This window comes from Felis catus, chromosome C1, assembly GCF_018350175.1.
Source record: "Felis catus isolate Fca126 chromosome C1, F.catus_Fca126_mat1.0, whole genome shotgun sequence".
In the NCBI taxonomy this organism is placed as follows: Eukaryota; Metazoa; Chordata; class Mammalia; order Carnivora; family Felidae; genus Felis; species Felis catus.
Window position 1 is genome coordinate 135,578,989 of NC_058375.1, and position 288,358 is coordinate 135,867,346.

The window sequence follows — 288,358 nt, forward strand, 5'->3', positions numbered from 1 at the left end:
GCTGCACATTTTTGACCAGCACAAAAATATAAAAATATTTGTAAAATTGTCTGTGATCCAATAATGGCACGGTATGCTGAATTTCTAAAGCCTGAGGGACTGCTGATTTGTCAGTTTTCTCTGTGTAACAAGAACAAAGTTTAAAAAATAACATTTCATATTTCCTAAAGATTTTGATATGTATTATTCAAGTTTAACAGTGGCCGATACAGCAGGTGTTATTATTCCTTTTACACAGATGAGGAAAGAAGATAGATAAATTAAGAATGGAGGTAGAGATTCATTTTCTCTCTCTCCCAGTTCCTGCTGCCTTTAATAAGCAACCAACAACCATACTCATATATCAAAACCATCACTTCTGTCCTCTCTTGGAAGAATTCAGAATGAGGAAGCTGCCCTGTTTCTTCATACTACTGGCACCTAATAGGAAGGAAGAAGGATTTATTTGTCTGATTGCCAATATGACAAGTCTGATAACCATTGGTCCACATATCTGTGGTGGGGTTAATGTTCTAAGCATTATTTCCTAGGTGCTACTGAAATTTTTAAATGTGTGTGGATCACCTAGGCATCTTATGAAAATAATGATTTCAATTCAGTAGGTCTAGTGTGGGGGTTAACTTTGCATTTCTAAGAAACTTCCAGGGGTGATGCTGCTGGTCCAAGGATCAAACTCCGAATAGTGACATCCAAAAATGTCTTGTCTCCCTTGACTAGAGCCGCCCCTGTGGATATACCGTGTTCTCACCTTTTCCTCCATGTGGGAAGGGTCTACGATTTTCCAGGTTTTCTGCCTGTCATCAGTGAGTGAATTTAATTCAGGGGTCAATTGATAGAGAAGATGTAGAGTCACCATTTTGCCTTGGATAGAAGCAGGATTCTCCATTTTTTAAATTGGTTCACAGCTGGGAGGGAAGGGGATCATGATCAGGCCAGCAGGACATTTTCCAAGAATCTGTTTTCGTGCCTTTGGGAGTTTGCATTCCAGAGAGATACAAATAGTAAACAAATAAAATGTATGATATATTGGGCTCCTGGGTGGCTCAGTTGGTTAAGCATCTGACTCTTGATTTTGGCTCAGGTCCTGATCTCACGGTTCGTGAGTTCGAGCCCCTTGTTGGGCTCTTCATTGAAAGCGCAAAGCCTGCTTGGGATTCTCTCTCCGCCCCTCCCCCACTCATGTTCTTTCTTTCTCTCTCTCTTTAAACAAACAAACAAACAAACAAACAAACAAACTTAAAAAAATATATGGTACGTCATTGGGTGGTTTCAGTTTTTTGATAGGTGGTCAGAAAAACTCTGAACAAGGGACAGCAAAAGATTAAGACGATGAGGTCAAAAGGGACTCATTTAGGGCCTGATGAATGGCAGGTGCTGAGAAATAATCTTTCCCCTTCCCTCTACACACCTGAAGGGGTGGCCTGTATTTGTCCCTTGTATTCAGGGCTGGGAAGAGTGTTTCCCTGTTGGTGGGTGCCCGTGTGTGTTGTGTCTCCTAAGTGATATTTTGGCAGGCTAGTGGCATTTGGGAAATAGTCAGCTGGGACTTTACCAGGTCCGCTGGCCTCTTCGCTCCTGTATGTCACGGGCACTTTCCATAGGAGTCTGTCACCAGTGACTGATGATTATCCTCCAAGGGAAATTCACTCTTCACTAAATAATTAAAGGGAAAAATCCAGGAAGGTTTACCATTACACAGGTTAGGAAAAAACTTCCAGTTCCTTTATTGATCTACCTCTTCTGGGCTCCTTAGACTCTCCAAGTAGACAGAATGAGTTCTAAAGATTCATGGATGAGTAATTTGATGACGTGAATAGCACAGTGCCTGGCGTGTGGAATAATTATTTTTTGAATAAATAAGAGTGGATGATTGCCTGTTAAATAGGCATTATCTATTGAGTGAGTCACGTAAGCTTCCTCTCTTATTCTGGACTAGCCTAGCTAAAGACACTGTTTTGGGAAACATGGTAGTGGTGATGGTGGGAAGTATGTTTCTAGTTTTGTTTTTTTTTTAATTTTTTTTCAACGTTTATTTTTATTTTTGGGACAGAGAGAGACAGAACATGAACGGGGGAGGGGCAGAGAGAGAGGGAGACACAGAATCGGAAACAGGCTCCAGGCTCTGAGCCATCAGCCCAGAGCCCGACGCGGGGCTCGAACTCACGGACTGCGAGATCGTGACCTGGCTGAAGTCGGACGCTTAACCAACTGCGCCACCCAGGCGCCCCAGTATGTTTCTAGTTTAAATGAGTGACATGAGGTTGTTGTTTTGATCATCACTTACCAGCTTTGGTTTATTAGTATGTATAACTTGGTCTTAAGTGAAGACTCTATTCCAGTTTTTTATAATTGCAGAGTAAATTAGACTTGCCCCACTCACATGTGAGTTTCACAGAGGTCATCAACTAGTCACCAAAGAACTTATTTGAAAACCACTGTAATAGCTATTTGTTTTAGGATTGACTCTTAGCTATTTGAATATGTCTTTCACTTTGTTTTCATTATAAATGTATTACACATATTTCTAGGTCAACATTAAAATAATCTACAACTAACTGAGCTAATTGGGCACTCTGACATACAATGTCCTAAAATGGACGTGCTCTGAATTTGTTGTTCCAACTGAAATTCTGTTGACTCCCTCTTTGGTTTCTTCATCTGTAAACTGGGCACTGTGTTTTATTCCTACAGAGGAGGCTGTGACCATCAATTAGGTATTTGTTGTAAAGAGCTTTGATAGCTTGCAAGAATGACCTTTTATAAAAACAGGATACATTGTATTTTTCCTTACAGTATTTTCTTGATTTTAATTATAACTCATCTTTTTCCCAACCATAGAAAAAGAACGGAAAAGGGAAAATGTGAGTACAGAAAGTGGCACTGATTTCCATCACATAAAGAGATTCTACAAAGCTCTTGAGGCAAGTCCACACCACAGCATAGGCTGATCCTGGGTGGGTCTGGTGTTAAATTTAAATGCTGCCTTGAAGTCAGATAGCAGGGACTCCTTTAGAGTACTGACTTAGGGCTGAAAAACAAAATCCACAGTTGGTGTGTATTATTATGCATTTGTAAACTTAAGAATTCATAGTTTGTCATGATTAGAAGAGCCTTTTTAGATCTTCTACTTTAATTTCATCCTTTTACAGGTGAGGGAATGGAGATTCAAAAAGTTTTTATAACTTGCCCCAAACTATAGAGAGAGAATTGGTCTCCTGATCTCAGATCTATGGGCTTCCATTTGCATATGACCAAGTCTTAGGATACTATATGCATCATTTTCAAAAGATGTAAAAATATTGTGATGAATCCTAGTACACCGAACTGAGACTTAGGGATCTATTTCACTGGGGCATGTAACCATGACTTGTTTGATCTAAGCTTCTTTAAGTTAATTTCTGTCTATGTTATCAGTGGTTAGGGCACATATCTCCCTTGGTGTTCTTGGGTTTCAGAAGTGGACTCTGATTACCTTAAATGGAAATAAAGAAAAATAAATACATACATCAATAAAGTAAGGATGTTATTAGAAAGACATGATATAGCCTACAGAAGAAGTAATCAGGGCTCAGAATGCCCTAGACCAGCATAGCTACAGAAATTCAAGAAAGAGAACCTAATGGAGAGTCTGCTCCTAGCCCCGTGGTAGACAATGCAGCTCCAAGCTTTGCTCGTACATCTTACCATCCCAGGAAACCTACATGTTTCAGGGTCAGAGGATCTGATTTATCTATCTTGGATAACATGCCCACACGTTGGCTGGGCATGTGGTGGGTGGGTTGGGAGTACATAGAACATTTTGATAAATAGATTGCTAAGCCTAGATGTATAAGGAAGGAGTAGTTCCCAAAGGAGGAAAAATTGAGCAGCTGTTACCAAAAAGGGAGGCATAGGTTCAGGGCAACAGAAACATATATATGTCCTGGAATCCATTTCATACCTTAGATAGGAAAGAATGCCACGTGTACACATTCTTACTTTATAAAATAATTTTTTTATATTTATTTATTTAAACTTTATTTTGAGAGAGAGTGAGGGAGTGAGAGAGTGAGGGAGTGTGCAAGTGAGGGAGGAGCAGAGAAGGAGAGACAGAATCCTAAGCAGGCTCCATGTTGATAGTGTGGACAAGCTTCCCCTGATGTGGGATTCAAACTTATTGTGGTGAGATCATGACCTGAGCTGAAATCCAGGGTCAGAAGCTTAACCGACTGAGCCACCGAGGTGCCCCTGTAAAATAAATTGGAAAAAAAAAAGTCAGATGCTGACATTCAGTCTTAGTTGATACTTGTCACTTTATTCATTTATCTAATTCTGATTACATGTAGATTTTCATATTCCATTCAAACCAACTACAGCAAATATCATAACAATTACAAGGATTTTGTTCAGCTTGGTTATAAACATTCATTCACTTGGTCACTTCATTATTCAACACAGATTTATAATAGAATTTGAAAATACAGGATTCAATTTCTGACACTAAGTTGGCAGGAGGGAGAAGCAGAGTTTTTTTTTTTTTTTATTAAAATATTTTACACAACAGACTAAACTAGTGGCTTTTAAAGCAGCAACTTAAAGGTGCCTAGAAATTCCCAGTGGTCTTTGTAGACAGTGGGTAGATAGCCAACTGGTTGGGGTCCAATTCCTCTCTTCCTCTACCTCTCCTTACCTGCTATTGTCTTTTTTTCACCCAGTCCTCTCCATTTACTTCAACTGGAAGAGTTTCAATCTTGTTTGTTTGGTATCTGAGAAAGATTTCCTTTTATGAAAAAAGAGAAAGTTTTAAACTTAGTAAACAACATGTTACTGTGTTACCATGTTAACTGTTGGTATACTTATTAGATTTATTAAATAAGTATCTTTCTAGTCCTAACCCCAGATAGTAGGGAATATGTCTCTGTATGCATGGGAAGCTCATCTTCTTAATTAAAAAAAAAACACATTTTGAACCTATCTGCAATTAAATAAATAGAGAATGTTCACTGTAGATGAGGCTAGAGATTATTCCCTCTGAGGGAATATTAAGACAGATAAAAGACAGCTCTTTAGCTTAACTTAGTTGGAAAGACAGACCAAACCTATAAAATAATAAAAACTCAACAGAATAACTGGTTTTAGCAGCCAGCACCAAATAATCATACACTGGATCACCTCGTCTCCATCTGGAGGGAGTTATAGGAGAGTTCCTGTATCACCAGCCCAGGCAGAAGGGGCCTTTTGATGATGGAATGTTCTGTTTGGGTTTAAAGTTCTATGAGTCTAGGGGCACCTGGGTGGCTCAGTTGGTTAAACGTCCAACTCTTGATTTCAGCTCAGGTCATGATTTCATGGTTTGGGAGATTGAGCCCCAAAGCCAGCCTTCAGTCAGTCTCTGCTCTGGGTATGGAGCCCGCTTAAAGATTCTCTCTCTATCCCCCTCTGCCCTTCTGCACTTGCTCTCTCTCTCTCTCTCAAAAAAAAGTTCATGAGTCTCAAAATGTTTAAAAGTATATCAGAAAGTCCTTTTCTGTTATAGATTATTCCTGCATCTCCAAATTGTCCAAGTTCTTAAGTGGCTTTTGGATTTGTGGGTAAATACAAAAACAATATTTAAAATAATCTCATATTCCCTCTCTGCCTTTAATCTGACATTTCCAGGTCTGAAATGAAAGGCAAAGTTACATAATTGTATTCCTGTATATGGAGGGTGAAATGTTTTTATTTGGGCTGTCAAGAGGAAACAATGTTAAATTGTTAAAATAGAAATCAAAACTGCACAGAGAATTGGAGATTTTGTAGCTACAGATATTGCTTTGAGTTTGATCGCTGTCGTCTGCTGGGTGAAGTCTGACTTTATGGTTGTCCGTTATGTGTGCGTTTGAAAGCTTGGTTCTGTCCTCCCTTCATTTGAAACATTCCTAAAGGCATTTTCCAGTGAAATCCCACCCAGTGAATTGACTCACATCAGAAGAATTCCAGAAACAAGAACAATTGTGCCCTTTCTGTCATTGATGTAATGGTGTTTTTCAGCATACTTTACTAGTCATGAGCGATATTTTGGCAGGCAGCTGAAATAACCCTAGATATCTAATTGCATTACTGACTTCCACCTTCCAAAGGGTACCTCAGGGGAAGAGACATTATTTTAGGAACATTCTTTATTTTTTAACTGGAGGATATTATCTGTTAACAAAATGGCAGATTAAAAAACAGACTTTTTAGGTTTTTTGCTTTGTTTTGTTTTTGATCCTGTTTTTGAGTTTTTTAATGTTTAGTTACTTTTGAGGGGGGTGAAAGGGGTAGAGACACAGAATCTGAAGCAGGCGCCAGGCTCTAAGTTGTCAGCACAGAGCCCGATGTGAGGCTTGAACTCACGGAGTGCAAGATCATGACCGAGCCAAAGTGGATGCTTAACTGACTGAGCTACCCAGGCGCCCCTGTTTTTTGTTTTTTATTTGTTTATTTTTTTTTAGTGTGTCTGAGGAATACAATATATGTTCAAAACACCCAAGTTCCTTAAAATAGATTGGCATAGAGCATTTTGAGAATTCCTGGGCTTATCCTTTTATGACAGTTTAAAATTGTGGGAGTATTGAAATGTTTATCAACTAAAGTGGCAGCATTGTCTTAAAGATACAAGTTTACAATTCTACACCTTACTTTTATGTGAAAATTTTTCTAGAAATTATGCCTTCCTAAAAATTGAAAGAAACTCTTAATTTTGCTTAGTTTTGTTTCATTCCATATTAAATACACTTTGTAAAAGTTTCTTCAACGTTTGTTTATTTATTTATTTATTTATTTATTTATTTATTTATTTATTTTGGGACAGAGAGAGACAGAGCATGAACGGGGGAGGGGCAGAGAGAGAGGGAGACACAGAATCGGAAACAGGCTCCAGGCTCTGAGCCATCAGCCCAGAGCCCGACGCGGGGCTCGAACTCACGGACCGCGAGATCGTGACCTGGCTGAAGTCGGACGCTTAACCGACTGCGCCACCCAGGCGCCCCACTTTGTAAAAGTTTCTATTTTGCATATTTTGTAGATCTCTTGAGGAACATTAAAAAGTTTTTTTTTTTAATGTTTATCTTTTGAGAGAGAGAGAGAGAGCACAAGTGAGGAAGGGTCAGAGAGAGGGGGAGATACAGAATCTGAAACCGGCTCCAGGCTCTGAACTGTCAGCACAGAGCCTGATGTGGGGCTCGAATTCACAAACGGCGAGATCATGACCTGAGCCAAAAGTCTGACACTCAACCCACTGAGCCACCCAGTTGCCCCTTGAGGAACATTTTTTGATCTAGGATTTTCTTTTAGACCAGATAATTTGAAACTGAATGTCTTATGTTATAAAGACTCTGTATGTTCTGTATAGTTTGCTTAGTTTCACTTCTCAGGTAAAAATGGTCTTTCTTTTGATTTGGCAATTTGATAAGCTTCATACTTGTTTGAAACTGAGGTGGGTTTGTAAAGCAGATTGTTTTACTTAAAGTAACCTGTGTACCCTCTTGTACCTGGTATCTGGAAGAATTGCCAAGAGAGTCCCCAACATTTCATTCAGGGGAAGAGTGTATCAAACTGTTAGTTTTATTTTTTAATTTATTTTTTAATTTATTTTTTAGGGAGAGAGAGTGTGAGCCAGGGAGAGGGGCACAGGGAGAAAAAGGGAGAAAGAGAGAGAGAGAGAGAGGGAGAGAGAGAGAGAATCCCAAGTAGACTCTACACTCAGCGTGGAGCCTGACACGAGGCTTACTCTCACAACTCTGGGCTCATGACCTGAGCCAAAATCAAGAGTCCGATGCTTAAAATCAAGAGTTCGATGCTTAAAATCAAGAGTTCGATGCTTAACCGACTGAGCTACTGAGGTGCCCTAAACTGTTAGTGGTTTGTTTTTTGTTTTCTTTTTTTTTTTTTTTGAAGTCAAATTTAGTTTTTTCATAGTTCTAATGTTTTCTTCATTTATCAAGAAATCAACTCTAGTGGTGCCTGGCTGGCTCAGTCATAAGACATGTGACTCTTGATCTCGAGGTTGTGAGTTCAAGCCCCATGTTGGTGTAGAGGTTACTTAAAAAAGAAAAGAAAGAAAGAAATCAATTCTAGTCTCCCGGCCTCATGTTTTGTGCTAGTTTTAGGTTACGATTTAGTTTAAATTTTAGTTTAAAATTCTTTTCTGAAAGAATTTTTTCTTTTCTTATAATTATGGTGTAATTACAATTGATTAAAAATAGTAAAGATCACTATTTTTTTTTTTTTGGTCAGTGTTTAAGACAAAGTATTTTACGTATTTTCTCAACAATAAGAAACTGAAATATTTACCCTAGAGAGAGGCAGTGAAGATCTGAACAAGAGTTAAAAGATAATAATCATCTGAATGGTAATTACCATCAGGAATGCTAAACTACCTGAAAATAATCTTTGGCTTCCACCAAAAGTAAAGTGACCCACAAGCTCACCCACGGTGGGTCATTATCAACTGTTTTTAATGGAGCACAGTGCTTAAAAGCAGATGCTATGGAGGTAGAAAATTCTGGATCAAATTTCACACTGCCCAGACTGATCATTTGATACTGAAATAGCTATTCATCTCTTAAAAACCTCAGTTTCCTCATCTGTGACATATTACAATGATACTTACAGTACGGCAGATCAAAATGGTACGCGTAGCACCTAATTCAAATCAGAGCTTGTGAAGACTGTATGTATGCTACTTTCACAGTCAGAAGTTGCTATAGTCTGGATGTTTGTGCCCTCCACAATTTATATACTGAAATCCTAACTCCCAGTGTGAGGGTATTAGGAGGTAGGATTTGGGGAGGTCATTACGTCATGAGAGCAGAGCCCTCAGAGATGGGATTAGTGCCCTCATAAAAGAGACCCCGCAGAGCTCCCTCACCCCTTGTACCCTGTGAGGAAGTCTACAACCTAGAGGTGGTCCCTCACCTGAACTTCTCCAGAACTGGGACAAATGTCTACTATTTATATGCCACCCAGTCTGTGGCATTTTGTTACAGCAGCCCAAATGGATGAAGACCGAAATAATCACCATTACCATATTGGCAAATTTCATTCTATTTTTTTCTATGGATACGTTTTTTATCATTGGAAAAGTAGTCCTTATAATGCGTATCTAGCTTTTAGATTTCAGTGTTCTCTTGTGAGAAATTTTGTTAGATGAGCTTTAAAAATCACAATTTAAGAGACTAATATTCTATTATACAGAATAAGAATGTGACTTATTTAAATATTCCCCTATTATCAAATATTTAGGTTGTTTGCACTTTTTATTCATTATAAATAACATTTCCAAGAATATCCTTCTACCTGTATATTTAAAAGTGTAATGAGTACACTAAAATATATAAATATTTTAAAAGAATTTGAGGTATTCTAAATGCTTTTCTGAAAACTTGTAGCAATTTACTGGCCCATCAGTATTGCCTTATAGATTTGTGAAGCCCAAATCAAGACTTTCTTTTTCATTTTGATCTATAATAAATGGGCAAATTCTCACTAATTTCCCCCATGGTTAACACACAGACAAAAATCTGTCCTAGCTCATTATGACGTTTGGCTGCATATCTTGAATTACATTAAAGTTTCAATAGTTATAATTCATTTCTGAAGGAATTTTAAGTGGCAACAGAAAAAGAAAGGGATTAAGAGAGTTGTGTTATTGGCTATAAGAACTATATGGACTTAACTAACAATGGCTAATCATTACAAGGAACACAAGAGGCAGGCAAAAAGTTCTTGTGTCTTCTGCCCTCATTTCAAAGGGGAAAGATAATGAGGAGAAGAGACTGGAGCATAATTTGCCCAACTGCTTGGTCCTTCATGTGGGGCATGTCTCCTTTGCATCATTATCCAAAACTAGCTTTTCAGCCAAAATATGTTTACTGGATGTCAGGTTTAGTGGAAATGTGGCCAGTGGAATTTATGTGAGAGGAGAACATCACACATGTGGCCCGGGTCTAGGATTCAGTCATTCATTCTTTAAATATTTATTGAGGACCAACTGGGTGCTGGGCCCCATTCTAAGCATATCAGTGAGCTAAAGAGATAAAAACTCTTGCCCTTTTGGAACTTGTCCTTCTGTAGGAGAAGACAATAATAACATAAGAAATCCATTTTATAGTACATTTGGAAGTAATCAGTGCAACGGAGTGAAATAAGGCAGAGAATGGGAGAGCTTGGGTGGGAGTGGATGTTAACATTTTTAAATGGGTAGTTAGGAAAGGTTTCCCTGATCAGATGACTCTTGAGCCAAACTTGAAGGAGGTGAAGAAATGAGCCATGCAGATGCCTGGGGCAAGCACCAATAGGGGTCTAGGCATGTCTGGTCCATTGGAAAATTGGCTCTATGAAAGTATTTGTGAAGAGGGTCCAAGATATGTGAGACAGAACAGATCCTGACAGAGAACAGAAAGCTGTATGCATGAGAAGCTTGACCCAAGAACCACTGAAGATGAGAAGAAGAAAGATCCTACATGGCAGTTCATGCTTAAACTTGGTTCTGAATATGTCTAGAAAGAATTTTGCTGCCCAAGTACCACTGAGTTAACACGGAGTGTATCACAATAGGGGACGACCCATTTCCCTTCCCCCACAGACCTCGCAGCAGAAAGGACTATGCCCCTTAGGGTGCAGGGTGAGAAGCAGCAGTCACCACTATGGTATGATATCCCCCTCAGGGAACTTGGCCCCTAGCAGTGGGCTCTTGAATTGCGGATGCTGGTGGGGCTTGTTCTATCTTGTGGGATAAAGAACAACACCAGTGAAAGGTACTTTCTGCATCAAGAAAGCTAGAGGAGCTAAATGGTCAGGATGGCAAGAATTGTAAGTTAGAGACAGAATATGGCAAAGTGTGGTAGGCATACAAGTAATGGAGTACAAAAGAAAGAGATCCCTTGGGAACTTCTAGGTGTGTGTGTGTGTGTGTGTGTGTGTGTGTGTGTTTGTGCACGCGCGCGCCCGTGCATGTGCATGTGCGTGTGTGTGTGTACGTGCACACAACACTTTATAGGAGATCTAGGTCTGTGAGAGTAACTTATGTATGAAATTTATTTTTTCCAAGTTTTTATTTAAATTCTAACTAGTTAACATACAGTGTAATATTAGTTTCAGGTGTAGAATTCAGTGATTCATCATTTACACACAACACCCAGTGCTCATCACAAAAAGTGCCCTCCTTAATGCCCATCATCTATTTAGCCCATCCCCCCACCCACCTCCCTTCCGGCAACTATCAGCTTATTCTCTATAATTAAGAGTCTGTTTATTGATTTGCTTCTCCTTTTTTCCCCTATATTCATTTGTTCTGTTTCTTAAATTCCACATAGTAGTGAAATCATATGGTATTTGTCTTTCTCAGACTGACTTCATTTAGCATAATACTCTCTAGCTCCAACCACGTTGCAAATGGCAAGATTTTATTCATTTTGCTGGCTGAGTAATATTCCATTACCATATATTCCATATCTATCTCACATCGTCTTTATCCATTCATCAGTTCATGGACATTTGGGCTCTTTCCATAATTTAGCTATTGTTGACTGAAATTTATTTTAACATAACTTGTCCACACAGGCAAACCTATAAATTACTGAATATTAGTATTGAACCAAAGTTTTGCCATAAATAGTTTCTCATTAATTTTTTTTCCTTCTTTAGGTCAATTATACCAAAGATCAACAGTCAAAGCCAGTACTAATCTCTAGCAAGGAAGTGTGACTAGCACCACAAATCTGTAATTTAGCAAACTCACCTAGAAAAAACTGAATGTAAATGACCACAACTCTTCTGTTATTTTTACCTGGTCATTTCAAGGCCAAACCAGCAAGAGAGATTTAGATAAGATACAAAGGATTTTATTATTCACACCTTAGGGAGCAGTATAAACATCAGCGTATTTGGTGCCCTAAACCCTCCATTCTTACTGTGCGACCCTAAGGGATCCAGGTGATGCCCGCATGTATAGCTAAGTTGTATTATAGGATAGAAATACCGCACTTAGAAAATCTGAAAGTTGTATACTGAGAAACCAACTTGCTGGCCCATTACTTGGGACGAGGATATCGTCTCTATCTTCCATGAGTGTTCACTACACAAATATCCTGGTGCAGATAATCAGGAACAAAAGAAGTCAGTGCTTCTGCTTGCAAGATAGGCAGAAAATGAGAGACCCACAGAGAATTGTTGCCCAACAACATTAGCACCGGTTTCATGGAAATAAGCCAAAAACTGGAAAACAAACCTAACACCTTCTCTTTTTTGAGTCTACATCATTCCTGAAAGAAACCCTGTCACTACTAATACATTCTCAAATTGCCATGACCTTCAGATTGCTAGCCATATCTTCTGGGGCAGTGTGGCCTTCTCTTTTGTGCTATTGAGGGACAGCCCCTGTGGGCATGTAACCAGTGCTCTTCAGGCATGTTAGGTGAGTATCTTGTAGATACTGGTCTCTCTCTCATTATTTCCTTGATACACGCTGTTTCATGTTCTGCAGAACCTATGGCATTTGGTCCTCAATAGGCAGATCTAGCTATCTGGTTACCTAGCGTCGTGGGATGGAGTCTGAGATGGAGAAGAGATTGTTGGAAGGGAAGCATGACACAATGGCCAAATCATAAACCATAACTCCATTAAGTCCTATTTTCGTATTGAATAGGCAATGAAATTGTATTACCTGTCTCTTACAGTGGGAAGAAAAATCAATATGGGCTGTTTCTTCATGTGATGAATGTTCTTCTCCATCGTCCCTGCTGTCGCCCCCCGCAACATTTAACATTAGCATGATAAGAAACATTGCAAAGTGTGGGATGGGCCTGTGTCTTCAGAAGGTGATTTCTCATATCAGTCAGTGAGTATAGTTTTTAAAACAGCATTTGTCATTATGGCTAAAAATGTCTGTAATCAGGAGGGAGTAAAGCAACATTAAATTATTGAACAAAGATTTCTTCTACCTCCCTGTAGGATATCTAGAAATAGCAGTCAAGTGTGTATAATATAATAGAAAAAGTGCTAGAACTGGAATTCACTTCAGCTCCGCATGGATTAGTTATGCGGTCTTGATGAAATTTAACATCTCTGACTTTCAGATGTTGATATTTTGAATGGGGAGGATAATCTTTATTCCGTTCTCCTCATAGGTTCATAATAATTATTAAAATTAACAATGTACTATAAGCATATGAAGATGCTTCAGTAATCAAGTCTGATGTAATTGTGAAATGGTATTCCAATTATGGCAATATTTAAAGCAAAGTAGAATCTGTTCATAATATAGACATTGAAGAATGAGATCCGTATTCCTGCGAGTTTCATTTTTTTGCAACATAGGGAAAATAGTATGATAGATAACAAGACCAAATCCATGTAAGAATGAATGACATTCTAGAATATGTTAGGGTAATCTAAGTAACACCTTTCCAACATTGTTCTCATTTTTCACTATCATTTTTCTTAGTTGTTCAATCGCCATATATAACCAAGTGGTGACCAAACTGCTTATTCAAATTTCCTGGAGTCCTCTACCTTCTTCATCTCAAACTTCTGTGATAACATCACCCTTAATTTATGATTCTAGTCATAATGCTGGTGTCTTCTCTTTTTGACAACTGAGAAATTTAATAGGAATCAACAAATAAACTGTGGGTGGGTAGTAGAGAAAAGGGCTTTGTCTCTACATGTGACTAGAGCAATTCAAGCAAATCATGACCTACAAAGCAACCTACAATATCTGCTTTTGTTTTAATAAAACATGGATCCACAGTGATTCCATGGAAATAAGCCACCAACAGTGGGAATCAATGCGCACAAGTACTAGCTTTTTTTTTTTTTAAACTAATTCACTCACCACTAACTTATGTAAGTTCTCATCTTGAAACTGATGATGGCTGACACAGAATTATTTCTAGGATCAAAACTGAAAGCAGGTAGATGCTGTGGTTGTGATACTAAGAATATCAAGTCTGCCTGAACTGAATACATGTTGAGGTTGCTGAGATTTGGTTCATTGAACAACTGGGTGACAGACATATAGTTCAGATATGACTGCGCACTTGGAATTTCTTTCAGCAACTTAATAGATGCTGTGTGTGTGTGCGTGTGTGCGTGTGTGCGTGTGTGTGTTTGCAGGACTACTACCCAGCAGTTTAAAACCCAGTTAGTTTAAGAGTCAGGTGTTAGTTCTTTTCTTGGATATTGGGAACCAGCGGTCTCGCTGGAGTGGTATCAGCTGCATTGGAGGGAAAAACAGAGTGACAAGAAAGGTAAAAGGAAGCTGAGTGAAGAAGCTTGGTTGAGTCCCATTTCTTGGATAAACTTAGGTCAGTCAAGACCTAAACTCATTCCAGAGTATCTGCTTGCTAATACTCAACTTGGGCAGGTCTGAGTCACCCTTTTGGATATTATATAATGCCTAGACTAAGTATTCTTTTTTTTAAATAGATTTTTAAAGTTTTAATACAGTGAAATCAGTGCCAGGGTCATTTTAGCTCCTTTATTGCCAACCTGGGGGGCAGAGGCTGCTTCAGTTTCACTGCCCTTTCTTTGGCTGTGATGACCAAGATATCAAAGTATCTGTTGCATCGAACTTTAGACTTCACATTATCCTTATTTTTCTTGACCTTGACAGTGTTGGCACCGCTTCTTCTGGCTTTGAGCAGAAGGTCCTTGATTTCGTCAGTTTTGTGAGGCATGGCTATGGGGAGCACAGGAGAGCATGTGCCTGGCGCAGCGAGCTGCAAGGCTGGGGTAGACAAAGTATTCTTGAGATCACCAACTTTCCTGAGCAATGGAAGATCATGGTGGAATATGTGAATGGTTTAAGTTGGTAGCTCTCAAATTTTAGCATGTGACAGAATCATCTAGTGAACCTTTAAAACAGATTGCTTGGCCCTATTCCCAGAGTTTCTGTTCAGCAGGTCAGGGGCGGAGCCTGAGAATTTACATTTTTAACAGGTTCCCAGGTAATATAGATACCACCGGCTAGAGGACCACACTTTGTGAACCATCAGAATGGCCCTGTTTCCATGCATGTATGTTATAATAATCCTATCAAACTACGTATTCAAATCACTATGAGTAAGCTCCATTCCAACCTCCAACCCCTGCCACCCTCAAATAATAAATGGGTGTGGAGTTAAGTATAGCTTTTGAAAGTGACCAGTGGAGAGTCATGGAAATGAAGTCCATGCTCAGAGGGAATGCTGTTTTTAGTTGAGAACCTAGCTGGCTTATTTTGGAATGAGCTGAATTCTAGTGTTCGTGGTAGAGACTATGAAAACCAAGGTCCTTTGATGACAAAAATGATGACAGCCTAACCCCCCACCCAGATGATTATCTTCACTTTTAAGTATACCATGTGGAATTGAGTGGACTCAGAGAAGAAATTAAGAAGGATCCTGCAGGACAAAGTGGAAAGCCCAGACACCAGGCAGGCACGTATCCCCTCTCACTCTGCAATAGACTCCAGAACTTTTCATTCAATCATTTATTTACTCATGCAATCATACATCAAGTGGTGGTTGAGTGCCTACTACATTCCAGGAATGGATCTAGATGCAGGGATCACAACTGGTAACAAGGTAGACATAGTTTCTGCTTTTGTGGGGCTTACCTCTTAGTGTGGGTGGGGAGGAGATGGAGAGAGGAAGAGAGAGCGAGAGAATGAGCATGGATTGAGATTGAGGGAGGGAAGAGGGGACAGAGACAGAACATGAGCAAATAAATAATCCAGAAAAATATCACATAGCATAAATAAAGTACAGAGAAATAAAACAGTGATTTGATATCAAGAGACAGGTTACAGAGTGGCTATTTTGGATTGGATGTTTGGGTAGGTCACTCTGGATGACATTTAAGCTGTGATCTGAATGACAAGAAGGAGCCAACCCTGTGAAAGGTCAAGGGCAAAGAGTCTTTCAAGCAGTGCAGTGCTAGTGCAGTTAGTGTAAAGGTGGGAGTGAGCTTGGTAAATTTAAGGAGTGAAAGATCACTGCGGCTGGATCTTCCTGGGACATAGCGTGAGTGATGCCAAATGAAAGTGAAGGACAGGGAGGGGCTACTCTAAAGTCATTGATGGGATTTGATTATAGGTGTGATAGAAAAAAAAAACTTTGGCTAGTTGTGATCTGATGTGATTGGTATTTTAAGGCTGCAGTGGACACAACATCCTACAGAGCAGGGGACCAAGTGGAAACAGGGGAATGGTTGGGAATCTATGTCCATAGTCCAGGAGACAGATGATGGTGGTACTGACTAGGTGCTGTGAGTTGGAAAATAATCAGATTCTGAAGAAATTTGGTTGATGAAGCATTACTGATAGAACATGTGTGGGGAATGTTCACTAGGGAAACAGAGGCACTAAGAGTTACCTCAAAGGTCCTTGCTATTCAATAATGTGATTTGAAGACCAGCGGCATCACATCATTTGTAACTTATTATAAATGCAGAATCATATGTTATAACAGAGACCTACAGAATTAGAAGACCTCCAGGTGATTCATATACATATTAAAGTTTGAGAATTGTTTCAATGTCCAGGGAGGATAGTGCTACTTACCAAGATGGATGTTTCTAAGGCAGGAGTCAATTGGAAAGGGGAAGAAGGAACCACACTTTCTCTTTTATGTGTGTGAGTTTTGAAAGATTTATTTGGCATATAAGTGAAGACCTCAAGAAACAGTTGATTATATAAGCTTGGATTTCTGGGAAATGATCAGGGCTAGAAATAAAGATGTGGGATTTGTTAGCATTTGGGTGGTGCTCACTATCCAATAAGCGAATGGGTGAGCTCACCGATGAGAGCGTGTAGATGGAGAAGAGGGCCAGGAAGGAGCTGACCACTACAAAGTTTAGAACCCTACATTTTTTTTTTTAAGAGGAAGAGACAGAAAAGGAGACTGAACAGAGTAAAGCCATGAGAGTATGGTGTCATGGAAGCCAAGAGAAAAAAGCGTTTCAAGGAAAGGCAGTCAACTGTGCCAAATAATGCTGAGAGGTTGAGGGAGAGAACACAGAGAACATGGAGGTCAGTGGGGACTTTGGCCAAAGCAGGATCAGCATGGTAGGAATGGATGCCTTTGGGATACACAGAGGAGAGAAGTTGAGGTAGGTGAGTAGAGACAGTGCTTATGAATGGTGTTTTCAAGCTTCTGGGAGATAATACAGTTGTGTTTATTTCACTTGTGCTCAGAAACCAATAATCACTCTTTGTTTCTCTTTCTACCATAACGGAACTCCTAACTCTGTCCTTCTAGATGTGTGGAGTACAAGTACACAACATCTTAGCTACCGCCTTCAGGAAACTCCTGATCTAGTGAGAGAGATGCACACGAATAGTACAACGCTCTGAGAACTCTGTATTAGAATTGCTGGGATTTATGGGGCTGGGAAGAGAGTTCATATTTTTGCTTGTATCATGCTAGACACATTGCATGTGTTATTTGATTTAATCCTCACTACATTCCTTTGAGGTTTTCCCACTTTTATCCATGGGGAAGTGGGAGCTTGAAGAGGTTCAAGACTTGGCTTTTGTGTCAGAACTAGTTAATGGCGAAGCTAAAATTTGAATGGTGATCAAATTTGAAAATTTGGTCAGTTCTGCTGATCCCAGTGTTATATTCTTTGCAACATCATGTTGTTTTGCATGGTGGGGGAGGGAACAAATAAAAATTATGCTTAGCGAACTGTGAGTCATCCTTCACACATTGCAGTACAAGGACTCCTTACTACAGCAGAGTTGCACGTTGTACAGTGTTTAGGGATAAATTTTCAAATGGTGAAAATTTCCCCCAAATCCCATTATATCACTCACATGTCCCTGGGGAATGTTCACACTATGAGAGCCACTTGGGTATTGAGATCAGAGGAAGACATGTCAGAATTGTGTCTCCCTTTTCACTCAGAGAAACACAATTATTGAAGGAACTCATCTATAATACTATTATTATTGGCTATGTACCTATGGTTTTATTACTGTAAGTTAAATATATATATGTCAGTTATACCTCAATAAAAAAAAAATTGAAAATACATGGGGCACCTGGGTGGCTCAGTTGGTTAAGTGTCTAACTCTCGGTTTTGGCTCAGGTCACAATCTCACGGTCCTGAAATGGAGTACCTCGTTGGGCTACACTCGGGGGTGGAGCCTGCTTGAGATTCTCTGTTTCTCTCTCTCTGCCCCTCCCCACTTCATAAAAAGTTTTTTAAAAAATAAAAAAAATTAGATAACATGCAATCTAATAAGAGTTCATTAACATTAACTGAAAACTCACTATATATAGTCAGTGTACTAGGAATATTACATGCACAGTCTTTTTTAAAAAATGTTTACTTATTTATTTTGAGGGAGGGGAGGGCAAAGAGAGAGGGGGAGAGAGAATCCGAAGCAGGCTCTGTACTGTCAGAGCAGAGTCCCACGTAGGGCTTGAACTCATGAACCATGAGATCATGACCTGAGTCAAAATCAAGAGTCGGATGCTTAACTAAGTGAGCCACTCAGGCACTCTTATGTGCACAATCTCATTCAAATTTTAATTGACATACTAACCTGTGAGGTAGGTATTTTTATTCTACCTGAAGGAAAGACTAACTTTCCTAAGGCCATAGAGCTAGTTGCTTTCCCAGCCCCAAAGAACTCCTATGTAAGTATGCCTTCCACTTTGCACACGGTCTTCCTGGCTGGCCATCTTCTGTGGGGGCCAAGCAGATCCTCACTGTTATTTAACTCACAGGTTAGGGCTTCCTAACCATGCGGCTTGCCCAGTTCTTGCTAGCAGTAGATTTTCCCTTTATCTGCATCTCGAACATTCACCCCTTCCTTTACTAAGGCTAAGACTCGCTTTGCTTCTTCAGTCCCCACTGGAGCTTATTACTATCCATGGATCAGTTAGGGAGTTTGCATGACTGAGTCTGTGAGTAGGAAACAAACTTCTTCTGACGTCAGAAAGTATTAAAGACCGCATGATCTGATTTAACATAAATATAACAAACACATTCCTGCCTAAATAAAAATTAGTTATTTGCCTTCAAAGTTTTCAGAGCAATAGTTTTATAAGTTTAATTTTTTTAATGTTTATTTATTTTAGAGAGAGAGAGAGCAAGTGCAAATGGGGGAGGGCCAGAGAGAGAGGGAGACATAGAATCTGAGGCAGGCTCCAGGCTCTGAGCTGTCACTACAGAGCCTGACATGGGAGTCAAACATATGAACCGTAAGATCATGACCTGAACTGAAGTTGGACACTTAACCGACTGAGCCACCCAGGCATCCCAATTGTTTTAAATATTTAGTTGTTTGCAAGTACCCTCTGAAAGGCTCAATCAAAATACTGCTTAGCTCAATTCAGATATAATTTGATATTTGTATTAACATAAGCCCCAAGATTCTGTATAACTTCTGTTTTTCCAATCCTCTCTAGTGGCTCTCTTTGGACAGTGCCTTATTTCTGCAGCTAGCTAGTGGGCATTTATACTGGTGCTTACTTGGATAATGCAAACCTGAATTTCAGGGTTTTACCTAAGGTTTTTTTCCCCAACCCTCTTTGACTCTAGCTTTGGTTTTGAATGCCAATGTTCTGTTTTTGGAAATGCCCTGGGCATTGTGAGGGACCATTGTCTCCCAAGTTTCTTTCTTGGTGGAAAAGAGTATATGATGTGATTTAATTCACTTATTTCAAGATCAAAGTATAAAACAAAAGGGAATCAACAACGAGGAGAGGAGGGAAGTTGGAGATCAGTGGACTGGAGTGACTTCTGAAACTTCATTTGTTCACTCTCTTGTATTTGGAGCTAGAAAAAGGTAGCGATGACAGTTATGTATGGGAGTGCATCTAGTGAGATTTGGCTTGGAAATTAATTCTGACAAATTGTTTTGGACCAGATAGGCTAAGTAATATTGTAGCAACAAACAACACTAAAATCCCAACGGTGGTTAACCAAAATAGTATTATTTTCAGTCATGCAAACCTTCTGCTGCCCCCGGGCATCTCTCCGGGGGGTCCTCTGTGTGGAAACCAAGCATTCTGGGCTGTTTCTATCCCATGACACTTTTCTCTCAACGTGGGGCTTTAGGGTTTGTCTAAGCAGGGAAAGAGAACATTAGGGATTATGCATTGGCTCTTAAGTGTTTCCTCCTCAGAGTGACCTCCGCATCCCAATCCACTGTTCAGAATTAGTCACAGCCCTGCTCAACTGCAAAAGGGGCTAAGAAACATACTTTTCTATAGGTCTAGGAGTGGTTGGGAAACGAAGGTGGACACTAGAAACGTCTATTACGGACATCTGAGGGAAATATTCCTCCAAGCCTCATATTCTTTGACCTTCAGATGCTTAAGGTACATGACGTATGGCTTTAGGTGGGAGAGTGTGTGGGCAGAGTGATGAGAAATTTGTCCTATTTTGAAGATACCCACCGATGTCTTTATCCCTAAGCCTGGATGATGAACTTGCAAAAATTTTCTTGTATGCCATCTTGGCACAGAGACCATCAAAGAAAAACAGACTAATCTCCTTATAGCCGTGAGTAAATAAATACACTTTTACGAGATATTTTATAAGGTAGTCAAGGACTTTGAATTGAGAGCCTAGATCAAGAGCGTCCTAGGTACAGAACAGGCAAGTGTGGATTTAAGTATGTATTTTCAATTCTCTTTCTGTTTCTTCCAAGGTTTGTTATAGGAGTTACACATTAAAATAGAGTCTACGCAGCAATGATGAATCAGAGAGGGAATGTAGAAAGCTCAGGCACATGCACAAAGGATAAACCATGAAGCTGTGAACCTTCTCTGAAGGGCAGGAGTGGGATCTTTCATTTAACACATCTCAGTTTGTTATCCTGGGAGCAAGTTTGATACTAGCTTCTCATTATGGGAATAGTGATCGGGCCCCACTGCCTTACAAGCATCATATGTATGGGTATACAATCTCACCTCTAAAATTTCAAGGCAATAGAAAGTAATCTAATTATGTGGATAATTAAAAAGAACCAAGTGCAAGTTTAAAACTTGTACTTTTATGACTGCAAAGGAGGCTATCAAAATGACAGGGTGTCTGGATGTGATCGTTGCACGCACTCAGATTAAATGAGTGCATTAGTTGATTGTTTCTGGTATGAAGATAAGCAGAGAAAAGTATAATAATGTTGGCATTTAAGTGGACCTAATTAGGCTTCAAGTTTAACACTCCATTAAGATGAATGGGGAAGGGTCACCCCTGTTCAAGCTGTGGCATTGTCTTAGTGTGTCTGGATTTTGCCTCTGAAGACAACAGCCTGTCAGCATACGTTCTCACAGTTACCCCTGGGAAGCAGACTGGAAATTTCATTCTTTTAAAATTAAATCTCAGATTCTGAAGGCCACAGTGAAATCCGCAAGGAAACCTTAAATCTTCAAGTTCTGCAACTATAGTAGTCAAAAACAACAGCAGTAATGATGATACTTTTCCTTGTCTATAGGAACTTTCCTGTGCAGACTTTAGTGTTTCCTGAATATGATCTGGTAAGACTAACCACCTCCAGTTTACCACTAAAGGACCCTACCCATAGAAGGAACGAGTGACTTGGGTAAAGTTACACAGCATATCATGGGGAAAGCCAGAAATAACGTGGAGGGACCACTCAGGGTTTGTGGCAGTAGTTTGTTATCCATCAGGGAAAGGAAATAAGGAATACTGATCTCATCTACTAAACTGAGTGCGCAGGCATTTGAAAGAAACCCCAGGAATCAAAGCAGAGAACAGCACATGTTTATGGGGGAGATGCCCAGGTAAGTCCTATCATCCCGCCAAACGGAAATTTGGCTCACTGGTGTGTGAGTAGGGGAAACATTTAATTATGACAATGGCCAAGGTGCATGGATGTGATCTGAAAGTCATGAGACCCTGGAGCCACATTCACAATCATCAGCCAAACAGCCACAAGGTTACCCTGTGCCTTTCAGTGACTGGATTTGGAAACTAGATGTCTAGCTATTGCATAAGGAGAGGTCACATATGTTTTGCGTTGAGTGGTTGGGTAAAGGTTGTCATGGTTTTCTGATTCTTTGGAAGTAGTGTGGCTACATCTCTACTGCAATCTCAGGACTGGCAATTTATAATTCTGGTTGTGCTATAGACTTGGTGCATGTCATTGAACAGTTTTTTCTTGCTAAAATTCAGTTGTTTCTTTTTACAATTAGTGAGATGATATATAGCCTGCTTATTCAAATTCTATGCCTTGTGGCTGTGTTATTCACTTAGATTGTAGAAAGGAAGTTTGGGTGTACGACTGGTGACTACATCCAACCTTTTCTAAATGTGAAATCATTATAAATTTTGGAATTGCTTAAATGGTTCTAATTATAATAAAATGATGGCAGTATGTTTTTACTAAAAATAAACTGTAGAATCATCGACCTTCGGCTTTAGATGGAAGGAAATATGGTTCCTTAAGGCAAATTCTTACCAACGCTGAGGTTCATTACTTCAGATCCCTGACTGATGATATGCTTTAGCTTGAACACCTCTAATAATGGGGAGTTGAGAATGGGGCAATCATTCCATATGTTGATCATCTTGAATTATTAGTTCTTCTCACTCTGGCTTGTGATATTCTATAGCTATTGATACTAATCTGGACTCTGAGAATACAATGTCTCTTCCTTCCTTTGGATACCTAAAGCAAGTGATCATGTTAGCCCCTTGGTCTTCTCTTTTTCATTCATTATAGGCACACAGAAGTTTCCAGAAACTTTGTTTCAAATGTTTCCCTCAAACTTTAATATTACATGAGCCTAGCTTATAAATGTTCTATCATATGTCATTAATATTTGCTTATTTGCACTCATTAAGAACAGATAAGCTAGTATTTGGAATGTATTTTCTTTATATATATTTCAGTTTCTTTTATATATATTTCAGTTTTAAGTTACTTTTGCTTTAGAGAAAATCAAATTCACTTGGGTTTATCCTAGTTAATTAAAACATTTATTTGTAATAATTATTTGTAATAAATTTGCTTCAAAATGAATCACTAAGTATCATTTCCAATAACGCACCGACAAGATAAAAACCACGTAAATGGCACAAGGAAATAAAAAGTAGAAAAATAAGCTAGAACTGGGTAAAGTTCACCATATAAAATACAATCATGAGGTTATTATATCCTTATTTGTGGTGGGTCCAAATTTGATTCTGAAGTTGCTAGCAGCCAATTCAAAGAGAGAAATAAGAACAGTTAGGAGACTAATAGCATCTAAAGTGTTTCGAAGACAATTGAAAGAAGCTCGATGATTCCTCACGCGGAGTCCTGAGAACATATTCCCCTGAGGGTGCAGACAGATGGCTCTCTAGGATGAAGTAGGAATGTCTTCAACAACATTTTTGTTGTGAATTCCACAACAGATTTCATAGAACTTTTCCACGATACACTGATAAAATTCCCATGTGCAAGTGCCTGGTACTTAGTAAGTGATTGTGATGGGTTAAACTGTGTCCCCCAGCTAAACAACGTAAAAGTCCTAATCCCCTGTACCTCTGAGGGTTACTTTATTTGGAAATAGGGTCTTTGCAGATGTAATCAGGATAAAATGAGATCATACGGAATTAAGATGGGCCCTAATCCAATGTGACTGGTGTCTATAAAAGAGAGAAGAGAGACAGGGACATAGAGGGAAGACAGCCAGGTGAAGACAGAAACAGAGATGGAAGTTGTGTGGCCAAATGCCAAGGAACACCTGGGGCTATCGGGAGCTGGAAGAGACCAAGAGGCATCCTCCTTTAGAGGTTTCTGAGGGAGTGTGGCCCCGCCAACACATCGATTTTGGATGTCTAGCCTCCAGAACTATGAGAGAATACATTTCCGTTGTTTTAAGCCACCCGATTTGTGATACTTTGTTACCTAGGCAGCCTTAGGAAACTGATAGAGTGCTCAGTACATATTTATTAAGGTTTGGGTGAATTTTACGGACCACTTGACTAACAGGAAAGGGCCGCTCAGAAATTTAGAGACTGTTATAATCAACTAAGAAAAAAATCGACATAATCTCACTGGCTATTTTTACATCCATTTTTATTTTTACTAAAGTCAGTATTTCGGCATGGAAGATTTGTTTATTGTGGAGTTATAATTAATCACCCACAATCAGGAGGTTTAATGTGTAGATTTGGCCACTACCTGGTACCATTTTATCTCCCATGACACACAGCTCTTCTTAGAGCTTTGTGCGGCATCCAGCCTATAGTAGGTATTCAAGACATGTTTATTGGAATTACATGGTGAACGCTATTATTACATGATTAATAATGAGGGTAGAGGAAGCTCCTGTCCCCAAGTGCCATTGTTAGAAAGGAGGCATATTACGCCTGTGTATTTTAATTAGCAGTGTCACAGGAGTCCTTTTTTTTTAATATATGAAATTTATCGTCAAATTGGTTTCCATACAACACCCAGTGCTCATCCCAAAAGGTGCCCTCCTCAATACCCATCACCCACCCTCTCCTCCCTCCCACCCCCCATCAACCCTCAGTTTGTTCTCAGTTTTTAAGTCTCTTATGCTTTGGCTCTCTCCCACTCTAACCTCTTTTTTTTTTTTTCCTTCCCCTCCCCCATGGGTTCCTGTTAAGTTTCTCAGGATCCACATAAGAGTGAAACCATATGGTATCTGTCTTTCTCTGTATGGCTTATTTCACTTAGCATCACACTCTCCAGTTCCATCCACGTTGCTACAAAAGGCCATATTTCATTTTTTCTCATTGCCACGTAGTATTCCATTGTGTATATAAACCACAATTTCTTTATCCATTCATCAGTTGATGGACATTTCGGCTCTTTCCATAATTTGGCTATTGTTGAGAGTGCTGCTATGAACATTGGGGTACAAGTGCCCCTATGCATCAGTACTTCACAGGAGTCCTTTTATCTACCCTTGTGAATTTTACTATGTATGGGTGTTTCTGCTGCTTTTTCCTTAGTCCTTTTCTCAAAACACATGACCATGACTTCAATCCTTATCATCTCCTACTATCTTTAAGAAGTCAGATGAATCAATGACTCCTGAAACACTGAGAAGAAGAGAAAATGAAAAATGAGCCAACAGGCAAAACAATGTCCTGATTCTGGTTGGAACACAGTCTACCAAAGTTGTTGGAAGGCCAGTTTCAGTCTCTTGAGTACTGGCTTCCTTCCTACTCTATCCTCAAGGCAGTCAAATGTTATGATAAGATAATGACAGCCACTAATGGGTCATATGCCCACTACAAATTATGAAAGCTCACCAAACTCTATGATGAGCCAATGTGGAGAAAAATTGTTCACGTTCTTTTCAGTAACCTCATATTTTATTTGAAATGATAAAACTTCCAAGAATCATTGAACTCTCATGAATCATGATACTGTCGACTTAAAAAAGCAGAGATGAAGCCTCTCAAGTTTTCAATACAAGAGTCATCATTCTGGACCTGAGAGGAAGACATAAAAAAAAAACAAAACAAAGAAACAAAACAAAAATAGAAAACCAAAAATGTGGTGGGCAATCTCTAGGGGACCCATGGAAAAAACGAGTGCTTGAATGCTCCCGTGTTTGCAGAAAGTTCTTTTCAGTTCATCTGTCCTAGGTTTATCCCACCGGCGGCTCCCCCCACCTCGTCAGAAATAGGATAGAGCACAATCTCCTAACTGCCCTTTCCTTGCAACATTCACAGGTTCTCTCCCCCACCACCACCAAATTTGAGCTGAGGCACTTTTCCTTTCTAAAGAGCAGCATCTGGCCTCTTCGTGCGCTCATTTGCATGCCAATACTGGATTGCTCTCCCAGCGCACAGCTATTTAATAGTGGTGCTGGTGTCCGAGCTCTGGGAACAAACCAAATGGTTTGGGTGTGCTTTTGTGTGCAGTGTGGGTCGTTGCTACAGTGTGCTTATTAAGAATAGTACACATTCATTATAACAAGATTGCTCTTTTGCTCAGGGGCCATCACGGCGCATTCTGTAAATGAATTAACAGTAGCATGCATTTGTGTATTATGGGCCCAGAAGATGCATTTGTTTATTAAATAAATCTGCAACACAGAAAGTATAGTTGAAAAAAAAACTAGAAAATAGAGTGCGCATGTACAGTAGCTATTTTTTTTTTTAAACCTCAACGTCTTGGCGAGTTTTCCTCCTTTGTTTCTTTTAAATTACCAGACATCACAGGCCACGCTATAGACTACCAGCCTGCAAAAATTGATGTTAAAAAAAAAAAAGAAACCAAATTTAAGTTACAGGAACACAAAACATTTCCAGAAGTGGTTCTGTAAATAATCACATACCTTTAAAATGATTTAATATTCTAATTCTTTTGTTTCTCTTTAAATTCTTTTGTTTTTCTTAAAATCATTTATTATTATTATTATTATTATTTTCCTTAATTTGTATTTTTGGCTGAAGTTTAGCATGCACCACATATATAATTTTCCCAGTTGAATTCTGTTCTCTGCTGAAATACAAACTCTGCTTTTGGGGGCATTCATCTACTATTGATCCATTTATTTCCAACCTTTTGGCCCAGGTATGGCTACTACAAGTATATTAATATACATGAGTCAGGCTGCTGGATTTTATTCCTGTTAACTAATGATTTTTTAAAGCCCAGTGGCAGTCCACAATTGCACTGAGAACTCAGAGTATGGTTTTAGATGTTGCTATTTGGTATTTCTTTCCATTTATATTTTGTATCTTGCTGTCTTTAATACATAATCTGATATGTTGCGCACTGCAAGTAGACAGAAAGAAAATGGAAATATTTTAAAATCCGAAATGCTGAAAGAGTCTAAAGCCACAGCAGGGAGAGTTGGAAATCTGTTAAAAAGAACTCAGGAAAAAAAGGAAAGAAGAAAGTCATATTCCCAAATTTTTGAAATACTTACGTTATTTAAAGGACAACTGTGTTTTCAAAGGGTAAACTAATTTCGTATTTGATTTCTTGAAAAAGTTTCTATAAAATCCAGGGATAGTAAGTGAAATTTGACAAAATACTTTAAAAAGCAAAGTGTGGTAGAATGAGTGGATTAGGATTTCACAGATTTTTAGTTTAGCAAAAGATCTATGACACTATTAAAAAAATACCCAGCTAATTAGTACATCTGCAATATAAAAAATGTGTTTTGTAGGAAACATGGCAGGACTTATAAAAGATCTTCCGTGTGTGGCAAAAATACGTAGCTGGTTGAAGCAGGATTCCACTTTGCTTTCACATGGAATCTTCAATGCTTAGCATTTTGTCCTTAAAGAATAATATTCAGCTGTGCTCTTTCCTGGGGAAAAACCCCCCAACAAACCAACAACCTACCATTGTAACAATTGACTTGAGAATTACGTAAGGGAGAAGAAAAATATTCACAACTCGATTTCTTTTCTTTCATTCTTTTTCTTGGGGAGGGGAGGGTAAAAAGCTCTATTTTCCAGAGCATTTTATTTAGTCCACTGCAGCTTTTAGAGAGGCCAGCCAATCAGAAAGTCTGTAAGGGCCCAGGCCCAGACTCAGTGCTGAGCTCCAAATGTGATTCCAGTCCTGACAGGGGGATTATAGGAAACAGATGACTTACGCTTCTAATTTGTGGCCTTAAATTGCAAACAGAATTTCAGGAGTCGAGCAGAGTAATAAATGGCAATAGAAAAAGCCACACACAGCCAAATCAGTATGTGGTGGTTGTAGGTTAAACTAAATGGGAAGAGACAGGTTATGATGGTTCAGTGTATTACAGAGAAGAAAGTCTTAAATTACCAGTGCTGAGAGGTATTGCTGTACAGCCGACAGCGCTGCGTTGTGCAGTCTACAGATATCCCAAGCAGAACAATAAAAAAGCAGGTTGAACGTAGAACCTGTTGCTGGAGGAATCATTTTTCCCCCCTCTTTTAGAAATGGAAGCGGTGTTTTATGTTTGTTTTGACCTCTGCTGTATACTTGGCCCCTTAACATCTGTTTTCGACCGTTGCCGTTTTTCACACCAAATTAAATGTCGAGGAGTCAGATAAAATAAGTCCAAAATATGTCCAAATTATTTTTGTTGACTTCCAACAAATGTCTTAGTAACTCTTTTCACATGGAACGATACCATTTAAATGCCAACGTAGGAAATTATTTTCCTTTCAACATTTTAGGAGCTGAAGAAAGGAATTTGGAGGTGTGCTTAAACTCGGGAAATATTGCATTGGCCTTTTTGGTAACTTGCACGACTGTTTCAGGCTTGCTTTGAGGCTAACTGCCGTAGGAAGTTATGTGCGTTTGTTGGATGGAAATTCCAGGGAAATTGTTTAACAACGGCATAGAAAAAAAGCCATTATTCAGAACTGCTTCAAACCGTAAATACCAGTTAGAATCAAGAGCGATCTACTGTTTATCATATGGAACCCAACATGTATTTGTTTTCCTTCGTAACCTCTACGTCTATGTTTCTGTGTGCATGTGTGTAAGAGAAAGAGTCAAGGCTATAATGACAACTTTTCATCGTCCTAAGAAGTTTGACGATGTTACACCACGGTTAAGTCTGTGGTGTAAGAATTTAACAAATGGCATCACATTTTCGACATCTCATCTAATAAATATTTTAATAGAGGTAAACTGTGTTGGGAAAGAATACCATCTTCTTTTAAGATCCAACGTGTCTGTATATCAGAGATTGGCAACTAATTCATGATAAAGATGGATTCAAAAATAATTACCCCATCTTATATTATTTACTGCCAGTATATCAAAAGAACACGTTCCCAAGTGAACGATGGAAATAGGGTTCATGTCAGTCCACGAGACTGTGCTCAAAGTGGAGCCATGTAATATCTACAGTTTCTCTTCCCCTGTTCTATAACAAATTATCACACTAAAGTTTGCATTTTTTAACAGTTACATTGCCTTTAAACTTGAGCTTTTTGTTTTATATGTTGAAGACAAGTTGTTATCTGATGGAGAGGTAACCTGAGGAACATGAACTATTTTCATTGTGCTCTTAAGCAAGTCTGTTGATAATTATTGAAGATGACCGGCTAAATAGATTTTGATTAATCACTTGCAAAAATGATGCTTGTTAGAACCACTTTATATTCCGTGTCATGGGGATGATATCAATGTAGGTTTTAGCTATTTCTTTGTAGATGGTGTTTTTTTTTTTAAATCACCTGGCAAAAAGAGAAAACAAACCTTAGTTGAAAGCTTTTGTCTCCAACAGAAAACTCTTTTCATGCCTGCCTTTTTTTTTTTTTAAGAAGTGCTCAATTATTATTTGTGTCATAGTGGGAACACTGGGTCTCTATAGGGCCTGAACCTTTTCAAACAGGAGATAGCTTTTGTTTTTGTACCCCATCAACACGGATTCACCTAATTAAATCCAGTATCTCTGGCTGAAGCAAAATGATTTGTAATAGTTCTTTAGAGTTTACTTAATTAGTTTCGATGTCTTCCGTGTGGTAAATGTGGTGATATTTTATAAAATGGAACTGAAAAAAGAGGAGGCAAAATGCACTCTTACAAGGGATGAGGGAAAGGGAGGTGAGAGGGAGGGCAGACCAGTACGACCAAACCATGAAAGCAAGGTGTAGCTCCAACGCGTGGGCTTGTAGACCCGAGTCATTCATTAGTTGAGATCATCAAAGCAGATCTGACCTGGAAAAAGGCTTCCTGTCAAACGTAGGCCTGGGCATCTGTCAGGGCCTCAGACTCGACACCTTGATCAGCCCAAGACACTGACACCATTTTCTTTAACAAACACCAACAGCTTTTTTCTCCTTCATTTTAACATCTCTCAGGGGTTGGATTCCCTTTCTTCTCCCGCTCTGTGGAGAGTAAAGGGAGCTTGTTAACTTGCTTAGATATTTTGACTGTGGATGCTCTTTGGCCACTTGCCTGTGGTAACAGTGTCAAAGCATAACTTGGTATAATTGCGAGATTTGCAGTCAGAAGAGTGTTCTGTCTTTATGTTCAAGCTGCTGAATAAAAAGAAGTGTCACTTTGGAAAATCGTGCAAATTATCCTCAAAGTTCAGGCAAAATACATAATACAAAATACATACCTGGTATGTCTTGTGTTCATTGCCAAGACACGGAAGAGTAAAAGAATGGGGTTTTAATTATGTGAATTAAAAGCTATAAATTCCCATGTTTGTTATGCTGAGACTGGCTGGCGCACAATAACATAAAATTAAACTTAAAATGAAAGCAGTAGAACGGGGCTCTTTACAATTTAAAAAGTAACTGAAAAGCATTAAAAATTTTAATTATCCATTGTGTCACAATTTATATACAGTATGGATTAGAAATGACAATTTTTGATGGACCTTCATTTAATAGAGACGTGCATAATTTACAGACATTAGCAATACCCATTCTGCAAGTGGAAATTAGGATTGCAGTGGAAGGTTTATCTTATTGATGGGTAATAAGAGATGGCAATCTAAAACCAGATTTATTAGGAAATGCACTTTTAAAGTGACAGAGTTGTGTTCACTCTGTATTTTCTATGTTTCCAGAGTCGTTTTAGTAGGGAAACTGCAAAATGGGGATTTGCGGGGTTTTCCCCCCTTAGTATATAACGATGTGAAATTTGTAGCGAACAGGGACTACAGATGTCCCTCTGGCCTTTTCCATGCAAGATGCGGGTGTGCACATCTTCGAGGATAATCCTTACAGAATGAGCGCCAGCTGATCAGTACGTAACACTGGTAGGCACCGGGGCTGGGGCTGCCAATGCTGGCGTTTAGTAGGAGAAAAACGATCCTTCTGGTTAAGTAGACCCTTCCTGTGTCTCACAAACTGTACAAAACCGCGTGCTGCTGGCAGGTAATGGCTAGTAATTAGCGTGGCAGGCAGGTAATGACTTGAAATCACCTGCTAATTGTTTCTGAGTGTTTGCTCACTTTCAAAACTCTGGATGAGCGGGGAAAGTCGTGGGGGGCTTTACTGATGGGAATGGAGAAAAGGGGAGGGACACAACCAGGGAATCTCTTTCTGAACAGGGTATCTCCCCTTTTGTTTCTTATTTTACCCGCAGGGCCTCTCTGAGGGACTCCGGAGAGGTACTGAGAATTGGCAGGTTACTTTACCAGCCTGCTGCTCCTACTGGGAAAGATGGTGCCTGTGGAGAAATCCTTTGCTGCTCTGGAATCCAACCAACCTTCTTAGTTTCAGCCTCTGCACTAGAAAATTGGGAGGGAGAGAGTAATGGCAGCTTGTTTGTAAAGAAAAATGAATTACTCAAAGCCAGATTTTACTTCCCTGACATAACCCACTTCTTTCGTGAGATTTCCCCAACATCATGGAGAGCCCTTGGTGCTGATGCAAGAGCGACCGGGCAAAGAGCCTATGCCAAGTTGAGACTGGATCACTTGGTCTAAGGATCCTATAAATGCTTCAGACAAGCGCTCACACACAGAAATCCATACAGGGCACAAGTGAGTAACATAACTGAACATTTTGAGAAGGGGATGGAGGGAGGGGGTCATGGTGAGCTGGAGAGAATGTGGCTTCTCTAAACTTGAATGAGGGGAGCTTGGGTGGCTCAGTCGGTTAAACATCCGACTCTTGATTTTGGCTCAGGTCATGGTCTCCCAGTTCTTAGGATTCAGTCCCACATTGGGCTCTGTGCTGACAGTGAGGAGCCTGCTTGGCATTCTCTCTCTCTCTCTCTCTCTCTCTCTCTCTCTCTCTCTGATCCCTCTCTGCTCATGCACATGCATGAGTTCTCTCTTTTTCTATAAATAAATAAATAAATAAATAAATAAATAAATAAATAAACTTTAAAAAATAAAAAAAATAAACTTGAATGAAATGCGTTCTGCTCCAGCCAATTGCTGGGATATGGATATGGGGAGGAGAGGTCTCCCAAATACTTTAAAAAAAGTTTCTGAGTATAGTTGATGTACAATATTATATTAATTTTGGTTGTACACATAGTGATTCTCTATAAGTTATGCTATGCTCACCGTTAAGTGTAGCTACTATCTGTCACCATACACTATTACAATATTATTGACTATATTCCCTAAGCTGTGCCTTTTATCTTTATGACTTACTCATCCCATAACTGCAAGCCTGTGTCTCCTACTCCCCTTCACCCATTTTGTCCATTTCCCCTCCCCTCTGGCAACCATCAATCTATTCTCTGTATTTATAGGTCTGATTCTGTTTTTTATTTGTTTGGCTATTCATACATTATGTTTTGTTTTTATATTCCACATGTGAGTGAATTCATATGGTATTTATACTTCTCAGTCTGACTTATTTCATTTAGTGTAATACTTCTGGTTTTATCTATGTTGTTGCAAATGGCAGATCTCATCCTTTTTTATGGCGGTATAATATTTCACCGTGTACATGCGTGTGTGTGTGTGTGTGTGTGTGTGTGTGTGTATGTACATACCACATCTTATTTATCCATTCGTCTATCAATGGACACTTAGGTTGCTTCTGTATCTTGGTTATTGTAAATAATGCTGCAGTGAACATAGGGCTGTATATAGCTTTTTGAATTAGTGTTTTCATTTTCTTTGGGTAAATAGTGGTAGAATTATTGGATCATATAGTATTTCTATTTTTAATTTTTTGAGGAACCTCCACCCTGTTTTCCACAGTGGTTGTACCATTTGTATTCCCACCAACGGTATACAAGTGTTCATTTTTTTCCACATCCTTGCCAACTTGCAATTTCTTGTCTTCTTGATTTTAGCCACTCAGATAGGTATGAGGTGATATCTCATGGTGGTTTTGATTTGCATTTCCTTGATGATGAGGGATAGTGAGCATGTTTTCGTGTGTGTGTTGGCCATCTGGATGTATTCTTTGGGAAAGTGTCTAGTCATGTCCTGTGCTCATTTTTTAATTGTGTTGTCTGTTTTTTGGTGCTGAGTTGTAGAAGCTCTTTATATATTTTGGTTATTAACCCCTGTTGGATATATCCTTTTCAAATATCTTCTCCCATTCAGTAGACTGCCTCTTTGTTTTGTTGACTGTTTCCTTCATTGTGCAAAACCTTTTTATTTTGGTGTAGTCCCAATAATTTGGTTTTGCTTTTGTTTGCCCTGCCTCAGGAGACGTATCTAGAAATACGTATATGATGCTAGGGCCAGTGTCAGAGAAATTACTGTCTCTGTTCTCTTCTAGGATTTTTATGGTTTCAGGTCTCACATTTAGATCTTTAATTCATTTTGAGTTTATTTTTGTGTATGGTGTTAGAAAGTGGTCCAGTTGCATTCTTTTGCATGTAGCTGTCCAGTTTTCCCAGCACCGCTCATTAAAGAGACTGTCTTTTTCCCATTGTATATTTTTGCCTCCAGATTTCCTAAATTCTTAAGAGGAGCCAGAAATCTGGAATTTTATGGGAAAATATCCTGTTTTAAAGCTTTGAAACTAATTAGAAAAAATAAATCTTTGTGTAGGGGAAGCAAAACCACTGGCTTGATTTTAGGTCACAGGCTGCTAGTTGCCGACGTCTGTTTTAAATTATATATATTTTTACTTGGTACCTTTTCTTTTAGTATCTTGTTAGATGGCAAAGAGGAAGAAAGCAAAGGTGGGCTTACATATTCAACAAGTGTTATTTGGCTGTTAGAATTTTCTCGTGTTTCTTATGCCCAAACAGTTAAAGAATGCCATCTTAGGAAATCGTCCCACATGATGCCTGCCTGGTTTTGAGCTTTTCCCTAAATGCTGAAGGCCCCCTTGGGCCAACTCTCTCGGGCTCTTTCAAACATATTTTAGTGGAGAACTTCTCTGAGCACGGACTCACTGGTTCTAATAAGTCATTGTTAAGGAGAATTGACTGACTGTCCCTCATGCCGGCAGTCCAGTAGGCTCCGAAGAACATAGCCGAGGAGCTGGAAAGGCCTAGATTTCATTCAATTTGGGCTCTGCCTACTTATTAGTATAACCTTGGGCAAGCTCCATCCAACTCAGCCTCCATTTTGTCACTGGCAAATTAAGAGTAATGTACTTACCTTGTGGAACTGTGGTCAGGGTTAGAGAAAAATGCTTAAATTATCCCTTTTATGAATCTTTCATATAGCACACATGAATAGATTGTGGTCATGAGACTTAATAGCCAGATACATACTTTACACTGGTTAAAATCCAAATCATAAATATGCTTTATATTGATTTGAAACCTTCTATGCTTTTCCAGAATACTTAAAGAAAATTAACAAACTTCCTGGTAAAGTTTATTTCCAGATTAAACAGTTTCAAATGAACACTAATGTAATTATGTGATGAGTTTGAAAAAAGTTCAAAAGCTAGAGTTAAGTAAATTCAGGTGTTTTTTTTTTTTTTAAACCAGGTGGTCATTTTTATGTATACAAGTAAGAAATCATCTAGCAGATCGAGGTTAATAGAGATTAGTCATACATAGGATTTACTAGGTTAGTATTGGAATGGCAAAAAGTGGAGCTGGTCACCGTGCTGAGGACTAGAAGAGAAAGAACTTGCATAGGTGTCTTTTAGTAAAGAGCCAGATTTTGGAGGTGGCCTCAACATAGTCTGAAAAATCATCAGGTCTACCTTGGATTTTCTTTCTACGCAGTTACTGTCATTTCAGAAGAGTGGTTTCTAACTGCATCACATTACATCAAATTGAAAAATTACCCTCTTATTTGTTCTTATTTGTTAGGTGGGTCTCTCCCCTACCCCCCCTCCCCCCACCTCCAGGGGCAGGGGATAATATAAGTACTAAAAATTTTATTCTCAAACTGAAAGAGAAAATTGAATTTATACGGAGATAAAGGTGCAGTTGGCTTAATTTGCCCCTTTTCCAAATGCTTTTTATATATAGTTGCCTAAGCAGTTTGTGACACTTATATCCTCTTTCTACCAGCCATCAGTTTTATACATAGTTTCTCTAAAAATAAAGATATTAAAATCAGTCTCTTATTCAGCCACTAGCTTCCAGTGTTCAGAGTTTGATTGTTCAGTTGTATAGTAATTAAGAAGAATGTCTAGCTCTGAAGCTTTTTGAAGTTTTTTTTTCCCTCCCTCAGGATAAAATAAAATAAAATAAAATAAAATAAAATAAAATAAAATAGGTACCTAAATTGTTTGAAGACCCAGTTTAATTTAGAAAAGGCAAAACCAAAATGTAAGTATAGAGAACTATGAATCTTATCTGAATGTAGAAGTTGAGCTACATGACCTATTTAAAGACAAGAGAAGTTGTGCTTTTTATTATATCATTGTTACTTTTCTTGAAACATCTGACTATAACAAAAGGAACTTAGTAATATATCATGATTTTTACGTAGCCCGATGGCTACAGATCCTGAGGTGTCACTCACCTCCTTCATCTATTTGCTCTTATATGTGTTCACCTCAATATTCAATAGAATATTAAGTGATAGATTTCATTCTCTATAAAGTAGTACTCTAATAGAAAACAATAGACTTTAAACAGAGAAATCCAAACATACATTATGAAGAGTTACGTATAAAAAGTGCAACACTTAGGGAGTTTATCAGTATGAAAATGAAAAGATAGCTCATTATAACTATGTACAATCATCATCACTATGTTACATTGGGAAAAAAATCCTCTTAAGGTCAGATTGGTTGTGTTGCTAAATAATCAGAATTTTCTGTTGTAATTTGCGAAACCTTAAAAATGAGAAGAATTGATATCATGCTTTCAAACAAAAACTTAAATCATTTCAAGCCAGATTTTTATGAGTCATTGCCAGAGTTTGTGCGTTTTCTCTAATTAAATTATTTTCTTTTAAAAAGCCAGCCTTGGTGGGAGTGGGGTGGAAGTCAGCAGGCGGAGGGAGAGAAGGGAGCTCAGAAGATATACACATAAATTGTCTTAATTTCTGAGAAATGGGGTCTGACAATCACTTAAGACAATATAGTTGATATGGCTGTCAGGACGGACTCTTTTCAAAAGAATGTTTTCATAGAATATTATCGTGACACTTTGCTCAGATGGATGTCTTTAGCAGTATTTGATTAATGTAACGTAATAAAAGAGATGCACACCAAAGTGTCTGTACGTGTCTTGTTAAGTATGTTTGATTCATTATATGTGGTTCTCAGTTCTTTCCTCTTTCCGCAGTTCATTTTTTATCATTTCAATAATATATCTATAAATATGAAAAAGTTGGCACTTTCAAAGTCTTTGACATATATGGCTATTAATTCATAACTCTAAAAAATTGTATCTTTCAACTTGTCATTTTAAAGCTCATAGAGTTTATTACAGTAAGTAACCTGTGTTAGAAATTAGATTTTGAACTTTAGCAAGAAGATAAATAAGCTCATGAACCTAAAAGTTAAAGATACCTAGACATAGATCTAAGATAGAATTACATGAAAAGATCAATTATTAAAGATTATAATTTCAAACTCCCTGAAGATATCATTGAGGTTTCTTTGGTTACTAGTTTCCAACTAATTTTGTTTTCCAACTCCAGATATCAAATATGGAGCAAGTTTGTAATTAACAAAGCTATCCAAATTCACTTTTACGATCATCTTAGTTGTAATGGGTTAATGGGTTTACCCATGACATAAATGTCATGGTTTACGTATTAATGACATAGATGGTTTTAAGACAAGGTATTCTGAAGGCAAAATAATGGTATATATATATATATATATATATATATATATATATATATATATACACATATATATATACACACACACACATATATATACACATATATACATATGTGTATACATGTATATACATATATGTGTATACATATATACATATATGTATATATATTTATATTTTCTTCATGTTACTATTTTAATAGGAATAAGCCATATAAGGTAGATGCTATTTTACTGACAGAGAAGCTGCGACAGAGGTGACATGGCGAAGATCACACATATGCCAAGGGGCAAAGCAGAGCTGGGCTTGGATCAGAAGTCTGGCTCCAGAGCCTTTGACCACCTCTAGGTGAAGCTACATGTGGAATATCTTCTTCTTGGTGCCTTTGGTCCTGCTTCATACCCTTTGCTACGTAAGTAACAGCTTGTCCCTCTCACTTGCCATGTTTCTTTCCATGATTCAGTGAAGAAGATAATCAGGGATCAAGATGGCAGAGGAGGAAGATCCTAAGCTGACCTCCCACGGACACACCAAAACTACAACTACCTATAGAACAGCTATCTCTGAGAATGACCTGAAGACTAGCAGAACAGGTCTTCCACAACTAAAGACATAAAGAAAGAGCCACATCATGACAGGTAGGAGGGGCAGAGATGTGGATTGGTCGGGATGCACACCCCTGGCATGGCGACCCACAAGGAGGAGGGTTATTACCAATGTGGAGGTCCGCCCTGATGAGTGAGGGGTTCACACACCACATTGGGTACCCTAGCCATGGGGCTCCCACTAGGAAGATGAGTCCCCATAATACCCGGCTTTGAAAAACAGAGGCAAAGTCCAGGAGCGCTGGAAGGCTATAGGAAACCAAAACTCTACTCTTAAAGGGTGTGAACACAAACTCCCTCACTCTGAGCATCACTGCAGAGGCAGCAGTTGGAAAAGCACTTGGGCCATATGTGAAAGAGACTCACTGACGAATTTTAGGGCAGGTACCAGAGGCGCAGGATCTGTAGGAGTTTTCTTTAGGAACAGAAGTACTGGTGGGCACCACTGGTTTTACTCTCCTACCTAGCTGGTCCAGTGTTGGTGGGTAACATTTATGACTTCCCCATCCACATTGCCATCACTGCTCTCTCCACCCCCATATTCCCCTGTGGAACTGCTGGGGCAGGCACCCCCCACCCCCAACCAGGAGCTTCAGCCCCTGCCATTTATATGTGACATCTAAAAAATAAAACAGAACAAAACAGAAACAGTCTCATGGATACAAATTGGTGTTTTCCAGAGGGGAGGTGGATGGGGAGAGGGATAAAATAGGTGAAGGAGATTAAGAGGTACAAACTTCCAGTTATAAAATAAGTCAGGGGCACCTGGGTGGCCCAGTCATTGAGTGTCCGACTTCCGCTCAGGTCATGATCTCACGGTTCGTGGGTTCGAGCCCTGCCTCGGGCTCTGTGCTGATAGCTCGGAGCCTGAAGCCTGCTTCAGATTGTGTGTTTCCCTCTCTCTGCCCTCCCTTTACTCTCTCTGTCTCTCTCTCTCAAAAATAAAAATAAGACATTAAAAAAATAAAATAAATAAGTCATGTGGATGCAAAGTCCAGCTTAAGGAATATAGTCAATAATGCAATTAATTTGTATGGTAACACATGATAATTGGACTCACCAGGGGTGGTCATTTCATATAAATGTTGAATCACTATGTTGTATACCTGAAATTAATATTATATGTCAACTGTACTTTAAAAAGAAGATAGGGGTACCTGTGTGGCTCAGTCGGTTAAGCAGCTGGCTTCTGCTCAGGTCATGGGCTCACGGTTCGTGGGTTCCAGCCTCACATCGGGCTCTGTGCTGACAGCTCGGAGCCTGGAGCCTGCTTCGGATTCTGTGTCTCCCTCTCTTTCTGATCCTCCCCTGCTTGCACTCTGTCTCTCCCTCTCTCTCAAAATAAATAAACATTAAAAAAATTTTTTTTAAAAAGAATAAAAAAGAAGATGAAATAGCATCTTGAAGCTTGAAAGAGAGTCTATTTAAATGATGCAGCTAGAACAAAAGAAAAACCTCTAGCACATGCCCAATGGTTCCTCTCAGTTTTTATCCAGAAATACTGCGTGATTATTGATTAAAGTGAATCCTTCAATAATAGAATGCCCAAGTGATGGGTTTACTCTGGTTAGTGGAATGTTGTAAAGAACTGAAAATGAACAAGAAACCCATATTGTTGTTTATTTCCTCATTTTCTGTTAAAAATACATGTGAAAATATGCATGCATCCATTTCCCTCAAAAAGTGAGGGTCTAGCAAAATGAATGAATTATTTGATCAGTGAATTCCATCGTAGCTGAGAGAGAGAGAGAGAGAGAGAGAGAGAGAGAGAGAGAGAGAAAGAAAATAATGGCCGACCATGAGGATAGCAAGTCTGAAGTGTTCCACATAATGAGGTCTGACTCACAGATGATCTGCGGGTTTCGAGTGCCAGGCTAGCACATCATGTGTGAATAAGCCTGTGGCAGGGGCTGAGGGTGAGGCCTGAGGACATGGTTTATGTTGGAGCCTCACGGTGTTCTGGGTGACTCATGTACACTAAACAGCAGAGTCATGAACCATTTATACACACCCAATATCAGGTTCACTTCGAGGCTGTTCTCCTGCAGCCATTTTACAACTCTCTCTAAAAAGCACAGAACTTATTTCGGCCTTTTCCAGGAGGATCACGAAGAGGAATTAACAGAGGGCCTTAATGTCTTGATGGTCCTTTCCTGGGGAGATTGTTCTTCCTCTGAGCCCCGAAAGACACTCCCATGGTACTTTTTCTCTATTGTGCTGTGAAAGGAGTGGGTTTGGGGTCAGCTAGAGGCCTAGCTCTCGGCAATGTCCTCACCACCTCTGAGACCTTGGGCAATTCGCTTGTTATTCTTGGGTATGGTTTTCTTGGAAAACTATAAACCTTACAGAACGGGATGGCAGAATTTTATGCATTCATGGGAAATTAACAGAGAAGAAATGTTAACATTCTTTTCAGTGGTCACTTATCCAATTGCTTCAGCTCAGGAATGACCGATGCCAGAGCACTAATTAAGGATGTTAATGTTCAATTTTGTATCTGTTTAGTGTCAAGAGAGAGGAAGAGAGGGTTTTCAATGTGCACTAGTAATTTTTTTATAGGTATGTACAAGGCTTTCTGAAACTATCAATAAAGTCAAGGGACCTATGCAAGGACTAAGAGAAAGTCAAAAGAAAAGAAGCATTCCACATTGTAGGCTGAAGGGGTAGATGGCTTCTTCTGGGTGAGAAAGCATGATCTAGCGTGCACTGCTCATGGAACGACCTGTCTGTGGCTGGGCAGCGCCTTCAGGCCTCTGAGTCCTGCCCAAGCCAGGACCTGCCTCTGCTCATTGTCAGTGCTACCACTCGATGCCGGGGAGCAGAGGGGCCCCAAGGGAGTCAACGATGTTGTTTAGGGTTGTCCATTTTGGGGACACATTGGCTAGAACGAATCATACGTTCATAGTCTTGAGGGGTCCTCCGTTTTTAGAGAATTAGAAAGAAACACCGTGTTTGTCATTTTAAAGTGCCCAGGCCTGGCACTTCTATTCAGCATGTACTTTGGGCAAGTCCCCTCACCTGTTGGGGACTAACTTACTGCCTCTGAGAACTGAGGGAGCTGGACCCAAAGGTCTCTAAGGGCTAAAGTTTTCATGCCACTGACTCTGGACTTCTCTATGTAAATACTAAGTAAACTTACAGTAACTATGGAGAAGGACTATGTCCTTGCTGATAATTGTAAATGTCCATGATGTCAAAATGCAGGATGGTAAAAAGTGAAGTTGAAAAATGAGGAAGAGGTGTGACAGGGTGCAATCTAAATAGTTTTGAAGGGTGTGCACTTTTTAGGCTGCCGAGGATCAGGGCATGTCTTCTAGCGAATTTCAGAGTTGACCAAAGTACATTTTGGTTCGGACCTACCTTATCCAGCAAGAGAGAGGATGGTAATTAAAGCAACGATAGCCCCATGGCTCACATGACCCCTTTTCCTGATTGAGGGAGGAGGCAGAGGGGAACACGGGAAAGAGAAAACACTTACATTAAGCAATTATGTCAAATTCATTACTGAAACATATATTTCAAACATACACAAAAATGTGCTAAAGAGTATAATGAATCCTCATGTTCCTGTGAACATTCAACAATCAATTCATGGACAGTCTTGTTTCATCTATATCTTCACTTAATCTTGTTTTACTAAGATTATTTTGGGGCAGATCTCTCACATAATTTTATCTGTAAATGTTTTCCAATATATCTCTAAACATTAAGAACTCTTCATTTAACAGGCAATTGCAATGTCATTAACACACCTAAAAATTTACCCCAAATTCCTTACTATTATTCAGTATCAAGTCAGAGTTCAGATTTCTCCAATTTTCTCATACACATAGATATTTAACAATTTGTTTGAATCTGGACCCTAATAAGTTCATAAATAGCTATTGGTGAGTATGTCTCTTCAGTCTCTTTTAATCTATAGGTGTCCTATCTTTCTTTCTTTCCCCCCACCCCCTAATCTCTATTTGATGAAGAAACTGGGTTGTTTGTTGATCAGAAAATCATGAATTTTCTGATTTTGATGATTAACTTTCTATGTTACCTCTTCACATGTTCTTCAGTCCCCTCCGTTTCCTATAAATTGATACTTAAACGCATGATTAGATTTCTTTTCTTTTTTTTGACAACTCTTCATAGATGTGTACTGTATTTTTATCAGGAAGCAAGTAATGTCTCATTGCCTCCTTTTTCTTGTTCTATTAGTAGCCATTATTGACTACTGTTTAATTTCTTCATTATAGGTTGTCCTATATTAATTTTATTAATATAATCAATTCCTTTTCATCCTAGTAGCTGAAGTATTTTTATTAAGAGAAACTTCCCCTACTTGAATACTTGAAGAATTATATATTCATTATAATTTGTACATAAAACTCAGGATAAATACTGGATTTAACCCTCTCTTTGCCAGTTTGAGCTTATTTTCTAGCATTCTTCAAAAGTGACCAATGAGAGCTGTGTGTGTGTTTAAACTGTTTATTTTGATCTCGTGGATTTAAAAAATATTTGGACCTCGAGCTTGTAAGTCAGACGGATGTAGGTTTGCATCCCAACTCTGCCCTGTTACACCAGGAAGAATTTTCCCTCCTTTATTCCCATGATTAAATCCTGGTGACCTTTAGCTCTCCTCCACAATAAGACTTTCTCTTAACTCTCCTGACCAGGTTAACACCTCTCACATGCACAATTTCACATTCATTTGTGTGGATGTTGGTTTAATGCCTGATTTCTTTGCTAGACTGTAAGTTCCCTATGGGCACAGACCATGTTTTGCGTTAACTAACCATCAGATCCCCATTATGAGGGTGTCTGTAAATATTTGTTCATTGAATGTTGAAAAACTTGGCTAAATTAATCTCTCTGAGCTTTAGTTTTCTCATCTGTCAAATAGGGGTGATAATACTGATGTCACAATATGAAGATTGTGAAGATGTGAAGATTAAGTGAGACAATGGGTGCAAGATACCTGGTCTATCGTAAGCATTCTCAAGTGGTAGCCGGTTTCATATCTGATGACCTTGGACACTACGCTCCTGTCATGAATTACTTGGCTGACACCTCTGATTGTACTGCTTGGGAAACAATTATCAAAAAGTAATTTCTGCTTCTGTTTATGAAATGCTAAGTCAGATGCAAATCAACAGAGTTCTAAAGTGTTCTGAAAGGGAGAAGAGAGAGAAATAGCATTCAAGTCTCCTGCCTCCAAAATTGAGAGGGGGGGGGATGAAGGAATAAGTGAGAATGATATCAAAATAGTTATAAAGAATTATATGAACCGATGAAATCTGAGGGGATGGATGGAGCAGCTTAAGTTAGGGGAAGGAGAAGCACAGTCTCTGGAAGAGGTTTTGTGAGTGGAAGAGAAATTCTGAAGTTAGGACTGGTCTCAGTGTCAAAAAAGGAAGTTGTCGCTTTAGGAGGGCTGACTAAATGTCCTCCGAGACTCCCTTGACTAAAAATATCTCTTCCATTGGCTTGGGGTCATTCAAATCAGAGTCTATCCTTATGCAAGTGTTAGGACTTTAGATATTTTCCTACTCACACCACATTGTGTCCCCACCTCCGTAATTTTGCTCAGGCTGGTCCTTCCTCTGGAGTGGTCTTCTCACTTTTCTCTACTCACCATTTTTGTATCGTGTCGGGAGTCACTTCTTCTGGGCGTCTTTTTCAGGCTCTTGCTCCAATCCACCAGGTGCGTTAAGGACTTTCATTTTAGCAAATTCAATAAGCTAACAGTGTGGAGGCCAGAGACCAATTAGAAGAACGCAGGCAATAGGGAGGTCATAGTCCAGGTAGATGATGAGACCCTGAACTTGGGCAGGGGGCTTTGGAAAGAAGAGAACAGATGAGGAAGCAGATTCAGGAGGTAGAACTCATAGTGGCTGACTACAGTGTTTTGTCTGAGGCGGCTCCTAACATTCAGCACACAAGTAACTAAAAATGTTGGCCCCTTAGCGCAGTCCAGACCTTATGATTCTTGTATTATTTATTTGGCGTTTAGACTTAAGACTAAAAGGCTCCCATTCCTTTTCACAAAGCTGAGTGACCCTGATTTTCCCCCTGTTTTCTCAGGACATCCCATACGTGTCCCTGTCACCGCATTTACATTTACCGCGGTGTTTATATCTGCTGACTTCACTAAACTGTGAGCACCCGGAAGGTGAGAACTCTCTTATTCATCTTTGTAACCTCGGCAGAGTGCTCAACACATACTTAGTGTTTAAGAAATAACAAATGGGTGATTGAGGTCTTATCTAACCATTGTACATTTACATTTAGATAAGATATTTAGTTACCTGGAAGGATAAATCAGTAACGTGTTAACACATGAACCTAAGTTAGTTTATCTGATTGACCCCTTTTCAGCAGCAGGAACAGAGTGGCGGAAAATCAGCAAGCTGATTTGGGGGGAAGGTCAACAGCACCTGCTAACTTTCAGCCCTGGCTGAGATGGAGGGAAAGAGCAAAGGTGGTTTGTGTGGACCCCCTTAGCATGATCCCTGTGTGAGAGAGTAGGAGAAAGCAAGAAGTACTTAGGGGAGAGCAATCACTATTTTAGTATTGGCGAGATTGTAGAAACTGAGCAAAGGCAAACTGGATTGAGGTTCGTGGGGGTGGGCAAGTGTTGGAGAGCCTTACAACATGGTCATGACAGGGTAGTATGTAGAAATATCCATCAACGAAATGCATAATAGTCTTTCCAGAAAAAAAGCCGCCTTATATTCGCAGTGTTTTGTATATTTGCACAGAGAACTTGCTCATTTATCTAGGTTCTTAAAACACTCAGCTATCTGCCCAAGAGATGCTTTTTGACATAAACAACTATCTACCTGGTGTCGGAATTTCTCAACAGATAAGACATGCTTGTACTCAGGAAGGAACTTCTGCAGTAAGATAGCACACCAAACTTTTATTGTTAATATGGGAAGAAAGGCGTGTGTCAGAATAACAGGAAAACCCACTCCGGTGTATCTGAACCTGGTGTGGGGGAGGGGTGGTCGTTTTTATCCGGCACACTGAAAGCAGCCTTTCTTGCAACATGGACTGTCCTTAGAATTCATTGCTTTGTGAATTTTTTTTTAGTACCAGCAGAGATTAAATGAAATCTAGGATTTTTTTCAGACCCAGTGAGAAATGAACAATAAGACATTTATCATTAATAATCAGACTGAGCTTATTGTATTTCATGGGATTTAGCATGTGTCTTTGTCCAATTAAATGTTTCCATCCATAACATGTGTTTCTTCCCTAGGTGGAGGGATGGGCAGGTGTGGATCTTTTTCTATGAGCAAATTTTCCTTCTATCATGTTTAAATACATAAAATATTGTAGCTATTTCCAATAGCTGTGTATTTGCTAAAAAAAGTTGTTTAAGTATAAAGATTTACAGGTCACATTTTGACTTCTGATATATATGGAATCTTAAGAAATTATACTAAATACACTTGTAAATTATATCGATTAGGAAGTCTGTGAGAAAGACAATTTACAGAAACGCCAACCGGATTGAGACTAGAGCAGAGTTGTTCAAATATACTGGTTCTGGCCTCCTTTGGATTTTTATTTGTTTCCTTATTACTGTCAGGTAGACTTCCCCTGAGAAATTTAGGTGGAGAATTTAAAGGAGATGTGTTTTCAGGAAGACTTAGTGGCAAGACCAGAAGGAAGTCTTAGTGAAATATAGCAAAGGTCATTATAACGTGGCCTTGTCTCATAACTCTAGAGGAAGTAGGTAAGAGGTAGTGTCAGAAAGGGAAAGATACAGAGGTGTTTCTAATGCGGGCACAGGAATATGTGGCAATGATAGAATATTACTAAAGTTTTCCTCTAGAATGAGTCATTGCCAAATATAATTTGAAGCTTTATGCAGCTTCAAGAAAATATCAATTTCTATGATTTTTATGAACTTGCACTTTAGAAAGGTTGGCAAATTGATAGACAATGAATAAATGCGTTCAGAATTCGCAGTTGAAGCTCATATTGTGGCTTGAATTTAGCTAGGTATGATACCAAAGTTAGTGGCACATGGATGTCTTTCCGATGGTCTGATTTGTTAAAAACAATGCTGACAGATCAATATAAATATAAATAAAATGCCAAAATAATTTGACAGATAACTAGGTATTCTAAGCTTAATTTGGAAGCACGGTTTACATTATAGTTCAAGACTAGACAGTAGTTTTTCAAATCAAGTATCTAACCACCCTAAAGAAATGAATTTCATTGTGAAGCTAAAATGATTACGTACTATAGCCCCTAACTTATTAGAGACAGATGTATCCTTGGTCTAACAAGCTCCATATTGTTAAATGGCAATGCTAGCATCTCCCTTCTTCAGTGTTATCCAAAATGTAATCTTAATACTATTTTATTGAATCTACGGTGATATCTTGTTATTTCCTTTTTGTTCTTGTTTTTGTTTGGGTGGTAGTCAGGGTGTGTGGTGCGGTGGGTGTTCAGAGTGTTGGGGGTCAGTTTGTATGTTTTTCCAGTGAATAACACTGAAATAGTTGGTGGACTTATAACCGGAGTTCTGTGTCCTCAACATTTCATATCCAGGAAAATTTGCTACATTAAACAAAAATCAGAACAAAGAGACTGATATCTGTTCCCACATGAACTATTTTCCTATCAATATAAAGTACAATAAAATGTGATAAGAAGCAAAATTTGGCATAGTTTTATAGGAGTTTGATACTGTAGGTCCACATACATCAGATATTCAACTAATTTAGTAGAAATAGTCTAGCACTGTCAAATGAGAGGCAGATAGGATAACTTCCTTAGAGAGCACATAGTTAAAATAATACTTGGAAATGACCAATGGTCAAATATGGGCATAACTTTTGATTTTAGAGATACCTTGTTGTATAGACCAATTTAGTAATAGTGTGTATTTTACTCCTAAGAATTTGCTGACCAAAGTACTTTGCCTTCCCCCTAGTGTTCCGATAATAAGATTTCATATTCTGTGAGCATTGCCTATTTCTCCATCCTATGAGCCCATGAGCAGTCATCAGCCCTTACATCTCTACTCTCCCAAGATACTGCTAAAAAGGAGAAGTCCAGTTCCTTCCACAGGCACTGCCACTACCACATGGCAAACTTGGCCTCTTCCATGGAGGACTGTACCATGTTCAGTGGTTATTTAGTCAAATTGAAACACCACCTGTCTGCAGCCCCATTCAACTTTCCCATGATTCTTAGGAAGGCCCTGGCCTCCATTTTGAAAACAGAAAACAAAACCACAGATCGATGAGGGTCAAAGAAGAAGTTAAGAAAGCTGTAGCAATTGTTAAGACGTGGAGACTTTTTGTTTAATTTTTGTTCATTTCCCTTGTATTGACTCTCAGGTAGATGCACTAATGACCTATAATTCTGTTAGGTGCTTTATGAAACAGAGGGAAATGGTATACACATGTGTAGAATCAGAGCCACAATATTGGTAATTAGCTCAATGGAACAAAAAATGGATGTTAGGCTATTTGCTAGAAGTTTGAGTGCAGATTTGACAAGGCAAGGAAAACAGATTGCACTCCAGAGAGAACCGGCTTAACACTTGAATTCAGAGAACTGCAGATTCCTTCCTTGTTGAGTCCTGCAAATAGAGAAGAGGGTAAGAAAGAGAAGTAATTCAAAAGGCGGGGAGGTTAGGAGAGTAAACTGAATTTTTCCATGGAAATAAGATGGGTTTTTTTAATGTTTTTTTTTTTGGCCCCTTTTAAGCCATTGCTTTCAGTTCGCTTCAATGCAGTCACTGAAATAGCTTAGAAAGAAATCTTTGATATGCCAGATCAACCAACAGTTTTAAAATATCCTTTTGTGCCTCCATTTATAATGCAAATAGTCAGTTGGCATTTTGGGTTCATCTCACCATTGTCTCTGAAGTGGGTTAACATACACAGAGTGAGGAAGAGAAGGGAGTCCCACAAGAGAGCACCTCTTTGATAGTTCAATAATAGTAAAAAATGTATTTAGGTCTTTTCTAAATACCTTTCACCTCCTAAGAATATAAAAAAAAATGAGAGGAAGAGATCTAAGAAGAATAAATTGTGGTTGCCTTCTACGTTAGCTGAATGACTAAAGATATTGTTCTATGAATTACCCAATACTTAAATATTCCGAAGTCTGGCCTTTATGAGCTCATAAAAGACTTTGCTTATGTATCTAGGAAAGCCAGTATCTTTATATACTGTTAGAACAGAACTAGCATACTGTTTCAATATAAGTTTGAAAACCAGCAGAGATTTTGTTATATAAAGCAACTGGGCAATCACCTTAAACCCACGTTTACATTTAGTTTTATCGTACATAAACATTCCTTAGCTGAAATAGTTTTAAAAACTGGTAACCTATGTTTGAGAATGATGGAAAGAGACTGAATCCTAGTTGAAATATTATTGCCACTGTAGTGTTTTATTCATGGGAATCTCCAATCTTTTTTTCAGATATACTAAAAAAGCCAAAATTCATTAATGTCAGAAACACAAACGAGGGTTGGCAGTGATCATGCATCCATGCTGGGAGGAGGGAAGGCTGGGAGCCCTGTACAGCGTATAAACCCCAGATTCTACTTTTTCATTTGAGTTCCTCCATAAATCCTCTCATGCATTCTGAAGCTCGAGAATTTCTTCTAGGCAACTGTTGTCAAAATACATTTTCCGACAAATACCCCCAAAAATGCAACCAAGAGCAACAATATTTCAGGAAGCTTCAGCTCAAGTGTGAGTAATAACCATTGGGTAAACAGAAGTTTTACCATCTTCTGTTTCATGATTGAGCTTTTCAAATGTAAACAGTTTGTAAGGAAAAAAGTGGGCCATGTCAGATTGGAGAAACAGAGGAAAGCTTGACAGGAGGTGTGCTTTGGCAGGAGAGGTAGTTAGGATACATCTGTGATTCCAAACTGGTTGAAATATCTTGTCTTTGAAGTCATCATTCCTTCTTCTCCCTTTCCCTCCTCGCCTGCCCCTCCCTCATGGGCACTGGCATGGACTTTTTTTGCCTTTGCTTCTCTCAGGGACATGAGTTCAAACCCTTCACATTCTCCCTTCTCCTCTCATTCATCTCCCCAGACCCTTCTCCCACTTGGGCTTACTGAGCAACCATTACTCTCCAGGTCCTCTCCTTGCCTCAGCCTTGGTTAAGTATCTCTTATATACATTTCTTAATGTCTATATTTTAGGAGAAAAAAGATCTCCTGGTGACTCCCTTTCTTTTTTAATCTGAGCTGAATTACATTTTACAACTCTGATTAAAGACAAATCTTTATTTTTCTACCCTGCTCCTTCTTCTGTCTCATTTAACACAGCTGGTGGAAAAGTGATCAATGCTGAAAAGCTTAGCGTACCAAGACTTCTTTGCAGAAATGATGATAAAATACCATGAGAAAGGATGCTACGTGTACTCTGCAGTGGAACCCTACCCAGGATCCTCTTTAGTGGTTGCTACGTGCTCTCCTGGCTGTTTGAGTGTGGCTGGTAAACTCAGCACTGTCTCCTTCTCTGGAGAATTGCCCTCTGATCAATGACTGCCTGGGAAGGAGGAAGCTTGCAAAGGCCAGCCTTTCAGCCTCAAGGTGGACCCAATGCTGGGTTGCGATTTGTACTCCAGAGCTTCTCCATGGTGTCAGCTGAGCTGTTCTCTGGCCGAGCTTGTCTAGTGTTCTTTCCCTCTTTCTTCTCTCTCCTTCTTCTACGAATGTTCCTCAAAAAAAAAAAAAAATCTTTCCAACAAGAATTCCTATCTCAGTCTGTGTCTAGAGCAGTCACCTAAGACATACACCTTTCAAAATAAAGAGGGAAGCCTGAGTGGCTCAGTCGGTTAAGCATCCAATTTCAGCTCAGGTCATGAACTCCTGATTCATGAGGTCGAGCCCCGTGTCGGGCTCTGCACTGACAGCTCAGATCCTGAAGCCTGCTTTGGATTCTGTGTCTCCTTCTCCCTCTGCCCATTCTCACTAGTACTCTGTCTCTGTCTCTCACTCCCCCAAAAATAAAATAAAAATTAAAAAAACATTAAAAAAATTCAATACATAAGAAATGACTAGTTTTAAGATGGATGTTGATATGTATTTGGAAAAAACAGAATGAGAACTTAAGATGTTTTCAGTTGTGGCAAAGCTTAAGAACTATAGAGATTCTATCTTTTGCCTCATAAAAAAGAGGAAATACTTTTTAAGGAGTTGCAAATATTTAAAATGTTATTAGCCCAGAAAAATCCCTTGAGTGGGGCTGCAGTAGTCTTCTAAGTACTTATTTTATGACCGACTTTATAATTTCCAAAGTAGTTTCAATTACATGAACTAAAGTCAATCTCATGGCAGGCATGACAAGCAGGGATAATTATTAGCCCCATTTTCCACATATGAAGACTGTCTCAGAGAGGTTGAATGATGCCATTATCTCCTAGGTAGTAAGTACCTGGCCTGTAGTTGGTGCTCAAAGCCAGGTGTCTGTGTGAAACGTGAGTGAGATTTGCTGATTAATTTAAGTCATGTTCTTAAGTTTATTATAGGCTGGATCTTCATAATTCTGTTATTAAATTTATTTGGGCTGCCTGGGCAATCCACCCGCTAATCTTGAGTTAATCTGGGGCAAAGTGGTCAAATTCATATAAATGTGTATATTGGTTATCCATTGATGTGTAATAAATTATCTTAAAAAATAGCAGCTTAAAATAAGAAATATTTATTATGTCATAGTTTCTGTGGATTAGGAATCTGAGGGGTGGTTGAGTGGTGCTGCTGTCTCAAAGACTTCTCAAAGCTATAATCCAGGTGTTAGGCAGAGTTTGCAGTCTCATCCAAAGGCTCAGTTGAGGGAGGATTAACTTCTAAACTTACTTAGGTAGTTGTCGGCAGGGTTTAGTTCCTGGGGAGGTGTTGGACTGAGAACCCCATTTCTTTACTGGCTGATGGCCAGAAGCCATCCTCAGTCCCATATTACATGGCCCTTTCCATAGGGCAGCTCACAATATGGCAGCTGATATCCCTCAGAGGGGGTAAATGACAGAGAGTAAGAAAGGACAGACAAGGTGGAGGCCAGAGCTTTTTTTCTAACCTAATCTTGAAGTGCTATTGAGTCACTTTTACTGTGTTCTGTCCATTAGAAGTGAGTCACTAGGTCCAGCCCCCTACCAGTGGGAGGGGATGATACAGAATGTGAATATCAGGAGGCAGGAGCCATTTGAGAAGCTGCCTACCATCACAGGTCAGTTGGCTTTCTTATGTAGGAAGCTATCCCACTGATCCAACCCCTTCTTCTCTCTATAAGGAGACAAGGGATTATTTTCAATGTGTTAATTTCATGGATTTAGGTGTATGTGCCCTAGTTGAGTTCTCTTCTCATTTCTTCTTCCTCCTACCTACTCTTCAATTTCTCTTCTCTTTTTGCTCTTCCTTTCTTGCTTCTCCTGCCCTCTTGCTTCTGTCTCTACTCACTTCTCTTTCAGACTCTTTTTCTCTCTCCCTTCTCATTCTCTCAGCAATTTCCTTCCTTTCGGGATCCAAGTCCTCTATATCTTTCCTGCTCCTATAACCCTCACTGTTTCTCTCTCTGCTCATGGGAACATGGACAACCAGCAGTTTTAGATGCTGGCTTTAACATTTCTAAACAAAGTGATTTAATTCAACTGTTGGGTCTAGTCTTCCTCCCAAGTTCCTCTAGGAACTTCCTCACCATGATGAGGTGAGACAAGATGCTTTTATAGAATGTTGAAAATTCCATTTGGGAGGAGGATGGGTTTTTCTTCCCATTGCTTCATGTATAATGTCAGGTCTCAATTGTATCTAGTGTCCAGTTTTGTTTTATGTTAAATTCTTTACTTAAAGAATTTAAACATAAGATGATCATAATAATGACGAGATGATGATGATGATGATGTCTAAAGTACACTATTACATTACTTATCCAAGATAACCTGTTTAACTCTTGATGGCAGGGACTTTTTCCAGTATCTAGCACTATCCAAGTGAATAAATGAATGCAACACTTTGGCAGAACTACAGTAGATTGGATAGGTTAGCTATTTAAGCTGTTAAAGCTGGGTGGAAAAATGGTTTTACCAAATCTTATGTGAAATTCTGGGAAAAAATGTTAATGGGATCTGTATTTCTATTTTTCAGCATGAGAAGATGCTTTCAGGAAAAAAGCGACTATTTGACCCAGCAGAGAGCATTTTCCCGATGTAGGGGTGATGTGCAGCAATTAGCTTGTTTTGGTCTGGGATGACTGACAGCGATTCCATGGATTGTTTTGTGATATTAGACAAAGGTTCTCGGGGCAAAATGTGATTAGAATATGTTCAACTTGATGACATGTATGTTAAGCCTGTTGGCACGTAGCAGCCAATTTCATTGTATGACCTACTGGCTAGAGACATCGAGAGTAAGAGTCAAATCATTTGGAGAAGAGTTGTTTAGTGAGTTAGAATGAATGGAGTCTTTAGTGAGTGTCCGCATCAAATTCTGTCCCAGTTTGTTGCTTGTCATGCCCTATTCTCCATCTGGGATGCCCAAGGCACTCTTTTTCAGGACATTTGACCTACAAGTCATATTTCAGAAACTACTGATTTGGTGCTTGCTGATGGAGTTTAGACTCTGAGGAGTCCGCCTGCTGGATTACGTACAGACTAATGACCCATCAGATGCTAAAGGCAAAAGCTTAAAGTGCACTTGTGAATTAAACCACAGTATTGTCAGAAAGGAAGAATTTATTATGTCATTAAATTTAATTCAATAAGTTTTGCTTCTTTAGATGCACTGCGCTGAGGGAAAAGTAAGAAATTAATTTTAAACAAGTGTTATTTTTCTTCTGCTTATCCAGGTAAAGGATATTCATGTGAAAGAGACAGAATATTTTATCGAGATTTTAAAAAAAGCCATTACAACAAATGATAAATTGTGAAAACTGGGCATGACTGCCTAGCCAGGCATGAACTTCTAAGATCAGAGACTATGTGCTTCAGTTAGTAAACACAGAGGAAAATCAACCTTGCCTAATTTAATGACACCCTGGGTGAAGTTTTCAGGCTTTGCATAAAAATCACAGAGGCTCATTGATACAAAGATGTCAGCAGTAATTGTGGTTGATGCTTAGAGTTTAATCTGAAAGTTAGGATGGGCAGAAAATGAAAATCAAGATGGAGAATTTTTGCTTCAAATCTAGAAATTATTATGATATGAAGAAAATTCTCATAGGTTAAATATTAGAATAAAACATAGAAGTGTGAAATATGTGGTATTGAATCTTTCTACATACATCTCATGATTGCTTTAGAGCAACAGAGAAAATGTTGATAAATAGTAACTTAAAGGTAAGTGAGGAAATTGCTGAGTGTTTGTACCTTTTGTCATTTACCAATCAAAACAATACGATGATCTTACAGGGGGTCTAGAATGAAGTCCAGTGATAAATACAAAAATTAGACTTTCCATTGTATTGATAGTGCTCATTCTAATAAGTGAGAGACTTTTAGTATTTGTATTCTAGGTAATAAATTTTCTATTAGTAACTATTATGTTAGCGGAATAAAAGCAAGAGTGCAAATCCTCAAAGAACAGATTCTGGTCATTGTTTTAATTCAATAAATTCCATAGCAGATGGCTTATGTCAAGTAAGAGAAAAAAAACAGTTGACCATTGAACAACACAGGGGAGTAGGGGTACCCATGCCCTGGGCAGTGGAAAAGCTGTGTAAAACTTTTGACTCCCCAGAAAATTAATTATTAATAGCCTAATGTTGACTGGAAGCCTTACCAATAACATAAAAAGCTAACCAACACATATCATATATGATGTATGTATTATATATTATATTCTCTATAATAAAGCAAGTTAGAGAAAGAAAATATTATTAAGAAAATCACCAGAAAAGACAACCTACTGAAAGGGAGAAGATATTTGCAAATGACATATCCTGTAAATGGTTAGTGTCCAAAATATGTAAAGAACTGATACAACTCAGTACCCCAAAAGCAAATAGTCCAATTAAAAAATGGGCAGAAGACATGAACAGGCATTTCTCCAAAGAAGACATACAGACATCCAACAGACACATGAAAAGATGCTCAGTGTTACTCATTATCAGGGAAATACAAATCAAAACTACTATGAGATGCTGCCTCCCACCTGTCAGAATGGCTAAAATCAAAAACACAAGAAACAGCAAGTGTTGGCAAGGATGTGGAGAAAAAGGAACACTTGTGCACTGTTGTTGGGAATACAAATTGGTGCAGCCATTGTGGAAAACGGTATGGAGTTTGCTCAGAAAATTAAAAATAGAACTACCCAACAATCCAGGAATTGCACTATTGGAAATTTACCCCCAAAATACAAAAAAACTAATTCAAAGGGATACATGCACCCTGATGTTTATAGCCACATTGTTTACAATAGCCCAACTATGGAAGCAGCCCAAGTGTCCATTGATAGATAAATGGATAAAGAAGAAATGGGACATATATACAATGGAATATTTTTCAACCACAAAGAAACAAGAAACCTTGCTATTTGCAACAACATGAACAGATCTAGAGGGTATTATGCTAAGTGAAATAAGTCAAAGACAAATACCATATGATTTCACTTATATGTGGAATTTAAGAAACAAAACAAGCAAAAGAAAAAAAGAGACAAACCGAGAAACAGACTCTTTTTTTAAGTTTATTTATTTATTTATTTTGAGACAAAGGGAGAGAGAGAGAATCCCAAGTAGGCTCCACACTATCAGTACAGAGCCCAATGTGGGACTTGAACTCATGAGCCGTGATATCATGACCTGAGCCAAAGTTGGAGATTTGACACACTGAGCCACCCAGATGCCCCACATATGGTGCACTTTTTTTTTTTTTTGCTTTTATTCATGCATTGTTAAAGGTGATGATTTTAATTTTTTGAAGACAATCTGATTTGGAATTTTCCTCTTCCTTCCTTCCTTCCTTCCTTCCTTCCTTCCTTCCTTCCTTCCTTCCTTCCTTCCTTCCTTCCTTCCTCTCTGTCTCTCTGTCTCTATCTCTGTGTTGTGCTGGAGTCATAAGGTTTATTTTAGTTTTATTCTGAAATTATTTTAATCATGGACCATTACCAGGAATAACAGATAAAAAAAAAATCCCACCTTCTAGTTTTTCAATATGTTTAGTAATGCAAAGAATATTTTAAAAAAGAATAGGTTGGTGGTCTCACATTTCAAGGTAAGGCACACCTTGTCAGGAAGGGAAAGCTGAGATGGGAAATTCATCTGCTCTTTGTAGAGCTTGCCATTTTTCCAAAAGTATCCTTCTCCACAATTCTGGGATGATTATCTTGCCTGGTTTCTGTGTCAATTGTGTTTTTCCCCCAAGAATGGAAGGTTTTAAGTGAGGAATGACAGACCAAGGTCACCATGGATGTCCACAGAGTTTTCCTAAAGAACCTTTGTGTGCCCATTAGTGGAGTGTCAGGAAAGAAACCAATTCCACTCATAATACCATTTTGAGCATCTCTTACATATGTGAAGCAGGTTTTTGCCTGTATCTATAAAACTGTGGTCTTTACACTTACCTTGTGAGTTTATTGTGTGGGTTAATTAAGTAAATGCATTTAAGCTCCTATAAGAGTGTTTAGAATACAGAAAGACATTCTGTACTTTATATATATTTATTTGTTAGCTCAGTGTTTCTCCAATTTTAGTGTTCATAAGAATCATCTGGGATCTCGTTAAAATGTGGATGATAGCTCAGTAGGTCTGGGTTGGGGTCTGAGATCCTGCATTTCTAACAAGCACCCAGGTGATGTCAGTGCAGCTGATCCACAGACTGCACTTGGAGTAGCCAAGATTAGGCAGTGAGTTATCTCCTTGGTTAGATACAACTGTGACTAGAGAGCAATGAAGTTTTAGTCCTGATGGAGGGTTATCCTACTGCTGATCCAGAAGCCTCTGAGAAGTGGCACAACACTATTTCACATGTATTTCTTGCCAGTAAACTCTCTGGAAATCTGAAGGATTCTATAATGTATCACAGAAGTAATTATAACATGTAATTCATAACCTAAAGTCCAATGAACTATAATCCCACCAGCCCATTTACACTTCGAAGAGCGTTACGGCATTTGGGAGAAATGAGTGCTCCAGGGGAGTAGAATTTCATTTGGTGAATTCAGAAACCATTTTTGGATTACACTACAGAGAATCTTCGAGACGAAGTCTACTTGCTGTGTTGCTGGGAAACCTCTCAAGGATTTCATTTCAGGGATTTTTTTTTAGCAAGATCCAGGTGCTTGCCATGACCGGTGACAGGTTGCTGTGGAACATTAGTTGCGTGGTCATTCATCCTGTTTGCAAGGTTTACCTACCGACCGACCTTGCCTGGGCTGTTACTTCAGGTATGTGGCTGTGAACATTGTTGTCTGTATTCGCTCTGCTGTGCTTTTCATCCCTGTGACTTATATCTTTTATACCTGGAAGTTTGTACCTCTTAATCTCCTTCACTTATTTCGCCCCTCCCCCACCTGAATTTTGTTTTCAGTCTAAAACAGTGAATGGATTCTGAGTGAGAAACAGGGGGCTAGAAATTTGAACTTCATGGGTGTTTTATCTTTGTATTCATACTCAAACTTTGTATGGAAAAGTAAAACTTGCTTTTGTCCTGGAATGAAGGAAAATGGAATGAGGGAGTAATTCTGACTTCAAGCCCGAGTTTACAAACTCCAAGTGCTACCGACAGTGGCAAAATCTGTGAGTTAATATTTATCCCGCGCCTTGGTACCTTCAGATGAAAAGAACTACACAAATATCAAGCACTGTGAACTCTGTAGAATTTTCAGTCCTTACAATTTGCTAACCGCAGGGTCCTCAGTGGTTCCTTCTGGAAGGTGTTCCTTTTGCAGGACCTCGGCAGCACTGGTTTACGCTGGTGTCTGAATTGATTAGTAAAATCACAGTTCTCACCTGTTTTCTTTCACAGACTTTCTGAGCTTTAATATGGCCAATGCCACAGGCTACCATTTTAGTCTAAACTATTTTAGCAGCAACTTGATGTCTGAATAGCAGAGTAAAAAAATATGTTTGAAATCATATTGGATGAATTCTACATAGTGTATACCACCTTATGTTGGGTACATAAAACTTGAGGTTTTTCTTTGGCGTTTGTGTCCAAGACTAGAGGTAACTGCCTCTCAGACATGAGTCTCTCAGGTGTGCAATACATCTTTTTTAAACCGTCAAGCACAGACAGGGAGAGGCTGCTTGAAGGGATCTTTTACTAGCTGGTATTATTGGAAATGAGATGCTGATTTACCTGTATATATTTTTTAACTGGAAGATAATCTGTAATGTGCAACACTGTTCTGAATGCAAAATGCTATAAAAGGAGGCCTTTCTTCAGGAACTTCTGGAACAGTTGCACTACAAAGTTACATTCGATGGTATATTTTTAGAAATTCAGCGTTTGAATGACCACAGATCTACCGTGTAGGAAGTGGTCCATCAAACTGAGCCCGTGGATTTTGATAGCACTCTCACAAAAAATATGTAGAATTATCTGGCGACCTCAGTAAGTGGAAGAAAACCAACAACATACTCTCACACGCACCCATACTCACTCACACCCACACTCAGCTACGCATACACAAAGTCACAAACGCACTGGTCCTTGCCCCAGACTTCACGTGGGAAAGTCTCACGAGAAATGACAAGGCTGTAAGACAAGTTAGAGTAGAAATATAAAGAGCTGATAAATAATTGGCAAGTGGCAAGCAGTTGTATAAAGAGGTCTGTTGTATAAAGAGGTTTAAAGACTAGACCAAAATGTAAATGCCAGATTCCCCTTGTGTCTGTTTCAGTCACTGTGCCCGTTCCCCATGCCCAACACCTGGGAGGCTGAATTATTTTCTTCCCTCAGACTAAAATAATTTCCATACACATGGTCGAAATGCAAGAAATGGATATTGGAAAGCATCAGGAAATTAGGAGACATAACTGTTACATTATGAAGTATAACAGTTTACCTAATGTGTGTGGCAAACACTTCCTTATTCTCCCCACCCTCCCACTTCCCTCCCACTGTTTCCCACCCCACCTGGTGTCATACACACAAATTCAGAGGCTTTTTGCCATCCTTGCTTTACAGGAATCCCCAGATCGTGATGCTTTCAGACGACAACTTTTGACATTTTTCGTTCTTTCTTTCTTCCGATGATTTTTTACCAACAACATTTGAATGTAGAGTTGTTGGTCTTGCAGGCTGTGATACATATTTTCGTCTCCAAATCTTTTGAACATTGTAAGGCTGGTTGTTGAAGCTGGGAGTTACCCAGGTGGTAGTTATTAACTGACGTGTCATGGTTCACGGTGAACAAGCTAGGTCAACAAACTTGTTTTTCATCATGGCTGGTTTTAATTTGAAAGGGAGCTTGTTACCTATTCGATAATGCTTCACTGAAGTTCACCTATTTCAGGTAGATTAATAGCTTGTTCAGGGATGAGAAGCCTAGGGGCCCTGTTGTAACTGTGTGCTGCAGGTTCAAGGTTCAAACTTCAGAAAGCAGAAAAGTCCTTGTTTTTCTTCTACCTATTTGCCAGTGCATGCCTTAGTGAACCTTTATACTTGGTAACACTTGAGCGGTCACAGGTTTGAGATCTTATAGTCATATTAGGAGCCGTGTTATATAATCAAGAGAGAGTTGTGCTCTGGTAGTTCTTCCCAAATTACAAGACTTTTCAATTTCGAAGATCATGGGGTTGGCGGACATTTAAAAAAATACGTGTATATAGTTGCCTGGTCATCCGTTAGGAAGAGAGATTTAAAATCTCTTTAAAATGGAATATTAAATTTTGTGCAAATCCGGATCCTGTAGGGAGGTATTAGATTGAAGTAAAAATGGAGAAAAGGCTTTTCATGTTTGAACCAATCCATGATGGTGACATATCAGTAGTCCCTTAAATGAATGTCTAAGTACATTTATAATATGTGAAAAAAATTGTAGTAAATTACTCACTCGAAAATTTGCTTCTTTTCAAAAAGGGGAGTTTCACCCTATTTGTTTTCTTTTAGCCATTCGCGTAATAGTTCCTTGCACACAAAAGATGTATCAGCTAGCTCTGTCAATCTGGAGAAGAAAAAAAAAATTTAAACTGCACTTTCTTCCTCACATGATTCTTATGAATCTCAGTGTAGCTGAGGTTCCCACTCAGATCTTGCTCCTGGAGCATTTAAATTCAACACTACTATTTGAAGATTAAACCGCAATGGAAATATTAATGATGTCTCTGCGCTGAAAGGAACTTGGCAATCTCTTCAGTTGATAGGTTTCTAAAGAAACTCTCCATTTCAAATAAAGATCTGATATCTGGATCTCCTAACCAGTCTGAAACGTAGCTCACCTACATGGATTGGCTATCTGGGAGCTTGTAAACAAATTCATAAAATTGTCATGCTGATTATAGTGTTGGCAAACACAATGGCTGATCATGTTATAAATGTTTATCAACACCCGCACTCACCCACCTGCTAAGAGGTGCTACGCTTTAATGAAATTGTTTGAATATCAAGGCTGGTTGCTAAGATACAATGTTCTTGTTACTAGGGATGTGATGCTTGCAGATTTCTGTTATCAAATAATGATTAGAGATGTGCTAACCTCAAGGTGCTCAGTGCAGTGAAAGGTTTACCGAGCTACAAATTAGTAAACTGTCTGCTTGAGCAGGCACTGGCAGAAGAAACATGTGCCTCGTCCATACACGACTGGCATTTGAAAAGAAGGGAGGACAGAGGGAGCACAGCCATGAATGACGGGTCCTTGAAAGTTTGCCACCGAGGGTTTACCTACTCTGCTGCCCAGCGTGATGTATCTTTAGCCAGCCAGGGAATTTGTTGAAATCCATTGCCAATAACTCCTTCCTTTCTTATGAAAAATCCATTCTTTACCTTTCCTTTTAATTGATTGTTATGGAATTATTATTGTTAAACACATCACATCTCTTATGAGAAATAAAAGCACACAGAAGTGTAATGCTACAAAATGGAGATGTATGTTACCATGTGCACATTCTCAAGATAATGCCAGGTTTAAGAGACTTATTGGCATAAGTGTCATATTTAGCACGATGAGTTCTGCAATAATGATGCAGATTTTTTTCTATTGAGAAGGCAATATTCCATGATATCTACTACAGTGTAAGATCTCATGTAAGTGCTGGACTGCTTCTCTTTCTTTTCGCGTTACCTTAATGTAATGGAGATGACCAAAGCCCTGCTGTCTACAGTAGTCTGTCTGGTTGTTCATCTTGTTAAAGTAGGAACGGCGTTGCTGTGCTGTACCTATTCTGGGGATGTTTTGAGCACAACATATTCACACTGAAAACATTTCTATGATTCTGTGACAGGCTTTGGAATTCCCAAGTGCTCTACTCATGGCTAGTAATATTTCAGAAATGTGTGGGCAACTGTACTTCTGGTGTCATGTACAATTTTTACTCTTGTTACTTTATAAGAAATCTCAATTATTGGGATCGCAGATCTGATGGGTATTAAATTGACTCTTGAAAGTTCCCTTAATAAAAATGGAAACTGTGGATATATTTTAATAATGAAAGTGTTACAAGAGAATGATATTCAGATGTAACATGTGGCCTTCCATTAGATCATGACTACCGTGAGAGCAGAGACTGAATCTGTTTGGGCTCACTGTTGTTTAACCATCCTCCAGAAGGCTGCCTGCACGAAAGAGGCACCTTAGGAATCAATGAATGATACCTAAATCCAGAAAACTTGGTAATATCTGTAGCAGATACACAGGCGTTTGTAAGTGGAATTTTCCTGCCTTTTGTGCGGAGTACAAAGAGATGGGAAGAAAAACGTGACAATGCCTCACCTTTGCGAAATAGATTTTGCATACCCTAATTTTACAGATGAGGAAAGCAAAGTTCAGAGGAATGCGATAATGAATTACTCAGTGCCACACAACCAATGTGAGGCACAGCTGGGGCATTGGTAAATCTAGTCCTATTTCCCAAACCCCAACCGCCTCTCTGATATTTGTGAGACCTGAGTGGGGATAGTTAAGTGGGCACAGATGGGGGGCACGTTTAAATGCAGCAAACGTTATGTGCCTATTTTGTGCCAAACATACAGGTAGGTATATGAAGGGTAAAAAGCAATAATTTATAAAGTCCTTGGTCATAAGAAGTTTCAGTGTTGAAAATGTTGAAATATGATACGGTCACTTTAAGGAACTTGAAGACTAAATGTGAGTTCCAAGGAAAATATATTTAGCCTGAGCACGGAGAGTTCTCATGTAGGTGAGGTTAGGAGATGGCATTGAAAGGATGGGTCTTTGTTTGAGAGATGTGGTTTTGTTATCAACAAGATCCGGTTTGAATTCTTGTTCTGCCACGTCCTGGCTAAATTGGGGTGAATTTCTTAGCCTATATGTGCTTTTCTTTCTTTCTTTCTTTTTTTTCTTTCTTTTCTTTCCTTTCTTTCCTTTCTTTCCTTTCTTTGTTTCCTTTTTTTAACATTTTTAACGTTTATTTATTTTGAGAGAGAGACACACAGAAAGGGAGTGGGGGAGGGCAGAGAGAGAGGGAGACAGAATCCCGGCAGGCCTCAGGATCTGAGCTGTCTGCACAGAGCCTGATAAGGGGCTTGAACTCACGGACCATGAGGACATGACCTGAGCCGAAGTCGATGCTCAACCGACTGAGCCACTCAGGCGCCCCCGTGTGCTTTTCTTGTTGCTATTATAATTTGCTCATGTGGATTAAATTGGTCGTAGTAAGGTAATATGCTTAGCACCTACTAAGCAGTCAATACATGTTATATTTAAGACCTGCTCACCGTGCCCTACAGAATTGAACGACATTACACTTGTTTTAGCCCAAAAATTGTTCCTGAAACCTAAATGTCACCTCTTTCACGAGATACGTACCTTGTTTTTATACGGCCCAAAGGCTGGTTCAGTGAAACAGAGTCATATTTATTGATGAATGCAAGAGATGTGGCAAAGATGTCTTTATGTTCTTTGCGACTTTGGTGCTTCAAATAGATTTATAACCGGCACATGGTTAATTATAGCTGGACAGACACACGTGGAAGTGTTGCTTGGGCAGGAGTGTGATGTCATGCTGGGAGTGACTAGTGGTGGGTGGGCTTATCTGGAAGAGATTTGCTTTCTTCCTACTCAAAGGGTTCTTCGGAGGCTTAAGTGAGAAGATAAATCTGCACGTCAGAAGTGGCATCCAAAGTCAAGGTAATTCAAATGATAATATTACTCTATCCTCCAAGGAGGAAGGAGTAAACAAACACCAATCCCTCACTGTTGTCAGGACTGTAATGCTTGCCAGTGACACCGTATATAAGGAATTTTGTTGGAAACGAACTGTCCTGGTACTCAGGAATGCCATCTCTCCACTTTTAGTTTTATCCTAAGTCACTGCTCTTTCCTTTATTTCTGCGTCTTCTTAACACCCGCACTTGCCTGGAGTGTTTTATCTGTAGCCTAAATTAGAATACTAAATATTTGGCCTACTGGCTCAGAAGCCAGCATGTCGCAGCCCAAATGGTCTCTACTCTCTAATTTTGAAGGCTAGAGTTTAAAATTATTCACTAGTGTGGGATGCCTGCGTGGCATCCGACCTCGGCTCAGGTCACGATCTTGGGGTTGGTGGGTTCGAGCCCCACGACGGGTTCTGTGCTGACAGCTCAGAGCCTGGAGCCCGCTTTGGATTCTGTGTGTCTCTCTCTCTCCCTCTCTGTCCCTCTCCTGCCCACACTCTGTCTCTCTCAAAAATGAACAAATGTTACAAGAAATAAAAATAAAATTCTTCGAAAAAAATTATTACAAAGAAATGTGAGGTCGGCCCCACTTAGAGCATGTATTCCATGCACCCAAATGCTCCTGGTTCAAATTTAGAGATGTCCCTAAATATAGTTGTGCTGAACTACCTACATATAATGCAGACCATGTCGAAGCACAAAGCCCTCTCAGTGTGGGGTAGTGTGGGCATTTTGTTATCTTCAGCAGCTGTTGCCTCTTTTTGAGGAGAAAAACCTACTCCCGTTTAAATTTATGTTGCATCCAGCGCGTTGTATTGCTTGCGATTATCTGTGGCTCAGCTGTGTCACGTGGGGTGACCTGCTTTAACCTGAGTTAATGCAGTCCACATGTTGTGCTGAATGACACACATTAAAACATTCCACTTCTCCACGGAACTGTGTGAGCAGGTGATTTCTCTAAATGGCAGACACTCCCATGCTTGTATTTTAAACCTCCACCACTTTAACTAAAAATATCTTCAAAAGCCCACCCCAAACACTTCCCGTGGTTATTTTTGCAAATTGTTGGGTGACTTACAAAGAGCAGGGAGGGATGCGCGAGGGGAAGCTTCGAATTATTTACATAATTTGATGGGATGGTGCCTCCTTTGAAAAGTCCACTCGGTGGAAGTCACAGATTTATTTACTTCGCATACTCAGAGTCCTAGAGAGGCGACCTAATCATGTAATTATTAACTTACTGCTGCTTGGATCCCAGCAAGTTGATAGTTATATTTCTCATCAAACTAAACTTAAAAGAAACTTATTTGGAAAGTACTAGGTCCCAGCAAACAGCCCTCATAGAAATGCACACTAGTGTTTTACCGAGATATTTACTTCTCTTCTGTGAGAACAATGAATTCGACTCGAAGTGTTTGGCTGTCAGTGATAAAATTTTATTGCGGGCCATTCAGACGGTTTCGCCCGATTCCCTGAACGACGCAGGAAGCACAATGCTAGCACACCTAGGGCAGAACTCTTCTTTTCTTGTTAAGCCAACAGACCAAACGGGTTTCTAACGCATAGTCCTGGTTTCTCCAGCATTGTGCTCTAGCCAAGTGAGGCAATCAGCCAGGCGTATGGTGAAGAACAGAGATCCTTAGAATACAGGTCCGGGAAGCCCAGCTCCATACTGTTCAAAATCCCAAATGCACACACTAGCTGGGTGACTCGGTACAGGGCACTCAACCCCTCTGAGTTTTCCTGTCTCATAAAATGGGCCGATGGTAGCATGTGCGCTGGAGGGTGCTTTTATAAAGGAAGTTAGCTAACTTGGGTGAAGTATCCTGTGAAATGTTTGATACATAGGAGGTGTTTGAAGCAGGAGAGCTGCTGTTAGGTTTGTGAAGTTTAACTAGAGGAAGATAAAACCAAAAACTCTCCACATGTAAACTGAGTAAAATAAGTCAACACGTTTAGAAGACACTCTAAGATCTCCTGTCCTTCTTTGTTTTCTGGAAATCTTCAGGGCCCCAGTGTACCATGCAAGTCAATTTTTCTGGGCATTAGTTTTCTGGGACGTTGTGTTATGGGCTTTAGAGCTTCTTTTTCTCTTTAATTAAGAAGACTGTTTATCTAAAGCATTTGAAAATATGAAAGGCCAGAAGGCTAAATGCCACAGTAAAGGCAAGAAATAAAACTTTTGCTTACCTAAGACATTAGTTTTCATGATGTAATATATACATTTTTAACCTGGTGTTACCAAGATCTCCAACAGTGACCCACTGAAGACAAAACGTCAGGTTAATTGAGCCTATCAAGAAATGTAATGATTTCTCAGTAGAGTATCTATTAATGATTGAATAATTTATCAGTTGTCAAGTGCATTTGTACGAAGATATGTCCATATTGGATAGAGCATAGGAAATAATACAGCAAAAAATAAAATTCTAGTGAATCACATTTGGCTGCTATCTGACATAAAGGAAATATTGGATGGGGAAATGGCTCTACAGTGTTGGAAAATTTACTTTTTGCCCGTAAAGCTAAGATATAACTAAATGAACAACTATGGTTATTTCTTTCAAATGGAATACCTGTTGATATGGGATGTTTTTCAGTCATTTCTCAGGACATGACTTTACCCAAATTATCAACCATGATTTTCTCTTCCCATGCAGATCAAATTAACATCTTTCCCACTCCAAGTAGTTTCCTTCTTTTCTTCTGACTTTTGGGTTTTTTTTTTCATTAAATTAGATAAAAGGATTTTTATGTGTTCCCTCCATAGTTAAACGTTCTTTGAGTTGCCTATTTGTTTACATTTATATAGCAGGCTCTAAAAGTGAAATCATTTCTTGCATATCATCTAATATGATAAAATTGAAACTGAGCAGCTGGTTGGCTGCTCATTCACAGTAGATGCTCAGGAACTTCGTATTGGATGGGTGAGTGGATGGGTAAGTGAAGCAATGAATCAAAGCAAGCAAGTATAAAGGAAACAACTGGTTTATCATGAATGCTGTGTACCAATGTAGTTGTTATTATACTTCTCACAGTTATGGTTTGTGCTGTTTTGATTTTAAGGTTCACTTGTGACACGTGACTTTACATTAAACATAGGTATTTCCTAAATACAAATCAAAGCCACAATGAGATGCCACCTTACACCTGTCAGAATGGCTCACGTTAACAACTCAGGCAACAACAGATGTTGGCGAGGATGCGGAGACAGAGGATCTCTTTTGCATTGTTGGTGGCAATGCAAGCTGGTGCAGCCACTCTGGAAAACAGTATGGAGGTTCCTCAAAAAACTTAAAATAGAACTACCCTACGACCCAGCAATTGCACTACTAGGTATTTATCCAAGGGATAAAGGTGTGCTGTTTCGAAGGGACACGTGCACCCCCACGTTTATAGCAGCACTATTAACAAGAGCCAAAGTATGGAAAGAGCCCAAATGTCCATCGATGGATAAAGAAGATGTAGTATATATATATACAATGGAGTATTACTTGGCAATCAAAAAGAACGAAATCTTGCCATTTGCAACTGCGTGAATGGAACTGGAGGCTATTATGCTAAGTGAAATTAGAGAAAGACAAAAATCATATGACTTCACTCATATGAGGACTTTAAGAGACAAAACAGATGAACATAAGGGAAGGGAAACAAAAATAATATAAAAACAGGGAGGGGGATAAAACAGAAGAGACCCATAAATATGGAGAACAAACTGAGGGTTGCTGGAGGGGTTGTGGGAGGGGGGTGGGCTAAATGGGTAAGGGGCAGTAAGGAATTTACTCCTGAAGTCATTGCTTCACTATATGCTAACTAATTTGGATGTAAATTTTAAAAAATAAAAAATAAAAAAAAACAGGTATTTCCTAGATTAATAGTAAATTTGATGAAGTCTCCATTTAAAGAATTTGAATCCATCTTCCACCCATAATACACGTGGACTGAATTAAGTAGAAGCTACAATATAAGGAAAGGCAGGATGGTTGGCGGGATGGGATTAACTTTGACTCAGGTCTTATGTGAGCATATGATTTTCCTCCTGGAACATTGCACATAGGTGGAAGTCTGAATATAAAAAATAGACACCATTGTGATTTTGGGTAACAAATCATATTTATTGAAACACATGTGTTAAATATATCTGGGTAGGTTGATGGAAATTTGCTTTGGGAAACTGGCTATAATTTGAAAAGAGCTTCTGTTAATGTCTGTGTTTTCCATACTGCATCTACTGACCCTTACCGATCATGTGGAAGATGCTGAAGGGAGAAATGTCTCTGGGTGGAGAAAAATCTGGATTACCCTGGCTGTAAAAGTGCATGGCCACAGTTACTCTTGTTTTCAGAATTACTTTTTCTTTCTAGAAACACAATTTAAAATCTACAAGAATAAGCATTCTGTTTAGCTGACATCTAGTCTTAATCCTTTCTTTTACAGATGAAGAAACTCAGATGCTTGTCCCAATGGCACTAGTTTATTGCATAGAACGTCAACTGAAGTCTCCTAACTTCCAATTCGATATAATTTTTTATTATAAAAACAATCAAATAATATCATTCCTGAAGATGGAGACATAATTATCATGGCATAGATTTAGCATGCTCAATAGCTATGAAGCATTTGTACTATACCACGACATATCAGCACTGACGAGAAAGATTGGAGAAATAAAACAACCAACCAAGCAAACCTAAAATACAAGAACTTCTAATGTGACCAGGATTGACATAATCATCTGGTTAGAAAACAGTTCAAGAAAGGACATACCCAAAACTAACTTTTGCTCACAGAAGCTAAATTGTGCAATTCACATCAAGAGAGGATTGGGCCGGTGGGGAAGTGAGACTTCATGTAGAAAAGGGCTTTAGAAGGGAGAGTAATGTTTGCATGGTTAGGGAGGAAGAAGGACATCCAGTTAGGGGGAAAAAACCTGATGTGAAAGCGTGTTTAGTACAAATGTGCCTGTTGCAATGATCCATTGTTGGCAGACATTATCCAAGGGTTTGGAAACGGGAGAATGGGTTTTGTTGTGTAGGGATAGGCAAGGTTAAGCTTTGTAGTACATTGGGAAGCACATAGACTTTGGAGTCAGGTAGACCTGAGTTTAAGGTAGCATCTGTTATTTAATAACTTGGCAACTCTGCTCAGGTTACTAAACTCTCTGAGCCTTGGATTCCTCATCTGCCTCACGGACATAATGTCCGCAGGGTCACGTCCAGTGAGACAACATATAAAGCGTTCAAAGAGCCTCCCACATCCTAGGTATACAGTAAGTATGTCCCTTTATCTTCTTTTTCCTATTGGTCCCTCTATAACACATAGCATATAATTCTAAAAACACTGAATCATCTCACAGATATATATATTAATTGTGTATGATGAGTCAGTTACTACGTTGGCACTGGGAATATTTCAGAGAGGATATAGAGAACTGTCTAAGATCAGGAGCATGTTCTACAGCAGAGCTACAAAAAGTGAATACCACCAGGCCATATAGCTGGAGGATACACACATTTCATCAAATTAATATTCTGTCCAATTGAACCAAACTAAATGTTAATATGAATTTGTGGAGAGAAATGTCTGATTGATCTTTTATTGTAGCCAAGAATTATCTGCAGAGCGTGACACAAGTACTTAGCCAAGAACTATCTGCAAAACATAAGTATTACATTACGCATCCAGAAGGTGATATTTAACAATTCCAAGTACATGGATTGTTTTTATGGAGTAGTCAGCTTTATGGGCACTTAAAGTCTATGAGGTATATCTTTGAATATTCTTTGGTTGGTACAGTTTGCCTAAGTCTGCTTTTTTTCTAATTGGAAAAGTGTGCCTAAGGAAATAGGATTTGTATAATCGGTCCTATCTACTTCGGAACTTTTATTTGAGGAATGTGTACAGAAAAACATCAATTCAGGTGGACTGGGGTCATGGGAATAGATCTGGTTGAATTTAAAGGTTCTTATAATTCCACAGATTAGCCCAGTCTCTCTCTTTTGGACGGTTAACATCAGTCAGGGTTTGATTGTTGATGCTGCCTGTTCTATGGGGACACTCACTGCAAAGCGTTCATTGTCTACATCATAACTGACGACACTTTAAGGATGTGGATGACACCTGTAGCCTGTTGATATACAAAGAACAGTTTTCCCATGGGTTTGGAAATACCAGCTTTTAGGTACTTTCAATTATTCTTATCTATGGCCGCGGACCTATGTTTTCATAAAACGGGGCCTATTATACAATCTTCCTCTTTTCTTTTTAGAGTAATGGAAGTGTTTGAACCCAGTATCATAAAATAGGTATTAATACAATCCTTCCAGAAACTGACTTCTTATATCCGAAGGCTAAACTTTAACACGGATGTAAATGCAACTTACGTTTAAAAAGATGAGAATTAAGAAGTTCAAGAACAGTAAACTAAAATAAATTAAAAGGATGATTTTGGTTTAGGAAACTTTAATACAAAAAGTTTCTCTTGTCCCTATTATTCAGTTTCCCTCCTTTCATGATACAGGTTTTTTGTGGTTTTTTTTTTGTTTGTTTTGTTTTTGTTTTTGTTTTTTGTCTGTAACAACGGAGTCATTCAAGGTGAGGTTTACCAATGTGGAGGACTTTTGGCTCCATGCTGCATATATATTCTGTATTTTCCAGAAGTTACAGTGTGATTCTGTGTTTGATAATCTGGTGCAATAGGCATTGTTGTGGTAAGAATCTTGCCCTTGATGGAAAGTAATGAGACCACATTTGTTCCTTTTTCACTTTTCATTTGGAAGATGTAAATGCAGGTGGTGTCTTGGTTCTTGGGGGCTTTCCTCTCTGGCTCTGTGTGTTGAAGAAGTCATGTTGATTTTTTTCAATTTTATTCAAGATTTTGACACTCAGGAGCACAGCGGGCACTTACATGTTGTATTCCCAGAGTGTTTTTAATTGAGGAAGGGCACAGCTGATGAGAAAAATATAAAGAAATGAATACATTAAGGAAATAGTCAACTTTTTCAGTTTTTCTTTATTGAATAGTGAGAGTATACATGGTGAGAACTCCTGGGCTTGAGCAGGGATAAGAATCTCTCTATTTTTTCATTGCATTCGTTTTCCTTGCTTATTAGTGTTTTAAAGATATTTTTCTCACAACATTTTTATTTTCCTTCAAGATTTTCTGTATGTATTTTCTCTTCACTTTCTAATGTCTTCTCTACCAGGTATCCTCTGGTTAATTTCTAGACTGTCAGATACTCACTTTAACTCAATTTACCTTTACTGCTAAATCATTATGATTAAGAGGAAAAGAAGCTGAAAGAAGGATCAGCTGGGTTGTGCTGTGTAACAAAAATCTTCAAAGTTCCATTGGGTTAAATGACAAAGGTTTATCCCTACTCACGCTCCTTGTGCGTTACACATCAGCAGAGGGTTTCTGCTGACTGATTTCTCAGAGCTCCACGCTGACGGAGCCACCACCATTTTGAACATTTCTAGGTTTAATGTAAGAGGGAAGAGATAGTTCTGAGAGGTAGTGAACTAGAAATTAAATATTCCGTCCTGTGACACGTTCGCTTATATTCACAACGCATTGGGCAGAACCAGTCACATGTTCCTGTGTAACAAGGGGAGGAGGAAGTGTAATCCAATCCGATCTTGCGCCTGCAAGGGGTTGGAGTGGAACTGCATTAAGTACCACGACGGGAAGCTTGCCAGGCTGCCTTTGATCTTAGTTGAATGTTATGGATCACAGATGGAGAGACAGACAAGTTTGGCTTTATTCACAGATGTGAAGATGACTGGCATCTGACAATGTCTGCCATGTAGCCAGTTAAACCACACCATACCTTGGACAGCGTACTTTGAACTCCAGTACTTGGTGCCATGCTAGCTCAGTTCTAGGAGTGGAGGCAGTATGGCCTAAACCTGTGGTCTATTATAAACACAGGCTTTGGGGCTAGGGCCCCAGATTGGAATCCTCAAATCTGTCATATGCTGTCAGGGTCTTCTTTGGAGCTATTGAGTTCTCTGAACATTACTTACTACATCTTCAAAGGAAGGATGATTATGACAAAATAAACAGACTTGCTGTTTACCCCTTTTCTTACCTGCCTGAAATGTCAGTGTTATGAGAGCAGAGATTTTTGTCTGTTTTTGTCCCTGAATAACTTCTAAATTCTTGGAGCACTGCCTTATACATAGAAGGCACTTAATAAATCCATGTTGAATTAGTACATGTATGTATAGGATTTTTATTAGCATCAAATGAGTTCATGTATCTGAAGTCTATTACATAGTGGGTGGTACATTTTTAGGGATCAATAAATGGTAGATGTTTTTTATAAATCTGGAGGGCAATTAAAAGATTAATTGAGGTCTGCAAATAATAGGGGAAATCTTTCCTAGGTGTATTCGTAGCAGACTGTGTCTCCGGGAAGACCCAGGGACAGAGTAGACTTTGGTGGGTTTAGAGGTCAAATTTGATTCTAAACTAAATGTATTTCTGTCTTAGAGAACACTCAAATAGGGGGCATTCTTATAACTGGCATTGTTTTATAACTGGAATTGTTTTATAACTGTCATAGGTTTGTAGCTTTTCTTGGGGTCAAGACAAATTGTCACAGCGTTGCATTGGTTGGGACTTCTCCAAAAGCTGTGGGATTGACATTTGTAGTGATTAGGCTTCATAAGTGTTCCTGTGATCCATCCATCCATCCATCCACCCATCTGTCCATCCATCCACCCATCTGTCCATCCACCCATCCATCTAGTTCAATAAATATTTTTTGAGTACCTACTTCATGCAAGGGAATGAAACTTTGCTCTAAAGTGTTCTCTTATTAGTATTTTATTTTCTGTTAGCAGAGATTTTAACTCCAGTATTGCCAGTAATGCTTATTAAAGATCTGTAGTTCAGATTATGACAAGACCTTCCTGGTAACCAAAGTGTCATATTACATGAGCACACAGTCTTGTCCACAGAATGATGATGTATTTGGAACGGTTTTCTTGGTAAATTAACATGAACCAGAAAGCCAGTAAACATTTTAGCAAAAATGGGATGATTATGATGCTAGCCCTCCAATTGGCATCACCTCTAGATAAAGGGCCTGATCTGATTAGCTCCACTATTAAACTTTTGGTGCTAAGTGTAGCTAAATGCCATTTCAAGAGTTTAAACTTGAGGAATTTTAGGAACGTGTTGTTCCTTTTATTTTGATTATCTGTGGATGGTTTGGCACAAATACCAAAAAAAAAAAAATCTCTGCTGTATTTATTTATGATATGTCTCTGTTGGGAAACAATAATCTTTCTGCTTCTTAATCTAAATTGAACTGCAGTATACCAATAAAACAAGTCACAACATACAAAGTAAATTTTCTCCGTATAAATAATTAACTCCTCAAGATTTATTGGCCTTTCTCTATTTCCCCCTTTCTCTGAGTGGTGTAATCCAAATAAAATGTTGCATTTATTCTGATCTTATAAAATATTCATAAAAGAAACCACTACCTTTGAATTTGGATTAAGAAACTATGAAGAAAATATGATTATAAATGTTGACCTTTGTCTAAGTACTACCTAAAGCTTATTAGCAGAAAACAACCATCTGCAGGGAACCTCCTTTTACTTTACCTTTATTTCGCTCCTGGGTTCTTATTGAAACTTTCATTGGCTTTAAACTACTACGTAATGATTCTGAGACAAACAAAAGTGAGCGATCAGTTTGTCTTTCTGTCATGTACACACGAGGATAAGTGCGTCAGGATTTGGCCGGAAGACTCTTGGATGATCTGGGTGGCTTTGGAAATAATGAGGACAATGAGGAAAAAGGATCTGTGTCCCAGATGAGCAGATTTTGCTGATGTAGAAGTGAGAGTTGGAACTGAAATTTTATCTTTTATGGTCATTTGTTGCTCTGTGCCTTATGGAGATAAAACGTATCTGTACCAATCCTCAGGGTAAACTTGCCTCATGCCCCTTGGTTTTTCATGTGTCCTGGGACAACACATATCTTGGTTTTGGCTCTCACCTAGTCTAGAGGATTCCAGCAAGACTGAAAGGACACTGGTGCTTAAGAATCTGAGTTTACTGTGAGACAGGTTCTATTGTGAACATTCTAAAAACCCCAAATTCATGATGGTGGATGTAATGTTCTCAGAAGAGGTAGATCTCTGATGCTCCTTTTACCCTCCAGAAAAGATTTAAAATGGATTATCAAAAAAGCAATTCCTTGATTGTTCTCTGGAGTATATCAATCCTGGGTGAACAACTAAATGTTTGTGCTTTGGTTTGTTTAATGGCAAATACCTCAGTTCAAGAATGAAACCACCTTAGCCTCTGAGGGAAATTTCACCTCTCAGAGAAATCACTAGATATTGGCTGTTTCAGGAACTCTGAAATACCAGTCCAAGGATCACCTCCATTTGGGGATAATATTTTCAGTGGATAGTGTCACACATATGTTGCAGTGTAATTAAAATGATTTTTCTTGAGAAGCCCAATATTTCATTTTGGGATCACGCCCTCCTAATTTTTTCACATGAAAATGTGCTTTCTTTTATAAAATTATGATGAGAATAAAAGGTAGCAAAATAAAATTTTTAACTCCATAGTTATCTTAATTTTCACTGCATATGGGGCAATAAAATGGGAAAGTCTGGAAACCGGTGAACCGAACAACTTCAGGTCTAGAAGGGGCCTGTCATTTCTAAGGGCAGTCAGACTTCTGTCTCCTAATTTCAGGGGTGACTGTCCTGGTGAGGTTCCATGTTATCACCTGTCCTGGTCCAGCCTGGCCAAATGCTGTTGGAAATGTTCGAGCTCATCTTTACTGTTTGTAGAAAGCTGAGTTAAATTCGACTAGAACAGCAAGCCCAAAGAGGATCTGAGTCAACAGGAACTGACATGGCCTTTACAGCTGAAGAGTCAGCGTTTGATGGCCTTGTTGTGAGATAGACACATTTTAGTGTTAGTGTCAGGATTTTGAGCAATACTTATTTTTCTGACGTGGATGAGGCCTTAAGTTTTTCAAAATAATTTCCTTTCAATATTAAATAGTGATTGAGTATTATCGGATGGTGTTTCCTTTTCCTTAAGAAGTGATTGCATTTAGTGGCTTCACTTCCTAAACCCTGGAGAAAGATGCAGAACTCTGCCGATGAGTAGACATTTTATATTTTTAATTACGTGTTTATTGAGGAAATGTTAGGGAATTTGAAAACACGTGGATAAGAAAATGAAAAAAAAAGTTTACTCACCACAAATGGCAACTGTTAACATTTTGTAACCTATTCTTTGGTCTTCTCTATGCATGTGTTTATTAACCTGGGATCATACTGTATGTAACATTTTGTAATCTGATCTATCTTTCATATTTTATAATATACAGTGAGTGAATATTTGATCATTTGTCACTCTTCAATATGATCTTTAATAGCCCCATGATACGCTATTTTATAATCCTATCTTGTTGCATATTTAGTTTTGATGAGCATACTGCATCTCATATGTATACATATATCTTAATATATATATTTCAGGATGGCTCTGAAAAAGTAGAACTACTGGGTTAAGGATACAAATATATTTCTAAGGACATAGATATTTTTATTCAAAAAAATTTTTTAATGTTTTTATTTATTTTTGAAACAGAGAGAGACAGAGCATGAGCAGGGGAGGGGCAGAGAGAGAGGGAGACACAGAATCTGAAATAGGCTCCAGGCTCTGAGCTGTCAGCACGGAGCCCAACGCGGGACTTCAACTCACAAACTGCGAGATCATGACCTAAGCCGAAGTCGGATGCTTAACCGACTGAGCCACCCAGGCGTCCCCCAATTTTTTTTAATCTTTATCTATTTTTGAGAGGGAGAGAGAGAGTATGAGCAGGGAGGGGCAGAGAGAGGGAGACACAGAATCCGAAGCAGGCTCCTTGCTCTGAGCTGACAGCACAGAGCCCCAAGTGGGACTTGAACTCACAGAGTGTGAGATCATGACCTGAGCTGAAGTCGGATGCTCAACGACTGAGCTACCCAGGGGCGCCAGGACATAGATATTTTTAAAATCTGAAGAAAGACTTGAACACTTTGAGAGGGGACAATAAAAGTCAGGTACTGTTTTGAGACCTATAAATCACAATCCAGATTAAATGTCTGGCCAGCAAACATTCATATTTTCTGCTGAAGATCCTGAGAATGTAGGGAAAGAAAGAACGCAGCTGTAACGTCAGTGTGACCAGGTAGGAATGTGGGAGAGCAGAAAATTATTGATTTGCTGGTCCCTGCAATGAGGTTGGAAAATATTCATATAGATGATCACATTTGGTGGTGATATCTATGTTTACATGATTAAGAGCTACCCCATACACATTTTTTTCAATGTTTATTTATTTTTGAGACAGAGAGAGACAGAGCATGAGCAGGGCAGGGGCGGAGAGAGAGGGAGACACAGAATCCGAAGCAGGCTCCAGGCTCTGAGCTGTCAGCATAGAGTCCAACCTGGGGCTTGAATTCAAGAGCTGTGAGATAGTGACCTGAGTCAAACTGAGACGCTTAACCGACTGAGCCACCCAGGTGAGAGCTACCCCATAACAAAGAGTCCAACAAAGTGGACACAGGACTGTTTAGTTCTTGATTGTATACATTAAACTTATATATACTGAGGAAATATATAAACTTATATATACTCAGTATATACTGAGGTATATACTTTCTACCTGTTGAGTTTTTGTGTTTCGCACAATATATTAACTACAGATTTGGTGGGGGGGGGGCGGTTGTTAATTCTGAGTTCAGTTGACAAAAGTTTTATTCAAGAGGTACCTGGAGATAAAATGCATGTCAAATATCAGGTTTCATGTAATTTATGCCTTATTGTGTTTGCAATTTAACCTGCAGTTTTTCTACCTACACCTTAACTGGTGAAACAAGGTAAGAGCGCGACATGCTGAGTGAGCATCGCTCCCCCATCCGCTGCTCGATATGCAATTTGATCACACCTCTGGCTTTGTGAGCTATAGGCATGGCTTTCATTTAAATTGCCAGACTGCCATAAATCTGATTTTGGACTGAATCTCATGTGTTCAAAGTATTAAACCACTGTTTACCAATCCCTAATGAGAAGTCATCAAATAATTCAAACAGCAGTACAAATACTTCTATTTAACTCTAGGTAGAGCCAAATTAAATAGGAGCTCATCTTCATGGAAAAAATTGTGCAAACATAGTTTGAAAACATTCGCTCCGTTCTATTCCGTAAACAAAGTCAGGCTCACGTGAGTTTATTTTAAACACCTTTATTAGGGACACGCTTGAACTTCAAAACTAAATTTATAGCCTATTTGACCCCAACCTCCTTCAAGTGGCACCTCTCCTCTTGAAGGTTTCCTGGATCACCAGGAATAAATCGCCCCTTGCTTCTTCATCCAGCCATAACGCCTTATGCATTGCACTATTGCCGCTTATCTGCTGGTTACTTGTTTCCAGGAGTTCCTTTCCAGTTAGTCTGTGGGTCTGGTGAGATCTTGTTCTCAGTCTTTAGTTACCTGTTTTCTTGGCTCCAGGTACAAATAGATATTTGAAACTTACCTATTGAATACACGCTACATACAGAGGTTGCTATAATCCAAATGCACTTGAATTCCAAAAATATTCGGTGATTACTTATTTTCCTTTAATCTCTTATCTATTTTCAAATATAGCAGGCATCGTACTCTTCTAAATTGCAATAATGTGCACTACGCATTTGCAGTTCCATGTTTTGGAGTTAGGAAGGGATATAATGAATAGTATCATTAATAAACTTTTATTAAGATCTTTCCATGACACAGTACACCTCACCTAGCTCAAGATACAAAAAAAGTAGGAGGATCTCCTTAAGATACAAAAAGTAGGTCTCCCTTAAGACCTGGAGAATCGAAAAAAATATATATAAATACAATTTTTCAATTTGTGGTAAGAGATTCTGCTGTTTTTTCCTAATAGCCACAACAGCCCCATCAGATGTCATCCAGGTTTGCCTCGGTACAAAAAGATAGAGACTGGTAATGTTTCAGAAGTGACACATGTTGCATTCCCTCACGGTTCAGTGGCCAGAAGTAGTCACATGGCTTCAGTTGGGCTGCAACGGGGAGTGGAACATCGTTCCCTGTGCCAAAGAAGGAGATATCCTGGAAATGGTGAACATTAGTGACTTTAAAGACTAAAACTGAAAAAATTTTTTTAAATAGATTTAAAGTCTTAACAATAAGAGTGGTAAAGGCTTATGTAAAAATTCAAGCAGTATAAGATAATGTAAAATCATTAACAAAATCCTTCCCCAAATATAGCCATTTTTCATACAGTTTTGTGCATCATTTTAAGAATTTTTTATTGTATTTACATGTACACACATACTTTATAAATCACAGTGTAGATGATATTAAAGTAAGGATCATAGATGTTTTTGTGGAACATTCTTTATTTAAATAGTCTATTATGAACATCTTTCCCTAGGATCATATATGGACCTACCTCATTACTTTTTATGACCTCTACCTGCAGTGTTTTCCATTTGTGAAGATGAAATTATATAGATAAAGCGTTGCTCTAATGGTGATAATAATGATGACGAGGAGGATATAGGCGGTATCCCTTTAGGATACAACTTTAGGAAGTATGAGGTAGGTACTATTATTATTACCATCTCACAGAGGGGGAAACTGAGGCATAGCGAGGTTAAGAAACTTGCACAAAAATCACACAGCAAGGAAGTGACAGAATCACGGTATGATTCACTTCTTTCTGGATCCAGAGCAGATGCTCATAACCACTGGGATATATTGCCTCTCCAGGGTGTAAGACTTTACATTTTGAAGTATATTTCAAAAGTACTTTCTAAAAACGTAACGTCGTATGAAAGTCCCAGCAATAATAAAGAGTGTCCATTTCCTCACACTTTCATCAACCCTGAGCTGGTTTCAACTCTGCCATCCTGACATGTGAAGAATTCTCATGTTCAATACTGTGTTCGTTTGTGAGGACTTCCAGAGCAGTGCATTGGAACATGAAAAGAAGCAGGAAAGATGCTAGACACTTCTGGGAAATGATACTTGTTTTCGCAAGAATCTCTTACATTCATACTGTCTGAGAGGAAGGATTTGACAAGATGATTAATTTGTCTTTTCTCTTACCTAATTGCGTAGTTGCTCCTCATTTGAAGCAGTTTCCTTCTAATGTTAGCGTCAACCCAATCCTCAAGCATCCGCAGTTACATTTTTGTGTGAGGAATTTAGAGAAAGGAATGAGAAGAAGCATTTGTCTGGTTTCTAAAGTGTGTAAATTATGATAGTGGCTATTCAGCGTTATGGGTTGCACCGTGCTATGTGCTGAAAAGTCTCGCAACAGAGTGTCTGCATGTTCTTAAGTTCTCTTTTGTGTGTGTGGTGGTGGGGGGTGGGTGGGTAATGGAGGGAGGCTCTAGAGAATAGGACTATAACAAGGGCCCATCTTAGCCAGATCTAAGAGCAGTACTGTATACAATTATTTAGTGAGCACCAACTATGTGCCGAATCGTATGCTAAGCACTAGAAATACAGTGAGAACCCGAAGACAAATGGTTTCTATCCTCATAGAGGATATCACCTGGGTCAAGGGGCAAACTAAAGTAGTACGTGATACTTTAAGAACCTGTGACTAGTCACGGATGTCTTCCATGAGGAACTGATGTTTGACTTAAGATCTGAATGATGAGGAACCATTAAACATTTTTCTTTCAGAAAGGATTACATTTGCTACCTTTATGAGATCTGGTTGAAGACAGGTCAGATAGTGCTAGGAAGCTTATTGTCATTGTCCAGCAAGAGACAGTGATGATCGAGGTTCAGGTGTTAGTGGAATAGATGGGGAGGAGACACATACAAGAAATGTTTAGTAGAGGAAATGGATAGGACTTGTTGACGGCTTTGATATCAATGGTAAGGGAGAGAATAGTATCAGAGATAATGCCAGGTTCCTGGCTTGCATACTTGGTGGTGTCTTTCTTAGCTGTAAGAGTCACTGAGGTAAGACTGAATTTGAGAGAGTGCATTATGAGTTTGGTTTTGGAAAGACTGAACTCTTAGTGCCTTTGAGATATCACGAAGACAAAAGTCTTATCTTTCTTATTCACTGTTGTATCCCCAGTGCCTAAAGTGGTATCGTGCATTTTGGTAGGTACTAAAACGGGTGGGTTTTTTTGTTGTTGTTGTTAATTTCATAAAGACATATCTTTTTCTTTATTTAAGTTACTTTACCTTTCTTAATAACATTCTAACATTTTATTCATGTAAAAATCTTAATTTTTTTAATAACGTTTCATTTTTTTTGTTACTGTGACAGGATCCATCCCCCAACCCCTTCTTCCTCCACCCTCCCCATGATATTCTCTAATGGGTTGTTTTTTTTCTTTAAAGGAATGCTATTTACTTTTTAAATTAATGCAACCAGCTACTTTACTTAATTCTTAGAGTTTTCTAATAGATTTTCAATCAATTCTCTAGGTTCTTGTAGTTATAGATTTCATTATTAGAAAGTAAAGATAATTTTGCTTTCTTATCACTTCCTTTAAAAAATACTTAAACCTATGTTATTTCATTTAATCCTTCCCATGACCTAAGTTTGAAAATTCCTATGAACTCCTTCTTCTGGGTAAGCTAATATACAACTTCATAGTAGAATAGTAGAGTAGTTATATTTCATTTTATTAATGGATTTGTCTTAAACAAGTTTCAAAGTACTGTTTCTTTCAAAATGTACAATGTGCCACCTCAGTGAGAAAAATCAAACATAAATGATGAGTCTATGAATCCTATAAATGAAGTCAATGCCTAGAGGCTCATTCATTCATTCATTCATTTATTCACACATATTCACTGAATAACTGGGGCATATCAGGAAAAATTCTATGTTCTGGGGATACAGTAGTTAAAAAATAAAGGGAAAAATATCTGCCATGATAGAACTTATATTTTGGTGGGGATAACAGATGATAACTGGAATAAATAAAGAAAATATATGTTTTGTTAGGTGGTGAAAGTTGCTAAGGATAAAAGTGGAGTGGAAGAAAAAATATAAAGTATTAGGGAGGGATGGTAAAGTTTTAGATAGGATGTATAGGGAAGGCCTCATTGAAAAGATCCCGTTTAATAAGAAGAAAATAAGGGGCAATTTATCTGGTCATCTGAGATGTCATTCCAGGCAAAGGGACACATTTTGTGCAATGATCTGTTATTGGAAGAGTGCTGTGGCTAGTGTGCCTCGAGCAGAGACATGAGGGAGAAATCAGGGAGTTCAGAGAGGTAATGGGTATGGGTGGTGGGGTAGAGGCCCTGTAGGCCACAGCAAGGACTTTGGCTTTTCTTTTGAGTAATATCAAAAGCTGTAGGTGAATTCAGATTGAAGGAATGACAGGATGTGGCTTATGCCTGAAGAGGGTCACTCTATCTGCTAGTAAGACAGGACTGTGGGTGGACAAGGAGACCTGTTAAGGCCTATTTCAGCAATCCACACAAAAGGTAATGGTAGCTTGGGCCAAGTTTATAGCAGAGGAGGTAATGAGAAGTGGTTGGATTACGGACATATTTTGAAGGTAGGATGAACAGGGATTTCCTAATTGATTAGCTATAGGGTATTGGAGACAGGGAGAAATTAATGATGCGTGAGATTTTGGCTTGCATAATTTAGAATGGTGTTGCCCTTGATTGAGGTGGATAGACAGCGGGAGAAACAGTATTTTTATCTGGGGCTTGGTTATTGGGAACTTTGTACTTCTATTTGAGAGGCAGAGTTTTAAGGATAGGCAGAGAGGTTTCACAGGGGTGTACCATCTCATTCTTTCCCCAGTTCCGACCCCTCCAGCCATGGCACTCCACTGACAAATATGTGGTTTCCCAGCAATATCAGGCTGAAGAAAAGTGGGGTGAGAGAAATGGGGCCAATTTCAAAATGGGCAAGGGAGAACAAAGGGAGCCTGGCTACCTGCACCTATGTTAAGAGATTTCACTATATTTGCTTACCATGTTGTGTTTGTTTCTGAGCTACAGAATGCATTATTATACAAAGATACACTCTTTATAAGACCTACACTTCCTTGCCATTTTATTTATTTAGCAAATACTTACCAAGCATTTCATCTATGCCAATTTCGGTGCCAGGAGTTGGGGATACGGGGAAGTATAAGATTTGGTCATTTCCCTGAAGCAGCTCACAGCCTAGAGGGCACATATACATAAATCATGAGAAGTATTATAACAGAAGGTCGATCCCAAGCTATGAGACTAGAGAACAGGGGACGATGAATTGTCAGGTAAGCTAGGCTGTGTATTTCTCTTTTGCAACTTAATTCTGGGATTCCATCTTATTAGTATTCTCATTTTCCTGTATGAATCAGGGGTTTAACTACTAAGAGATTGCAGGGTTCTATATCATAAGACTCTTCGTTGCCTGAGCTGAATTTCCTTCAGGACTTGCAAAATCTTGGGTCATGGGATTCCAACTTAAGATTTAAAAAAAAAAAAGTCCCAAGTTTCTGTTCCTTGTTTGCAATTCTCCTAAGCATAATTATCTAACTTCTTCTCCAAGTGCCGTGACAAAGCAAAGTTTTTTCAATGGGGGTACCTATGTGCAAATTGAATGTGTTGTTCATGGTCTCCGTAACCAGGTGCTTGCCAAGAAGCAAGACCGATATGCACAAGTGCACAGCTTAAAGGAGAATTCTTATTGATGGCGGAGAGTTGAAGATACCTGTGTATATTGTACTTCTGTGGTTCATCCTTTTGAAAGGAGTCTATGAGCCCAAGCATTCATTTCATGGAGTACATACTTCTTTCTCATAGAAATTTGCATTTCTGTTTTCAGTATAGACCAGTGTGATCCAATGAGGTTAGGTAGATTCGACTGTTGGTTGTTGTAGGATAGTTATAATGCTCTCACTTACCGTAGCAAGGTATTACTTGAAAGACACAATCTAGCTTTCTACCTTTAAATTTATGTAAGTATAGCAATTGCATTTACGTAAGCGTAGCGATTGCTTTACAAAGGATGGCTTGTACAATTTTCTACTGAGTCCAGTGTGGTCTCATCTTTGAGTTACTTTTTTTTCCCAGAGTCATCTATTTTTATGGTCAGAGGATAGGAAAAATAAGGAAAAAAATGGGGAAAACTAAAATGATGACCAAATGATATTTGTTCATTTATATGTACAACAGTTGCTTCTTAAGTGGCCAGTCCCTGTGGGAGTCATTTTGCATGGTTGGTTTGTGAGGGCCAAGCAGTAGGTTTGTGCCTGGGACAGGTTAAGAGGAGACTTCGCCACACTGTGTTTGTGTTTGGGGAAGTGTGACTTTGTTTCAGTGCCCCACCGCCCTTATGGAGCCCACACCCCTGCAGCTACCAAGAATTATAGAAGTAGTGGCTTAATGTTCTTCCTACCCAAAGTTCTCCTCCCACCGTCTCCCCATCTGGCAGCTCATCGATGACTTCTGCTGTACTCTCCACTCAATCTAACTAGTTTGGCTAGCGTCACCTGATTAGAGCCTATTTGTGGTTACTTCTAATGAAATCATTTTGCAGTAATAAAGTTTTCTAAAGTGTTAACTAGGGCAGGAAAGGGTTACATCAAGAAATAAGATCTTTTACCTTATTTTTAGAAGTTTTATTTATTTATTTTGAGAGAGTGAGAGAGAGCGTGCGTGGGGATGCACTTGTGCAGAAGCAGGGGAGGGGCAGAGAGAGAGAGGGAGAGAATCCCAAGCAGGCTTTGTTTGCACTGTCAGCGCAGAGCCCAACATGGGGCTCAATCTCATGAACCGTGAGATCATGACCTGAGCCAAAATGAGGATTCTGACACTTAACTATCTGAGCCATCCAGGCGCCCTCAAGAAATCAGATACTTAAAAATGGCTACAAATATTCTTTATTCTGATAACCAATGAACTTGGGATATATTATAAACTGAACCAGATCATGGTGTCTCTGGACTGTTTTTCCAAAAAATTGATTTAAGATCTTCTACTTTTTATTTCCAATTTTTAATCTCAGGTGTAGTCAAAGAATGTATTCGAGGGTGCCTTGGTGGCTCAGCTGGTTAAGCGTCTGACTTTTGACTTCAGCTCAGGTCATGATCTCACAGTTTGTGGGTTTGAGCCCTACATCGGGCTCTGTGCTGACAGTGTGGAGCCTGCCTGGGATTCTCTCTCTCTCTCTGTCTCTGTGTGTGTGTGTGTGTGTGTGTGTGTGTCTGTTCCTCCCCTACTCTCTCTCTCAAATAAATAAATAAATAAACAAACATTTAAAACAAAACAAAAAACAAAACAATGTATTCAGCCTAGTTTAATAAACAATTTTTAAGCCCTACTGCATGTTGGACACTATGCTGGATGTAAAAGACATGACTGAGACATAGTACTTGCTCTTCAGGAGTACATGCTCCAGTGGAGAACAATGGTGCCTAATAATGTCATTATCACAAAAATCACCATGTTTGGGGCATCTATTATGTGCCGGGCACTCTGCTTGAGATTTTTCATGCACTTAATCCTCACAATATTCATGCAAAGCATACGTTTATTTTCCACATTTAACAAATGAGAAAGCTGATGTTCATGAAAATCCAGTTACTTGCTCAAGGTGATAGTAAGTGATATATTTGAGTTTAATGTATGTGAATTATCACATTCCATGACGTGTGCTCTTACCATTAGGATATAGCACTTCCTAGTAAAAGGAAACCCGTACCTTTAGAGGAATGTGAAATGGGTAGATGTGCTCGTGTATCTACGTAGATGTCCTTCATTAGGCATAAAGTTTCTTATTATATTTCTGTTGTTGTTTCTTAGAAATTAAGTTGCTCTATTTTCTAGAAAAGTCAAGACGTGAGGGCAAAATTATACGGTATCATTTTAGCAAGCGTATGAAATTTACAAAGGAATGCTGACTTATCCAGGGAAGTCAGGTTGGATAGACTACGTTTAACCCTGCAGCGTTTCCCGCCATTCAAGATGTTTTCTGACATTTTGAAAATTTCTTTAGATTCATTTTTTATTTCTCACAAAGAGCTCATTTTATTATTTAGTAATCAAACTTATTTAAAGCAAAGACGATCGATTTATCATCAGACTTGGCTCTGGATAAACTTTCAATGTTTGCAAAAATCAAACCTACCCTTTTAAAGAGGACAATTTGGCACATTCGACATTCAAAGCAATATGAGGCAACATACCTGGTTCAGTTTTGGTGGCAGTTCCACCAACATTTCTAAAGCAATCGATGGAATTGATGTAATTTTCCAAGGGCACTAGTTGGAAGTAGGCAATACTCACTTATTGCTTTGAGTTCTTATATTTTTAGTGAATTATTGCTTTATAGTTACAGACCATCCAGGTATCTTTACTCCAATGAAGTAACAACTTGAAGCGTCCTGCTTCATGTGGAAGTGTTTCTTTTAACTTCCCCTCTCCTGGCCCTTGTCCATGAAGGAGAGAGCAGCCGGTTCAGGCTGCACCTAGCAAAGGATCAGAATCCAACTTAAAAAAGGAAACAAGGAGTCAGCGAGAGCCAGAGCAAGAGAGGGAGAGAGAAATCATCAAAATGAGGAAGTGATTCCTCTGGTTATCAGAAACAGGAGCAAAGTAACAATGGCTGAAAATTCACCTCCCCATGGGGGAATGAATCATCAAAATAACCGGTGGAAAACAAGGTTGTGCAACCTTGACCAGCGTGTGTCACCGGCTGGTGGAATTTTTAGAAAGGCAGCAGTTTGGGTTCATCACTGCGGTTCGTGATTGCACACACCTGTTTGGGGTATGGATTTTGCAACCCCCCAAAAAGGGGAAACTGAACTCACTGCTCCTCCCGAGCTGTGCAAAAAAGCAGAAAACCACAGCTGCTTGAGCAGTTAACAGATATCAGTAAAATACCCATGTTACATAATTAAGGATAACGTTCTTGAAGCATATGGGCCGGAGGTATTATACTCTCATTAAAACTTTAGGTAGGGAACAATTTAGCATATTCTCACACATTTCTAGGGTTGAGTTCTATAATAAATGTTTGTAATTAGACATGCTCTAAACAGTTTATTAAATAATACATGAAGAAATGGTTGATGAAATATAGACGGCTCTGCATTTTGTGTACAATGACACAGAGGCATCAAGATAAGAAATAAAAGATTTCTTCTCATTGACTTGATAACTAGTCACTCTGAGCAGCTTAAGTAAGACTGGAAGAGGTTTCATTCATCAGAGCAGCGTGTCTGTGATCTTAAAGAAATAGGGATTGATGGCTCTGGATTTTTTTTCCTTTTCTTTTTAAATACATTACATGTAGCAATCTTTGAACTCTACTCCTGAATAAAAAGAAATGCTTTTGACCAGAGCCATGCAAAAATCTCATGCACTTTATCCTGGCAAGAAAGAAGCAGCTTGATAGGGAATGATAGGGGTGGAGAGAGCCAAAAAAAAAAAAATCTGAAATTACATTTAAAAATTATACCTTGATGAATAGGTGCTGTTATTTATGAACTGGAGAGGAATAAGGCAGAGAAGTCTCTTGAAAATCGCCAAGGCAGGTGTTTGGTCCCTGGGGAAGTGGTAGGAAACATGCCCCTGAGATGATATTAGATGCAGGAAAGAAATTCTTTCAGTTCTGCAGCCCTGTTTGATATTCAAGCCAGGTGATTAATGGTCAACCATTCTTATCTGAATGGAAGAGTCTGTGATCTGTGGAAAATGAGCTTGGATGATCTCAGGAAGTTCTCAAGGGATGAATAACAACTTTTTGAAGTCAGGAAGGTCAACTGGATATTTTGTTTTCTAATGCACACAAATAAGAAATCTTGTAACAGAATAAACATGAAATTTGGAATGCCTTCTAGAACATACTTGGGGAAACTGGGCAAGGATGACATAGCTTTTACTGATTTGTCTGCTTAGTAGGTAAATGGGGCTGCCAGTCTGGCAGTTTGCACTGGCAATAAATCACCACTAGACATTTTATTTAAAAATTGGCACTGGCTCGGGGGAGGTAGGGGTTGTCAATTTGCTTTTATGTTGAGGCCAGGCACAATCATAACACACACAAGCCACCTGGAAACTTCAGGCCACATGGAGAAGCATGGCTCAGGTCTCTAATGGCTGTATTTTTGCATGCTTGGAGAGCGCAGGGCTAAATCACAGTCTCAGGATCCTGACCAGAAAGATCTTGGCAAACTGGCACAGCCTGGAGACATCCCTTTTGGAAACCAGTTTGGTCCTAGAATTATGATGTAGGAAGGATATCATAGATTTGATGTAGGACAGAAAATGTGATGACTTACCCTTTTATTGGTGATGGTGATGGGGGAGGGAATCTGCGGGGCCCATGCAGAGCACAACACTTAGTACATTTCAAAAATCACTCCATTATTAAAGAATTGGGTAGATTTCTTCCCCTCCCCCCACCCCCCGCCTTATCTGGCTTGGGAGTTCACTTTTTAAATTTGTGATAAATATTGAGAGGGGAAAAAAAAAAGATACCAACGTGATCATACAACCACCACCGTCCTCATGTGGGCGGGGGTAGATGTTCTTTGAAAATGAAGATTTTTAAAAGATAAAATGGAAAGGGGGAAAAGGCAATATGGAGCCATTATAGCTTCTCTATTGGAAATGGTGGGGATGAACCCCCTTTCTTGCATCTGGTTCCTGATGTGCTGCGTGTTCTTCAAAGCTTCACATATCCGTGCACAGTTTCTTTTGGATCTGAGTATATCAATTTGAAAATATGATAGTGTATCAGGACTATTATACTACAAATAAACTGATTTGCCAAATTGTTAGTCTTTCTTCTCCGTTTACATATTACATTTGTAAATGTTAATTATACTGCGTATTTTGTACCATGCAAACTATTAGAAAGGATCTGGTTAAGATAAAGATGTATTGACTTACTTTGGCCTCATGAATAATTCAATTTGTTCACTTTCTGGAAATATCCAGTTTGCTGTTGATGCTACAAATATTTGAATTTGCTTCAACTTGTCCATCAAAGATTTGTTTCCCCTCCCTTCTGGATTTCATATATGTAATTTTGATAACACTATTTACCAAAAAGTTAGAAAAAATATACATTTTGGTTTCTGCTTGGTGAAGTCATTCAAAGCAGTGCCTAATGTCAAGAGCACACAAGGCACCCCCTCCAATGAGGTGCTGAACCAATTGGCTGTTTTCCTGGTATTCGGGACATGGGAGTATTTAAAGAGTTTTGGCATTAATTACACATAAACACTTAGAGCATTACATACCTCGCCTGATAGGATTTTTCTTTGTTTTAAAATATAAAATATTAGATCCTTTACTACATGTTTATAAAAGTTCTGTTATAAATGTGATGGGATCTGCGTTCCTTAGGCCACGGTGTCTTACAAACTCTCTGCTAGTGAATGACAACATTCATAAAATGAAAAAGGGAAAGAAGAAAAGAAGAAAAATGAGAAACCTCCAAAGCAGTCACTTAAAAAAAATCCCACAATTCTGCCAGTATAAGATGCCTGCATTAAATGTCATGCCAGCAAATCCTCACTCAAAAAGATCAAGACGCAGCATATACAGTATTAAGGAAGAGAGCCTCTCGGGATAGCCTCTAAAATGATGTAGGTAACTGGCAGGTGTTTATATTTTTAATTTTGATTTGTGCACCGGTATTCATTTAATGGTATATTTTGGAGACAGACATGTGACAGTCTTCATCTTGCATGCATGTCTAACAATTATTTGGATTTAATATAGACATTAATTCGGAGTGAAATTTATTCATCCGAATTTACCATACTCGAGGGCCCTGAAAGATAAAATGTGAATATTTACAGCATCTTGGGTTTTGCAGCTAACCTGTTAATTTCAGGGCGATTCAGCTTCTAGTATTTACCCTTCTTTTTTCTCTTCCTGCTTGAGACTTACTATGGGCCACAAATTTGTGTGTGTGTGTGTTTGTGTGTGAAGAAAGTGTAACTTATTTTGTGGAGATCACAGTTCTAATCTTATTTTCGTTATTTTGTAAAAAAAAAAAAAAAGCCTTCTTTCATCCTAAGTGCAGAAGTGGATAACATAGTTTGTTTACATAAAGTTATTAAGATATGAAATATATCAAGGATAACAATGATTCCAGGGGAAATAATATGTATTTTAAAAGGCATCTTATTCTCCACGAAAATAAAACGCCATCACTTTTCACTGAATTCTCTGAGCATGAAAGGGCACAGGCATGCACAGGCGTCCTTGCACTCGCTCACTCGCTCACTCAAGCAAAAATAGTCTCTGAGGGAGAGAGTTGCAAAGCTGCTACCAACTTCCCCAACATACCCAAGAATGTCTTTATTTAGAAACTCCCATGTGCTATTTTTTTTTTTTTTCAGCTCTGGAATCTCAGGGATTTTCCCATCCCTCTGCATGCTTGAGACGTTTTAGAGCATGGTAACCCCCTCTTGGAGTCCTCTAACGCTTCTGTTTTATTTTTAAAATGTGGGCAGTGTTAGTCTACTGGGAAGTGCCCATCCTGTGACAAAGGAGGGCGAGGTTCCCAGCGCGTGTGGCAATACCTCTGAAGATCATTGTTGGGTCGAGAGCCCAAGGCCATGATCCACCAAGGTTTCTTTTGAAGGGCCTTTGAAAATCATGAGATTTTATGTCAAGCTCTTTCTGAGAAGGTACATCGAAGAGCCATGCGTGGCCACATTGGTAGAACATTTTGTGACTTCTCGTAGGCTCATTAAATGGTAACAGTTGATCTTTTGCCACAAGCTCAGGATATGACACATGTCTAGTCTTTTTCAAATTGTAATCGACAGAGTGGACCTGAATTTTGGTAACACATTTGCTTTCAACGCAAGTATGGCAACTTGGCCCTTTTTGGGCCAGACTGTGATAATCTCTGAAGCAATTTATTGTGGTATTGTCCCCCTGCATCGTGTGGGTGAAGCTATTAATATAAGTTCAAAAATCATATTTGCATATTGTTTTTGATAGAAACACACTACTGCCTTTACAATAAGGCACAATGTGCAATTGCAGAAAACTCCTTTTCACTTATGAACGTCTGAGTCTGAGATTCACACAAGCCGCACTTTTGTTTGCCTCCAAAATGTGGGTGCCAAATGAATCTACTGCACTAGGCTTATGAACACTACTGCAACTGTGCGGCCACTATTTCTCTACTGGGAGAATTGTTTCGGCAGATAAACCATCTGGCTTGAAACACAGCCCTCTTTGACAATATTCCCCATTATGTTAGCTCTGAAACAATGTGTACAACTATGCTCCAGTGGAGGACATGTTAACAGAAATTCAATGTCAAACAATATCTGCTCTGTAATCTTTTGCTAAATGTAAAAAAAAAGAGGTAATCAAAATGCAAGATTTTAATTCTTTAAAGAGTCATTGTGAATGTGGTATAAGATGAAGAAAACTCAGGAAAATATTTAATAAGGAACTATAATACGAGAATGTTTAACATAGTGACTGTTTCTTTAAGGATCACCCATGGAAAATGTGGCTCCTTTTGTTATAAATATCATAAAGATGGTGCCTTAATGCTTTGCGTTCGTCCATTTCCTTTTTTCTTAAGTGTGTTCTAATGTGGATTGATTATATGCGGTGGGAGAATTGTTGCAAGCCAGTATCTGTGGCTCGAGATCCTGACGTGAACTTGGGTGACTGACTCGCTGTGACTTAAGAGTCAGGGACACTATAGAGAAATTGCAGTGGGAACAGGTACCACCTATAACCAGCTAGAGGAAATGTGATAGAACTTTTAAGAATCCAAGCTACCAATGTTATTGTTATGGAAGAAAGAGGGAAACATAAATATATATAAAATATGTATATATATATTTATTATATTCATATATATATATATATATACACACACACACATACATAATCAGGTTCAAATCTATTTAGGGTAATGTTAAAAGAGAAGACTTGAGTGAATTTATAAGAAAGTTGTAAAAAGTTGAGCATATATGAGTCTCTGAGACCAGAAAAATCTATGGTGGGAGTGTTTGGCCCGTTTGTTGGGATGATTGTAGAAGCACTTAACATATTACTGAAATGCAGAGAAATTGAGCTAAATCCTAGGAATTGCTACAATGTATGTAGAGGAAGAGAGAGTCTTAGGGAAGAAAGCTAACTTGATGAATCCATGAGAAAGATTGATAACTTATGATAATAATTCCCATGAGGCTTGAAGAAAATGGTACACAGATAGGAAATGTTGATTGTTTTTTCCTCCATCACAAAATTGCCTTGTATATCTAAGACATTCAGGTTTTTTTTTTTTTTTAATTTACTAAGTAGATTTAGTCCTGGTTACTTTGTCTTTCTTTTTATGTTCTTCCGGTACCACTCTGTCTTTAGTTATGCAAACAACACGTCTCAATGAAAATCTCAATTTTTGGCTTACAAGGAACCATGGTGTTTATTTTTTCTAGTACTTTTACTGACGAGAGAACTAAACTACTTTTTCTTTCATTTTATAATTTTATTGTACTGGATAACCAAGAACTTGTATTAATCAAAGACTTCATTCCACATGCTCTGTGTCCAAGGTGATTTCTGAGTAATGGTTTCCAATAAAGAGGCCCAGTGAATCACATGAGTTGACCAAAGGACCCAGGAGGAGCCTCATGAAAGACTAATCAGTGAGCTACTGTGAATAGGAGAACAGAGGTCTGTCCTTAAATGAGAGGAAGGCTCTTTTGAGGGTTTGGCTGGTGAGCATGAGATTTCTTTCTCACATTCCTCTCAGAAAAAAACTATACTGCCTGCCACCTGGGAGCCAATGCCAGTGACCTACAAAAAAAAAGGGTCCAATGGAGACTGCTGGTCAGATCTGATTCTACTGTTGTTTCCTTGCTGAAGAGGAGAGATATACATAGATTCCTTCTGTGGGCTGGAGAGTATGCTCTACAGTCCTAAAGGCACTGGGATTTTCTCAGTCTATTCAGGGTCATTAGCTGTAGCAGGCACTCTATTAAGTTATATTGTGTCTATGTTTATGACTAGGTAGTGAACTCTGGATTATGTCTCTAGCAGGAAAAGAACAATCAGCAAATTAATGTATTAGACTTCTATGAAGTCTTCTTTGGTAAAGGTTAATTATCACGCTAATAGTATAAGGTCTGCTGCCAGGAGGAGAGTACTTAACACATGAGCTTCTGTTTGCATTTCCCAATTTTTTTTTCTCACCAGTGATGGAGACATACTGTCACGTGGTAAGGACAAACCTTTGATGGAGAGAAATTGGGGCATTGTTAAACATTAATAAGTCATTTGATTTTTTTTTGTCTCCCTAATCTTTCTCCGGCAATTTTATAGATTATCTGTGGTGTGTGTGTGTGTGTGTGTGTGTGTGTGTGTGTGTGTGTGTGTACACGTGTGTAGATTGGGTCTCTGTGTGTGCATGCATGCACATATTAAATTACCGAAGCTCTGACAAGTTTGAAAGGTTCGCCAGAAGAATTTAGATATAGATATGCCATTACTCTTTAATTTGTAAAAGATAAAATTCAAGTAATTGTCATTGGAAAGCAGAATGTGACTTGTTTGAAGGATTATCAGAATTTGCTGAGATAATCATTTGATGATACAGACATGAAATTGAGCTTCTCTGTGTTTTTGGTTTAAGTGTTTTAGGCATAGAATTTTAGAACTGAGAAGACAGTTATTTCTGATGATCAGAGCCCCAAGAACGGGATTCTGAGAAAACCTGAAAAGGTCTTGTCCCAGTAGGTAAGGGGACAGTGGTGAACGATTTACTTCTTTGCTGTCCTGCGCTGTTCTTCAGGTAGACCGTGTCCCCTGACCCTTGTAAACTGGACAAAGAAAATGAATGCAACAGGTCCAGGTAGGTTCTCTCCCCATCTTAGATGAAAACACACACACACACACACACACACACACACAATCCAGCAATCCAAGCAGATTTATAATTTGATGGTCATCACCGTTTACCCAAGTAAATGAAGCAATAGTTGAGGTTTAAGAAAACAAGAAACGAAAACCAGCCCACCAACCGCACCGAGGTAGGCGAGCAGCCCGTGCTCCGGGCAGGTAAGGCGGATTAATAACAGGCCACTGCTAAGAAGGTTTAGACTCTTACTGTCAGAGGGTAATAATTAATGATCAAATGTTAATGGAGATACTGGGCTGCTGATGTCATTAATTCAGCTCAGTGGAGCCAGTTCTGCCCGGGACCTGCCACAGCTGTCCCTGCATTTGCTTAATTATTCCAGTGCCTTCAGGCTCTTTTTCTTTCATTTTTTTCCTTACCCTTCCCTCTCCACCCCCCCCCCCCCCCCCATGAACTACAGGACATTATGTTTTCCCTGACGCAGAATTATGAAGAGCATCCCGCTCTCTGGGCCCTGCCAGGCCAAAAATACGTGAAAACCCAAAGGCAACAAAGGAGACCATAACTTTTTACTGGGATGAAAAGATGGGGAATGCTGAAGAAAGGCCATCTTTAAATAGCCTGATTGTGCTGACATAATTTTGGGGTTCTTTAAGGATTTGGATGTTGAAAGTGAACTCTGAGCTGTGCAAAATGTCAAAGTGCTCACTTCTCCCACAATCAAACAAAGAGAATATAGAAAAAGTGGTGCGAGAGTGTTGATAAAACATAATGCTGTACAATGATCCATCCAGGGGGGAACTAGAAAGTGAGCTTTGCTGGGTAAATTGGGGCAAGGAAAATCTTGGTGCGGGGAAAAATGCCACAATAATTAAAATTCAGCTGTAGGAGTGTATGAATTTGCCTGCTGTGTTTTCGGAAACTTCTTGCATTTCTTTAGCTGTGAGTCTCTTTCAGCCATTGTATTGCCTTAAATTTAGGGAAAAACTATTCTTTGCAAACCCATTTGGATCTTTCTGCCCTGGCCTGATCTGATAATCAGGACATTTCTCACTTTGCTGTTTCCTAATTGAACGGAGTGTTTATTTGGGTTTTAAAAGACCCTCGCTTTTCAAAATGTGTAATGGAGAAAAAAACTAGTTCCTTGGCTTTTGGGTATATATTTTCTAGTTGTGATGAGTGTTAGGGTGTCAAAATAGGCCAATGTGTCTTGTGCCTCAATGCTGGAATGCCGCTTGACTCCCTTCCAAACTGAAGCACTTAAAAAAATGTGAAACACTACAACAATTTCAGATCTCTCTCTGTGCGGCACATGGTGATTTAAAATAATTGAAGCTCTTCAAATTTTTATATGCGCTTGAATTTGGAAGTGATCGGCTCTGAGCATGTGCAGTACACAATGATTGAAAATTATTAGAGTCCCTCAAATTTATCGTGTTTCAGCTTGGGAGTGATAGGGGAACCAGGACTTTGGCAGTTAAAAGTGTTTTAAAATGATCATTACAGTCAGATGTTAGGTGATCAGAATTCTGGACACTTGTGTACATTTTTAAACTTATTGTTGAAATGACTTGATTTTTAGATTCAAAAGATATTGTTAGCCCACCAGAAGAAGGATTTAAATAAACCATCTAAAATGCACCATAGCACAATGTTACTTTCACGGTCATAGTCCCCATTGATGACCTGAATGTGATCATGATTGTAAAGCCAAATGCTCAAATTTGGCAAGAAAAGAAGTGTTCTTTTCTAACCCCTGCATGACAAAGAAATGTATTCAAGTAAAAACACCTGATGCGCTGTGGTGACAACATGTAGAGTCTGTAGTCTGTCCTTGTCTGCTTTTGCTTTAAACAAGGGGCTTTTTGAACTAATTATTTCTAATACATGGTCAAATTTTGTTTTTATTCAAATATTTTGAAGAAGCTGCTTTTATGAAAGATCATTTAACTAAAATATTCATGTTATGACATCTCTGAGATGAAATATACACACTCATTTTTAAGCCCTTTGTTTGCTCTGGCTATTTGGATATTGAACCAAATGCGAAGGTACAGCATTATGAAATGTACAAGGTGGAATTCTCAGATGATTTACTTGGTCACTTGATGGTCATTAAACATTCCTCAGATCTTTTACCAGAGGATATTTTCTACGCGGGAACATTTAAACTTTAGCTGAGTGCCCTGATGCCGAGATTCTAGGATGTAAGGTAGATTTATGGTTCAAAAGTTAATAATATATAAGAAGAAATCCAGTCATTAAGCAGTCAGCTAAAATTCTTAACATGTTTTATTTGTACCTTTGAAAGCCACATGGACGCTCTCTTATTTGATTTAAATGGAAGTGACAAAGGTGAAATTCCAGCATATTTCTCAGTCACTTCCCTTCCTCAGTAAATGTTTTCATTTTGATAAAAATTAGGATAAGTTGATTATGGATTTGATTTTTTTTTAACTAAAACCTGGAGTTGGAATTTGAAATAGTCTGGCACAGGAAAACTTTCTGATCTTATAAACTGGCTTTATGAAGCTCCATATTTTTATTAAGGCAAAAATTTAACAGGATTAAAATTAGAAAAATCTAATAATAGAAAATATGTTGTATTTGGGATTTCTGTAACCCTAGGGATTCAGGGCCTTGAACTATGTGAAGTCCTACATTTGGCAGAGTAGTCAACTTTTGCCCTCAAATTTATTATTAGTTTTTAAAGTTTGAAAAATTCTCTGTGTTTATATCCTTTTCGTTTCCCACTCTTACGTTGCCCTTTTGTGCTTAATTTTGACAGGCAGAAAAAAGCTAAGAAGGTTTGTTCTTAGTTTGCTAAGAAAAAAGCTAAGAAAGCCATTATTTGTGGCTCTGCTAAATTAAGAATGTGTCAGTAGACTAGTGTTATGCTATTAAAGAATTGAATTAAGCCTTATTTAGGTCACGAGTAGAATAAGCACAATTCTATCAAGATAGTCTTTGTTGAGCACATAAGAATGCCTAGAAATTGCCCAGGTTCAAAGAATGGTTGTACCAAAATAAAGTTCTTGTTTTTAGCTCTATCAGTTTGGAGTGCCTTGGGAGCTGGGAAGATTATTTGGAAAAGCTGAAGCTGCGTTGGTCCTTAAACTCTAAATTTTGCAGTAGTGTTAGCTCAGTAAACCAATTTAAAGAAACATCTGATCTGTATTGATACATCTTCTAAAATAAAGAATGCCATTATTTCATATTTTAGTATCGTCTACGGGGACAGCTGGTATTGTTTCGGAAACAATAAGGACATTAGTTACCACTTGAAAAATAGCACAAAATAGGCCACTCTTGACCTTGAGAAATTGGAAAGGAGGTTTCTCAGGTTAAAACTCACTGTCCTTTTCAACTTTGTGCATATTTAGAGAAAGAGCAGTTTAAGTAAATTCTTTTGTGCCACATACAAAATAAATCCCCAGAGAAAAAAGGGATAAATCAAAAAAAAAATCAAACGATAAAAACTTGAAGAATATAATAAATTATACAGTTTTTCTCTACAGGTATAAAAGGAAAAGAGAAATAATAAATTTGACCTCCTAAAAATGAAAATAAAAAAGATACTTCTACATATCAAAAATATGAAAATTGAAATATAAACAGATAAGGAAAATGTCTACAGATATCACAGATGAGTTCTCCATAACATGAAAATATTTTATCCAAATTTGTGGAAAAAAGAAGTAAACTGTAGTAGAGATAGAAGAAAGGGTGAAAGAAAACAGTGAAAATAAATTATAAATGATTAGCAATTTATGAAAATAAAGTTCAACAAAATAGATCATACTTAACATAATATCAAATATAACAAATCAGTTGAAATGAATATAATTATAAGATAAAATTTCCTAATCATGAACTGCAAACATTAAAAAAAGAGCCATTCATTCAACACATGCTTTGAATGTCCCTGGGTACTAGGAATAAAGTTATGAACAAGATGTCAACAGTCCATAGTCTGGAGAAACCTGCAATCTTGAGTGAATCACAGAAGGGTAACAGGCAAACATGGGGTGGTGCGATAGTCACTGTGCGGTCTAAAGAGCAGGGCCCTGGGGTACCCCCGAATCCAGACATGAGGAATGAGGGAAAGCCTTTCAAGGGAGTGAGGCTCAGGCCTGAAGGGTTAGAATCATTTTTGTCTCTCTGCTTTTTCTCACAATCCTCATTCAAATCCTTGAGTAAATCTCTCATTTCTCCTTCAGAATATACAGAGGATCCAACCAGTGCTTGGCCTCTCCCTTTGTATCACTCTGGGCCACAGTGCCATCACCCCTCCTGGAATATTGTAATTGCTTCGGAGTTACTCACCCAGCTTCGACTCTTCCATCATATGGTCTGCTTTCTCCCCAGCAGCCTAGTCCCTCTAACCTGTGCCTACTCACTACCTCAACAACCTTGCAGAGTTTTACATCTCACTCACAAGACCCAAAAAGCCTTTCATGACCTTCCAGCCCTACAGCGTCTGCCCCATGAGCCTGTTTGACCTTAACTCGTCCATTTTATCTGTCATTGCCTGAACCTCGGCCCTTCCATCCTTCTCCTGCCTAAACACACTATGTGTTCCATCACCTCATGAGCTTTGTACTTGCTATTCCTTAGATTAGAAATGCTTTTCTCTCAAACACATATAGGGCATTGTTTTGTGATTTCACTCAAGTTTCTGCCTAAAGATCATATCATCAGATGTTTTCCTTGACATTCTGTTTAAGATGACAGTCTTTTATCTGTGTCTTTACCTTCTCTTCATATTATTTATCAACTCTTAATGTTTTTATGTGTTTATTATCTGTCTCCTCCCACTTGAATGTAAGGGTATTGAAGTCAGGAACTGTATCCATCAAGGCTCAACCAAAGAAGCAGAACAAGTAGGAGATTATGTATGTATGTATGTATGTATGTATGTATGTATCTACCTACCTACCAATCCATCCATCCATCCATCCATCCATCCATCCATCCATCCATCCAGCTATCAGTCTGTCACAAGGAATGAATCAGGTGATTGTGGTAGCTGGCTAAGAAAGTTCAAAATCCATAGTGCAGGCCTCCAGGAAGGGAAGATTGTGGTCAGTATGAAACAGGCAACAGACCTAAATTGCTGTCCACAGGCATATTTTATTCTCCCCCAACCTCCTGCTATGTTCAATATAAATGTATAATTGACAAATAAAAATCGTATAGATTTAATGTGTACAGCATGATGATTTGATACACCTATATTGTGAAGTAAAGACTGTGATCAAGCTAATTAACATATCCATCACCTTAGGTTCTTTCTTTCTTTCTTTCTTTCTTTCTTTCTTTCTTTCTTTCTTTCTTTCTTTTCTTCTCTTTCTCTCTCTCTCTCTCTCTCTCTCTCTCTCTCTCTCTCTTTCTTTCTTTCTTTCTTTTCTTTCCTTCTCTCTCTCTCCCTCTTTCTTTCTTTTCTTGTGCTGAGAATACTTAAGATTTACTCTCTTAGCAAATTTCAAGTATACAGTACAGTATTATTAACTGTATTCAACACTCTGTATGTTAGGTCACTAGAAGTTACTCATATTATAACTGAAAGTTTATATTCTTTGACCAACATCTTCTCATTTCCCTCACCTCCAAACCCTGTCAATCACTATTCTACTCTCTGCTTCTGTGAGCTTGACCTTTTTAGCTTGCACATAGAAGTAAAGTCATATAGTATTTATCTTCGTGTGTTCACTTAGTTCATTCAGCATGATGTCCTCCAGGTTCATCCATATTTTCATAAATGGCAGGGCAAAAGACCTGAATAGATATTTTTTCAAAGACACAAATGACCAAAAGGTATATGAAAAGCTGCTCAAGAGCACTAAGCATGAAAAAAATGCTAATGAAAATCACAATGGGATATTACTTCACACCTATTAGGATAGCTATTATCAAACAGACAATAGGTAGCAAATATTGTGGGACGTGAAGAAAAGAGAGCCCTAGTTCACTGTTGGTGGGAATGGAATTCGGTACAACCACTATAGAAAATAGTGTGGAGATTTCTCAGAAAACGAAAAATAGAACTACCATATGATCCAGCAATCCAGTTTCTGGGTATATATAAATAAAATCACTATCTCAAAGAATTATCTGCACTTCCATGCTCATTATTGTGTTATTCACAATAGCCAAGATATAAAAACAAACTGTCAAAGTAAGTGATGACGAAGAAAATGTATAAATATATAATGACTACAAAAAGAAAGAAATCCTGCCATTGACAACAATAGAATTTTCACCTTCTTGTTTTTTGTGTGTTCTTTTTAAAATTACTATTGAAGTATAATTGACAGACAATATTATGTTAGTTTCAGGTGTACAACATATTGATTCAAAAATTCTACACACTATTCAATACTCACTCTAATAAGTGTATTCACCACTTGTCACCATACAACATTATTACGATATTATTGACTATACTCCCTATACCATACTTTTCATCTCTACTACTTAATAACTGTAGTACCTCTTAATACCTTATATTAATACCTTAATACCTCTTAGTGTCCTTTATCTGTTTCATTCATCCCTACCTTTTCACCTCCCATCTGACAATCACGTTTGTTCTTTGTATTTAAGACTGACTGTATTTTTTTTTTAGATTCCACACATAAGTACAATTATACAGTATTTATCTTTCTCTATCTGACTTACTTCACTTAGCAAAATACCCTCTTGGTCCACCCACATCATCACAAGTAGCAAGATCTCATTCTTTTTTTTTATGGCTGAGTAATATTCCTGTGTGTGTGTGTGTGTATGTGTGTGTGTGTATGTGTTACACACACTGCATCTTTATCCTTTCACTTATCAATAGACACTTGAATTACTTCCATATCTTGGCTATTATTGATAATGCTGCCATGAACACAGGGCTGCCTATATCTTTTTGAATTAGTGCTTTTGTTTTCTTTGGGTGAATACCCAATAGTGGAATTACTGTATCATACGGTAGTTCTATTTTTTAATTTTTTGAGGAGCCTCCATAACTTTCTCACAGTGGTGATGCCAATTTACATTTTACATTTTATAGGGCATGAGGGTTCCTTTTTCTCCACATCCTTTGCCAATAATTGTTATTTTTGTCTTTTTGGTACTAGGTATTATGACTGATGTGAGATGACAGCTCACTGTGGTTTTGATTTGCATTTCCCTGGTGATTAGCAATGTTGAGCATCTTTTCAGGTATTTGTTTATCTGTGTATCTTCTTTGGAGAAACATCTATAGATATCCTTTGCCCAGTTTTTATTTGATTATTTGTGTTTTTGGTATTGAGTTGTATGTATAAGTTCTTTGTATATTTTGGATATTAACCCTTTATCATATATAACCTTTACAAATATCTTCTCCCATTTAGTAGATTGTCTTTTTGATTTGGTGATGGTTTCCTTTTCTATGCAAAACTTTTTATTTTGGTGTAGTCCCAAAATACTTTGCTTTTGTTTCCCTTGCCTGAGGAGACATATCCATCAATATTTGCTAAGGCTGATGTCCAAGAGATTGTTGCCTGTGTTTTCTTTTAGGAATTTTATGGTTGCAGATCTCACATTTAGGTTTTAAATACATTTTGAGTTTGTTTTTGTGTATGGTTTATGAAAGTGGTCCAGTTTCATTCGTTTGCATATAGCTCCAGTTTTCCCAGTCATTTATTGAAAAGACTGTCTTTTCCCTATTGTGTATTCTTGCCTCCTTTGTCATAAATTAATTGAGCACTTAACTATAGATTTAATTCTGGGTACACACTGTTTTGGTTACTATAGATTTGTACTGTATCTTGAAATCTGGGATTGTGATACCTCTAGCTTTATTCTTTTTTGTCAAGACTGTTTTGGCTATTCGAGGTCTTTTGTGGTTTCATACAAACTTTAGAATTATTCTAGTTCTGTGAAAGGTGCTATTGGAATTTTGCTAGTGTTCATGTTGAATATGTAGATTGCTTTGGGTGGTATGAGCATTTTAACAATGTTAATGCTTACAATCCATGAGCATGTTATATCTTTCCATTTGTTTTTGTCATTGTCAATTTCTTTAATCAGTGTCTTGCAGTTTTCAGAGTAGGTCTTTTACCTCCTTGGTTAAGTGTATTCTTAGGTATTTATTCTTCTTGGTGCAACTGTAAATGGGATCTTTTTAATTCCTTTTTCTGCTACTCAGTTGCAGAAATTTTTTTCTTTTTCAGGGAAGCCTTTGCCTTGTTTTTTAAAGCTTTCTAATCAGTTCACCTAGATTATCGAAAATACTTTCCCTTATTTAAGTTAACTGGTTATGGATTTTACTTATATCTGCAAACATCCTTTATGTCAACAATTAAGTTAGGGTTTGGTTAAGTAACCGAGGACTATATCCTCACCAAACTGACACATCAGAAAATCTATCACATTAGAAAGGTCTTATCTGGGAATAAATGGGGCCTCCAGACACAAAGGGAGTTTATATTCATTCAGAAGCATTTCTGCATTAACCTCTGCTAGTTTCTCATGAGCAAATTTGGAGGAAGGTATTAAGTCTAGAGAGAGTCTTCCTCAATGGGTCTTCCTCAATTGACTCTTCACACTCAAAGGTGTGAAGGTGGTGATTAACTGCTGTGGGGGGTGAGCAGGCACAAATCTGCTTCTTGGCACCTTTTATCTCATAAAGGAAAAACCTGGCCAGGAAGGGGCAGCAGATCCTCTCTTCTAGGTTCAGGTATTTCTTCTGGGGAAGAAGTGGAAACAAAACCTGTCTGTTTCTGGAGGAGGAATAGGAAATAATATCTTAGGAACCAAGCAAAAATCCATTTTTGTGGGAAAAAATATAGAAGCAAAAACTCCTCCCCTTAGGGGAGCAGCAGAAATCCATCTTGGGCTCAAAATCCTATATTTAAAACAAATAGAGATGTGCTACTTCTGGGGGAGAGGAGGAAACTCCAAGGACTAGTGCAAATACAAGGTAGAATTTTGCTGCCATGAGTCAGAGGGCCAGGAATGCTGAGAAGGCCCATATATAGAGACCCTGCCTAAGACTGAAGCTGCACCAGGACAAGAGAGAACTTCCTAGCTTCCTGTGAACCCAGTGCTGAATAGCAAAGGAGGGTCAGGGCATGGAGGTAGACCCTGGTGTGGTATAGGCCCATGCACTATGCTGAAAGCTGATGAGAGAGCAGGGACAGAGAAGAACCACTTAGCACTCTAGCTGTCACTCACAACCCAAAGTGACATCAGTTAACTGCTAGAGGGATGTGAAAATTGAGGATTAATGAAGTTACAGTTAGCTAGCAACAACAAAACCCAACTCAGCTCAATTCCTGACTAGATTGGCTCAACACCCCCAAATAATCACTTCATAGTGGAAGACAGATGTCCATGAAGTCATGAAGGATATTAGAAAATACTTTAAACTGAATGAAAATGAAAACAGAATATATCAAGATTTATGGGACAGATCCAAAGCAGTGATTAGAGGGAAATTTATAGCATTAAATGGTTAGATTAGAAACCAAGAACAATTTAAAAACCATAATGGAAGCTTCACCTAAAGAAAGGAGTAAGAGAAGAGCAAATCAGGCACAAATTAAAAAATAGGAAAAAAATTGTGAAGATATGAACAGGTAAACAAAAGAGAAAGCCAAAATCCTAAAAGCTGATTTTCTAAAAAGGTCAAATAATGTTATAAACCTCTAGACAAACTGATCAAGAATAGAGAAAGCACAATTTACCAATATTAGGAATGAAAGGACGTCACTACAGAAAATTCAGATTTTTGGAGGACAGTAAGGGAATGTAATGAACAACTTTATACCAATAAATTTGGTAAATGAAATGGACAATTGCTTTCAAAAACCTAAGCTGTCAAAGTTTACTCAGAAACAAATAGATAACCCTGATAAGTCTGTACTTATTGAATTAAGTTTGCTGTTAAAAACTGTCCAAAAAGAGGCACCTGGTTGACTCAGTTGGTAGAGCATGTGACTCTTGATCTCAGGGTTGTGAGTTCAAGCCCCATGTTGGGTATGGAGCCTACTTAAACAAATACCCCCCCCCCCAATACACATACAATGCATACAATGGTCCAAAAACACAAGTTCCATTTATTGATGGTTTAATTGGTGAAATCTACTACACATTTTAGGAGGAAATAATACTAACTCCATCCCCAATTTTTCAGAAAATGAAGAGGAGGAAAACTTCCCAACTCATTCTATGAGGCCAGCATTATCCTGATACTAGTAGTTGGAAACGTCTTAAGAAGAAACCAAAACTATAGAATATATCCTTTATAAACAAAGGCACTGAAGTTTTTCACAACTTGGAAATTAAATTCATCCATATATAAAAGAGATAATACATTGTAACCTGGTGGGAAGCAAGTTTATTTCAACATTTGAAAATCAATGTAATTTATTATATCAAAAGATTGAAAAACAGAAACTCTATGGTCACCTCAATAGATACAGAAAAAGTATTTGACTAAATTCAACATTCACTCCTAATAAAACTCTCAGGAATTTAGGAATACAAGAAAGCATCCCCAGTCTCTTATAGGGCCTCTAAAAGAATCTACAGTTAATATAATACTTAATCGTGAAAAGTTGAATTATTTACCCCTACCTTCTGGAACAAGTTAAGGATATCCTTTCTCACCACTCCTACACAAAATGATACTGGAGTTCCTAGCCAGTGCAATAATGCAATAAGAAATAAAAGGCATAATAGATTAAGGAAGAAGAAATAAAACTATTTCTATTTGAAGACATATTGTCTACCTAGGAAGTCCCAAATAACCTGCAAAAAGACTACAAGAACTAGTATGTGAGTTTAGCAAGGTCTCAGGATATAAAAATCTGCTTGATTTCTATACGCTAGCAAGGAAAAGTTAAAAATCGAGATTGAAATAAGGCAGTAACACTTAGAATAACACTGACAAGCATGAAATATTTATGGAAAAACTAAAAAGACTTTTGCATTATTTGCACACTGCAGCACAGTTTAGAAACATCAAAGAAGACTAAAATAAATGGAGAGCTCTACCATGTTCATAAATGGAAGACTTAATATTTAGATGTCATTTCTCCTCAGCTTGATCTAGTGACTCAATGTAACCACGAGAAAAGCCCTAGCAGGATTTTGTGTGGAGATCAACAAGTGATTCTAAAATGCACATGGAAAAGCAAGGGGCCTATGATAGTAAAAGTAATTTTGAATAAGACAAGTAGATTGCTCGCACTTCGTGATTTAAAATCTAACCACAATGCTACAGAAATTAACAAGCATGGTTTTGGTGAAAGATCAGACATATGGATCACTGGAAAAGGATGAGACCCTAGAAATATACCCATACAACTATCTATAGACAATTGTTTATAGACAGAGATGCCAAGGTAATTCAATGGAGGAAGAGTAGTCTTTTCAATATATGGTATTGGAATACCCCATAAAGTGCTAGAAGTTAATGTTGACTTATTCCTCAACCCATTTATAAAACTCAATTAGAAACGTATCTTAAACTTAAAGGCACACACTAAACGTGTAAAAAAAAAAAAAAACATAGAAAAACAATCATTGTGACCGTTGGGTGAAGCAAACATTTCTTAGATAAGACACAAAAAGCAGAAACCATAAAAGAAAAAAAAATAATCATTTAGATTTAATCTGAAGAGATTTCTTTTGTTCAAAAAATGATGTTAAAACATGAAAACACAAGTTACCTACTGAGAAAAAAAGATATTTGTGAAACGTGTTTGGTAATACACTAGTATTCAGAACTATTGTATAAAGAACTCTTACAACTCAGTAACAAGAAAATCAACCAAATAAAAACAAAACAGGCAGATGATTTGAACAATTCACCAAAGAAGAGGTACAAATGGCAAGTAAACATGAAGAAATGATCAACACCATTAGTCAATAGGGAAATGCAAAATAAAATCAAAGTGAGATATCCTACATACCTATTAGAAAAGCTAAAAGTTAAAGAAAAGAGACACTACCAATTATAGCTCATAAAAGTCTGCACCTCGAAACCTGATGTTAAAAGTGTAATTAAAAATGACGTGAAACTAAGCAGCAGTTGAAGGCATTATCCTAATACAGTATCATCTCCTCTTTTCCTCTGTTCTTAAAATCCAGATAGAAATGAACCACCAGCTTTGTAAGAGGCAACTTTAATATCTCTTTGTAATAGAGGTGTTGAATAAAGCTCAGCCAAGATGCTTTCTAAGGGAATGATTTTGAAGTTGGTGTCTAGACTTCAAATTATGTATTTATTTATTTTTTTCAGTTTAATTTTTTGAAATTATTTTTTTATTAATATGAAATTTGTTGTCAAATTGGTTTCCATACAACACCCAGTGCTCATCCCAACAGGTGCCCTCCTCAGTACCCCTCACCCACCATCCCCTCCCTCCCACCCCCCCTCAACCCTTAGTTCTCAGTTTTTAAGAGTCTCTTAAGTTTTGGCTCTCTCCCTCTCTAACTTTTTTTTTCTTCTTCCCCTCCCCCATGGTCTTCTGTTAAGTTTCTCAGGATCCACGTAAGAGTGAAAACATATGGTATCTGTCTTTCTCTGTATGACTTATTTCACTTAGCATAACACTCTCCATTTCCACCCACATTGCTACGAAAGGCCATATTTCATTCTTTCTCATTGCCAACTAGTATTCCATTGTATATATAAACCAAAATTTCTTTATTCATTCATTCATCAGTTGATGGGCATTTAGGCTTTTTCCATAATTTGGCTATTGTTGAGAGTGCTGCTATAAACATTGGGGTACAAGTGCCCCTATGCATCAGCACTCCTGTATCCCTTGGGTAAATGCCTAGTAGCGTAATTGCTGGGTCATAGGGTAGATCTATTTTTAATTTTTTGAGGAACTTCCACACTGTTTTCCAGAGCGGCTGCACCAGTTTGCATTCCCACCAACCATGCAAGAGGGTTCCCATTTCTCCACATCCTCACCAGCATCTATAGTCTCCTGATTTGTTCATTTTAGCCACTCTGACTGGCATGAGGCAGTATCTGAGTGTAGTTTTGATTTGTATTTCCCTGATGAGGAGTGACGTTGAGCATCTTTTCATGTGCCTGTTGGCCATCTGGATGTCTTCTTTAGAGAAGTGTCTATTCATGTTTTCTGCTCATTTCTTCACTGGATTATTTGTTTTTCGGGTGTGGAATTTGGTGAGTTCTTTATAGATTTTGGATACTAGCCCTTTGTCTGATATGTCATTTGCAAATATCTTTTCCCATTCCGTTGGTTGCCTTTTAGTTTTGTTGATTGTTTCCTTTGCATAGACTGCAAATTATTTAAGATGAGAAATTTACCTTTACTGGGAAGGGTGGATAAAGGCAGAGTTTTATAGCAAATGAACCACTTTAATAATTCTAAAATCCAGTCCTGGGTGCTGGGGTACATAGGGAAATCATATTTTTCATTTAAGTTTTTGAAGGGCAGCGGCATTGGTTTCTGGAATATTAACAGACGGAAAGGTGTGGCTATGTGCATTCTGGGTAAAAGTTAATGTCTGCATTATGGGCTGTTGAAGGATTGTCACACCCACAAAAGGGGAGACAAGGTCTCTCCAACCAGAAAGATGAGATCAACCTTGGCTTTTCTAGTATCTTAGGATCTTTATAATATCCATAGCCTATTTATATGAAAATAAAGAGTGAACGACAGAAAAAAGCAGTGATATCTATTATTTTTATCTGTAAGAAATGCTTAAAACACAGCAAGAATACCTGGAGTTCTTGAAGCAAAAACCAATCAATATTAGAAATTTTATTTTCTTACTTTGTCAGGGTCCACATGTCCCTGAAATCGCATCTGTTTGGTTCATCCTGCCAAGTTCTCACTTACTTAGCAGCCATTGGTTTGAAAAAGAGTAACAGCAAGAAACAGAATATAAAATGACTCACATTTTTGCAAGTGATGATTAAAAGTATTCATCAAGGGGCACCTGGGTAGCTCAGTCAGTTAAGGGTCTGAGTCTTGCTTTCTGCTCAGGTCACGATCTCATAGTTGTGAGATTTATCCCTATATCTGGCTCCTTGCTGATAGTGGAGCCTGCTTAAGATTTTCTCGCCCTCTCCTTCTTTTCTTTCCACTGGAGAATATCTGTTAGGGTCAGTGAGAGGATCATTAAGGACATTTTTGGTCATGGTGGAAATTACAAATATCCCACATTTTTAAATTCTATGGTTTCTTAATAATAACAGCTACTATTCATTCATTCACTCATTCATTCATTCATTCATTCATTCATTCATTCATTTCCAGGTACTTTATATTCATTTCCTCTCCTACTTTTTATAACTCTGCATGGTAGCTATTTTTATGTCTATTTTACAGATCAGGAAACTAAAGTATTGAAGGGATTATGTGACCTGACTATGGTCACAGAGTTAATAAGTAATGAAGTGAAGATTTATTTTTATTTATTTATTTATTTATTTTTTCAACGTTTATTTATTTTTAGGACAGAGAGAGACAGAGCATGAACGGGGGGGGGACAGAGAGAGAGGGAGACACAGAATGGGAAACAGGCTCCAGGCTCTGAGCCATCAGCCCAGAGCCTGACGCGGGGCTCGAACTCACGGACCGCGAGATCGTGACCTGGCTGAAGTCGGACGCTTAACTGACTGCGCCACCCAGGCGCCCCTGAAGTGAAGATTTAAATTCAGTCCACAGTCCATGCTTTTCCCATTTTACTAGGTGAAGATCTCTCTTTATTAGTTGACTATATTGGCTTTTGACACTTTGGTGGAGTTTCTTGCTCTGTTGGCTTTGGTAGCTGCCAGCACACATCCTACTTTCCAATCACGATATGCTTGTGATTCTGCAATAATATCCGAGTTCATTTTCCTTCCTCAAGTGTCTCTTCAATCCATTTGACATCCTTGTACCTCTATACTAATAAATCTAAGATCTGCATTCCATCATGACACTTCTAAACACAAAACTTGTGATCTCGTTCCTATTGTCCTGGCTTTTTTGCTTAGCTTAAAAGACCTTATGTAGTCTTCCTACATTTTATTCACTGTTGCATTTCAGTTTCCTCAAAAGTACTCCTCACCCTGGTTTAGTTACTCTCTCTATCCTCAGCACACTCACTTTTGTGCCTTGATTCTCACTTTTTTTTGGGGGGGGGCGTATCTTTCTTTTTCATCTTTCTGCCTCCCGAAACCTATCCATGTCTCAGGGCCTATTTGAAGTCTCATTTCTTCCAGAACATTTGCCTTCTCCCACTTATGGTCTTTTGTTTCATAAACTCTGAATACATTTGACATTTGTTTGGGGGAATGGAAGATTCAAAAGGAAAATTTGATATACAAATAGACCTTAAGCTATGGATTATATCCTAGGTCATGGGTACCGGGAAGCTGTTCTATTTTCTTAGGTTAATTTTTTAAGTTTATTTATTTTCAGAGAGACAGAGACAGCACGAGGGGGGTAGAGAGAGAGGGAGACAGAGAATCCCAAGCAGGCTCTGCGCTGTCAGCATGGAGCCCAATGCAGGGCTCAATCCCATGAAACTGTGAGATCATGACCTGAGCCAAAATCAAGAGTAGGACACTTAACAGATTGAGCTACCCAGGCACCCCTCTTAGGATTTTTTTTTCTTGTTTTTGTTTTGTTTTGTTTTTTTAAATTAGGTTTTGTTTGATAAACTCCTTGGGCCCTACACTTAAGAAAACAATGCCCACAGTAGCTAGCATTTTTTGAATATGATCGACACAGAGGTAGGCAAGAGTCTGCGACCTTTTGTTTTTGTATCATTGCTTTTAAATTGCCTCAAACCCACTGATTATAGGTTATTCTAGCAGGATAGGTACCTTTAAAATCATTTAGACCTTTAGAGAAAGAATGTGATTTTGGTTATAAATCCAAAGTTCAAGTCCTTTCTCTCATGCTGATTATTTCTAAGAGCAATTCAATGCATGAGAAAAATTGTATCATTATATGACCATGTTTTTGCTATGATCCTCCTCCTGCCATCCCTTGTTTTCCCAGGATTTCCTGTACTTAAGGATACTATGGATGTGGTCCATGGCTGGCTCCAGGGTTCTTTCTTGAAAGAGGGTAATGCTGACACTAGATCTGAGGAATGTGTACCCACCAGGCTCTAGTAATAAAAAGTTTATTAATCCAAAAGGAAGATGTGCCAACACGCCTACATTTTAAGCTCATTAAACATCTCCAGTTATTTTACAAACGGCTTGTTTTCAATAAAATTCCAAATGCTTTCTATCCCAAGTATTTCCCGCCCTTAATTATTTTTAAATGATGTCAGGGAAATTTCATCCATATGTACTTACTTTCAATATATTTATTGAGTTAACTATTGTTTGTAAAGATTGTCGTAATATTGTCCTCCTTTCAAAAGCAGCGCTCCAGATATGCTTTTAAAATGGGTTTCCCCTGTTACTTTGGTTGTTAATCTTATTCAAGCAGTCTTGCTTGTAACCAACAGTTTGGGTTATGGTCAAAATTAGGACTTCTGAATCAGCTTTGTATCTCTTCTTCATTCATTTTCGTCCCTTCCACATGGAGATGCATGAAGTATACAAGCACAAACATTTTCAGATTAGGAATAGCTTTGAGTAATCCACTCCCGACTATTTTGCCCACCACTCAAAAGTGAAAAAGTCGTTTGTAACTGGAGTAAGCATTGATCCTAATATACTTCTTACTGTTGAGTACTTCTTTCTCTCTGCATTTCATTGTCTTGGAAATCCCTCTGTCCAGTTATGCAAATATACTGCATAGAGACACCAGAATCTCATGAATGAATGCTAAATAATTTAAAGTTGTCACTCCGGACTTAGGACTTGAAAATATGTTTGTATTTAAACTGTTATATCTATTATGTAGTTATTGTATGAAATGCAAAAAGGAGAGGTTCTTACTATGAAATACATTGATTTGAAAATTATAATTTATTTTACCATATGAAAGGAGAAAAAGTTACATGGTTTTTGTACATGTTCCATAAGGTTTACTCATTCACTTAAAGTATTCTAGGTGAATAAAATCATCTTATCTTTTTTATCTTCTAAATAAGTGATTAAACTGTATTTCTCTTTTGACGTGCATGTTAACCTAGCATAAATAAGGGCTGAAATTATAAGCCTAGTGGTTTTTGCATTTCAAGGTGGTAAAACTTGTCATCCTTGGTTAGAACCTGTTCTTTTAAGCTCTAAACTATCTAGAAGACAATTTAGAATAGACTAACGGCTTCTAGGGGAATCTGTTGTTTAAAACTTTTTCAGGGAAGAAAGAGACCCAAACCATTTTGCCATAGATTCAAGTGTTGCCTGATGACTTGATATTAAGAGAAATTAGACAGTGTCTATTAATGCTAAATATGATGGTGGGTCACTGAAGGTATATCTGGTTTTTAAACTGCAGTTTGATTTCTGTCTGCTCTGAGGAAGAGTTGTGCATAAAGATTTTTCTTGGGCCTTGGACTGCTAATTTTCAACATCTGTTCTAACTATATATATATATATATATATATATATATATATATATATATATATATATGTATATATATATATATATATATATATATATTTATAGCCCTGGCGGAATCCTTCTAATCTACTAGGTAAACAGTATTACTTAAAATACCCAATCTGCAGTTTAGAAGCAGATTCTAATAGCACCAAATAAAATCAGTAGCGTCCGTTGGATCAATAATATGTTTCAAAGTACCTTGATGAGTATTTGCATAATCTGCATTTCAAAAAGTCCACAGTTAAGTATTAACACATCTTTAGAACCTTTAGAGTCTATTCTGCCATCCCTTTTACACTTCTATGAGGAATTTCTTCCATTAAAAAAAAAAACTGTTATAAAAGGAAATTAACAACTTTTAAATAATACTCTTAGAGAAAAATCTCCAAAGCCAGGAAACTCAAAGTGAAGGCTAACACTTAATTCGTCACTTTTTCTGCTTATTTCTATGTGTTGGAGGGATCTCAGATCAGTATGGTATGAGCCATATGTGCTGCAAAAAACCAGCTACAGTGGAACAAGTTACGCATGGGGTGTCAGTTTGGCATCCTCCTCCCCAAACTCCCCCTCCTCTCATATTTGGTGTAAATACAGAAGAAAAGCACTTTTGAGGTGTATACCTATTGTACTTTTTTGGTGCATTATAATCCCTGTCCCCTTGGTCATAGTATCACATGACTTAAAATCCCTATCTAGAAGATGAAATAAAGCTCAATCATCTGGGGAGTTAGCATGTGACTGCATTACCTGGTTAAACATGTTCAGCTGAATTATTAATTTTCTGTGTTGTTAAGTACTGGCTTCATGGCTGGAAGTGAAAATGCATGCAATGTAAAAATATGCTGGAAAACAGTTGTAAAACCATCATTAGGTCTCAGTATTGCATGACTTCTTGTGAGACAGAGTGACACGTTTCTTAAAACAGGATCAGCTGTCATTTTCACAGGTTTATCCAAATAGTTGATATTGTAAATGAAATATTCTAAAAATTTAGATGACAGAAGATTCATATGAAATAATTTATAATCAGCCAAGGCTGGGAAGATTGGGGAAAATTGCACCTATCTTGGAAAAATTGCGCAACATCATCCTGGATTGTTGGTCCAAGTTGGAGAGAACTTTTCTGGCACTTATAGAGTTCAGCAACTATTAGAGTTTACTTTGTATTTGGAAGTCACGGCTTTGGTTTATCAGTACTTTTTCTGCTTGACCATAGGGTAGCTATGTCATTGAAAGTGATCAGAGGCCTATGAAGGTGGGTGTACAAGAAAGGAATAATTATTGTTATTGATTTTTATTTTTTTGGTACATTTTATATTACCAGAGTGTGTTTTGAAGTTACATTTTTACAGTTTCTTTTGGAATCACAAATATGAAAACATTTATCAGAGACATGTACAACAGAGTCAAGTGAATAATTAATCCACTCTTAATTTCTAGATAGACCTATAATCAACATTTTTATAGTCCTACCTTCTATACCAGGAATAGTTTCTATTTTAGTGTTATAGAAAGTTAAACCTTTATATATATAGCAATAATTTGGCTAGGTTTTTAGAGAGTACATTGTAGTAAGAAAAAACTCAACTCAACTCACTACTTAACTTTCTGGACCATTACATTCTAAATAAGTGCTTTTGCAGTACTGAAAAACAGAGTTCCACTTACTAATGATGAACAACAATGCACTTAAATTATTGGAAATGTTTGTGAATAAGCTTATTCTTAAAGGTCAGCAGTTTCCCCGTAGGGCACTAAATATAAAATGTTTGGTATTATTGGATTGATAAAGAAGTTAGGAATACTCTTCTATCTGAAAGATAAAAATACTAAAAACATACTTGAGAGGCACATCAAATTTTAATAATAGTAGTTCAACAAAACATCTTTATCTCTCTGAATTTCAGTGTCCTTATAAAAAGGGGACAGGAATATTTACTTCTAGGGTTATGATGAGGATTACACTGGTATTTTGTCCATGTGCCAAATAAAGCTCATTGAGTACTAACATTGCCATGATCATCAGTATTATTGTCACCATCTTCATTTTAATCACTACTAACAATATGTCAGATTCTATGGTCACTTTAGCTAGTTGTTGTTGGGCTGGTCGAGTTTTTCAGTGAGTACCTATCCTTGTTTAATAAGAGTTCCCAGAATACATCACTCATTCATTCAGCATTCATTCTTTCATTCTACAAATACTAATTCACTCATTCATTCTACAAATATTGACCTGCAGTATGTTGGAGCAGTGAATACGAGACCCTTCACCTACCTCATGGAGCTTATTGCTTGTATATACATCTCATGATCACACAGATAACTTTCATATTATAACTGATAAATACCACAATGTAGAGGTATAGGGATATTGTTACAAAAACATACGATGGGCAATTCCTAGGACAGGGAAGTCATAGAAGGCTTTTCCAAGGAAGTGACATTAAACCTGAGATCTGTAGGAAAAATTGACTGAGGCAAGAGGAAAAGAGTGTTCAGCGGAGGGGACATCATCTGAGGCAAGATGGAATGTAGTATGTATGGGAACTGAAAAAAAGCTAAGTGTGCCGGAAGAAGACAGTATGAGAGGAGGAGTATAGAATATATGCTAGTGAGATGGGTAGACAGGGAACCCATTAAGAGTCTTGAACTTTATCTAAGAGCAGTTGGAAACTACTGAGGTGTTTTATGCACTAAGTGATATAATCAAATTTATTTGTTTACTTCAGTTACTCTGGCTTTAGTTTGAATAGGCAAGAGTAGAAGGGGAAAGCTATTATGAGACCATTTTAATGGTTCAGATAGCATATAATGATAGTGTGAATGAGGGTAGGGTCACCGGAGATGGACAGAAATGGATGAACTCATAAAACATCACGGGGAAATTTTATAGTAGTTTCAGATGGATTGGTTATATGAGGAAGAACTGGTGGAGCATTGTTAAAGGTGGTCCCAGGTCTTTGGCTTGCACAACTGGACCGTTGTTGGTACCATCAAGAAACGTTGGAAGAAAACCAAATTTAGAATAAAGAACTACTATGAGATCAGTTCCAGAGAACTTAAAGATGTGGTTCTGTAAGAGAACTGAATAAACACATCAAGGCAGTTGGTTACCTGAAGTAGGAGGTCTAGGCTGAAGAGTTAAGTTTGCGAATTTTCTCCATGAGTTTAAAAAGATTATGTAGGAAGAGTGTGTATTGAAAAGAGAGGGTGACTTAACACCAACACCATTATCCAGGGAGAAGAGAATGGTCCACAGAGATTGACCAGAGTAGAAGGGAAAGTAGGAGGCCACTTATGGAGGACAAGGAAAGTGGATGTTTCAAGAAGGGACTAGTAAAGAGTGGGCTGTGATTTTTCAGAGGTTAAGTAAGAAAAGGACTAAAAATATGTCAATTAGATTTATTGATTTTTATTTATTTAGGTTAAGTAGATCTTTATTATTGTAACTTGAGTGGAACCAGTGTGTGTGTTCGTGTGTTTATGTTCGGGGGGTGGGGGGGAAGCTTCAAATGACAAGAGAGGGCTGGGTTGATGGACGAGGGAGAGATGAGAAAAAAAAACTATTTTATACAATTGTTCAGAGAAATTTGGGGCTTCTTTCAAAGTGTTTGTCATTTTGTTTCTTTACTATTAAGATTTTTTAAATATCTCAGAGGTGGGATTCAATTGGTCCAATAGTTTCTTCTTGTCTTAGGAGATTCTTGAAGACCACTGTGATAACTTTTCAGGGCTTTAGATTTTTTTTTTTTAATTAGAATCATCTCTGATAATACCTATGTCTCTAGGATTGCCACTGAACCATCATGTGCAGACTAATTTTTTTCTATTATTTCCTATTAATAGCCAATCTCAGTTCATGGTTAGATCAATTACATTTTAGTGTGATTAGTGATCTCATTTATTATCTATCTGGTCGTTTTTATAATATAGACACAACTTCTATGTCCTGGTGACTCACAGTCCTGGCACAGAAGTCACAGGGAGAAGCTCAGACTGATTACTTGAAATTGGCCAAATCAACTATTTTTATTGGGCACTTACTTTTAGATATATACACCCAGTGGACTTTTCTTATACTTTGATGTATTTTTTATGGTATTTTTTGGAGAAAAAAAAACAAGTATAGAAACAGCTGAAGTAAACAATGAATGTTTCTTAAAGCTTCTGTAAATTATATTTTTTGCAAATTTTGGATTTTTTAAAATTGAGCTTTTTATACATTCAGGTTCATAAACATTTTCCCCTGTAAGTGGAATCATTACTTCTCAAGAGAAAATTGACTTAAAAATAGATTTCTTCCTTGAATAAATGGAAACCTAGCTTACATAGACAATTGAGGCTCTTGTTTAAAAGCAATTCTCTCTCTGCTTCCAGGTCTCCCCAGGCCTACCAGGGGAATAAAATGCCACCACTACAAGGATTTGTAGCAGCTCAAAACTTCTGTGACACTCACTCAGAGCAAGCAGAATGGTGGAGTTTGAGTTTCTCTTAAGAAGAGAACCCATTTTGGATGAGTTCTCCAAATCCTTTCCTCCCTGGCAGTGCAGAGATGTGATGTTGCAGTCTCTAGCAGTGTTAAATCAGCAGGGATATCTGTAGCTAATGGTTATGCTGTTCTGTTCTGCAGTTTGACTAAATGAATGGGCTGTACTGTCAGTTCTAATGACTTTGGAAAGGAGAGGCAGGCTCCTGGTCCCCTCATGAAGCATTATATGTTCGATCTTATCATATGAAGCAAATATCTTGATCCCTGCTTCAAACCATGGGTGTGCATGCCTACAAAATTCCAGCAAGAGACCAAAGGGTCCCACATAGTGTGGCAAATTTCCCATAATGTCCTGCAAATTGCAACAGAGTTTGTGGGAAAAGTAAGAGGAAATGATTTCCCTGCATAGGGATAGCTCACGTGGGAAGGCTAATCCACAGGTTCCCACAAGAATGGAGAAATACATCTGGTACATTTTTGAAGCACATCATGGAATGGTTATTTTGTATCTCAATTTTACACTTTGGGGAAGTACTTGGAATGAGTGAATTTCTAAAAGATGACTCGAGAATATGTGTTTATACAATGCACCTTTTTGCTATTAAGGAAGTTGCTTCCCAAAAGAATGATCATAGCCCTGGCAACACTTATATATGGGTATTTCTTCAAACTGTAGGTTCTTAAAGCAATTAACATTGACATCACAAGTTGATGGCAAGCTAGTCCTAAATGCATCAGCTTTTAAAAGGGCGTTCCCCAACAACTTAATTGGTGAAAGTATTAGTATAAATTAAAACATGTGGGGAGACAGTATGTTTACACTTTCTTCTAGGCAATAGGAGAATAAAATGTTAGTGAATAAATGAATTTCTATTGTCCACTGTTTCTATCCTTCTATTTCCTTCTTCTGTACAAGTTGGAAATTAGGTTTCTAACAGCAGTTTTATTCCTATGACTCTACAGAAACTTTGTCATTCCCCGAGTAGGATGAATTTGATAAGTAGCCATTTATCCTTTCTGTGCTTGTTCCTTCTGAACAAGGGCAACTGCTCTCTACTGAACACTTTTACCCTCCCAAGCTGTGTTTGACATAATTACCGCACTGGAGCTAAGATTCATAATCTGATTGCCAATGTCAACGGAAATGAAGGCTTTCATGAAAAACAAAACCTGTTAAGTACACTCAAGGCTCAGCATCAATCCCACTCATGAGTAATTAAAATACCAATTTATGATACATTTGTCTTTTACTGGTAAATCTGGAAATCCTATGGATTTTTTTTTCTTCAGACATAGATGCTTGAAGGAGAATAAATTCTAAGGACAGTTACACATATTCAAGTTTTGGATTAGGATTTAATTTCACAAATAGTATTTGGAAGTACCTGCTATGTGTGAGATAGGCTAAAATGAACTGAAGTAATTTTTTTTGTAGTAAGATTTCTTTAGTCCTAAGTAAGAAAAGAAGTAATCTAATAAAGTGGTTGAATTCTCCATTGAATTTTTTTTTTTTGCTTGTATCTGGGGGTTTTGCTTCAAGGTTGATCCTTAAAGCAGGGAAAAAGCTACAAAGTTCTGTGCACTTCTTACGTCCTGGGCTCTGTGTTAGTAGCTTTATTTATTTATTTTTCATGCAACAACACTATGCAGTAGGTATTGTTACTTGCATTTAAAGATGAGGCTCATATACATGGAATGAATTGCCTATGGCTATACAATCCATACAGTAGTAGTAGAATGGGGTACATAGGAACACTGGAATGAAAAAGTACAGTGCCTGGTTACAGACGAAATTGTCTATATCAAAGAGTTTCAGCACCTTGCCAAGTTCTATCAGTCGGAGTCTGTGTAGCATATATAAGAATAGTTTCTAAGGGTCATAAGCCAGAGAGGAAAACTGTAAGATTAGACTGGGTCAAATTCATCCATATAGTTACCTTTTCCTGGGTTTTGGGATTTAATGTGTTGGCTCAACCACCTGAGAATGATGTAAATATGGTGAACTGAAGACTATACCCAATGGTGGTATAGAGTCAGTGAGGAAGAAATACTGGAGTTTTCCTGGAATGTTATAGCAGAAGGAGTCCAAAGGCCCAGGGAGATGTGAATGTTGGAATGAGTCTAGTATATGCAATTTGTGCAGCCACCCACTCACCATGTCCCCATGAAGAGGCCCCCTCACCTGAACATTCAGAAATGTGGTGGTAAGGCAAAACACCAACCTCTCTAATGTCTGTCCTTTGCAGGCTGGAGAGATAGCAGCAGGGGCTGCACTGGCACTGGAGCACTCAAGTTCCAATGGAATCATGGACTCACAGAGTGGTAGGGGCCTCAGGCCAGTGCCTATCTAGCAAAGACAAGATAAGTGTAATCATCTTAATGAGCTGCCAGGATGAAGCCGTGAGAAGAGTGACCCACAGGGACTTATGGCAACGGTTCATCTATCGTAGAATCTCTAGGGATGAAAGGGATGTGCAGCTAACTAAGGTGCTGCTTCTAATATGTAGAAAGAGTCTGGTTCACAAAAATTTGACTCAAATCACCAACATGAGCATTCATGACCTCATGTTCAATTCCTAGACCTCATCTAGCTCACAGACCTGGAGCCACTAAGTGTGTGGTAATTTGTTACAGCAGCAATAGGAAACTCATACAGTGGCAGAATGCAGTTATAAAGAAAAAAGTAGGTGCAAGATTTTGCTTGGCTGTCAAGTTGGCAGAAAAGTGAGCAACCAATTAATTTCACTATGGGCCGGTTCAAGGCCATGTATATAATTTGAAACAACACAGTCTCTACTTTTAAAGATGAAGTTTGGCCATTCAGTTATAATTAAGGTTAGGAATCTGAGAATTGTTACATGGATACTTCTCTGACAAATGAGATGAGTGTTTTTAAAAGGTAAGGGTTTTTAAAAGATGAGTGTTTTTAAAAGGTAAGCCTGGGTGGCTCAGTCGGTTAAGTGTCCGACTGTGGCTCAGGTCATAATCTCACAGTTCGTGGGTTTGAGCTCCACGTCAGGCTCTGTGCTGACAGTTCAGAGCCTGTAGCCTGTTTTGGATTCTGTGTCTCCCTCTCTCTCTGCCCCTCCCCGACTCACACTCTGTCTCTCTCTTTCTCTCTCTCAAAAATAAACATTAAAAAAAACTTAAAAGGTAAGAAAACGCTGGGCCAATTCATGGAGAATACCCTCTAGGGGAAGAATATTCTCTTTGTTGATTTTTGTATCAATCTTTACTTCTCCCTAAGGATCAGTTTCTTTTTTAAAAACAAAAATTTTTTTTTAACATTTATTTATTTTTGAGACAGAGAGAGACAGAGCATGAACAGGGGAGGGGCAGAGAGAGAGGGAGACACAGAATCTGAAACAGGCTCCAGGCTGTGAGCAGTCAGCATAGAGCCCGACACGGGGCTCGAACTCACGGACCGTGAGATCAAGCCCGACACGGGGCTTGAACTCACGGACCATGAGATCATGACCTGAGCCACAGTCGGACGCTTAACGACCAAGCCATCCAGGCGCCCCAGATCAGTCAGTTTCAAGAATCTAAAACTGAGGAGATAGGTGGAGAATCAGAGATAAGCCTATCTCTGGTCACGTCTCTTTCATTTCACTTCTCACTCCTGCCTTTGCAGTTGTTTTCAGTTTCTTCTATAGGGAAAATTTCTTCTCTTTCCACAATGCAGATAGGCTCTGACTTTTGTGTTGGCCCAGGAACGCTGGAGTGGTGGCTTAACTTTTGGGACAAGTACTCTTAACTTTCCTTTCAGAAAAGATGGCTAGTCTCAAAACCAGCCCATGTTGAGTCAGTAGTAAATTCTGAAATCTTAATGTGGGCTTAGAGAAAATTGTGGGTCATTCAGTATGCTTTAGTTTATGCCTCTATTTTGCTTATAATTGGGAGAAAGGAGTTTTCCACTGATCAGTCCAACAGACTAGAGCTCTGGTTTTGCTTAGGCATTGGGACCAAAGTCCAAGTTAATAATGAAGGTTAGTTTGCCTAGCTCTGCCATTTTTATTTATACATGTACTTCCATGGGGATTTTGTGGGGATGAGAGGTGGCTGGGGCAAGACAAGATTTACATATTTCTGGGTTTCTGTATGAACACAACCTCTTAAAATCCCCCCTCTTCACAACACCTACAGATGATGAGCAAAATGAAAATTTTACTTTATCCTTATTCAGTGTTTAGCTCTGAAGTACTGAGGATTTTATTCTGGTTTTCCCGTTTTAAGAAGAACACAATAGAATGGGAAAAATATACATAGAAAAAGAGTAAGTTTTGAATTTTAAAATTAAGTCATTTATTCACAATAGTCTCCTAGGTGTGAATAGTGCTTTAGTAGGTTTACCATTTAAATATGCTTTTAAGATTAAAGGAATTCATAATGAATAGAGATTTCTAATCTTTATATAAAATTATATTATGAGGTATAAATGTCTAAACACTTAGAAACATCTGATATATGTGAATTGAAAGTTTTTAAAGTCAAAACTTCTACTCTCAGCCCATTGCCGTTTATCAGAAAAATCTGGGAATACATTTTAAATTGTCCATGTAACCCCTTCCCCAAGGTTATGTTATGTTTCATCCCTTGGCTTAATGACATTTGGGAATGACCTTTGGCTTGAACCCTCGGATGTTGAGATCATGACCTGAGCCAAAGTCAGATGCTAAACCGACTGAGCCACCAAGGCACCCCTCTTAAAAGCTTTTTTTTTTTAAATTTATTTTAACGTTTATTTATTATTGAGAGACAGAGAGACCAAGCATGAGCAGGGGAGGGGCAAAGAGAGAAGGAGACGCAGAATCCAAAGCCAGCTCCAGCCTCTGAGCTGTCAGCACAGAGCCCGACGCAGGGCTCGAACTTGCGGGGTTCAAACTCACAAACCATGAGATCATGACCTGAGTCGAAGTCAGAGGCTTAACCGACTGAGCCACCCAGGCACCCTGAAAGCTTTTTTTACGGAAGGATTCTCCACCTTAACCTCTAAAGTTTTCAGGATAAGCATTAAATTAAATTTTTGCCTTATTTATTTTTTCAAAACTGAAGTGGCGCTTTTACTCTACTTGGCAAAAATTGTGTGATGAAGAGTATAACTTCTACATGTACATTTAAGAAATATGGCTTTCTCACAATGATCTCTCTCCCAGACAAGGTAACAATTTGTCATATCTTAAAGAAGTTGCCTTCCTCTCACTCCAGTCAGGTGTTTGAGATTAATGGCTATCTTTCTATCTTGCCTCACTCTCTCCTTCTTGGTCTTCTCTCCCTGCTTTCTTTCCCTCCCTCTCTTCTTCCCTCCCTTCTCTCTCTTTCTCTCTTACACACACACACACACAGATAAGCCTTTGATAGAAACTAATTTTAAAGTAACAATGATTTTCATAAGCTTAACTTAAAGAATAAGCACTTAGGGATTCCAGTCCAACTTGTCACTCATAGTGAATGGAGCTATAAAACCTAGACAAAATGCATGGAACAGCTGGTTGAGGATCTTACTAGAATTTGAAGTACCACCGAACCAAGAGCGAGTTTACCATTTGTTCCCCCTCTAGTATACCCCAGCCTGGATTCAAGTAGTACAAGATATGGAAGTTAGCGTCATACTGAGAGAGAGAATGTGGGGTGAAGCCCTCTAGTTCTGGCTGCAGGAACAGGGCAAGGAGAATGGTCTTGTGGTAGAAACAGTGGTGGGTACAGGGGCCCACAAGTGCTTTAAACTTTGAGGGATGAGAACATTCAATATTTTTTTTCTTTCTTTGTCCTCCTTCCGCTTGACCCTGAATGCAGATACAGTCATGGCAAGTTTGTGTCAGGGTGGGTAACTTAAGCCCAAGATTTCTGGGGAACTGCAAAGGGAGTCCTAGGGAATCACAAAGTATCAAGGAGATCATGGATATACAAGGATTGGGAAAGCAATCCCATAAAAATGTTTATAAATTCCTGTACTCACTTGAGTTGCCCATGAATTGATCTAATCATGAACAATATACATCATACTTTGAGAATGGAACTAAGAGATGGGCAACTGCCCAGGTCCTAAACTAGCCACGGAGTGGCAAACACAGAAGACAGATGTAAATAATGCTGCAAAGGTATTGAAAACTGAAATGTATGTTGAAAACACCGCAGGAAGGTGGTTATAACATGGAGTCTAAAACAACTGGGTTGATTGCCTACTAAAGTAAAATATCAAGATTTTCTATGGGATTTAAATAAGACTCAGAGTCTCATAAGATAACATTCAAAGTGTCTAAATATAATGAATAATTCATTGGCAAGCAAGAACCTCCTCCCCCCTCCCCCCCAAAAAAACAATCCAATTCACATGAGAAAAGACAAAGAACAGACACCAGTACTAAGATAGTTAAGAAATTGGAATTATCTGGCAAATACTGTAAGGTAGCTATTATAAAGGTGCTCAAATAAGTAAGGATGAACACTCTTGAAGCAAATATAGAGAAAGTCTAAACAAAAAAAAACTAAAAGATATAAAGAAGTACCAAATGGGAACTTTAGAACTAAAGCTATGATAACCCAGACTCTACAAAAATAAGCAAGCAAAAAAGAAAAACCCCAAATAAATAAACAAATGAAACCCTCACTGTATGCGGTCAGTGAAGATGAAAGAGGAAATAGTGAACTTGAAGATAAATCAAAAGAAATTATGCAATCTAAGGAATAGAGAAAAAAGGGGGGAAAATAAAGAGACTTGGGATAATACCAAATGTCTAACATTCATGTTACAGAAGTCCCAGAAAATGAGGAGAAAGTATAGTATAGAACAAATTATTTGAAGACATAGCAACTGGAAATTTCCCAAATACGGTCAAAGACAGAAACCTAAAGATTCAAGAAGCTTGATGCACTCCAAAAGGGATAAACTCAAAGAAATTCACACTCAGAAAAATCATAATCAAACTGTTGAACTTTAACAAATTACCAGCATAAGGAATGAAAGAAGGCTATTACTACACTCTCTGATGAAATAAAAAGGATAAAAAATGAATAATATAAATAGATCAATGTGGGGTGCCTGGGTGGCGCAGTCGGTTAAGCGTCTGACTTCAGCCAGGTCACCATCTCGCGGTCCGTGAGTTCGAGCCCTGCGTCAGGCTCTGGGCTGATGGCTCAGAGCCTGGAGCCTGTTTCCGATTCTGTGTCTCCCTCTCTCTCTGCCCCCGTTCATGCTCTGTCTCTCTCTGTCCCAAAAATAAATAAACGTTGAAAAAAAAAATAAATAGATCAATGTATGTAATTCAATAAGCTAGGTGAAATGAAAAACTTCCCCCAAACCAAAAATTTCCAAAAAGTCTCTTAAGATGAATTAAATAACCATAATAGTTCTATAATTATGAAGCCACTTAATCCATCATTAAACACCTGTGAAAAATAAATCTCCGGGCCAAGATAGTTTTACTGCTAAATTCTATCAGGTATATACAGAAGAAATAAAACCAAGGCTACGTTAACTCTTGAAGATGAGGACACACTTCCCAACTCATGTTATGAAGTGAGCATTACCATGATATGAAAAACAGAAGGACAATATAAGAAAATTATAGGTCAACATCTCCCACAAATATAGATGCAAAATATCACCAAAAATACAAATCAAATCCAGTAATGTATAAAAGAATATTTATTTATTCCATGAATTCAAGGTTGGCTTAGTATTTGACCATCAATCAGTGAAACCCATCTGTGGTATAATAATAAATATGTATTAGGTTTTTGTCCCTCCTAAAACCCTTGGAATCTCTGGAGTGAGAAGAGTATCTTTTGTATGCTAACGAGGTGACTGTGGCTGGATGCCCCTAGATAGCATCAGAATGGAAGCTGATTACCAGCTGGTTACCAGAAAGACCTAGGTATGATTAGGTTGGCTCTTTTAGTCTTGTATCCTCTGCCCCCCAACCTCTAAGGAGGGGAGAGGGGCTAGATATCGAGTTAATCAACAATGGCAATGATTTAATCAATCATGACTTCATAATGTGATGACAGGGGTCAGAGAACTCCTGAGTTGATGAACACATTAAGGTACTACCAGGAACAGGTAGAACCTGGAGAGGGCATAGAAGCTCCATGCACCACCCTTCTTCTCCCATCCCTTGCCCTATGCATCTCTTCCATTCGGCTTTTTTGAAATGCAGCCTTTATAATAAACCTGTAAGAAAAACTAAAGCACTTTCCTGAGTTTGATGAGCTGTTCTAACAAATTACTGAACCTGAAAGGGCAGGGATTATGGGAACCCCCTGCTTTGAAGCCAAATTGAACAGAAGTGTGGGTACCCTGGGCACCCAATACTTGTGATGGCATCTGAAGTGATGGTAGGCTTGTGAGACTGAGCCCTTAAACCCATGGTTCCCAATGCTAACTCCAAACAGTTAGTCAGAACTGAATTGAATTGCAGGGCACCTAGTTGGTGTCTGGAACATTGGAGGATTGATTGGTGTGAGAAAAAAAAAACCACATACTTAGTGTCAGAAGTTTTGGAAGTAAAAATAGTACAGACCATTTATTAATAGTTTAAGGAGAAAAAAATCATGTGATGATATTAATTAATGCAAGAAAGGATTTTTCAGTATTCAATATTCGTACATAATAAAAGTTCTCAGCAAATTAGGAATAGAAGGAAATTTCTTCAACTTGCTATGGGACACCTACAAGCTAACATCATATGTAATAGTGAAAGACTGCAATATCAGTATACATCTATTCGAATGGATAAAATAAAGATATTGACAATACCAAACATTGACAAGGAAGTAGAGCAACTGGAACTCTTGTACATTGCTGGTGGAAATGTGAAATGATACAGTCACTCTGGAAAACAGCTAAGGGTGCCTGCATTGTTTGGCATAGCAATCTGACTCCTAGGTATTTTTCCTAGAAAAATGAAGACTTATGTTCCCACAGAAGTTCACCTGTACATGGGTGTCTGTAATGACTCTATTCATATTGGTGTCCAACTGGAAACAGCACAAATCTTCTTCAGCAAATGAAGGAAAAACAAATCGTGGTACATCCATATATTGGAATACTAAGTACTAGAAAGGCGTTAATTATTGATACCAAATGACTTGGATGAATTCCAAAGGCATTATGCCAAGTAAAAGAATTCAGCCTCAAAGGTTACATACTGTGGATTCCATGTATATGACATTCTCAAAAGCAAAAGTATATTGGTGGAAAGTCAGGGGTTAGGAGTGCATCAGAATGAGCCCCAATGGGTGGTGCAGGCGGGTTTTTTGAGGTGACGGAACTGTTCTGTATCCTAATTGCAATGGTGGGAACATTAATCTGTTCATGTGTTAAAACTCAGAAGTATACATCTAAAAAAAATTCAGTTTCAATCTTTGTTAATTTAAAAAAATAAAATTAAAATAATAAAAATAAGCACACAAAGTGACAAAAAATATAATACAGAGTAATTTTTTCCAACAAGTTGCTGAAATTATCAAAGATAGAAAAAGACTGTAAGAAAATGAAAAGTTTTAGATAATTCTAACCAGAAGATTGTAATGATGAAAGGGGATTTTACCAAGTTATTAATTTTTTGTTATCAAATCCCAATACATGTGAGCTGTGTGGTAATACCTGATGCTTGGATGGGGCAAATTGGGAGCAAGTGTAAGGCAGCATAATTCTTTTTGAAGAACCCATAAACCTATGACACTCATATTTCAACCATTAGTAAGGCTGAAAAATAACTATAACAATGGTTAAGACCTTCCAAAGATGCTAAACAATAGTGACCTTGGGAAGGAAGTAGGAGTTTGGATATATGTATGAATACCCACATTTCTTTTTTTTTTTTTTTGAATACCCACATTTCTTAAAGCTTTCATGAAAGGAATCAATGCAGAAGCTCAAAAATGAAACTATATGCTCAGGCTTATACTAAAATGCAGTGGTCCCGAAACTTTTCACTCCTCACTCTCAGCAATCATTTTTAAAGGCAACACGTTTGCATCATTGCAGTTTCTTAAGCTTAAAAATATTATGTACATATTTTTAAATAACATGGTTACGTTGCTATTTTCCCTGTTAACTTTCTGACCTAATACCTAAGGATTTAGACAGTTTGCATCTTGTCCTTCTCCTCTCCCTACTTGTCTTAGTCCCTTCAGACTGTCACACAAAATACGTCAGACTGGGTGGCAAACAACAGAAAACAACAGAAAGTTGTAAAACAACAGAAAGTAGTAAACAACAGAAAGTTATTCCTCACAGTTCGGGAGCCTGGGAAATCCAAGATCAAGGTGCTGGCAGATTTAGTATCTTGAGAGCCCACTTTCTGTTCACAGATGGCACCTTCTTGCTGTGTCTTCACATGGTGGGTGGGGCTACAGAGCTCTGTGGGGGCCTTGGTTATAAGAACACTATTCCTTTAATGAAGGTGCTACTCTTGTGACCTAGCCCCTCCCAAAAGCCCTGTCTGTCACTACTATCATTTGGGGGAGGGGGTTAGGATTTCAACATATGAATTGGGGGGGGGCACAAATACAGATCATAGCATTCCTAATATGATGATACTCACAGTTCTGCCTTTGCTCATTTCTGTAATTTCAAACAATATATTAACCTTAATATCTTGCTGCATCATTAATAGACAGTATCACTTGCTTTTATTGTGTAAGACAGTGGCACTCTGTCCTTTTCCTTTACTGCTCCTCAGCTTCTGCTATCTCTGGTTGTCATATCCCCACTTAAAAGATCTTAGTTAATCAGTTTATATTAATCTGGATTTATGGATTCTTATTTTGTGTAAGATCACCTATGAGTGTATGAGTTATGATCACCTATTATCATTATTTTCATGCTCACCTTTAGCTAATGGAAACCTCTTGAGCTGTCCTTTTGATACATTCTCATCATTCTTTGAGGACTTCCTATTTTTTGCCATGGCAAAAGGTTTCAGGCTCATCCTATGCTTTTCCTCATGTGGTCTGGAATTAACGGTATATTCTTGGAGAATAATATTTGGAAATTGAGTTTGGGTGGTAAGTCTGCTCTTTGTTCCTGGTGTGTTATTATTTCTAGGTCCTCTCAGTGGTCATAACTAAGAAATTTATGTCCGTATATATTTCCATATAGATATACATGCACACATATGCATATATATTTATTTTAAAATAATGCACATATGTGTATATTTATATAGGGATATAAAGATATGTATATTCATTACAAATATAACATTTATATGTAATATACAGTTACAAATACATATGTATTTGTATATTTATAGATATATATTTAGAAGCATGACCTAATACTGATACCTACAATTCCAATTCAGCATCACAGGTATTACCTTTACTTTTGTATTTTTTTTTACTTGTATTTTATAACACACACTTTCTCTTCTGTAACCTTCCTGACAGAAGACATTGAATCTTCTGTGATCTGTATGTGTTGATTCTAAAAGTTGAAAAACAATGAACACATTTTACGTTGTTATGGGGGTAGCTCAATTATTCATTGTGAAGACATAGAGTGCTTCTTAGGATTCTTTTGACTCCTGCACATTTATGGATGGAATACAACTATCTCTCTAGTATTCAAAGGAGAATGTTTCCAGGGATGAATTAAATGGATTTTCTCTTTTTAAAATATTTAAAAAATTTTTAAATTCCAGTATTAGTTAACATAAAGTGTTACATTAGTTTCAAGTGTACAATATAATGATTCAACACTTCCATACATCACCCTGTACTCATTATGACAAGTGCCCTCCTTAATCCCATCACCTATTTCACCCATCCCCCCTTCCACCTCCCCTCTGGTAACCATCAGTTTGTTCTCTCCAGTTAAGAGTCTGTTTCTTGGCTTGTCTCTCTTTTTTTGTTTCTTTTTTTTCCTCTTGTATTTCTTTGCTCATTTGTTGTGTTTCTTAACTGCCACATATGAGTGAACTCATATGGTATTTATCTTTCTCTGACTTTTTTCCCTTAACATTATGCTCTCTAGCTCCATCTATGTCATTGCAAATGGCAAGATTTCATTGTTTTTTATGACTGAATAACATTCCATTGTGTATATATATCACGTCTTTATCCACTCATCTATCAATGAACAGGGGCTGATTCCATAATGTGGCTGTTGTAACTAATGCTGCTGTAAACATAGGGGTGCATGTATCCCTTTGAGTTAGTGTTTTTGTAGTTTGGGGGTAAATACGCAGTTCTAGGGTATGAATCAGAGAGTAGTTCTATTTTAATTTTTTGAGGAACCTCCATGCTGTTTTCCACAGTGGCTGTTCCCAGTTTGCATTCCCACCAACAATGCAAGAGGGTTCCTTTTTCTCCACATCCTCGCCAACCCTTGTTGTTTCTTGTGTTTTTGATTTTAGCCATTCTGACAGTGTGAGGTGATAATCTCATTGTGGTTTTGATTTGCATTTCCCTGATAATGAGTGATGTTGAATATTTTTTCATGTGTTTTTTGGCCATCTGGATGTCTTCTTTGGAGAAATGTCTGTTCATTTCTTCTGCCCATTCTTAAATTATAGTATTTGCTTTTTGGGTGTTAAGTTATAAAAGTTCTTTATGTATTTTGCATACTAACTCTTTATCAGATATGTCATTTGCAAATATCTTCTCCCATTCAGTAACCTGCCTTTTAGTTTTATTGGTTGTCTTCTTCACTGTGCAGAAGCTTTTTATTTTGATGTAATCCCAGTAGTTTATTTTTGCTTTTATTTCCCTGGCCTCGGGAGATATCTAGAAGGATGTTGCTACAGTAGATGTCAGAGAAATTACTGCCTGTCCTCTCTTCTAGTATTTTTATGGTTTCCTGCCTCACATTTAGGTCTTTAATCCATTTTAAATTTATTTTTGTGTATGCTGAAAAAAATGGTTCAGTTTCATTCTTTTGCATGTTGCTGTCCAGTTTTCCCAAAACCATTTGTTGAAGAGGCTGTCTTTTTCCCATTGGATATTTTTTCCCAGTTTTTTCTTTTATACCCTTCACCAACTGACTTTATTCAATCTTTAGGGTTTTCCTTCATTAGTGATAGTGCATAGTTACCTGTACACATCCTCTCACACTCATTTCCCTCTGAGAATTCTTTTTGAGTCATTAATCTTGCTGCTCTGATTTGGCCTGGGAGTATGCATCAAGACTCTTCCCAATTAAATGCACTGTTTCCTTAATCCTTTGGGTTGTTTTTTTATTTCACTTTGCTAAATGTATACCCTCAAAAGGGTCTATCCATTTTCTTTAAATGTCTGAATGTTGGGGAAATGTTTTTATTCTGTCCTGTGATAAATTGAGCTATTTTGGGTGGTTATAAAAATCAGATTAAAAATATGGTTTCACTCTCTTTCAGCGTCTTATGATGCCAGTGAGGAGTCTGATGCTAACCTGATCCTTGTTTCATTTCTCATTTTAAATGACTCTGTGAACATATTTAGAATCAAATCTTTATTCCTAGTATTCTAGCTTCTCATACTAGTGAGTCTAGAGTGGGTTTACTTTTTTGTATTAATTGTGCTAGGCACCTGGTGGGCATTTTTGGTCTTACTCTTGATAACTCTTAAGATTTTATTTCCTATTATTTCTTTAATAATTTCCTTCCTTCCTTCTTTTCTTTCCTTGGTCCACATTAATCAGATGTTGCTATTCCTGGGTCGATCTTTTATATCTAAATATTTTTCTCTTTTAGATTAAATATGAGAGGATTTTTTGTTTGTTTTTTATTCTCCTAATTTTTCTGCTAAAACCTACTATAAACTTTTTTATTTTAACAAAGTTTAAAAATTATCTTGAAGAGCTCTAATAATTATTTACTTCTTCTTTTTTTAAAATATCATTCTGTTCTTTTTAAAAAAAAATAAAGTTCTCTTCGGTAATTAATTAGCATTCTAACATACCCAGAATAATTGCCCTCATTCTTCCCAAAGAGATCATTCATTCTATTTTGCAATGAACTGTTTCTCTCCATTTGTCTGTTTTGCCTAGGGGTTGAAAATGCCCACTTGTGGAAGTTCTGTGTACGGTTTTGGGAGAGAGTCATTCATCATTGCCTCCTGTCTTCTGTTGTACTCTCTCCTCTCTTCCCTCCCCTCCCATCCATCCTACCTGACTTTTCTGAGCTCAGATTTATTAGAATTCTGCTTTGCAGATTGTTTTTCTTCTAGACTGCAGTTCCTTGTGTATATATTCTAGGGTATGGTTTCTGTTCATACGGCTCGTCTCCTGTTCTGTTATTGCAGGTATATATATTGTAGCCTGTTGTTCTTTAGATATGCATTCTCCCTACTTTTTGACATCTCTCAAGTCACAATGTTCTCAATTGATGATGTTTTAAAATAGTTTAAATATGTATATTACCTTTAAAAAAGTGAGGTCTTAGTTAGGTATATAAGCAATTAACCCACATGCTGTGTGTAATATTTTGAATCAAGCAAGTTCCTTTGGTTTCCATGTTTTGAAGTTCCTAGCAAAACAGGTAGCCGTGTATTCCCAAGTCACTCTGCTTGTGACCTTTGTCATAAGTAAGGGTTAATATAGCATCATACGTTTAGCACTTTTTATGTTTTTATTTATGAAGGAGTTGAAGAGAAGGAACTATAAAAATAGTAGTAGAATATTATGTAGGAATTATAATTACTAATGTAATTAATTGAATAATGATACTATGTGGAGAGTACTCATGCAGAAAATGACGAAAATTTAAATGAATGAATTGAAGGAAAAACAATTATTTCTCCTTGTTAGTATGATGTGTGTATTTTATGTGTTGGGATGGACAAATTCTTGGGAAGTCCCAATCAGTGTTCCATGGGCTCTTACTCCCTAGAGCTGCTGTATTTCTGCATCTCTCTCATTCTCTCTAATTTTCTTTGTGAAATAAGTTTGAGAAATATGGCACATGTTTGTCTTGGAAGGTCATAAAATTCATTAGCATGTTAAAGGCTGAAAGTCTGATAGTTAGGACACACATTAACATTGCTTAATCCAGTGTATCCCAACTTTTTGATTATAGAAATTAGTTGTTCTGACATTACATTATAATCCCACAATAAAATTCATGTTTCAAGAAACATCTTTGGATAATGCTGATATAATTCAATAAGTAAACCTTGGTTTCTAGGCATGATCCTGGCATAAAATAATAGGCTTTTGTCAATAGTTTATATTTTGTCCCTGTTTCTCACTCTGCTGATTGGGGTTTATTCTCTAGACTCTAAATCTAGACTCTCTTGGAGATCTCTTTTTTTTCTTATTTTCCATTTTTCCTATCCTATCTATCACGTTAAAATGATTTCCAGAATTCTCTGTGTTTGTCCTTTGCTCCTTAAAAAAAAAAAAAAAATCTCTTTAGATTTTTTTTCCCACTGAATTCATCAAACATTTCCATTTTGCCTTGCTTAAAGAATCCTATGTTTTGGGAAGTATTTAAATATGCTAGTCACCTAAAATAAATCAGTAGGCAGTGTTTCCTTGCTCAATTTGTTTTCTATTAAAAAAGAGAAAATGGGTGAAACAATGCAAACAAGAGATATGCAATTACATGACCCCTGTCCTCTTTCTGTCTCCAGCAGAGAAAAGTATCCATTTTGTTGCTTTTTATTTTCTGAAAAGGTATTAAGACCTTTGCCTCAAAGGTGTAACATCAGAATGACAAGACACCCTCTGTTGACTTCAGAGTGACCTTTGCTGCATATTCTCTTCATCCTTTAGAAGAGTCAGCTAAATATTGTTCTCTATTAGGAGATACTTCCTGGAATCCTGTAGTAAGCTTTCAGAGGGAAAAGGCAACTAAAGTCAAATTTCCCTGTGGAATGCTGAACACAAGAAATATGTTAGTAGCACTTTTGACTTTTTTTCCCCAGAAATTTATCAGTTATTGAAGTAGACACATTATGCTGTCTTTCTTTAAATTGTTAATTATTCTCAATTATTCCCAGTGATGTTGGGCTGAATTCATTTTAACCAGATTTCTTTAAAACAGAAAGAGGGAATGCTCTCCCTTCTAAAGAGAACGGATTCTGATGTGGCCTTAGTTTCTTGTCTTCATATGTGAATGATCAAAGTGATTAGTGATCATAAGCGATTCCATCATCCATCATGTGAAGTTAACAAACAATAGGTCAGAATGTGACAGAGTAACTTATCTGCCATTGAGTAGCAATATTTTTCTGCTATGGTTACATTGTGAAGCAAACTAAAATAAGCAAATCTTCATGCCAGGGTCTTAGTTAATGTCGTTTGGCTTGGCTGAGAAAATCTGAAACATCTCTGAGAAGACATATTTTAAGAGAGCATTAGGACATGCATATTTTTAGGATGGTAATAGAGCCTATCACCCTCTTTGGTTTTAGCTGCCAGAAATTATGATTCATCGTTCTTGATAGCATAGAACAGAAAACATTGTAAAGCGAAAGAAATTCTAACAGATTGCTTAGGAATGATTTCTAAGTGTCAGTTAATCAAACATTTCTATTTCATCCCTTCAGGAAAATGCACACTTCTGTTTTGAAAAATGGATCTAGAAAAATATTTATTTTTGCTTTCTAATAGCCCGCAATTATTGGTGAATTCTTAGCAGTATTAAGAAAACAGGATGGTGAAAGAATATTTAGCGTTATAATGATTTATAATAATAAAATGACACAGCTGAAAAGTTGCCTGCGAAGAATGTTTCAAAGGAACAAAGGGTGTGTGTGTGTGTGTGTTAAAGATTCCAGAAAACACCATAATATTATTATATTACTCCTACTATTTTTGTTACTGTTCTAGAGAAAAAAGCCAATTATAGAAGTATTTTTTAAAGTTTAAAGTTTATGTATTTATTTTGAGACAGACAGAGACAGTGTGAGTGGGGGAAGAGCAGAAAGAGGGAGAGAGAGAGAACCCCAAGCTGCACTGCCAGTGCAGAGCCCCATGTGGGGCTTGAACCCACGAAACTGCAAGACCATGACCTGAGCCAAAAGCAAGAGTCCAATGCTTACCCAGGCACCCCAAAGAAGCACTTTTAATAAAATTTTAAAACTTACTTTGAATGCAAAATTTCAAAATATGTGGCAACAATCTAAGTCCATTGTGTTATGTTAGAAAGTTTTGGAGTAATTTATACTGGGGGGGTTGAAAGAGAACTACTTGCTATTATTATAATTGATAGTCAAAGTGTCCTGCATCGAGAAACAACTGCAGAAATCCTAATTTATGCATGGTTTTGATTGTGGTTATATATTTTCTGAAGCTACTGGTTCTTTATTAAGGTTGACCTTACTTATGACATAGTTTTCCCTCAAATTCTAGTTGTTTGGACTATTACTATTACCTGTTCACCTTAATAGATTTCTACTCCCCATTACTTATTACAGCACATTTTGAAATATATCGGAATGTGAAGAGAACACTATTGCCATTGACAAACTTGCAGTGTGATGGTTATTTAGCTTTTGAATGGGCTTTTACATAAAAGTAACTGCTTTGTGGGAATTTTCAGGTATGAGAACATGTCTTACTGACAGAAAAACCCCCTTTATCCAACTGATCAGTGGGCATTAAAAAAATGCATGTGTGGGATATTGCAGACTGAAGTGTGCAAAGCATTTGTGTGTTAATTAAAATTTTAGAGGCAAAACTCATTCACATGAATTAATAGCAAGATTTTTAGCAGGTTGCATAAACGGTGACAAAATTTACATCTTTGTATTCAAGAAGGGTATGGAGTTACTTGGTGAAGATCACTACATATGTTAAATCCTTTCAACATGTGCTATAAATATTAAAGATCTGTGGCGATTAAATTACGTGAGAGCAAATGACTCATGAGTAATTACAAATACCTGTTCTGCTTCTACTTATCACTTATTTTATGAAAAGTAGCATGGAAATGAAATGCAAACATAACATAAAAGAGTATAACTTCCTGTTAAATGATGCTTTATCATATAATGCGATATTACTGGCTAATTCAGTGCAGGACTAAACCAACATTTGAAGAAAAGGAGAATTCCTGAAGCTTGGGAGCCTCAGGACTCTGAAGTGCACGCCATTTGCATGTCTCTCTAAAAACTTCTGTTTTCTTTTTTAATTGTTCCTGTAGAATAGACAAAGATTTTAGATTAAAATGGATTTCACAAATCATAGAAGTCCAAAGAAGCAACAGTATAGAAAATAGCAAAAGCTTGTACAAAAACTGCCTACAGAGCTGATGAATGAAATGAAATAAAAGTTGGCTCTGTCACAGTTTTTATTATCAATCAAATATATCCTTGGTAATTATTATCTTATGTCTTTTAAGTAGGGGGAGGGGCAATGATCCTTATCCCCTCACCTGTTGCTTTTTGCTTTTCTTTCTTTCTTTCTTCTTCTTCTTTTTTTTTTTTTTCATCTGACATGGATAAACAATGAGCCTGCTTCCTTCAATCTGCTGTCAAAGGAAAGCACCACTGACTGATGCTTGGACACACGGACACTTTGTCACTAGGAAGTGAGGGTGACAGAATGTTGGAAAGGAAGAGACTGCTCCTTTAGAGCCTCAAAATTCCAGGCCTCCCCAAAGGTCACTTAGCTCTCATTGCTTTTATAGACTGGCCTTCCAATTCAGATCCTGTTTGAAAAATGATCCCACTGCTTAGAAAAGACTGCAGACTTCCAAGAGCATATTGTCATTTTGTAGGTGGAGAATTACCATCAATGACTAGAGAAAGGTACTGAGATGCTAAGGGGCCTCACACTTTTCAAGGTACACAAAGTTGGTAGTGACCTTGGCAAACTTCTCAGGAAGAATAAAACTCATGCTTTTTGATGACTTACAAAACATATTCTTTTTTCATTATCAGGTTTGATCCCTAGCAGAGATCAGACCATTCACCAGAACACATAGTAAACGATGAGGAAGGGACATGAGCTCATTTTGAAACCTAGGTCCTGTTCAGGGCTATTCCTGGTAAGCCAGCGTATGCCATATTCATCACTCCTCCTGGAGTAGGAGCAAATTACCTTATCTGAGGGTGACAGGGGCCTGGTCTCTGTGGCACTTGATTCCTATCTGAATAGAGCAAAATTAAAAGAAGGTAAACAGCGGGGATTCTGTCCCTGTCTTCCTGCCTGCCTTGGGTTGCCGTGAGGGAGTGATCCTGATGGGCTTTTATGCCTTTAAAACCTACACTTTTCCTCCACTGAGCTTTCTTTTCCTAAGGCTAGAATGGGGATGGCCTGTGGATCCTAGGGAGTGTTAGCCAGACTTTAGACCACAGATCTGAAGCCCACCTCTCTAATCAGCCTTACTGATCTCTGGCAGGCTGGGTTTTGTTTGTTTCTTTTTTTGTTTTCTTGCTTTGTTAGATTTTTTTTTTGTCTTATTTTTCAATTGATTGCAAATCCCAGGGGAAAGAAAGTGGTTACTTACTTAACTGTCTAAAGACCCCAGATTGTATCATATAAACATAACAACAAGGGTAGGAAAGACTCCTCAAAGAACTAGATAATACAAATGCTACCTCAATCTGCTCTTCAAATTTACTTCAATTTTCAGCGAATTCACACTTCCCCGACCACTCAAACTAAAGTTCCCCTTTTTCTCCACTGTTCTCCTTTGTAACGCTCTGTTCTTTTATCACATACCACTTGTCAACATCTTCAATTTATTTGTATATTTACTTGTTTGCTTTTAACTTGAAGAAAGCTCATCTCAAACTATTGATTAAGTAATTATGTCCAATTAGCTAACAGGTAAGAATATTTAGGTATGGATATAGGTATACTTAATTAACTTAGGTGTAGTTATGGCCGTAGCAAATATCTTATGGTAACGGTTAACTCTTACTGTCTAGAGTACTACTGAAATTCTTAGGAGTGAACAGAGCGGGATCTAGGTCTAGACCAGGTCCTCTTCTTTGTCATCCTGGTGTTACGCCTGCTCTGCTTCCAAGTCTTGCCCCATCGCAGATCAGAGCTAATGTCATCTACATCTATCAGCTCTGACCCAGTCACAACCTGAATCAGAGCAGTAGTCATTGTTAGAAAGGTCTCGGGCTTTTGGCTTCAGTTGCGCCAGGACGAACTGTTCAAATATAGGGATTTCTGTTATTTGCCTATTGCGCTGGACATTATGTTCTTATTCCTCAGCGTAAAAATTATACATTACTGAAAGTGTTAGTGGTGACACTCTCTGCCGGTGCCTTCTGCAAAATCCCTGTTGCCTGTCAACACCCAGGAATCCAGGAATGCTTGTGGGAGAGAAGGTTTACAGTCCTTCCTGATTTGGGGTATAAAGAGGGACACAGTTCTGGAAAGCTTTCTTCATTAGTTTAAATACTTTTCCTCTGTGAGTGGTTCTTATCCCCTGAAAACCAATGTTACTCGGCATATAACATTTTCCTTACCTGAGACCACACACTTAGGATAGGAGTTTCTGCTTAACAATTTCTGGCCTATATTGTTGACTTATTTTTAAAAAGATATTTGGGAACCAATGTCCTAAATCAAGATAAAAATTGCCTCGATGCACGCATGCGTGATATTGTCCAAAAGGCTTGTTTTTTTCAGGCAAATGCTGAGGCTTATGAGGTGAGATATTATTTTGTTGTTAAAAGCTAGCACTTTATTTATTTATTTTTGGTAGAAAATGAACAATTTCTTAAAGATTAACTGTGTTTTAGGAATGGTGCTAAGCATAAATATTAAAATGTAATGCTGATCCCAGGGAGGGAAGAAACATGTCTGTCCAGGTGCATTGGCAGAAGTAGACTCAGCTTTATATTTTAGTGAAGCTTCCCTTTCTTTATAAAGTTGTGTTAAAACCTAATGTCTGTAAAAGTTTCAAACTGAAAAAAACAAAACAAAACAAAACAAAACACATAGCTAATGGTTCCCGATGTCTTTTTCCAACGTGTCTTGATGATGGGCACATACTGGGGGGAATTGAATGTGGTCCAGTCTGGTCCTTCATCTCCCACTCACAGAAGCCTGATTTCAAGTACTCAAGAGTGAATCCATTTTTCAGTATGACTGATATGGAATCAGAATGTCATCTGATTAGTTTAGAGTGAAAAATGTAACTCACAGACCAGCCTTATAAGCACGCTCCCTCACTTTGGGCAGCTCTACCTGGGCACCTATTTATTGACAGAAGTGTGCTTGGTGAGCCTAGAATGAGAAAAAGATGAATCCAATGGTAAGTGAATTTAATTTAGGTTGACATATCTACCTCACAATAGGAATGGGAATTTCCAAGCTTTTGGTTAAAGTCTTTCATAGACAGAGCCAGAGAGCATTGTCAATACAAGCCTCTGTAACTTTTCTAATGGTTTGATGGTGACCGGACTCACTTTTGAATGTGCACTTTTTTCCCCTTTTGTTTGTCTGTTTCATCTTTTATCTCTTAAAATGGTCCATTCAACTACAATCAGTTCCTGCAGAACTTGCAGTCATTTCTTCCCATCGGTGGCTATATATATCTTATCTGGTAGATCGTATATAATACCAGATTAAATTTCTCAGAATTAAATCTGGATTTCAAATACTAATAACACTATTCTTAAGAATATTGTGCAGGGGCGCCTGGGTGGCTCAGTTGGTTGGGCGACCGACTTTGGCTCAGGTCATGATCTCGCGGTTCGTGAGTTTGAGCCCCACGTGGGGCTCTGTGCTGACAGCTGGGATGGAGCCTGGAGCCTGCTTCGATTCTGTGTCTCCCCCTCTCTCTCCGCCCCCTCCCCTGCTCACACTCTGCATCTCTCTGTCTCCCAATAATAAATAAATGTTTAAAAAATTATAAAAAAAAGAATATTGTGCAGATCAGCATTAAATAATCATTTGTAGGCTAGCTGGTTAATATTAGATTTCAGCCAATCATAGAAGGACAAAAAGCAATGTTGGCAATAACAACCGAGAAATTAGAAAAAGAGGAAGATGAGGCTAAAAATAAGGATTGTTGTTGTTCAAGTGTACCTTCTTAGGTTCTATTTGCAGGAGTAATTGATGCTCATTTGCTTGCTTCTTGCTTAGCCTGCACAAATTTGCTGGTTTGCTACAAATTTGTAAAGCTGAGCTGCTCTTTTTTCAGATAAAGTACTTTATATCAGAGCTCTTGATTTCAATTTTGAGTGGGAAGTTTTAAATTGTCTATTAATTTTTATTTATTTGTGATTTTTGTGTTTCAGCTGGCTAGCCCACTTTAAACGCGAACGTTACTTGGCTGACACTCTACTTTGTTGTTCCGCTACCTGTACAGAAGCCCTGTTGGAGCTTCCTTCCTATGCACTTGTCTTCTCATGGGTTGTGTTTTTCACATCAGGGGAGGGGAACAAAAAGCTGCAAGATTACCTTTCCGTATGAGCCATTCTGAGGACCTTCTATTTCTTTTCTACGATTTCACAGAATTCAAAGTCTGAGATCACTATGCATGCAGGGCACGGGAAAATTGGGGGCGATTCATGTGTGTGAGATCATTATTGGGAAAGAATGGAAACAGATCGATTAAGAAAGAAATATTTATTTACAGAACCAATGAAGCTATTTTTATTCCTTATTGGAGATCAAAGGACTGTTAAGAAAAAACTGAAATAAATGAAAAATTAGACCATTTACAATTAACTTAAAATCTACAGTTTAAATCTGGAGTATGCTCAGTTGCAGGACATTTTCAATGTTTTATATTGAATCAGATGATTGTTGTTCAGGTTTTCAAAATAAAAGACTTGCCTTAGAGTTAACAATCTGAATGTCATGGTGAAGGCAGAAAAACAAGATCATCGGGTAGAACTACCTGTCTGTCCTACAGACACACGTTTCGGTTTTAGCAGTATATATTTATCATTTATTAGGAAATTTATCTTAGGCATGGGAGATCAGAGGCTTATACTATTACAGACTATGGAACATGAGATTCCCATTGCTCCGAATGTCATAATAAAAGATCTTGTAAGATAGGGGAAACTTCCATGTTTTGGCTAAATATATAAAATAACAATTATATACAAATATACAAATCATACACACTTTGTTCTCTTCCATTTAATTTCCATACATTATGGAAAAACCTTAGTTTATAAGACTAACTGGCCATAGATTCTTATTCTGAATCTTAGGGGTTAGGTGCTGGGTTCAAAGTTGCTGCCCGAAGTTTTGTTTAAAACAAAGTACCACTACTGCTACTGCTACTACTGCTACTACCACCACTACTACTACCACCACTGCTACTACTACCACTACTGCTACTACCACCCCTGCTACTACCACCCCTGCTACTACTCCCACCACCACTACTACTACCACTACTGCTACTACCACCACTACTACTACCACCACCACCACTACTACCACTACTACTACCACCACCACCACTACTACCACTACTACTACCACCACCACCACTACTACCACTACTACTACCGCCACTACCACCACCACTACTACTACCACCACCACTACTACCACCACCACCACTACTACCACTACTACTACCACCACCACTACTGCTACTACCATTACTACTACTACCACCACCACTACTACTACCACTACTGCTACTACCACTCCTGCTACCACCACTACTACTACCACTACTACTATTACCACCACCACCACTACTACCACTACTACTACCACCACCACTACTGCTACTACCACTACTACTACTACCACCACCACTACTGCTACTACCCCTCCCACTACTACCACCACTACCACTACTAACACTACCGCCACTACTACTACCACCACTACTACTACTACTGCCACCACTACTGCTACCACTACTGCTACCACCACCCCTGCTACTACTACCACTACAACCACCACTACTACCACCACCACTGCTACTACCACTACTACTACCACTACAACCACCACCGCTACTGCTACCATTACTGTGACTACTACCGCCACTACTACTCCTCCTCCCACTGCTACTACTACTATCATTACTATGATGACGTCTACCACTACCACTACCACCACTGCTACTACTACCACTACTATTAGTACGACCACCACTACCACTACTGACACTACTACAACTACTACTACCACCACTACGACTACTATTAAAGAGAACTCTGGCATTGCACTGATGGTGATCTTTGAGGGAAGTGACTCTTCTGATGTTGCTTGTGCTCCTGCAAGTTCTGGTGGAGCTGGGAGCCCTGCGCTGGGTGGAGAAAAACTCCTTTCTAATTTGTCATGAGCGTGCCGGGCACCCTTTACAATAATGGGCTGGATAGAAAGGTCTGCTCGGGTATCAAGGAGATCGTAAGCAGGGTTTTCCTAGAAACCAGATAGGAGACTAAATAAACACCCTCTGAACAGTGATTCTCAAATATTGGCTGGTGGACTCAGGCTGATGTGTGATGACATCTTAACTGTATTGCAGGGAAAGAAGATATTCAAGGAAAATTGTTTTTCGTCAAGTGCATTCTTTTTGTGGGATTATCCTTTATTGAGAGATTCTGTACTTTCTACTTTTTTGGTGTTTGTGTGGTATCGTGATATAGTGATAATGGATGTAGTTTTAATATTCTTTCTTGGCAACGTTTTGAAAAGTAATGGTAACTCCGTGAACTTTCTAACATTTTGAGGGATTTCTACTGGTTCAAAAAAAATCCCAAAGTCCAGGGAGCCCAGGATCAGGAGAATGTTAGCCTGCTATATAACAATCTCTTACTTTATTATTCTTCTTGCTTAGCTTTTACTGTGACATTATGAGCATTAGAATTGGTGACTCTGTCCTGATTTTATCTGAGATTAGAAACCAGATACAGGGGTGGTTTTAAAGCTGATTAACATTACCCAAAGCTTAAGAATTTTTTTGAAAAATTTGGCCAATATAGTTATGGCCTAAATATTGTTAACAGAGGGCCACTGTCAGATTCTGGAAGTGTCTCATAAACAAATATTACATTTTATACTGGCACAGTTTGTTTGTTTGTACATTATTTATGCTTAACTCTGACAAGTGATAGAAACAAAGTGGATTCTGCACCTTTAGAAAACATGTTGCCCAGTTAACAAGAATGTTTTTGGTAGTTTACATGCCAGAGCTAATCTGGGTTTCCATACCTTGCGAGCATACCTCTAAAGACTAAGCCCTTCCTTAATTTCGGCTGCTGTTGTGCACAGCACAAGCCCAGCATCGAGGTGCCTTCTTAAATTGTGTGAATGCGCTGGGAAACCATGACCGGTACTACTTACTAAAATGGATACCAAAGTAGACGTATTTATAAAATTACTGAATATTTGGATGAAAGAGACTTTGAGTCTCTGTAAATCAGCAGTACCCAAACTAACTTGTGTTGCATATTATCAACCTATCTAAATTCTGTACAATAGACTCCAGACATGGCATAGATGAGAAAATAGAAGACGTGGGTGGAGGGAGTAAGCTTGAATAAAAATTTTGCATCATTATTCTGACCCAAACTCCATCTGCTTACCAAGACCTTGCTATTTTTCTAGGAGGGTCATTTTATTATTAAGCATTAAAAAAACTTCCATGCTTCGGTTATCTTAAACAACAATAGGTTCTATTTAAAAATTTGATATCAATCTTTATTTTTAAAGGAGTTTAAAGGTATATTACTATATTATTCCAATAAATTCTTGATGTCAAAAGCAAAACAGAATTATTTAGAATAATTTTCTTTTACTAAGGATGATAGGAATGCAAAACTCGTATGTCTACCTATATACTTATTGCATACAACTATGGCTGCACGATAGTACCAACTGAGGAGTTTTATTTTTTATTTTCTTAAGGTTTATTTATTTTGAGAGAGACAGAGACAGCGCAAGTGCAGGAGGGGCAGAGAGAGAAGGAGACAGTGAATCCCAAGCAGGCTCCCCCTGCACTGTCAGCACAGAGCCTGATGCGGGGCTTGAACTCAGGCAACCTGGAGATCATGACCTAAGCCAAAACCAAGAGCCTACCACTCAACTGACTGACCCACCCAGGTGCCCCTCAACCGGGCGATTTTCAACCATATTGGTGCCTGGGCCCACCTGGTTTGGGGCTAGACCTGATAGTTAAAAAAAATGTTTTAGAAATATTTATATTAGAGAGAGAGAGAGAGAGAATCAGAATCTGAAACAGGCTCTGTGGTGTCAGCGCAAAGCCCGATGTGTGGCTCAAACTCGTGAGCTGTGAGATCGTGACCTGAGCTGAAATCAAGAGTTGGGTGCTTAATGGACCAAGCCACCCAGGTGCCCTTGGACCCAACAATTTTTAAGGTTACCCAGCTGACTCTCATAGCTCTGGAGAAGCATATATTCTATCCTAAGGCAGATGCTTCCAAGAAGCGGTGACTACCCAAATGAAGGGTTTTCTTCCATGTTATCTGTCCTCATACAGTTTAGTTCCCAAGATTCAATTTCAAGCCGGTTTGTTCTTAAGGAGTAGGTTTCCAGGGGGAAAAAATGGAAAGAAGGTATTTTTGAAGGGAACCTGGGTACTTAGTTTTTTTTTTTCTTTTTCCTCCCACAGTCTTATAAAATACCGTCTGCATATATCATCTTTTTATTTATGTCCTTCTTCCTCTTCCAGAGCTGATTCCCAGCTCCTACCACCGTGAGCTCTCATCCAGCAATGAGCTTATATCTGCCATTCTGAGTATGCTTTACCTTCCTTGCATATGTTTAATTCTTGAAAACCTGTTGGAATTCAATGAAAGACCAGGAAACATAGGAATGATGCCAGGAGACAGTGTGGCGAGTGGAGGAGGATCTTTCCCCAAGGGACTGGAGGTATTTTAGGATCAGACTATGTATATACATATGCACGCATTTATGCAATAATACATAGATGTGCTCTAGATATGCATTTATATGTTTAGTATCTGCGGTTGTGTTACAAGGGTGGGGGGGAGGGGAAAGGACAGTGAGACAGTATGTCTCTCTTTTTCTGTGGTTCTGTGTGTTGCTCAAGATCTGGCTGGGGCATGTTGAGTTATTTTGTATCCTTAGCCTTGCCCAGTGGCTTGCATATTGGAGCTCAGTAAAGGTCCATGAAATGAACGCGTGTTATAAAGAGGGAAGGAGGAAAGGAAGAAAGAGAGGAATCAAGATGCACTTAAGATGGCATTCTACATGACATGACAGAGAATATGCAGTTTTGATGTTTTCAGTTGTGCGTACGTAGGTCAGGGAAGGGAGAAAGGAGACTATTTAGCAGAGACTGGCCCATGGAGTTGCATGCATAAACACTGTCTCTAGAAGGCCGTGACCTAGGATCCTTCATATCTTCAGAGGAGCCTCATGCTTTCACACGGGAGCTGCACAAGGGGTGGGTAATGGGTGGAGAATAGAAATATAGATCCAAAATAGCTTCACCGGTTATGGAAATAGCTTTCCAGTGTCCCCCATTTCCCCCTGACTGGAGAATTACACTTCTGTATTTCTAGATGTCTTCTAAGATTGCTTAGAAAACAGGGTGGGATCTGCTGGCTTGTAGAAAAAGAAAAAGCCTCAAGAGCAGTGAGATTTCAGGGGACCCTTAGATTCTGGCTTCTAAGAATTAGCAAGCAATCTGGGCCTGGATTGTGGGGAAGAAAAGGGAAATGAAAAGAACCATGTTTCAATTAACTTTTCCCGTAGTTGTTTGTCTTTTCTTGTTTTACTTTTTCTTTTCTTCTTCATTCTCTCGCTGTTCCTCGTGTGTTTTAACACCTTAGCTGGATAGATTATATTTCTTAATAGTGAGAAACTGAGGCTGGTCGCAGAATTTTAAAGTTAGCTATAATTTTGTACATTCTTATGTTTTATTGTCATGATTTTATATATTTTATATTATTTTGTTTCATAATTTGGCTTCTATTTTTCTTTGAAGAATAGTTTGGTATGTGTGAGTGGGGGTGTGGGTGAGGGCATATACATACATGTTTCTTATCCTAGAGTACTGCAAATATTGCTTCCGGAAAAGAGACCGTGTTTTCCTTCCACAAGGTCATTAGCAGTTTGTATTCATGTTAAGAACTGTTTCTTCTCCACAATTAAATATTCAAAGTCACCTATGCTGGTTATCTTATGACAGCCCTTCCAGGCCATTGTCTCCCTGAGAGGCTGATTATAAGCACTGCTCTCTGCTTTCTGGCTGGTCTCTGTCACAGTCTTGTGACGATGGTGGGGCAGAGGGTGGGAGGAGAGTGGGGTCTATGTGTTAGTTCTCCCAGCCCCCTCCCTGGTGAGCGGTGGTGAGTTGCCTGTGGCCCTCTATCCAAGCAGTGGCCTCTGTGCCAGTGAGTGGTCCTTTGCAGTCACCTCTCTCTGGGCTCTGATGACCATTCCTTCCTCTTGCCTCTCAAGGCTTCACGGTGTAACCGGCTCTCTGCTGTCACTGGCCCCGGTGCACTCCATTTCTGAGCAGTTTCCCTACCGTATTTTTGTAGAGTGTCCTTTTATTAAACTCTTTTCAGCCTCCACCCTTGAGTGTGTCATCTGTTTGGACTGTGACCCTGCCTGAGACATCACCTCAGGACACTTATCCCAGGCCCACACCAAGAGGTCAAGGTGCCCTTTTTCATTCTTGGTATGTTTGGGGAGAAATCTGTTTCTTGCCATTGGTCTTTCACTCTTCCTTTTTCTCCAGGGAGGATTTTGTATTTTTAGTTCCTCTTAAACTTGTCCCAACTGAGAGTATTTAAGTATCAACAGATTTCCAGGACACGGAGAATATGAGCATATCAGGGAATGTATGCACTCTCAGACCTACCCTGGTGTGGGCTCCATGGTCCATCCTCCGTGGAGGATGGATTGAGATCTCAGGGTCCTGGCTTTATCTTGAAAGTAGACATAGGTAAGTTGTTTCTGCTCTGCTGTGTATTCTCTGAGATTAGGGAGGTATCTGGAATTCAAGAGAAAAAAAAAATTCGTTTTATCAAGTCATTGAAAGTAGTTTCTTATCATTTATTTAAAAATGAACTCAAAATAATGATTTCGCTAATATTTTTTCCTTTCAAATTTGTATATGCCTTTCATTTGCTTTCCATCCTTTCCTTTGAATAAATTCCACGCCTGCATATCATCCTGGTAAAAAGTTGCTCTGTTTTTTCTTTCTGTGAGCTGGGGTTAGATGGACTTTATCAATCTTTAAAAAAACAAAACTAAACTAAACTAAACTCCTTTAATAAAATCAATCAACTACAAATTTTAAGATATTCTTTAATGGACTTAAAATACTTTCTTCATACATTATATCATCGTTTTATTTGAAAACTTAAAATTATCTGCAGAGAAAGCATAGGAATAAATGCTACCTTTTAATCTATTGTGAGACATATGTAACATGTTGATGGATTAAAAAAAATAGGGACTATTTTATAAACCTGCAATCATCAAATAAGTGACATGTTTGAGTCAATCATTTTAAGAGGTTACTGGTCCACTGATGAAACCATTTGAAGAAAATGTGCTGTTTGATGTTACAGAAGCCAAAAGCTGAATAAATGTGTCATCTGTTTTTCATTTTAATTCACTATTTCAGAAGTAGTTACTGTGTATTAAAAAATCTTTTTACCCTTTCAAATCATTTGGACAACCTGGAAAAATTCAGAACAGTTTAACATATATCTATAAAAGCACATTCTCAGCTAAGTTATCTTGCTCATATGTGATATTAATAACATATATATGAACTTTTTAATTCATATAAGAAAACCATCATCTTATTATGTAGATGTGGATTTTTAAACATAATCTACAAAGCAATATAAAAGATAAAGAATTTTAAGTTCAGAACAAAAATTAATTCGAGGGTTTTTTAAGCTGTGCATTGTAAATCAAACTGAAAAGTATTTCTAGGTTGGAACGAAAATGTCTGGAAGTGTGTTTCCTTTAAAAAATAAAAATGTTTTGAAAGGACAAGCTCTGTTTTAAGAAGCCAGATTATTTCGTACTGCTGTCCATGAGAAAATGTTGCTAAATTTAGAGATTCTCCTAATTCAATTCACCCCCCCCAACCCTTATCCTTCCCTTGCAATTAACACCCAATTACTTTTTCCTTTCCTTGTTTTTTTTTTTTTTTTAAACCTCTTGTCCATAATCCCTTTTTAAGAAAGATCCCTCTCTTCTCTCTCCTCTGCTCTCTGCCTTCTCACCCCAGGCCACTCCCTTGAACCTGGGTCCATCCTGCCCTACGTCTTGACAATGCTGATTTCCTCTTCTCAGTTTGGCTACTAAATCTTACACTCTCCCATAATCAGGCTACTTGCGATGCCTCTAGGTATCCAGAATACACAGCCGGAAACACTCTGAATGCCACCTTCCCTTAATTCACTGATTTCTAGCCAGAAGCTGGGAGGGAGCAAAGTATCAATGCTTTCCTTTACAGCTATTGTCTTCCACTGGTTTTCACTAAAGAGACAGGAGAATTGAATGCAAAATGTAATAATCCTCAGGTTTTCTTGATTTAGTCTCTGGGAGGGAGTGTTTTTACCCAACCATGTTCAGGCAGCAGGGATGGAAAGTGATGAGAAAAGGCGACAGGGTGTTGGAAGTCCCTACGCGGGCTCCTGTAATTTCTGGAAGAGAAATAGTTCCGCAACCAGGAGACGTGATTACATAAGCTTAATTAACAGTTCAAAGTATTGGGGAGAATTTATGGTAGGATGCATGTTTCTCATTCTTTAATGAGTAAATGACCTATTTGAGTGCAGGAGCGCATGTCAGAAGCACATGGTGATGAAGAGGATTGGTGGTGGTAGATGTGATCAAAGTTTTTCAAAACCGACTCCAAGTATTTGATGAAGACGATTAACATGGAGACAATTTACCAAACAAATACAGCATAAAGAGCCAAGAGACCTTCTAAGGGACCTCAAGGCTCCAGCTTGCCCACATAAAGAATATCATTAAACAGAAAGAAAACAAAGACGAGAATAAACATCGAGAGTGCCGAGTCCGTAGAGTAACTGAACTGCCAGTGGATGATTTTTTCTGTTCTATTTTTAATGTCTACACCAGAGGATGTTTTCAGGTTTTAAAAGCAAACAAAGCACATGCGTTTGACCTGGGTTCTAACTGTGCAACTCTCTTAAGTGTTCTAAAAGATGTCTGGACCAGAATTGGTTAATTAGCGCTTTGTGTTGCACTGTGTTACATATGACCTAACCAGAGATAAAAAGGTTTAAAGGTCTCTTGTAACCCTGCAATGCCATTTGTAACACAAAAATAACCCCCTTTCATTACTAGCATGCCACTGTAGCACGCAGGTTATTTTTTCCCTTCACTGCAATAAGGGCAGCTTTCGCATCAGAAGAATTCTTGGCAAATTAATGCGCTACCTCTTGGGCTAATTAAATTAGAAAGGATCAAAAATACAGAGCGGCTTTTGTGGTGGACACAATGTCGTGCTTCATGCATCTTGCTCAGACAGGAATTTCTGCCATTTAGCCCCCTTTTGCCTCTAGCAGTGTTCTGGACTCTCGAACACAGTCAAGTTCCTAATTTGCCTCAATGAGAGAGAATTATTAACTGATAATAAGAAAAGGAGCATTCACAGCTCCAGGCTGGGCTGTGTGGAAAAGGGTGATCTACCCAGCACCTGAAGCGCATGCAATTTTTATTAATTCCTGCCTAAAACAATGCATTTAGGAGTAAAATTGCTGTGCAGATGACAAAAACAATTACGCCTTTGATTCATTCATTCTAAAAATGTGAACTACTTTAGCTCAAATATAACCAGATTAAACAACTAAAGCGGCTGCTCACCTCTCTCGAAATCCAGTTTGGATTGTAGCAAGTGTGTTTTATGTTGAGAATTTGCCATTGCCACTTAAACTGATTGTCCCTATTGAAATCGCTGAGTGCACAAGTGATTTTGACTATAATTAATATTGTTCTCTCTGCATTGTGGTCCTTTGTTTGGAAGATGACACCGAGGATGGTGCTGCTATCTTTATGGGCATTAATCCCAGAAAGAGAGATGGAGACTACTGCAGTCAATCCTCGCGTGACTCTGTGCTTCTGGAGACTTTCGTCCTTTGCGGCTGCTGGTAGAGCCTGGCTTGCGGGGCTATCTCTCTGCCACTCAAGGTATCACGGAGCTTTGGTCAAAACAAGATACCTCCATTCCTGCTTGTGGCCACATCACAAATGGCCTATTGCTTCCCAGATACTATTTCACAAGGGAGCCAAAGTCTCTTCGATTGGTGTTTGCAGAGCTCTTCCTCCTGTTCTTCTGCAGGGGACTGTACATACATCAGTGAACCCTGTTGTCTTCCAGGTTCCAAGTGCCCGCAGTTAACAGGGCTTGGCCTAACCTACACATGTGACAATGTTAAATTAAGTGTATTTCTTTGTATATGAATAAAGAATACAGGTGTGTTTGTTAAAAAAAAAAATCGGAAAAGGTGTGGCCAGTTATGCCATAACCATACTTGTTTTTTAGGTAGATCATCGACTTGGTCATCATTTTTGTTGGTTACAACAGAATGTCAAAATGAAAAAGTTGCATTAGACTGTTGTTTTGTATGCGTGTTTTATACATTTTTAGCTTCCTTCCAGTGTAATAGAAATTAGGGATTGCGTTTGGATATTCTGTTAGGATCTTTGACTTTTTAAGAGATTTTCATAGTATATGCAAATGCATGACTTTATTTATTTATTTATTTATTTATTTATTTATTTATTATTTTTTAATTTTTTTTACTTTTTTTTTTCAATATATGAAATTTATTGTCAAATTGGTTTCCATACAACACCCAGTGCTCATCCCAGAAGGTGCCCTCCTCAATACCCATCACCCACCCTCCCCTCCCTCCCACCCCCATCAACCCTCAGTTCTCAGTTTTTAAGAGTCTCTTATGCTTTGGCTCTCTTCCACTCGCAAATGCGTGACTTTAATCTGTTTCAACACTTCCATGGTGAATTGCTGTCTTTATGGTAAAAAAGTCTCCTTCCTGTGGATAGCCTCAACTGGTCCCCAATTCACTAGTAAGAAATTCAAGGGCCATTTGTAATATATGCAGTGTGTCAAACCAATGAGTTCTCTGAAAGCCAGAGAACATTCTAATGTCATTTTCAAAATTTTGCTTTTTGAATTCCAAAATAAAGTGGGCAACTAATTCGTTCTATTTGAGTCTGCCACCTTGCCTGTTCCCCCACGCCCCCAACCATTTTTTGGGTCCTAGGAAATTGTTCTGAACTAGGATTCTCTATTTTGAGAATCTTATCAGTCATTTAACCATGTAGCAGTACATTAAGAAAACTGAACTTCATTTACTCTATCTAATTTATACTTCCTCTTTTAATACTCACCTCAAACACTGCCTACAAAATTTTTTTTCAGATTATTCCATAGCACACTCATAACATAATCCCTCAGTCTCCCTAGAATTTAATTCATGGAATACAAAGATGTGTGATTGTTGGGTAGTAAAGAGTCGTGGTCTGGCCTCTGCCATTTTCATGCATAAGTTTTTTAATTACTTGAAGATTGATATCAAGTAGTATGTTTTCTTTTATTGCCCATAGCATCTAGGTTGGCATACTGCAGATATTCAATAAGTTTTTTGCTTTACTAATTGATTTCTTTAATGGGTACCAGGGATCAGATCTACTGGGAATGTTAAATGTTTGCCTAAAAGAAAGAAATGAGAAGAAAAGAAAAAAAAAAAAAGATATGTAGAGAGTCTTATCTGATATAGCTATGAACACGTTTCTAAAGTCAGTATATAAGAATAAAAATTGTGTTCAGGGCACCCGGGGGGCTCAGTGGGTTAAGTGACTGACTCTTGGTTTCGGCTTTGTCACGAGCGCATGGTTTCATGAGCTGGCAGCATGGGCCTTGCTTGGGATTCTCTCTCTCTCTCCCTCTGTTTCTGCCCCTCCCCCCACTCATGCTGTCTCTGTCTCTCTCAAATAAATAAATAAACTAAAAACAAACAAACAAACAAACAGGGATAGACAAAATTACCTTTTTAGGAAGCTGCCATATTGGAGACCAATGGAATAGATAGTTTTTTTGTTTTTGCTTTTTCGCTTGTTTGGTTGGTTTGTCTTTTTGCTTGACCATAAATAAAGTAGTTGGCTTGTATTTAGGATCTGTATTGTAGAAAACAATGGTTATCTGAGTCACCCTACAGTGCTGGAAGCTGTTTAATATATGAAAGGCACATGACAACTGGTATTGGCTAAAGGAAGAGTGGCTTCATGTGTCTTATTTCATGCTCATTCTGTGGAAATAGCTGGCAGAAGTGCCTTGATGCATAAATAGATTCGTCCTTGTTTATCTTTTTAGCCAAATTGCATATAGTTGTGATCACGTAACTTCAATATATGTTATAATGTGGCTCCATTGTGCAATTCTTCTCTTACTCCAGAAAAGTGTTCCCTGCTAAATTTTGAAGACATGCTCAGTGCATGGATCTGGCTTATGAATGTCGTCTTGGGGCTCTTTTTTTTTTTTTTTTTCAACGTTTATTTATTTTTGGGACAGAGAGAGACAGAGCATGAATGGGCGAGGGGCAGAGAGAGGGAAACACAGAATCGGAAACAGGCTCCAGGCTCTGAGCCATCAGCCCAGAGCCCGACGCGGGGCTCCAACTCACGGACCGCGAGATCGTGACCTGGCTGAAGTCGGACGCTTAACCGACTGCGCCACCCAGGCGCCCCTTGGGGCTCTTTTTTTTAATGTCACACATACTTTGCATTCTTTTGTCTTCATTACAGCTAATTTCATGTGGTCAGGCTACATTTGATGTGCGATTCTTCCTATGGAGAGTTTGCCACTCCCCTAAATTCCAGTGTTGTCAAGGAAAATGCAGTTTAGGGAGGTATCTGCCAGGTCAGAAAACAATGACAACAACAGAAACAAAACATAAATGAGCTTTCTCGCTGTCCTCAAGGAGTACTATAGAATTTTCTCATTGTTAAATGCAAAATAGAGAAACAAAAAACAAAACAGGTATAATCTCCACCACTTTGCTTCATGCTGAACTCTCCAACATTGCAGTTAACATTTGTCTTGGCTCTTACAAGAAGGGTAAGGAGGGTCAAACATGCCTTCTAGGAGGTCCTTATATTCAGAAAAGAGACATTCAGGGGTTGGATTTGCAGGGTTTTACGGCAGTCTTTACCTTGAAGATCATTTCCACAAAGTTAGGGCCGGCTAAAGCATAAAAGGACATTGACATTGATAAATAGTTATTCTCCGGACAAACTATGGAGAATTTTTTTTTTTTAATAAATGGATTTTTTTAAATCAAATATATTTTAGGATGGCTGAAATTTATCAACAACTTCTCATCTTCACATAGTGATTGCACATGAAGTACAGGCACTTTTACACACACACATACACACACACTTTTAGCAATGGAATGCACATTCTTTCATAAACTTGAACATTAGGTAGGTGGACTGGGTGAAAGATGCCAATTTTTTTTTTTTTTATAAATGACAGTTGTAACATTTTAAAGTAGTTCTATGATCTATTCTTGATCTTCCCTACTTTTAAGCTCTTACTTTCCCTGAATGTATATATTGGACCCAGAGAAGCAGAACATGCGTATTTTCCTTCCAGTATATGAGAGTGCTGTGTTTGAAAATATCATCTGTATGTGCTTTATTTTTATTTCAACCATACGTGCTTTTATAAGTATTTGAAAAGAAAATATTTTAAAGATTTGAAATAGGAAGAAGGGAATATATGTGAGTTAGAGCAGCCCCAGGGTAACAGTATCTCACACACTAATGATTCATATGGAGTTTATGTGTCTATTTATGCTGTCATTTATTTGGGGGAGGGGTGGCTAGAGAAAGAAAGCTGTGTATAGTATATTCCTAAATACCAGTGGTTTCTGAGAAGAAAAAAAAAAAACCCTGAACATTATCCTTATTTAATTAGGAGCAATCGTTACGTAATTATTCACATTAATTCAGCTTCTTACAACAGTCTTACACTTATTGGCACTTTCTCTTTTCCCCCTCTTTGTTCTAAAAGAAAGGAGGAGTGTTTTTTATTATTTGAAAGGGAAAAGGTTTATTTTCTAATGAAACGTATACAAAAATATCCACATCTAATGTGGTTCCTCGGGTCACGTGGTGTCTGATTATATACTTGTTCCTGGACTTTTCTTTACTTATTATTCCACATTCAAACAAGTAAAGGCACCTTGAAAGAAGCCAGAATACTTGAACTCAGATCTCTCTCATAAATGTAGGATTTAAACCATCAGAACCTCGTTTCTGACATGGAGGGAATGAAACCAGCATCTAAAGGAGCTGTATGTGATGGCATAAAGCTAACATTACCGGGGGGGGGGGGGGGGTGGGCACTGGTAGTGAAGTCAGAACGATTATAAGTGAGTGAAGGGCGACGTGAGCGCATGGAACACTATTATGTATTTTTACCCAGAATACATATTCATACACTTTAGTCAGAAAATTAGCTTTCCGAGAGATGCTGTATATAGGAAATAAAACAGTAGTCTTTATATATCTTAATAAAGTCCAGAAAATGATGACACTGTACATAGTACATAGATTAACTTTGGCCATCATTGCAGACCTGAAAGCAAGGTCAGACGAGTTTGTACAAATTTTCAGAGGTCATCTTTTTTGGGGTGTGTGAAGGTGAGCTACTTAGAGGAGTAAACGGAGCAAAAGCTGGGGAAATTAATTGAAAAATTATTAGTTCTTACAATGGAGGGGCAAGAATAAATTAAAGCAGATGCTCATTGGAAAGTTTCCTTTCCACTTTTACCCACACAACCATTTCTTTGCCTTTTACAATTAAATAAAAGAGGAGAAAACGATTTCCAGGTGTCTTCACTGTCTCTCGGTTTCAGAAATATCAATATATGACTTTACTACTGACAGGGGACGGAGAAAGAGACTATCATCTCTTCTGATCCTCTGTTACAAATATAGTTACAAAATGGTGTAAAATAGTTCTTTTGAGTTCCAGATTCGCAGCTACAAAAAATCGGGTATTTCTTTCTTTTTCTCTTTGCTTGAAAATCAAGTCCACCCTGTCTCGACCACATAAATAGAACAATTTTCCTCTGTGAACTGCTTGATGAGGCTGTGGCCAGATTCATATAAATGTCATAAAAACAGAGTACAGAATGGATTATTTTATGATTAAGATCTGTATGGATCTTTGTATGAATGCAACGTGCTTTGGCAGGGCTCTGCTGCACGCACACTAGTTTTAGTGTGTGTGGTGGAAAAAATGGCCTGCCACACTGTCACTTTAATGTCTTTCTGAAAAGGAACAAAAATCACTGGGCTCCACCAAAGGTTACAGCAATCATACAAAGGTTTGGTCTGCTAACCAGTACAGTGTGTGTTCTATTTCTCATTGTGATAATAATGAGAGTACAATTCAATAAAATGCCATAATATGTCTCAGCACTTTGTCACTAAATGACATATTGACACCTAATTGTAATAGCAAGGTGAAACTTTCCTGTTCCCTAATTTATGTAATAAGATTCAATTTTCTTTTTATATCTTTGATTGTGCAAAAGAGCTGAAATCTTTCTGTTTTGTATCTTCAGTTAGGATATTCAGGGGAGAGAGAGGCTTCATTCAGATATATATAGATATAAATATATATTTATAAATATTTATATATATGTATATACTTACATATTTTATTTATAGATATTTATATATGCATTTATATATATTTATATCTATATATCTATATTTTTGAAACATCAGACAAGCTTCTATCAGCATGCGGGTGCCAAGATGGTCCGTTAACGAAGAATTGTGGTTTAAGAATTTCAACCAAAGGATTAATGTATTAAAGTGAATAATAGCATCAAGGCAGTAGCAAAGATGATGATCAGAGTTGGTGAAAGAGAGATTATTGATCATCTGGCTCTATCAGTCACAAACAGGGAGGAGGAAAACAAAAGAGAGGGAAAGGAGATTACAGAAATGAAATATAGTTTAGTAATGCCAGTTGATTCTGTTGTTAATTATAAATCTTTGGCAAGAAGCCTTTGGTTACACAGTGACACTCCTCTTATCTGGTGGTCAGATTTCCAACAATCTTTACCACCCGGAGCACAGAGGAGTTCCTGGAATTGTACGTCTCAAAACTTTGACTATGTAACTTTATATGTACAGCTACTTTATTTGCTGGAGATGTTCTGCTATCTCTTGAAAAGTTTATTGAATTAGTTTTGTGTATATATTTAAGATTGCTTGTTTACTATACCTTGATGTCTGGATTCTTTTTAAGCCACTGTAAGTTTTTCCCCAGGATATCAAGAAACGGGGTGGTAAGGAGAGGGTGGACAAGCACTGGGAAGGAGTAAAAATGTGCAGTATACATGAATAACCATTGTTTGATAGGAGACAAGTATTTTAAAGGAGGATCTGCTAAATTATCTTGACTGTTTAGAAGAACAAAAGATAGCTCTTAGCTGTGGAGCCCAAGAAAGTCTTCATGGAGAAAGGACATTGGTATTGGGCCTATTGGTATTTATAAGATTTGAAAAGGACTGGAAGATGGGCACTGGGGAAGGCATGGAGTAATAAGAGGAAAGCAGAGATATCTGGAATCATTAATGAAGTGCTGAGACCAGCTCAATTTGGTTGAAGTACAAGGTGATGTATGAGAATTGTAGAAAATGAGTTTGAAATTGCAGTAATCACTAGGCTATGGAGAGTTTTGAATGCCAGACTAAGGCATTGGTATTGATAGCATCCAGGCAGTAGCAAGGATGATGATCAGAGTTGGTGAAAGGGAGGTTGTCGATCTTCTGGCTCTATCAGTCATAAAGGAGCAAAGGAGGAAAACAAGAGACTTCATTGTAGACAACTGGAGCTACTTAAAATGTTCGCTCGGGGGGGATGCATCAGAGTTAGGCTGTAGAACATGGAGGGTCAAGAAGGGTGCCCAGGCTTCTGGCTTGTTTGACTCTATAAAGTGGTGATCTCATCACCAAAATGGAAAACCCAAGAAGATAGGCATATTGGGAGAGTGGAGGCAGTGGCATATTTTGTACGGGAAATGTATGCTTGAGCTCATGGGCAGCCAGCACATGACTAGCCTGCTGTGGAGGAGCAAAAGATTGGGAGGCTGGAGAGATTTGAAGTCAGTAAGCAGAAGGAAACACAATTCAAAGGTAAATATTTTAATTTGAAAACGGGATGGAGTTATTAAGAGATAGAAGGTGAAGAATGAAAGAATGAGGAAGAAGGACAGATTCTTAGAAGCTATGGTGATGGGAGAACCGTAATGGAAGAGTCTGAGAAATTACAGTGTATGATAATAAGAAAAGATGGTCATAGACTGTAGTATTGTGGGAAGTGGAATATGAAGGGTATAAGAAGAAGGGGGGGAAACGAACACATACTGAGCATTAACAATATAGCAGATCTTGGGGTGCCTGAGTGGCTCAGTCAGTTAAGCGTCTGACTCTTGATTTTGGCTCAGGTCATGATCTCATGGTTTGTGAGTTTGAGACCCACATGGGGCTCTGTGCTGACAGTACAAAGCCTGCTTGGCATATTCTCTCTCTCTCTCTGTGCCTCCTCTCTCTCTCAATAAATAAATAAACTTAAAAAACAAAAAACAAAACCAAAAAAAACCCCAAGATATCAGATTTGGATGTGTACAATACTATTCACTTTTCTCAGGCATCCTATGAGACATAGTATATTCTTGCACTTCCTTTACAAAGGAAGAAATTGAGGTTGGGTAACATGCCCAAGGTTGCACAGTCAGCAAACAGCTCTTCTCAGCCCCGTTCAACCCCAAAGTGCATGCTTTTGCACTGTTCAGTGCTGCAATGAGGTAAAGCATGTAGAAGGGGAGAAAGGGTGTTTGATTTGTTGACCTTCACTAGAGTTGTGAGAGCAGAAGACATATTTTTAAAGGATGAGAAGTAAGTGGGTGAGGGACTTGATTTGGTTCATGTGCTATTTGGTGGGCATCTGCTGTGTAACTAGGACCAATTCTAGCTGGTGAAGATACAGAGATATAGGACCTAGCCCTTACTCTCAGGAAACTTGCTGTCTGGAAGGAGCAAAACCCACATCTAGATTATCTTTATATAATGTGGCATCTGCTCTGAGAACACAGTTTACTTACCCTTTCAAAACACAAGATGAAAGCTTGATTAAAAAAAAAAGTGAACTGAAAAAAAAAAGAAAAAATAATGTTTTTTTTTCTTTTTAAGATAATGTATGTGTGAAGATGTTTGCAGACTAACTGAAGGATCTAGTGGTGAAGAGGTTATTGAAGAAATTAAAACAAGAGCAGATCAGAGAAGGTTGGGACCAAGGACATAAGAAGTGGGGTGGGTGGCTGTAGTTGTCTTGAGAAAAAAAAAAAAGAGGGAATAATCCAATATCATCCATGGATCTATTTAACACATGTCCTTTCCTATCTTATGCCTATGCGATGGAAAGAACTAGGCTTGAGAACATTAACTTCAAATTTTGTTTGTGATTAATGTTGCTTATTAGGCAGGCTACCCTGCCACTTTTGACCGCCCTTGGATCTCCATGTGCAGAGGGCATAAACTTCGGGCAATTAAGATTAAGGTAGAAAAAGGTACTTGCACCCAGAAAGTGGAAGTTGAAAACTGCATCCAGGGTAGATAGAGAAGAGTCTGAAAACAATTAGGTAAGTTCCAAATTATGGCTTACTTTCAAACAAAAGGCAAGTGAACAGATCCATACATCGTATAGAAAAAAAAAAAAAAATCCATTCTGTTCGGTCATCACTGTTCTAATTCTAAAGGGTAAACATTTTCAGTACATTTCAGTACTGTGATTAGAGGCAACACAAGTTGTGTCCAGAAAAGGCACTTGTCTTCCTCACCAGAGACTTCTAAGAGGAAAAACAAATTTTGTGCTCTTGTACTAGAACAACTTTGGTAGATTGCTATGTAATCTTGTTTAAGCGCTGTAGGCAATAATCAGAAAGCTTGTCTTCACCGTGTTCTCTATGGGTTCTTCTCCTTCCTAAATTGTACTGTACTTTCCACATTCACCTATGTATTTGCACTTTTTCTTACGTGATTGAGGCATGATGATAATGATGCAGGCTTTCTCTCTCTCTCGTTTTTATTATTTTTGATACGTTACCATTTCTTATTAGCATCTCAACTTTTTTTTATTAAATGTTTTTAAATGTTTGTTTATTTTTGAGAGAGAGAGAGAGAGAGAGAGAGTGGGGGAGGGGCAAAAATGGAGGGAGATACAGAATCTGAAGCAGGTTCCAGGCTCTGAGATGTCAGCGCAGAGCCCGATGAGGGGCTCGAACTCAGGAATTGTAAGATCATCACCTGAGCCAAAGTTGGATGCTTAACCGACTGAGCCACCCAGGCGCCCCAGCATCTCTACTTCTGAAAACAAGAGTTTCAATAATGATTTTTAAGTTTTGTTTACTTATTTTGAGAGAGAAAGAAAGAGAGCAAGAGCAGGGGAGAGGCAGAGAGGGAGTGAGAGAGAGAGAGAGAATCCCAAGCAGGCTGCACACTGGCAGTGTGGAGCCTGATGTGGGGCTCGAACTCACGAACTGTGAGATCATGGCCTGAGCCAAAACCAATAGTCGAACACTTAACTGACTGAGCCACCCAGGCACCCCAATAATTGTTGTGCCAGAGCATTAAGTGCTATTAGATGCTTAAAGTGGAAAGATAGGTGTGAAACTCAGGGTGCCCCAGTATTACTAAGAAGGCACCTAAAAAGAATGATTTGTGCTTGCTAACTTTGGACACATCAAATATTGAATAAATAATTTCTGCATCTCATTGCTATAAATTTTTATTAGTTCAATTCTAATAACAATGTAAAAGGTGTGAGCAGTTTATTTTTTAACCATGCAATAACCATACAATGGTCTGCAATACCAGGAACACAGGTTTGTTAGGTTAGTGGAAAAAACAATGGCCTGACTTTATTTAGAGCTGTGTTAAAGGGATTAAGTTCTTGATGGGCCTAGTTTAGTTGTTCATCTGGTATAGAGACTCTGTGACTAAAGATTCACGCATGGAATTGAGATTTAAAGCAGCCATAAGTTAAGTGTCAAGACAAGTATCTGCTGGTTTGTAGGAGACATAACCGTTTCTTTGTTAAACCCAATGTTTTATGAATATAATGTTTGGTCATTAACGCCATCATCTTTCTTTAGTACCCATAGCATTTTAGCAAAATCAACTGATGCCATAAGGATTTGCCTCCGGACATATGGAAAAAAAGAGATTAAGAGGTCAACACTGATTTTTAAAAGCAATAATAATCTAACAGTGAATTCCAAAAATAGCAATGACCTTTTATTTTTGAAAATGTAAGCTTTGTAACCTCTGCTATTTCAGTCTCTGATAGGGTTAGACCCTCTCACCCATCCAAAAATGACCCACAACCCACACGTTATAGTCTATGTTTCAAAACTCACGTAATGATTTTGGCCTTTTTTATGGAATCGCACAACTGTGGTCCATTCACATTTTATCCTAGTATTATAATACTGTAATTCAACTCAACAGAGTGCTATAATAATCTACAATCTTTTACCATATATGATAGCTTTCTTCATCTCTTTCTTCTTGGTTTCAGTGCCATTTATCTAAATTGGGGATTATTTTCTCCTCATTTTTCCACAGTCTTCTCAAATTACCTCCTTTTCGCTTTTCTCTTTTACTATTTCCCTCACCCCTGCTTACTCATATCACGTTCCTTAATGCAATTTTATTTTATAACACCGTAATAATGCCATGTAGTCTCACTAAGTAAGGCAATTCTCGAAGTGTGGATTCAAGAGAATACTCATTAAAAAAAATCACATGCCTACCATTGTGTTGGTTGATGGTACTGATTTTTCTCACTTCCATTGTTCACATGTATCTGTCGCAAAATGAAGGCAAGCGCCTTTAAGGAACGTATTTCTTTCCAGAGGTGCTTAGGTTGGAACTCTAAGATATATTTCAGGACCCTACTAAGAGGCTTTAACCAGGGATTGTGGTGGATACGTCAGACCGAAGCCCAAGGGCATAGCCACATCATTATGACAATAGTTTAAGTTGTTAAGAAGCTCAAGGACCAACAAGTGAGAATGTAATTCTCCATCAAGATTGCCAGCTGTTTTTAAGTGTTTAGAGACCAAGATGAAGACCACGAGAATCAGTGGCAGATTGTCAAAGCAGTGATGCAGAAGTCTACCATTACCATTACGAGCCACAAGAGGTACAATTGTGTTTCCTGCGATGATGAAATCGTAGTTGAGCTCATTGAGAGCTTTGGCATAATTAGTTTGTGAACACTTCTAGAATCTAAAACTTTTTTTTTAAAGGAAGAATTATTTGAATATATAGCAAATGAAATAGTGTCTATTTGTGAGCGAAAACTGGGATAGAAAATCATTTGCACAATTCTCTTGCTGGCTCAAACATTCTTAATTAGATTTGTGGGTTATATAGTGGAATTGGTAAAGGGGCATACTGTGAAAAAGAAATGTAGGAGACAGAAAGTTTTGCTCTAAAATGTTTTATTTTAGAGCTGAATGTAGATATGTGTTTCTCTACTGGCAAAATTTAACAAGGCAGAAACATTTATCAGAATTCTTATTTTTAAATCTACCTCCATTCAAGGCAGTTTTAAAAATTATGACAGTAATCTGAAACTTGAATTTTATGCAAATCTGTCTAAGCTTGGAATAGTTATGCTAATTCTGGAAGAAACATATTATCACTTTTATTCATCTTACTTTTTGTATCTTTTAGTGAAATTAGACCCTTTTTATTAAATAACAAAACTCTTACTTTCAAAATGACAAATAGAATCCTGGCTTAAGGTGGGCTATTAAAATAACCCTTGCCTAAGCAACAGAATTATACATATTCCACCCTACCTTATATAATAGTTTTCCTCCTAAAATAGTCTTTCTAGACTCTACTAGGAGATTCAGTGTAGGGTTCCAACAGGAAAGTTATATATAAATAAGGCAGTAGTTAGGAGTATAGGCTTTGAAGTTGGAAACAAATGGGTTCAAATACTAGCTCTTACATATACTAATAATACAACCTTAGATAAAAAGTCTAGAGTCATTTTTTCCCTGTAAAATATGAATAACATTATCTAATACCTTGAGTTGTTGAGAGGATTACATACGATAATAGCTACAAATTTCTTAACACACTACATGACATTTAGTAAGGATTCAAGAAATAATAACTATTACAATCAGAATTATTGTTAGTCTTTAGTTATTCTGATTCCCTGCAACTCACACAAAGCTACCCCTCCCTCTTTTTTAAATATAGGTTTACCATTTAGTAGAGTCAAGGTAATTTGGGATACCTCTATTTGAAATGGTTGGTTGAATTTGCCATGAATGATAAGGTCTAAGATGGCTCTCACTGCACAATGTTAGATAATTATCTGTTAATTTACATTACGTGATGCTGTTTTTCCTAAGATATAACCTTGGTTTAGCTTTTTAAATAGACTTCGTGGAGTCAGAAGCCATATTTTGGTAGCCGTATTTTGGGAAGCATTTTGTACATGGTAGAAAGATGTACTAGTCTAAGAATAGCCTTGGATGTAAGTGAAGAGATTGATATTATCACCTGGGATCCACAAGATCATCTCGTATAAACATCTTATCTGGCAGATGATATCACTGGGAATCAGAGGAATACAATGATTTGATAAAATGACTAGAGCTGTAACTGGAATACGGGACTCTTGACTTTTGGTTCTGTAGCGTATGTCTCCTCTTGACAATCCTTATTTCCTTGAATATTGTATGAAACATCCATTTAAATGTACCCATATAAAAATTTCTTATATTGAATGCCGTTTCCAAAGGACAAATGGTAGGTATACTAGTCTTATTTGAAATATTTCAGATACTATTCAGTTATTAGAAACGAGTGTTTGACTCTATAAATTCCTATAAAAAGGAGGTCTAGTCTAATGATTAGTGATGAGACGGTCTTCTTTCCAACCTTGATGGCTGTCTGGGTTACTCCTAACTTATTTTTCTCATTTTAGCTTACGTTTTAAGTCATTCTTGGTTACTCAGTACTTAGGAAATGCTAAATGTCTTCAGAGTGCCATCAAGCATGGTTCCATCAGCATATCTGGAGGTGGCCCAAAACCCCAGCTCCCTGCGAAAATTGCCATGATATCACCACCAAGGCTCTATCTCCCTAGGATAAATAGTGAACTTCAGTTTCCATTGCTGTCCATTTAGTGCCTAAAATGAATGGACACACATTTTTTAATCCTAGAGTCTAAAAGCAATGGAAAAAAATACTTAAGTAGTCCACTGCTGAAAACAAGAGGTTTATACTTAGGGTAGAAACACATTTCTGGGATTTTATTAGAGGTTATGCAACCAATTTTGACTTCAGTGGTATCATTTACTTTAATGTTAACATGACACAAAAAAGATAGGGTTGAATAAGTGGAAAATATAAATCAATGTACCTGGCTATTTACATTGTGAGAATAGAACCAGGATTAATATGCTAAATGGTGTTATGTAAAACCAAACTATTGAAATCACACAGATGATTTAAGTTGGGTTAATATCTTGAAGCTGTATTTTTAGTGACTTATTAGGGCATGAATTATTTTCACCATGTTAATGACTGACAAGCTTATCAACAACTATGACGATAGAATGGGAAAATTTCTTGAGGTGGTAGGAAATGAGATAAGTGGTTTTAGGTCTGTTGAATTTGTGTCAAAATTTTTTGAGTGTGTATTTTGTAGGGTGGGTTTGCATTCATATTGCTTGTGTTATTTAGAATGTGTTTCGGGGCTATGCAGGTCTCATATGGCACATCGCATTCTATAATAATGTGTCTCTCATTTCATGACCCAGAAATCCACATAAAAGCCCCATAAATCACATATGAAACTGATCTGGGCACTCTCACAGAGGTTAGGGTATTGTATATAATACTACATAGTATGAATCGAGACCCTGCAAGACCTTTTTTCTTCCAGTAAAATGCATTGTCATACATTGTGATCAACACCTCAAATGCTAATTCCTTGAATATAATCTTCATAATAATCTAACAAGGTAGGCCTTATGCCCATTTTATGGAAAAAGGAAATCAAGGCATCAAAACTATCAAGAAATCAGAAAGTATCGTAGACCAACCTGACACCAAGGCCTATTCTTAATCAATGCTCTATATTGTCTATTACAGGTATCAAGCCTTAACTCCTTCTGCACTTAAAAATCCTTCTATCTCATTGGCTACCTTTGCTCTCATTTCTAATTGGAACTAAGGGTAAGTGCCCATTCTTCATTTGGCTATCTTGAAGGAACAGGCCGATTTCTTACCTTTGAGCCTAGCTCTGACCTTACTGTTCTTAAAAGACTCAGAAACCTTGTGTTAGAGGGACCTTCTATTTGTGGGGTTGTTATTGTTGTTTAGTTGATTTGGAGAGGGATGTTGATCACTTTTCTAATCAATTGACACCTGGGAAGTCAGCATGACAGAGTAGCACGAGCCAACGTACAGGGTAAGATCAAAGCAGATTCAAATCCTGGACCCAGTACTTGTGGCGTCATTGCTTCTGACACATTTTAGTGTCTCCCTGAGCCTCCCAGAAGATATGATTTCTATAAAGATTCAGTGAAGGAATATGTACCAAGATAATTGGGAAAACTAGTGTCCGTTCTACCTAATTGGTTCAAAGCTTAAAAATATTATCTCTGTCATTATTTATCACTGAATACTTATTCTACCTGTACACACATAATCTACATCATGGTGTATTTGAACCAGGGACCATGTCTGACTTTCTGTGGCTGTTGGAAATGGAAGTGACACTAAGACCATGTCCAGTATGACGGAGAAATTTAGTGTCTCCAGAAAATTCAATCATTCTCCTCCATTCACCTCCCTTCATAATCCAAGAGACCCATCTGACTACTTCTGGCCAATGGGCTGTGAGGGGAGTTAACGTGATCTCTTCTAGGTAAAATGCATTTAAGAGCTGGTATGTGGTCTTTCAGCTCCCTCCCTGGGTGTTGATTGTTCCTCCTGACATACCCGCAAGATAAAAGTAGCCCAAATTCCTGTGACATCAGTTAGAAGCTACCAAACCTACAAAGGATTTAGTCTGCACAATCACTAAACCTTTTTAATTATCCTGAGATTCTGCGGTGTGTTTGTGATTGCCACACAGCCTAAGCTAATGTTACTAATTCACGCAGCCTCGGGAGAAGTCTGTTTTTTTTTTTATGTGATAGGGATACAGGTAGCTAGAAAATATTAAGAGGAGTTGTAATAGATTGCCCAAGTAGTCTAAGTAGACAACTAACAGGAAAAGTCACTGTTGCCAGGAATAATGTGGTTCTTTAGAGACAGACAAAAAATTTTTTTCTAACATTAAAAAAAAGTATTTTTTCCTTGAGAGAGAGAGAGAGGAAGAGACAGAGTGTGAGCGGGGGAGGGGCAGATAGAGAGGGAGACACAGAATCCAAAGCAGGCTCCAGGCTCTGAGTTGTCGGCACAGAGCTTGACGCAGGGCTCGAACTCATGAACCGTGAGATCATGACCTACGCTGAAGTCAGTAGGTCGCCAAACAAACTGAGCCACCCAGGTGTTCTTTTTTCTAACATTTTTAAAGCAAACCTTTTATCATACTGAATATTGTGCTATAGGATTAAACATTGATTCAGAGCAGCCCATGCTTGGTATACAACTCTTGAATAAAAAGAAAACTAGTTACATCATAATAGGTGAAGTTAATGCTTTGTCTAATCCAGGATCCACATCTTGTGTACAGTCAAAAATAAATATTTTGAAGCAAGAGTGGGAACTCAAGTGTAGAACTGTTCATTACTGCATGTTGTCTGTAACAACAATTGAATTTACAAAAAAAAATGATTTATGAAAGTTTCGTAATTCAGTTATTTCATTTACAATAATGACAAAATTGGAGTAATGGCCTAGCCACCCAACCAACATCGTAGCAACTTCCTTATCATCGGTGGGATAACTTGTATAGTTACTGGGCCCAGTAGGACAGTTGTATACTGGAATGCTTTAACGTCTCAGTCTTCTCTTAGTTTTCTGCCAAAATATTTGTATTTAATAAGTGTAGAGATGCAGATAAGTTTTGATTTCATATTCTCTATGATTTGATTTTGACTTTGCGGTTGATGACTGGATGACATTTAAAATAAAGATGTGATTCTTACTGATTACATTAATTTGATGACATTTTGGTTTTAATTGGAAAGGCCAAAAAGATATTTCACCTTATGCTTTAATTATACGTTTCCGTGGCTAAAAGTTATTGTGGTTTTGTTAATGATGATATGATAAATGAGCAGGATAATGGCAGAGTGGAGGACACCAGAAGGACTGTTGGGCTGAAAGTCAAGAGTCTTGTGTTCTGCTCCCGGCTTTCCTACAAATGCATGTGTTACCTGAGTGACCTTGGGCTGGTCACCTACTGGTTCTGGGCTTTGTTTTCCTTATCCGTAAAGTGAATATACTAGTAGTCTCCATAGTGAAGCTCATAGGGTCAATGTAAATAACAGAGTAGCTAAAGCATGTGAAAATGGCTTAATGACATACAATGTTATATTTACATTTGTTTAAACTTGTAGACAAATATATAAATAAGTAATCGTTTATTTGGCAAGTCAATTCTCTTGGTTCTTTGTTTTCCAACTTCCGCTAAATCTGTTCCCAGTTTCCTCCTGCTGACATTTCCTGACCTTTCACCCCATTCCCAAATCTGGACCAAGTGCTCCTTATCTATGCCCCAGAGAACCCTTTGCATAACTGCATTATAGCACTTACTGCATTACATTGACAGGATATGTGTCTGCTTGTCTCTTCTACTCGACAGTGAAGTTCCTGAGAGCTGTTGCAATACACTTTTTATTTTTGTAGCTCTCATTCCCAGGATAATGCTTGGCAACGTTGTCCATGCTCTTAAATGTTTACCAAACTGATCATAAAGCTTGCAGACACTATGATGACTACTATATTTTTAAACAAATATTCTCATTTAAAAATGTTATTCTACTTGCCTGGTTGACAATTTATAATAAATAGGATGTTGCAATTTCTAGTTGGAAACCTCTTAATTTCTTAATTAGCTTCATACGATTTATGTTACACCTAGTAGAAAGCATTAGGAGAGTAATTATTTTTTTTTTCTGCTTCTAATATTACTAGGAATATTTTTTGCAAAACATGAAAATTCTTTGCAACTTTTTCCTTTTCAAGTTCTACCAAGCAGTTTACAGAATGGCAACGTGCCAAATGGTGATCCATTTTCTCAAAAACATCGTTTGAGACCACGCCAACCAGGCACACTGAGCTTATCTACTGCATCATAGTAGAGTCACATAATTCGTGCAAAATTATGTTTGACATTAAATTATAAACCCTTAGCGTAATAATAAAAAAATAAATAACCCTAAAAGCAAATTAAAAATATGTTTTCACTGGAGCAGGTTATTAGCCCACTGGAAACTTGATCTGCAGCAGTCGATCCATGGGCATGCTTCCATTTCTGGAAGGGTTTGAAGTTTCTCTCTGTGCAGAGAAAAATCCCTAATTCATGAAAGGAAAATTAGCTAATAAAATAATTTTTTCCTCCTGAACTGCTCTGTTGATGAAAACATGTCCACTGCAATTTTAGAAATGAGTGACTTTTCAAATAAAGTAGTTCCTGTTGCCATAAACAGAAGGATGGTAAGGCCATTGCTGTTCTTTGCCAAAGGAAAGAGGGGCCAGCTGTATCCAGCTTTCTCTCTCTCTCTCTACTGCAGTATTCGCATAAATAGTCTCTTCTTGGGACTGTACTAGCCCACATGAGAACCCATCAAAGAGAATCTGGGTTCTCTCTGGATTTGTACATTCTGAAGCCTCACTCAGAAAAGAAAAAAAAAAAAGCACACACATGAAAACCCATAAAAAACTTAATGTGTTGAAAAACATCTCTATTTTATTATACCTACATTTCAATCTTTGTAACTGTTTCTGTCTCAATTGGTATTCTTAGTTGTTGATAGATTGCAGATTATAGATTACGATTTGAGTGGTATCTAAATGGTCATTCCTAGCTTCTGATATACAAATCCAGGAGTTTGTGTTCTGGTTAAAGTACAGCCCTCTGCAGTCTGGGCTGCCCTTAAGCTGGGATTAAATTATTATGTAGGCACCTTCCATGATCAACCACAATAACAACCATGCAATAACAACAAAGTTTATCTCCAACTTATTTATTTATGAGGTTTAATTTTAATTGGGTTTCTTATGAGTGTAATACTTACCCTTGGTTATTTGTAGTTAATAATTAGTATTGTTGTTCTTGTAGTTAAAACATATTTTTGCATCTGTATAAATGTTTATGAAAGATAACGTGTGTTCCTTTATGAAAACATCGAACGGGGGTGTGTTTTCTTAAATGTTACGAGAAATAAATTGAAGCCCACAGATCAGACAGCCTGCATCGATAGGAAGATACCAGTCTACATTTTACCCAAGGTAAGTTTCTTTTTTTTTTTAATTTTTATTTTATTTTTTTATTTTTTTTTCAACGTTTATTTATTTTTGGGACAGAGAGAGACAGAGCATGAACGGGCGAGGGGCAGAGAGAGAGGGAGACACAGAATCGGAAACAGGCTCCAGGCTCTGAGCCATCAGCCCAGAGCCTGACGCGGGGCTCGAACTCACGGACCGCGAGATCGTGACCTGGCTGAAGTCGGACGCTTAACCGACTGCGCCACCCAGGTGCCCCCCAAGGTAAGTTTCAAAATGATTGCCAGGTAACCTGCAAAATTGTAATGTGTTCTGCCAAATTCATTTTAGCATTGGGAATTAATTTTTCAATGTGTTTGGAAGTAAGAGGTGAATTAATTATTGCAGGCACTATGATATCGTTGGAAGTCTGATGTTAGGCTGGAACCGGTAATATACTTGAACTTCGTGCCTTTATCTTTCAAGAGCTCTTTTACATGACAACATGGTATTCACACTGCTCCAAGGGATACCTTTGGCACTTCTACAATTCTAATTTCTTTCCATGCTTGCCTAGCTCGTTGTAGCTTCTTGGAACCCAAGTAGGATGGGGGGGGGGGGAAGGGCGTGGAATGGAGCAGAGCTCAGTGTCTAGTGGCCTTCCTCAAGTAAGCCCCAGGTCCCTTGCTAGTTCAGCGAGCATTCGCAGGATTTCCAGAGAGAGCAAGTGCTCTTCTTAAGGAGGAATGCAAAGCTTTGCTGGGAGTTTCCATGCGACTCCGGAGAGGTTGAAGGTGAACTCACCCTCATCGAGGCACTAGGCTTGATCACGCACAGTCTCCTGGAAGAACTGCGCACACAGGCCTATGACGCATATGCCCAACGGTATCAGACCAGGAGCAGAAGACAGAATCAGGTGGTTTCAATCTTCCCAACAGACAGGTTTGGAATGCTGTCGAGTAATACACGTTTGCCCTTGATATTAGAGATCCAAAAGACAATTTCAGCAGTGAAAATAAATCCCAGGCCTATAGATGGGAATGGAATCACAGTAGCTTGAAAGGCAGCATAATCGGTCTCTACTGACAGTTACTTTTCCTCTGTTTTTCCTTCTTTCCCTCAGTTTTCTGGTGTATATTGTGCTTGTCTTTTTTTTTTTTTCTTTCTTTCCTTTCTCTCTTTTCTTAATTTCATTTTTCAGAATAGATCAGTAGGCATAGCGTATTAACATTTATCTGATGCTATTTGTTACTATTTGGCTCACAGTGTGTCAGTTTTGTTTTGTTTTGTGTTTTTCTTTCCATAATGTTGGGTACAAAAGAAACTTCAGATGGTAACACAGAGGTTGTTTTAAAAGAAAGGCAGTAGCTTAAGTAGTGCAGATGGTTTTCTGGGACAACAGGCTTTGTCAGCTCTAAGTCTACTGGGTCAAAGGCTCATTGGTTATGAGTTAGTGGCACTTACATTTGGCCTTTGAGTTTCAGATAGAACATCTCTCCTCTGGCTGAATTTTATTACCATGCAATAAAATAAAATCCAAGGTACTTAAACTCTTTTTAATGAGGACTACCAAAATATTTTTAAAGTTATTCTGTGGCTCTCCCTTTCTCCTCTCCATATTTTAGTAAGTTTTGGGAAAAAAAAGAAGAACAGTTAGAGCATGTCTGTATAACATTAATACAGTGATGGGGACATAAAAAATTCAAATCATTTCTTTTTCCTGTTGAATTGATCAGATTAACTAGGCGTTTGCCTCAGAATTAAGACAGTTAAAGCTGTTTTCACTTATACACTATTTCTCTTACTTGTCCTTTTATTTTTTTTTCTATCTTGACCATTTGTTTATTTTAACCTTGGGTTTGGACCAGTGTTCCTTTAAAGAAAATAACAAACAAACCCCAAATTGCCAATTCTAGTATTTTTTTTGGAAGATTTTTTTTTAAACTGGGGAATTGACATGTTAAAATATGAAACTCAATTTATGATGAGAACACAAAAGTTTGGATTCTTCGCTGATACACTGAGTCAACTATTACAATTTTTGTACACGGACACTTAATCTGCTTTGGTAAAGAACACCGTAAGCACCAAGTTTGTTATTATTTTTGTGAAATATCCTATTGACTACTTGAGTACATGGTGATTCTGTCGTAGGCTTCCTCTCCACCATAAAAATAAAATAGACAAGTAGGGCAGGATCATAGCTGAATCAGGTAAAATTACTTTAACTGAGTGAGTGAATCGAAATGAATTTTTTTTTTTTTTTTGAAATGACTCACTCTTGACTTTTCAACGAGAAGCAGTATGGGCTCTTCTTCAGGCATTCTGCATGCAGTTATTTGAAATCGCACTAATTTTGTATCAGATAAAGAAAATTACACATATCTTCCCAAACTAACACACACAGCAGAGCACACTGGCTATGTCTCTTGCTAGCATATGGTATTCATCATTAGCAGTAGCAACAGCAGTCACCTCCTTTAGTTGACTGGTGGAAAATAGAGCTCCAACTCAAATCTCTGTCTGCTCGCCATAGCTTTTTCCAGTTAAATTGGTACCACAATCTGTATGGTTTCATCACTCCATTGGCAGTTTAATATAAACATCTGTTTCCAGTCTTTTATATCCTATCTGAGATTTATTCAGTCCCTCTGAGTTATCTGTCCTTTTCTCCTTCTCCATTTATTTCCCTTGACTTCTAAATGATGTTATATTTTCCAATATTTCCTTGATCTTTTGCTCGGATGTGTGCATCATTAAATGCCTTTAATTATCTTTTTTTTTTTTTTTTTCTTTTCTTCTGGAGCCTGGACTGTTTGTTTATAATCTGTTCCCTCCCTCTGCATCATGGAGCTCCTACTCTCACAGTGCAATTTTCCTTGGAAATAAAGTAACATGACTTCAGGTTTCAGTGATGGAGGTGATCATTTCGTTGTGATTGGCATCAAGATCAAACTGTGAAGAATTGTATTCAAGTTAAATGATTTTGTCTCTGCTCCTCCCCTATTTGCATTTACCGCCGTATCACGCAAGGATTTGAAGGTCCTGGTGCTCAGATTTCATAGTATTTTGCTTTCCCTTCTATTAAATTTATAATGTTGGAAAGTAAGGGCATTTCCTGCGAGGTAATAATCTATGGTAGAAGCAGAGACCCTGAATCAAAGACAGTGGAGTCTTTTAATTCAGCTATTGGTTAAATGTCAGGAAATGTCCGGCCCAGAGGTCATTATTGTGAAGTCAAATAGAAAGCTTTTATTTTCCTATCTCCTTTTGATTTTGGGAGCTGTTCATAAAGACTGATGCTGGGCAAGTCACTAACTACATGGAAATGGTGGAATTCAGTAAACAATTGGCAAGCAGAACTTTGTTCTTATTGTCCCATTAAGCTTAATATGAGGTGTTAAATTTAATGAAATGTGGTGAGTGAAGTGTTATTTTCCTATTGGTTACTGTAACAGTCATTAACAAGTAGGACACGACTAGTACCGAAAATAGAATACTGTCTCCATGACAACACAGAGTTCAGCTTTTCCATTTTCAGCAAATGGGGCAGCAATTACTTAATATTTTCTTGATTTATTAATTTCCTCACAAGTGGGAGTAACAAGAAGACTCTTGAACTGGGCAGTTAATAGCCCAAATTAGCTAAAATTTTTAGTTACATCACTTATATCATCATTTACTCATTCACCCATTCCCAGGAACATTTGTTGAGATTCTACTATATGGCAGACAGTGAGCAAACAGAAGTGAGTGAGACACAATTTCTGTCCACAAGGTATTCGTGGGCTAATGAACGCAGTGGTTCTCAAACCAAGGTCTCCGAAAGAGCAGCATCAGCATCGCTGGGAACTTGTGAGAAAAGCAGATTTTCTAGGTCTTTGCCAGACCTACTGAATTGTACACGCTGGGGCGAGGCCCGGTGATCTGTGTTTTAACAAGCCCTCCAGGTGCTTCTGGTGTTCCCTAGACGTTGAGAACCACCAGATGTGTGGGGAAATTAAACTATTTTCAACTATTAATATCTGGCTTTATATCCAAATGATTACAAAGCAAGAAGATACTTCCATTTAAGAGAGTTATAGTCATGTAGAACATCGAGGTTTTACAAATATTAACCCTTCAGGTTTATGGCCACGAAGTATAGTATTGATTAAAATTGTAATAAAAATTTAAGATCTTAATGAAAATCTTACAAATTCCATGGGTCTTGCCACATCTCTGTAGTGAGCCTATTGTTTCATGAATATTGAAAGACTATCTTTTAAGATAGAATTATATATTAATAAATGCTTGAAGGAAGTGTTACTATTGTATATGTAGTAAAATCCAGAGTCTGCTCTAATGCTAGACAGATATGCGTTCCATAAATGTCCAGCCCATTCATGGATTTAAATCTTGAAAAGAATCACTTAACATTTCCACTTATTTCTTGTTTTGCAAAACGAGGGTGTAAGTGGGCATTGTGAGGTGGGATCCTCTCTCAGATCTCTTTGAGTCTGAGTATTTTGTTATTCTGTCCTTGGCAGCCTGTGTTGATTAATGCTAGCTTCCCCCGTCCCTCTTATGGAAATGTCTATATATGCACAGACATACGTGTATACGTATAATCAATTTCACTCTATTTCTCTATTACTTGTTAAACCTTGATTCTTAGTACGTTTACATCTGAGCTTTTCTGTACAATCACGGCCTCGAATCTTCGCCCACTCAGAGCTGCATGTGTGTTCTTCCAAGCCATTAGTCTATACCCGGAACTGCGTTCTCTTGAACACGCCACAGGATACTTCACCCTTTTACTCTTAGGAGCCCATCTGTTCTGTGAAGCATTCCAATGACAATAACCACCTACCACTTTGTGCTGTTATACACTTATCTTTTCCCTTCCTTCATCCTGTTGATCTTGAGAGTATTACTTAAGATGAGCACTTTTGTTCTTTCCTTGCTTTTAAATTGTAGCTGGTGGCATGCTTTGTAAACTCACAAAAGTATAATATTGCATAGGGACTTCCAGCATATCAGTTAAAACAACTTATAGCCATATGACAGCAATATGAAGCGTGAGTCACGTGCAGGTAGGGTAATAGATTAGCTCGATGGTTTAGCATAGGGTCAAGTCGTTATAGTTCAGGTGTGAGTCCTGTGGGACCAGTTACCATATTATCTGCTATCGTTGAAAACTGCAGCTCTATAATACACAGACATTTTGAGAGGAAGATGACAGAACAGGCAATGTGGTGGGGAGGGGTGGGGGACGCAGAGTGGTATAGTATAAAAAACAGTGTGCAGGTAATCGGGCCCAAGTCTGAATTCCATCACCACTGTTCACCTGTTTTGTAATCCTAAACAAATTACATGATCTCTCTGAATCTACTTTCTCAAATTAAAAGTTACAAAAATAATCTTCATGTTGTAGGATTGCTCTGAAGTTTAAGTGAAAAAACACATATTTGTAAGAATGTACCACAGGGCTTGACATAAGCCAGTTCAACGTATGTCTGTGTCTGCCCTCCAGACATCGATCAAGAAATAACAACCTACCTACCTACCTCTCCCTACGAATTGTACCCCATGTCCTTGGTGTCAACGTGCTGAAGAATAAATGCATGCCACCCCTCTCCTTGTAGTCTACTATTGGTGGGTTCTATCACTGGATGAATGGCATGGCTACTCAGGTAATATCTCAAGCTAGAAACTCTTCTACTTCTCACTCCATATTTCCAACAAAAACTAAAAACAGATGGCTTTTACCTGCCATATTTACCCCTACAATTAATACCTTGAATACTCAAAATATCTTGCTTGGATCAAAGTACAATGTCTTCAAGGCAGCCTCTCAGTTCCCAGGTTAGGATGTTCAATTCATTCTTACATGTTGCCAGGGAGATCTGTAAAACAAAAAACTGGATCATGTTACTGTCTTGTTCTAAATCGTTGAATGATTTCCTATGATCTTTTAGATAAAATGCAAGCTTTTAAATGACACCCAAAGCACTCTCCAGTTTCAAGAATCATAGTTTCTCCTTCCCCCATCTACCCTGACTCCTCTTGTCACTACCCACATTTCTCTATAGACACCCTGAATAAATTAATTTTTATCTCGATTTAGGTTTTACTAAATGCAGAGCCTGAGGCAAGGACTTGGTGGCAAAAAGTTTACTTGTGTGGTTAAATAAGGAAGGAGGAGTGAGATGGGGTGTTTTTGTCAGGGTATGTTGTTGAAGTCCCTAAAACAAGGTTTCATTCCTTGAAACCGCTGAGAAGCCTATAACACTTCCAGAATTATCAGAAGGACAAGAGGCCGACTCATTCACCCACTGGTTAAAGGATGCCTTTGGGTGTAATACCCCAACACCTTGGCTGCATTTATGCGAGGGCTAAGTGGCTTCTAGAACTTCAAAGAAGTCCCTGAATGGGGAAATACTTCGGGATGCTTGCTGAGTTTGTGCAGAACTGTGTATCACAGCTGCTGCTGAAACCACAGATGGGCCAAGGGCACACGACATAGGGCAACGAAGAGATGGGTTCCCTCGGCTATGCTCTTGTGTCTTTGCAGGACTTGTTCCCATGTGCCTGAAATGTGTCCATTGCTTCTCTTTCTCCAATTTCATATTGTTAACTCATATTGATCCATCATGTCGCAGTTCCAGAATCGGCCCTGCCGGGAACTATCCCCGGGTCACAAGTCTATCTGAAAGTCTTTCTTTTGGACATCCACAGCATTCAGGGTGGTGCGGCCTTATGCCGTATATCATAATATATGGCACTTACTGCTTTATTTCTGCCTCTAGGTTAAAAGCACCTCGAGGGTGGGAAATGTATCTTGCTTGTCTTTGTTTCTGTTTTAAGTACAATGTCTGGATATTCTAGATTTTCAATCAGTATTTGTTGAATAAATGAAAACATGAATGAACAGAAGAAAATGAATCCCCTAGACTAATCTTTATAAAACATCATTTCTCATGTCATCTTATCAAACATCCGCACTAACTGTACCCCACTGACACATAGTGACTAAATTCTTTAACTTGGCTTTCTAGGGTTTCTATCATATAATCCCAAGCTGCTTTTCTAACCTGATGTCCCTTTGCCCCCATTTATTATTTTTTTACTCCAGACATACCGCTCCCTCACTGTCTTTTATATTACCTGCTAGGTTTCCATCCTCATGCCTTTGAGCATACCATTCTGCTTGTTTTTTAAACGTGTGTCTGATTCTTACACATATTTTTGAGGCCTATTTTAAATCTGTTTTCCCGAAAAGAAAAAAAACAAAACGAAACACAAAAAAACCTCCTCTCGACAATTAGCCTACTGCGGTCATTTTCTCTCCTTCAAGCCCTTGCATTTTTTGTTGTCCAATAATTACAAGAGTACCACATGTATGTCATCTGCATGCACTGTATCTCTTCAATTGGATTTGATGCTTCTTGAGGTCAGATACCTTGTCTTCTATATACTTTGGGATGTCATTGTATTTCTTAGTATCCCATCTGGTGCCTAGAATGGGATGTTGCATATATTGCAAGCTCAATGCTACTTCTTAATGGATAGACAGACTATTCAGACATTTACTTACACATCAGTCATTTCAAACACACCTATGCCTCTGAATAGTCAGAATAGAATGGCATGCTACAAAAAAACCACAGGCTTGACCAGACTGATGGGGCAAAGCAGGTAGACATTTGCTCAAAACTTTAATAATGGGGAAGCAAAAATCATTTAGAAGTGTTCAGGAAGGAGAGGATATAAAGAGGGATTATTTAACAAAGCAATTTGAGAATATTTTGTAGAACAATGACACTTGGCTATATATATATATATATATATATATATATATATATATATATATGCAGAGAATTTAAGTTTACCTTTGAAACACTTTAAAACACTCCTGAATTCATCTTCTGAAATTTATTTGCTTAACACATTTATTTGGTTTTAGAGTGTTTTAAGGACGTAAAGTACAATGTGGTTAAGTGATCTTAAAACATGCTAGTTATTGATTATGGATATTGCACTTTATAAATTATTAATATTTAAAACATAGTGCATTTTATTTTATTTTTAAAGTTTATTTACTTATTTATTTTCGGGGGGGGGAGGGAGGTGCAGAGGGAGAGGGAGACAGAGAAACCCAAGCAGGCTCCACATGTTCAGCATGCAGAACCCATATGGGGCTCGATCCCATGAAACAGCAAGATTGTGACCTGAGCCAAGATCAAGAGCTGGTTGCTCAACCATTTAAGTCACCCAGCTGCCCCAAGTGTAGAGTATTTTAATTTTGGAAGAACTGAAAAAAGAAGAGGTAGGGATTTTGGTTTGTTTGTTTGTTTTGTTTTGTAGAGAACTGGGAGAGTGGAGGTTAGAGGTGGGTGTAGATTGTACTGTAATACCTCTGTACGCTCTCAAGTACAAAAAAAATACTATGTAGTGTTTAATCAAAAATACTCAAAGTTTGAAAAAACATCTCTGATTTGCAACCCTTTAGGAAATGGAAGTGTAAATATGGACATAATATTGACCATTTAACTTCTTACTCTTGAGTAGTATTTAAGATTGGCCCGATTACAAACTATGGAAATTATATACGTTTAAATAGACAATGGTTAAATCAATCAATGAAGCTGAACTAAGAGCCTATATTGAATGATAGGAAAATCATTTGTTAATATTTAATGAATTGAACAGGCAGACCTTTGTTTAAATGATGTTTTATAAGCTTTAATTGTAATAGAATTCTGACTTTTCAGCACAAGTTTATTTTGTGGTTCTCCTTGTTTTCTTTTTTAAATAAGATGAACAGAAGATTTGCTTATTGTATGTTAGAAGAAGAGAAAAGGAAGGATTAAAAAAATCTCACCCACCCCTACTTGGCTACCTTCCCTTTAATTCTTACATTAATACAATGTTGCTGACTATGTTATGTTGTTACTAGGTTGTGTCAAATCAAGAGAATAATTGGACATTAAGATTCATCTCTGAATACATTAATTAGATGATTTCTTTATTTCTGTCTTAAGTTACTAACGATTTCCTCTTCATAACTAGGGAAACTCTGTAAGAACTCATTATCCTTTTGGGACTCTGTAGCTACGTTAGGATGGTTTTTGGTGGATATGGTCGTTCTGGTAACAGTAGACGCTATATTAAGTTCCAAAAATTAAAATTTCAAAGAGAAAGGGTACTATTTAGATTTAAAACGTTTGCCCTTCAGGAGGTTATTTCTTTTCAAATGGAATGCGTTCCACAACAATGGGACCTATGGCGAGTCATGAGGACCCCATGAATACTAATATGCTCATCAGGATGATTGTTGAAAAGTCACATTTTCTCTAAGTGCCGAGATTCTACCAATAACGCGGAAGACATGGGCCATAATTCTCTTCGGTTCAGAGGTTATATGCCTCGCTACCCTGGTAACTTATTGTGAGCAGGTTTTTGGTCGTGTTCATCTTTGTGTTTAGTGCCTTGCCCAGCGTCCAATGTAAACAGCAGATCACAGAATTCAGTCAGGGATTACTGAACTATGGGATATATTGTGTTCCAGGCTATGTGGGTAGAGCCAGATCTTGACCTCACACATTTATAATTCAGTGCGAGAAACACAGAAGCATATGGATGATGATAACGGGAGGCATGGTCTCAAAGAGAGGAGGGAAAGGTACATTTCTCCTAGGACTAACTTGGGATGCTGTGGGAGACTATGCCTTTAGAAATGCCCTGGGAGGCGCCTGGGTGACGCAGTCGGTTAAGCGTCCGACTTCAGCCAGGTCACGCTCTCGCGGTCCGTGAGTTCGAGCCCCGCGTCAGGCTCTGGGCTGATGGCTCGGAGCCTGCAGCCTGTTTCCGATTCTGTGTCTCCCTCTCTCTCTGCCCCTCCCCTGTTCATGCTCTGTCTCTCTCTGTCCCAAAAATAAATAAACGTTGAAAAAAAAAAAAAAAAGAAAGAAAGAAAGAAATGCCCTGGGCTTCCACAAGAGGAGGAAGCAGGTTACGAATACTCTTCAAAGTCCTTATGTTTTCAAATAACATACGCTGACATTTACCTATAGTAAGTTTGAGTTTGCTACATGCATACGTTTCTTTCTGTGGAGTGGGTTTTGCCAAAGAGCTAAAAATCAAATGACTTAAATTTTAACAGAATGGAAACTTTTACTGGTTACACTTACTGACTATGGCCCATAGAGTAATGTTATCAACTACCAATATTTTAACAATTTGATTTCATCAATTCCTCACTTAAAAATATTTCTTTTGTTTGTTTCCTTGGAGTATTTTTAAGCAATTTCAGACAAAACACCATTATTTTACTTATGAATACTTTAGTATATATTTCATCTGATAAGGCTTTTTTGTTGTTGTTCATGTGTAACCGTTATTATTTTTCTAATCAACCCGACAAAATTGACAAATATTTCTTTTTTTTTTTTTTAATGTTTTTTTTTAACATTTATTTATTTTTGGGACAGAGAGACAGAGCATGAACGGGGGAGGGGCAGAGAGAGAGGGAGACACAGAATCGGAAACAGGCTCCAGGCTCTGAGCCATCAGCCCAGAGCCCGACGCGGGGCTCGAACTCACGGACCGCGAGATCGTGACCTGGCTGAAGTCGGACGCTTAACCGACTGCGCCACCCAGGCGCCCCAACAAATATTTCTTAACAGCACCTAATATTCAGTTTATATTCAAATTTGTCCACTTACTTTCATGATGAATTTTTTTTTTATTGTGGTTTACTCAAATCAGATTTCAACACAGTCCACATACTGTACTTGGTTACTATGTTTTAGGTCTTTCTTCCTCTATAAAAGGCTTCTTCCTTCTTCCTTCCCTCTCTTCTTTTCTCACTCACTTTCTCCCTCCTTTTCTTTTCCTGTAGTCAATTTTTTTTGGAAATAGCAGTCATTTGTCCTAGGACGGTTGGATATCTCTTGAGTCAACAGTGAGCTTGTCTTTCTATCTCCTGTATTTCCTGTAAATAGGTAATTAGATCTAGGTTTCACTAATGATTTACTTAAAGCTTTTCAGAGAGCAGGCTTGCAACAAAAACCCCGGCACCCACGCTAGTGGTTTATTTGGGGAGTAACTCCACAAGACGGGACTGAGGGAGGAGAGAGAGTGAGCCAGGAAAGAAGGAAAAGGTTGTGTTTTCAAGGTATCTGCTATGGATGGTGGGGCTCCATTCAGTGGAAGCTAAGAAAATGCCTCTCACACTTACCACTGGTTCTCCTTTCCCTTTGGCTGAAGGTTTTCCTGGAAGGTGATGCTTGTATACAGTGAGTTGGGGCTATTCCCTGAGCTACTCCTAAGGTCAGAGGAGGCTAGAGGAGGCACCTGTTACAATTAGCTTCAGACTTTTGTTTTACTTTTTCACACTAGAACATTTCATACGTGGTACTGTGTATGCCTTCTGTGTGAAGCACTCAATGATTGCTCCATTTTAAATGATTCTAAGCCTGAACGGTCATGTCACCTTTTTAAAGTTCTCCAACAATCTTCGATAATGATTTTACCTTCATTGGTGATCACTGCCTGTGTTCATCATTTATTTCAGGGTTTTAAACTTGTGATTTTTCCCACTCCATCATTCTCTCTGCATTTCCTTGTTGGAATTTTTCTAAAAGAAAAACTTTCTTTCATTAGCTATTTAGTTATCTCAAAGTAATGAAAGGCAGGATAAAATTCTTTATACTTTTTCCCCCCTCCTTTAAAAAATCAATTTACAGAGTAATGAGTTGGTTCTCTAACAACCTCCAAAGTGATCCACTGCATCTTATTTCTTTCCCTAAACAGTAGGGGAGCAGCTCTAGGCTCCCTAGAGCCTAGGAAAAAAGTGTTTATAGCAACATTATCAATAATGGCCAAATTATGGAAAGAGCCCAAATGCCCATCAACCGATGCATGGATAAAGAAGATAAAGAAGATGTGGTATGTGTTTATATGTATGTGTATATATATAGACATATATACAGATACATATATACATATGTATATACACATATACATATATATATACATATGTGTATATGTATATATACACATAAACACACGTACACATACATTCACACATATACACAATGGACTATTACTCAGCCATCAAAAAGAATAAAATCTTGCCATTTGCAATGATGTGGATGGAGATAATGTATATTAAGTGAAATAAGTCAGTCAGAGAAAGACAAATACCATACGATTTCACTCATATGTGGAATTTAGGACACAAAACATGAACAAAAGGGAAGAAAAAAAAGGAGGCAAACCATAGAGATTCTTAATGATAGACAACCAACTGAAGGCTGCTGGAGGGGAGGTGGGCAGGGGATGGGCTAAGTGGATAATAGGTACTAAGGAGGGCACTTGTGATGAGCACTGGATGTCATATGTAAGTGATGAATCACTAGATTCTACTCCTGAAACCAATATTACACTATATGTGAACTAGAAGTTAAACAAAAACTTGATACAAAAATTTTCACCTTACTAACAAATTATCAGGCACTCATGCTTAGTAAAGGAGAGTAGATGCATAATGGGGTGAATGGATAACTCAACAATAGGCAGGAGGCAAGGAAGGCTAACATTACTTCTGATTGTAGTGCAAGATGAGAACAGGAGGGAAAACAAGCAATCATCTTGGTATTGGCAAAAATTGCAGAAGGGCTTGCATAAATTTAGTAAGAAGTTTGAAGCCCTAGATTTCTTCTACTCGGGTGCATATGTCTCCTAGCTGAGTGGGGCGACCAACGCCTTCCAGTTTGCCCAGGGTTTTCCCAATTGTAGAACTCAAGTTTCCTCGTCTCAAGGGCCGTCGGAAGTCTTGTGCCAACGGGAATGGTTGGTCGCTCCAGCTAAAAGGAATCTTTTTACTTATAAGACATGCATATCTTATGTTGACTTTTATAATTGAGGAGTGTAAATGCAATTTCCTTAGTTTCCTGATCCATTCTATTTTCCCTTTCTTGTCCTTTGTGACCACCAGCACATGCTTATAAAGGACTACATGGGAAAGACTATGTTCTATATTCAAGGATAGAAACAATGAGGTCACCAGGCCACATGGGGATCAGAACATCGTTGTTAGCATCACTAACCCCTGTTTTAAATTAATCTGAACATACGGGTTGGGAATAATGATGTCTACATAAATGTTTTTATATTTGTATTGTATCTTACTGGGAAAAACAATCTTCTGAAAAATCATTTTCTTTTAGGCTTGAAACTGAGTTGACTGCATTGCTAAAGATATACCACTCAGTTCTCATTCCACTTGACATATACCTAGAATCTATGATCCTGCACATATCTTTGAACTATATCTTGGTAAATATTTCATTTTATAATTTTTAATACAATCAGGTGGCCCCAGTTGACTAAAGGCAATTATTTTGACATATAAGAGGTTTTCTTTTACCATCTGAATACCTATTTATGGGATCATAGTATCCTGCCATGATCTCCCTATACATCTTACTTTGTTACCATTTTCATTTAAAAACAAAAATTTAAGTTTATTTATTTATTTTGAGAGAATGAGAGAGAAAGAACGAGTGAGCAGAGGAGGGACAGAGAAAGAGGGAGTGAGAGAATCCCAAGCAGTTTCCTCATTGTCACCACAGAGCTGGATGCGGGGCTTGAACTCACAAACCCTGAGATTATGACCTGAGTGGAAACCAAGAGTCAGATGTTTAACTGAGTGAGCCACCCATGTACCCCTCTTACTACCATTTTCATGTGTGCCTTTGTCCTACTCTGATATGTTATAACCAGACAGATATATTTTTCCATCCACTGAAACTAGGCCAACACTGGTAATTCATTCTCCTCAGATCAAACCTCTCCACAGACGGGATGGAGAGAATGATTTTGCTGTTTCTCCGAATTCCTATCTCATAGGCAAGGATTTTCAACTGTGGCTGTGATGAGGAAAATTTCAGCAAAAACCATGCGGGAAACATGTAGGAAATTTTTAGTGCCCAATATGCAGATGATAGGAATACAATGTGCAGTCTAAGAAGGAGGGTAATTAACAGCCACACGGATAACTTTAGTTCATATTTTACAAATAACTTTGGGGACATTGACTCACAAACTGAAGCCTACGTAAGACGCAAATGATATTTTTGGACATCAGCCAACAGGTATGTCAGTAATTTGTCCAAGGGAATGAAGAGCTATTGGTGCTCAAGCTTGAGTCTTTACATTAATTTGTGTTTCCTTTTGGATGGTAAACATATAAATGCCTTTTTTATTTTATTTATTTTATTTTTTTCAGCGTTTTTATTTATTTTTGGGACAGAGAGAGACAGAGCATGAACGGGGGAGGGGCAGAGAGAGAGGGAGACACAGAATCAGAAACAGGCTCCAGGCTCCGAGCCATCAGCCCAGAGCCTGACGCGGGGCTCGAACTCACGGACCGCGAGATCGTGACCTGGCTGAAGTCGGATGCCCAACCAACTGCGCCACCCAGGCGCCCCGTGTGATGCCTTTTTTAAAAGACAGAGTTAAGTCACAAATTTGGACCATGGCTCCTGGGGAGCCATGGGCAAGCAGCACACCTCTCTGAACTTGGGTTTCCTCATCTTTAAAATTATTTTGATGTCCATTTATTTTTGAGAGTGGGGCGGGGATAGGGAAGAGAGAGAGGGAGACACGGAATCCGAAGCAGGCTCCAGGCTCTGAGCGGTCAGCACAGAGCCCGACGCGGGGCTCGAACTCACAGACTGAGAGATCATGACCCGAGCCGAAGTCGGACACTCAACCGACTGAGCTCCCCAGGGGCCCCTCATCTTTAAATGGATCACTGCTCAGTCTGCCTGATAGGCTCTTCATCAGGATCAAATGAGATCATGTAGGAAAAAGGGATTTTAAAGTGATACATCAACCAAATGTTAGTCATAATCACAGAACTAATATGTTCTAGGATTTGAGGGAAACTTTTTATTTGTTAATATACTTTTCATAAAAACCATGACAAATGAAAAAATAATACTCAATAGCATATTACACAGTGATTGGCGCATGACAGACATTCAATATATCTATTCTTTCTTAATTTACTGGATTCCGTCTTCATGTGTGCTCCCTTCTAGCAGGAAAATCATCCAGAATTGTCTCATATTTTCCCTTATCTGGACTTCAGACTCTGGCTAGGGTTCTCAAATCCTCTATCTACAGATATTCTCTGCCTTTGCACTGAACTATTTTAGGAGAGGAAACAGATCCTGTTTCTTCCTAATAGTATAAATTTTACTGCATAAAATATAAGGATGCTACTGTCTTCCCTGTTTTGAACATTTTCCCAAGGAAAAATTTTTTATCCTGAATTAAAGTAGCTGTCTAAATACATTGACTCTTATCCCAAAGTCACTGAAATAACATTTTAATGCCACTTTCAAAATATAAATTTTGATGTGGTTTTTGAAAGGTAAAATGGATAAGAATTTGAAGCTAAAAGTAAATGAAATAAAAAGGCATTTCACCACTAAAAATACAGATACATTCCGTTTGTTCTTTTTTAATTTAAGTAAAAAAAAAAAAAAAAAAAAGCTACCGAAATACATCAACAATATATTTTTGTCAGGTTTTATTACATACAGATGACAATTTTCAGATATTTTGAAATGGCCACTTACGGCCTTTGGATATGGAGCTTTCAGTTTGCTATAAGAGCGTCCACTCACATCTGTTTGATTTAGGTTTTACTGCATCAGAGGGAAACACCCCACTTTGTCACAAAGAGGGAACCCAGGAAGGGATAGTGGTTTTTTGTTTTTGTTTTTTTTTTTTTCTTCCACTCACAGGTGATGGAGTTTGTATAAAGAACGCAGTGGATAATGGCTGGCTTGTCTTCTGAACAGATGGTGATGGTCTTGTTGCTAGGATAAGGCCTCAAGAATTTAGTTTTTAATTCCATATTATTTGCCTCAGTGCCATGAATATCCCTAGGTTTCCTGAGGCAAAAACACAAACAAAACAAAACAAAACAAAACAAAACAAAACAACCACTAAAAATCCACACAGAAAGAGCGACAGAGGGACAGGCAGAGAGAGGAAGAGAGAGAGAGAGAGAGAAAGAGAGAGGGCGCACAAAGAGCAAACACTGGATCCAGGTCAATAGAGACTTTGGGGAAAATGTCTGCTCAGCTGTCTGCAATCACCTGGGTTTGAAAGGCAGGCAGGAAGGAAGATTGGTTTGGCAGAAGCACTGGGCCTTTGATGCCGTGGATACCACAGAGAAAAATACCCATTTCTTCCCATTAGAAGTCTGTTGACTTTCCTAATTAAGATAAACATGTTTCTGAAGGAGTTAGCTCATACAGCATGGCATTTATAAAACAGCTATATATACACTCAAGAATGTTTGCCAAGAATTTGGGCTGATGGTGGTCTTTGGAAGCATTTTATAGAAATATTTTAAAATAGTTGTCGTATGTAAAAGTGAGCGACTTTCATTCCCTCCAGTCAATGAAATATCTAATTTCAACTCTAGGAGATAATAACTGAAATATTTTTTATAAATGAATGTACAGTTAGAAAACTGTTAAACACATAGCCCCGAAGCATGAAAAATACATTCGTCTAACAGCTTTATTCTTTTATCGTTAATTTACTTCAGAGAATTTCCACTAGTGTAATTTTCAACGAAATACTGTTATTTTGAAGTCTCCTTTATTGAATACAAGAGCGATGTATGTGATTCTAGGCCAACAGTCTGAAGGCCTTTGGGATGCTGAACGCTGGGCTGTGAGCAAGGGTGTGGCTCTGCCTGGGCACAAGGTTACCTGCCCGGACTGTCAGGCCCATCTTCCTGGAGCTGGCACTCCAATCAATCATCCGCTATGTTGTATGTCCTCCCTCGCTTCACCCCTCCCGGTAGCTGACGTTAATTACTTGCCTCAGAACTATCTGGATGCAACTTTAATAATTCAGTAATTGGCTGTATGATTTCTATGAATAATGTGGCTGATGGCATCGTACCCAAGTCTTCCATTTCACTTTGTGTCTCCCTCTAAAATGTTAACATATGTTTGCAGACTCCCTACGCTTTGGTTCGGACTAAGATCAGGTACCTGCTAGTGCTGGGAAATCTAGACCTCACTCAAAATTGTCCCAGGACTGCAGCATTGGGAGCTGCCACCGAAGCCTGTATTATTTGGGCTGGGAGCATAAATCACATGCTGTTACTGTCTTTTAACAGCTGTCAATCATACTCAGGCTTTAATCGGTTGGTTGGGAGGGAAGTGATGCTATAGGCTTTCTCCCTACCACATCTTCTCTAACCTTCGCATTTACGACCCTCTGTAATTCTGCCTCTCCTGACAAACCACCCGGTGTTTTAGGGGCTTTTCTTGCAAAATGGCCTAACATTTGTGTTTTTTTAAATCCCTGCTCTCTTCAAGATTACCTGTTTGGTATTATATATACTCCCTCAGGGCCTTTAAGTAAACTATCTGTATGGTCTGATTGATTTAATTCAAGGTAAGGTGTTAATGACTTATTAATGGCTTCTTAGATAATATCCTGGCTTTCTGGTAAAGATTTTTAATGATGCGCAAAAATAATGACTTGTGATTAGAATTCTAAATGCTACAGGAGAAATGGTAATAAGAACATAGGGAATGGAACAGATATTTTTGGCAGAGATGCTCTTTAGTATTTCCCAACGCATGTCGTGTAGACGGCTGCCTTTTCTACTAAAAGTCTGACCAGCCCTGTTTTAGAGAATTTTTGCCATATTCAACTAACTATGTGTGTGTCTGGAGATGTGATAGACACTATAATCTGGCTCCTTATTTCTACTGGCTAAGACATGTTAGAAAGTGTGTCCTCCAAAAAAACAGACTTCATTTAAATAACCGATTGTTTTGGATGTGCCCAATTCCTAACTATTCATTTGGCCAAATTTACTGAAAAAAATATTATGTCCAAACCTATTTGCATGACGAGGTAGGAATATTTTAGCTCAAATTAATTTATTTCAAGATTTGCACTACAAACATTGAATCTTTACAGAGCACATGTCCTTATACGTTTTGCATTCATCACAGAAATGCATGAATCAGTTTCACCTGATTGTTCAAGTCACAAGTGAATTTGATATAACCCTCTGCTTTTTGTTATTGTTTCTAATTTTAATAATAGAGAGACAAAAGCATTGATACCTAATTTTATATATAGAAAAAAGCCACATAAGTATTTTCAAATAAAATCCTGTACTTAAATGTCCTTGAAATGTATGTGTTTTTTTTTTAATTTTGGTATATTTCACCCTGTAAGTATTTCACTTTATGTTTGTGATTTCCAATATTTCATAGGTGTATGTTTATATCTGTATATGATTTTCATATATATAACTAGATTTTTTTAAAAAGGTCTTCATATCTCAGAGTTAACCAGATCACCAGAAAGCTGACTTTTAACAACTGTGAAGTCCTATTGAGTGTGACCTTAAATCTCCCCCTCCCCTTTTAAATATAGAGAGTTCACGCTGGCAGCAGACTTTAAAATGCTGATTTATGACTACTCCCACTTAACACTTTCAGGATTTGAATGACCACTAAGGCAGCTTTGTAACCAAAAAGGAAAAGTGAAAGGTCATGGCTGTGGCTACGGAAATCATGTTGGGTTTTGTGGGACCAGTTACTTCTTGCTGACACCTTTTGATTGGCCAAGTTTATCAATGAGCATCAAGGGAAGGGTTTGTAAAGAGATCTGTGGGGAAGAGGAAAATATTAAGGGTAGAGAAAATAACTGCGTGGTTTTTTTTTTAAACTTTGTTTTCTCTACATGTACCCTCTTTATTTCTTGATTTTAATGAAGTGTATATATTTTCTGACAGCCACAAAAACTGTGAGTTACGGAGAGAAATGACATTGCTATTATTGGATGATTTCCTATCAGAACGCATCAGGGGGTCTGGGCATTTACAATGAAATTCAGTAATTGTACTTATTGCTTGGTGGGTAAGTCATACAGAAGGGAACAAACCGTAAAAACCGTGCCTGTTATTTTTTGGTGAGCATGTTATCAATCTGTTTAAGTAAACTTTGGTATTACCCAGAAGATTGTTCCCTGCTTATTATACTGCTAACACTGTGTTCAAATTGTGGGAATGTTCTGTCTTAAATGAACTCGCTGAGTGAAGATTTTGTAGGGATCTCTAAACAGAGGGTGGTTTCATTATACACCACAGCTATAGAGATTTTACATGCAGCCAAATGAGTTAAAGACAAAAGGTTTTTTTTAGCATTGTTTACTTGGTCATGAAAGGAGTACACATTTATGTACAAGAGTGAAAGTATAGAGGATATTACTTGGTATTGTATGGCTTTATATCCCAGTGTAACAATTACTCTGCTGCTTTATATCTTGGCAATCCCTAAAGAGCTTAACATGGTACCTTGCACAGAAGAAAATAAGTGATCAATATGATGGATAGTAGATTAAATCTAAATCTAGCCCAATTTTGTTTCAAGTGAAAATTTAGCAAAGATGTTGGGGAAGAATTTGGGATTAAAATAAAAGCAGGAAGTCCACTGGAATAGTTAGCATTTTATCCCAAATCAAAATTCTTCTGATTCATGGGGTATGGATTAATCGGAAGGGTGACAAAAATAAGAGAAAGGGATATGTTCTGTTTACAGTCTGCAATTTCTTGACTTCATAGTTTTAGAGATAAGACTATAGGATGTGAGCGTAATTTGGGGTCATAGCGCACCAAATGAAATCTTTGGAGATTATGAGCAAGTAAAGTAGATTCTGTGAGTACTTGAGGCTATTACCTGAAGGTATGAAAAGGAAGGAGTCGTTCTTCTTACAGTGCTTAACCAAATTGGCAGTTGCTTGGGTACGTGGAGCATTTGACTCAATACAGTACAGATAACACACCCATATTGATATGTTATCTGAACTATATGTTCTGTGCTATTTTCAGCATGGCTTCAAAGATTACAGAGATTGATTCACACTCTATCTTGTATTGCTTTTATCTTTTTCTGGAGAAAGGGGAGATAGTTCTATATTATGGAATATATATGTTAGTATTCTGCATGGAAAAATATAAGATCATTCTTAATGCTTTAAGAGGATGGATTATTTTGATTTCAATGCCTGCAGATTATTCTTTGTGACATTCTCTTTTGCTCTTTGCTCTGAGTTTAGTACTATAGAGATAAGGATGGGGCAACTGGCAAAATAGAGAAGAAATAATACACACACACACACACACACACACACTCACACACACACACCTTTTAGAAGAATACACTAAAGATTCTAAAAGTTTTATCCATGGTGGTTCAAGGGTTTGGTCAAACAAAAAAAATCTAGCCTCTTTTTGTCATCTTTCTCTAAGCCTTAGATTTTGGCTATGAAGATTATGATATTTGGTAAACTCACTGAAGAATACCCAAAGGGACTCTTTAAGTTGGTACTTTTCGTAGAGAGCAAAGGTGGAGAGAATTGAGAAAAAGATAACATTCAACACGTAGCGATTTGCCAGGCTCTGTGCTAAATGATTTTAAATGCCTTTATATTTTCATGTATTTTTTACAAGAGCTTTCCAAAATAGCTAACATGACCCTGATTCATCATATAAGAGTATTGATTCGAAGAGATTAAATAACTTTCCCAAGTTCATAAGTAACAGGGACCACATCTGTTTTTTTTTTCCTCACTATCCTCTCCTTAGTAGTTGACACTTCCCCAGTCCTCATGCGTATATTTTGTTTGACATTGCCTCCAGTTCCAAAGCCTGTGCTCTCCTCCTCATTATTATTTTCCATACTCTGTAATGAACTATATGCAATGATTAAAATTTGTTTTGTTTGACCATGAATTATTTAGAGTTTGCTTTATATATTTGTGTACTTTAGTTTATCAGTAAGGTTTTGGTGATAGCCATAAGCCAGTCATTAGAAAACAGGGGACACCTGGGTAACTCAGTCGGTTATGGGTCCACCTTTGGCTCAGGTCACGATCTAACAGTTTGTGGTTTCAAGCCCCACATCAGGCTCTGTGCTGACAGCCCAGAGCCTGGAGCCTGCTTCAGATTCTGTGTCTCTCTCTCTCTCTGCCCCTCCCCTGCTCACACTCTGTCTCTGTCTCTGTCAAGAAAATAAGCACAAAAAATTAAAAAAATAGATTTATAGAAAACAAGAGAAACCCTTAGCCAGTAATTGTCTCTGTGACCCATATCCAAGGCCCTGTTCCATCTGTTAACACCATCCAAGGGTAGGCTTCCCTCAAAACCATAGGATCAAAATAATCTGGTCAGCAGATCAGAAAATTCTTTTGGCTGGCTACTTTGACCCATAGTCTCCATTTTCCCCCAGCTCCTGCTACCCAATGTAGATCGATATGGATGTCAGCTCCTTTGATTTCCCTAGGAAGAAACGGGGCTACTCAGCTTTTCTCCATATTCTGGGTCTCTTGTATACACAGTTTCTTCATTCCACCCCCCCCCCCTATTAGCTTATAAGTTTCTTGCAGTCAAGGGTCAAATCTGAATGTTTGACTACTTAATTAGCAGCATCTAACACAGCACCCAGTCTGTAGTATGTACTTAATAGCTATCTTCTGGATAAATGAATAAGTGCCTTGCTCACTAGCTACTATTCACTGTCAGAAGGTAGTAAGTGTGCCCTGTTACTTCTCCAAAACTTACCAATTACATGTTATCCTTCTCACCATGTTTGTTACTTTACCAGGGCTGCCATAACAACATACCACAGACTGGTTTAAACAACAGAAATTTATTTTTTCACAGTTCTAGGGTACAGAAATCTGAAATCAAGAAGTTGGCAGGGTTGTTTCTCTAGAGGTCTGTCTCCTTGGCTTGAAGATGGCTACCTTCTCACTGTGTCCTTTTATGGTTGTCTCTCTGTCTCCATATTGTCTGTGTCCTAATTTCCTCTTGGAAAAACAAAGTCACATTGGACTTGTGCTCCCATATGAATTCACATAATTCATGTTACCTTAATTATCTTTGTAAAAACCCTGTCTCTAAATACAGTCACATTCTGAGGCACTGAGGGGTTAGGATGTCAACTTCTGACTGGGGTGTCTGTGTGCACAATTCAGCTCAAAACACCATGGGATTGAGTGAGGAGCAGAGAGAAGCTTAAAATGCCTCTTCCCCTATTAATTTTCCCTTCTAGATTGGAGTGGAAATTCCATCCCTCTGTGAAAATATGAGAACGGGGAACCAGTATCTCTCCCTCCAAATCTTATCTCCCACAATGTGTAAAATAGAAGGACCTCAGGAAATAAAACTTTCTTTCAATGTTTTGTAAACACTCCTCCCAACATGCTTGCAAATTTCCTTTGTGCATGTAAATGCTCATGAAAAGCTCTTAAGTCTATACTAGAGAGGTTTCCCACTTTTGAGTAAGATACAAATATATTTTAGGTTGTGTGTTGTCTGAAAGATATGCTGCAGATTCCTCATAAAAAAAGTAGTTTCTTTCTTTTTTTTTATTTCTATATTTAGTTTGAGTAAGGCCATTCCAAGCCAGGACGATTATATGAACAAGAAATTCACTTTAATAGGGCTTATTTGTTTTAATGATCTGCCTTACCTAATTAAAATAGAAACTAGTATTTTGAAGTATATTGCTGCCATATCGAAAACTTAAAATATGGGTCATTGGTTTATAATAGTTGGTCTTCAGAAAGTAATGGAACAAATATTGGGGAGTAGAAAGATATTGGAGATCTATGTTACACAGTGGCTAAAAATTTGGTAAAATGATTGCCTGCAACAACTGAGAAGGCAAATATACTGAGCCAGCTAGTTTAGGAAAAGTTGTTAGAAAGAGCAAGAATATTTGTGTGTTGCTCTTTGCTGCATTTAACATGGTATTATAAGGATGAGATGAGATCAGGAAAGAAAGATTTGTAAGTATAAATGACCTCCTAGGAATGGAAAGGCTGCTTCTGTACTCCAAACAGCAGGCAAAAAGGCTGGAAAAGACTTTGACATCAAAGCCCCAATAATGCTCTAATTAAAAAACAAACAAACAAACAAACAAACAAACAAAAACAACTGACTCACCACTAGAGCAAAGATAAAATTAAGGGGGGGTGGGAGTTCTACTTCTGGCATGGCAGTATGAGGAACTTCTCAGATCTTCTCCCCAGTAAAATAAGATGAAAAATTTTTAAAAATTAGTCTTTGAAAATGACAGTGTGGACATACAGCAAATGAAGAAATATTTATTCAAGAAAATCTATTACAATTGGGGAGAGTATGTGGTCTTTGAACCAAGACCCATGCCCTCCCTTGCCTCTTAGCTCAGAAAGACAGAAACTCTACCCAGACTGCTATAGCTAAGAACAAAGGGCAGCAACAGAAGGTTCACATTATGGGAAGAATAGACTTTCCCTTCTATCTCCCAGTTGGAGGGCTATCTTCCTGGGCAGGGCAGGACATCAGCATTCCTTATCCTGCTCCACTTACCTGTTGGTGGGGCTAAGTTCTGGGTAAGTGTGGCTAAATAAATCCCTTTCTGTCCAGCTTCCACGCATGGGCTGGAGGCTCTATCATGAATGTGGCACCATCAAGGACTCGGAGGCCCTGATAGTCTTGTCCTAGTTCATGTGGTGTGAAGATCCACACTTAAAGAGGCAAGCTGAAAAGACCTGGGGCTGCTACTCCCACACCTCTGCTGGATGCTAAGCTCCTGAAATGGAGATCTTATTTAGAGATAAGCATGTCATTATCCTCTCCATCCCAGCTATGGCTCAGAGAATTTTCTTAGGGGATACATGCGGAGGTAGAAGAAATAAACCATGAAAGAGATATCTCCAAATTTTATCTCCAATAAATTGACTTTATTTTGTAACAGAGTGTGGAGAGGTTTAAGGTTAAGGACACTCTTTAAATGATAGAAATTGTAGTGAAACGAGATGGATAGATTCTTTGGAGATGTAGTCTAAATTGTGGGCTGTCTAGTTTTCTGGAGAGAAATAAGGAAAGAGACAGCTGGGAAGAGCCCTGCTGGGTGTCAGAACAAATCTCAAACACTGACCTAGGAACTGTCCCTTCAAAAGAGCCTGAACTTCATTGTGTTAGTTGGTGAAGCAATTTATCCCCAGGGCACTGTTGAAAACAGTAGAGTAATCAGACAGCAATTAGTGGAACTTAAGAGTGTGATCAGGGAAAAGATAGTCAAAGAGAGCTCTGACAAACCCAGTGACATCCTGGGGCATCCCAAGGGCAGATCCAAGGCTGTACCCCTTCAGGAGCAACACTTTACTTGGGGAGTAGACTGAAAAATTCCACCCAGTCAGTAAACAAATAAACAAATAAATAACAATAACAAGACCTGAAGGAGGAGGACCAAATACTCAGATTTGCTATAATATATAATCTAAAATATCCAGTTTCCAATGATAAACAAAACAAAACGAAACCGTCAACAGAATTATCTATGAGAAGAGCTAGATGTCTAATTTAGCAAAGATTTCAAAATAGACATTGCAAATATGTTCAAAGAATTATGGAAACCATGATTAAAAATTTAAAAAGAGGAGGGAAACAAAAATAATATAAAAACAGGGAGGGGGACAAAACAGAAGAGACTCATAAATATGGAGGACAAACGAGGGTTACTGGAGGGATTGTGGGAGGGAGGAATGGGCTAAATGGGTAAGGGGCATTAAGGAATCTACTCCTTGGAGTATATGCTAAGTAACTTGGATGTAAATTAAAAAAATAAATAAATAAAATTAAAAATAAAAAAAAGTTAAAAAGAGGATATGATTGATGAGGGAGCATGAGGCAGGCTGAGGGGAAAAGCACAGGTTAGCAACCCCCCCCCCCCCACACACACACAGGTGGGACATGTATGATATTCCTTGGACACTCCCAGCTACCCCAAAACAGGAAAGGACAAAAACAAACAAATGGTTAAACTGATAAGTGTCTCTATCAGTTTACCAGAAAAAGGCAATCCCATCATAGCCTAAAGTCCAGAAACTCCCTTCTGTCTTAATGTTAATGCTTTGCTAGAGGGAAAAACAACTTTAGTTTGACAATAGCTAGGACTCCAGTAAGTCTTTAGCATGTAAAAGTTTCTTTGGAAACTCCCTCTGGACTTTATCTCTCCTGACTCCATAAAATGCACCCCCCTCCAACCCCAGTGCAGCTCTTCCTGCCCATGGGTCCTATCCCATGCTTTAATAAAATCACATTTTTTGCACCAAATGTATCTTTAAGAATTATTTCTTGGCCATCGGCTCTGGACTGCATGAATCCCCCACCATCCCAAAACTTCATCATGATGATAATGCATCAAATACAGAATATCAGTAAAAATATAGGGAAAAAAAGGATATACATATGAACAAAATGGAAATTCAGGAGTCAAAAAAATGTAATAACTGAAATAAAAATGTTTATTAGAGGGGCTCAGTTGTATATCTGAACTGGCAGAAGAAACAACCTAACACCTTGTAGATTAATAGGGATTATGCAAACCAAAGAACAGAGAGACAAAGAGTGAAAAAAATAGTGTCTTAGAGAAATGTGGGGCACCATTAGCATCCAACATATACCTCATGAGAGGACCAGGAAAGAAAACAGAGAGAAAGTAACAGAAAAAAATATTCAAAAATAATGGCTATTAGTTTCCAAAATTTACTGACATACATTATCCTGCACATCTATGAAGTTCAATGACCTCCAGTGAAGATCAACACAAAGAAATCTACAAATAGACACAGCCATAGTAAAATGCTGACATGCAAAGACAAGGAGAACATCTTGAAGGCTACAAGAGAAAAGTGACTCCTTACTGCAAAGGGAACCCCAATAAGATTTACAGCTGACTTCTCATCAGAAACAATGGAGGCCAGAAGGTAGTAGAATAACATATTCTAAAATGCTCAAAGCAAAACATTGTCAACCCAGAATCCTATATCCAGCAAACCTGTCTTTCAAAAATAAAAGCAAAGATACTCCCAGATAAGTAAAACTTTATTTATTTCTAGAAGACCTGACTTATAAGACATACGGAAAGGATTTCTTCAAGCTGAAAGCAAGTGACTCTAGATGGTAATTAGAATCCAAACAAAATAAAGCAAAAAAGAGCACTGGTACAGGAAATGATATAATTTTAATAGACTATACAAATGCGTATTTATTCTCATTTTTTCTTTTGACTGATTTTAAAAACAATTGTATAAAGCCATATGTATATAATATGTTGTTGGGCCTGTAACATATAGAAATGTAATATATTTGTCAATAATAGCACAAGGAGGTGGGTGGGAGCAAAGCTGTATTGGGCTAAGGAAATGACTCCAGATGGTAACTTGAATTCACAGGAACAAATGATGACAACCAGAAATGATAACAAGATTAATATAACAAAAGCGATAAATGCTTACTCACTTTCTTTTCTCCATGTAGTTCTTTGAAGAACATAATATTATATATAAAATTCAAAGTATTATTGGGTTTATAACATTTATAGATGTAATAGCTATAACAGTAATGCTCCCCAAAATGGTAGACGTGGCATAGGGCTATATAGGAGTGGCATTTCTATATCTATCTCACTGAAATTAAGTTAATATAAATTTGAAGCTTTTTCTGCTATGTAAAGAGATATACAGCAAGCCCTAGAGCAACCACTAAGGAAATAAGTAAAAGCAAAAGTAAAAAAAAAAATCATTAAATATATTAAACTGTTACAGTAGGAAGCGTTTACATAGTGCAAAAAGAAGCAGGAAAGGAGAGGTAGGGGAACAAAAAACACATCTGAAATATAGATAAAACATGAAATGGCAGGCATAAATTCAACTATATCACAATGTACTAAATATGAATAAACAATCCAATTAAAAGGTAGAAAGTGTCAGACTAGCTGAGCAAACAAGACCAACTATTTTCTATCTATAGGAGATACACATTAAATGTAAAGATGTAAATAGATTGAAAGTACAGGGATATATCATGCCAGCTGTGTTACTCTGATACCAACACCAAAGACATCATAAGAAAACTATAAACCAATATTTCTTCTGAATGTGAATTAAAATATCATCAACAAAATATTAGCAAACAATCTAGTAATATATAAAAGAATTGTACCATGACCAAGTGGAACTTATTCCAGGAACACAAGGTTGATTTAACATCTGAAAATCAATGAATGTAATACACCATATTAATAGAATAAGAAAAACAAAAAAGCCCCATGTGCTCATCACAATAGATTCAGAAAAAAGCATGTGACCAAATTTAACACTCTTTCATGACAAAAATACTCCACAAGGTAGGAAGGGAACTTCATTAACCAGTTAAGGGGCATCTGTGGAAAACCCACAGTCAACATGATACTTAATAGTATGAGTAAGATCAGGAACAAGACAAAGATATTCACCCTTGTTTTGTTTCAACATTGTGTAGAGATTCTAGCCAGAGATAATTAGGCAAGAATAATAAATAAAAGATATCCGTATTGGAAAGGAAGAAGTAAAACAATATCTATTTACAGATGACATGATCTTGTACGTAGGAAATTTTATGGAATCCACTAAAAAATATTTAGAGCTAAGAAATGTGTTCAGTAAGATTGGAGGATATAAAGTCAATATAAACAAATCAATTGTATTTCTATTTTCTTGTTATGAATAGGATAAAAGGAAATTAAGAGAACAATTTCATTATACAAAAGCATAAACAAAAGTGTAGGAATAAATTTAACAAAATTTTTACTTTTAAAACTATAAAGCATTGTTTAAAGAAATGAAAGAAAATCCAAATAAACGGGGGGAACATTCATGTTCTTGCATTGGAAGACTTAATATTATTGAAAAGGCAATACTCCCAAATTAATCTACAGATTCAATGCAATCTCTATCTGAATCCCAGCTGACTTCTTTATAGGAATTGACAAGGTGGTCCTAAAATTCATGTGGAATTGTAAGAGGCCCAGAATAACCAAAAACAATCTTTAAAGGGAAGAACACATTTGAGGGACTCACACTTCTCAATTTTGAAAACATACTATAAAGCAAAAGTAATCAAGACAATGTGGTACTAGTATAAGAATAAACATATAGATTTATGGAAAAAAATTAAAGTCCAGAAAATAAATGTTTCTATGGTCAACTGATTTTTGACAAGAGTTTCCATTTGATGGTGAAAGAATAGGTTTTTCAACAAACGGTACCTTGGACAACTGGATAGCCATATGCAAAATAATGTAATTGGGTCTTTACCTCACACTATATATAAAAGTTCACATAAAATGGATTAAACACCTAAATGTAAGTACTAAAACCATACAGCTCTTAGGGGAAAACATGATCAAAAATGATCATGATCTCAGATTTGTTAATGGATTTTTAGATATGACACCAAAAACATGAAGAACTACAAAAATCATGGATAAATTAAACTCATTAAAATTGACTTTCAAAAAAGTTTAAAGAGAAACCACAGAATAGGAAAAATATTTGCAAATCATATATATGGTAAGGAACTTGTATCTAAAATATATAAAGGACTCCTACGACTCAATAATAAAAAGACCCAATTGAAAAATGGTTAAAGGAGCCAAATAGACATTTCCCCAAAGAAGATACTAAATTGTCAATAAACATTTATAACGTGCTTGATATCTTTAGTGATCAAAAAATGCAAATCAAAACTACAGTGAGATACCACTTCACACCCACTAGGAAGGCTGTACTCAAAAAGTCAGATAGTAAAAACTGTTGGTGAGGATGTGTAGGAATTGAAATCCTCATACACTGCGGTTGGGAATGTAAATTGGTTTAATCACTCTGGAAAACAGTCTGGAAGTTCCTCAAATGGTTAAACACAGAGTTATCATTTAACTCAATAATTCTGCTCCAAAACAAATGAAAACACATGTTCACAGAATGGGTCGTACATAAATGTTTGTGATAGCATTATTTATAATAGCTAGAAGTTAGAAATAATTCAAATATTCAAGAACTTATAAATGGATAGCCTAAATGTGATATATCTATATCTAATGCAGAATTATTTAGCCATAAAAAGGAAGGAATGAAGTATTGATGCATACTTCAACATGCATGCGCCTTGAAAACATTACAGTAAGTGAAAGGGAACAGTCATAAAAGATCATATATTTTATGACCACATATTTATGAAATATCCAGAATAGGTCAGATCTAGAGATGGGATGGTAGCTAAGGGAATGAAGTTTCTTTATGAGGTGATGAAATGCTCTAAAATTGTTTGAGGCTGCACATATTTGTAAATAGGCTAAAAAAAAAAACCCACTGAATTGTACACTTCAAGTGGGGGAATAGCATGGTATGTGAAGTATATCTAAATAATTAAGTGGCTTACCTTCCCATTCAAGTCTATTGTTTTGTTTTAGATCCCAGAGCAGCTGCCTTAGGTTGAGAGGAAGGCATGAGAGAAAGAAAGCAAACTAAGTTGATAAACAAACAAAACATTTAAACAAACAAACCAATAAAAGAGGCCCAAGTCTTAAATCCGAAAAAATATTTAGTTGATAATTACTCACTCATAGAAATGACTGGAAACAAATAGAATAGAAGCCAACTAAGAATTTGAGGGAATTGTATTGCCAGTAAAACATTTCCAGCCTTGTAAAACTCTGTGATGATATAATGACCCTCAGCTCCCCAAACTTACATTAGTAGGAAATGGACAGTGATGATTTTAACCTCTAAAAGTGAGTACATTTTTTAGTGCTTACTTCAGATATGGCCATTGATGACAATGGGCAAGGAAAAATACCACAGTGGGTACAGCTAAGGCATGAATAATAGTGGACACAGTAGCTTCTCCTAGAGAGTTGAATCAGGTTCTTGGAACTTATAAATCTATCATGAATTGTGGCTTCACTATACCTGCTTAGCAGGGTTTCATCATTGTTATGACTGTGATTACTGTGTGTCTACCATTTTCCTCTCTTCACACTTGGAGTCTTTATTGGAGTTACCTTATTTCTTTTTTCTTAAAGATTTTTTTTTTAAATGTATTTTTGAGAGAGAGTCAGAGAGAGTGAGCGGGAGAGGGGCAGAGAGGGAGAGAGAGAATCCTAAGCAGATTCCACATTGTCAGCATGGAGCCTGACATCCGGATTGAACTCATGAACCATGAGATCATGACCTGAGCCAAACCAAGAGTTGGAGGCTTAACCGACCGAGCCATCCAGGCGCCCCTGGAGTTACCTTTATTTCTACTCTACTATTGATGTAGAGATATGTATAGGGTAGAGGAAGAACTTTTCTCCTTAGTTTACAGCTCAAGGCCCACACAAGAAAACAACAAAAAAACAAAAAAACCCTCTTAATAGAGAGAAATACAATAATTCAATAACCAATGGACTTGAGCTGGATGCATTAAGTAGATTGTCTCTTTTTAGAGTATTATTGAATGTTTGATGTGTGGGAAGAAGTGTCAACGTGACTATGGTGACCAGAAGGGCAGACAGTGGCAGAAACCACTGACTCATTTTAAAAAAAGGAAGAAAATCCATAGATTTCTCTTCTTCATGACCATATAGTTATAGCATTTTCAGCCTCTGTTATGTTTAATTGTTGTCATGTGACAATGCCTAACCAATAGAATATAAGTGTAAGAGAAGTGCCTCCCATCCAGTTCCAGCTCATTAAAAATCACTGCAAGTACTCTTCCATTCCTTTCTCCCTTACCTGCTGGGTGGAAGGGAGAGAATCCCCATAGTGACCTTACAAGCCATGTGTTGAATATGGCTGAGACTCCATCAAGTTAGGTCCTTGAGTAACTACACAGAGGAGAGCCCCATCAACGTTTTTCCTCTCAGTGCCACTATTTAACAAAAACTCTCTTGATTTTGTGCCATTATACATTTTCAGTCTTTTTTTTTTTTTAAAGCAATTAGCCTCCCCTGACTAATATAACTCTCATCATTGAATGCCTTCCCTGTACCTGCTGAGTTTAATAAATTGTGCTCACTGGGTATTCTTTTTTTTTTTTTTTCATTGATTCATGCACACTCTATGTGGCAGTTTCAATGACTACTCAGACTACTTACATTCTATTCAAGGTGTATTTTCTCTTGTTGAGTTTTATGTCTTTCTTCTTGTATTTGATCTTATTGGTAGTTTCATCCCTGTAATTTTTAGTTGTACATGTGGTATCTAAAATCTGATTTTAAATAAAATGGGAAACATGAGAAATTTGCCCACGAAGAAGCTAAATCCAAGAGAATATAGACTGGCTAAACATGTATTATGGCTATCCCACTTGTCTTCCCTATTCCATACACCCGGAAGTTAAGATTCTTAAAAAAAAAAATATTAGGGGATGCATTCATTTTTTTCTGTGTGAAAGGAATAAAATGTATTTAGGTGTATAGTTGTCAACCTGAAGTTTTAGCCCTTTTTTACAAGTTATCTGGAATATCCAGTAAATTTGATGGATAACTGCTGAATTATTTGATAGTGGGACCCAACAGTTTGGGCTGCTGCTGCTGATGTGTCCTTTATACAGCTTTAATTTGGCTCCTGTATCATCTTGGTAGTTAACTTGGACATTCCTTTCATTCTTCCCACCTTGCACGCTGAAAAAAAAATCTAGAAGGTAGAATATTAAAAAACCCGGAGTGTTGCTCATTTAAATAATTTATTTTTCAATCAGGGACATCAGTTTGAAGATTAATACACTGCATTCATTTTCTCCTTTTGAGAAATCTGGAACAAACAGGCTTGCACGGTGTATATATAATTCATTTAGGTGTTGAAGTCTGAGCCTACATTTGTAAGGGAACATTTCAAACGAGCCATAATTAATATGTCACTTTGGGAGGAGCAGTGGGATGAGGGGGTGGAAGTAAATGGATCTACCTGATGTTCGTGCAGTGTATGTGAGGAAAGGCGAAATTAAAGTTAATGCACAAAGAAAAGACCCGCTTTGCAAGCTCATTTCTTTGAGCTCATGCCAAAGTAAATAGGTATATCTATAGATATCTCCTTCTGGAGGTGTGGAAAGTGTAGGTTAAGTGTGATGGACTGCAGCACATTTCATGAGAGGAAGTTTGAAGAGTGCATTAATCTGGAAGGCCAATCTTGTTTTTCTCAGCTCCATTGCCATTTACAGGGTGAAATGTAAAAAGCCATTTAACATTTCCAGCTCACAATTTCTCTCTTGAATGAAGAGAACCAACAGCTGTCCCCTTTCTACCTTGCCTATTAATATGAAGTGATACATTGAAGGCAGAAATTCTATGCAAACATGCATTGTACTACATGCTTATATCTGTGTTCCATGAGGTTTTGACTCCATCACCAACTGTTCATGGGAATGTGGTATTTCACTATGGGCAACAAGGCTTTCAGATACTTTCAGGCTTATCTTCAAGTATTTCCAGTGAAATCGGGTGAATTCAGTTCTTCTCCACATACACAGGATAGGGAAAGGGTTTCCATTCTATCACTGTGATAAAACTTGTTTGAGCAGCTCCAAACAGATCACTTTTTTGACTTCTCGTTGATTTCAGGACCATCGCTAAAGGACTGTGAGGGAAGGGTCTTCTTTCCTAGTCTTGGCTTTGCAGGATTGCCCCAGAGGTTTCTTTCCTATTCAAAGCTACATCTCACTAATCCCAGAATGGAGTTGCCATGGCTTTGCACATAACGTTAGAACTTCGAGGTGAAAGAGATTGGAACTAAGACTGGAAGCCTTACCATTCTTGGTCGTCAAGTCCTTTAGGAGGGTCCTGCCCGGTTGAGGCACCCTTTTTAAAAAGGGACTTGAAAGAACAGTGAGCCTCGGGCAGGAGAACAGGTAGTGAGAGAACTTGATATATCCTTTCAGGGACTGCTATTGCAAGATGGAGATGTTTAGTCTGGAAAGGAGATGCCTTATGGGAACCATGGTAGCTCAATGATAGGATAATGTTCCCGAGAAGAAAACAACGCATCAAAAAGGATGATGAAAAACAACACAGAACCGGTGCATATACATTATAAAAGTAGAGTTTGGTTGAATATAATGGAAAGAAACTTCCTAATATCTGTTGTTGCCAAATTATAGTAGGAAGGTCCATATCACTGAAATTATTCTGGCTGATATTAATAGTTCATTTATTAAGTAAGCTTTGGGAAGGAAGTTTAATTACTTGAATTTCAAAGTATGGAGTAAAATTAATGGTGTAGACTCAGGAATCAGAGGGAGTGGAATTTCATCCTGGGCCATGTCCTTCAGTAGTTGGATGTCTTTGGATATTTAATATCTTTAAACTTAATTTTCTCACCTGAAAAATGCAGATATTCACAGTACTTACCAGATAGGGTTGCTGTGAATATTAAATACGAGAAAGCATTGAAAACAGTTAGTGCAATCCTGGATTACATGAGGTGATCAATAAATAGGAGCCATCTATTTTTTATTTTTAATTATTAGTGTATGATTTTCAGCCTAAAGAATTATGCATTGTGATATTCAAAAACTGTTGCAGCAGATTTTTCCTGTGGAAAAATATCTTAATATAACTAATACTTTAATTTTTTTTTCAATAGTTAGATACATTGCAAAAAGTGGTTATTACTAAGTCACTAACTTTTGCCTCTTATTTACAAGATAGCTGTTACTATTAGGCTGCATTCTTTGTGTAGAAAGTCCATTTAGCCCTTCCTTTAAAAAAATGGCATTTACAAAGCAATGCTAGGGATGAGCAAAAGGAGACTGCCTGGGGAAAATCAAATCACTGGTTTTCCTTAATAATATGTCAGGAATTTGTGTGTAAATTGAGACTTCGTTTACTCTCTACTCCAAGTGTTTCTCTGTAGGAAAGTCTATTTTATGAAAGTGGATTGTTAGGAATTAGTTATGTTGTCAGTGACTTGCTCAATATTAATAAGTCACTGAAACTTTGAGGAAGAAACTGAACCCCGAATGTAGGTTTTTGTTACCGTCACCTGTGTTGTGAAGGTTGAAAATCCCACCTTGTCCAAATTAGAACAAGTAGCTAGAGATTTTAGACAAAAAATAAAAAATTTAGGGGGGAAATTCACAATAATAGCCTTAGGTATCTAATGAATTTAGTGCCATTTAGCGTATATTCACATCAACGGGCCTAATTTTATAGGAGTTTGCAACTGGTGATGTGGGAGGAGTTGCAATTTCCGTGAACTCCTTGAGAACGCTTTCTACATCGTGCGCTCTTCTCCTCTCCTTTCATAAATTTTGGTGTTACAAAACTGTTAGTCATGAAAAGGCAGTTATAGTTCAATATAATTTTCCTGCTTTTTCTTTTATTTTCTTTAAAAATAATAAAGCCCTTCCTTTTGTAAATCTTCAATCTTTTTTTTTTCCTAAGGGAAGATTAATTTGTAAATATGCTAATGGATTTCTATAATATTAAACTTTCCCAAGAAAAATTACATTACTTCATATGAATGAGCACATCTATCTTACTCAATTTATAAATGAATGGCTGAAAACCCCAAAACTGTTTCCTACTATGTGTCTTATAACTAGAATGACTGCAGGCACAGCCACAAACTTGGCATTTCACAGCAAATTTATTGGATGAAAAAAATTTTTAGTCCTTTGTTGGGTTTTCCTCATTTAGCTGTATTTGAATTCTAGCTAATAAAATGCAGCTCTTCTTACAAAAAGGTGAAAAAGTAAACATTCCACTCAAAATAGAAGTGATTTCTAAACAGGAAGTAGACTAAAAAGAACAAAATGCTTAGTTTAAAAGTGATGCCGTAGTAGGGATGCTGTGATGGAGATATTCCCACAGCTAACTTTCATTAAAACAGCAGGGTCACTTCTTAGGTTAGGCAATGAGCTAATGACTTGGTGGTTCAGTTGGGCCATTATTATGGATTTACTCTGATATTATGTGGGAGACACTTAACCCCTCCTCATCTTGGTTGTTTCTCTATTACTTATTTTTACCAGCTAGATAATTCCATCGCATAAAGTACTTCCTGGAGTCAGGCAAAAGTACATCAGTGTCCCGCCAGTATCCTGGGACGACTTTAAGAGTGACTTGGATTGGGGTGTCTCGGTGGCTCAGTTAGTTAAGCATTTGACTCTTGATTTCAGCTTAGGTCATGATATAGTGGTTCGTGGGTTTGAGCCCCGGGTCAGGCTCTGTGCTGACAGTGAGGAGCCTTCTTGGGATTCTCTCTCTCTCCCTTTCTCTGCCCCGCCCCCTGCTCTTTCTCTCTCTCTCAAAATAAATAAATAAACTTAAAAAGAGTAACCATTGGCTGTTATCCCTAGGTATTACCCTAAATTCTGGGATTAAATTTGTATTATTTAGGTATTTCTCTTTGAGGAACCCAGTGAGAGCTGGCTGGACTTGTAGGGGAAATAAGCAGAAGGAGAAGGGGCTCTAAGTTGAGAATTAATACTTATAGTTCTATAAATAGACCTCAAATGAACTTCTTGGAATCCTGATAATTCTTCCCAATAATTAGATACTCTGTTTTCATAAAAGATCCGTACTACCAGCTTGAAAAACAAAAACAAAAACAAACCCTAATTCAAGTGAAGACTCAAGTGAAGGGCCCTTATGGTGGTGATCTTATTTCCTAATATTTCCCAGAAGGATATATTTAGGAGGGTCTTGGGCAATGTGAAGAGAAATGGGACCTGGTTATCAGTCCCCACAAGAGTAAGAACACAGTTCTAGAAAGCAGTTTATCATAGTGTGGTACTTCAACTTATTTTGTCCTTACATTGCTTTCTGCAATTTGTTTTGACCTTCATTACAGGATTTTGGGAAAATAGTTTAAATTCTTTTCACATATATTTTGAGAATGGGACCAACTGACTGCTTCAATGGATGCCAGTGATTTGGATTGAATTTACCAAGTTGCTTGTGATCAAAATGCAATTTACACTGGCTTAGGCCGGGTGGTGGGTGGGAAGGAAGGATTTGATGGTTTGGAAACCTGAAAAGTTCATGAATTTAGCTAGAATTAGAAGTTGCTATGTAATAGTGCTCCTATTATGCCACTAGGGATTTGCCTATTTCCACCTCTCAGCCTTGCTTCCTTTATTGGGGGTCAGTCGATTTCTACCTGTGGCCACAAGCTAGTCCAATCCTACATAGAGTTTCTCTTTCACCATCGTCATATGCTAGTCAAATGCTGGGACTCACTGTGACCCTCTCCGTCTTGGATCATTTGCCCACACTTGGAGCTAGGATGCAAACATTGACCCCACCCAATCCTCGAAGACTGAGAGTGGGAGAGAGGTGATTCCTTGCAGGGAATCTGGCTGATAGTTCTAGAACCAAGAGTTATGTGTGATATGCAGGCAAAAAGAACATGCTACCACCATTATGAAATGAAGAGGCATGACCCAATAAATAGCTAGGAAAATGACCCAAGAGGCAAAATCACAGCAGGGGCATTTTGCTCCCTCATAAAAAGTACTCTGGGAATTCTTTGTTGGAGCCTTGCCATGCAAAGTGATATAGTTGATTGAAATGTTGTCCATATGGGTATAGATGTAGCTGGGGAAAAAAAAGAAAAAAAAAGCATCCTTGGCTTATGAGCCGTTTTGTAATGTTATCTGTAAGTTTTATTTCTTCCAACTAGAATGCAATTTCTCCAAAGGCAGGCACCGTGTTATAGTCTTTTATTGTACTTCTCTAAGAATATAGCATAGTGCTGGACACAAAGCAAACACTCGGTATATACTTTTGATGGATTCATTTCAGCTGTTTGCAATGCTTATCACACTGAAGGATTTCCCAGGATTTTTCTCAAAAACCCATCCTCCCTGAGAGCTACATTTGTTTCCCATCTTTCCATATCACTTGAGTTGTCTGAGTATGTCCTTTTAACGTGCCTCCAGGTTTCTGTGCTTTCTATCACACCACCAACGCTCTGTCTGGCAGAAGCTGGGACCGCGGCTGCTGTCTTTCTTCCATCCTGAAGAGCTGTGCTGTGCTGTGCTGTGCTGTGCTATTGCTGCATGCGGCTTCCCTGATCCGCTTTGCATAGCTGCCTGGAAGAAAGTACTTTACGGATAATCCAAGACAGGGAAAGAGACTGAACATTATTTTGCTTCGGCATATTTTATGGGTTAAATCCATTTAAAATACTATAGCAATGAAATTCTGCACAGAGCAAGCAGTTGGTCAACTAGTTTTAGAGCATATTTGATACCTTGTAATTAGAAAACAATGAAGTCGTTAGGATAGTTTCTTTAAAAACACAGGATTTTTGCATTCTATAAGAGTTCTTGATTCCGTTTATGGAAGGGGTCTTAGAGATAATATAGTCCGGGGATAGGAAATAGATTCATTTTGGGTGCCAAATTTGATCAGTTGGTGGTGGTTGCCTGGAGTGCTGTGTTAAGAGAGAATTTATGGCTAAGCCCAGGCTCAGAGGGAAAATGTGGCGGCGTGGATTCTTTTTTGTGTCTACCACGGTTAAAGAAGGGTCTAGCAGCACCACATGTCCCCTATATTTGCCGGCTCAAGCCAGTCTCCCATTTTATAAAATCGATTACTAGAGAAATTCGTCCAAGATCATGTTTCTGGTTAAAAACAGAGCCCAGCCTTTGTAGCTCAGTCTTTCAATATTTGCTCAGAGGCTATTTCCATGTGGATTAAATGAGATAGACCTGCAGATCAGAATAGAGTCGGATACATCATCTAATTGTTACATACTATCTGACCTCAGAAACCATTAGTGAGTGTGATATTAATTAATCTGTCTATTTATTGTGTGTGCTTGCACAGGCAGGGGAGGGGCAGAGGGAGAAAGAGAATCTTAAGCAGGCCCCTCCACATCCAGCATGGAGCCCGACTTGGGGCTTGACCTCATGACAGTGAGATCATGACCGGAGCCAAAATCAAACGTCAGTCACTTAACCAACTGAGCCACCCAGGCACTCTGAGTGTGACATTTAAATTAAATTCTGTAATCCTTCATTAAGCAAAGAATTAGAGAATATTAATTGACCATGTATTATGTGCTAGGTAAACATGGTGGTGGGGTCGGTTGAGGAGCATGATTTCTCAATTTATTCCTCAGAGGTTGATCATTTTTCTATCAGAAGAAGGGAACTAACTGGATTGTGTCATGATTTGTCTCTGCCATGTTGTCTTGCTTTCTTTACCTACCAATTTGGTTCCCTCTTTGAAACCTGAAGTCTACTGCCTATGCAAAGATGAGGGAGAAGTGCACGTACTTCGAACTAATATGCTCCTGAGTATATTGGCCACTTTCTTTAAAAAGTACAACCTTTTGGACTCTATGATAAATCTCATGAAAGTGGAATTATATTTAAGGGAATTAGCAGCCTATTATGGACCTGGTTTTTAATAACAGGTGTCTAACGTGTGCATGCGACATGCAAAATATGCTGATGCAAATGGATGATTGCATGTGCAAAAATATGCAGATTAATGTGCAAACAGATGTTCAAATAATTTCCTATTATTGCATGCCATTACCTCTTTTGAATGCACAACTGCATATTTTGTATATGGATATATTTGCATTGTTTGTGTTTTGTGTTTGCAACGTGTACACATCTTTTCAAGGATTTCTCTCCACCACATCCTTAACTGGGAAGGCTTAACCTTCCAATGCATTTTTAGGTCCCTGAGACAGTTCTCTGTGGGATGGGAAAAAACAAAAAAAACAAAAAAACAAAAAAACTATGACTTACCCTTAGCTCAATATCACTAGAAGATAAATGTTAATTTTTATCTGTCTCTCTTTGTTAGAAACATGGTCCTTTCCTATCAATACAGCTTTTGATGTCAGTGTAATAAAATGTAAAATCTGTGCAGATTCTCAAACTGTCAAAACAACAGTATGCACTTAACGAAACTTATCTAGCTCTTTGTAAGTGTTTAATTTTTTTTGTTTTGTTGGTTTTTCTTACGTCTCCATTCATGGGGCGTTATCAAAGAACCCTATGAAATATATTCTTGAATTTAGGTAAGAAAAAACCTTGGCTGATGATGAATTCTTTTAGGGATTTTTTTTTCTGGACAATTTTAGATATCAGATCAATAAATAAAAAGTAAAATATACTTAGGAACTCATTTTTATAACAACCATTTTAGATGATTTGTTCCAAGTTGCCATATTTTATTACCCTGTTGGTTTAGTCCATTTCTAACTAGAAGAAGTTCATATATATCATTGGAAAGCTGAAATTGAAAAAGCTTAATGTAGTTCTCTAATAGTTGTAGCTAACATCGCATTTTAATGTGCTCCAAAATACAGATTTCTAAAATAATAGTTCACCATATCACCATTTCTTTAAGTTGAATGTTGGCATTATTTGGTTCAAAATTTCCATGCATTACTTTATTAAAATGGCATTATCTTCTTGCATCCTTATTTTCAAATGATCTCCAAAGAAACATTGAAACACATACTGAATCCCCTTCCCCGCAGAATCTAGAGGCATCTATATATTTACATAGAATTTAAATACAAATTAGGGAGGAAGAAGTTGGCACTGATAAAGAATTACTTCAAAGTTTTACAAAGAAAAAATTATGGCGAATCATTCTCTTTTTAATCCGACTGGAAACTCTTGAAGGACAAAGTCCCATATTTTGCAGCAATTAAAAAAAAAAAAAAGGAAGGACTTTAGTGAAGTTACTATTAGTCTAAATGTAGAGATTATATTGGAAAATGATATTTGAGATACAGCATCTCATATGTAATCCCTAAGGGAAACGTACATGGTTCAGTGCTGAAACCTGAAGCAGGGAGAAGATGAGTTAAATGTTTCTTCTCTTCCTTTGAGGTCCCCTCCCCTTCAGTGCTACTTATTAGGAGTTCTGAAGCATTAAATCTAAAGGTCCATCCGCTCACATCTTCCAGCCCTGCCTGTCTGTGGACAAGACCCTGTCTGTCTGTTTCCTCTATTGCACTATTTTGTTTGTACTACTGTAATCATTTTGCTGGCCCAGATCTGTGTGGGTGTGCTGGCAGCTTTACAACAAAGTTACATGGGAACAGAGTTAAGGTTGAATATTTATTAGAAGAAGCCATCTGGCGTCAGGCTGTCTGTACAGGGGGGCTGGCTTCTTTAGTAGGCTCTCCTCTTTCTCTAGAGCTCTTCCTCCCGTTCTCTCTCCTGTGCTCTCTCCCCCTGCCTTTCATTTCACAGTTCTGAAAAAGTTGAATGTGCTCCTCTAACCCATTTAGTTTGTCCTTTGCATTTATGCTCTTAAAAAAAAAATAGGCAGATCTCTGTGTGTCTTTGAAAATGTTTCTGTTTTCTTGGAGCCGGCTTGTTGCTTGTTTCCCCAATGAAGGTGCCCACAGAGGGTCGCCAGTAGAAGGCAGGACAGCCACAATGGAACAGCCGCTTCCTATGTGGGCTTACAAGTTGCCTTAAACATCCATTTCCTGTGGCTGCCTTTCTTTCTTACCTCCAGTGGGCAAACTAACATCAAAGCACCTCCCTTTGGAGCTGGGCTGCTCTCCATAGAAGCACTCAGATGAATTCTCAGCCTTCTTCTGCCGTCCCGCTCCACCTGAGTGACTCTCAATTGCTTGCTAGAACGTCTTCGAGATGTTCAGTTTCCTCACTTACCATTTTTGTGTGAGTCAGTGGCTCGCTTTCCTCTTCTGCGAATGTCCCCGTCCCTCTTTTCTTCTTTTTCCCTGGTGTCGCTACAAGCCCCTCTCTGTGTAGCCCCACTCCCCACCCCAACACACGGCCTCTGCTGAGAGTCTCCCCCAGTTCGTAGAGTTTGTCCCGTGGCTGTAAGTGCGCTGCGCAAAATGCTTCTCTCATCAGCCTGATCAAAGAATGCCCATTTGAAAATACGCACGGCATGTAACCGATGAAGCCAGTGGGAAGGAGGTTCAGGAGCCAACGATCACCATGACACTTGAAAATCCGTGCAGACGTGGCAGCAAGTATTTTGTGAATGCGAAAGAGTCCTGTCATTCCTGCTTTGCTTCTTGTGGGATGACAGCCAAATTCTGGGTTAGCCTCAGTTAAGTCCCCACGTTAACTTTCTCCCCTCTAGTCTGCAGGGTGGGGAACCGCCCAGAGAGACAAACCTTGGTGACATTGCGCTTTGGCTTTCTGTAAGGGCTGGCAAACCTGTAGCACTGCATTTACCCTGGTATTGGAAGGGTGGCGATTTGTTTGCTCCATTCCCTAATTATCCAGAGTACAGGAGTTATCATAGGAATCAGATAGGAGAAATTAAAAGATCAGTGCCGCATTGAAAACCTCTGGTGCAGATGGGCTATTTGGAATCTAAAGAGTTCAACAAGCCTGAATCTAAGTCAGCTTAATAACCACTGTCTCTGCTCCATTGTTGGGATTTATTTATTTATTTGTTCTCTCTCTGAACATGATTTTTCATCATTTTCTCAGGTGGGATGTGGAGTGGCCACATCTCACTTTAGTAGAAAGCCCTTATTTCAGGCAGCTTCAAATGCCTCATCATTTCTGAATGAGTTTGGGCTCCAGGAGATTTCAGTGCTGGAGGAACTGCTATAAGCTATGAAACTTTATCCCTTCTCAAGACTCTTCTGAGTCACTGGGGAACTCAGGCTTCCACGGGTAATGGTAATCGCTCTCTTCACTTATAGAAGGGAAGGTACCACCTCGGGGGTCACATGACAATACCAGAGGGGTTAAACCAACTTCCAGCTGAGGTTTTACAGACACGTTTGGGATCTTGGAATGATATTACCATATTATTGTGATTTTCCTTTTGTTTCTTTTGGCCCCGGGGCTGAGGGAATGGTCTGGTGTAATAGATTTACCCAGGGAAAACTTCACCTGATCTGAGCAAGACTGGGATCTAGTATCATCCCATTTTGGTTTCATATGTAAGAAAATGTCTCAGAGAGAAATGTTGTTGGTATTCTGAGACTTGTATTTATCTTTATTTTTTGAAGAACTTTTCCAGGAAAAGAACGCAACAGGGTATCTCCAGGGAGATCAGAATGGATGGAGAGTAATAGCTATTAAAATAAGAGAGGCGCTCAGGGAGATGACTGCTCATTTGATGCCTTTTTCCCTTCAAAAACCTGCCAAATAAGAGTTACCTGATTCATATACCACGGGGGTCTCTAATTGTGCCAATTTTTAAGAACTTGTGCATTCACCTGTGTTTTTCTGCAAAGGTTTAATTGGATCAAAAATGGCTTTAATCCTAATAATCAAGATTTAATTATGGACTAATCCCTGACAAATCATAATGTAACAATATCATCTTTTTTTTTTAATTTTATATACCTCCTCCTTAACAAAGCCATGGGTAAAGAATATAACCCCTGCTAAAAGTCCTTTTTATATAGCAGGTTTCTAAGGCTTTCGTAAACAATGGATTATCTGTTATTGGAGGCTAAGTGGTATTCTTTTTCTTAACAATTTAACAGTTTTACAGAGGATACCAAACCAGCCATATTGCTAACATAAATACACAAATACAATAATGACCAAAAGTGTTAGTTTGCTGCTTGTAAATGTATGAATTTGTACCTGAGTATTTGAGTATTTGCTCTATGCAAGACACCCTGCCAGGTGCTGCAATGTATTCTAGGCAAATTTCATACAATTTTTGTCTTCAAGGACCTTACAATATAGCTTGGTAGAAAGGCATTTTCATGAATAATAGCCAAAAGAAGTCGATAATTGCCATATAAGTGATGAAAATAAGGAGCCAGTGGGGAAAAACAGGGAGGACTGTACTCTTACCGTTGTATCATGCTGTTTCTTTGGGACAGGTGTTATTGGTTTCAGAAAGGACAACTTCCGCATAGGAAGTGGTCCATATCAGAGCATAGAAAATCTGTACACTAGTAGAAGAAAAAAAAAGTTAGGACTGGATTGAAAGGATTCTTGAATGCCAAGGTAAAGAACATGTACTCTGAGTGACAGCTGGGAGCCATTTGAGTAGGTACTGATAAAGTCACAGCAGTGCTGTTGGAAGATAAATTTGGCTATGCGCTGGGCAGCAGGCGAGTGTGGGAGAAGTTAAGACTAATGACCAGGGAATTATTCCTCTAAAAGCAGACCAAGTTACACGAAGGGAAGGGAAGGGAAGGATGGGTAAATCAGAGCTGTAAAGAATAAAAGATGAAATGAAAAGCTATTTAAAAAACAAAGCAAAAAACAACAACAACAAAAGACCCCAAGGGTGACAGGCCTTTGACAACTAATGAGGTGAGGAGGAACAAGACAAAAATGTAGTCTAAGATGTTGAGCTCGGTATGCATAAAATTATGGGAAACTAAATAGGAGTAGAGAAGTCATGTCAGTAAATACATTTTTTTTAAAGTATATTTATTTTGAGAGAGAGACAGAGGGAGAGCATGAGCAGGAGAGGGGCAGAGATGGAGACAGAGAATCCCAAGCACTGTCAGTGCAGAGCCTGATGCAAGGCTCAAGTTCACGAATTGCACAATCATGACCTGAGCCGAAATCAAGTGGGCTGCTTAACCAAATGAGCACCCAGGCACCTCTGTTGGGAAATACATTTTAGGGGCAGGGTGAATATTTTGATTTTATATGTGTTGAGCTTGAGATGCTTGAAGAGCATCCAGATGGCAATCTCTAGCACGCAGCTGAGAAGAAGGGGAGATGTGGTTCTAAGGAAAATTGCAAACTGGAGATTTATGAGTTTTATGCATATGTGACAACTGAATATGTGACACTGGGTAACACTTTCAAGGATAAGAGCATAGAAAGTGAGAAGAGAACATGGTTCCAGATGAAATATTGAGAAAAGCATCTATTTAAAGTGGGAAGGGAAAGAAAAACCAATGACGCGTTGATGAGAAGAGTGTCAGAGGAAAACTAAAAATCAAAAAAGGTAGGCAGAGCAAGGATTACAGCAAGGATGGAGGTAACTGAATTTGGAATGGACTTACCAGTGATCTGAGATAGAGCTGGGCCAATAAATATATTGGAAATGTGTTGGAAAAGGATATATAGGTGGCAACAAAGTGAAAAAAGACATATTGACTGCTTTTTTTCAAGAAATTTGGCAGTAATATAACAGGTGGGGAAGATATAGGCTAGCTCAGAGCTATAGGAGGATGTAAATTTTTCATAGGAGAGGACTGAGCTCCCTTGTGGGCCAAGGAAAGATAAAAATGCAAAAGAGAAGGCGTAATGATAAAGCAAAGTCTGAAAGATGACTTTGAGGACTTCTCATATTTTTTAGGTGAAAATAATGTCTTTTTTCCTTAGTATTCCATTAAATTTAAAATTGAATAGTATTTATTTTAACAGTAAAGTAATACATCCTTATTATAAGCAATAGAGTATACAAAAGAAAATCAAAACAACCTATAATTTGCCATCCAGTGACAACTTCTCTCTATCTTTATTGTATCACAAAGTTGTGATTGTACTGTGTGCAACTTGCACTCCTGTCAGTCATCCTCAAGGCCCCTAACATTTTAAAAAAATGTTGACTTGGTGTGTCTAAATTTTTCGCTATTAAAACGATGATAAATATCTTTTACATGTTTACTGTTGCTCACTCATCATTGCTCATCTCTTCAGGGGTAGATGTGAGAGAGGTAATCCCTGAAAAAGAAAAAGGGAACATTTAAAAAACTTTGGTGATAACTTCCCAACTACCAAAAAATAGTTCCTTACAAAGAGTAAATACTCACAAAATATTTGTTGAATGGATAGATGGATGAACAAATAAAAGGCTGCATGTACCAATTTACTCTCCAAGCTATATAGTGTGTTAGTTTGACTTCCCCATAACGGACATGGAATCTTGTATAATGCTTATTTCATTCTAATTTTGACAGGCAGAGAGCATATCTTACGGTTCCTTTTCCTTTTTGGTAAGATTATGCATTGTTTTTCACATGCTTATTAGCATGTTGTACATTTTTTGTCACTTGATTGTTTCTGTAATTAGGTCTTAGGTTTTGCTTATTGATTAGCATGAGGGATTCACATACTAGGACTATAATTGATATGTATAAAATATTTTTACAACTTATTTCTTGCTTTTTGTATTATTAGATATATTTGATGTGAGAATTAAAAAAAAATATTTTCTGGTCAATTTTATTGATGGGATAAATATGTATTTCAGTTTAAAAAGTCCCAGATAGGGGCGCCTAGGTGGCGCAGTCGGTTGAGCGTCCGACTTCGGCCGGGTCACGATCTTGCGGTCCGTGAGTTCGAGCCCCGCGTCAGGCTCTGAGCTGATGGCTCGGAGCCTGGAGCCTGTTTCTGATTCTGTGTCTCCCTCTCTCTCTGTCCCTCCCCCGTTCATGCTCTGTCTCTCTCTGTCCCAAAAATAAATTAAAAAAAAATAAAAAAAAATAAAAAAAAATAAAAAGTTCCAGATAGTGAATTAATTATTAAATTCTGTTTTTCTCCACTGACAAATTAGGTTACCTTTCTTGTATCCTATACATTTACATATGAATTACGATTTGCCCCTGAGATATCTGTTCTATTCCATTTTCTGTCTGCTGATTTGGGGCACAGTTCCGTGTTACTTTAATTATTATACTTCTATAATACCTCTTGATATCTAGTAGGAAAAGTTTCCCATCATATGCCTGCATTTTTCAAATTTCCGACTTCATTCCCACATATCTATCCTTTCAGATGCATTTTAGAATTTTTTTTAAAGTATAAAACAAATCACATTGGGATTTTGTTCTGCATTCAGGATATTCTAGCTATTATAATATCCAGGAAAGGGGGCTATTTTTCAATTTATTGCAAATTTTTATATCCTTTGGCAAAATTTGGTTGTTTTCTTCATATAGGTCTCATGTTTTTCATGTCAAGTTTTTTCCTATTTTTTATATTTTTGTAATAAGTATTAGTAAAATCTTTTTATCTCTAAGTGTGAATTAAATAATATAGAAACACTATAAACTTTTTAAAGTTTATTTGTACTTGGTCTCTCAGCTTAGATATTTACTAATTATAATCTAAAGTTGATTTCTTTGAATTTGCCAGGTGTACGATCATAAAATCTGCAAATGAGGATAAATGTTACTTTTTATTTTTAATAGCTATGCCACTTGCTACTTTTCTATTCCACTAGGTATTCCATATTATTTTGCACTACTGAACTCTGAGGAGGTTTCATTTTTACAAATGTATATAGGTATAGATATATATAGATATAGATAGATGTGTGTATGTGTACATATACACTCTCACATATATACATACATACATTCATATACACAGACATATACATACATATACATATATACATATGTATATGTATATATATACATATATATGTGTATATATATACATATATACATATATATACATATATATGTATATATGTATATATACTATATATGTATATGTGTATATATATACGTTCTCACATGTATACATACATACATTCAAATACATATACATGTATATACAGATACATATATATATATATGTATCTCTCTCTCTATATATATATATGTGTGTATATATATATATATATATATGGTAGATATGTGTACATATCATCCTCAAGGACCAGGGCCATTTGTTTCAACTATACGTTTCAACTCTAAACCCACAGAAACTGGCATTTTGCTTGCCACAAAGATTATTATGTGCTAAGCACAGTATTAAATGTTTAATCTGCCATTTCTCATTTTGTCTTCATACTGGTACATGAAGAAGTTATTACTCATTTTATAGCTGAGCAAACTGAATGCCAGAGAGATTAAGAAACTGGTCTGTACTTGTTTAGCTAGAAAATGATAGGAGAGGTATTAGAACCCACCTCTGGCTTCATACTACTGTACTACATGTGTACATAGTAAGTATTTGTTGACTGATCTAGTAAGCAACTGACTGAATGAATGATTGAATGAATGAATGAATTGAATGAATTGAACAATGTGGGATCAGATGGGTTAAAAGCACAGGAGACGAACTGAGGGTTGCCAGAATGGTGTTGGGTGGGGGGAAGGGCTAAAGGGGTGTGGGGTATTATGGAGGATACTTGCTGGGATGAGCACTGGGTGTAGTTTGTAAGTGATGAATCACTAAATTCTATTCCTGCAGTTCTTATTATGCTATATGTTAACTAAATTAGATTTAAATTTTTAAAAAAGCACAAGAGACAGAATTGAATTTTGAGAAATATTTTATGCTTTTTCCCTTAAAATTGGAGGCATGGAGGCCAAAGAGGAAAGATGACACTGTGATAGTTTTGAGGTGGAGGAAATGGAATTTAAGGACACATGTCATATGGACTTACGCTTCTCAGGAAAGGAAGAAATAGAGTCATAGTATGGAGAAGGAAGTGAATTGAAGGGTTTAAAGATTTAAGACAGACAAGATAGTACAGCTATTGTCAATGGCAGTGCAGGAGAAATGAACGGGAATATTTCTGAGTAGCAGAGGATCCGGGTGAGTTGGTAGAATGTTGTTCAGTGTGTGGGACTGGTTGGTGGTGCTTTGTCATGGACCCGGAAATCACATGTTGACCTCCTCCTCAGGAGCTAGGCAAAGGCTCAAAGATACTAAAGAAGGGGATAATATGAAACATGAAATATCCTATATTATACACCCCTGCAGCTAACAATCTATGCTTCATCCCATTTAAGCATTGGATGTTTTTCTGTTTTTTAGGAAGAGGGGAAAATTTCTCAAATGTACCTTACATATGATAAAACTATACATCTGTGTGTATACCTCTACACACACACATACATATATATGCATTATATTTACCTAGATATTTAAGATATATTTTTATAACATAGATTCATAGATTTCAATTTTTACCCTTCCAGAGGGAAAATAATCTATAATTTCTCCTTATAGTCAATATGATAGCTCTATCATTGGCTAATTACTTTTCCTTTCAATGAGATTATTACTTATGTTGTCTGCCCCTCATTACTTAACATCTCTATCGATTATTTAGGTTAGATTATGGTCCAGTAAACAAGGAAAACACGTTAAGATTAAATAGTAGTATAAAATTTTACTACTAACAATTTACATTTTTATAACAGTGATAGTCTAAAATACCTATTATCTCAATCATTAGTATAAATATCTCGAGCTTCTTATTCATTCATTTTATGCACACACACACACACACACACACACATTCACATACATACTCATACGATTCAAGTTTTTTTTTTTTTCTCTGTTATGGCAGGCTGTTCTGTACCAGAAACAACTGGAAGGGTAACAGCAACCTGAAACTAAGAAAGATCAGGGCAGAATGACTTTGATTTCATGGAGCAGCCCCATACAGACCATTGGCAGAATAGAAGCCACATGCCCAAAGACATAACATGACAGGATAAAGAATTTGAAGTTGGAAGATATGCACACTGAGGATGGGCTTCTCGTATTTCTGAGACCAGAGCATAGTGACTACTTGGAAAGCTCCGGGAATATGTTAATTAAGGGAATTAACCATTTATTTGATTTTTTCATTCCATATATGCCTGGGAAAGATAGTTCTGAAACTGTCAGCATGATGGCTCACCAACGGTCAGTGGGGTAAACTACCGTGAAACTGCAGTTGAGAAATCTACCAATTGACTCTTTCCTGTTTCAGTAGGTTGAAGTGTGTCAGTCCAGAGTGTGACCAGGGGTTTCCCCTTGTTGTGTTATTATTGTCAGGCCTCAATTCAGAAAAGAGATTACAGTTTGCTCCTTAGTTTCATTAGAATGTCGTCTATATGCTCACTTCTAACATATGTACACGTTATACAAAACATGCATGTTATAATTTTTTTCAGGTAACTAGCATTCTGTTTTACTATTTTCCTTTTATAAAAATTCACTGGTATTGCCAAAAAAGGCATGTTGAAGATATGATGCCTGCATTAGAGGGATTTAGGTTGATTCCCCAGCTACTCAGGCGGGGGGAAAAATGTCCCAGCTGTTGAAGTCAGGCAGAATCAGACCTAGTTTGCGAATTAGTACGTCATTTAAACCAGACCACTTTTGGTGCTTTTTACTTGGTCAAACAAAATATTTTTGTTTTTCTTGACTTTTTCTTTTCAGCACTAATTCCTTCAGGCTGTTGTTAGTTCACCAAGAATGAAAACAACTTGTGTTAGCTGAGTTTTCAGTAAAAGAATTAGCAGAACTTCAATGTCTAATAATGAAAAAGTCCAAATTTTTTATAATGATATATATAATAGCATTATTATTATATTATATTTTAATATTATTATAATATTATATATAATTTAAATGATTTGACAAAAACCTAAATAACAGTTACATATTGAAGCTTTTAAAATTTTTAAATGAGCTTTAGCATTAAGTTTAGGGAACTAATTTGATATTTGTATCCCTTATTCTGTAGGAATTTTAAGTTCATTTTTTCACAAAATATTATGGTTGTATTTAATAAAATTTAGACACCTTGCTACTTTAGATTTCTGCTCAGAAATTATGAGCTTTTACTATTTCCTTTGAGGCTATGTTACTTCCATTTAGAAACATTATACGTTATCAATTATTTGGAAGTAATAATTTAAGAAAAGAAAAGAGTTACAAGTGGTTAAGTAAAAATGTATTTCCTTTTCTTTTGGTTAATATTAAGCAGACTTAAAATTTTGATACTAAAGGCTGTAATATTTACATAATGAGAGTACATTTATTTCATGTCAATGACCTTCCCTCTCTTTGAAATATGTTGTTACATTTTACTAATATTACAATTAGTAATGAGAGAATGAGAGAAAAGTAAGTCTCTTAATTGCTTTCAAGAGAATATGGGTTTTTGTCTGGATCATATATAACAAAAGAAAAAGAAGGGAGGAGGGTTCGTTTGGTTTTTTTGACCTTGAATGTGAAAATAAATAGAGTACCACCTGATCAGTGACAAAATCTTGGTGGTTCAAAGTGTATTCCACAAATAATATTATGACACGTTTGTGGACTGTAGTATTTGAATATAATGTGTCCTCTGGTTGGGCTTTGCAGGCTATTTTTTACTTTTGGCTTTTACGTTGCACAGAAGTTCTAAAAAGTCAGCAGGGACGGTGCTAATTAATTTATAATGTTGTTTCTGTGTTTCTGAACAAGGTACCTCGGTAATTAGGTGAAAAATTTATGATGCATATAAAGCAATGCAAATTCATTTGTTTGCCTGAAAGCTACCTGTTATTTATTTAGATTGATCTTTGGGAAGGTTCTTTAAATTGAATCATATTATGAGGAGGAGTGATATTTAGAACAGAGATGGGCAAGATACTATGGATTGATGTGTTAGAATATATTATGTTATATTAAAGTCAGGCAAAGCTATGGTAGTCATAAAAACTTTGACCAAATTGATAAGGAAGTTTTTAGTTTTCCCTGAGGCAGAAAATAAACGATAGTGAGAGTGGATCAATAATATATTGTGAGAGGTTGATGTGTAACTCAAATATGCTGTATGGTGCTCACTTGAGCCCACAATTTAAAATCTTGTATGTGTGTGTGATGATAGAAGTATAGAGAAGTCATAGTCCTGTGTGCTGTTTTTATAATAAATGTTATCACCATTTTAATTTACACAATACGCACTTAATCTGAATTTATCTCAGTCTGTATTAAATGAAAAGACGGCTTTACTTTTAATGCCAGCAACTAAACTATACTTATGACCCCAGAGGAGGCTAATAAGGTTTATGGTGTAGCCCTGGGCACATAAAACATCTTCATACAGGTAGGGGATGGAAACGTTTATTTTCCTTAGGAACAAGTCCATATTATCCTCATCTTTCAAGTAACAATAATGTCAAATGAACACTCACAAACTTTACAAATTTAGCTAACGCCGCTCTCCTGGTGTTTTTCATGATAATGGTCATCAAAGTTATGACTGAAATATCGTAAAAAAAAAAAAACCCTAAAAACTTTGATGTAAAACTGAAGGAAAAAAACGATGTTCCAGCTAATGGCTTGTCTATTTTCAAAGAAAAATCCTCTGAGGCTGCCAGGTAGGAAGTGCACGTGTTACACCAACTGCATTATTCTTTCTATAGGATTGTATGTTCACAAGCAGTAGCATGGTATTAGAGACTATATGTTCTCAAATAATAATTACAGCTAACATTTATTACCAATATTATATGTCAGGCACTATGTTACAGTGGAACTATGTTACACTTTTATTTTGCCAATTGGGGAAACTGAGGCAAAGAGTAGTGAAACACAATTCCCAAGGTCAAATCACTTGTAAAAGAACAGCCTAAGTTTGAATTCAACTAATTTGACTCTAGAGATCTTTATTTGTTTCAAGATCTCGTTTTTTTTTTTTTTTTTTAATTATGTTTCAGGACTATAGCAAAACAAAGTAAAAGAATATATGTTAATCTGAGGCCTGCACTGTCCAATATGATAGCCGCTAACCACAGGTAGCTATTTAAATTTGAATTAATTGCAGTTGACTCTCAAACCACGTGGAGGTTAGGGGCATTGACCTCTAACCTTTCTCACGCTCTGTTTTTAGTTATTTCACTTGAATCCTTTTCCTTCCTTGTCTTCTTGGCAAACTCTTCCTCTGCTTGAAGGCCCACCTTGAGTGTGACCTTCCTTTAGAATCAAATTTATGACATTTTATTGTGTTTTACACTCTATGCCTATCATCTCTGCCAAGTTTTGCATCACTTTGCTGTAGTTATTTCACCCCAGTTTACTTGTCTTCCTAGCCAGACTCTGTGGAGCTCAGACACCTTAATGCCTAGCAGAAGGTAGGCATTCAATTATTATTCAGTTGCCCTGAAATAGGAATAAAAAAATAGTCAACTGAGAATTGAAACCTGAAGGTCCCTATCAAGGTTGACGATGAATCCTGCTGTTGATGTTGCCTCGGACTTGTTACATCTCTCTTTCACTGAAATAACCCTCCCCGAGGGTTCTCTGTTCTTAATCTCCCTTTGTGTTTTGTTTTTTGTGCCACACAAGATAACTCGGGGACCACAGGCTTGTCTGAGTTTAAAGCCAGTGTTTGTAACCACCAAACCCCACCGCCATATCTCTAGCTGCCACCACTTGATTTGAACTTGGTTGGAACTGACCTATTCTGAGTCTGCTCACCAACCTATCAGCTCTGCACATTGAGGGGTGAACACTTGTGATTAAAATGAGGTTACATTGTGGTTCTGTAGCCACTGCTAATTTGTCTTCTGCTTTCTCCCCTGAGATCGTGCATTACCAAAGTCATTTTGTCTAACTTGACAGTAGCCCTTCGTCATAAAAAAGGACATCATACATCTGAAGCACCATCTCACATAGGTGAGGTGCTGGGCTGCGTTTGTAATGCTGAGAAAAGGAAACAAGAGAAAGTGTTGAAAAAAAAATCTACACATAACTGATGTTAACGAGGTTATAGTTCATTTAGAAGGCATCTTTACACGGGGTGCCTGGGTGGCTCAGTCAGTTAAGCACCTGACTGGCTCGGGTCATGATCTTGTCCTCCGTGAGTTCGAGCCTGGTGTCAGGCTCTGTGCTGACAGCTCAGAGCCTGGAGTCTGCGTTGGATTCTGTGTCTCCCTCTTTCTCTACCCTTTTCCCGCTCACACTTTGTCTCTCTTTCTCTCAAAAATAAATAAGCATTACAAAAAAGGCATCTTTACAGGGAGAAATTTCTGGAAACATTTTACAGTGTGAGGACAGAGCAATTAGGAAGGTTTTTTTTTCTTTTTTTTTGGTGGCAGGTATAAATGAATGAACTAAAGTACCTAATTTCTTTGATGATAGAGTTTGCTAATGTTTTTTCTTTTTTTTTTTTTTTTTCCATTTCCCCCTGTTGTTGTTCTGTCAGATTTAGCTAAAAAGAAATTTAAGCATCTTGATGCAAGGTTGGTAGTAGGTTCGTAATTCAGCACCTTTTGAGCACAAGATTAGGTACCAATCTCTAGTCCAAGTGCTTGGGGGAGGAGGCTACCAAGATGACTAAAATTTGATTCCTGCTCTGACTAAATGTTCAGCCTGCTGGGGGGGGACAGTTCTTCCCCCTAAATCTTAAACAATAAAAAATCATGAGGGTATGCATGTGGCTCAAATAAAATCAACATTTATTCTTTAACTTGCGTCCTTACCACATGCTAAACTTTTAAAAAAGAGGACGTACTGTGGGGGTGTGGCTAAAATAATTAGAAACAGGGCTTAATACTGGTAAGGGCTCTCACCAGAGAAGAAGTGGATGTTGACTTGGAATGCCACAGAATATTCCATTTCTCTCTCCCTCTCTCTTTTTTCCAGCTAGGGTATGCCTGCCGGCACCCCCACGGGTTTAGATTTAGGGAGCAGGTATAAAGAAGCCTATGAATTGGGGGATGACAGCTTTATACGTGCAATGCTCCACAAAAGCTTTTTATTCACTTGCTTTATACTTACAGATATGAACGTTGGTCAACTTGCAATTAGTTGATGGACAAACCTCTGCCAAGTGGGCCAAAGTTCACAGTGCGCTCTGACGTACTCCTACCAGGCAGGCTGGACTCTGCCTACTGTGGGTGAAGGTACCCAGTGTGACAGGAGCCAGCGTGGCCCAACAGCACCGTGTCTTCTGAGGAAGGCTGCAGCCTGCTTTGCATTCAGAAGATGCAGCTCTGTACTTGGGGTTTTGGGGAAAAAAGAATTTGTGAAGGAAACAAAACAGAATGAAATGGAAGCAAAATGTTGGCAAAACTCAAATTGCATTGGATTTATACTTATTGGATTTTTGAAGTAAGCTGACAAGAAAAATTACCTTCACTGCAAATCACTGAAGGGCTTTTCTATAGAATAAACACGCTCACAGAGAAGAGCTAATTCAAAGGAAGCTTCAGTATGTTAATATAATAATTAAGCAGTAAGGCACAACAGGCAGCCCACTTGCGAGGAGCTCAGCACGCCTCAGGTGGGGTATAAGGTACAAGGCTGAAGGCTAAATGACTTTAACCACCTGAGGTTGGCTATAATCATCTTAAAATACGATATGAGATGAATATTGCCCTCCTTGGAAGGTATTTACTTATGCAAATAAGAAGAAGGAACCAAGTTCTGTGTATTTTGTGGGCAGGCTTTTAGAGCTGAATTATTGGAATCAGCCTCCAAACTTGGAAACTTCAGTGCTTCTAATTGGAGCCTGCATTTTCCCATGTTCTTGGTGGTCTCTTTTCCTTTTCAGAGTGTGTCTCATCCTTTCATCATTTTATTTGAACTGTCCTCCGGCCAGATTCTTCCTGTTTGGAAAATTTGTGCCCTCTCTTTGGCTTATGAGGTGTGTGTGTGTGTGTGTGTGTGTGTAAGGTGGTTTCACGAACGCGGCTCGTCAGCCCTGCACCTGGGGAGCGTCACTTACCATGAAGCAGATCAGAGTCCTACTGTGCACAGGAGGCCTCTGGGATCTTGTGGGAAGGTACATTCTGATTCTGTAAGTCTGGGGTGAAGCCTGAGGTTCTGTATCTTTGAAAAGCTCCCACAAGATTACAATATAAATAGGTAACCTCTATTAGGTCTCTCAAATATCAGACAGTCACGTGCTGATAGGAAAATAAAGGCTATAAGATTGGGAGGCAAAAAGACCACTGTTTTCAAGCAGTTGATACTCTTTTCTGGTTGTTGACAATTGATCTGATAAGGAAGAAATGACTAACCATGAACCATGAACTTGCTGGGGATTATAGATAAACAGATTAGTCTTATTTTGAGTGGGTGATACAGCTTAAGACAAGAGAATTCCATTTTGATATAAATGTCACAAGAAAATCTCGAGTACTCTGACATATTATTGCTTTGGGGCTTTGTTAGCAGTTAACGTTTAGTCCAGGTAACTGGTGACTAGAAATAGATGGAGAGGAGGTGAAGACTGGTTTGAACTGAACAGGCAGAGTGGTTTTGTGCATGGTCGGTGTCCACAGACACTTGATACTTTCCTTCTGTGTTTTGGCATTCTATTATGTTTGTGGATTTCTTTGGGCCCTAAAGGTAATGTGAACATGAATTCCATAAATCCGTAGTAAATGAAACTGGTGAGAAAAATAAGACGAATGCTATTTTCTTGAACTCTGCCTAAATGGAAACAAATGATGTTTTTGTTCGTCGGTTTATTTTGTCTTGTTTTTGTTTTTCCAAACAAGAAGTGTCTGGGTGGGGAAGTGCTCACAAGTATCCTGAGCATTCGCTGTGAAACAGCCTGAATTTCCAGGCTCTCATTTGCTGCAATGTTTAACTCTGAATATTTGTGTAGCATTAATGATGGCTGGTCGACGTGAAGTTCTAAGAAGGCATGATTCTTTTCTGAAATGGGTTTTAAATTTCAAGTTTGCCCCAACCTCAATTGTATTTCCTTAAAGCATCAACAACAATCAGAAACGGAAGAAAAGTATGGTCTATTATACTTGCTAATGGCTTCTCAGAAATATTTCTTGGTGCCGGTATTTTCTCTTCATTCTTTTTGTATCCTTATGTGTTTGTTCAGTTCTTCATGATCTCTCATCTGGGTTACTGCTCTTGCGAGTGATGTAAAAACTCAGAGTATTGTTCTTACTATAATCTATGAGAACGATATTCCCATAGAGTTGTCCAGTACACAGCCTGGGCAACCTTACACAAAGGCACTCTTCATGACAGTACCCTTCACCCCTTTATGTGTGACCCTTGCACAACTACCCCTGAGGTTGTTCTCACAAAGCTCATAAAACTTATGCTCAATTAGCTTCCATTTCCCTCAGGCCAAAACACCTTAATGTGACAGAAAACTCCAATCCAAACTACCTCTGCAGTTCCTGTCTCCTGTCACCCTACCTAAGTTCAAGGTACTACTTATCTCACTTGGCCCACACCTGTTCACATACACCTCCCTTTGGGTGTCATTACTCCTGTCTAAAATTTTACTCAAGTGTTTCTTCCTCTAGGAGACTTCTCTCATGCTATTAGACAGAATTAATTCTCTACTTTCATTTTGTTGGTTTATATGTGTATTTTGCTGGTTACATTGTATTAAAATTATATTTGTGACTATTATCCCTACAGAATAGTTCTGTTGTCAGTTTCCTATATCTACAGCCCGACATGACTTTACATCTGATTTCACAAGTTTGACTGGTAGCTAGGCCAGTAGGGCTGGGGATGCCTTTTGTACTTGATACTTCTGCAAATGACGTCTCTTTCTACCATGTGCCAGGGTGCAGAGGGCAGCTGTCTTAGGGAGAGGAAAAAAGGATGTAGGAAGGCTATACCCATCACCAATACCGCACCCCCCCCCGCCTCACCCAAACCTCTCACATCTTCAAGTGTCATTTGACTTGGTACATGTTATATAATCATTATTGATCACTTTGACAATAATAAGAATAACAATGTTAACATTTGCTGAAGAGAAGTGTTTTTTTAACGTTTATTCATTTTTGAGAGAGAGAGAGACAGACAGAGTGTGAACGGGGGGAGGGGTGGAGAGAGAAGGAGACATAATCTGGAGCAGGCTCCAGGCTCTGAGCTGTCAGCACAGAGCCCGACACAGGGCTCAAACCCACAAACTGTGAGATCATGACCTGAGCCAAAGTCAGACGCTTAACCACCCAGGCGCCCTGCTGAAGGGAAGTTCTTAATACCAGGCATTGAGTATTTTCATTCATGATCTTTAATTCTCATCCAACCCCAGAAGTAGATGTCTTGTGAAGCATTCTCTTTCATACCTGATTTTGTATTAGGAATTTTGTGTATACATATACATATATATTACATAGTAATTGTGTGTATATACACACAGACAAATACACATATACATATATATATATATACACACACACACACATATATATACATATATACATACATATACATATATGTATTTTTTTTTTTTCTTTAAAATGTCCTCCAGGGGCACCTGGGTGGCTCAGTTGATTTAGCATCTGACTTTGGCTCAGGTCATGATCTCCTGGTCTGTGAATTAGAGCCTCGTGTCGGGCTCTGTGCTGACAGCTCAGAACCTGGAATGTGCTTCAGATTCTGTGTCTCTCTCTTTCTCTGCCCCTCCCCTGCTCATGCTCTGTCTCTCTCTCTCTCTCTCTCTCTCTCTCTCTCTCTCTCTCTCAAAGATAAATAAACATTAAAAACATTGAAAAAAAAATAAAAGGTCCTCCAAATGACATAAGCCTCCGGACCCACAGACCCTAGACCTGCCTTGCCTTGCCCTATAAGGTAGATACTGGAAAACATTGCCGTCATATCAAAAGTACATTCAGATATTTTAACCACAGAAAATACATATCATTGCAAAGCTAATGAAAAATGATACTTTTGGGGATAGCTGGATGGCTCAGTTGGTTTAGCGTCCGGCTTCAGCTCAGGTCATGATCTCATGGTTCATGGGTCTGAGTCCCTCATCAGGCTTTCTGCTATCCTCTGTCTCCCTCTCTGCCCCTCCTCGACTCTCTCTCTCTTTTTCTCTCAAAAATGAATAAACATTAAAAAAAAAGAGAAAAATTATACTTTTAAGTTGGTCTGTTCTGTCACAAAAAAAGCACAAAACTTAAGATACTGAGACATACGCTGTGAACTAGTGACAGTGCCCTGACCTGAGAGAGCCCAAAATGACCCCGAGTGATCACTTACGAAATCCCAGTCCTACCAGGCCCACCTCCGTTTGAGAAAGGGAACTGAGGGAAAACTGGTGGCCAGTTACCAGTAGGGAGATCAAATATGAATGCTCATTTTATTAGGGTTTTACTTAATCTGTGTATTTATATCACATATGAGAACTAAATAGCAGAGAAGTTAACTAACTTGCCAAAATTACATGGAGAGCTATTAGTGATTGAGCTAGCTTTCAAACTGCAGTTTGTCTCTAGGAATGTTTGTTGATTGATTTTAATACTTAGAATGGAATTGAACAGAGAGCATAACTATTGACTTCCTTCCAGTCCCTTCTGCTGCTCTTTCTGGAATCCCTTTATCCGAACCCTTTCCTCATGGCCTCGGGGAGAAGTGAGGTCTGCAGGACATCATGATGAGAAACTTGACACCTGTCCTAGCTCGTTTCCAGCTCCCATGATCCACTTTCAGATTGCCATTCAAACTTCAGAGTTGGGCTTGCTCATTTATTTGTCTACTCTCATGGGTATGTCAAATTCTGAAGTTTCTTACAAAAGAAGACTTTGACAATTACATAGCCATTTCATCTCTCACCCCTCCCCTGTTCTGATGATAGTAGCCACACAGTTTTTTTGTTTTTTGTTTTGTTTTGTTTTGTTTCCATTGTTTTGTTTAGGGTAGTTGGCTCCTCTGGTCCTTTCTGGTTTTCCTTCTCCTACTTTCCACCATGACCTTTCTTTGCAGACTTTCTCCACATTATGTTCTATGATGGTTAATTTTATGTTCAACTTGACTGGGCTATAGGGTGCCCAGGTAGCTGGTTAAACATTATTCTGGGTATATCCACGAGGGTGTTTCTGGATGAGATGAACATTTGCATTTGTAGACTGAGTAAAGCAGGTTGCCCTGCCTGTGGTGGGTGGGCCTCATCTAATGTGGTAAAGGCCTGAATAAGACAAAAGGCTGAGTAAGAGAGAATTCACCCTTTCTCTGGCTGACTGTCTTTGAGGTGAGACATCAGTTTCCTCCTATCTTTGGACTTGGACTTAGATGGGAGCTATCCCATCTGCTGTCCTGGTCTCCAATGTTCTCTGCCTGTAAATCTCCAGGTTTCTCAGCCTCCATAATTGCATGAGCCTGTTCCTTACAACAAATCTTTTTGTATATTTCTAAGTACCTATACATATAAATATATTTCTTATTGGTTCTGTTTCCTTTGAGAACCCAGACTAATATAGATTTCTCTGACCCAGGCTTTAGAAACTGGCCAGTTCTTACCCACACCCTCATACCTCTAGTAACATTCTCATGGGAATACCTGACCAGGAAGGAGCTAACAGCATTCATCTTGGGCAAGACCTGTGAGCCGGGCTAGACTCATACCATAATAGAGAAGGGTTTTTACCAGGAAATCTTTATGGATGATATCTTTTTCTGAACCATCAATTAAGGAACAGCTACAAATGAAAGAAAATATTCCAAATCAACATTGTCTGTAAAATCTAAGACATATGTCCACACAGAAGTATTTTTTTGCTAATAAATATTAATTGGTCTGAATCTTGAAAAGATCGATCTTTTGATAGAAATCTTCCTCAAAGGTACTATAGTTTTCTGTTTTCTTTGATTAGGTACACTGAAGAAACTCTAACAATTTCTTAATGACTTGGGATCACACAGTGAACATAATTTATCTTTTTCAGCACTAACTTAGAGATGCTCTCACCGTAGGGCATCTCTATGTTGATACAGAATAAAATAATTGCCATTCATATTTATTGTAGTGATGTTTATACTTAGTGTAGTGATCAAAGTCTCTACACTAGATGACTCCAGATTGCTCTGTAAGCAGTTACGATTGTTATGTCTCATTTCTCAATCTTTTCCCTCTCTGTAAAGCTGTCAGCTGTTACTTCTTGCTTTCTTCCGTGAGCTTGCCTTTAACAAAGGTTATTCCTCTCTCTTGAGAACAGCAGATCTCAACAGGGTCAATTTCCCCCCAGGGGATATTTGGCAATGTATGGCAACATTTTTAATTGTCACAATGTACAGAGGGATGCTACTGGCATCTAGTGAGTAGAGGTCAGGTTACCAAACCTCTTACAATGCACAGGATGGACCTTTACAACAGAGAATTACCTGGGTCAAAATGTCAACAGTGGCCAGGTTTAGAAACACTGTTCTAGGATTGTGGAAAAAGTGAATAGCTCTAAAGGAGGATCTGGGAGCTTTGTTTAATGTTAAAAAAAAAAAAAAGTATGTCTTGGTGCATGGTCATTGGTAAGGTCAGGGGCCAGTTTCATTTATTTTTTAAAAACAAAACTATTTTCGTGGATTGAGGTCCTTTGACCTCTAGCTGAGTGGGATGTTAGTATTTGACTTTAAGTTAAGGTCTTCAACACCTGTTTGCACACACAAACTACATTCCTTTAAGGAAGATCAGCTTGCATTTTTTTTTCTCTCTTCTGTAGTTATTTGGCTCAAATGTTATTGCTACATTAAAGATTTTTCGCTGTGGTATAAATACTGTGGTATGTAGTATGTGTCTAAGGGATTCCAAATTTCTATTTACAGCCACTTTTATGCTAATTGTGTGAGTCATATGCTGATTGCTTAAGTCATTTCTGCTGTGATCTGATCTTACTGGGAAAACTGGTGACCAATTAGGCCTTTCCCCCCTGCTTTTTTTAAACCATTTTCTTTGGTGAAACTTGATTCTGACCGACAAATGGATAAAATGTCTACAGTGACATAGCTTTTTTTGAAGGAGGTTCTACTGAAAGCCAGTTGATTAACTGTAATCTTTTATTTCTTCACCTCTTCTCAGAGGTTTTCCAATAGTTAGAGGTCATTGACCCCAAAGGGAATCTTGCTGCTAGGGTCCGGGGCTGCCTGAACTCTGCCAAGTATACAGGTTCTGACCTCTTCAGTATATGGGCTTGAAGTAGGAAATCATTTCTTTCAATTTTAGAATAAAGGCAAATTATATTTCCTGAATGCCAATCTGATCTCGATGAAAGTTTATTCTGCTTTACTAGGTTATGGAGAATATTTGTTTAAATGACTTTACACAGAGATGTAAAATCTTTCTATACTGATATTTAGCATATACCTTACTGTATCTATCTATCTATCTATCTATCTATCTATCTATCTATCTATCTATATCTTGCTATGTAGCAATGCATCATCTAGGGAAGTCCTTTTTGTTTTTACAATGCATACTTGGCTAATTTGACTTGATTCCCTTGCATTTTACCAATTATGTACATTTATTTAGTGCATAAAAAGTGTAACAATTAATATTGAAGTGTAAATGAGTATGCATGTTCTACCACTGTTTTATTCAAATATGATGTGTCAAAATCAATTTGATATGAAATGCAGAGTGATAGATGAGAGTGATAGATCTAAGGCATGTATAGTACAATATGGAATGCTGTATTTGAAAAGTATTTGAAAAGAAAGAGAATAATGAGATCTTTAATACAAGTTTCTTGGTGCACATGAAATTGATCAGATATGATAAATCAGAGTTATACATACATTTAGAGAGGAAAGTTGATTTAAGCAACTGTGACTTTTGTGTGCATATTTATATTACTTTTCTTGTTTGTATGAGCGTTAAATAAATTTGAAAGTAAAAATAACCCAATAAATTTCAAATAATTTTTCAGTACTTTCATTAGTTTTTTTTTTAAATGTTTATTTATTTTTGAGAGAGAGAGACAGAGTGTGAGCAGGGGAGGGGCAAAGAGACAGCAAAACACAGAATCTGAAGCAGGCTCCAGGCTCTGAGCTGTCAGCACAGAGCCTGACGCGAGGCTCAGACTCATCAACCACCAGATCATGACCTGAGCCAAAGTCGGATGCTTAACTGACTGAGCCACCCAGGCTCCCCTTATTAGTTGTTTTTAATTTGATATCTTATAATCATGTTTTCTAGTTTTTATTTTTCTTTGGAACGTTGCTCTTTAATTTTGCTCATGTTTAAAGTTTTAGAAGCTGTCTTTGGTGTTTTTATATATTGTTTATTGTCACTTTCAAATGAAAAGTATTCTTTATGCACCTATTGTTGTAACATTTGTAATTTTAAAGTAAGAAAAAAGTTATTTTTTGTTTCTCAAGTTCTCAGATATCATACTGTTTAATAGAATGATTTCTTTGTTGAATCCTCTAAGAGATAAGCAAAAGTAGGTAGAGAAAGTATAGGTTTTTCAGTATGTTCCATCAAATTACAATCACATATTAATAGAGTATTTTTAAACTTAGAAATTATGAAGTTTCTACTTAAAAAGAAAGTGGTTATTTTTGTCCATTGAAAGAATTTCTAAAGGTGAACTTGGGAGGAAAGATTAACGGAAGATGGAAACAATTAATGATCCTTTTATAAGTTTTTAGAGAAAAACATGCAGACATTGTCTTATGAAAAAGTTTTGTCTTAGAAAACTGCACTTATATCTGAAATATTGTCATATGAAAGCATTAATCCCATTGAAATGTTCATATGTGTAAACTGTATACATAATTTTCCTTAGTTGGAGGGACAAATCTATTTTGAATGATTTTTCTTTATACCCTTTCCATTTTTGTATAAATTTTCTTCGAAGACGTAAATGAAGCATTTTTTTTTTGTCCCCCGGGACAAAGCTGTAACAGAACGAGCTTAATGAAGATTATTTTGTAAATTGAATTTCTTTCCAAAGTACCAAAATACAAAGTGCTGATGTTTTAATGTAAGAGTCACAGCTGCAGCAATCAGTTTGCTTCAATATTCCCTTTTCCTGATACATGTCTCTTCAACCACAATTTTTATCAATTTTTACACAGAAACAAGCAGTTGTTTTCACAAACTCTCTACTCTCGCCCAGAAAGATATATGTAATTTTAACATAGCTAGAAAGTATCGATATGAAATTATAATGTGGTGTTCTCCATGAATGAGTTTCTTCTTCTATTCATTCAAATGATTTAAACTTTCCTGTTTTCTTATTATACCTAGATTTCCCATCAGGTATATGGAGGGTAAGAGCCAATCTCTTTCAACTGTTCCCCTCAGTGCTTTGAGACACGGATTCTCTGTGACAAATTCTGAGTCTGGGTTTCCATACAGGGCTTATCAAAAGTTTAAGATTCAGCCTAAAGAGTACAAATTTAGGGGCGTCTGGGTGGCTCCGTCGGTTAAGTGACCGACTTCGGCTCAGGTCATGATCTCGCGGTCCGTGAGTTCAAGCCCCGCGTCGGGCTCTGTGCTGACAGCTCAGAGCCTGGAGCCTGTTTCAGATTCTGTATCTCCCTCTCTCTGACCCTCCCCTGTTCATGCTCTGTCTCACCCTGTCTCAAAAAAAATAAATAAAAAAAAGTTAAAAAAAAGAGTACAAATTTAGATGCCCCTATTCACCATAGCTGTAAACTCCACTGTAAAGGGAATGCATGGCACATCTAGAAAAATCTGTTCTGAGCTTCCCTAAGACAATGCTGAAGTGCGGCATTGTGAATTCCAGAATGAATGAATGAAGAACAACATTGGAGATCAAACGTATATTTGTGTGTATCACAGCTAACATGGCAACTGGGACACACAGCCTTTTTTCTCACATTCTGCCAGCCGTAGCTTAAACTTCCCACAGAGGATGGGGATTAACAGCCTGTCTCTTTTGGGGTTGGGGGGGGGATTATGAGTCAAATAAAATGTAGAATCTGCAAATGGAGCTCTGAAATGATGTAGTTGACGTTACATATGTAGTCTATTATGGTAACTGAGAACACGTGTGTCATAATGTTGGGCAAACCGATTCTAAAAATGGGAGAGAGGAGAACAAAAACTGACCCCCAAAATTCAGCTCAAATCACATGATCCAAACAAGATGCGCTGTTAGGAAAGATTTAATAGAATACAATTCTTTGCTGTCCACCATGCCTATCCCAACCCTTTTCTACCCCTCCATACTTTCCCTCTTTCGTTTTTAGATATAGTTTCCATCTATCAGTTTGGATGACTAATTTCCCATTATGCTGGAGTGCCAGTATGACTTTTAGACTTTACTAGTCTTCTCTGAACCCATGGATAGCTTTAAAATATCATGAATCTGAAATATTTCCCCCCCAAAATAATGAAAACCCTCTGACATAAGGACCTGAGAGGATACAGGAGACTGGAAGACATCAAGACTGTTAGACCTAAGGAGACACCGACCATACATTTGGCACTTTGATCGCTTACATCACTGCTTAAAACCACTGAGGCTGCTTGTGTTCAGGTGTTCATTGCCCTATCTGGAATGAGTCCCTGGAACAGGAATACAGTGGGGAATGGGGAGTAAATACAAATGTGGAAATTCTTTCCCAGTCTAAAGAATCGGTAAGTGCAGAGTAGGAAATAAGCAATAGGAAATAAGAGCACACAAAAGAATTAGAGCATCAAGGCAACGAAGGAACCAAAAATTTTTAAATGTGGGTTGGAAACATGGCAGATAGTGCAAATTTAGGGCAAAGGGGCACTGATGTAATGAAGTTAATTTGAAACTTAGCCGAATTTAGTGACTGTTATGGGGTTTCATATTACTTTTTTCTTTTCCTCTCATTGATTTGATGACTTTGGTATGTTTAGCTTTTAATTGTCCTCAGCTCATTATTCAGTTTAAGATGTGAACATGTCTTAATACAACATAGTTTGAAACTCTGTCATTTAAATTCTTATTGGTGCTATTGCAAACTCCTGTGTTTTAACCTGAGCTGTGGGAACCCCTCCTGTATTGATTTCCTGGGGATTCTAGAACACCAGCTCATCAGCAGATGTTTTTAAATCAAGGGGAGGGGGAGTAGAGTCAGTAGTCAGTTTATAGATGGAAAATTAAATGGAGGGTGAATGCATGACATTCTGGGGTTATACACCCTGTCAAATACTGCTTAAAAAGATGGAGAAGAATAGGTAAATCATCATCCTTCCTTCCTTCCTCCCTATCCTTCTACCCCAATAGCTCTAGCAGACATGGAAATTTACAGGATAAATGCCAGATAATACTTGCCAAAGGGAAAAAAAAAATAGAATTTCTAACTCTAAATCCACATGGTTACTATTGCTTGCCAATCGTGTCTCTAAAATGTCTTTACAACATTCTTTCTCTCTCTCATTCTTGTAGCTAAGTGCAGGCCTCTTTAACTTCTCACTTGCCATTTACATTGAATCTTGCTGCTACAGTAGCCTGTGTTCTTCCCCTTTTTAGCCTCTCCTCAGTGCAATTCCTTTTGTGAACATTTGCCAGTTTAATACTCCCAGCCAAGTGCTCCTACAGTGTACAATGGTACGTCCTTTCTCAACAGTTTCAAAAAGTTCACCAGATATTAGGCAAATATCCTTAACTTTACCCTCAATGCCCTCCTATAACATAGCTCTACTTTATTTACAAACTCGTCTTCAAATGGTTACTTTTAGGGGCACTTATTCTAGTCAAATGTCCTCATTATTGTCCTAACTCACATCATAGTTTCCCACTCTCAAGTCTTTGCTGTCACTGGTCCTAGGTCTCCATTGTAATGTTTGATGTTGAGCCAGGCTGACCCAAGACTGACTGATTCCAAGAAGTTTTCCCTGATCATTTCACTTAAGTCACCACTTATGATATTTTTATATTTGTACATATTTTGTGGCACACCAATTTCTATCTTATAGTATAGTTCTCACATTCAGCTATATTTGAATCCGTATTTTTACCACATCTATCTATATCTGATGTGTCTTTCTTGGCTGTATTTTTCAACGCATATTTCTTACATGCATGGTCTGGGTAAGATTTACCTTTATAACCCTACTGATCTTAGCACTTTGCTTGATGCATAAAAACCTTCAAATGTCTGTCGAGTGAATAAATAAACACGCTTAAGAGTTTTAATACTTGTGTATCTTAAATGCATCTACATGAGTTTTGCAGATGATACTAGTTGCTTAATTTTTCTTTATGAAAACTGCCCTTTGACCACAGCTCCTGATCATCCATGTCCTTTTTTTCAAAAGACGGTATCTGGAAAGTCACTTGGAAATTCGACATTTTAATTGTTCCCAAGATTGAGTCAGCTTAGTCGTATCTTACCAATTATACAGGAAAGTACAGTTTTTCATAGAAAATAAGGAACTGAAGAGAGCCCTGGAGAAGATTTCACAACTCTGTTCAGTAATCTAGAATTATGGAGTCTCATAAAAATTATGTCATCAATTGCCAGAATGTAAATTAACTTATTATTCTTAGTTATGTGTAATAAGAGAAACAACTGAACATTTTGATATCAGGTAGACAAAAGAAAACTGGAGAAGTTAAGATAATATCCATACTATTGTCGTCGTACAAGATATTTGTGGTAGTGAGTACTCAAGACATACTTGGACTGATGAATTTTGGCTTGAATTAGCTGATTCAAAGCCACTCTTCCCTACTAATATGAATTAAGACTATAAATTTTAGTAATTTTTATAAATAGTAATCATTTTGTCTTATTGAAAATATATTTGGGCTTATGCTTGCCAAAATAGATGTTTAAAAAATGTTTCAAAAATTAGGCAATGCTATCTTTCATGTAAATAGATGCCAGATAACTGATTTGGCCAATTTTGTGATTTATTTCACAGTTTACAAGATAATTTCACTTACACTTTTTTCATTGCATTTAATTTTCCAAATAACCCTATGAGATGGGTAGGATTAATTTATTTTACACATGAGAAAACAAAATTGTAACAAATTTAGGTTTTGAATACCCAGAACTACTAAGTGCAAAGACATACCTTTGGATTCTAGGCCAGTGTCTTTCAAAAAACCATTCGCCTCGTAGTAATATACTATATATTTGCAATAAATATTTGTTGGTCAAGGAATATTGTTCAAGGCCAAGTATGTTTTTTTTTCAAATAAAGGTATATCTGGCATAAAATTATATTTGATGAGTGACTATTAATAGATTAAATTTAGGTAATAATAATTAAGTAGAATATGATTTTTTTAAGCAAAATGTGGAATTACATAAGGTTTTATATTTGTACAAGTCTTATATTCTGTATGAAATACTTTGGAATGATTCACATGCAGGTCCTCTCTGGACCCAATGATCTCTGTAGATCTTTTCGCTTCTAACGTTGAGAATGTGCTATGGAGATAATCGTTAACATTCTTACATGCGTACAATTGATAAATTCATGAATTTTCTAAGATACAGTTTTGAATTTGTTTTTAAATGTTGGGTAACACTGGATTACTAAGTGATTCCTTATTTACTGTCAATTATGGGATAATTATTTACTAATGGTCATATGTGAACGCTTCCCTTATTTTTATGTATACGTTTTATTTTATAATGGCAATGAAAACACTCCAGGCCATGCATTTCAGCATGATTATTATACCTCTCAGGTGGTTAAATCTATTTTAACTGCCTTTATCTCTGGATTCTGTAGCTCACCCACAGTTTTGACCACAATAACTTTTAAATTAAAGGGTTTTATTGAATTTTAATTAAGGACAACGCTAATACTGGTACTCTAAATTTAGCAACCTTGAAAGACATTTGAGTTTTAGCAAAATAAATAAAAAGGTGTCTGGAGGGTAGCACAGAATGCAGTTCACAAATTGAATGTTTATTTTAAAATATTAGCTAAACTTCTGGCGTGTTCCAGGAGCTGGGCTCTGAGTGAAGAGTCTAACTGTGGTTATTTGTTATTACAATGATTTTTAATGTGTTAATGCTAAGAAAAAATAGTTTTTCGTGTATTATATTTCATATATATATAAAATTAAAATAACCAAGTGATTTTTAAGCACATACTCTATTTTATAGTTGTTATTTTATAACATTTTACTATCAATGGACATATATAACTCCTTTCTCTATGCTTAGAAGTACATTTCATTCATTAAGGTGATGAATAGTCTTTAGACCTGTAGGTATTAGCATTTTCAATTTTGAAACTCCTTTTTTCCAGTATAATACAATTTTATAGATCCTAACATATTGAGAGTTGTATTTTCACTATCTGTTGATTGAAATATTATGTAGTAGTAGTCTAGTATAATTTAGTAGTAGTGAATTTGTATTTTATCAAACTATTCTACATAATTTTTGAAAAATAATGTGTGTAAGAAATATACCATTTTATTAACCTACAGACAGTGTTTTGTTCTCTTGTTCCCACTGACTCACTGAAATAATGGGCTTTCCAATAGAGTTTAATATGCTGAACCTTGTAGCTGTAGCAAATATATTTCAGAACTGTTTTGGGTGGGCGGGGTTAGATGTAGTGTGGCCTGGAGGTTACACTGGAATCAGACAAACCCGGGTTCTGCTCAGGGCCCAGCATTTCTCAGTGCCTAACAAAGTATGAGTACTTTCACTTTCCAAGGCTAAATTTTCTCATCTTTAAATTGGAGAGATTTAATGATGACTACTTTATTGGTTTGCTGTGAAGATTAAGTTAAATTATAAATATAAAATAATTATTAGGTTTCCTGGCACACACTATGCATTCAGGGATGTTACTGTTGCCACCATCATTATTGTAATTATTCTTGTTGCTATGAATCCGCTAACCTTCACTATTCCACTATGGTAAGGGTTGACATATATATTATTATGCACTGGGATTGTGTGTCTGCAGTATGCTAAAACATGAAAAACTAAACAGTTCAGTTCCTTAAATTTACTGACTTTCTTTAGTGTTTCTCTTATTAAGCCCTATTCAAGGTTGTTTGGATAGAGCAACACAAGTTGGAACAGCCACACAATCCAGTAAGTTACAATTCATTCAAAATTTTAAAGCATGTGCCATATGATAATTTTAGGAAGGAACACCAGTGCATCTAAAATTACTCTAGCAGTGAAAGACTGAATTCTCTTTTGAGAACATTGCATGGTACTTGTTCAAAAAAACCTAAACAACTTATAGAATTATCTTCCTTCACTGAATTGATATATTTCTCAAGGGGCTATTGTTTAAGTAGTGTTGAAGTTAGTATTTTAAAATACATTAAGTTGATCCAAAAGAGTATCTGTGCCTCCTTGTATACCTGGCTTGCTCATGGGGCTGAATGTGCAAAATAGGTCTCAAACAGAAACAGTCTGTTCCACAAACAAATGTGGAAGTGACCTAGTTCACTCTGGATCAATCTCCCTCATTTTAAAGTTGATGAAACACAGTGTGTATAGTATTCTTGGGACAACTTTAATGGTGTGCTTGAAGGAGGGCTGGTCTTTATGGGTCTACAAAATGCTTTGGCTATGCGTACAAGAGTAGTTCATCAGAGAGCTCATATCTTATCTCTGTGGCTATCCTCCTGTACGTTCACTGGAAGGAACGAGGAGAGGACAGAGTCCAGTATTTCGGGAACACATATATTTGATGAATTAGGAAGATGAATTAGGAAGAGTGGCAGACATCAAAGTGAATTCCCCACAGAGAAATTAAAATCCTTATACACTATTGGTAGAAATGTGAAGTTGGGCAGCTACTTTGAAAAAACACTCTTGGTTTCTCAAAAGTTAAATATAGAGTTACCATATGACCAAGAAATTGGGGATATACCAGGAAGTGTTATATACCCAAAAGAAACTTGTCCATGCGAAACTGGTTAGCAGCATTATTCGTGATAGCCAAAAAATGGAAACAACACAAATGTTCATCCACTGATGCATGAGTAAATGAAATGTGATAAATACATACAATGGAATATTATTCAGGAAAAAAAAGGAAAGAAAGGGAAGAAGTACAGATAGGTGCCATCCCATGGATAAACCATAAAAACAGTATTCTAAGAGAAAGAAGCCAAGAACAAAAGACCACATAACATACGACTCAATTTACATGAAATGTCCAGAATAAGAAACCCCATAGAGACAGAATGTAGTTTAGAAATTGCCTATGGCTAGAGGTGGGGTAAGCTGGTAGGAAATGGGGAGTTACTTCTGATGACTACAAGCCTTCTTTTAGAGGTGATGAAAATGTCCAAAAGTTGATTGCAATGCTGGTTGGACAACTCTGAATACACTAAAAATTAGTAAACGTATGCTTTAAATGGGTAAATTGTGTCTGTAAGTTATATCTCAATAATGCTGTCATGCAAAAAGGAGTGAGTTGCAAATCCTGCCTGTGTATCCCACTGATATTCATGATCAGTTTCATAAACCAGACTATCATGAGGATTTTTCAGGTTTCAAGTTTAAAGTAGTTGAAATGCATTTTCAAGAACAGCATTCATTGAAATGCATCAAGGTATAAGTGCACTCCCCAAAGAAATACTTTAACTCATGAGCTTAAATAATAACCAAATTTAATTCATTCCAGGTACATTCTCATTAAAGAAACTGCTGGCCAAAATGTTGAAATAAACATTTAGCTACTAAGCGAACAAATTAAACTCCTTTATGATTTAATTGCACCAGTGAGTATTTCTTTCTGGAATGTGTTTCTGCTTTGATACATTTCAATACACATCATGAATTATGTTGAATGATGGCATTTCAGCATGTGTGTGAGTATGTATATACATATGTATTTTCAAACAGCATTTAAAATGTTATTTAAAATATATATGCATGTGTACATGTGAACATTCCAATTTCAACGTTTATGTGTATGTATACAATACAGAAAGACATATTCCCATAAGTCCCGTGCAATGTAGTCATATTGTGGGGTATATATTTGCCAACTACTTGCAAGCATTAGCAGAAATATTCACTCTCTGCTTTCTTTCCTTTCCACTCCATATATATACATATGTGAATGTACAAATATTTGATAATGTTTTATTTACCACGTGATAGACCCACAGTATTTATAGGTGGCTATTTTGATCATCATGCATATTTTGAACCACTGGAGCTATTTCGAGGAATTTTTAGTGCTTTGAAAATATACAACATTTCACTTCTAGATGCACACAGATTCATGGCAGTGATTACAGAAAAGGAATGACTATAAAAAATAAAACAAAGCAGAATTCAGCCCAAATCTTTTCCTACTCTTTTAAATCTTGGTGCAGTGCTTTTCAGTTAGTTGCTCCTTTCTCACGGACTTCTTTTACAGTGTTAACGTCAAGATTACAACTTATTCCTCTTAACCTATTGATCACCTAATGAGAAATGAGAACTTTCCCCTCTGAAGGAAAAATTCTTTTAAAAGTCTCTGAAGTGTAAAAAATTTATTTTCCTGTGGGCATACGCACACACGTTCATACACATACACAAAAATCATACCTCTACTTTTTTTTTCTTATCTAATTTTAGAGCTGGCCAATTCTGGTAGTATGATCATTGATCATGTTGTGGATAGTCTGAAGTCTCATCTCACCACCCCTTTTCTCCATAGTTGAAAATCAGTGTTCAAATCCTTTACCTCTCTTGTCCGTCCTGGAAAACCCCCCTTCCTCTGCCATTCACAAATACCCAAAGATACTGTTACAGTTATTCACTTTTTCTATCAAACAGGTATTTGCATCACTTTCCAATATGTTTAAGGAGAATGCATAACTATAAATAAAGTACATGGCTGAAATATAGCAGCCAGGTAGGGTTTTTAATAGCATTTAACCAGAAATGAGGTGGGGGTTCTCTTTCTGCCTAATGAGAGCTTTGTTTTCAGTCTGGAAACTCATTGCCGCATAGAGCACAAAGGGACAAAATCCATACTAGAAAGAATACAGTCTGCCTTCTCAGGGTGGGGCAGGATGTCTACCTCACCAAATAGATACAATACACAAACTCGAAGCTGAGGAGACACAAGATGGGCCCAAAGGAGAGACATTGTCTTTGGGGCCAAGTCATTCCCAGAATGTCTTAGAAGAAACCTGACCTCCTTAATATACCATGGCAAACTTGGTGAAATTTGAGCACTACAAAAAATAGGAAATCTCCTATAAATAACAACAAATGAGAACAAGTGAGGGTCAGGAAGACTGGGGGCTCATATAGAATCAGCAGCAATTGCATAGGTAGAAGCAGAGATGTCCAGCCTTGAATGGGAATAAGTCTTTGAGCATTCATGACAGAAAATCCAGGCTATCACTTAGAGATTGCTGTATTGCATTATGATTTAGAGAGTTATAGATATTTTTTGGGTTCCATGGAGTCATTTCAATTATTTTCATCTACTTCTTTGTTACCTTCATAAAGTGCTAACTCTAGCAGATTGATATCTGACCTTCAATTGGCCAGATTTAATTATTCCTTATCAAGTGTTGGGTCTCCAGAGTGAACAAACCTAGAAAGCATGATCATGTCAAACATTGAGTTGTGCCATTTGCATGGAATGACTTTCGTCCACTGTCTTTTCTTGGTAAACTGCTGTTTTGCAAAGGCTTGAGTGAAATGCTACTTCCTCTATGAAATCATCATAGATGGTCCACCTGAATTAAATTGCCTTCCATCATGAACCATAACTCTCTGCACATAATTCCCTTATGTCCATATAACATTGTTCCATAGGTATTTTTTGGAGCTGAGATTCTTAAAGGAAGGGGCCTCATATTATTTAATTCAATATGTATAGTCCTTAGGACAGTGCCTGAACATGGTACCTAAAGGTGGAACCAATAAATGGTATCTGTTGATTGTCTAGTTTAACATACAATGAGAAGCTCCCCAGATTTACCCGATGTTATTCACTTTGTCCAGTTAATATTTGTTTCTCCATCATTTCTAGGTTTCACCTGGAATAGAGTAAGACATGATGACCTAGCCCATAAAAGTCTAATGATTCATCCAATAACAATTCTTGGTATCTTAGAGCAAACTATCAAGTCAGAACTCCACTTCAACATGGGTCAGAGAGAATTACTTGTCTGTCCCTTGTGACCTTTTCTACTTCTTAGTTTTCTTCATTCACAGGAGGAATTCTGTAATGTCTTAAAGTCAGAGGTTTTGGAGGCATATTTAACTCATACTTACCCTTGTGTACTACACTCTTCATGAGATTGTCAGCCAAATAACACACACCTGGCGCCTTTTCCAGAAGTTTCCCTCCACTTACCCACCCTCTTTTGCATGCCTATAGTTTACCAGTGAACTAGTCCAGGAATAAACACTTGAACTAAGAAATCTCTTTTCAGAAATTTGGATTTAGAAACTCAAGTGGTTGGACCAGCTTCTCTACTGTCATTAAAGTAGGCCATATGGTCTAAGAAACTGAGCAGAGCAGAGAAATGGAGAATTGAACACATATGCAGAGAAGAGAGATGAATGAGAAATACAGAGATCTAATACTTGTAAGTCCTTGATTGCGTCTTTTCCCAGAAACCAAGCCACACGTCTAGCCTTGGGTTTCACAAAACAGCCTAGAATCCTTATAATACATTTTTTTTTGGTCAAAGATAGTTAAATTTGGGTTTCTGACGGTTGAGCATAGTGCACTAACTAACTTACTTTCATGTAATGGTTGGCAAATGATAGCATTTTCCCTTTACAATCTATTGTACATTTATACCCTCATCCCTTTATGGATAATTTCTTAATGTAGACATTCATAAGGTCTCAAAGAATCCAGTTACTACTTAGTACTTCTGATCTCCTGTCACATTAAAGAGAACTGAGACTTTGTGACCAATGTTTAGAAGCAGATGGGTCTAGCTGGTACATACCATCAGGTGACAGCATTAATTCAGTGTTAAAGGGAGTGAGATATATACATACGCACGTACATATGTTTGTGCACTTATGTGCGTGTGTGCATGCGTGTGTGTGTGTGTGTGTGTGTGTGTGTGTATCACTCTCTTTACGAGAAATGGCAGTTAGGATGACTAGTAATGTCCTCACTACTGGCATACACGATGCAGGTGTTAGCTCAGTGGGCGGGGGATATTATTCGGACGTAAGGGGGCTGTAGAAGTACCTAAAGATGGAGGTGGGGCAAAAAGGAAGCCAGTGAGGTAGTGCGGCCACAGTAAGGAAAGTGGAATATGACAGGGATGGAGCAGAAGGCCAAAATCACACGAGGCATGAGTTGAACAGAAGCTGACACATGTGTGTAGCCCTTGGACTAAAGCAGGAACATTTACTGAGTGTTTTACCTGCCACTGTGGTATGTGTAGGATTAAAAGTATCTTTTTATTTCCTGTTACAAGTAAATAACTACGATCATTTTTCAGCTGGCTTCTGATCACTTTATTTATTTAATACATTTTAATTGCGTATCTGTTGTATACTAGGCCCTGTGTTATGCTGTTGTGGAAATAGGAATTGTCTTCACTCCTGTGGGTCTGCAGTCCAGTAGGGGTGACAAGAAACAAGTACTTTAGCAGATAAATCTTATGATCATGTGTTATGAGGGCTGCTATGAGCGCTTGTCTTGAATCTTCTATGTCATAATGCTATCCACCATTTCCTTTTGTAGTCAAGTATTTTTAGGCCAGAGATTAAATGTTTTACTTGTAAACCAAGTCAGATACCACTTCATAAAGTTCAAAGAACAACTTCTAAAACCAGGCGCGTTGTTTTTCCTAACTAGTAAACCAAGTAATTATCCATGCACTCTCTGCTTTTGAATGGTCTGGGTTGGAGAGAAGTGATGGCATGTGAAGCATGGGATTGACCCAGCCTGGCCAACAGGGCAAGGGCCAAGGGCATGGCTGTCTGTCTTCTTGATGTTTAGGCATCTCAGCGATGTCAGAAGAAAAGGGTACTGTGCCCATCAGGACTGGCAATTATAAGAAGCCCATGTTGGAAAGTCATGGAATGCATTAATGTAAAGTCATATTGCTCAGTATTCTTCCAAAGGATTAATGGGTCTGAGGCACAGATTTTTCTTCGACATTAGGGATTTCTGAAGGCAGGCAAGGACAAAGCATGCCCAATTCTATATTTACCTCAAGTTCACCCTCACCTTTGGCACTAGGAAAATCCTGCAGTTACCATTCTAGATTCACCTGGACGGACTTTTTCCTGTAAGATGTTTTCTCCTCGCAAGCTAAAAGTTACTTGAAGTGCTGAAACAGAAACATGGAAAATGCCAGAGCATAGCAGTGCAATTATATGTGAAAGACAACAGATCTGCTCAAAACAGTCACTACAAGAGTTTGGAAAGCAAGGCAGCTGGAGTGCTCAAATGATTAAATAACCAATATGACATGGATGAGGAGCACGGAGCGAGAGCCAGATGTGGGAATAGATGTTCCCTGATCCCCAACGGCAGATCAGAGGGGTTGCAAGCAAGATACCACGGAAGCAGCCAAAAAGCCACCAAATTCCTTGCCTGTTGGTGAAAGTGGACTATAGTAGATTTATGTTGTGTAAGTCTACATGCAATCTGGGTTTGTCCAGAAATCTTTATTTTCATATGAATTATACAGCCCTGCATCACTTTGTCTTTGCCTGTCAATTGCTACCTCAGAAGTGCTTTTTCAGTGCTTTCTAATTATTTCTAAATCAGAAATTGAATGTCATGACACAGGCTTTCACTTATCATATGCATAGTCTCACTGTGTGTTCTCACTGTGTGTTCAGCCTAAACAGAGATTAGACAATTACCTAGCCATTCAACCAGTCAGCAAATGTGTATTGATTGGCTAGAGTAGAGAACAGCAACCAATGGGCCATGGGCCAAATCTGGCCTGCTGACTGTTTATATATGGCCCATAAGCCAAAAATAGTCTACACTTTGAAATGAGGAAAATCAAAAGGAGAATATTATTTTGTGTCACATAAAAATTATACGAAACTCAAATTTCAGTGTCCATGAATAAAGCTTTATTGGAACACAGCCACACCCATTTACTTACATATTGCCTACCACTGTTTTTCCTTTACCACAGCAGAGTTGAGTATTTGCCACTGATATTGTACAGGTCTAAAGTCCTAAAATATTTATCATCTGGCCCAGAAGAAAAATTTGTGGACTGTGGCTTGGAGTATGCTCAGAACAATATGCCCCCCATCTGGGGATGGAGAGACAAACAGCAGAAGCCCTGTAACTTAGAGGTTCACAGGCTAGTGCTGTGATAGGAGGCAGCCAAGAGAGCTGAAAGGAACCAAGGAGACACCTGGAAGAATCATGAGAAACTTGCAGGAGACATCTGTCAAAGGTGCACAAGACATCGATATCCATTTGGAAATGAACTTGTTGGTTTCCTGGAAAAAAAAAGTCTTTTTAACTTCCCTACCAGTACCTTTGGTCATGTTTTGGTAGAGTTTTAATGCACTCATGGATTAGTGAGTTAGTAGATGACTATTATACATGCGTTGAACATGCTTTTGTTCCCACTGGACCACTGTTTAAAGCCTTTTAATATTGATATTCATAGAAAACAGCAAGAATGGAAAGCTTGTTCTGATGCAATTCAATCCACATTGGATGGCTCACTTTGAATAAAAATTGAGCCAAACCAATAATGATAATAACGACAAGGATGTCAATAGTACAGGTCACATCAGCCCTAGTGGCATTAATACTTAACTTGGGCAGCCAACATAAAAAGGCTTTTAGACCACTCAGGATCCTGTGTATGTCCTTAGTATAGAGCAGTGGTTAGGAAAATGACCTTTAGGGTCACACAGACCTGGATTCTAGTTTTTACTTGTTCATTATTTGTCCTTCCCTGTTCATTTACCATTCTTAATTACTCCCCAACACATAATCCCTTCATCTGTAAAGGCAGCGGTTATCTTGGTTTTAGAGGACTGTTGGGATACAGGCGTATATGGTGGTTAGCACAGTGCCTGGCAGATAGTAACACTTAGCATATGTTAGCTATGGTTGTCAATAAATATTGCCAATATAAAGCAGAAGTCAAAGATGTAAATAGAATACAAAGAATACTTGTCTATCCTACTCTCCAGTTACCCAACAAGAGCTTCCTGCACAAGGCACACTAATCTGCAGGTTTCCCAAACATCTGGCTGATCATAGTAACCATTCAGACATGTTTCTAAAAATGCAGATCTTTATCTTTATCCTGATCTTCTGAAAACCTTGGCTGTAGCTCTGGGAACTTGATCGAAAACGACAAACAGACAGACACCTCCCCAGGTGTGAAAACCGCGAATATCCTTAGAGAAGCTAGGTTGTAAAATCTCTCAAAAAGACATATATAACTGTTGTCCCTCAGAACAAAACATAATTTTGAAACACGTGGGAGATGTATAATCTGAGCAGAATAGGTCAAAGTATTTATGGTAAACCAACGTTTCAGAAAATAGAAAGTTTTGTGGTTCATGTATGTGACTTACATAAGGCGAGCCTCTCCGTGCGTATTCTATATTGTTTTTCTTCTGATTAAAACCAGAATTAGCCTTTCAATAGATTACAGTTTTGTTTCCTTTCAATTAAAATTGTCATTTCTTTTTCACTTTTCTCACAAGTGTGATGTTTTCACCTCATGAAAGCATTGCCTTTTATTCTGCTTCAGACACCAGCCCCCACGTTTCATAGACATGAGCTAAGAACGGTCTTATTGAGAAGAGAGAAACATTTAGAATAATAGGAGTTGTTACACGCACGGTAACAAATGAAATACATCTTTTGTAAATAACTCCCACCAGAAATCTTATATTTCCAGGCATCTATGCATCTACCTTCATATAACAACTTTTGCGTTCGTAAAACATTCATTGAAGGCAGCTCTGCAGTTTTATAGAAAAACAACGTGCCAGGGATGCAAGAATCTTGCCAGTTCTGTGAAAAATGACACCAATTAAAGCTTAAATTGCTTGTTTTCTCATAAGGTACATATTTTCATAACTTTGAAATCAAATAATTGCTGCTTTTATATTAAATACAATAAAACAAAAAGGATGCTAGTTTAGAGGAACTGCTACAAGCATTTTAATATAATTTTCCCACCATTTAAAGTCACAAAATATGGAAAACAAGTCAAGTATGCAAAGTTCCAAGGAGATAGAGAAACTCCTTCAGATTATTACATCATTTGTCTTTTGTGTCAGGAAATGTGTATATGATTTCATTGTTTGATTAAATGCCAAAAAAAGGCACATTGCTCTTATCTAACTGATTACAGATTTTATTCATATGAAAAAGTATTTGTTAATGCTTTACCATTAGATTTTTTTTTTTAAGTTCTAAACATGCATTTCCAAAAAAAATAATCTTCTAACTTCCCAGGCTTTATTTCTTTATTTTACATTAACAATACATGGTACTCAAATTTCCCAAAGTAAAAGCCAGTCCCTAATGATTTCATATCTGCAAACCAGGCAAACAGTTCCTTTCTGACTGGGCAGAGTGAGTGTGTGTGTGTGTGTAAGTTCTCAACTATATCATATCAATTTTCAAAAACATTAGGGAAAGCACTTTTAACATGTTGAGATATCTAAAATAAAAGGTTTTGGGTATGTGTCTCTAGGGCATTACACATCAGAGAGGAAAATACAATTTAGAATCCGATTAAAGTATTGTAATATGTTTCATTTAAATACCTTTATATAATAATTCATTAACATATATGTAAGGCTGCAATTAAGCAGATGAAGTCTAATTTTCTTAACATAAAGTATGGCTAATAAATTTGTGATATTTATTTAAAAACTTGTAAAAGTGCTGTCACATAGATGCTCACATTTTATCTGGGGGTGCCTGAGTGACAGCTATGGTTTCAAAGAGAGATACCATGTGCTTTTCATGGTATAAACTAGCTGTCTGCATTAATAATAAGCTTGTGTTGAAGCCAATTTGAGGCTACATCGAGGGATTTCAAGGTCATTTGCCAATGGCCTGGCCTCCATTAACTTCTTCAGTAAAAGTCCCAATGATCCTTATTTTGGCCTTGAGTGTGGGTTATCAAAATCATCCCTCTTAATATTTCCACATAAATAGCTTGTTTCCTTAAATAGTTATTATATTCAGTGGGGACAGTTTCTGAAAGCCTCTCAGCTCAATAGAAAAATGCATTTGGAAAAGTCTGTTATTTTAAAATATATCTATATTTGGAAAAAGAAGACTTTAAGAATGCTTTGAATATTTAATTAGAAGACATTAAAGACAGCTAAGTGTTCCCCTTGTCATGGGGAGCATGAAGTGATATAAAACAGTGAGATTTCCAAAATATTGGAACTGTCAGTTTGCTAAAAGACAAGTAAGAAAGTAGGGTAAATAATTATGCTATGTTCACATACATATGTTGATTTTTTTTTAAAGTCTTAATTGCTTAACATATTAAATAAAAAAAAATGATCTTACCATCTTGAGCTTCTTCCTTTACTAGGCTCTTTTGGAAAAGTATTCCACCCCCCCCCCCAGTTGTTATTTACATTAAAATCTGTAAACAATGAAGCACTTTAACAAAGAGGGCTTGGAAGCGACTGGTAAGAAGGACTAAAGAGAAATAGATCTTATTTATTGTGTTATTTAAACCTGAGTTACATTACACCATCTTACATTTAAGAGGCAGCTTGCTAATGCAAGCAAGGGTGTCTCCTGCAACGAGACAAAGATTAATGCCATGTGTACTGATGATGCTCCACCACAATTCAGAATTCTGTGGCGCCATGACGCCCCTGTTTTATATGGTGGTTTGCCAAGAGAAAATTACTTAAACCAATTGTGAATGCATTCCTTTTTTACTTTTTATACAACCACATTTATGTAAGTAAATAGTATAATGAATATTTTTGAAATGATCCATCATTTTGAATTCACCTAGTTTGTATAAAATGCAACGTACGTTTTTTTTTTCCACTTGCGAGAAAGAGTTTCACATGGGAATGTTCAATTTTTTTCCCCCTATGAAAAAGATTTCTCATAGACAACCAACCACAACTGGAATAGATTCTTTTAAACATATTGTAATGTGAGAATTTTGTTCAGCTGGAGGGTGTTTTATTCTTTAAATTGAAAGCCGTTGTTCTTCAGAACTAGTATGACAATGTAATGCATGATGTGCTAGTCGCTTTTTATATGCAGAAAGCGATATGCTTAAAATACATATTGAATATTGAAATGTTATGTGATATATGAAACTCCTTCAGCGTTTCAAGTTTGTGTGCTCAATAACTGGGTTACCTGTTGCAGATACATGTGGGGACTGCAAATTGCTTAGGAGACCCCACATTAAGAATTATCTCTGTCTTCTAGATTCAGCCTAACTTGTTGGCTAGAGATGACGAATTTAGCAACCAATAATTTGGGGGCAGTAATATGCATCATAAAACCATCACTTCTCACATCCAACAATTAGCCCAATTTATTCATGAACAGCACAAAGACAGTGAATGTTGAAACTAAAACTTATTTCATTTCTCCTTAGAGAGCAGTTCCTTCCAAAACAGAACTGAGATCATTTATAGAAGGTTTTGGTAAAACAGTTTTCTGGATTCGTTCATTATATTTTTCCAAGGGTGCTTTAGTTTTATCATCCAATGGAAATGTGCATATGTATGCAAACACACACATACACTTCTTAAGTAAGCATTTTGCTGCTGCTTCTTCTTCTTCTTTTTTTTTTTTTTTTTCTAAGTGGGCTCCATGCCCAGAGCAGATCCCAGTGTGGGGCTTGAACTCATGATCCTGAGATCCAGACCTGAGCTAAGATCAAGAGTCAGAGGCTCAACTGACTGAGCCACCCAGGGCCCCCATCGTTTTGTTATTTTTAATAAAAGTGTTAATATATCAACATTTTGAACAATAATTTAATTTCTGATACTTTACGTCCCTGACCTGAAAAACACTGTGTTTTACTTTTCCCTTTTTCTTTTGAATGGGTCTGCTTGTGGCTCTTATTTCTAAGGTTTTTTTTTATCTTTAGAATGAATAAATAGTATCTAATTTATAGGATGTTTTAGGGATTAAGTAAGACCTCTTGTATAAAGAAGCTTTCATAATGCTTAACGCATAAGTTCTCCATGAAGTTTATTCTTTCCCCCCATTTGCTTCCCCTCATCACTCACTTCCTGTTCTAGATATGTGAATGATGGCTAGATGACTTCATATTGTCATTTGGGCCAAACAGATCATGTGATTCCTCTCATGACACATGGCCAAACTACTTGACATTTGAGACCCTCTGTGTTCACCATTTTGTCATAGAGACTATCAATTCATTAACTCATTGAATAAATATTTCAAGGGTGCCACTCTTCTAGGTACTGAGGACTCTGATGTGCACATAGACATGGTTCACGAGTTTTATTGTTCTGTTTCTTAATGTGTAATCAATTTCCCCTTCCATACTCATTGAACTTCTCTTGAAGTTTAACACTTTTTCTTGCTTTCAACTTAATCAGAGATTACACTGGTGGATGTAGGTTCACATGAGAATCCAACTCTACAGAAAAGTTGTTCTTGAGCATCCAGTATGTCTAATTTTCAGTGCTAGGTGTTATTAACCCATCAGTGTAAATCTTAGACTTTTATCTTCTGAGAACTTATAGTTAGGGATTTAAGTGAAAGAAGTACGACGTTCTAAATGCCACGCCATAATAGCAATGGACAAAGGTGTACAAGTGTGTTGTTCTCTGTAAACTTCAATCATATTTTATTTCCCGCAGAAATGGTATAGCTTACACCTCTTGGAAATCCAAGTTGGTCTTCTGTATAACTAGATTTGTACAAGGATAAAAACAGTTCTCACAAAAGGCTCAAGCATATGTGAGAAATCAATAAATACAAATCAAGAGCAAAAACAAAATGTTTAGCTTGTACTATCTCCCATGAACTCAACACAGGGGATTTGGATATATGAATCCTTTGTTTTCACTTAGCTTGAAAACTTGGTGACTCCTTACACAGTTAACCCTAGTGGTTCCCATTCTGTAGGTATTAATTTATGTTACTGTGACTGAGCTAGAGTTTTTATGTTATGGTGAATTTATTAATCTTGGTATCTCCCATCTTCTAGCAAAATGGCTGGAACGTGGTGGTAAAGGAAGTTGAATCAACGAACTGAGGGAAAGAGCTTAAGTGTCCTGGAATTCAGAGTAAAGCAAGACAGACTGCCTCTAGACCTCAAGGCTGTTGAATGCCAGTCCTTTGCCGTAGTCATTAACTGTGCATGTATTATTTATCTTCACCAATCTACCATTCCAAAATGAGGTTTTTATTGATCAAGTAATAATATTTGTGACCTTGCAAGATTCTTTAGAACTTTCAGAGGAGGCATACTGATGGGATGGTCAGCCGTTCTCAATCAGACCTCCTAAATGCAACACAGTTTATTGGGTGCGAGAGACTTTTGAGTGAGCTCATAATCAGTGTTCACTCCCTCTGTCCTTCATGAATAGTAAACATCCCATAGCAGTTAGGAGTGACATGGACCCTCAGAACATGAATCAAGTCCGTCTTTGCTCTAGTCCCTTGCTTTGTTCTCAGTGTTTGTCTTTATCTTTCAGCTGCCTGGCTACAACAATTTATTTAGCAACATTTGTGCCAAAAAAAGGTATGCACGGCTGATTTAGGACAAGGGTTTTTCTATAGCTGAAACCTGCATAGATGAGCATGTTTGCTCTCAAAGTCTTTGAAACATTAACATTTTATTCATTGTGATGTACAATTTAGCAGTTTGGAATATATGACTGTTTGGAGAATAACCTTTAGAAGTTTCACGATTATGCCATGTATTTTGTAAACATTTATTTCCCAAGATTTGCAGGAAGGTCATGGATTTGATCTTTGACCCTGATGTCATGATAATCTTGGCAACTTTTCCATGCCCATTCCTCGGATCTCTTCCTTTGCTCATGTATAACCATTTCAGGATTGTCTCATCAACTGTGCACTCTGCCTCTTTCCTGTGAGAGTAAACATTTCATCAAATAAAAACAGTTTCATGACTAGGGTTTCCTTGGACAGAGTTAAAATAAAAGCTTTCCCCTTATGTAATTAAGGCAGAGACAACTGTAGACATGTTCTAAATCCTTAAAATGTTCAATCCTTCTATAGTCCCCATGTGCCCCATTGGAGCCAAAGCCATCTTAATTATGTATTCTAGGTGGAAGGCAAAAGACCAAATCCCTCCTCATGTGGACTTCAAAGTCTTTCATATCTCATCCACATCTCCTTGGTTTTTCTTTCATTTAATATTAAATGTTCCATCATTATCCTTAAACTTTCCATTGATGTACCACTTTTTATTTAAAGAAATAGAAATGGGCCAAAAAAGTCAACAATTGAGACTATTTCTCCCCAGTGTCCAAGTCCCTCCCCGGGAGTGAAGCACTTCATGTTAATAGCAATTCATTGCTCATTGCCTTAGTCCAAGGATATTTCTAGGGAGCCTCAAAGACCTAGATTTAGTGCAATCATGTGGTATCCTCAAAAATTCTTTTATACATAATCCAATTAATGTAGTATCTGAGGCAGCCTGTAGAAGTTGGCTATCAAAAATGGGTTTGAATAATCGCAGAAGTGGGTGTGTGGAAGTGTGTATTCACATGGATGAAGAGAAAGAGGGAGTGGGGAGTTACTGATAAGTGGTTGTATGTAATTACTGAGAACCTACTATGTCCCGGACAGTTGTGGACAGGTGAGATGTGATAACAATGCCATGTTCCTTAATCTCTTGGAGCCTGTGGAATAGAAGTGGGCGAGAAACAATAAACTAAATAAAGATACATTCAGGTTCTGATAAATGTTAGAATGAAATGAAATAGAGCAATGACAAGGAAAGAAAAGGACTTTTTTTTGTTTTTTATACAGAAAAGACTCTCTGATATTATCAGATGGAGCTAACCATGTGAGGAACAATGGAGAAAGCTCTTCAGAAGAGAAAACACTAAGCACAAAGACTTGAGGGTTGGGAATGTATTAGAGCATAGTAATTTGGGATAGGGTCGTGCAGAAGGTTGTTTATTTTTTTGTTACTGTTGTCGCTGCTTTAATGTAACTTGGCTCAGCCACATACTTGACCTTCACTGTCTCTAGTACCTGTCAGAGTCCTGGCAGAAAAAAAGATGGCTCACTCAAATTGATTAATTCAGGAGGACTTAATAAAGGGATTGTTTACAAAGCTGTGGGCAATATTGAGAGAAATGAACAAGGATTGGTGTAGTACCCAGTCACCAGGAAGAAGGGGGACTCTTTGCAACGTAGGCTAGGAGAAAGAGAGGTCACAGAGCTCAGCTAGGGTACTTAATGGAGAGGGCTGCTCCCTGGAGCTGTGGTCTGCAATAGAGGAACACAGTCCGTCCTCAGTGATCTGGAAGGTGGGGCAGAGGAATAAATGCCTTAGCCTCACTCTCCTGTAGTCCTTAGACAGACTCTGCTGGTAAACTGGAAGCTGGAGGGCAAAAGGCGGTTTGTTGATGCTATCTACCTTGGTCACTTCCCAAGGCACAGAGCAGGATTTAAAGGGGGAGAGGGTAGAAATAGAAGGGCTAAGAAGAAATATTCAGTAAAGCTCTCTTTCCAATTTCCTCTGCAGTGCCTGGCATGCTCCAGCTGAGGGTCTTCCAGAGTGCAGAGTCTGAGGGGGGCATCGCAGGAGCTCACCATACATTTGGATGACTCTGACATTGGTAGACCACATGATAACCTAGTGGTCAGGAAGTGTTCGTGTTTTCTCCTAAATAACGGTGTTGCTGGGTGACTTAAGTGAAGAATTATGCCTCATGAGCAGAATAGGCAGCCTCACTTAGGGTCACTGTCTACCAGTAACTCAATGTCCCTCTAATCTTTATGTTTCTAATTTGGGGAATGAAGCCTTTAGAAGCTGAAAACTATAGGCTAGTGAAGTATTATATGCAACCTTTTCCTTATAATTCCTTATTTGAAATACACTTGAAGTTTTGGGAAAACAAATTGGCATGACTTTCTTCTCCAATTTCATTTTTGATTTAGGTTCACAGGTAACTGTATTCACTGATGAATGCTCTGGTAACCATGCAGCAGTAAAACACGCGGAGCAAGAGTGTATTCGTTTGTGAGGGCTGCTGGGACTGCCTACCACACGCTAGGTGGCTTAAACAACAGAAATTTATTTTCTCATGGTTCTGGGGGCTGGAAGCCCAAGATCAAGTTGCTGGCAAGGTCCCTGGTGAGGCTTCTTTTCCTGGCTTGTAGACACCACCTTATCACTGTGTCCTCAAGTGCATGTGCAGAGAGGGAGAAATCCCTGTGTCTCTTCCTCTTCTTATGACTCCAGTTCTATCGGATTGGGGCTTCCTCCTTATGACCTCATTTAAGCTTAATTATCTCCTTAAAGGCCTCGTCTCCAAATGTAGTCACCTTGGGAGTGGGGGCTTCAACATATATTTGCAGGGGGACAAAATTCAGTTCATGACAATGCTCTGGGACAACTGTTGAAAGAAGATTTCAAATTGCCAGACACCTGGGAGGGAAAGTATTTGGGGCCATCCTACCCACCATATTTGCTGGAAGCTGTTATCTCAGAGTGCTGGTTCCTGATTCATGAGCTGATCGCTGAACAGCAGCGGTCCCTTCCTCCCCCAGCCACCCCATCTCCTCATGCTCCAACTCTAAGTCTTGAAAGTTACCATTTGACCTTTTGTTCTGCTGCAAATAATAGGGCATGGAGAATAGTCACACTATGCTACCTTCTCATATCTGGCTGTACTCACTCAGCCAATCGCCTTCAGCCTGAGCAAGCTACCCCTGAGTCCTGGTGATCTTAGCGCACTGGAGAAGTTTTGCAAATCCAAACCACTCCCTACAAAAAAGACTGGAGTCAATTTGTGTCAGCAAGAAATATGAATGCCTGTCAAGAATGGGTTCCCAATAGTGCCATGAAGTGATTATATAGTTAGCGGCTCAAGGTCCTGCTTTTGGGGGATGTCAAGTGGTATTATACCTGGCTCAATATGGTTTCTGTGTTTTGGTATGAGTAGGCACTCATTTTCAGTTTGTATTGCAAGTAGGATGCAAATCATTCTACCGAAATGTGGTTAAGATGCCCTTTTCATCACACTGGTCAGAGAACAATGGTCTCCTGGAGAGAACATAGTAGATGGTCTGGTGTGCTGGCAAATGACTAACAGTGGCTTTCTTGAGGTGGAAGGGAGTACGCTTTCAGCTTTTGCTAATTCCATGGTGTAAATATTCCTGCCATAGCCAATTTCAAGCTACTACTATGACGCCGCTGTTTTCAGGGCCGGGAAGAGGTGTACATAATCAACTCTGGCAAGTGGTGCATGCCAACTCCAGCGTACCCCTGGGGGTGGGTGGAACCAAGAGGCAGAACCCTCAGGTCAGTGCTACATCTTATCCTCCTAGGTGGAAAGATAGGCATGAACAACCTGTGCAGCGTATCCAGAGAAGCTTAATCCCATAGAGCATTTGCTGATGGCTACTCAATTAATGCATTTGATGAAGGCCATCTTTGGGCAAATAAACACGGGAGAAAAATTTTCTAAAGTCAGTAATGTGGACTAGGAAGAAAGGCACAAGCTATGTGATGTGAAGACTGAGACACACGGTGAAAGGATTCAGACTACTTTAGCCAAAAAATTTTTCTTGATCACAGAAGATTTTCTTTTTCTATTTTCTTTCTTTACAAGAGAGGGAGAAAGGGAAAGTTTTTATTTTATTATTAGTATTATTTTAATTTTTAACTTGTTTTGTTCTTGAGAACAGACACTATGATCAACATATACTATCTGTCCTTCACAGACTGTAAGTATGTCTAGCAACCTATATACCTCTTTTCATTATTAGTCATTTTCATTACTAATCCTTCTCAGTGAGTCATGTTTTTTTGTTTTGTTTTGTTTTTTCTAAAATTAACAGTCCATCTGGATATTTGTACCCTTGATCAAATTGGCCCTACCTGCCTATTAGAGTTAAAATTCTAAGCAAAACAAAGCCACTCCCCCTTCCCAGCATCCTTATTTAAAAACAATTTTTTCTAGGGCACCTGGGTGGCTTAGCCAGTTAAACCTCAGGCTCTTGATTTCAGCTCAGTTAATGATCTCACAGTTTGTGAGTTTAAGCCCCAAGTCAGGCTCTGTGCTAACAGTTCTTTCTGTGACAGAGCTCTCTCTCTCTCTCCCTCTCTCTCTCTCTCCCTCCCTCACTCCCTCAAAATAAAAAAAGAAGTTTACAAATAAACATAAATAAAAATAAAAACAATTTTTTCTTGTCAGAAATACAAGTCACACATTGTTTATTTTATTTAAAATTTTTTAATGTTTATTATTTTTGAGAGAGAGGGAGAGACAGAATGTGATGGGGGGAGGGGCAGAGAGAGAGGGAGACACAGAATCTGGGTCACAGGCTCCAGGATCCGAGCTGTCAGCACAGAGCCTGATGTAGGGCTAGAACTCACGAACTGTGAGATCACGACTTGAGCTGAAGTCGGGCGCTTAACCGTCTGAGCCACCCAGGCAGCCCACACACTGTTTCTAAATGTTCCATCCTCTGTGTTAGAAAAACCCAGAGGGAAGAAGAGGCCATCATTTCCTGTTTTGCCATTAGCATGACCCTTGATAGAAAGGCTCGGATACTGGGGTGGCAGTTCAGAATGAGAAGAGATGCTTCCTTCCTTTCTTCTTCTGGAGCTCAGGTGCCCTTGCCAAGACTACTGAGTGCTCTGCCCCGTACACTGGCTTCGGTGATGGGCATTGCCTATTTATTTGCCTTTGCCATAATTCCTCATGAGAGGTACTGTTGCTTCTAGGAATTGGCCTCTGGCAGATACAGCATGCCATTTGGAGTAATGATTTTTCCATATATTCTTCCTATTTAGTTCTAAATAATAAGGCTCAAATCATTCATTAAAGTGGAGTTTCATAGCCAGTGATAAACTTATTCTAACTTGTATCCTATAAATTGCAAGACTCCTAGGATGCTCTAGACAGTATCTCCATATACCTGATTACTCAGAATTTCTTATATTAAAATAGATATACATCTGTTGTGCTTAAATATATAACATATTAAGTAACAAATATTTATATAGTTTTTACAGATTATGGAATATTTTCAGATTAGATTATTTGATCAAAACAATAAGTTGGGGAGGTTGACAGGAATTCTTTCATTAACCCCTTTTGTTAATTAGAAAACTAAATTTCAGGGGTGCCTGGGTGGTTCAGTTGGTTGAGCGTCTGACTCTTGATTTTGGTTCAGGCCATGTTCTGAAGGTTCATGATTTCAAACCCCATGTGGGGCTCCTTGCTGACAGCGTGGAGTTTGCTTGGGATTATCTCTTTCCCTCTCTCTGTCCCTCCCTGCTCTTGTTTCTCTCTCTCTCTCTCTCTCTCTCTCTCTCTCTCTCTCTCTCTCTCAAAATAAGTAAAGAAACTTTAAAAAAAAGAAAATTAAATTTCAGAAATATTAAGTAATTTTTCCAAGGTCAAATGGTTGGTATGAAAGAGAATAGAATCTTAAACATGTATCTTCTAACTATAAACCACTATCATTCATGTTCTTTTAAGAATATACAAGAGCTTAACATACTTAACTTGAAAGATAACTTGAATTTTTTTTTCCTGCATTTCAACCAGAGACCCTTTAAAATCTTATTCCCTGTGTTTATAGTCCTTTGATATTTTGGTATATATCTTTCTACTTGAAAGAAAGAGATTACTCATATTTTTCTCAAAAATGTGTGCTGAGGGTTTAACACCAGCTGACATTATGTAAGAAAAAAATCCTCCCAAAGATTTTAGAATTGTACAGAAACTTCTAAAAAATATCTAAATATGTATTTGTTTCATAGATAGAAGTCTTTTCCATTTCAAGGTTGTAAAATAACTCACAGTGTCTTTTTAGTGTCATAGTCTTCCCCCTTTCCTTCCCTTCTTCCTTCATTTCTTTCTTTCTTTCTTTCTTTCTTTCTTTCTTTCTTTCTTTCTTTCTTTCTTCTTCTTCTTCTTCTCCTCCTCCTCCTCCTCCTCCTCCTCCTCCTCCTCCTCCTCCTCCTCTTCCTTTGCTGCATTTTGAATTTACTTGCTGCTTGGAATGTATGAATAATAGATATTTACATATATACATATACACATACACATACATATACACATACATATATATATATATACATATAATTGGCTTTATATGACTAGCTAGGTATATCCAGCAGCTTTTATGGAATAGTTCATTTTTATCCACTGATTTGAGATGAATTCTTTATCCTAAACTACTTTCCTGTGCATATTAGATCTATTTTTGGTTTACTATAATATTTTACTACTCTGTTAGTATTCATATGATACTAACATAGTCTTTTCATCGTTGAGGATTTAGAATGCATTTTCATATATTGTAAAGCTAATTTATTTGATCTTCTGTATCAAAGTTTTCCTGGATATTCTTATGTACTTTTTCATATGGATATTATAGTTATCTTGTCTATTTATTTTTTTAAAAAAATTTTTAATGTTTATTTATTTTTGAGAGAAGAGAGACAGAGTGTGAACAGGGGCAGGGGGCAGTTACACAGAATCCGAAGCAGGCTCCAGCCTCTGTGCTGTCAACACAGAGTCTGATGTAGGGCTCGAACTCCTGAACTGTGAGATCATGACTGAGCCAAAGTCAGATGCTTAATTGACTGAGCCACCCAGGTGCCTCTATCTTGTCTAGTTCTTAAAACAAAACAAGAAAACCAAAACCAAAACAAACCAACCAAACAAAAACAAACACAAAAACACCCAGCTGTTATTTTGGGGAGGGTTATAGAGAAACCATATTATTGAATTTAAAGCAAATTGGCGTCTTTATGTTGTTGGTTCCTCAGTCCAAGAAAAGTTTTTGTTTTTGTTTTTGTTTTTGTTTTTTGTCATTCAGTAGCATTTACAATCTTTCTTCATATAAGTATTGGAAATTTTTTTTTGCTTATGCCTAGGTATGTTAAAGACATACTTTCATTTACATTCTTTTTTAAATTTTGTTGGTCAGTACATTTCATACAGTTTTAATCATAGTGGTGATACTGGGCATTCTTTTTTCGTTCCCATGTCTGGTGTGTTCCAAAAAAATACAATGCTAGATTGGGAGAAGAAATAGATATTTTTTTTTATCATGTTAAGGTATACTTTTATTCCTATTTTATTTCAGAAGCCAAAAACAAATTAATAAATTTGACACATAAAATTTTTAAAATTTGTGTGCAGTCAAAAATAACATACAAAAAACCCAAAAGATAAAATTCTGGGAAAAGTACTAGCAACTCACAGTGTAGAAAAAAGGCTAAAGTCATAAACATATTCTAGATCTTAAAAATTCTCTTCACAAAAATAATGTAACTCTATGCAGTGATTGATGTTAACTAGACTTATTGTGGTGATCATTTATTGAATTATCTTGTACACCTGCAACTAATATGTTATATGTCAATTATACCTCAATTGAAAAATGTTCTAGAAATCAATGATTAAAAAATGCCAACAATTTAAATGTGGACAAAGGTTGTGAAAATGAAACACACATTTGACTCTTAAATATATGAAAAGACTCTCAAGAACACCCACAATAAGAGAAAAACTAAACAGTATCAGGGAGCAGAGCTTTTCACTTACAGATTGGCAAAAGTCTAAAAGTTTGTTGGTGAGGCTGCAGGGAAGTGAAAATTAGTATGACGCTATAGAATGCTACTTAGCTGTATCTACTAAAATTGTAAATGTAAGTACCTAATTCATCAATTTCACTTCTGGTCACTTTTTTTTTCTACATACTTATTTGCATATATGCAAAATGATGTAAGCAGCATATTTTTCATGGCCGCATTATTTGTTATAGTAAAAGACTAGAAACAAATACATGTGTATGTTATTGTCCAGGCTAAGTAAAATAAATTAAATTAATTATGGTACACCTATACAATAGAATACTACACAAGTCTAAAAAGAAATGAGAAATTTCTGTGCTTACTTTCATGGAAAAGGGCAAGGTTCACAGCAATATGCTGAGTGTGCTGTTTTACTTAGAAGGAGGAGAAATGAGAACATGTATCTATTTGTGCTTATATGTGCATAACAAAGCCCTACAGAAATAAATTGAAATTAATGATGAGGATTACCTTTGTGGGCAGTGAGTGGTGTACAACTAAACAGAGGAGGTGACCTGAGAGTGGAAGTTTCACTGTAAATTTTCAAATTTATTTTTAAAATTGTTGAACCATCTGACTGTATTATCTATTTACTTATTTATTTTTAAAGTTTACTTATTTATTTATTTGGAAAGAGGCAGAGACAGTGCAAGTAGGAGAGGGGCAGAGAGAGAGAGGAGAGAGAGGGAGACTATCCCAAGCAGGCTCTGCATTGCCAACAGAGCCCGATGCGGGGCTTGAACCCACAAAGCCATGAGATCACGACTTGAGCCGAAACCAAGAGCTGGACACTCACCCCAATGAGCCACCCAGGCGCCCCATATCTATTTAAAATTATATTTAAAAAGACAAATCTATTTGCCAAGTTTATTTCTGAGGATACCGGTCTAGAAGAAGTTTGGGTTTCTTACCTGTGTGGATCTTAGGGTCTTTTGGCTACATCAAAGCTGAAAGAGAGATAAAGGAAATAATCTAGGGATTATGACAGAAGTTCTTCAGAAGAGGACAAATAAAGGAAAACCTATCATAGGATGTCATAGGAAATTATTGAAACTAGAATTTGGGACTTTCTGTTTTTAAGATTCTCAGAAAGAAATCCAACCAAATTTGGATTATTTTCTCCTGTTGATTTTAATCTAATGTAAAATAATGTGGTTGTGGTTTTTTTTTTGCATCCAGGAATTTTAATAAATTCATAAACAATGCTCAAAGTTTTTGTTTTGTTTTGAACAACCTTACCTGTCCTAAAAGAATGTGCAGAAGGTAGCTAAGATGCTTTTGGTGGGATATTGGATGTATTCTCCAAAGCGAAGCTCCTATAAAAGCAGGGGAAATCCTCAGTTGTCCCATTCCCATTTCAGCCACGGGATTCCTCTGAGAATGCCAGTGCGTGGCAAGAGGATGCCTCCAAAGGACACAGGGCCTGAGGGAGGACTATGGGTTCAACAGCAGTTCTGGGGCTTGTTCCGATGTGCTAATCCTGTGACTGCTTCTTGGCTTTGCCCATAGCCTTGGCTCTGACTCTTGGCTTGGATCTTGGGCCTTGGCTTGGTTAACTCTGTGACTTCTGGTTCTGAACACTGGCTGTGACCCCAGAATAAATAGTTGCAGCAACCTCATTAGAACTCCTGGTCTGTGGTTCTTTCCTGGTTTCCTGGCCCTAGGCTGCTTCTCCAACGCCAGCTCACAGACCTGAGACTTTGTCCAGAACTGTATGGGAAAGAACTTTACTAAACCATGAAGGCCTGTGCAAGTATAAGAGATTAATAAAATTAATTTGGTTCAACCTTTCGACAGAGACACCAATAAGGAATGCAGGTGTATGGTGATTAGGGGAAAATGTTCAAAGCCTCTGATGATACTTATAAAGAACTCGACCAGAGATCCTTTACTTCTGGATCTATATTGGGGATGATTACCTTAATACATATACACAATATATTCATTCCATTAAGGAAAAAAATCTTATCTCCAAAGTTTATTTACCACACTTGCTTTGTTCCTGTGTTTCAGACTCTTATAGCCAACTGCACACCCATGAAGATATCTCCTAGGTAAGTAACTCAAACAAAATGCAGCTAAAATTAAATGCATCCCATTCTTTCTCCCCTCAAACATCTGTGTCTCTGCTCCCTTTTTCTGTGATCTCCAGCTCAAGGAATTGTACCAGCGTCTACTAATTGACCAAGTCAGAGACCTTGATGTGAACCTCACCTCTCCCACTCTTATCCCCAACTAACAATAATTACGTTCATCTCTTTCAATTTCTTCTTTCTCTCATCTATAGCAAGATGGTGTCACTCTTAAAGGGACAACCACACTATGCTTCTGGTTGGTCTCACAGTCTCCAATCCTGCCCTCACTGGAGTATTGTATGAAAAAGAGTGATATTTTGAAAATACACATCTGATCATGCCACTGTCTGTATACTGCATCAAGGAATGACCACTCGTCTATTGCCTCTTGGAATGACCACTCTTCTAATTTTGCCTAATCCCTCACATTTGAGCCTGTTAAAACCGCCAGCAGATTACCCTCAAGACTTAGCTTGTATAGGACCAGTTTAGTTGCCTCTCCTGGTTTTCTCTCATAGAACTGTACTCACGCTGTCAAAGAGCTTATAACACTGGGATATCATTGACAGGTTACTTGTCCGTCTTCTCCAAAGACATGTGAGGATAGAAGCAATGTATGTTTTAATTATCATATTCCTAGTTCCTAACATGAACCAGGAATACGGCAGGTATTCAGTAATTATATGTTAACAAATCGAGCGAATAAATGTATGAACTTTTAAAATGAAATGTAAAAGAATTTGATTACCAAAACAAGGAAAGGATCTGTTTGGTTCTTAAGAATAGTCAGCTGAATGAAAGAGACATATAACTGAAGAACAAAAAAAGGGTCGTATGAAATAACAGTTCAACAACTATAAAGACAGAGTGATGAGGAGTTTGCTAGTTCTACTCTAGGTGAGGTAGAAAACTAAAGATACAAACAGAAGATTGTGCCATCTGTCTATACTTTCCAAGACACTTGAAAAAAGAGGTGAGGGAGGTGAAGGGGGGGAGAAATAGACACTACCATTCAACCATAAATAGGTTTCTTAGCAGCTCTCATGTAGGAAAGAAGGTAGGATGGATATCCTTGAAACTTTTTATTGCTGTACTTCTCTGAAGCTCTGGTGGATAAGAGTCAACATTTTAATGAAGTTTTGCAGTAATAGACATTATAGGGCATTACCTTTTGGCACTTGCCCCACAGGTTAGATACAGTTAGGTCATGCACAGGACATTCCCCAACTCTAGGCTAGACCTCTAGTAGTGGACATCTTTACTGTCAAACAAATGTGAGTTTGTATGAAACTACTGATCCCAGCATTTTGAAACTAAAGTTTGGAGGGCAGGCAAGACGGTCAGGCTGCAAAGTCCCCATGATTCTGCCCTACTATAATTCAACTTTATCTGGTTAAAACGTCTCTGTACGTGAAGTGGATATTGCTTACTCAATGAAATGTTAGTATCGTATTATATTTACTATTACATGGGGGATTATTTTTCTTCTCAAGACCCTTGAACAAAGAGAATTTGAATCTTAGCCAATCTTAACTACATCCCAAGCTGTGGAGTGGCCACAGTTATCAGGGTTTCAGAAATACAATTGTAGGATAAATATAGCTTTCCTAAACTTAACGTCACCTACTATTATTTTTTTTTTTCTGTTAATGAAGAAGATGCTAATTCTATTCTAAGGACATAATGGAAACAACCATTTATACCCCCATCCACAAAAGTCTTCTCACTAAGTCCTTTATACAGTTTCTGTCATGTGTCTGCATCTGGAGTTGTCCTTATCAGGGTTCCATTATTTAATGAGACACAAATATTGAAATTATTGCCATTAAAAACTTTGGGGAAAGGCAGTATTATTATTAGCAAGTTTGTTTTAAAATTGTTTTTCACTCTCTGACTCCCCCACTACCTTACTGCAGCCAAAGTTTCTTTACTTGGGCACAATTGCCATTCTGGGCTGGATAATTGTTGCAGGGGCTGTCCTGTGTTCTGTAAGATGTTTAGCAACATTCTTTGCCTCTTCCCACTAGATGCCAGCAGCACCCCCACCTCAGTTGTGACAACCAAAACTATGTCCAGACATTGCCAAATGTACCCGAGGAGACAAAACTGACCCTGACCGGAACCGCTGCTCTAGTGTTTGTAGCTTGTTTTCTGTCATTTACCCAGACTGTGTGTGGTAGTTCCTCAAACATACTTTTTCAAATGAAGAACTAAAAGGCCTCTGTCTTCCCTGTGTTTGAAATAGGTGTCACCAGAAAAAAAAAAAAAAAGAAAGAAAGAAAAAAAAAAAAGTCTTAGGGACTTAAGTATGGGCTTACCACTGTTTAAGGTATTGTGGTTGATCCCAAAGAAACGCACCGCTTGGTTTCTGTGCTAAAGACGTTTTTAATCAACTTGGAGAGAGAAGACCAATACTCAGAGAATATGAGACTAACAGAAGACAGAATATATTGGCGATGGACCAAAAGGCAGAGTGGTCAAATTGCAAAGTGCATGGCACGAGCTATAGTGATATTATCGATTTTTTGATTTGATGTTCCCTTGAAGGTTCTATGACCTATTTTGACATGTGGGCAGTGGTGAAATGTTGGTTTATTAACTCAAAGCTTTCTGCTCTGATATATAATAGCAAAGAGAACAGTAAGAAAATATTCTGTTTAAACAAACCAGATCACTTTTACATGTGACGGCCAAGCCATGCTGGGGAGGAGGCGCTGAGCCTGGTTATGTTAGTAACTGAGTGGTAACTGAAGAAGACAAATCTAACCAGGCATGGCAAGTCCATGGCTGACATGTGAGCTTGTACATTTAGAATGAGGGCACATTAATAGAGATCATACCATGTTTTTCCGCTAACCTCAGACCCTGGCTATTTAACGAATATAAAACTTTCCTAACATTTTTAAACACATTTATTTTCTTTTATTCTGCACAATTCCTACTACCATCAAAATGATTTGAGTCATGTGTTTTTGTGTTATCTAAATAGCATTCAAAACCAAAAAAAAAGTCCTTTCTTCTCTTTTAACCATTAAAATCCTTGTTGGAGAGTTTATATCACATTTTTTTAAAACAATTTTTTTTGGTAATGTTTATTTTTGACAGAGAGAGAGAGAGAGAGAAAGAGAGAGAGAGCGCGCACGCGAGTGGGGGAGGGACAGAACGAGAGGGAGACACAGAATCTGAAGCAGGCTCCAGGCTCTGAGCTTTCAGCACAGAGCCCGATGTGGGGCTTGAACCCACAAACTGCGAGATCATGACCTGAGCCAAAGTCGGATGCTTAACCGACTGAGCCACCCAGGCGCCCCTATATCAAATTTTCATCTCCTGAGAGTTTTCCCATGATTAATAGATTTTGAAAAATAAAATGTGGCCCATTACTATAATATCAATGTTAAATTAAAAAGCTTCCAAACTAAGCAATCCAACAAATTTCAGAAATCTCATACACTAAATGCAAAGTGTTCCCTTTTTACAATATAGAGTTTAATCAATACAAAGAACTTCACAGAACATTAAGTTGATGGACATTACCATGACTGTTCACAAATACCTTCACACTTTCACCTTCTCAGACCACAGCAGAAGGTCAGATTGAAATGTTATGCCTGGACAAAAACTTTAAGAGGCTGGGCATGATTTCCTTTTGTCAATGTAACCAGTGATGTTCCAGATAGTGGTAGGAAAGTGACCCCAGCTGACTGGCACATAACTAGAGGAGGAAAGGAAACATAAATTTGTTGTTTGAGCAACAACTACAAATGCAACCAACAAACACCAACATAGCCAGTGAGATTAGGTGGTGATTTGTTATCACAGCATTGCCTAGACTACCCTGTTTGATACAAAATCCAAATCCCCAATTTTATTCAGAAATTTGAAGCCCATAGAAACCATAGTGCTTGCCTATGGTCTCAAATGAGGTGGAGACAGTTGATCCCCAAATCAGTGTCTGCTGCCTGGGGTAGTCCACTATACTATTGATTTTCCAAATTTGGAATGTGACATTCCAAATACACAAATGTGTATATACACATATGTACAAATGTGTATACACATATATACAAAATGTGTATATATAAACCAAATGTCCACATTGGAATGTGACCACTGACAATCGTGACATGATTTTAGGTGTGATGTGAATATTACCTTAAATACTAATGAATCACAATGAGAGAAAATTCATCTCTTTTCAATTTTCTTTCATTTCTTTTGATTACAGAAGAAAAAATTATCTGGTGCTACTGTGTCTTTAATTGTATATATATATATATATATATATATATATATATATATATATGTACTCACACATTTATATATATTTTGTATATACAATTGTATATATAAATGTATATATACACATATATATACACATATATATATAAGTTTTTTAAATTTATTTTTGAGAGAGAGAGAGAGAGAGACAGGGAGGTTGAGTGGGGGAGGGACAGAGAGAGAAGAAGAGAGAATCCAAAGCAGGTCCCACGCTGTCACCACAGAGCCTGCTGTCAGCGCAGAGCCTGAACCCGTGAACTATGAGATCATGACCTGAGCCAAAATCAAGAGTCGGTCACCTAACCGACTGACCACCCAGCTGCCCCTTTAATTGTATATTTTTAACTCCAATCTAGCAATTGCAAATTTCTTCTTTAAAGGAAAATAAAGAGCAATCAGGACTCAGGCTCTAGGCTATTCTAGATAGTCACCATTTCTAGATGGAATTTTATTTTATTTTATTTTATTTATTTATTTCTTTATAAATATGAAATTTATTGTCAAATTGGTTTCCATACAACACCCAGTGCTCATGCCAACAGGTGCCCTCCTCAATACCCATCACCCGCCCTCCCCCCTCCCACTCCCCATCAACCCTCAGTTTGTTCTCAGTTTTTAAGAGTCTCTCATGTTTTGGCTCCCTTCCTCTCTAACCATTTTGTTTTTTTTTTCTTCCCCTCCCCCATGGTCTTCTGTTATGGTTCTCTGGATCCACATAAGAGTGAAAACATTTGGTATCTGTCTTTCTCTGTATGACTTATTTCACTTAGCGTAACACTCTCCAGTTCCATCCACGTTGCTACGAAAGGCCATATTTCATTCTTTCTCATTGCCATGTAGTATTCCATTGTATATATAAACCAAAATTTCTTTATCCATTCATCAGTTGATGGGCATTTAGGCTCTTTCCATAGTTTGGCTATTGTTGAAAGTGCTGCTATAAACATTGGGGTACAAGTGCCCCTATGCATCAGTACTCCTGTATCCCTTGGGTAAATTCCTAGCAGTGCTATTGCTGGGTCATAGGGTAGGTCTATTTTTAATTTTTTGAGGAACCTCCATACTGTTTTCCAGAGTGGCTGCACCAGTTTGCATTCCCACTAACAGTGCAAGAGGGTTCCCGTTTCTCCACATCCTCACCAGCATCTGAAGTCTCCTGATTTATTCATTTTAGCTACTCTGATTGGCATGAAGTGATATCTGAGTGTGCTTTTGATTTGTATTTCCCTGATGAGGAGTGACATTGAGCATCTTTTCATGTGCCTGTTGGCCATCTAGATGGAATTTTAAAAAGTTTTTGGGTTTCATTGGGACAAATTTTACAATGACCCTCTTTATTCAAGGTCTTATTCTGGTTTTCCATTGTCATAGTCATATGAAGTTTACTTCTAGAATCTATTTGTTTAAGAACCAATAGTTAAAAACATTAAGTCAATAACAAGATGGCTGATGTGCAGATATAGAAACAATTGTGAAAATAATACACAGTGGTCTGTGGGTTTGAAGTAAACCTGAGAGGGGAGGTAAAAATAACTGGGTTGGGGAAACAAATTTTACCATGGTGAAGTACCAACTTTACTTCCTTTTTGTAAAAAATAGAAATTCTAAAGAATTAAATATTTACTTATTCTATTAATTTCTACACAATTGTGTCAGCATAACACATCTTTAACATCTACTAAGAGGAATCTGGTAAGCTCTGAATTGGGCAAAACTGCACAGTTTCTCGTACTTAAAGACTTAATATCACCTATAACTAGAAAAAGAAGTCTCTGAAGCATAAAGAAAAATGAAAACATCAGCGATTTTACTGATCTATTACTACCTCATTTGAACTGTGTTCATAATTTTTCAGATTAAATAATCTATTTAAACAATTCTTGCCTAAACTGATTTCAAAGGTATTTTTTTTTAACGTTTTCATTTATTTTTGAGACAGAGAGAGACAGAGCATGAACGGGGGAGGGGCAGAGAGAGAGGGAGACACAGAATCGGAAACAGGCTCCAGGCTCTGAGCCATCAGCCCAGAGCCCGACGCGGGGCTCGAACTCACGGACCGTGAGATCGTGACCTGAGCCGAAGTCGGATGCCCAACTGACTGAGCCACCCAGGCACCCCTCAAAGGTATTTTCTAGGGATTTCTGATTACAAGTACCTTTCCTATCCTTGCATTCTTTAATTTGACATCTCTGAATTTTTCTTTCGGTTGATATTTCTTTTGTATGCATATAGATAAAATTTATTTTGTCTCAATTAGATAGCATCATTTTTTAAAGTTTTAAAATGTTTATTTGTTTATTTGTTTATTATTGAAAGAGAAAGGTTGAGTGGGGAAGGGTCAGAGAGAGAGGGAGAGAGAATCCCAAGCAGGCTTCACACCGTCAGCACAGAGCCTGATGTGGGGCTTGAACTCACGAACCCTGAGAAACTCGAGCTGACACGAAGAGTCATATGCTTAGTCGACTGAGCCACCCATGTGCCCTAACAGCACCTTTCTTTTTTGTCAACTGTTCAGGGTGAGGTACAAGCAGATGCTTTGTATTTAAATTAGTAAATACATTTTCTGTGAAAATGGAAGAAACAGTGGTTAGAAGAAAGAGAAAAGAGATTTTCATCTTTTCAATAATAGTGGAGAATGGCATAATTAACTAAAATAGGTAACATAAAAGAAGGAGTAGGTTTTGAAACAATATACTGGGTGTGATTTTGAATAATGATTCATATATTGGAGGCACGAATATAGTTAATTCTTGTGCAATCCCTTCTGCAGATCTGTCAGCCAAAATAATCAGAATGTGAAACTGTAAGTAAAGATCTATGTATCCATTTAACTGATAGCAAGCAGAAAAGCAAAATATCAGTCTATGTTAATCAACTTTCAAAGAATTTCAAAATTAAGATTTAGTAAATTTCAATATTATGTAGAATGATGGGGATTTAACATCACCTATTTTTTTTAATTACATACAGAGCTGTGGTGTAATTTATTAAATGCATTATGTGTGCATATCAGTTTTGAGGTCTCAAGGTCCAAACTCCATTTAAAACCCCAATGACCTTACAGTGTCTTTGTTTTATACTGTACTTTGTACACTTTGCCTCTGCTCCCTTAGCAGTCAAAGACTACATGATTGGCTTTTTTACCAAACAATATTTACTGAATCTAATTATACTAAATATAGTTGGAGAAAGGTCTCTTGGATACACTGCTGAATATCTGTTGCTCTAAGGAGTTTAAAATCTAAAGTATATCTTATTTAGGGTATCAGAGTCAAATGTGAACTGTGTTGAGATAGTCCTATGTTCAATAGGCTGAGATTTATGTCATAGTTTCTCTTTCATTCTGTTGGATTTTGAAAACATGAATTTGTGGGGCATCTGGGTGGCTCAGTCAGTTAAGCGGCCGACTCTTGATTTTGGCTCAGGTCATGATCTTACGGTTTGTGAGTCTGAGCCCCAGGTCCGGCTTTGAGCTGACAGCGTGGAGTCTGCTTGAGATTCTCTCTCTCTGTCTCTCTCTCTCTCCCTTTCCCCCTCTCCCATGCTCTCTCTCTCTGTAAAATAAAAATGAAAAAAAATATATTTGAAAACACGAATTTGTTCCAATGTGATTAATATATTAGGAACAATTTGCATAATGCAAATTTTGTACTTGCTTATGCATGATTTTGTCTATGAGAAATATAAGGGGAGTAAACAGGGAAAACTGCAAGCAGCAAAATCAAGCTGTTTAGGAATATGTGCAATGCACACACATACACATCTCTCACATCTACCAGCCACCTTGTCCACCGCATGTGACAGGAGCCACGCCCTTCCGCTTCTAGTGTTAAAATGTTCTACGTCATTCCACGTAGCCCTTCTTTCACCTCTTCCCAGTAAGACATGAGCTAAACCCTTCTGAGACTCACTTCCACAAGCAAACTTCAGGTCTTTTTCAAGGTAAATTGACAGTTACTGTAGTATTTATGCATCATTTGTCATGTGTAGAACAGTGCTACCCTTTTCATTAGATTTCTATGAGTTCCTGATAAAATTTTTGGGTGTCATGCCCCAACACTATTTTCATCATAAGTCTGTTGTCTTATTGTATGGTTTTGCACATACTTCAATTTAGCAGAATCCACTGTACGTATGTTGGCTTCTTTTGGTCCAAATCAATACTAGTAATACCAGTTGTGTTAAATCTATGATACTGTAGGATGCGGGAGGGGCTCAGTTGGTTAAGCGTCTGACTCTTGATCTTGGCTTTGGTCACGATCTCATGGTTCATGGGCTCAAGCCTGCATTGGGCTTTGTGCTGATGGCGATGGGATGGAACATGCTCGGGATTCTGTCTCTCCTTCTCTCTGCCCCTCCCCTGCTTGTGCACATGTGTGCTCTCTCTGCCTCTCAAAATAAATAAATAAACTTAAAAAAATCTATGATACTGTGGAAATGATATGAAAGCTTAAACTGTAGCAATATTCACTATTTTACTCTAGTACAGAAATATTTATAATTTTTGGAACATTGCACTATGTTTTATGAAAAGAAGTCAGATATGTCTGTAACTTTTGCAATCATAGTACCGTTTGCAAGGAGACTTTGTTTCCCAAATACGTAGTCAATGATCTCATCTGGGAAGGATACGATCTTCTTGGATAATCGGCCAGTTCTTACTTTAACTAGACCAATTACTGTCACTTTGTATATTTTCCTTTCAGCAATAAAGGGAATAGAGAATGAGGTTCAGTTTCCCAAATAATTCATTTATTCATTTTTTGGCAAATATTTATTGAGTAACTACTGTGTATCATGCACTGATCTAGACGTGCTGGGTATTGTGGTTGGAGACACCAAATTCTTGCCCTCATAGACCTTCTATTTACCATAAAGATGGAAACTGTGCAACTATGTGAGCAATCAAAGAGGGTTAGCGATAGATTTATTCTATTTTTTTTTTATTCTGTATCTTTGGTTTTAGAGTGAGTTTGTGGGGTGGAAGTCCTTCAGGATTAACTTTTAGTTTCGAATGGACCCTGGCAAACTAGATTTAGATAGTTGTTCTCTTAGAAAGGAATGCCAAAGACAAGTATTTGAAGAAAATGTTCTCAAAAAGAATTGCTTGCTCCTGGAATGATCAACAGCCCTAACCAGGCCATGTTGTAGATGTGTGGCCTGGTGCTGTGGACCCAGGGAGTGTGGTAGAAAACTGCAGGAAAGACTTGTTTGGCTTCTAGTGGTTTCTAAATTGAATTAACCAAGCAAACATTTCAACTATTCACCACCAGTTGGACACGTTAACTGTTCACATTAAACCTAAAATTTTTGACAATGTTTTAGTTCCTAATACAAATTTAGTTGAGCTCATTTAGTCTTAAAGGAAGAAGGTTAACTTATTTTATTTCTTCTAAATATAAATTTGCTTTCTTCATCGGATTATCCAGGATCTTTCTCGGTTCTCTTGGCTCCTCTTTTTTCCCGATTTCCTTTTGTTCTGCAGAGGGCTCCGTGCCTTGGGTGAGGTTCCGAACTACAATAGAGGAAGAGGGGGCCGCTGTGGTCTGTTTTGAGCACTACGAAAATGTATCGGACAAGTTTTACTTTCTTAGAGTGCTATATAGTGAATTTTTTTTATGTGTCTAAGAAATGGAAACATTTTGTCTCATATAAAAAAGAAATATTTTTATACTGTGCTCCACTCACAGACCACATCAGAGGTATTCTAAGAATAGAATAGATCAAATATATTTTATGGAAATATAATGAGAAAAGGATGTGTTCCCAAAACTCACTCTGAACAAAGGAATGCGGCATAGTCAGAAATACTTTAATGCTCCTAACAATTTTCTCATGTGAAAGGCTGGGGAACAGCCCTGGTTTGAAGAAATCTCCCACTTCTCCCCAGGCTCCCTGAACTTGAGATCAGAACTAGGAAATCTATACATTGTGAAAAAGAAAATGTATGGAAAAAGTGACTTGGGGCATTAACCAAAAAGGCATTTTTTGAAAGAAGAAAACATCAATATGAAACATTTTGTCATATTTCATTTCATTGATCATATATTTATTTTATGTATTCCAGAGTACTGAAGCTTAGAAGTAACTGAATTTCTGGGATTCATATTAGATTTGTCAGTCCGTGTTTGAGGAAACTTGCTGAGAAACCAAATATATTACAATCATTTGCTTTTATCATCCTGTTCTATCGTGTATACACAGAATAGTAAGACTAAGTACACTGAACATATATCTTTTTGTGAAAAATCAAAACACATCAAGGACTAAATTTATATTCAAATAATAGCATTCTTTTTACAATAATAACCTACAGGTGTTTGAGAAACTAAACTTACTGGTTTTATTAAAATCACCTGACCAGCAGTTACATTTTCTTCTAAGCCTATTACGTAAGGCATTGTAACAATACGTTAGTTTACTTTTTTAACTTTTTTAGCTGTCACACCAATGCTTAACTGTGAATCCCTTGCTTTTCCAAGATTCTGTGTTCCAGTTTATATATTCGTATTTATTCTTCTGCTGGAGTCAGAGTTGCCACCAAATGTCTATATTGTCTTGCTGAGTTTATTTTGCTTGATGATTTTTCACTTCTGAGATATTCTAAATTGGGCAATAATATTCAGCCCCCTTTCAACCCTACATTGTATTTTCTTAAAAAAAATATATGCATTCTCAATGGATTACTGTTTATTTACTGTATATACTATAGTACAGTCTGAAGGGACCAGGGAGTCCCATGAAAGAAAAATCATCATAATATTTATGCATTAAACACACATATTCATGTACATATATCTATTTTTTGAAAAAAACCAAAATGCATATGCTATCATGGCCCCCAAGGTAGCAATAACATATGCAGAGAAAATTTATGCAGTTCCAGGCTGTGAACAGGATTTCTAAGAGCTACTTGCAGAAAACATTACCCCCCTCCTTGTTCTTCAATCTGTCCACTTACTTCACTCCGAAGACCTCCTTCTTTCTAAATTGACTAGTGATCTGGGTGAGTTAGTCTAATCATTTGGGTTTGCTATTTGGTGACTCCTGAGGAATAATGGAAACATTTTTAAGAAGGTGTGTGTGTGTGTGTGTGTGTGTGTGTGTGTGTGTGTGTGTGTGTGTGGTGTGTTTCTTTGTATATTTTTTTCCCTCATAAAGAAGTCACAGTATGGATATACTGCTTAAATATAGGAAGTAGCTTTATTTTTAAAAAGCTGAATGGTGTTACAGTTAAATTCCTCTAGCTATTTTCAACTAGGAAAACAACTTGAAACTATGTAACACTTAGAAATAATTAAAAAAAAAATTAAAGATAAATTTTAAAAAATCTCACTTTTTAAAATCTCTGAGATTCTGTCTCCCCCTCTCTCTGCCCCTCCCCTGTTCACACTCTATCTCTCTCTCTCTCTCAAAAATAAATAAACATTAAATTTTTTTTTGAAATCTTCTGAAAGAGAAAGGAATGTATGTCCTGGAAATCTTACTGCTTTCCTCATATAACAAGAAATGCTCCATGAGGATAAAAAATGATAAGAAGCAAATCATGCTCGGTCTTAAATGACATATATTCACAATGTTTGTGATACAGTGCTTAAAACATAGTATTATGTACTAATATTACAGTATTTAATATTTATGTCATATCTATATATGTTCATATATGCCTATGTGTTATAATCATATAATTATACATTTTAACATAATGTTTTATGTTATATGTTATTTAAAACATGCTAACTGCACTAAAATTCTGCTTTTTGGGGACTTTTCCCCTAATTTTGTTGGGCCGTGAGGGAATAAATATTTTACATTGGAATATGATAAAATGAAAAATTAAATAGAATTTATGAGGTCTTGAAATCTCATTCTACGTGAATTTCTTGTCTTTTGCCTCCATTTTTCCATAAATAAGTTGGACATGAATTAAAGAATATACATTCAAGATCCATTTTTTTTTTTAATTTTTTTTTTTCAACGTTTATTTATTTTTGGGATAGAGAGAGACAGAGCATGAACAGGGGAGGGGCAGAGAGAGAGGGAGACACAGAATCGGAAACAGGCTCCAGGCTCCGAGCCATCAGCCCAGAGCCTGACGCGGGTCTCGAACTCACGGACCGCGAGACCGTGACCTGGCTGAAGTCGGACGCTTAACCGACTGCGCCACCCAGGCGCCCCAAGATCCATTTTATTAAAGATGTCAACTAAAAAAGATACTTTTTCCCATGATGAGATAGCCTATTCTATTTTTTCATGATGTCAATTCTTAGTAATACTTTTAAAGTAGAGTTACATTTTGCCATTTTATACTTTCCATGCTTTGGTTCATTTTACATATAGATTTTTACCCAGTCTGATTTGGCTCTTCATCTCGGAGTAAGCACTTCTACCCCGCAATGGCTTATGAGGCCTTCCATGATCTGGCCTCCTGCTACTTCTCCCACTGACTCGCTCTACCTCAGCCACACCGGCCTTGTTATTGCTTCTCCAATGTGCCAGGCAATCTCCATCTTGACACAGGGCATTCACTTGACCACTTCTTTTGCCTAAAACATTCTTTCCCAGATATCCATTTGGTTGACTCCCTTTCTTCCTTCCATTCTTTGATCAAGTATCACCTCTCAGGAAAACCAACCCTCCTCACAGTATTCACGTGTTGACCTGACCTGTCACCCTATCCTCTTCCCACCCTAGCACTCCAGATCCCCTTTAATTATTCAACCTTCTTTTCCCCCTTGTTTATTATATTTATGGCCATTCCTTAAAAGAGGCAAGCTACATGAGGCAGGGATCATAGTCTATTTTGCTTGCTGGTATATTCAACTATCCATATTTGTGCCTGGTATAACATTCAATTGTATTCATTGAGTGAATCAAATGAGGGAATGAATCAGCAAATGCAAGAGAATTCTTTTCTGTGACTGTGGTGGTTTCCAATCTCTCCTCATGGCAATTTCTTTTCTCTGAATATGTTCCAATTTGTTGGCATTCCTATAAAATCAGCATTCCACAGTTTTCTTGATACATGCTGATCGATTTGGAGTATAAAGGGAAAATCTCTTGTGATTTTGGGCACTACACTGCTAATGATTTTGTTTTCAGATAGTCATGTCATATTGGTGATTCACAGGGAAATTGTAATTAACTAGAACACTGAAACATATCTTTTTATGGGCTACCCTCATGTTTCATGCTCCCCATTCCATACTTGTGTTGTTGGGTCCACGGATATAAATGATGGAATTTGGATTTATTCATTTTACATTAGGTTTTATGATAGCTGACACAATTATTACAGGTTATGGAGATCCTCACTTCCTCCCTTCATTCAGTCATTAAGTAAATACTAATTAAATATCTACCTTGCACAAGGCATAGATATACAATGGAGAGCAATAAAATAAGGATCTTAGCAGCTCTGTTGGAACTTAGCATCTTGAGGGAAGAGCGGACATTGAAATATAATCATAGAGCAAAATAGTGTGATGCAAGTTTCTCCCACCATAAGAATGTGTAATAGGGGGGTTGATCTATCTCTAAAAAATGACAATTGCTTTGAGCTCTGAAAGACGAGTTAACTAATGAAAAGGTGAAGAGAGAAGTTGCCGTATATAGGTGACAGTGGAGAAAGTTTTTGTGGCATAATACAGCATAATGTGTATAAAGGCACACGGTATACAAAAGTCAAAGTTATGCAGGGAAATGGAGTGAGATAGGGTGCAGGTGGGTAGGAACCTGATCCTGCAGGACCCTGAAAGCAGGGTTAATGAGTGTGTTGCCTTAGATGTTCTTACCTGTCTGACATTTGGAAGTCCTCAGAGGCAAAAGTTATTTTGTCCATTCTATCAAAGAGCGGTATGGTGGTGTTTTAGCTTCCTTATTGAACTTAGATATTCCATATAAGATTTATTTCAGTTAAGACACAATTACAGTCTTCAAGTATACAGACCCAAGGGAATAAGAAAGAAGATGGAGGTTGGGAAAAGTCTGGTAATAAACAGCTCTCCTTTATCTCCTCTGAGGATAGCACAGTGGGGAGTAGTTGTAAAATGCAGCAGAAAGTTGAGTAGAGCCAGGAAGCAGCACATTTCTTTTTCCAACTTTTTCTGTCTTGGTTTATATTTATAGGGTCAGGAAGAAGAGTTGTTTCAAACCTTCCATTTAAAATCGGATGTTCCCTTTCAAATTCAGAGTTTAAGCATCTTTTTTGTTGTCTTGTAAACTTTTCTCATCCTCAGTGTAAGGGGCAATTATAAAGAATGTCAAACAAATGGCAAATACTGATTAGCTATTAATCTAATTCAACCTGAATGTACTTTTTCAATATCCCAAAGTACAAGTCTGGTAATAATTTCCTTCTTTCAGTACATCACTCCACTCCCACACAAGCTTATTAGCAGGAAATCTACTGTAGGGAGAGGCCTCCTCCTACCTTCTGAATTGTTCAAGAACCCCAGGGGCTTGGCTGATATGAAAGTGGTGTGGTTTAGGTGTCCTGCTTCCCAAAGTTTTGCTGAGACAAGCAGAAAATCTGAGGCCTCTACCTGACATTTAGTTAGGCCCCATTTGTCAAGGCCCCTGCAAAGCCCACAGTGGTGCCACATGACGGGGTTCCAGAATGATAGATATCTGACTTCACACACATATATATCCTCAGTCATAGTTTCCCAGGACGAAACTCCATACAGTAGGGGCGGGAACATGAAGAGCTCTCAGTTCTCTCTCTGTGCTATGTTGGAATCGATTCTGCCCCCAAATCTGTGAGACCAACTCGTGGAACTAGAAGCACCAACCCAAAAACCTACCCTGTTCCTGGAGATGTCTCCCTTGTGGTTATTGGCATCACTTTCTCTAAATGTTGGTCCCAGCCCCCTTGTATTCTGCTACCAAATCTCTTTAGCTGTGAGTCTTTAGTGAGGGGTGTCAGGCTCCCCCAGTCAGAAGGCCCCTGAGCTTCTCTGCCATTTATTCCACCTTTATACCAGGAGTCTACTGTCCTTAAGTCACCCAAAGAAAGCAAATGTTTTCTTATATCTTTCCCATATATTTTCGAAATGAAGAGAAGCCTTTCAGATGACCTTGAAAGGCTTAAAATTTCTTTGATGTTAACACACTTAGGACTGGACTGATAACTGAGAGTGAAGATTCAGGTTTGGCTTGCTTATTTGACCAACTCAAAGGAAACAATTACTAATGAAAAGTCAGGATGCATAGGGGCGGGGATCTTACTATCCAGTATGCTTTGCTGTATCTCTAGAACCTAGAAGAGAATGTGATATACAGCAGATATGAATTTATTTGTGGAATTACTACCTGAATGGAATAATCATTTCCATTTAATAGATTCATTTATGACAGCATCATGGACACAAAGTACCTCATCAAGAAAAAGGACAATAGTGGATATGCTTGGCTTGAAGTTTAAATTTAAGGCTATTTGATACAGTTTTGGACAAGGAGATAAATGGAGAAGGTATGATGACAAGAGTAGAGTGAGAGTCTGGGATGAAGAGCTAGATGGTTTCTCGGAAGCAAATGACTGTAAAAACTTCACCTTTATAAAATATTTAATTCTTTATTTCAAATAAATGAGGAAAGAAACTTTTCATGGTAACATAACGCAAATCATTGTTTCTTAATTCTTCATGCCCATATAAACATTCTCATTACATCCTTCATACTCACACAAATGTTCTCAAAATATTCTCATATGTAATATGTATTTAATGTGCATGTCTCCTATATGAAAGTACATATTTTTAAGTAAATTAGAGTAAAATTAAAAATGAAAAGCAAAATTTGGTAAAATAATTCCCCAAATGCTCCTTTATTATTCCTTCTATAAAAAACAAAACAATGGAATATTTAGGATAACCATCTATGTACTGAATAGATTTCGTATATGTGATTTTATTACAGAGTGTAAGTCTTAATTAGGTAATTTGTATCTTAAGCTCCAAAAGAGACATTCTGGTCTACTGGGCACATAAAACAGGGTTAAGAAACAAACCTATCTAATCAGGTAATTGCGTACCATACCAACATATTGAGAACCTAATATAAACTACTAAGATTTCTCATGTAAAAGATTGCATTCTCCAATATTACATTCTGGTAACTTTCTTTCCTTCAGGTGAAAGCCATATTTGCTTTTGGAATAAAGTGACAAGGTACAACAATGTGAATTTACTTATGTCTGTCACATAAATTTAAATCCCATTATGCAATTAAGGTTGGTACAGATTGAATAAGAGGACATTATTTGTTTTTAAATTCAATATACAACTGGCATTTCTTTATCTCAGATCATTTGGCCTTTGTTTTATTCCTGAAGCAATATTTAATGTCTACATTAACTTTGAATTTCTGGTTATGTGTTCTCATGGAAATCTGATCTTTATTTAAATTAATTTTTATTTATTTATATAATTTATAAATCTGTCCGGAGAGCAATTCTTGTGCTAATTCCCAATCAAAGTTTCTGATTTTCCTTTGCTTGAACAATATCAACTTTAAATTCACTTCTGCATAATTCCTAGGGATTTCCTCTCATCTAAATGTTTCCCAAGAATAAACTGTGATGCTGTTTAGTAGGAAAAGAAACACAATTATGATGTTTGTCTTAGGAAATTCATAATGTAGAAACACAACAATTTACTGGCTTACAATTTAGGACTACCTCGAAATGAAATTGTGAAAATATAATAGCCATTTAACCCAGAACAACAGAGGAAATTAAAAATTATATTAGACTATATACAGTATTTATTTGTGGGCAGTTGGGGAAAAAGTATTCCAAATCTAGTAAGTTATTTATTAAAAGGCTACTAGAAGGCCAAAAAAATAAGGTAGACAATTCTTAAATATCCAAATACCTTTTTGGATTGCATATACGTGGTTCACCAAAGAAGCCAATCTATTTGGTTTACTTAATGCTATTCAGCACAGTGGTCAATCTGGTGTTCCTTTTGTCTAAAGATGATCAGGCCCACCACGCTTGGTTGAAAATACTTGCTACACTTCGACTTTGAGGCAACCAGAATTTTTAAGTCTCAAGTATCTTTCTATTTTTTTATTTTTGAAAATTGAAATTAGGACCTCAAATCCAAACATTCTGGGTTGTCATTCAAGAAATATTTATTTAATTTGCCTAAATGAGTTGTAACTATTTTGGTGGTAGGGTTTATATGTTACACACCTTTGGGACTCCTTAATAGCAGTAAATACTGTGGTTGAAAACATCTGCATTAAAGTAGATGAAAACAGACTTAACCCCTGACCCTGTTTCTTACTAGCTGTGGGCAAATTACTCAACCTCTCTAAGCCTCTAAGCCTGTAAAATGGGAATACTAGTAATACTGAGTTATAGGTAGGATTAAATGAGATAATAAACTTTTAGAACAGTACCTGGCATATTGTCAGTAGGAGATTTTATTGGTAAAAATAGTAGACTTTTTTCTACTTAATAGAGTACTATCTTTCGCGGGTTCTCCAGAAATGTTTGGCTAAGTGGTGATGATACCAACTCAGGCAAATATAGGATTTGGCGCATAAAGTAAAAAAAAAAGAGACCAGATGATGGTCATCATTACACTAAATTTTTATATCCCCATCTCCTGGAAACACAGTATAGTTATAGAACATTATATAAATATCATCCATATATGGCTGATCCATTCAGTTCTTATCTTGTGTCCATTTTGATGGAGGCTTCAGTTCATCGACAAAATCCCTGCTGAACCAGTTTGAACTTTACAATGCTTTGGAGGTGATAAGGAATTTTACTGACAACTTCATGGTGGGGGTGGGAGGTGAGGGGTGGGGACGTGTTGGAAAGGAAATGTATATTGGACTACATCAGGCAACATGTGGAAAAAATGGCCATTAAACATCTCTTTTCTTCCCAGATGGATAGATTCCTTGTCTTCCCTCGAACCCTCTTTCCTTCAAATCTATTCTCTTGGCATAAGAAACTCAGCTCCTTGTGGTGCCTGGGTGGCTCAGTTAGTTAAATGTCTGACTTTAGCTCAGGTTATAATCTCATAGTTGGTGGGTTTGAGCCCTGTATCCAGTTCTGTGATAGCAGCTCGGGCCCTGGAGCCTGCTTCGGATTCTGTGTCTCTGTTTCTCTCTCCCCTTCCCCTGCTCTCTCTCTCTCTCTCTCTCTCTCTCTCTCTCTCTCTCTCTCTCAAAAATAAATAAACATTTAAAAAAATTTTTTAAAAAGAAAGTCAGCTCCTTTTTCAAGTTCCTATGCTCTAATCACTGACAAAGCCTGCAATTAACTAAACGAACTATCCTTAGAAAGCAGTTTTTAGATCATCTGTTGTTTTTCCAAATATGCCCCCTTATGGGTCTCATACTTCTTGTATGGGTGCCTCATCTCATTAAGCACAGCAAAGTATGCCTTCAGCAAAGACGAAAGTCTTCTTGGGAGGAGATTCTGATATTAAGGAAATTGCAATTGGGGGACACCTAGTTGGCTCAGTCGGTTAAGTGTCTGACTTTGGCTCAGGTCATAATCTCACTGTTCGTGAGTTTGAGCCCTGTGTCAGGCTCTGCGCTGACAGCTTGGAGCCTGAAGCCTACTTCAGATTCTGTGTCTCCCTCTCTCTCTCTCTGTCTCTACCCCTCCTGAAGAACAAATAAACATTAAAAAATTTAAAAAAAATTGAATTTTTTTCCTGTCATCGTTTATAGAGGATATTAAGTCTGAAAAGATTAACTTATTTAAATATATCTAACATTTATCAAGTGCTTACTCTGTGTAGGGCACGGGATAGGTAAAATGAGAGAACAGAAACAGGACCAGTAATGTCTGGGTCCTTCTGTCTGTGGAGAGACATACAGTTAAGTAAGTAATGCCAATCAAGGGCAGATTTTCATAAATAGAGCTTAGGCTAGTATGTGGACACAGAAGCAGGAGAAATTCATCTTAGCTGGGTGATTCTAAGAAACAATAATTCTGATTGTCTGAAATTTTATCTCTATCCTAAAGGAAGGATTGAATTTTGATTTGTAAATATTGAGGTCAAAGTATATCGAGGGAACTATTGAGGGGAGAGAAATATTTAAGAAAAGGCAGGGAGGTATAAGGGAAGTCATGTCAAATGAGCCATTGGGATTTAGGGTTACTGGTGGGATGGAGAAATGAGAGACAGTATAATGGAAAGGAAATCTGGAGAAGAAGGCTCTGGATAAAATCATGGAAGCTTAAGGGAAGTTAGTCATGAAAAGAAGTCACGAAAATTTTTTGAATTGCTTCATGATAAGTGGGTTGGGGAAGAATCTGGGGTCAAGAATTGAGGTTGTTAATATAATACAGGCTTTTTTTTTTCTGAATCACTTTATTATTGAGCTACATCTATGATTTCATTTAATCCACACAACACTATTATGTGCACTTTTCTAAGGAGAAAACTAAGATATATGGAAAGGTAAAATAATTTGTTCAAGAACACACAGTAAGGGCCCAAGCTGTGGTTCATATTTAGGACTTTCTGATTCTAAGTTCTTGGTTTTATTTTTTTCTCTTAATATATGAGAATTGCAATTAATCCAGTCAAAGTGGGGAGCTTGGGTGGCTCAGTCGGTTAAGTTTCTGACTTTGGCTCAGGTCATGATCTTGTGGTTTGTGGGTTGGAGCCCCATGTCGGGTTCTGTGCCGACAGCTCAGAGCCTGGAGCCTGCTTCGGATTCTGTGTCTCCCTGTCTCTCTGCCCCTCCCCTCGTGTTCTGTCTGTATCTCTCTCAAAAATAAATAAATATTAATTTTTTTTTAAATCCAGTAAAAATAATGCGATTCTTCCCTTGGACCACTGAAATGAAAGGGGGGTAGGCAGATAAGACATAGTGTAAAAGAAGATTCTGTGTGTTTCCAAGACTGTTTACAAGTTGTTGTTAAAGGAAAGGTTGTGGTGGAATGAATGTGCTAACATGTGGAAAATGCTGAGTGCAGCACCAGGCATTGCCTTCCTTCAGTGAGGCCAGCTATCAGGATCGTTGTTAGCAGCGTCATAATTATCTTCGCCATCATCACTTTGTTTTTAATTTTGTAAATTTGTGTGTGTGTGGGGAGGGTAGAGAGACAGGGGGAGAGAGAGAATTCCAAGCAGGATCTGCGATGTCAGTGCAGAGCCCGGCCTGGGCTCATCTCCCATGAACTGTGAGATCATGCATGATCTGGGCTGAAATAGACACCCTTTGACATCATTGTTGATAAGCATTGAAGGACACACTTGGATTTGATGACTTACAAGTTTTGGTGACATTTAAGTAAATATTTTCCATACTTGGTGGGAGCAGGAACAGATAACAAAAGAGTGGGAGGAGTCAAAGAAGTCGATAAAGAAACCCTGAAGTATTTCTGAAAAAGCTTCACAGTAAATGTGCCGGTAGAAGGCCATGACACAATAGCAGCTAATCCAGAAGGGTTTTTCCAGGATTGAGCAGTTGACTCTGAGAGGAAGAAGGCAACAGAAGAGAAGATAGGAAAAAACCAAGAGGAATACTCTCTCAAATGGACATTCAAGACGTGGTCCTTTTGAAGGGGTGTCAAGTTTAGAAATCTCATAACAAAATTATTTGATAATATGGGGTTTTCATGCACAGGTGGGATGAGTTACAGAGAGATTACAATGGGATGTAGCCTCATTCAGTGATTCATTTGCACAGTTCAATTCCCAGCATGGAAATTATTTGTTGTTATTCCCAATTGTGAAGTGACTGCATTTTTTCCATTTTTTAAATATCAGTGATGCTGAAGAGAGGTCTTAAGGAATGCAATTTAGACTCCTGATGGTCTACAAGGACATCGCTGATTTGACTGTTCTGAGAAAGAGAGAGAGAGAGAGAGAGAGACAGAGAGAGAGAGAAACATCTCATTTCTCCCCTTGTGCCAAAGGACATGAGAGTGAGTAAATCTTCACAGGGTATGAGATTGCAATAAAGATGTGTGCAAATTTAGATGGAAATTAGGCATGTTCCCAGGGCTCCTGGAAAATTGCCAGCATAGCTCTCAAGACATTGCCTTTATAGACTATGTATATATTTATTTCTTTGTAAATCCAGTCTATAGAGTTTTCTGTTTATGATTGTTCCCAAGGACATTCTTTCTCCAAGCATTTCTCTAAGCAGATACTCACTCAAAGCCAGTTTTCAAACCATATCAAATGTAATCAGTATTTTCTGTGAAATTCTTTCTCACTGGTATTACTGTTTTATTTCTTACAATTTCTATTGTGCAATAATCATAGTGAAGACTTATCAAAGATGTGTAGACATGTGTGTATTTATGGGGAAAATTCCAAATGTGGGGAATTAGCAGTATTAATTAGTTATCAAACCCCTCAAACACATTTTAAATGTACTCTTGAAACATTTTTTTGTTTTATACTATAGTTTAATTCCTCAATGTCCTTTACATTCTAAGTATCTAGAGTTTGCATTGCTTCTGGAAAGCACAATATGATAGTATAAGTTGAAATCTGGGCTATTAATTGCTAAATGATCAACACTATTACTTTTAAAATACTTAACCATATCAATCTCTTTTTCTTATGCATTCATTTTACTAATTTAATAAAGCATATGGTAAAGTAAAGAATACTAAACCAGTTTGAGTTAAAGATGTTTATGGTGAATTATAGTTTTTCTGAAAGACACAAATATACTAAAATCAATGACTTACATGCTTTGGTGGCTTTCTATCTTTACATATAATACTAAATTTCTTTAAAGTAATACAGTTCTCAATATGAAGATTTATTATCCGGAAAAAAAAATAGGTCATTCTGAGATTCAATAATTAGAAAAGTGGAGGATGTTTAGTTTTGGGTGTATTTAAACTCTCATGACTTTACCAAGTACATGTAGTAAAATATTGGGCCTATTTAATCTGTATCTTTTGTGTTCTTTGTATCTTTTTTGTTCTTTGATATTACTCAGAATGAAATCACTGGACTCGACAGTTTTTTTGTTAATTTCTAATTTATGTTTATTTTATTAAATTCTTATTATTATTGTATTCATGTTATAATAGCTTTTCATAAAATAAAATAGGTGCCCTCCACATGGATTTTATATTTCTTTTTTTCTGAATGTAAAGCATATTTTAGAGAACAGAGAAAGCATCTTGGTTAGAGATTTGGAGAAAAGTCTATTTTTTAATCAGAGGTATCAGCTCTGGGCTGGAAATCAGACCATTGGTTCTTCTTCTGGTTCTGATGACCAGCCAAGGACCTCAGGCAAGGAGGGGACACCTTTTCTAAGAGGGTAAAGGAATGTCTGTCTTGCATCCTCTATCTTGAAAGGACTGCCTTTAGAATCCATCAAGAGTCTACAAACATATTATGAGTAATATTAAGAACATGTATTTCTTTTTTACTCAAATAAATAAAATTTTATAATATCTTCCTAATTACCGTCTTAAGATAATGCTGTTAGTCTTAATTTCCTAGAAGGTTTTAAAATAAAGATTATGTACATACCTATTCCAGTGTCTGAAATATTTGAGGTCTTTGACTCCTCAAGGTTTTTGGTTTGAAGCTCATATAAGTAGGAGTGGTAAGAAACTGGCCTTATATTTCACTTATTTGTACTATTAGTTTAACCAATTAGTTACCCATTGTATGCAGTTTCAGGGAAGAAAATTCAATGAGGAGTTTAATGATGGATAGAATTTTTAAGTGGGTGCATTAGAACATAATCTTGGTTCCCACTGCAGTACTTCGTGGTACGTGGCAGTGATTTCTGGTGGTAAAGTTATGTTGTTAAGTGATTTGGAAAATGAACTGGAAGTAAATTTGGGTCAGTGAAAAGATTCAAACTGAGAAAAATAAGAATCACACACACACACACACACACACACACACACACACACACACACAAACATAAAAAATACAAAAGCAGCGGTGCCTGGTTGGCTTAATCAGTTAAGCATCTGACTCTTGATTTCAGCTCAGGTCATGATCTCACAGTTTGTGAGTTCGAGCCCCACATTGGGCTCTGTGCTGACAGTGAGAAACCTGCTTGGGATTTTGCCTCCCTCTTCCTCTGCCTGCATGCTCTGTCTCTCTCTCAAAATAAATAAAAATCAGCTTTAAAAAATACGAAAGCAAACGAAGAAGAGTAGATATTAGCTAAGTACTTAGATTAGCATTTTGGCAGTTGGATCTGGGCTGCTCCACTAGAATGCCTTCCTTTTTCCTTTTTCTTGGATCTCATCTTTACCTTCCTTGAAAATCCAAGTCAACATCATTCTTCCAGGGAGAGGCTTGGCATTTCTGTCTCTTGCTCTGAAGTTTTTATTTCTATTGGTGCTAGATTGGTGTATATACTTTAAAGCATCAAATAATTCATGTTTGTTAAGAGTCAGATTATCCATTTTGACTTTCTTCCCCTGAAAGCAACGAATCCCAACTCTATTATCTCTGTATGAACAATATGTATGTAGTTTTATTTCTCATACATTTAGCTCTAGGTACTAGCTCTGAAATTAACTCTGGGAAATAGGATTTAGCTCTGTCTTTCCTATCATTCCTTTCCTCCCACACCAATACCTTGGTTCTTCCTATCCTACTCTCAATCTTGTAATATTTTGAGTTAGATCAGTACATAGTATTTATATTATTATGGCTATGTAAATCCTATCCACATCTGACCTTATTTTATGTGTGTGTGTGTGTGTGTGTGTGTGTGTGTATATATATATATATGTATATATATATATATTTATGTAATATATATGATAATGTATATATGCCAATTTTTCTTTCCCCTTTTTTTCCTTCTGCTTAGTTTTTTGCTAGTAAGTACTTACCATTATTTCAATTCCAAATTTAACTCCATTTGATGAAATCTCCTCCCATATCATTGAGGGCATCAGTAATATTATTAGTGGCATCTCCCTCCCTCCATGCTTCCCTCCCTCCTCCCCACTCTCTCAGTGCCTTCTAACCCCTTCCCATCTGAGGAGGTTACTTATGTACCTGGTGCCCTTTGCTCTCTTGTTGTGTTAATTCTGTTTTCAGTTCAATGTCTTTCTCTGCCAACTTTTCCCTCCTTGTGTTGAAGGCCATCCTCTAAGAGCTTTCTGAGAAGAAATACATGAGAGAGAATGGTTTCTGAGAATATTCATATATAAACATTTATTTATGTGAGTAATATTTTTCTATAAAATTCTAGGTTGGGAAAATCACTTTCTTTTAGGATTTGGACAGTATCATTTTGCTTTCTTTTATCTTCCAACATCGCTATAAATTCAAAGTCTTACTTTTATTTGCTTCTTTGTGTTTCTTTTAGACACTGTAACAGTTTTCCTTTGCTTTCCATATTCTGATATTTAATAGTGGTTTGCCTTGCTGTGTATTTAATGGCATCCAGTATGGTGGGCATGTAGTAGGTTCTTTCAACTTGGAAACTCATGTCATCTACTTATGAATATTTTCTTGAAGATGATTTCTTTGCAAACTCCAGTTATTTGGATAAAAATATATATAATAATAGTGGATCACTTGGACTGACCCTCTAGCTTTCTTACTTTTCTCCCCTAATTTCTGTCTTTTTCTATTTCCTGAGAGATTTCTTTAACCTTATCTTCTACACTTTTTTGTTTTAATTTCTACTATTGTATTTTTAATTTTCAAGAGCACTTTTTTCTCTGAGAATTCCTTTTTTGAATATTCCTTTTTAATAGCTACTTACTATTGTTTCATGAATGCAGTTTCTCTATCTCTGTGAGAATATTAATTAAAACTTTAAACAAATTTTCCTTTTGCATAAAATGTGTATCCTCAAGTGCTTCCACTTTTCTTGTTATTATTTCAGTCTTTCTCATGTTAGACTATTTCTTTAGATGCTCAGATATTTTTAATTATCTGCTAATATTTAGAATGGGGCACTCAGGTTTCTAGAAAGTTCTGAGCATGTGGATGGGGTTTGTTGACTGTGGTTCCCTCTATAAGTTTATCTGGCTGGGACATTTCTTTGGGGAATATGAGGGGACCCCAGAATCCTTGGGTCTGCAGACCCCAGACCCTTGGGTCTTCTGTGGGTTTGGTATGTTTCCCAGGGAGATAACTTCTATTTGCCTGCATGGAGAGTATGAAAGTGACTGGCAGCATTTGAGAGGGCAGAGGGCCTATACAAAGGAAAAAAGCAGTTGGTCATTTTACTCAAATCACCTCTTTTTCTCTATTATCCTTTAATGGCATTATAATTCTCCCAGTTATACAGATTCAAAATCCTAAAACTCTCCTAAACTGTCATTCCTCCTTTATTTATAGATCCAAATTAATAGCCATATTTTATCTTCCTACTCTATTGCAAGTTATATTTTGGCAGGATCCAAGGGTCAGAGCACATGGAAGAGTGGCTAAGAGCATGGAAGGCAGAGCCAGCTTTGAATCTTAGTTCTGTGATTTGCTAGCTGTGTGACATTTTTCATACCTTTGTCATTTCCAAGGCTCAATTCTCAGCACTTTCCAGGAATTTCTTCAAACCTAAGAATTAACATTTTGTAGTTTTTTTTCCTCTATAAGGAATTTTCTCCGTGTATGTTATAATTGTTTTATATCTGGATCTTGTATTCTTATTACTGTATTAAAAAATGTAGACAATATTATAAATAAAACATTATTTAAAAGTTCATCTTCAATTTTGATGTACCACAAATTATTTTTCCTGTAAATACTTGTGCTTAACCATACTTTTGTAAATATAAAGTTTACAGGTTTCTTCCTTCTATTACTGAGGCTTTGCTTCTGAATATCCTAATCATGGATGAATATTTTTCTGAGTTTGCAAGGTCTTTATGAATTACTCATCTTTCCATTTACTTAGGAAATGTTTTTCTTTGGGTTACACTTATCTCCTAGAACTTTTCTTTTATTAGTGTGTGACCTACGTAATGAAGTTTTTTACATGGTCAATACTTACTCATTTTACTCTTTCTTAACAACTCTGAAAACCTTTCTGAAGAATGGATACATAGGAAGTAGTGTCTAGTATGCATATAAATTTTAGTTGTTCCATTCACCCACGATGTGAAGTAACATAATTAGAGTGGAATTGCAGTCTATGGGAAAGTGTTAGGTGTGGCCTGTCGTTAATGGAGGCGGTATGATGTAGTGTCAAGTGTAAGGGAAACTGTGTAGAGAGAATGTTTTGTCTCTGAGAAAGATTCAGGAATTGGTTACCATGCTCTGTTTCTATTGTAAATAGACCATATTGAAAGGAGATAGCATAATGTAAAAGCATTTAAGAGCAGACTGCTCAAGAGTGAATTGAGACTGAGGAATTGCTTCCACAATAGCACCAGTAAAAAGGCCCTTTTCATTTGAGTCAATGAGAGCTTGAAATATGTTAAGACAGAAATCTTTTTTAATGGCAAGTTGGATAATAAAATATTATTTGTTTCTTGGTGTTTTACAGCATTGTGGGAACTGGTGGTTTTCAAAGCCTCTCTCCAAAGATGGCTAAGATGATCTGAATGTGATGTGGTCAGGGAAAGTTTTCTGAGGTTAGATTGCAATTTAGGAATATCCTTTCACCTCTACTTACTTATTTTTAAACTTTCACATGCTTTGTAAATAAACTTTGGCATTATACCTTAACTGTGGGAATTAAATTTATTTTTGGATTGGTATGAAACACAAGATATTACCTCTTTCTTTACTTATGGCTGGGATGTGAAGCTCTATGCTCTATAGTGTGGATAATCTTGGCTCCTCTTACCTGTGATTTAAAAACGCTTTACTTTTCTAGAAGAAAAGCGATAATCACAGATTTTAAATATCTTTGTTTTGTGTTGTCTTTCCTTGTTTGCCTAATAAAGTCGTACCCTTTCTAGCTGTTACAATTTTCCTGTTTATCAATTGTAGTTTACTCTAAAAATCATATCATCCATCAGCTCATAAGCCAAACCACATTGGAGTGCTTTAGCATAAAAGAATGCATAAAACCGAGGGGAACTGTTTTCCGGTAAAAGGGCAATGTGCTCAAATCTGTGCTACAGGCCTCTCACCTATATTATTTGGAGATGATTCTCCCACTCAATACGCTCTGATGGCGTATGCATGTGTGATTTATGGTCCAACTCTCCTGCTTAAGACAATTACTCACAAGAAAGAGCTGCTGGACTGAAAATGTGGTAGACACAGCAACTTTTTTTGCTTGTTTCTTTTTTAGGTTCTCAGGAGCTTGTAAGAGTGACACGTTCTTGTTTCATTTTTGTCCATCCTTTCCTTTATTTCTATATGTACAGGTACACGCTCAAATATATGCATAGGTACATAGACATCTATCTATCTATCTATCTATCTATCTATCTATCATCTATTTATCTATCTATATCTCTATTTTTATATAAATGTAACCACAGACATACTTTAAAAATTTCTGTTGACTTTAAATATATACAGTTAGGGGCACCTGGGTGGATCAGTCAATTAAGTGTCGGACTCTTGATTTTGGCTCAGGTCATGATTGGTGATGAAATTGAGCCCCGTGTTGGATATGGAGACTGCTTGGAAATTTCTCGCTCCCTCTCTCTGCACCTCCACCATTCTCTCTTTTTCTCAAAATAAATAAATAAACTTTAAAATAAATAAATATATATTCAGCTAAATATATAAATATATACTTGTATGCATATAAAATTCCTGTTGACTTTAAATATACATATAAATGCAGCTATTTTTTGGCTTTTACCCCATTTTCTTTTCCAAATCAACCTTTTTTTCCCTTTTGCCAGGAGTACCAATGTAAACAACCTGGTATTTATCCCTCTTTATTTTCCCCTTCTCATATAGTAAATTTATATATAATATATGCAATTATATAATCGATTGATAAATAGATATTGCAATTATTTTATCACCATGAAATCACATTATGTTTACTTGTTTGTATAACATTTCATCAGAAATCCGTCTAAGACAGCTGGTACAGATCTAACTAATTATTTTGAAAGACTACCTAATATTCTATGATAAAGATGAATCATAATTTATTTAGCCATTGCTCCTAATAAATAATCATTCATCCTACTCCCTACCTTCCCTCAGGTTTGAACTATTACAAATAATGTCTTTGCACACATTCCTCTAAATATTGTTGGTTTTATTTTTATAAGATGGAATAAGAGAAGTAGAATTTCTGTTTGAAATATGGATATATAGATACAGATTTTAGAAACTTTTAGTTATAAAAATTCAAATTTCTAGTAGGAACTACACTTATTTTTAAAAATAAGTGCCATTCTCAGGGTGCCTGAGTAGCTTGGTTGGTTAAGTGTCTGACTTCGGCTCAGGTCATGATCTCGTGGTTTGTGAGTTTGAACCTCATGATATGGCTCTGTGCTGACAGCTCAGAGCCTGGAGCTTGCTTCAGATTCTGTGTCTCCCCCTCTCTCTTCCCCTCCTCTGTTCACGTTCTGTGTCTCAATGTCTCTCAATAATAAAGAAACGTTAAAAAATTTATACAAAGTTTGTCATTCTATAGGTATAAAGTGATAACTCATTATTAATTACTTTAATATGTCTTTCCTCAATTAGCACTTTAAAAATCTTTATATATATATATTAATATATTTATTACTTTTTTTCCAATTTAGATTCACTCTTCTGTCAATTGCCTATGAATCCTTAGCTCATCCTATGAATCCTTTGCCTATTAATCCACCTCCCAGTGTAGGAGGTATCCTCTAATGTGGCTTCATGATCTCTGCCTCATGATATTTACACCCTCATGTCAACTCTGCCCTTTAAATATGGGCTGGATTTAGTCACTAGCTTCTAACAAATAGAATGCAGAAAAAACCATGGCATGTCACTTCTGGGATTGGGTTACAAAAAGGCTGCAGACTTCTTCCTGAGTGCTCTCTCTTGCTCACTTTGCATTGTTTACCCTGTGAGAAGTCAGCTGTAATGTCATGAAGCAGCTCTATGGAGTAGCCCATGTGGCAAGGGAATGAAACCTGCCAAAAGCCATGTGAGTGATTTTGAAAGCAGACCTCTCCTCCCTAATTGAGACATCATGAGTCTGTAATGGACAACAGCTTTGTTATAACTTTATGAGACCTAGAGCAAGAGGAATTATCTAAGGCACTCCTTGATACTTGACCCACAGAAACTGTGACAAAATGAATGTTGTTATTTTAAGCTTCTAAATTGGGGGGGGGGCGATTTGTTTTACAGCAATAAATAAACACTATGTATAGGGTACTTATATTTTTCACATCGGTTTGTAACTGCTACATTATGGTTTTTATTTATAAACTTTCATATTATTTGCAGATCATTTTCCAGCTCTAACATGTGACAATTGGCTTTATTTATGCTATCTTTTGCTGTATAACCTAAGATAAGCTTGCATAGTCAAATACTTCCTTCCTCTCTCCCCCCTTTTCAACCATTTGGCCTAACACTGTGTAAAATACGTGATATCCTAAATTTTTCTATTATTTTTATTGTTTTATATTTATACTCAATTCTATAATTCATATGGAAAATATTTTATATAGCATTATCTGTATATCTCCTGGGGAAGTCCTCTAAGTTTGTTAGCTTTTTCTTTATGATTTCCATGTCTTTGGTTTTTGTTCTGTTTTTTTGAATTATTTTCTGCACTCTTATGAAAGTTTTTCAAATTTCAGTAACATACTCACCTTAAATTTTTGTGTTGAACTTTAAAATTCAATAACCTCATTTCCTAGTTATATTGTTTGTTCCTAATGTAACTGGATCATTTTGTGTGCAGTTACAGTTTATTTTGTGGTGGATAAATTCATCAATCCTTTGTGATTATCCTTTACTAGAAACTGCTTCCTGTGTTTGCTTAGATGGTCCCTGAGGAACACTGTAGTTTTTATTTGCCAGGTTATTACTCTCCTTACCCTTTGGTGCCAGCTTGACTTCTGGTTGCCTTGTACAGTGGCAATTCCTCACATGATGGAAAGGTGTGTAGTTCACATCTGCAAGTTTGTGGTGTTCTGCTGGTGAATTCTGGTCTCTTTTAGGGCAATAAATGGAGGCCATTCCATTTCTAGTCTTCTTTACAGTGGTAGAGAGAACTAAGTTTAGCAACTCTTGGCTTCTCTTCTAGGAAACGACTTTGCCATGACCAATTCTTCTCCCTGTATCTCCCAGATATCTTATACCTACAGAAGCAACATCCTGAAGGGCCCAGAAGCTCCTGGGCTCTAGAGAAGTAGTTTGATTATAGTTGGAGAAAGACCACAAAAAAAGCTGCATAGAAGAAAGCTTCTTCACAGCTTCTCTTTCTAATACTAACTCACATGATATGATTTTCAAGTGGTTTTGGCTACTCTGTATTACTGTGAATATATTACTGAGTAATATAGTCTATATTACTGAGGTGTTCAAGGTTATAAAATTGAGATTATTATTTTTTTATTAAAAATTTTAATGTTTTATTTATTTTTGAGTGAGAGAGAGAAAGAGACAGAGCATGAGCAGGGGAGGGACAGACAGAGAGGCAGACACAGCACAGAGCCTGATGCAGGGCTTGAACTCACAAACCATGAGATCATGACCTGAGCTGAAGTTGGAGGCTTAACTGAGTGAGCCACCCAGGCACCTCTAATAGTAAGAGTATTCAAGACAAACATAAGAATTAGTCAACATATGTTATTTGCCAACCCCTGTACCTGGCAAACTATAAATCTTAAATATATATTCCATCAAAATGGAGAAGGGAGTCCAAACATTTGAGAATTAATACAGAAAAATTTAGGCTTTCTTTAAAATTTAAATTTTAACATTTCCTAAAGCAATACATTTCTTTTTTGGGGGGAAGTTGATTTTATTATTCTTTTAGTCATCTACAAGATGAGTTTGCTTTAATGAGTTTGCTTAAAATGAATAAAAAATGAAACAAAATGTAAGGTAACTTGTCCAAGAAATTTGAAGAAAATCAAGTAATATATTTTTCATGAATCTATTATGAAATGACAAGGAACAATGAAGCAAACTTCAAAATTTAACTGAAGATAAACTTCACTGAAAGTAATTTTTACTTAGTTATTCTTTTAATTGGTAATTCAACTGAGATAGAATATTTCATCAACAACTTAATTTTATCTGCTACTTTATATATATTTGATTCAGATTAATCCACTTGTGAATATTCTACTAATAAATATAAAATGACTTAGTAGACTAATTATGCTAAAAATTGTATGTAGGTTAGTTCTGTGGTTATCAATGCAATATAAGTGTACAAAGATCTCAATTAGTAAAGATGACAAATATTATGGTATATTTCACAAGTAAAAAAGTTTTTTAAAAAAATCATAAAAATCATAAATAAAAGAAAAAGACTTAATTGTGAAAATCAGTCTTCTCTTTGGGTGGATTTACCAAGGAAATTTAGACTAGAGGATTATACAGGGCCAGGTGATGCCTCTGGGAGAAAATTGGGATATGAAGATTGATAGACAAACAAACCAAAAAAAAAAAAAAACAAAAAAAAAGAAAAGAAACCAGAGAAATGCTACTTCCATCAATTATCTTCCTCTTTCAGAAATACACCAATAAAAAATATTCCAAAGTGGTTTACATTGGCAGTTTAGGGACTACCATCAAGGAAATGGTAGCTAATGTTGCATTTTAAATAGAGGAATGTGGGTCTCATAAATTCTGCTATATTTTAGCAATGCCCAAGTTGTCTTATATCCTGATGTATTAGAATTGTTATGAATATGTAAAATTCTTTGTCTCTTGTAGCAATAGTTGACTTAAAATCTACTTTGTCTGATATGGCCCCAGCCATCCCTGCTTTCCTTTGGTTACTATTTGTATGGAATGTCTTTTTCTATCCTTTCACTTTCAAAACATTTGTCTCTTTATATTTAAAGTGAGTCTCTTGTAAGTAGCAGATAGGACAATCATGCTTTCTTTTTAAAAACATTCATTATGCCAATCTCTGCCTTTTAATTGATGAGTTTCATCCATTTACATTTAAAGTGATTACTTATAAGGAAGGACTTCATTCTGCCATTTTTAAGTTGATATTTACATATCTTATATATTCTTTGTTCCCCAATATCTCTATTATTGCCTTTTATTCCTGTTTAGTTAATTTTTTTCTAGTGTCCTGTTTTGATTTTCTTCTCACTTTCTTTTCTGAGTTTCTTTTTGTTATTTTCTTAGTGGTTACGCTTGAGAATATAATTACATCCTAAATATATGATAATTCAGTTTGCATTGATACCAATAGCAATCAAAGCTACAATAGCTTCAATAGCATACAAAAACTCTGCTCCTTTATTGTTCTATTCCTACCATTTTATGTTGTTATTGTCACAAATCACATCTTTTTACATACAGTGTGCCCATTAAAATGGATGTGAAATTATTATTTTATATATGTGTCTTTTAAATTATATAGGAAAAAAGGCATTGTAAAATAAAAATATAATAATGTTAATTTTTATATTTTCCTATGTTGTTATGACTAATTTAAAAAAAATTCTTTGTATGGCTTTCAGTTACTATCTGATGTTTTTAATTTCAGCCTGAAAATCTCCCTTTAATATTTCTTACAGGAAACATTTATCAGTGATGAACTCTCTTGACCTGTTTATCTGGGAATTGTATTAATTTCTACTTCATTTTTCAAAAATAGTTTTGCCAGACATAGAATTCTTGATTGGCAGGGTTTTTTTTTTCCCTTTCAACCCTTTAACAGTCATTCCTCTGCCTTCTGGCCACCATGGTTTCTGATGAGAAACTGGCTTCTAGTCTTATTGAGGATCCCTTGTACATGACAAGTCATATTGTAACATATTTCGGTGTGGATCTCTTTGCATTTATCCTACTTAGAATCGGTAGATGTATAAATTCATTTCTTTCACCACATTGCGAGTGTTTTCAGCCATTATTTCTTCAAACATTTTTTCTTTCCCTTTCTCTTTTCTTCTTCTGGGAATCCCATATTGTGTATATTGACACCCCACTGGTATTCATTATTTTTTTCTTTCTGTTCATCACATTAGATGATTTTCTTCTGCCTGCTCAAATCTGTATTGAATCCCTGTAGTAAATTTTCCATTTCAGCTATTATACTGCACAATTTCAGAATTTCTATTTAATTCTATTTATGTTTATCTCTTTGTTGATATTTTCTATTTGTTGAGACATCATTCTCCTGGTTTCCTTTAGTTGTTTGTGTATAGGCTTCTTTAATTCTTTGAGCATATTGAAGACAGTTGATTTAAAGTCTTTGTCTAGTATGTTTAATCTTTGGGCGTCTTCAGTTATGGTTTCTGCATAATTATTTTTATCCTGTGAGTAAGCCATTCTTTCCTATTTCTTTGCATGTTTCATAATTTTTGGTTGAAAACTGGACATTTGCATATTAAAATTTGGCAACTCTGGAAATCAGATTTTACTCCCTCTCCAGAGT

General features: G+C 37.6%; 1 protein-coding gene and 3 long non-coding RNA genes across 5 annotated transcripts; 2 read left to right on the plus strand and 2 right to left on the minus strand.

The window, feature by feature from the left end:
* Positions 1-14,465: 14,465 nt before the first annotated feature.
* On the minus strand, positions 14,466-14,910 carry LOC101097506 (60S ribosomal protein L38). The gene has a single exon (XM_006935269.2). It carries the CDS (start codon positions 14,676-14,678, stop codon positions 14,466-14,468), a length of 213 nt encoding a protein of 70 aa, XP_006935331.1. The 5' UTR covers positions 14,679-14,910.
* Positions 14,911-30,949: 16,039 nt separating this feature from the next.
* On the plus strand, positions 30,950-52,889 carry LOC109502673. 2 transcript variants are annotated; one of them, XR_002745046.2, is made up of 6 exons: positions 30,950-31,373; positions 36,981-37,155; positions 42,014-42,216; positions 43,195-43,282; positions 50,233-50,333; positions 51,248-52,889. It is a non-coding gene; the product is annotated as an uncharacterized LOC109502673 (long non-coding RNA). The 2 variants fall into 2 exon arrangements; XR_006583180.1 differs by lacking the exons at positions 30,950-31,373; positions 36,981-37,155; positions 42,014-42,216 and adding an exon at positions 42,244-42,814.
* A 1,310-nt stretch (positions 52,890-54,199) lies between these two features.
* On the plus strand, positions 54,200-162,806 carry LOC109502676. The gene is made up of 3 exons (XR_006583181.1): positions 54,200-55,483; positions 158,373-158,456; positions 162,762-162,806. It is a non-coding gene; the product is annotated as an uncharacterized LOC109502676 (long non-coding RNA).
* LOC109502674 lies at positions 74,630-84,088 on the minus strand. The gene is made up of 3 exons (XR_002161434.3): positions 83,865-84,088; positions 79,493-79,582; positions 74,630-75,523 (listed from the first exon to the last, which is right to left on the minus strand). It is a non-coding gene; the product is annotated as an uncharacterized LOC109502674 (long non-coding RNA).
* Positions 162,807-288,358: the final 125,552 nt, after the last annotated feature.

Excerpts from the sequence above, each read along its gene's own strand:
- LOC101097506 (XM_006935269.2), bottom strand. The coding sequence starts at position 14,678 with ATGCCTCACAAAACTGACGAAATCAAGGACCTTCTGCTCAAAGCCAGA.